The 288358-nt window shown below is 36.3% G+C and overlaps 1 protein-coding gene across 3 annotated transcripts; it reads right to left on the bottom strand.

The window, feature by feature from the left end:
- Positions 1-112932: 112932 nt before the first annotated feature.
- On the bottom strand, positions 112933-235196 carry EMCN (endomucin). 3 transcript variants are annotated; one of them, XM_033178361.1, is made up of 14 exons: positions 234956-235167; positions 204481-204648; positions 199151-199307; positions 197546-197668; positions 193055-193129; positions 183686-183802; positions 166777-166815; positions 141789-141881; positions 141493-141552; positions 139709-139804; positions 135522-135546; positions 134309-134370; positions 128658-128731; positions 112933-115946 (listed from the first exon to the last, which is right to left on the bottom strand). In XM_033178361.1, the coding sequence occupies exons 3-13, from the start codon at positions 199221-199223 to the stop codon at positions 128697-128699; spliced, it is 798 nt and encodes a 265-aa protein (XP_033034252.1). In that variant the 5' UTR covers positions 199224-199307; positions 204481-204648; positions 234956-235167; the 3' UTR covers positions 112933-115946; positions 128658-128696. The 3 variants fall into 3 exon arrangements, with proteins under 3 accessions (XP_033034252.1, XP_033034257.1, XP_033034267.1); XM_033178366.1 differs by lacking the exon at positions 204481-204648; XM_033178376.1 differs by lacking the exons at positions 199151-199307; positions 204481-204648 and having other exon boundaries at positions 234956-235196.
- Between the last annotated feature and the right edge of the window lie 53162 nt (positions 235197-288358).

Consider the following 288358-nt stretch of genomic DNA (forward strand, 5'->3'; position numbering starts at 1 on the left):
TGGTTTAATTATCTCATTAGAATGCAGTAAGCTATGTAGAGGCTGCCCTTTGGGGCTCATTAAAGCCAAACTTCCCCATCAGTGTTAGGAATGTTGCAAGTGAAGAAAATACATTTTAGAGCGGAGAGTGTGTTGTTGCTGAAAAGTCATTTAGTTACTACAATACTGCTTGCAAGGAGGGAGCGGGCCTTCGGGCCAGATGGCAGGCAGGTACCTGAGAGGATTACAGGGTGTGCAGCTCTGTGCTGCAGAGGAAGAGATCAGTTTACGGTGCTGGGACCAGACCCCTGTGGCAGCGGGTTTCAGAGTGTTGATGTACAGGGTCAACAAGCTTAGTCTTTTGAGCTGGCTCACCCGTTTTACTGAAGAAATAAGCTGAAACACAATGGTCTTTGAATTGAAATCTGAGTTCCAACAGAAAAATGCAAGCTCCTTACCATGGCTGCAGCAGCAACAGCATTTGGTGCTGGTGCTGGCAAGTGTTTTAGTCTCCAGGGCTTGGGATCTAAATCTTTCTGCCAGATTGAAAGTCTCATAGTTGTCTGTTTCTTGTTTGTTTGTTTTTGTTTTTTTTAAATAAAACATACAAAGCCACACGTCCTTCCCATTTAGTTATGTTGGACAATGAATCACATTAACTTGAAAAAAGACTGTATAACTTGTGTTTTATAAATGGAGACTTTTATTCTCTTTCTGTGTGTTTTAAACTTGTCATTACCATGCCACAAACTTCTTAACCTGAAAACAAAGGAAGTATTTTGCACCTGGATATAAAATGCCACATGTCTTGATAATCCCCCAGTGTGCCACTGTCTTACCAAAAGGCCAGTTCTACTCTGTTGAGTTAACATTTTCTAACTGCAAAACAAGTGGACTTGTCAACAGATACTGCTTCGAATGACTGGATTTAAAAAATCCTGAAGAGATTTGTCATTTTGATGTTCCTGACTGTATGATATGTAGCTATATGAAGGTTCTTTTTATCATTTGAAATGGCTTTGTTTAGTCAGGTTCTTGCTAAAATAAAGTGCATTTCCATGTGAATTTATGGGGGTTTGCAGCCCCAAACTGCGACTGCCTTGCTCGATATTGGATTTGCTATTGATTCCTTTTATTGGCTTTTGGCAAGTTGCTGATGGCATATGTTTTGCACTTTGCTGCCTGATTTGTAAGATTCTGCTGACATCCAGGAAAGTGCCACAAAAACCTGTTGCTCATAGCCAAGCTTATGTGTTTTACGGCAATCCACTGAGCTCAAGTTTCTTGACAACAAGTCTTATTTATGGAGTAACAAACGCAGGCAGTGTTTTGTGGAACCATACTGCTCTCTTTCTGGGAGTAACTTTTGGCATTTCTATGCAAAAGGACAAACGTTATTTTAAACAGCTCATATTTTATGTGTGGTGGAGAAAGTGCTCCTCTTGCTGCTGCTGATAGACGCCATTTATTGAGCACATGCCATATGCCGATTAATACACGTTGGCTTATCACCACAAAATTGCAAAGGAGATGCTATTGTCTCCATTACAAAGACAAAGAAACTTAGGCTTAGAGAAGATAAGCAAATTTCCCAGATTTTTAGAAGGAGAAGCTAGGATTTTAATTCGTCGTCTCTGAAGTTTATGTTTTTCTCAAAAGAGATTCAAGATACAAATATTGCCCTTAAGTTTTGAATAAAGAAAATTCTATTTTGTAATTTTCATTCTATTATATTACGATTATTAAGTTTATACCATTTCGAGTGTGGTTAGTGCCATGGAGACGCAGCAATGACTAAGGTATCATTTCTGTTCTTTAATGACTCATAGACCAGAGCAGTGGTTGTCAACTGGGGGTGATTCTGCCCCTCCAGGGAACAAACATTTCCCAAGGTCTGATGCCATTTTTGATTGCCAGTTTGGCTGAGTGAGTGTGTGTGGAGCCTACTGGCATTTATTGGGTAGAGGTTAGAGATATTGCTAGGCACCCTGCAATGCACAAACAGTACACACAACAAAGAATTATCTAGTCTAAAATGTCCATTATAGTAAGTTGGAGACACCTTGGTCTAGGAAAAGAGTCAAGACACCAAAAACATGGTGAGATTTATGGTGTACCTTTAATGATGGTGTGGTAGATTGTATTCTCTGTTCAAAATACTTGCTGATATGTTTTGGAGGTCCACGAATTAGACCTCCTACTCCATTAATGCCAGGCTTGGTCATTTGTTTTGCTTGGCCATTTGTTTTATTTACAACGAAATGTAAGTAGAAGTTCAAAGAGCCATTGTGTAGTTGTGCCATCAATTTTTTCTCTCTGTCACAGGACCATCAGATTCCAGGCAGGGGCTCCTTCCTCTGGGACCTGAAATGAAGACAACACGGAGTAGAGAACTGGTATCATAACTAAGAAACAAATATTTGCTGAAATCCACTGACATTTTGAAATGATTATTACTGCATAACTTAGTCCATGCTGACTAACTGGTGTGGTTGTTATTTCAACAGATGAGGATGAGGTAGAATTGTAGTAGGAGGAAAGATTGGAGCCAGTGTATACTAGGTTAGATTTTAATTTTATGTGTGGAAAGTTTTGCAGGAGTGAGAAAGGAAATTACTACTGAAAGCAGAGGGAAAGGGACAGATACAGAAGGCAAGGGAACAGGGAAACCAGTTAAACTATGATAATGGAGTCCCAGTGAGAGAAATGAGAACCTATATATGGGCAGGGCCCTTATAAGTGAAAACTTGGAGGCTTATGCAAGAGCTATTGGGAAAGAAAAAATTACTGGCCATGAAAATTTAGTTGATGTGGACAATGATAAATTGACTCAAGGATGACATTAAGATTTTGAAAGTGATTATCTTGGAAGATAATGTCACACAACAACATATTTTAGAATGCATGTGGTACATTCCTTCTAGAGCCACTGAGCTTGAGATACACATGGGCCATGTAGAGAGAGATATTCAAAGACAATTGGCTGTGAAGGCCTGGAAAATGGGAGTTTTGCTTGATTTACATATTTGGGCATCATCTACATATGAGTACAATTTGGACAGTATTATCTAGGGAGAGTGATAGGAAAGGAAAGAGAAGGACAAAGAAAAGGAAGTCAGAGTTTGGGCAAAGAATGAACCTGATAATAGGAATGTCAGGCATTTCCAGTGGAGAGGCCATGGCTGCCTGGTAAGAAGCAGAGGTAATCGTGAGTGTAAGGAGGCAAATTAATGCCTACTCCTTGGTTAACTGCAAATAGGTGCTTAAATCCCATTGATATTACTCTAAAGCAGTTAAACCTTGGTTAAGAAAAAAGTAGTGCACAATTATAGGGTCAGGAATTTATGAACACTCATTGTAAGAGTATAAGTTCAAAGTTTTCCTCAACACAAAATGAACACCAGAATAATAGTAGCAATTATTTGGAGGTAAAACAAACTTTAACTTATGCTTCAAAGTTTATAATTTTGAACTGTATTTTTATGTCTTTGCTGCACCTATTAGTTTGAAATGAGTTTACTACATTCTTTGCTTATTTATTAGTTATGCTTTTAAATAAAAATATGTTCTTGATTAGATAATGACCTATTAATCTTTCTTTCTCATTTCCATACTTCAGGGACATCTACCCAGATGATGCTTACAATCATAACTGAAGGGCTGAGCTTCCTGTCCATTTCCTCCCCTACTCTTCCAGCTTCACAGAAAACATGCCCATGACTTTTGAAGTTTTGTCAAGGGCTGTTCCATGGGTGAAAAAGATCGGTGAAATGCTGTATCCCCTAAGAATAAGTCAGAACACAACCCATTTTCCCTCCCCTGTCTTCACACTTTAGTATGTTAGGCTCCTGGGACATTTTGTTAGAGAAATTTTCACTTAGCAGATCACCATCAACTGGCTAGTGGCTGCAGGAATTACAGAGGCAATGCTTAAGAGAAGTCACAGGTATACATGAGATTACCCAGGAAGAGACAGCATTAAACATGCTAGTGTAAAATGTCACTCATCTGTGTGAATATAACTTGCCCCTCTTCTAAAAGCAGTACTAACGTGAATGATTTCATCTGGAATTTAATTTTCTTCCATTTCCCTGCCTAATCAATCTGTCAGTTTGCATTTACCTTAAGATCTTAAGGCTTTTCTCAAACTTAAGAGTTTAGGACATAGTCTTCTTCTAGGCATTTATCAAATGATTAAATAAGGCCAATTATTTGAATATCTAGCTGTTTACACCAGAGAAGGCTGATTCTCTAATCTTTTATTTCCTCTGTCTAAACTGCGTTATCATCATCAGTAAAGCATCTTCTGATCGCACAGTGAATTGGAATGTTGAAGTTTAATTGTGGAGAGTCATGTGTCCAGGTCCTAGATAACAACTCTCTACCTCACCTCCTTTGTTAGGAGCCCAGCATCCTCATGTGCCTCAGGCTCCTTCCCTATAGCGGCATTCCACATTTTGCTTCAGGTTCCTGACCTTTTGTTTCCATCTCTTTGAAAGTTTTGTATTCATTGTCACATAGTCACATGGCAATTCATTGACATTCGTGGCAGACTGTTAATTTGATGAGCTAATCGCTGGAATATATTACTGAGAGTGGCCATCTTAATGAGCTTCTTTTTTGGTTGTGCTTTTTCTGTTAATGGAGGTCATTTGGAGACATAAAAACTTAACCCAAATAACTGTCATTAACAGTGCCATGCTCAGGAAAGTGGAGGAGATATTTCTGAGATGCCTGTAGGCCTCCTTTTAATTACACCACATTAGTGATAAGCTCTTTTGCCACTCCATGATGTATGTGTGAACAATGAAAACTAAATTCCGTTTTGATGTGGGTTGAGCAGAGATAAGACCATGACCCATTATTAATATTGTGGCATTTTAATTAATAACTAGGGCTAATCAGATGATTTAGTTTTAGGCAGTTTTCTAGATTCAAACTCTTCTATCATAATTGATATTACAAAAACCTTCTGAAGAAACTGCATTATTCACAAGACTCAGTTAAGACAGCCAAGGAGCCCCCTCAGAGTAGATCCTATGAGGTGGGTGGAGTCTCTAATCTTGTTTTCTTACTAGCGATCATCATTGCTTCTCTACACTGGTGACATAGTCAAAATGATATGGCAAGTCATCCTATGAGTGGTGGTGGAGTGGTGGACCACTCTAATGCTTAGAATGAAACTAGAGAAAGAGAGGATAGGAAGATGAGGATAAGGAAAATGAAGGTGCTATGGGTTCTAACTTCACAGCTTTTTTTTTTTTTACATTCACTCTATTTGTTAAAACTACATAAATACTAATACTTCAAATACTAAAGTATTTCTAGTGGTATTCCTTATGTATCTTCCCTTTCCTAGGATGTACACACGTTATGGGTCACTCCTGTGGTGGCTGGTATAGACTAGACAAGGATTCTGTGCCAAAGGCTCTTCTGCATGGAGGTTTTAGGTCATCAGGCTAGCTGGATAAGGAAGCCATTTTCCTGTGATACTGACAGCATTACAATGGAGAGAATTAGTATCTCAGTTTAAGAATGAATCAGAGCCAAGTGCCACATCTAAGAAAAATCAAAGCAATCAGAAAAGATCTTTCTCAGACTCACCAACCCATCTAACCGAAGACAGCATCTCTAGTGTCATCGCTTGCCTTCCCACTTGTTTCCATGGATGAACTTCTGTGTCCTCACTGTGACCAATCTCTCTACTTTTTTACTAGATCACATCAACTCTTATCTACCAAAAAATCACTCCAGCAATTTTTTTTTGTCTTTCCTACATTATCAAGTTTTACTCTCTACTGATTCTTAGCTGCAATCATACATTCTATTATTGTTCCCATCTTAAAAAAAAAATCTTCCCTTGACCCCACTTCTACCAGTGATTGTGCATTGGTAGCAACATTTTTAAATTCCTTTTTTTCTATTCCTTTTTCAATCCCCTCTAATTTGACTCTGTCTCTGACCATTCCACTAGACTGCTCTCATCAAACACACTAACGACTTTCATAGTGCTAAAGCCAATGGTCAATTCTCTGTGGTCATCTGACCTGACCTAACAGCAGCAGTTGACACTGTTCATCACACCCTTCTCTATGAAATGCTTTCTTCACTTGGTCTCTATGGCACTACAGTATCTTAGTGTTTTTTTTCTTTATACATGTTAGACTCTCCTTTTCTGCTTTGTTGCATCTTTCTATTTTCCCTGACTTTCTATTGTCAGAGCCTCAGAGTTCAACCTTGATCTTCTTCACTTTCCTACCGACTACAGTTACTTTTTTGATGCTATAATTCAGTCTCATGGCTTAAAATGGCACCTACATTCAAAGACTTCCACATTTATATCTGTAGTCTAGATCTCATATAATAAACTCTCTCCTTGACATTTCCATGTGAAGGTCTAATAGACATCTCCAACTTTATATATCCCAAAGTGAACTTTTGATCTTATTCCCCAAAGGTGTTCTATTTGCACACTCACCTATTTCATTTGATGGCAGCTTCATCCTTCAAGCTGCTCAGGTTGAAAAACCTCGGTTAGTCTCACATCTAAATATTCAGGAAGTCTCGTTTGCTTTACCTTTCTACCTCCTACACTGCTACTATGCTGATGTGAGGGGCATTGCTGCTCACTTGGATCAATGCCATTGGCTTCTAACTGTTATCTTGGCTCCCATCTTGCTCTGCTAGAATCTGTCCTTCACAACGAAGCTAGATTGATTTTTTTTTAGAAATGTGAGTCAGATCACGTTGCTTCTCTAATGGATGAGAAGAGCAAAACCCACCAATGGATTCCCACCTTAATTGGAGTAAAAGCTGAAGTTCTTACCTGGCACCATTATCTCTCTGAGTTGATTTCCTGATAGCCTTTCTTCTTACTCAGTTTTAGTCACACAGTGCTTAGGACTTTTGCACTAAAATGCTTTGCTTCCATGTAGCTGTGCGAGTAACTCCTTCACCTCCTTCAAGACTTAATTCAAATGTCACCTTCTCAATGAGGCCTGCCCTGACAAAAGCACCTAAAATTGCAAATGCTTCCGCCTTATTCCTAGTGCCCTTGAACCCCTTTGCAGTATTCTATTCACTCCTTTCTTCTACAGCATTTATCAACCTTTAACATACCATGACATATATACATTAATAATGTCTGTTTATTGTCTGTCACTTTCTTCTAAAATGTGAGCCTCACGATACCAGAGATTTTTGTTTGTTCTGTTCACTGATTCTCAAATGCCTAGAAAATTTGTCTGGAATGCAGGTGATCCATAAGTATGTGTGAATTGAATCAGTGAGTAAATAATGTCCATTACCAGGGAGAAAAGTATCATAAGGTCAGAAGCTGGGAAGATCAGAAAGTGGAGAAGGGGAAAAGCAACAGATAATTCAAGATGGGGACCATTAACAAGCTTAAAATGTCAGAACTTTGTATTAAGTAGTGGTGCTGAGCGAATAGCTGCAATTTACCATATAGCATAGAAATTCTAGTTTCTTCGCTATTCTACATATGATGTGGCATCCTTCATCTCCACGACCTGATTTTCACCTTTGCTCAAAATTGAACATGATATGCCCGGTGCAGTCAAACCAGTGGCTCATTATTCTTCTTTTGTCCAAACCTACATGTCCAGGAATGTAGTGAAAGAGATTATTAACTTCCTAGGGTTAAATGACACATGACTTATATTGAGACTTCTGTCAGCCAAACTAAAAGTAACTTTTGTTTATTTTTTCACACAAACTATACTTAAACAAAATCTGCTCAATGCTACTATTTTAACCTGTGTATGACTTTTTCATTTTTTTCCTATTAAATTATAGCTTTTCAGTGAAGATCCATTCTTCCAACCTGTTAAGATCACAGTTCAGCATTTTAGTAAGACTTCACGACTTTTCATTGTCTGGAAATCTGAGAATTTAAAAAAAATATTTAAGATATTCACAAAATAATTTCCTGGACAGGGCCCAGGACAACACCTGTGCAAAACTACCACAAATTTTTCTTCCCACAATAACAGGATCTATTTAAATCAGCTATTTCTTAATCTTGCCCACAAAATTGTTACTGAATAATATTTCAAATGCTTTGCTGAAATCAAAGTATACTATGTCTATGGGATAAAGAGAAAATGAAGCCAGTCTGGCATGGTTCTATTAGACAGCCCATGGGCCCTTTGTATGAGCTCGGAAACCATCTTTTATTAATTCTGTGTTGAGATTGGGCTTATTATCTGCAATTTGAAGATCTGATCTTTTCTATCACAGTGACAACTTACCTCTGTTTATTTTGTGACTTATATTTGGAAGAAATCATTCATATACTCCCTCTGGATGGGTGGTCCTTGCCATTTAAAAATATGAAAAAAATTACATATTATTCTCCATAAATGCATATATAAAATCTTATTATGTAGTTTTTAGTGTCACCTTTCTTTTCCTATTTGGTTTGGCTGTTTTTCCTCTCCATCCCTCTTTCTCCATTCACATTGACCATCCACTCCTCCTCCAGGTATTCCACGTTAACACCTTGTATACGTATTTCCATGTACCACTCATATGTAATTGTAGGTGATCCTCTTTTTTTTTTTTTTTTTTTTTGAGTCAGTCTTGCTCTGTTGCCCACGCTGGAGTGCAGTGGCGCGATCTTGGCTCACTGCAACCTCCACCTCCTGGGTTCAAGCAATTCTTCTGTCTCAGGCTCCTGAGTAGCTGGGACTACAGGCACATGCCACCATGCCCGGCTAATTTTTGTATTTTTAGTAGAGATCGGGTTTCACCATGTTGGCCAGGATGGTCTCGATCTCTTGATCTCGTGATCCACCTGCCTCGGCTCCCAAAGTGTAGGGATTATAGGCATGAGCCAATGTGCCCGGCCTGTAGGTGATCCTCTTTAAGAATTCTCAGCTAGCTTATTTCAGAGAATCAGTTTATTCTTCCCTGAGGCATGGTATTACCCGTAAAACTGTCCTTATTTCAGAGAATCAGTTTATTCTTCCCTGAGACATGGTATTACCCATGAAACTGTCCTTGAAACAACCTTTATACTTTGAGGCTCCACCTAAAAGTTATCAAATAATTCATTTTTCTGTTTGTTCAATGAGATTTCTTGAACTCATCCAATGTAGTAGGCACTGTGCTGGGTTGTATAGTGATTCTAAGCCTTGACAAGGTTTTGAGTTTAATTCACCTCTCTACATTTGCTCTTGCCTCTAGAAAAAAAAATCTCTTTTACTTAGAAGGTTTCTATTATGAGCTTCATGTTTGTGTCCCCCCAAGTTAATAGGTTGAAGCCTTAACCCCCAGTGTGGCTGTGTTTGGAGAAGAAATCTCTGAGGAAGTAACTGAGTTGAGTGATGTCATAAGGGTAGGGTCTGGATCTGATAGGTTTAGTGTCCTTATAAGAAGAGACACCAGAGAGTTCTCTCTTTCTCTCTGGTGCTCACAGAGGAAAGGTCATGTGAGGACAGAAAGAGAATGTGTCATCTACAAACCAGGAAGAGAGCCCCACCAGAATTCGACTATGCTGGCACCTTGATCTTGGACTTTCAGCCTTCAGAACTATGGGAAAATACACGTCTGTTGTTTAGGCCACAAGTCTGTGGTATTTTGTTATGACAGCCCAAGCAGATGAATGCAGATCCCCTATGGGCTTAACCCCATGTTTCATTGTCTATGGCTGTGTGCCAAACTACTTCAAAACTTACTGGCTTAAAACAACAATGGTTTATTATTTCTCATAATTCTCTGTGTTGAGTGAGGATCAGCAAGGCAGTTCTCCTGTTGATCCTATCTAGGGTCTTCCTCAGCTGAGAAAAATGTCTAAGATGATCTCCTCCTTCAGTCCAAGAGGAGATCTCTTAAGAACAGTGCTAAGAAGTCTAGAATGTCACATCAGGCACAATCTACATGCCCAAGTAGGTCTCGAGGCCAGCCCACATTCAAGGGGAGGGGAATATGCCACAACTCTTGGGGTGAGTAGTAACATGCTGGTATCAGGAGAAGAGAGACTGTCTGGGGCCATTGAGATAGTTTGAATATATGTCCCCACCAAATCTCATGTTGAATTGTAATCCCCAATGTTGGAATGGGGCCTGGTGGGAGGTGTTTAGGTCATGGAGACAGACCCCTCATGGCTTGCTGCTGTCCTTGTGGAAGTAAGTTCTCCCTGGTCCTTTAAAACTGTGTGGCACCTCCCTCCTCCCTTGCTCTTGTTTTTGCCATGTAACATGCCTGCTTCTACTTTACCTTCCACCATGAGTAAAAGCTACTTGAGCAAACGCCAGTGTCATGTTTCCTGTACAGCCTGCAAAACAGTGAGCCAATCAAAATCTCTTTTCTTTATAAATTACTCAGTCTTAGGTATTTATTTATAGCAATGCAAGAATGACTGAACACAGCCATCTTTGAAGACTATGTGCCACACTTTTTGTCATCTCTTCCTTCTACAAAATTCTCTGTTCATTTTGTCATACAGGATGTCCTTTTTCTGGACTTTGCCACCCTAGCCCAATTTGTGTTTAACACCAGATGTCTGAAAGATTCTCTCAAATCAACTTCCTTTTCTTGTTTTCATTGCGGTCAAGAATTTGGCCTTATATCAATTCTTCTTGACTACTTCAATCACTTCTAATCCAGTATCCCTTTCTCCAGACTCCCTTTCCAACCCGTTACATATATTGCTGTTAGATTAATCTCTATAAAACAAAATGAAGACAGGCTGACACCTTTCCTAACAACCTCAATAGCTCCCCATTGTCTACTAAATTATCACTAACTGATATTCAAACCAAGTATCATATGGTTCGCATCTATATTTTCCTGATTGTACTACATACAATGTGTTTTTCCTGTCTCATGAAATGTTCCTTTTTTCTCTATTTCCCAACTTCTCTATCACAGTCATATACCTTTATGAAAACCCATCTTCTAGCTTTTCTGTGGAGCTTTTTCTGACAGCCCCAGCTGGAGATGATCTCTTCCTCTTATACATTCCAAGCAGTATTTGCTTCTTGTTTTTCACTGAAGTACTACTACACAAAGTATTTGTTTCTAACTCTTCCTACATTCATTCTGTTCTGCCTTACATTATAGTTGGCTATCTTTATTGGAATCATTCCCCTCTACAAGAAAAAGAGTTCTTTGAGGTCAAAGCCTCATTCAAATCAGGTTCCATGTCACCTTCAGTGCTTGACAGAGTGTCTGGTCCAAAATATTTGCTTAATGCATTCTTGATCTATTGAAATGGATGGAATGTATAAGAATTATAGCACCATCTATTTCTAGAAGTCAAACTTAGAAATCTCCACTTTTTGGGAGTGGAGACAATTAGGAAGAGACCTGTAGGGGAGAAAGAGGGACCACAGGGATTCCGAGTGCTCCCCACCCCCCTTTCACTGCACCCTTGCTACTTGTATTAGGCATTCCTTACTTCCAGTTCTTAGATCAAATGGAAACAGAGCCTGCTGGTTGACAGCCACAGAGCTTACCATACCATAGCGATTTTGGGGGGTGAGGGGCAGGTGGCAAGAGCATATTCTGCAATGTACAGGGAAGATATCTTTATTTAATAACATGATTATAAATTATGATTATTCATTATCTGAATATTGTTATCTATGTGACCTACTTTCTTTTAAGACCCCAAATATGTAGATTATGGCTATAATACTCAGCAGCATTAAATATTGCTGTAAGACACTGTTCTGGGCTGAGTTGTGCCACCTCCTAACATCCTCTTACCTCAGGATGTGACTGTATTTGGAGACAGTAATTTAAAATGATCTTAATCTAATATGGCTGTGTCCTTATAAGAAGAGGACATTTAGACTCACTTAGAGACACCAGGGATGTGTGCACACACAAGAATGACCACGGGAGAACAGAGTGAGAAGGTGGCCACCTGCAAACCAAGGAGAGAAGCCTCAGGAGAAATCAAACCAGCCAACATCTCGATCTGGGACTTTTAGCTCCATACTTGCAGGAAAGTAAATGTATGTTGTTTAAGTCAGCCTGTGGCATTTTGTTATAGCAGTCCTAGCAAACTTATACAGCAAAGAGATAAGCATTTTGTTGATGTGGTTTTTCTAACCCTCCCTTCTGTAATGTTCTGCAGGTACTGCAATGACCTTTTGGTCCCTTTGGTATTTAAAGAAGTTCCTCTGGTCTAATCTCAGGTATCCTGAGCACAGTATCATTTCTATGAATATTAAGTTTTGGCAAAATCACATGAAAAACACAATTCTCCTAAGCTAACTGAAAAGCTAGTCACAATGGGGCTACCATTGTAAAAAGCGTGTAGAGTGCAACATTTTGTCTATTTTAAAATTCAGTTATTTTCAAACCGTGCATAACCTTGCCTGGGACACACTCTGAAAGTACTTTCTATTTATGAAGTTCATTGTTCTATTTACTTGAATTTTTCTTCCAAGTTCTGCCTGTGACATTTTTATTTCATTTATAAGGACAAAATAATGGTATACCAGAAGGTTGGTAGGAACAGACCCTAGAATGATTTTCAACTCTTAACCATGCTCAGATTTCAAGGCCAAGTGACTCAATGTAGCATGCAGAAATATTGAGTTAGGGCCCAAGGATCAGGCCATACAGAATTTTAAAAAAAGAAAAAGAATAAAATAAGAAAAAAAGGACACAGAGAGATGGGAAATGGCTGGAGTGACTCAGAACTTATTCCCTATAACCCAGACCTCCCTGAGTTTCCTTAGCTGAATTCCCATAGTTAGGGGTGTGTGTGTGTGTGTGTGTGTGTGTGTGTGTGTGTGTTTAAGCCAGCTTCTAATCTGTTCCCTGCTTTACCATGGAAGCTTTTGTCCCACAGCTGGGGCTCATTTGGTTTGGATTTTCATCTATAAATTGCTGTCAGCAAGGATCTTTGGGAGCTAATTGGTGAAAGTGACCTAAAAAGGAACTCCAGAGGGAACCAGAAAGACTCTGGATTTTCATCCTTTTTCTCTTCCCCCAAGAATTTGTGTTACCTTTTGCCAAGGAACAACTAACTTTGAAGCTTGAGTAATCTTTTTTATTTAAAAGGTAAAAACCACCTTAGATGACATGCCATCAAACAAAACCATGTTTCTTAATCCTGTAGCAGAGAGCAAGGAGTGGCTAGTGTCTGGTATTCAAAGTCCCATTTGGACATACTTCAAAGAAAGACTCCAGGCAGAACTGCTAAAAAGCTTTGCCAACACCAGGATATATACAGATTTCCAGTTGCTGCGGCCTGAGCTCAGTTCCTGCATCTGAGGAGGATCATAATTGCTGTCCTTTTCATCTTTTTTTTGCAGCCTATTAAATGGAGGCCACTTCACAGCAGGACACATAGGTTCACAATAATAATAGCAAAATCTGTAATGATTTGATTTCCCTTTGGAAAGCATCTTTGCAGTAATCCTGGAACTTACCAGAAGTGAAGAAATTTAAGTTGAAATAAAGGAGTCTGGTAACAGCTCAGGTGATGGAAAAGCAAATCTGGCATCTAAGACCTGGTTGTGAAATAGGTGTAGTAGGTGTGAATTTCAGTTCACAAACTAAGGCATACAGACATATAACTTTTAATTTTTGTGTAACAACAATTTTTTATCTCTAAATCTCCATTTCATGAAAGAAGTGTTATTTCATCTCAGTCAATTCAGTGTCTTCAATGTCCTAATGATTCCTAAATAGCCTCTACCCAATTCTCTGAAATAGGAAGTTTCAAGGCCTCTATTATCCTGTTGGGACTTGGTCATTTGCCTCTATGGCTTGCTCTCCTGATGTGCCTTGTGCCTACGTCTAGCCCTGTTGGCTCTGGCTCTGTTGACTAATTGCATGTAGAGTCTGTGAGCACAAGAACTATCACATCATTTCACAGGGATGTGAGACTAACCATGTGTATCTCAACCAGCCATTCAGCCAGTACCTCCCCAATGGTTTTGCCAACTCCTTGAGGTTCTATAAGGAAGGAATGCTTCTTTATTTTTCGGAGATTTCGTACCTCTCTTGGACTTGGCCACATTTTAGGGGCATAATGAGTGCCCCCTCTAGACTCACTCTCCTTGTTTTGTCACCACCTCTCTTCTCTCTTTCCCTTCCTCCAGCCAGGGGGATATTTTGTACATCTGAGTTGAGACAAAGGCATTGTGGGGAACTCTACCTTCCTTAGTCTCCTTGATTTGGGAAACTCAACATTCCTTATATCCCTTGGTCTCAAACACTTGCTTATGTCAGGAGTGCTTTCTGCACCTAAAGACTTTGTCTTCGGAAATGTTATCTAGGAAAATTTTTTCTGTGCTTTGCTTTCTGCTCGGTTATAGTCTTCTCCTATGCCTGGGAGTATAGGCTTTCCAGGGATTGGGATGAAAGTGTGGGAGGTAAGAAGAAGAAGAGGGACAACTGAGGAGCTTTTAAGGAAAAAAATCTTATTTATTAACATTTCAGATACGACGGCACCTTAATAGCTGCTTGTTTTAGTCTTAGGACTCTGCTGGGACAATGCTCAGCAGCCATACCTCATCTTTCACTTGTAATTTAGAGACTTTCCTTATCTGTTCTCATGCCCATCCCAGTCGCTACCTCTGCCTTCCCCACAGCCCTTAAACTCTATTATCTTAAGCAGTTCTCTGGCTGGACAAACATTACCCAGGAAGCATCGTGTTCTACAATTTCTCCTTCCTTCATGTATGGATTCCTATTCCTGAAGTCCTTTCTAACCAACCAGGCAAAAGATTAGGGAAGGATCTCCCTGTTATTCACTCTTTTGGTGCTCTATTTTTCTTTCTTCACATGTCACAGCAGTGATTACTTAATTTTGCTACGATTTGCTAAATATTCATCTTTCCCATCATGAAAATAGGAGCTATTCTTTCTTGTTTACTACTGTACCCATAGCACTTGGCACATAGTAGGTATGTGATAAATAGGTATTAGGCAATGAATTAATAAATGATAAACTAGATATTCATGTTGCAGGGAGTTCCTGCAATGTGAACAGTAGGAACTTACCACATGAGCTCCTACTGCTTCATGCACTTTCACATAAACCTTATTCATATCCTTACCCCAGTTTTCTGAAAGAAAGCTTCATTATCCCCATTTTGGAGCAAATATTCTGAGGATCTAAGAGTTGGGGGAGATTGTGTCTAAGGTTAGTCAGCTAATAAAGGGCAAATGTTTCATTGATTCACTATTTAACATGTGTTTTCCTTAGCATCTGCTTGTCTTTAAACATAATTTCATACCTTCTATGAGTGACTGATACCTCACTAGGTGATATTTACTTTTTCAAAAAGAATGGTGATTAAACCAAATGAGTCTCCAGTCAGGTTAGTGCCCAGTGGAAAGAACTTTAGGCAGATTATGGTGCCAGAGTTGGTTGGAAATCTTTCCCTACATTACTTAAAGTACAATATAAAGATGTTCTTGTGTTCTGCTCCCTTTTTCCATTTGTCCTAAACACCAGACCTGTTCCATTTCAAATACTGTATTCATTTCCTTTTTTAGGGCCTTTGTTTCAGAGTATGAGTCTGCGATTGTGGCTCGAGTGTCTACTCTGTGAGAAACATTGAAAGCAAAGCAGAAAACTCCCCTCTCCCTCCAAAAAAGAACACATTCCTGTTTTTTCTATTACAGTGGTTTGTGTTATCAAATGTAAGAAACATATGACAAGATAAATAATTATGCAAGAAAAATATGATGGATTTTGTGACTTTAAAAGAATACATCGGCGCAGGGTATGGTTGGTTGGGGGAGATTAACACAGACAGAGGACTGGAAAGCAATTTGAAGGAGAGGAGGTTTACACTGGGCTTCAAAAAGTATAAAATTTCTTTATACTTTGAAGCAGGCAGGCAGATTAAGAGGTGATTGCAGCAGTAATGGGCATTCCAAGAAAACCTAGCGGTTTATCCTGGCTCTAGATCTTCAATTTAGAGAACTTCCGAGAAGCACAGGCGGCCCTAGGGTCAGCTTACAAGTTGGAAACTAGCACATTCGGTTTGAGTTTCATTGAGGTTTGAATGTCTCAGGGCCAGCTTAGGTGTACCTCAAACAGAGCCAAAACTCTGGATCGGTTTCAGAGCTCTCCTGCTCTCCTGGATGTGTTTCTGACCACAAGACCAGTCTCTGGGTCACAGATGCTGAGATCGGGAAGCACTTCCCAACAGACCCCCACCCACTGCAGATGGAGTTAGTAATGTTCTGGGTACCAGCAACCTCGGGAACTCTTGCTTCTCCCCTGGTTGCCATCATGGCAGTGTTCACTTGGATTACAGGGCTTCCTTCCCTCCATGCTCGGGACTTCTTGAGCTCAGGGATCTGTTTCATTCTAAGTGTTGCAAGCATCCACAGTCAGCATGTGATATTTTCCTAGCACGTAGCCTAAAAGGGACCCAAGTAATTGAATGGGAATAGAGAGACAACACTGCCAACCTCAACTTCCTGCTAGTCTTCATATAGGCAATGTATTTTTATGTAAGTTGTACACATCTTATCTAACTATCTGACTTAGATATTCTTATACAGCTATTTTTAATATACTGTAATTACAATACAGTATATATCATCTTACTATTTCATAGATGAAAGGGGACTGAGTGATTAAGTGACCACAGTTGCAGGCAAATACTATACTGTGTGATCTTCTTTATACAGTTAGGTTCAACCTTATGCTTAGAAAGAGGGGTAAGTCCTGGAGAAGAATTTGATGGGACCCACAAAACTCACCCACCATTTACCGTAAAATCAGATATGCCCTTTTTTCTTTTGTGGAATTTCTCTGTTTGTTAAAGTGTCACCTTCAGAGGGTCCTTTTTAAGTTTCATTTGTTTCTTGACAGTGATTACTTGATAATAAAGCTCACATGAGATGGCTCATTTATTTTTTCAATAACAATAATAAATATTTAATTAGTGCTCTTTTGAGTGCTTTACATATTTTATTTTATTTTCTGTATTTATTTATTTGAGACGGGATCTCCCTCTGTTGCCCAGGCTGGAGTGTGGTGGTACAATGATAGCTCACTGCAGCCTAAAATTCCTGGGCTCAAGGGATCCTCCCACCTCAACTTCCCAAGTGACTGGGACCATAGGCACTTGATACCATGCCCAGCTAATATTTTATATTTTTTTGTAGAGATGGGGTCTTGCTTTGTTTCTCAAGCTGGTCTTGAATTCCTGTCCTCAAATGTTTCTCCCACCTCAGCCTCCCAAAATATTGGGATTACGGGCATGAGCCGCTATGCCCAGCCAACATACATTATTTTAACCTTCACAGCAACCTAATGAGATAGATTCTGCTTTGTCCTAATTTTATAGATGAGAAAACTGAGGCAAATGGAAATTAAGTAGTGTTACAAAGGTAACCCAGTTAAGTAAGTGACACAGCCAGTATTCCAAACCAGGGATCATTCAATGCCATTAAATATTCATTGAGGCCCTGTTCTGTGCCTGGTATTGCCATGTGGTGGGAGATAAAGCAATGTGCAAAGCAGACGAGGTTCTGTCTTCATGGAGCTTGCATCCTAGAAGTGGATGCCAGGCTGTATACCAAAAAGTAAATATTATCAATCAGACAAAGTAAAGGCCCTAAAGGGAATAGCCAGGCTACCCTTCCCTTCAAGTCTGACTAGGTCAAGGGAGGAGGGTGGCTATGAATGGCAGGGAAGGAGGTGACGTTTGAACTGACACCCATGGAATGAGAAGGTGTCACCTGTCAAACGTGTTATAGCAAGGGAATGGAGAAGACCTTGTTGCTTGCCCTTGGAGCTTGGGAAAGAGGAAGGAGCAAGACTATGTATGTTTTTACAGGTAATGGTAAGAGTTAGAATTTATTCTAAGTGCAGTAGGAAGAGTTTTATTCAGACTAGTGAAGTGATCTGATTTATATTTTATAAATGTCACTCTGTTGATAAGAATGATCTGTAGCTGGTGCAGATATGGGAGTAGGAGAGTGGTCAGGAGGCCATAGCATACATAGCCCTAGTCAGACGTGATGGTGGCTGTGGATATGTGGAGGTGGGAGTAAGGGAGGAGTATTTTGGAGGTTAAGCTTACAACTTTTATTGGTGGATTAGAAGGGGAAAGTGAGAAACGAGAAAACTGGGATGTCTTGTACACTTTGACTTTAGTTACTGGCTGAATGTGCGATTTTGATGAGGTGGAAAAGGACTGGGAGGAACCAGTATTGAAAAATGAGATGGAATTTCCCCGGGCGCGGTGGCTCAAGCTTGTAATCCCAGCACTTTGGGAGGCCGAGACGGGTGGATCACGAGGTCAGGAGATCGATACCATCCTGGCTAACCCGGTGAAACCCCGTCTCTACTAAAAAAATACAAAAAAACTAGCTGGGCGAGGTGGCTGGCACCTGTAGTCCCAGCTACTCGGGAGGCTGAGGCAGGAGAATGGCGTGAACCCGGCAGGCGGAGCTTGCAGTGAGCTGAGATCCGGCCACTGCACTCCAGCCTGGGTGACAGAGCAAGACTCCGTCTGAAAAGAAAAAAAAAAAAAAAGAAAGAAAAAGAAAAATGAAATGGAATTCAAGCTTTTTTGTGTGGAATATTATTTTGAGTGGCTTTAAAACATCGAAGTGGCATATTATGGAAGCAACTGTATATGGTATCAGGAATTATCCGTGTTACACAGAAGCCTAATGAGATTTAATAACATCACAATAGAACTTTTATGGTTTCAACATTTCTGCTCCAGAGGAGAATTCATTTAAAAAATATGCCTTGACACTGAAAATTCCTACTCTTATGAAAACAAATGGACTATAATTTTCACCAGTATCTCAGTACAGCAGTAATGTTAATCGGGCAGCACACACAGGAAGCAAGCTAAGTGCAGTTGGGAGGTGGCAGATGGGTGTGAGCCACAAATGCACACCATTCCTGAAAGAAGTAGGGAACAACAAGGGCCGCATATTGGAGGTAAACACGGTCTCTTAACAATAATACTGCTTAAAATATTTCTATTAAAATCTGAACCTTGAGCAAATACAGAGACTATGTTTAGCAATAGGGATATAAGAATGTAACCCTTCCCAGGCAGTCTGGTGTAGGACAGGAGTAGATGATGTGTGGAAGATTAGCAGGATGTGATAATACAGAAGTCATTCTCTTGGTCACACCTGACAAAGGGTTTTCATTGACTCTTGCCGATGAGGAACTGGAAATATACATCACAACCCCCGTTGTGCATCCTTTATGATCTGCTGACTGCATTTTTGCCTAAGTCAGTTGTATAATAAAATAAATATGTATCTAATTCTAGTTTAGGTTCAATCCTTTAAGGCTCATCCATTTTTCCTTTTGTTACTCACTAAGTTCAAAATAAAGAGAACTTACAGATTTTATTAGAGCCCTCCTGGCAATTAGTGCAGTTAAGATTCTTGTTTTCAGGATGGTCAAAACTAGTTGGTAGAACCTCTCACATGATGCCAGGTTAATTCTTTCCTGGATAGGTTGCAAGTTTCACTAACACCATGAAACATGAACACAGATGTGCTGGTCACATTTCCTGTCTGAAAGCTAACAGAGAGCAGTCCTAAGCAGTGGGATGTAGCTCAGGTGGCCTTTGTGCTGGAAAAAGGGAGATGTGCAAAGATGTGGAGCAATGAGCACTTCTACAAATTAAATAAATAAAATAAAAGGCCTGGATGAGCAGTCTCGGCTGCTATGGGATCTGAGAGCTGGCCAAAGGCACAAGGCACTGGGTGCTGGCAAGCAGAGCTGTGGGGAGTTAGGGGTCATGTAGTGGGGGAAATTCCAAAATTCATCTTTAGATTTTCAATTTTGAATATGGCATACTCTTGCACAAAACAGATCTTTATCTCTCTTACTTGACTGGAACCAATCTATTCTCCTGAATTTGGGAACCCAACAATTCATGTCAGGCCTAAGGCTGGCCTTAGTGTTAACTCTTCCTTAGTCCTTGCCCAAGTCACTTGCTCAGGAAGTCAAGAAGAATCATTCATCCTTGTTAGTTACTGTTCACGTATCATTGTATGCTGGACATTTTACTGACTAGACAACTTGCTAAGAACTACATTCTCTGAGTCACTGAGGGATTAATGGAGCAAGACAGGAGATTTGGCAAATTTGGCATCCAGCAGCCTGGTTAATCTCCTGCATTTTTCAGGACACCAAGAACTTCTTGGACAATAACTAAGTCAAAAACAGAAAGTTTTACTTGGTTTCTATTATTTTATACCACAAATCATGCTCTGCATTTACAGAGTGTTCGTTTGCCTACCTGTATGTCCATTACAAATATGAGAAACCATATCCAATAGCCTGTTAGATGAAGAAACAAAACTGGATCCTGTGTTAGGCCTTATCAAATGCATTCACAAGAGCACATGAACATATATATGGTGCATATTTGGGTGTTCCTGAGAAATGCACCTTTAAGTTATATGAACAAAAGAAATAGCATGGATTTATAGCACGCAAAAGCTAAAGGAATCTTAGAGGTGATATAGTCAGGTGTTTCTTGAACGGTTTGTAAAGTTTAGAACATTTTCTTCAAGTGAAAGTTTTTGCAGAAGCCCAAATATACTGAGCGGGTGGAGGGAGGGCTGTGCTTTTTCTTACCTTCTCTGAGACAACTCCATAGAAACGCTGGGATTCAGCAGGCTCTTTCTGCAAATCCAGCTGACTGGTATTATTGCTAAGGAAACTGTTACCCAGGTTGACCCAAGGTTATGTTGTGAACAATTTAAGTTACCACAGCTAGACCTTGGTTCTACTGACTCTTGGTTCATTGCCTCACTTTCTAGGAATCAATTCCACTGCAAATGTGTGTGGAACCAGTGAAGGAAGGATTATATAGTTCTTGTTATTGTTATTGCTTTTGTTTAGCTATTTCTTACTTTCAGGAAAGAGTTAGATGATTAGAAGTAATCACATGCTTTTATGTTTCATTCTTTTCTATCTGGTATTTGGGAAAAACACAGCTTCATTAGATAAGGACATGAGTTTCTCCAGTCTATTCCTAGGTTATGTCTTTGACCCAACTGACAATGCCACAATCCATGCTCTAGCTTCTCAGAGTCCAGCTGACCACTTCCTTCTCCCTAGACTGCACATAGTTTGGCTGGCATCACTCATATGCTTCTCCTCTGTATGCCCTTTTCCCATATTTCTAGCCATGACATCCTGAATCTCATATCTCAACTGTCCCATAAGACTTTTCAGATGCCCTGTTTGGCTTTCACCCTTCTGCTGCTGTTTTTGTAGACTAGCACTTATCAGAGTGCACCTGTTTTCGGTGTTATTTGGTGTCTTTCTTCTTCCTTCTCAGTTGTGAACTCGTAAAAGAGAGCAGAAACATGTCAGATTCATAGCAGTAGATAAAATTCTCATACCAGAAGCCCCCAAACTGTTACCTGAATTGAACTGCACATAATAAATATAAATAGTCCTACAGCCAAGTTTTAATGACATGTGACAAAGAAGGTACAGATGGGTAGCAGAGATGGGTGGTGGATGCTTTAAAAAATAACTTTTACTTTTTAAATAAAAACCTGAGGTTTTGAGTATGTAGGACTTAATTAAGAGTTATTCAGCCCGATTTTGCAGTTTTCTGTGAAATTCCTCCCGTGCTTTGCTCTTTTTGGGGTATTTCATTACAATTGATATGTAATATCATGATTAAAAAATTTATTTTCTACTTTAAAGAATTAATTCCTCAAATATACTGTTTTCTGACTCAGTTTTCCTCAAAATTATGAAGGTACTTCCAGTTAACTTACTTTTCGTATATAAATGTATGCATTATATATGTACTCTATCTATCTATCATCTCTATCATATAAGATAATGAGAAGCAGGTTTTAAATTTTTTTATTTTGGTTCCTTCTTGATTATAGACTTCAGCCATCTGTGTTGTTATCCTCCTGGGATAATCTTTTAAAAGATTCTTATTTTTAACAAGACAACACATGACATTATAATTAAGAGCATGCCTGGGTTTGAATCACAGTTCCACTACCCATTTGTGTAAATTAGGGCAAGCTACTTTATCCCTCTGTTTCTGTTTCCTAACTGTAAAATTGGGATGATGATAATAATAGTACTTACCTCCTAGGGGTGCTGTAAATACTAAATGAAGTCATACTTAAAGTGCTTAGACCAGAACCTAGGATAAGAGAAATGCTGTATTAGTTTTAGGAGTTATTCTAGAACTCGTTTTTTTCATTTTCCCTCTCTTACTCCCTCCCACACACATGCTTTTTGGTACATTCTAGAGCATTAGTTATGTGGCTAAGATGAACATGAGTAAATATAAGCATGTACACCTCTGAGAAGTATTTCTGTAGGGTAGATGCTAATGTCAATGTAAGTGCTCTTGTAGCAAGGCTGCTATTAAAGAGTAAATGGTGCTGCTCATAACTGAGAGTAGAATATATGGAGGGATAATTACAAATATAGTCACTGCATTAAAAAAATTCAGATAATATAGCATGGACTTTTACCCTAGGCAACTTTGGTATATTATTAAAGTCTGAACAGAGCTGCATATTTTGAAAAGCCATTTTAGACTGAGAAGTTTGCTGATGTTAAAGAAGTGCAAATATATTCAACCAATCGGTGAACAGCAGGGAGAAGTGTCTGCTGACTCAGCCCAATGTTGAATTCCCTCAGATTATTATTATTTACAGGTCTTTGGGAAACAAGGCTTCCTGCATGCACTGAGTTGCTTTTAATGATCCCCTTGCTTGCCATCAGTCTGCATAATAAGACTAGCCTTTGTGGGCATTTTTCCTGAGTTTTGAAACTCTGCAGGTTTTTTCTTTACCCTCTTTATATTTCTAAAGCATATGTGTTTAGTAGAGAAAGACTCCAAATTGTGCTCACTGTGCTTGATTGGATACGTAGTTTTTCTGCTTTGGGTTTTAAATAGATTTGCAGATTTAGGAATCTGCAGAGGTAAAGCTGCCCAAGCCTTCCTGAATGGACTACCCACTCCTGTAGCCAGATAATTCAGCACCCACCAACACTTTCCAGTTATGTTTTCCATGCTTATTCAGATGCAAATTCCAAACCATATGTTTACCTTTATGTTTAACATCATTATTTACAGCAACAAAATTGTAAATCCTTCATTCATATGAACTCTAGTAGGCAAGAAAAGGGTAACAGGAAATGGGGTTTATATCTATCTATCTATCTATATATATATAATTATTTTTGACCCATAAAAGTTGTGGGATGGCTAAGGAGTTTGGCCAAGTAGTTGTATGGAAAAGTACAGGCTAATGCCAAATACCTAAATAAAAGCGAAAGAACTCATAAAAGTGTTCAGACAGTCTGTCTCCATAATATCAGACAGCCAGATATATGAAAATATCTGCATAATGAACTAAGTTTTTCTAGATTTTTTTTCTGATTGTGATGTCATTCAGAGGCCCACCTGACTCTAAATTATTAAGTTAGTTCTTGGCCTCTCTAGTGCTACCTTCTGTGTATGTGACCCAAGAAGGTATTAGACGGTTAGAGGCTGACCTAATACCGTTATTGCCCTAGGTGGTCTCTACTTAGCTAGGCATGATACCACCTTGAGGAAAGGATCCCTTAGTGATCTACTAAGTTAATTCATCTCTAAGGGAAACAATTGCCCCAAAGATTGGTTTAATAACAATGGCTCTGGGAATGTTGTAAAAACATCTAGGGGAATTTGGTTTTGTTTCTAGAAGAAATCAAGACAAATCTTATGTCATGCTATCTAGAGTTACTATTAAGCATGGCCATCTGTGTATTTCTGAATCTATCTAAACTTTAGTTCTTTCGTTATGAATGTGGGCGTGACAATATCATTTTGGCGTTGATATGAGGTTAATAACAAAAGCTGTGTTTAAATGTCTACTCCAGGACCTGACACATAGTAAGTATTCAATAGTTGTAGGGTAGTTGTAGGGTAGTACCAAATACTTATTGACAAAACGCTGAAGTTGTGTAGAGTAGCTGTACTCAATCATACAATAGCTGCAGCATAAGTGTTAGATGCTTTTCTCTCCCATTACTGAGTAAAATTTTATTTTTAATAGCTGAGACTTGAGGATGCTCCATTCTTCAGAGTCTTCAGCTGAGAATGCTTGTCTAAAGCACTCTCTCCTTAAGGGAGCTCAGGTTCACAGTTGATAGTCCTTCGATTTGTCTCTGTTGTCTAAAAACATTTCCTTCTCTGCTTTCTTTTTCTCCTCTAAAAGAGGTTAAGAGAAATGATGCAATAGAATGGGAAACAATCACTGACGATTATGCTTACTACTGCAAGATCTGATTTCAAAATTACTTAGGACTTTGAGGAGTTTAAAAAATTCTAAGTAGTTTTCATCTATTAATTTTTTTCTGTTTAAATTAATTACCAGGGGATTAAACACCACATAGAAGTAGATTACTTGCACCTGTATTGATTCAGTACCATGTACTACCATGTTCAGAACATTGGTGGATATACTGCTAGGAAACAGACACAACTGTGGGATGAAATGAGGTAGGAATGACTTAAATTATAGACTTTTGAGCACTGATCATGTGAACACTGATAAGAGGGTGAGAACTTGAGTCCTGAGTTCTCTTTTTTACTCCTTTACTACAAGGTACGGAAGAGTATCTTGACTAGGGTCCAGTCTTGAGATAGAAACCATACCTTTTTTCAATGTTATGAATTGTTAATTTTATATTAAAGAACTGAAAATGCCAAAAAGGTACATTGCCATATACTTTTTTGGAGGTCAGCAGGGCTGACCTCCAAATCTGAGTAAGCAGGGCTGGTTTCACGGATTTGCGGCCCCTGCATTTGCACAGTTTCCTTGTTAAGATGGGTCGTATGCTTGGTTTAATGCCGTGCTGCTGCCATCTTAAAATTCTTAATGATTTTTCAACAAGGAGCACACATTTTTATTTTTCAATGGGCTCTGCAAATGATGTGGCTGGTGACACCTGTAGGAGGCAGCTAGCACCTTAAAGATGGGAGAACAAAGGGAAATAATTGAGTTAATTAGACAAGGAGTCTTGGAGAAAGGGCCTCCCAAGTGTAGATGCAGCCTGGTGTTGGTGTCTCCAAGTTTAAAGGAGGGGGCCTTGTGCAGCTGGGGCACAGACATCTGAGAATGGGTACTGGTCGACTGGTGCTGGAGTCTTGGGAGAACATACTTGTTCTAGAATCTGTGAAGTGACACCATGAGCCTGGTTCTGTGAATGCTGGAACTTCAGACTTCTGCCGCTAGAGGAACTGTTATTGCTGGGCTGAAGAAGTATTGCTAGGTAAGCCAAAGGCAAAGAGGAACAGGAAACAAATGAAATTCAGGAAGCAGAGAAGTAGGAGCAGATGCTTTCTTCCCCCTCCAGCCTTCACCTTTCCCCTATTGCCTACTGGTAAAGTCTAATGGAACCAGCTGTCAAAGCAGAACTGTGGGCTGTAGAGCCCCAGTCTCAGAAACACAAGATACAGAAAGGTGTGTTGGAAGCAAGAGCTTAATAACCCGCAGTTAAGTAAGAGACTAAGATTTGTAAAATGCCTTGGGTCTCTGTCCTCCCAGTTGTATCTGTAGCAGCTCCACCACCACCTATCGAAGCAAATCCTCTGATTGTTAATACAGCACTCAGGAGGCAACTAACACATCTTTTCAAATAGACTTACAATCATTGTACCTCCAATTTGCTCTGATAACTTTATGATGATTTATGTAATAAATAATTCTGGTCCAGACTAGTAAAGTCTGAAAAGAGGAGGGAATATTTTATTATGCAGAATGTTTACTTTCCCTCTGAGTGCTTCCTGGCAGAAAAAAATTCAGACTTTTCCCATTATGTTCCCTGCAGATTTGGAATTGTGTTTATGCCAACATTTAGATAACATTAGTTGAACATCAAGTTTACATCTAGTATAGTCTTCTCACCTCCTTTTCCGCCCTTTTCCCCTTTCCTTTAGTTCTTTTCATTGTACTCAGCTAAAGTAAGATTTTATTTTAAATAAAAAAACTTTTGCATTGAAAGATTTAAAGTTCCTATAAAGAAGGCCATTCGCCAGATGAATGGATATGTAATTTTCATCTTGCCCCATTTCATTGGGCTGTTCCTTGGCTACCATTTTGTTCTGGTAGTCAAAGCTGTAGTAATGATGAGTTCAGCTATCAAGTTTGGTAGGTTAAAGAAAATAAGGTTCTTAGAGAGTGATTTATAAGAGTGGTATCTTCATCAACGTTCTTTCCCTTACAGTTGCTTTTATCTTTTTTAACTACTGTTTTTACGAAGATTATCACAATTTCCTAACACAAATATGTGCTAAGGGAAAAGGGTTTTATTAGAATGATGGTGTCAAACAAGGTAATAATATGAATTTAAAGTTAATATAACCTTCACATGGCTAATTTACTTACCTTTAGGGCTGCCTTTCTAATAATGCCTTTAAAAAATCAAATGCCTTTAAAAAAATCACAGTTGCTTGATTTGTAGCAGCTGTGGTTGCTAAAGGGCCAGAGGAATGAAAACTATATATGTGGAAGATAAAAAGCCTGAAACATATTTTTTTTTAGAGTTGTTTTCAGATGAAGAACAAGTATAGTAATAGTTCATATACTTGTCATCCATGGTCGATCCCAATTTTCCTCAAAGAGGAGTGGATGGCCCATTATACTAGAATGTCAAACTTCTACCTTGAGCAATTTAGCTAAGCCCTGCTGACACATTTAGTTCACAACAGATGTTGAGGGTACACGCAGGCAGGCTGACAGGTTAACCTGATACACTCAATTTCAACATCATGCTGGATCACTCAGGGTGCTGAATTCACTGAAGTTATTGCTTAAGAAATGCGAAAGGTGGGTTCTTTGCAAAAGTATCTAAGAGAAATCCATCTGTGAAATGTATTTACTTCATAAAGTGCACAATTTGCCACAAAGAACACAAGAATCAAGGACTCTTCCTGCTGCTTTGCTTGTCTCTCTTTTTCTTTAACAGCAAGAATTCCCAAATTATGTAAACATGGAGAGGCTTTGGCACACTTTTGGAGAAGGGGAAAAAGAGACCCAGCTGAATCAGCTTCCTAAACGACTGCATTATTTTACTCTGATGGTTTTAATTAGAGAAAAAAAAATAACTGCATTGAGACCATCTGCATATTCATAATGTAGAACATATGGCTGGTTTTCAGGATTTTGAAAAAGAAAACACATTAATAAGCGTGCTTCTTTCCATTCATTTCTCACATTCTAGGTTATTTCTTTGAGAAATAATATATTTGAAAAATCTGTTTACTCTTTACATAAGCCAAATGTTCTCATTCGTTTAGGGTTTGTGTGTGTGTGTATGTGTGTGTGTTGTGCGTGTTATTTACTATTTTACATTTTAGCAACAAATGTTGAAAAAGAATATGGTTGTTTATGATTGAGAATGCCTCATAAGTGAGTTCATAACACTTTGTAGATGCATATTTACATTAACACACTGTCTTTTGTTAGCATAACTTACTGGAGTTAGATTTATGGGAAAGTCTTATTTGAATTTCCCAAGAGCATGATAAGGACTTCAAACCAAGATAGGTGTGTAGTATGTGTGTTCACACACACGTGTGTGTATACCTGTGTGCACGAAGGTCTGTGTATCTCAGATAGGATATAATGTGCATCTCATTTGACCAATGCAAATAATCAGCTATTATAAAAACTAAAATGTAAAAGTATACTTAGGAATAATATGTAAGTATATTTGTAAGTTTATTTGTAATATATGTTTACATAAGTATATGAAAAGTATTTCAGACTTGAGATGATTTTTGAATTTTAAATTCTTGAAAGAAGAAAAACATCTCTAGTTATATTAGAAGAAAATAGAAAATCAATAGAACTTTTACTTTTTTTCTGGCTTTGCTGGTAGTTACTGGATCAATAAATCCAATTCCCAATGTGAAATAACAAACAAGAAACAACCAAAGAGCTAGAACTGGCATAGCTACCTTAATAACAATTCAGAAAAGGGTATGAACATTGGGAAAAAAGGATTAGAAAAGAAATGAAATGTTGTTCCTTTGAGACCAAGCTACCATGTTTGTTGAGCAAAGGTGAAAGGAAACAAGTGAAGCAGAATTTAGGTGGCAGAGATGTGTGTGCTGGGAAGAATTGGAGGAAATCACCCTGCTTTCTGGGAGGCTGCCTCTGAAACTCTTGTCTGGCGAGGCTTGATGCAGCTTAGTTGTTGCTAATGCTCCACCGTGCTGTAAGAGGTCCAAGGGCTCAGAGATAAAACTTCTTTCAGGATTTAGCAAAGGGTATTAGAGCCTTGAATGAAACAATCTACAACTTGTTGCCCAGTTCGGAGATTTAAAAAATTGAGCTATTTGAGCAGGTATTGTTTATTGAAAAGGAAAGACTTCAAGGCACTTATTGGCACTGAAATAAACAACTTGCTTATATTGAAATCATGCTTTTATGAAATAAGTCACTATTTTACAGAAGAAAACAATCTGACTTTTCCATTTATTCAGTAAGGGCATTGGAGATTTCCAGTATTTCACAAAATCTACTATGACAACTGTAAGATTGGGAATGAGTTTGCTTTTAGAGACATAGTTATTGAATAACCCCCTTTTCAAGGAATTGAGTTAATTTCAGCTAGTTTCCTCTGTCAATTTTTTTCTCTTCCAGCTAAGATATCACACCTTTAATTTCACCAGATCTTGTTTAGCTCCTGTTTTGAACTAGAGGATACTAACTCAGCTCCATTACCATAGTAATTTTTTTTTTTTTTTCGTGATGAAGTTTCACTCTTGTTGCCCACTGCCCATGCTGGAGTGCAATGGTGGAATCTCAACTCACTGCAACCTCTGCCTCCAGACTCAAGTGATTCTCCTGCCTCAGCCTCTCAAGCAGCTGGGATGACAGGCATGCGCAACCACACCCAGCTACTTTTGTATTTTTGGTAAAGATGGGGTTTTACCATATTGGTCATGTTGGTCTTGAACTCCTGACCTCAGGTGATCTACCCGCCTCGGCCTCCCAAAGTGCTGGGATTACAGGCATGAGCCACTGCACTTGGCCTGACTTAGATTTTGAATAGCAGACAGGATATATTGCATTGCTTCTTGGCCTTTTGGCTAAGATCAAATACAGGATATCTTCCATGTTTTATCTATTTTCTAATTTCTAGTGATGAAGTTACAAAGTTAATCATTTTCTAAGCATGATTTTGAAATTTACCTCATATTTACAATCCTTTTATATGCCTAAAATTCCCTTTGCTTTTTTCTTTACTGTTAATATCAAACTTTTTCTTTAGATTCATTATAGTTTTTATTATGTATGTATTTACCTTTGACATAAGCTGTGCGATACAAGTATTCTTTTTGCACTGAGCCCCACGTTGAATTATGTATCCTACTAATGACATTTTTTTTCTCTATGAGTTTATAGTATTTGGGACTCAGTTATAGCTGATGAAATTGTCTCCACTCCCCTCATGGGGACACAGTGTACTTAGATATAATGAAGCTACACTTTAGTAAAATGTGGACAATTTGGTCTTTTTAAAATTTGCTTATGGCTGTATGCCAATCCAGAATAAGATAAAAGATTTTCATTAATAATTGTTTTCTTCTTCTTACTGACGTGATAGAACTTGATGTAGATCATTAAGTACTGTGCATTTAACAAATCCATAAAAACCTGAATCAAATCAGTTATTTAATATGAAGTGGCCAAAATATCTGAAATAAAATTTTCTTTTAAAAATTTTTAGTAAAATATACTTCAAATAAAATTTCCATTCTCATCATTTTTAAGTGTATAGTTCATTGGCATTAAGTACATTTACCACTGTTCACATCTAGAACTTTTCATTATCCCAAATAATGAACTTTTCATTATCCCAAACTGAAACTCTGCAATCATTAAACAACAATCCCCCTACCCCATCTTCGGGTAACCACTATTCCACTTTCTGTCTCTAAATTTGGCTGCTTTGTGTGCCCCATGTAAGTGGAATTATACAATGTGTATTTGTTATTCTATATAAATTTCTCCTTTCTAAACAGATATTGCAGCATTAAGGAGATGATGTAGACCCCCAAACTGCTCTTCCACTTACCTTAAGTTTCTAACTCTGTTACCAGTCAAGGGAATACTGTGTGTGGAATCATGATGGCTTCTCTGTTAGTCTCAGTGAAAATATGCCTCAACTTCATCAAAGACAAATTCATTTTGCATCTTATCAGAGGCATAGAATAAATAACATAATATACATAACGTAATATAAGACTACTTTAAGTGACATGAGGTAGGCAAATCAACATATACTAAAATAATGAAGTAATTTAGATTCCCCTATCCCTGCTTCTTGTGTGTGTGTGTGTGTGTGTGTATGTGTGTCTGTGTGTACTGATAAATGACACAAATTTGCTTGATAACATTAATAGCTAATAATTATAATGTGTATTACATTATAATTTGCAAAGGACTTTTTCACAGACATTTCCCTATCAAATAACAGCCTTGAAAATGTTAATGTTTATTATTATATTTAGATGCTACAATTAAGGCTCAGTGAGATTAATTAATGCTCACCAGGCAGGTGACTAGTGTGCTAGAGTCTAGTGTTTTTGCACCTCACTCCTCTTGCTAATTACCCCCAGTGGTACAGGAAGCCGAGGTCCAACGTGCAGCTGTGTACAGAGTCCCAGTCTGATGCACTAATCAGCAGATACAGTACTCTTCTTTTAACTTTACCTTCCAAGAGATCTTTCCCTGTTCCCAACACTCTGTTACTCACTCTAAGGATCAGATACTTGACCTACCCATTATGAGGTTCCATAAGGGTCAGAAACTTTCCATGTCTGGCAAAGCACTTTCCCTAAGCTACAGCAATAAAGGATCATGAACTCTTTCCTTTCACCAAAACTGGATCACATTATAAATAGTTGGGAGAAATCACGTGGAACTATTTCATAGTGGCAGCTGACCAAGTTCTGTTGCTGGCAAAAAAAAAGAAAAAAGGAAACCATTTTATTTCAAAGTCCAATATGAAATTGCAAAGAATTAAAATAATATTATAAATGCTGCCAATGTGTATGAAAAAGAAACTCTTTCAAAATTTAAGGAATATAGCATAGAATTTGTCAATTTATTCTGTGATCCTTCTGCTGTAACTGTGTGTCCAGTCTGTGCAGCAAACACAGCAAAGGGAAAAAGGTAGGAAGTAGAAACCTCAGCTCCGTGCTTTCTTGACTCTTGGAACCTCACATCCCCAAGGGCATTGTCAGAGTGGTTTTTAATTTTTTTTTTAATGTAGGTTGGCAGGGCTGTAGAAGTGTTTCATTTTTGCAACCCTTGCTGGACATGTCCACTGACAGAACCATGTTATGCTGGTCCTGAAAAGCTGCCAACAGAGGAAATGAGTTATGCTGTATGGATTCATCTCAGCTCTTTCACATTCGCTCCTATTTTCCACGGCACTTTGATCCTTTCTTGTTTTCCATTCCAAATTGCTCCCTGTGTATCCTGTGCCAACTGGCACACTTCTGTTAAATAAGTATTTTGCTAATAATATCCTAGCTGTTTCTGAATTCTCCTCCACAGTCCCTTTTATTCTATCTGGGTATAAAGTTGATTGCTCTAAATCCCACTGCTGAATCTTGCTAATACAAGCATGATGGCTTAGCTTTAAATTCAGTTTGTTTATTGATAGATTCACCAAGCATCTTTATTCTAGAGTTCAAATTTTTTTCAAAAGAATTTTTTATTAGATAACATTTTATTTTAACAACTTGATGAAAGTATAATTATTATTTATAGTGGTTTATTAATTTGCTAACGTATCCTACTATGCTTAGGCTATGTGAAATACAGTTTTTATTAAATCGTTTGTAAAAGTAAATCTTATAAAGAGATACTACTCTACTGGAACAACTCAGAAGGCTCTCCTTCTAACCAGCTGTCCTGCACTGAGTGAGTGACTTAACCTTTCCAGGTTTTCAGTCTGCATAAAAAATAAGAGGTGAAAGCTTCCACTTGCCTCTGGGCATTAAAATGCAATGATTCTATGAATGTATTAAATAAAGAGCCAACTTGGCATGTTGCCTGATGACTCTTAGGAGTGATATTTTAGATGCTCTTGGCTGTATGTTTCTGGAAATCAGTTTCCTCATTAGACTTTTTTCAACTTATTTTGAATTCCTGCCTCTGGATTTTTACTGTCTCCTTCCCACTGCAGCCCAACAAAACTCATTTATTTTTAGAAACCAGCCGCTTCTATATGTGCTTTGAAACAGAGCAGTATCAACAATCAAAGCTACATGTGGAATCTTGGTAAAGGGATTTCATAGAAGAGTGACTTGAAGGCAGTGACCTTCTATCCTTTGTTTTCTTTTTTAGGACGTTGAACTTTGCCAGACATAAATATGATTTCTGTGCTTTGTATGAATTGTGAAACTTGGTTTACATGAATATTTTATCATTATACATCAACTTTATCTGGAACATGATTTTTAAAAGAGTTCTGTTTGAGTAAGAATGTTTTTATTATGCCCTGGGCCTAATCTTTCTATGGAAATGTACTTTGAATATTATAATAGAAGTCAGCTGAAAAACAGAATAAAAATAAAAGCATTTCATTAAAGAAAACTTTTCAATAATGTTATGTATAGAGCCTTGGTAAAGTTCTTACTAGTGTTTAGGCTTTTGATATTTAATAAGGTATTTTATAAGTTTAAGTGAATGATGCTTATTTCTTAGAGGTAGTATATTTTTATTTTTCATAATGAAAGATGTCTAAGCTTTCAGTTAGACAGCCTTGGGCTTAAATCTCATGCCCCACCCCACCTCAGCTCTATGACCTTAGACAAGTCATTTTACCACTTTGAAGCTCAGTTTTTCACCTGTAATGTGGGGGCATTCATTATCACTTCCCAAAATAAGAGTTGAATGCCATCTAGCCCATAGGAGGTACAAAGCAAATGATCTTGGGATGATTTTCTACGAACAGATGTGAGATGAGTACACACAGTCATAAAAACAAAACAAAACAAAACAAAAACAAGAGATGGGAGAGATTTCAGTTCTCCTCCCTCTGGAGTACCACATTTTTTTTCTTTTGGAGTTGAAATAAGAATTCACTGGGTACAATTGTGCAAGTTAACTATCATTTATTTTAATATGTTTGCTTTTAAAGTAGATCTACCAATTATTTCCTTCATATCTGAAACCACCTTTTATCACATACCTACCCTTCTTTAAGATTAAACTGTCAGCAGAGTAAGTCAGTGATGCACCAGATGCCTTTTTTTAGCTGAAAAATGTTTCTAGCACATAGTTTAAGTCTTCATTATATACTTCATTTTGGTTTCCTGACCTCAATCAAAAGCATTTCTTTCTCTCTTCTCTCTCCTGTGCCTTTCTTTCATCCTTTGATTCAACATGTATTTATTGAGTGTCAGTTACTGGCCAGACACCATTTTAGGCCCTGGGGATAGAGCAATAAATAAACTAGGAGATCTCCTTTAAGTTAGATGGTCAGAGAAGGCCTCTCTGAGCAGGTGACATTTAGGCTGAGCAATATTTATACTATGATATCTATTCTACTCTTCTACCTTTACCCAGAGGCTGCTGAAATACTTCTGGTTCTCCGGCCATATCTCACTCTCTGAGACTACATCTGCTAGACATGCAGGGCCACCGGGCTTTGTGTTATCCTTATCTTGAATTCCATCTGATTGCTTCTCAGAAATGCTTGGGAGGTCACATATGTCAAAAATCACTTTAGCCAATTTTTCCTTGAAACTCCCCCAGTTGAACTTTTCAATAAGAATGAGAAGCCATTGGTGGGTGGGTGTATAGATGTTGGGGACAAAGAAGCAATATTTACCAAGCACTATGTCACAGATGCTATGCTAAAACATTCCCACTGGATTTTCATGATCTGATAAAAATCCTGTGAGATTAATATTACCATTATTTCTAGATGTGGAAGCAATTTCAGAGATGTTAAGCCACTTGCTTAGGTCACCAGCTAATAAGAGACAAAGCTCAATTTCAATCCCACGGCCTTTCTACGGTTCCTTGCTACCATCTGTATCATGGTGCTTGTTTTGGTGAGTACACCTATTTGCCTTGAATCCTGTAACAATGGTGATTAACAAGGCTGCTTTTCTAGCTATTTGACATTGTACATTGTACACATTTAGCCAGAGCTACCCTTATATTAAGAATAAAATTGAATTAAATATCCATAAAAAGGAGCATGAACAAGTGTCAAACAGTATAATTTTATTAACATGAAGAAAAAAATAAAAGGAGACTCAAAGCCATGGCAATAGGCATCTATTATTTTTGGTTTGTCCAACATCCCTTTCTTTGGGAAACCACTCTCCTCCACATTTCCATGTGGTTGTGAACATATTTTCAATCAGAGTATTTGCCTATGATTGATAGCACCCCATCTTCTTTCCTGCTGTACTCGAGGAAATGTGACCCAGGTGTGAGCAATCCTGGTACCTTTCACCCTAGGCCAAAGTGATGCTTAATGGATGCTTGCAATGGATAGAGTCATGACTCAAGGTGGGCCAATAGCAATCCTTTGCCAGTATTGGCATATGGATGTTAGGGGAGGAAAATTCATTTTGGCCAAAAGTACAAAATTGGGAGGACATAAATTTCTCCAGAAAGTGGTCCTTTTTCCTGAAACATAGCAAAAATTTCTCTGGAATATTAAAAAATTAAATTTTTTCCTTCCTTCCCTTCCTTCCTTCCTTCCTTCCTTCCTTCCTTCCTTCCTTCCTTCCTTCCTTCCTTCCTTTCTCCTTCTTTCTTTCCCCTCTCCTTCCTCTCTCTCTCTCTCTCCCCCCCGCCCCACCTCTTCTTCCTTAAGAGGAAGGCACCATTCCCTGGGGTGAGCAGCCATCTACCAGGTGGCAGATTGATTACACTGGACTGCTTCCTTCATGGAAGGAACACTGTTTTGTTCTTAACAGAATAGACACTTACCTTGAATATAGATTTGCCATCCCTGCACATAGTGCTTCTGCAAAAACTACCATCTGTGGATTTATAGAATGCCTTACCCACTGTCATGGTACTCCACACAGCATTGCTTTTGATAAAGGAACTCACTTCACAGCAACAGAAGTGTGGAAATAGGCCTGTGCTTATGGGGTTTACAGATTTACTACATTCTCCATCATCTTGAAGCAGCTAGCTTGAAACAATGGTGGAACAGCCTTTTGAGGACTCAGGTACAATGCCAGTTATGTAGTGATACCTTGGAGACCTGGAGCAAGCATCTCAAGAAGGCTGTATATACTGTATGTGCTTTGAATCAGTGTCCAGTATATGGATCTATTTGTCCTATAGTCAGGATTCATGGAGTACAAGAATCAAGGAGTGGAAATGGAGTGGCACAACCACTACTATCCTTAGTGACTCACTAGCAATTTTTTTGCTTCCTATTTCTATGACCTTATGCTCTGCTGGCCTAGAGGTCTGAGTTCCAAAGGTAGGAATGTTGCCACCAGGAGGCACAACAATATCGAACTGGAAGGTTCCCCATGCCTCTGAATCAACAGGCAAAGAAAGAAGTTACTGTGTTGGCTGGGGTGATTGACCCTGACTACCAAAGGGAAATTTGACTACTATTCTACAATGAAGGTAAAGAAGAGTATGCTTGGAATACAGGAGATCCCTTTGGGCATTTCTTAGTATTATCATGCTTTGTGATTCAGGTCAATGGAAAACTACAACAATCTAATTCAGGCAGGACTGTTAATGGCCAAGATGCTTCAGGAATTAATGCTTGTGCCACCCCACCAGGTCAAGAACCATGACCAATTGATGGCCTTGGAGAAAGCAAAGGGAATATAGAATGGGTAGTGGAAAGTAGTTATAAATACCAGCTATGTCCATGTGACCAGTTGCAGAAATGAGGACTAAATTTTCATGAGTATTCTTTCTTATTTTGTTACAAATACCATACATATATTTAAAAATCTGTTTTTTATTTCCTTATCAGGAACCATAAGATCTGCATTAGTCTGTTTTCACACTTCTGTAAAGATACTATCTGAGACTGGGTAATTTATAAACAAAAGAGGTTTAATTGACTCAGAGTTCTGCATGGGTGGGGAGGCCTCAGGAAACTTACAATCATGGTGGAAGGTGAAGCAGAAGCAAGGCATATCTTACATGGCAGCAGGAGAGAGAGCAAGAAGGGGGAAGCACTGGACACTTATCAAACAGCCAGATCTTAGGAGAACTCACTATCATGAGAACAGCAAGGGGGAAATCCACCCCCATGATCCAATCACCTCCTATCAGGTTCTTCCTTCAACATGTGGGGATTACAATTCAAAATGAGATTTGGGTGGGGACACAGGGCCAAACCATATCAGATATATTGCCTTTATAATATTTAAATATTGTTAATTTTATATCATACTATTTGAATTACATGAGGTGAAGGAGAAGAGTAAACCTCACTCAATGATTTTACCTCTTCTTCTGGGGTGGGGATTAGTAAATTTTCAGTTGTATGCAGGATACTTGTATAAAGTTCAGTATAATTATGATTTTGTTATTGTCTTTATTTGAAGATGAAATATGGTTTCAGGAGATGCATGTGGTTGACAAGGAGTGGATTTGTGATGGCTAATTTTATGTGCCAATTTTACTGGGCTAGTCAGTGCTTAGCTATTAGGTTAAACATTATTCTGGGATTCTTGGTGTGTATGTGAGGGTACTTTTGGATGAAATTAGCATTTGAATCAGCAGACTGAGTAAAGAAGATTGAGCTGCCCAAAGAGAGTGAATCTCTTCCAATCTATTGAAGGCTTGAATAAAATAAAAAGGCAGAATCAGGGAGAATTTGCCCTCTGCTGGACAGTCTTTGAGCTGGAAAATTGGTTGTCTCCTCCCTTTGGACTCAGACTTGAACTGGAACATACTCCATTGGCTCTTTTGGTTCTTGGGCTTTTGGACCCAGACTATGAATATCATCACCATTCCTGGGTCTCCAGCTTGCAGCTCTTGAGACTTTTCGGCCTCCATAATTGGAGGCATTCTTGACTGACAAAACTTTTTTTGTTGTTGGACTTTAGCAGTCTAGAAAAATTTGTGTGATTGTTACGTTGTCTTCTTTTCTTTCCTTTTTTTTTTTTTTTTTTGTGTGACAGGATCTCCCTCTGTTGCCCAGGCTGGAGTGCAGTGGCAGTCTCAGCTCGCTTCCATCTCTGCCTCCCGGGCTCAAGCAAATCTTCCACCTCATTCTCTCAAGTAGTTGAGACTACAAGCACATATCACAACTTTCAGCTAATTTTAAAATTTTTTGTAGAGACAAGGTCTCACTATATTACCCAGGATTATCTTGAACTCCAGGACTCAAGCCATCTTCCCACCTTGGCTTCCCAAAGTGTTGGGATTACAAGCATGAACCACTGTGCCTGGCCCACAGCTGTTGTTTTCTATTGGTATCTAATTAGCAGTGGCAGTTCTGCATTCTTACCCTTCAAACAAGAATTTCTGAAACTTCCAGTCAGATGATCATACTGCTGTCCATAATGACTCTTAATTTGGGTCTAAATCAATCTTTTTCTCTTCTCATGACAGATGTCAGGCTGCTAAAAAGGAGCCTAAATTCTTAAAAATATGAACCTCACAGTTATGTAGCACATTTCTATTGAGGAATTAAGATACCTTGCATGTTTTAATTACCTTTAATTAAAAAATAACCCTGAGATTTAAGGTGGAGATGGTAGTTTTCTTGCCTACTAAATGGAGAAGGCATGAACATGGGGCACTTTCATGCTAACACTCTATTCTGGAAAAATGACACCTAAGCTGGATGCTTGCAAATCAAGGAGATGACAGTGGTAACATATAGCTTGTAAGGTAAATAAATTTTATAGTGAAAAATAGTGATAACATATATTACCCTTCAATTTATTATTTTTTTTACTAAAAATTCAGATTTTTATATGTTTAACCTAAGGAAATATGCCGTGCCTGGAACTACATTTCTTGTACTAGAATTGTCAGTAGAATCTTCAGTCCAGGGCTGTTTGTCCTGGTTTTGCTGAAAGATCAGTGACAAATGAACTTCCATTTAAAACATTTAAACTTCTAAGCCCCTCTAGGACTTTTTAGAATACGGACATCATTTATGCTTTTCAATCTTATTTTCTACTATATGAACTTTTTCTTTTGCCAATGAAGTAAATGTATTGTTAGTTTCTGCATGTCCCAGTTAAACCAATTGGCAGGAAGTACTGAATGCTATGGGCTCAGTACTACCCTTGCCCTGTACCAAGAAGCATGAAATTTGGCAGGTATATAAGGAACCTTGTTCTTCTGCGACAGAAATTACTTTGCTTCTCAGAGCCTGAGTCCCTGAACTAGACATCTGGGTACCAGCCCATTCACAAGTATTTGCCTCCTCGTGCCCTGTGGAAATCTGCCCCACAGTTTCCTACTGGATTCAAGTCAACCCAAACCCACTCTTCTCTAGCCAGTCTCTTCTCCCTGGTCTTTGGATCTTCTTCTTTCTTAATATAGCATGCAAAGCTGTCCATGACTTGCTCTGACAATCTTTATTGATTTCCTGCCTCAACATTCATCCTCTAGTAACACACATCTTTTTATCTACATATTTTTCTTGTCTCTAGAATTTTGTTAATATTGCACTTCTGTCTGGAATGTCTTAGCTGATAAAACTTTCACATCTTTGAAGACTCAAGTTAGATGTCAGCACCTCCAGGAACATTTCTCAGATCTTTCCCAGTCCACAGGCTAGGTGAATTTCCTTCCTTTATTCTTTCATAATAAATTGAATTGTAATTTCCTGTTTGTGTATATACTTCTAATAACTTCTCTGCTTAGTCCTATCCACTTAAATTTAATTTCAGGTTCTATCTCCTCTGTGAAGTTTCTCTGAACACCAAAATCCATATTCATCCCTTCTCTTTTGCATTCCTCTTAGTTTCTAGACCCCCACATTGGCCCTTATTTTTCTCCGTGTTGCCAATTTCTAGCCAACTAGACTATAAGAAAAATTATAGTCAATTGGACTATAAGCCTCTCAAGTACAGATGTTTTAACTTAGGGGAGATCTGAGTTCGAGCATGTGGGGACCTCAGTGACACAGACCCTTGGGGAAAGGGGTGGGAATGGCAGGATCAGGTCAGAAGTAGATGGGAAAAAGTTGATCCAGGCTGACCAGTGCTCTATATCCCAGAGACAGAGAGGTTAGAGGTAATTCATGCCAATGTTGGGATCAAGGGATCTGATCTGCTCTGGGGAGTGGGGCAATGTGGAGGGAACCACGGCAGCAGGGATGAGTATTGTGGTTCCAGTGAAAAAGTTCTTTCCTGATAGGAAGCCAGGCAGGCTGTGGAAGCAGGGAAGGTTCAGGCAAGATCTAGGTAGAATGGGAAGAAAGGCTCCTAGTTTAGTAGGAAGTTGGGTGTTGGTCTAGCAGGTTGAGGCAGAAGCCCAAATAACGTGATGGAGGTGAGGAAAAGATGGGAGGAAGAGGAGAAAGGGAGAGAAAAGGAGAAGAGGAGGCAGGAGAGGGAAATGAGAAGAAGGTAGAGAAAGGCTGTTAATGAAAGCCTCAAATAAGTTGAAGGGAAAGGAAGAGAAAGAGAAGAAGGGTAATGGAAGTGAAAGGGAAGAGAGAAGATAAAGCAGAAAAGTGATTAAAAGAAAGAAGAAACAAAGAGAAGAAAGGGAAATCAGAAGGCTCATTCCTGAACACCGTCTGCCTGAACAAATTCCCACTAAGTAGTCACGCCAAGGGGTTAGGAACAATCACATTATATCCCTTAAAATCACTATCAGCTTTTGCTTCCCAAACAGACACTTTGACATGAACAATTGTCATTTTTTCTCCCCTTCTAGAGTATGAACAAAAGCATTTTAAGAAAATTTGATTATATATAATTTTTACTCTCCATACACCATTATATATACATTTATGCACATTAAATATATTATGCATACATTATTCATTTGACACAAATGCAGTGTGATTGCTATAGAAACCCTGCCTTAAAACTAATTTCCTAACTAGCTCACAGAGCCACATTTTGCCTACCTTAATCACATTATGTTCTTAAGCTTAAATTCTGTGTGAAATTCTAGGACTTCCATAGTTCTAGTAGTAACTCACTTGTAGATTTGAGGCCACCAACTGTATTAGTCTGTTTTCATGCTGCTGTTAAAGACATACTCGAGACTAGGCAGTTTACAAAAGAAAGAGGTTTATTAGACTCACAGTTCCATGTGGCTGGGGAGGCTTCACAATCATGGTGAAGGCAAAAGATACTTCTTACACTGTGGGGGCAAGAGAGAAAGAGCTTACGCAGGGAAACTCCCGTTTTTAAAACCATCAGATCTCACGAGGCCCATTCACTATCACGAGAACAACACAGGAAAGACACTCTCCCATAATTCAGACATCTCCCACCAGGTCCCTCCCACAACACTTGGGAATTATGGGAGTTACAAGATGAGATTTGAGAGGGGACACAGAGCCATATCACTGACACACCTCCTAGTCTCCTTAAAATTGGCTCATCACTGGGCAGAGTAATGATGGAAGGTGGTTGAGAAGATGGTCATAATCAGTTTTAATACACATGTAAGAACAGCACAAAGAGTAATGCATTCTTAGCACTTAAATATATTAGGTATATGAAAATAAAACAATTCTTAGATGTGCTGCATGGCAGTTACAGCTTAGCACATGGTGCTGCTTAACATCTATTATTACTTTTTTTTAATTTACTATTGTTTAATGCTTATACTTTAACATGCAACATCTTATGTGATTTTGACAACCACTTATAAGGTAGTCAGAGCAGGTGTTACAGCCCAGCTTTACCAGTGAGAAAATAAAGTTTTGCCTCAGGTTGTGCACAGGCCCGTGGAGAGCAACACAACCCTGGAAGTTATTCAGTGGCTTAGTTCAGTATTATCTGTATGCCTGTGGGCTACAATCAACTAGGTCAGCAAAATAAAAATGGTTGTTTCTACATTATTTCTAAATGGCCACAGAATAATATATAGTATGTCCTGACAACCCTCTGGTAAAGGATTTCACAACTATATATTGCTTGATATACTTAATTTTTTTTTTCAGTTTCAGCCAGGATGTATTTCTGTCCTCTTTCTCCATTATCTTTCAACATTGGGAAAGTAATACTCAACATTTGAAGGCTAAAGGGCCACTGGGAACAAGTGTTCCAATTAAAACTGGCTTCAAAACTGTTCTGAATGTTATTAGTGTGTATAAAACTGACATGTGCTGGTGACTGTGCATGGCTTTAAAGCTCTCCTTTGCTAAAGTGAAAAGACAAGGCAGTAAATCCAGGAGTGAAACCAGGACAGCCAATTTCTGACTTGCTCTGTGACTCTTGACAAGTCATTTAATATCCATCCCTTGTTATCTTCCAAATGTAAACCGGGGCAACTATGAGATCAAAAATGACAGGGGGCATTGTGATTACCAACGATCAAAACTATATCAAAACAAGAGCAGTTTTTCAATATATGAATCAGAATATTGGATTGATTTAAAGTTTCACAGAGCAGATTTCCTAAGGGAGACACCATCAATGGCATTGCTATTAAGTATTAGACACAAATTCTTATTCGAAAGCAGCAAGACTGCTTTGGGGACTGATTTTACCAGGAGACACTGTTGCTGGTGTATTTGTCTTAATTCTATTCCCTATGGCCTCCAAAGGATTGCGAGGAAAATCTTGAGATATTACCTTGGATTAACTCAGACAAAAGGTTTTCCTCCAAAAAGCCTAAGTACTGGTTGTGCCTCATTCATCTTCTGGAAACCCTGATGAAGCATTTACTAAGAACTTTCTGGCATATTTTAAACGTGTGAAACCTGAGGGAATAAATAAATATGTCTAAAGAGATTGTATCTTCTCTCATATCCGCGTTCTTTTTCATTAACTCTAACATGATGTTTAGCAACCTTAAATAAGCATGTTATATAGTTCCACTGAGAAACAGAATAGTCTCCAGACCTTTCACAATTTTACAGATCCTCAGAATAAACATATTCGGATGAAATTTGCTCATAGGCTGATTCATATTTCAAATTTATGGTATTCTTTTCTATTGATACTCATTCCTTAGGTGATCTCATCTAGTATTGACTTTAAATATCATCGATGTGCTAACACTCCTATATTTATATCTCTGACCCAGACTTCTCCCCTGAACTCCGGACAATACACCCAGTTGCCTACTTCACAGCTCCATTTGGCTTCCTAAAAGCATTTCAAACCTAACTTGTGCCAAACCAAATTCCTGTTTGTCTCCACCAAACCTGTTCTTTTCATAATCTTCCCCAACTCCGTCAAAAGCAAATTTATTCTTAAGTTAGTCCAAAAGCTTTGGGTTACTTTTTATTTCTCCTTACCTCACAGCTCATATTAAACTCCTCAGCAATTCCTATCAGGATTACTTTTCAAAAATTATTCAAAATCTGACCAACATTTGCCACCCCCACCTCTACCATGATGGGCCAAGCCATCATTGCCTTTCACCTGAATTAATGCTAATTGGTTTCCATGTCTGTTGTTGCCAGTTTTCTGTGTGATTCTTTTAAAATATAAATCAGGCGTTGTTATTACTCTGCTCAAACCTTTTGGAATCTTGCCACCACATGGACAGTAAAAACAAAACAAAACAAAAACCCTAAAACTGATCTACAAATATTAAAATATCGACACCTTCCTTCACCTCCTTATTCTCTTTCCTAATAGCTTTTCTCTTATTCCCTCAGGTTTAGATACCAACCTACTTGTTCTTCCTTTAATATGCAAGGTACACTCTAGTCTCAGGACCTTTATAGGTTTTGTTCCCTTTTCCTGGAACACTCTTTCTCCAGATCCTGTCAAAGTGGCCATCTACACTTGTATCTCAATTTTCATATTCTGAAAATTGCTTCCTCCCTTCATTGCCACCTTTGGATTGTGGGTGGTAACAAGCAATCTGGAATAATACACTTTCACTTATGGTTTACTCAATTTCCCATTGTGGCAAATTGTCCTTTTGCAAATATGCCTTCTTTTAATTATCCTAAATTAAATATGCCACCTCTAACCTGTTCTGACCCTGAATAATACAATAATTAGTATTGGTACTGGACCAATACTAATTGGTACTGGATATCCTATGGATATCCAAATGGGATCCTGAAAATGAGTCTCTCTAAAATTTATGGAGTACTGGGATAATAATCTTGTCAGGGGAAGGTAAAAATGGGTAATTCATGGCATGGGAAAATATTACTATTATGCCGGTGATAATTGATGGGGGAACAGGATGATGTGCCGATTGAGGCATAGCATTGAAAGACCACTACTACGGCAAGAGTAGAGAGGATAAAAATTATGGAGTAAACTGGCTGCTTCTTTTCTTCAGGAGTGTACTTAGGGAAGAAAGAAATTAAGAGATAAAAATTTATATAATACTTCATGTAATATTTACTCTTAATAATATAATATTTTTTATTATATAAACATTTATAAAATACTTCTTGGAGAACAAGAAGACCTTGATAGCAACTTTGATGAAATTCTCTTATTGTTGCAGGACATAATTGGCTAAGGCTCAAGGTGTGGATTTGGTTATAAGAGATGTGGTATGGCAGCATCCATGAAATCTTCAAGTCTGCCAGATTTCTCATCTAAGAAAACTGGGGAGGAAGGAGTTGTACCCTAAGGCACGGGTTTAAGACTTTTGAGTAGACATTGGCAGAACTGAGACCCTTAAGCTTACAGATTTTTCTGGAAACTCTCTTGCTTGGTGAAGCAGTCTCTGCCCAATCCCCTCACCAAAAATAGTCCTCTTCTGCTTAACAGTTGTTCAGTGATTGAATATAAGGTAGTAGACTCAGCTTGGTGCTGATTTTCTTTCAGATCCAACCTCATGAACTCTCTTTCCTTTTATGCCTGTAATGAGAACTATTTTCCAATGACACAGCACAATTTGAGAGATTCAAACCTGCCTCTGTGAGGAAAACATATACAAAAGGAAAGAATAATTGACCAATCTGTACCACTTGTGTATTTCCAGTAGGTGCCGAAACAGTGTAGGAATAAATTCTAAAGGTTTTAGAGCATGGGCAAAAAATACAAGGGCTGGTCAAGCCAAAATCATCGACATGGTTACCCTTGCCTGGAAGGCTGAATTTAGTATGTCATCTCCAGGACATGAGAATGGCATTAATAGTGTGCTAGGTTTGTTAGTTGAATTCTGGACTCATCTGTGGAACTTGCGTGGCATATTGCAGAGGAAAAAGACTTAAGGTTTAGGAAGATGGGGATATTTGAATAAATATAAACAACACTATTTAGCAATTCTCCATTCATACCCTTTGAGAGGGCCCAAAGGACCCAACATTCACTAAAACATTAAGAAGTGTATTGGGATAGAGCCAGGGGATCCTCCCCGACCCAGGGAAGCGGTGAATGAATGAGTGACCCTGGCAAACCACGATTCTCCCCCAGATCTTTGCAACCCTTGGGTCGGGAGGTCTCCTTGTGAACCCACTCAACCAGGGTCTTTAGTCTTCAGTCTGGCAAACAGAGCTACGTGGAGTCATGGCAGAGCAGCCACTCAGGCACGAGTGCAAATACTGGAGCCTTAGACACTTGGGCTTTCTAGCAAAAGTATCTGTAGCTTCAGCAAAGTGGGAGGTTAGAATCCTGTACATATCCCTAGGAAAGAGGCTGAATCAAGGAAGCTGAGCAGCAACAGCCTGCAACCCCACTTCCATGGCACCTGGTAAGATAAGACCCACCAGCCTGGAATTCCAGCCAGCTACCAGGAGCAGCATTGCACCTACCTAAGAAGGAGCTCTGGTGGGAAAGCGCAGGCCACTATTTTTGCTGTTCAGGTGCTGTAATGTTCTGGCCTTCAAGCCTTGGAGAGTCTGAGACCACCCAGGGCAGAAGGGATCCCCCAGCACAGCACAGCTGCTCTACCAAAACGTGGCCAAACTGCAGCTTTAAGTGGGTGCCTGATTCCATTCCTCCTCACTGGGTGTGACCTCCCAACTGGGACTTCCAGACACCCCTGCCCGAGCTCTCCAGCCAACAGGGATCTGAATATCCCCCGGGACAGTGCTTCCAGAGGGAGGCAAGGGCCGCCATCTTTTCTCTTTTGGTGACTTATCCATTCCAGCCTTTGGGCTTTGGAGTATCTTGGGTGACTGGGGACTGAAGTGGACCCCAGCACAGCACAACTGCTCTACAAAAACATGCTGAGACTGCTTTTTAAAGCAGGTCCTGATCCCATTCCTCCTCACTGGGTAGGACCTCCCAACTGGAGTCTCCAGACACATCCTACAGGTGCCTTTGGGGCACCAACAGGTCCATATCTCCCTGTGACAAAGCTCCCAGAGGGAGGAACAGGCTGCCTTCTTTGCTGTTTTGCAGCTTTCACAGGTTCTGAAAAATCTGAAGTGACTAGGGACTGGATTGGCCCCCAAACACATTGCAGCAGCCCTATGGAAAAGGCCAGACTATTATGTGGGTGCCCATTCATATATCTCCTCACCAGACAGATCCTCTAGCCACCTCCTGCCAGAGCTATTGAGCAAGTATCAACTCAGCAACTCCCTAGACAGAGTCTTCAGGGGCAACCGAAAGCCTCACGGCCACTGCCTCTGCATGGAACTGCCCTTGCCACCCTCAGACTAATGAAGGAGCAAAGACTTTAAAAGATTTATCCAGACCTCCAATAAGCTAAAGTTAGCCCAAGGATAGGAAACCAATCTATCTCCCATGGGTCCCACTCCCTCCCCCCATGGCTTATCACCAGACAAGGAACCCCTTACTTGGGTCCACAGCATTAACCCTCCATCTTGGGCTGACTGCACTAAGCAATTGCTGACCTGTGTCTCTCTGTGGTGGAGCCCCCAGGAGTCAAGCAAATGACCCTTGGCCCAAACCACTACTAAGATGTATTCTTCTGCTCCCTGTAAGCTGGGGAAGGGACACAAACATTGAGATCACACCAGAGCTGCAGTGGGCAGTCCAGGAGTGCCAAGTCATGAACTAAAGCCAACACTTAAGGCAGAGAGGAACCCATACTTTCAGAGCACTGAGAGGGAACACAGCTGCAACTGTGAGGAAAAATAAGGAAGCCACACAACTAAGCAAGAGTCTACCAACTGACCAATACGCCTCTGTGTCACCTGCTGGATCACACCCCAAAGCTTTGATGCCAAAAATACCTCACTAGCATATCCCCCTCTGAAACCAGAAACAAGAAGTTAGTTTCAAATAAAGACTCTACATAAAGCCTTGGCCCAGTGAAAAGAAGAGACATCCAAAAAATAAGTCTATTGACTTTACTCAATCTGCACTTCAGTTAAAGGAACACCATCATGCAGAGATGAGAAAGAAACAACTCAAGAACTCTGGTAACTCAGATGGCCAAGATGACCAGCGTGTCACATGTCCTCCAAATGATCACACTCGTTCTCCAACAAGAGTTCTTAACTAGGCCAAACTGGCTGGAATGACAGAAATACAATTCAGAATATGGATAAGAACAAAGATCACTGAGATTCAGGAGGATGGCAAAACTCAATTCAAGGAAAATAAGAATTACAGTAAAGTGATATAGGAGCTGAAGGACAAAATAGTTGGTATATAAAGAAACCTAATGGCTCTGACAGAGCTGAGTAACACAATACAAGAATTTTGCAATGACATCACAAATATTAACAGCAGAATAAATCAAGTTGAGAAAAGAATCACAGAACTTGAAGACTGGTTCTCTGAAATAAGACAATCAGACAAAAATAAAGAAAAAAGAAAAAAAGGAATGAACAAAAACTCTGAGAAGTATGGGATTGTGTAAAGAGACCAAACCTACAAATCACTGGCATCTGTGAAAGGAGGGGAAAGAAAGCAAACAAATTGCAAAATATATTTCAGGATATCATCTATGAAAACTTCTCCAACTTGCTAGAGAGGCCAACAGTCAAGTTCAGGATATGAAGAGAACTCCTATAAGATTCTACAGAAGAAGATTATCCCCAAGACACATAACCATCAGATTTTCAAGGTCAAAATGAAAGAAAGAATGTTAAATGCAGCTAGAGAAAAAGGGCAGGTCACCTACAAAGGGATCCCTATCAGGCTAACAGTGGACCTTTCAGTTGAAACCCTACAAGCCAGAAGAGACTGGGGGCCTGTATTCTGTATTCATAAAGAAAAATCTTCAACCAAGAATTTCTTTTCTTTTTCTTTCTTTTTTTCTTTCTTCTTTTCTTTTCTTTTCTTTTTTTGTTTTTGAGATGGAGTCTTGCTCTGTCTTTCAGGCTGGAGTACAGTCACGTGATCTTGGCTCACTGCAACCTCTGCCTCCCAGGTTCAAACAATTCTTGTGCCTCAGCCTCCCAAGTAGCTGGGATTACAGGTGTGTACCACCATGCCTGGATAATTTTTTGCACTTTTTGTAGAGATGGAGTTTCATCATGTTGGCCAAGTTGGTCTGAAACTCCTGACCTCAAGTGATCCTTCTGCCTTAGCCTCCCAAAATGCTGGGATTACAGTCATGAGACACCATGCCTGACCAACCAAGAATTTCATATCCAGCCAAACTAAACTTCCTAAGTGAAGGAGAAATAAGATTCTTTTCAGATAAACAAATATTGCAGGACTTCATTATCACCAGAACTGCCTTACAAGAGATCTTGAAAGGAGCACTAAATATAGAAAGGAAAGACCACTACCAGCTAATGCAAAAACACACTTAAATACACAGAGCAGTATCACTGTAAAGCAACCACACAACCACACAAACAAGCCAACATAATAACCAGCTAACAGCACAATGACAGTAACAAATCCACACATATCAATACTAACCTTGAATGTAAATAGGCTAAATGTCCCACTTAAAAGACACAGCGTGGCAAGCTAGATAAAAAACTAAGACTCAATGGTATGCTGTCTTCAAGAGACCCATCTCACACGTAATGACACTTATAGGCTCAAAATAAGGGGATGGAGGAAAATCTACCAAGCAAATGTAAAACAGAAAAAAGCAAGGGCTACAATCCTGATCTTAGACAAAATAGATTTCAAACCAACAAAGACCAAAAAGATGAAGAAAGGCATTACATGATGGTAAAGGATTCAATTCAATTAGAAGACCTAACCATCCTAAATAAATATGCACCTAACAGGACACCCAGATACATAAAGCAAGTTCTTAGAGACCTGCAAAGAGACATACACTCCCACATAATAACAGTGGGAGATTTCAACACTCCACTGACAGTATTAGACAGATTACCAAGGCAGAAAATGAACAAAGGTATTTAGGACCTAAACTCAGCATTGGACCAAATGGATCTGATAGACTTTTACAGAAGTCTTCACCCCAAAACAACAGAATATACATTCTTCTTATTGCCATACTCATGACATGTACTCTAAAACTGACCACATAATTGGACATAAAACAATCCTCAACAAATGTAAAAGGTTTAAAATCATACCGAACACATTCTTGGGCCACAGTGCAATAAACATAGAATGCACCACAATAAAAATTGCTCAAAACTATACCATTGCCTGGAAATCAAACAACATTCTCCTGAATTACTTTTATGTAAATTATAAAATTAAGGCAGAAATCAAGAAGTTTTTTGAAAATAATGAGAACAAAGGTAATGCATACCAGAATCACTGGGACACAGCTAAGGCAGTGTTAATAGGGTGATTCATAGCACTAAAGGCTCACATAAAAGTTAGAAAGATCTCAAATTAACAACCTAACTTTACAGATGAAAGAATTACAGAAGCAAGAACAAATCAACTCCAAAGCTAGCAGAGATGAGAAATAACAAAAATCAGAGGTGAACTAAAGGAAATTGAGACACAAAAAAATCATTAAAAAGATAAACGAATTCAGGAATTGATGATTTGAAAAAAATAAAATTGATAGGTCACTGTTTAGACTAATTAAGAAGACAGAAGATCCAAATAAATACAATTAGAAACGGCAAAGGAAATGTTACTACTGATCCCACAGAAATAAAAACAACTGTCAGAAACAACTATGAACACCTCTATGCACACAAACTAGAAAATCTAGAAGAGATGGACAAATTCTTGGACACACATACCCTCCCGAGACTGAGCTAGGAAGATATTGATTACCTGAACAAACCAATAACACGCTCTGAAATGGAATCAGTAATAAGTAGCCTACCAACAAAAAAGAGCCCAGGACTGGATGGATTCTCAGCTGAATCCTATGAGATGTACAAAGAAGAACTGGTACCATTTGTAGAGAAACTATTACAAAAATTCTAGGAGGAGGGACTTTTCACCCAACTCATTCTATGAGGCCAGCATCATCTTGATACCAAAGTCTGGTAGAGACACAACAAAAAAAGAAAACTTCAGGCCAACATCCTTGATGAACATAAATGCAAAAATTCTCAACAAAGTACTTGCAAACCAAACTAGCAGCACATCTTAAAGCTAATCCACCATGATCAAGTAGGCTACATCCCTAGGATGCAAGGTTTGTTCAACATACAAAAATCAATAAATATGATTCATCACATAAACAGAACTAAAGACAAAAACCACACGATTGTCTCAACAGATGCAGAAAAGACTTTTGATGAAATTAAACAATGCTTCATGTTAAAAACTCTCAATAAACTATGTATTGAAGGAATATACCTCAAAATAATAAGACCCATGGATGACAAACCCATGGCCAATATCATACTGAATGGGCAAAAGCTGGAAACATTCCCCTTGAAAATTGGCAAAAGACACATATGTCCTTTTCACCACTTGTATTCAATATAGTATTGGAAGTCCTAGCCAGAGCAATCAGGCAAGAGAAAGAAATAAAGGGCACCCAAATAGGAAGAGGAGAAGTCAAACTATCTCTCTTTGTACAACATGATTCTATATCTAGAAAACACCATAGTGTCAGCCCCAAATCTCCTTCAACTGATAAACAACTTCAATAAGGTTGCAGGATACAAAATATACAAAAGTCACTAACATTCCTATACACCAACAACAACCAAACTGAGAACCAAATCAGAAAGGCAATCCCATTCACAATTGCCACAGTAAAATAAAACTCCTAGGAATACAACTAACCAGGGAGGTGAAAGATGTCTACATTGAGAATTAAAAAACACTGCTCAAATAAATCAGAGAAAATACAAACAAATGAAAAAACATCCCATGCTCATGGATAGGAAGAATCAATATCATTAAAATGGCTATACTGCCCAAGGCAATTTATAGATTCAATGCTATTACTATCAAACTACCAAAAAAGTTCTTCACAGAACTAGAAAATAAAATTTAAACTTTATATGAATCCAAAAAGGAGCCCAAATATCCCAGGCAATCCTAAGCAAAAGGAACAAAGCTGGAGAAATCATGTTACCTGACTTCAAACTATATTACAAGGCTACAGTGACCAAAACAGCATGGTATTGGTACAAAAACAGGGACATGGATCAATGGAACAGAATAGTGAGCCCAGAAAGAAGACCACACATCTACAATCATCTGATTTTTTTACAAAGCTGACAGAAACAGGCAATGGGGGAAGCACTCCCTATTCAAAAAGTGGTGCTGAGATAACTGGCTAGACATATGCAGAAGATTGAAGCTGGACAACTTCCTTATACCATATACAAAAATCAACTCAAGATGTATTCAGACTTAAATGTAAGACCCAAAACTATAAAAACTGAAAGACAACGTAGGCAATACCATCCTGGCCCTAGGAACAGGCAAAGATTCCATGACAAAGAAGCCAAAAGCAATCAAAACAAAAGTAAAATGACAAATGGGATCTAATTAAGCTAAAGAGCTTCTGCACAGCAAAATAAACTCTCAACAGAGTAAAAAGACGGCCTATAGAATGTAAGAAAATATTTGCAAACTATGCATCTGACAAAAGTCTAATATCCAGCATCTATAAGGAACTTAAACAACCCCATTAAAAAGTGGACTAAAGACATGAACAGAACATTGAAAAGTGGACAAAAGACAAAAGACATGAACAAAAGACACTTCTCAAAAGAAAACATATCTGTGGCTAACAAGCATTTGAAAAAAAGCTCAATATCACTGATCATTAGAGAAATGCAAATCAAAACCACAATGAGATAACATCTCACACCAGACAGAATGGCTACTATTAAAAAGTCAAAAAATAACAGATGCTGATGAGGTTGTGGAGAAAAGCAAACCCTTCTACACAGTTGGTGGGAGTGTAAATTAGTTCAACCATTGTGGAAAGCAGTTTGGTGATTCCTCAAAGAGCTAAATGCAGAACTATCATTTGACTCAGCAATCCCATTACTGGGCATATACCCAGAGGAATAGAAAGCATTCTACCATAAAGACAAATGTACATGAATGTTCACTGCAACATTATTCATAACAGCAAAGACATGAAATCAACCTAAATGTCCATCAATGACAGACTGGATAAAGAAAATGTAGTACAAATACACCATGGAATATTATGCAGACATAAAAACGAATCAGATCATGTCTTTTGGGGGAACATGGATGGAGCTGGAGGCCATCATCCTAGCAAACGAAATCAGGAACAGAAAACCAAATACCACATGTTCTCATTTATAAGTGGGAGCTAAATGATAAGAACTTACGGACACAAGTAGGGAAACAACAGACACTGGGGTCTACTTGAATGGGGAGGCTGGGAGGAGGGAGAGGAGCAGAGAAGATAACTATTGAGTGCTGAGCTTAACACCTGGGTGATGTAGTAATATGTACAACAAACCCCATGACATGTGTTTATCATATAACAAACCCTCACATGTACCCCCAAACCTATATAAAACAACAACAACAACAACAACAAAAATGAAACAAAACAAAAAGAAATGCATTGGTGTGAGGGATATCAGTATGCTTGAAAATCAGTAGTAGGATAGCTCCTTTTAGGTCAGAGAAGATGGAGGGGATAATGCAATGTAATTGGGTTCACTGATATTAATGTGAGTAGTGGGATTCTCAGACTTGTTGAACACTTTAGTAACAATTATTCTGCTAATACTATAATAAGTTGTAGGATTAGAATGGTAATCATAGAATTTTGATCTGCAGGGATCTTTAACAATGCTTACCTGATGATGGGGCCCCTCAAAATAAATAGATGGGCAGCTTGCTAAAGGGATATTTGACATACATAAGTGGAAACATTTTTGGTCCACAGTGAAGAAACCTAAGTTGAGTCCTTGAAATGGGCTTCATGCCTTCTATCCAGTTTCTAAATCTAAATTTTTTCAAACACCTAAAGTTTCTTAAATGAGGTGTTGTCCAGGCCCCTTTGAGGAAAGACATTGTAATATGGACTTATTAATCCTGTAAATCTTTTCTGAAGACATCCTCACGGTTGATCTGAAGACCTTTACTATGGTAACTGTTCACTGAGGGAAGGCAAATGCTCTGACTAGCGGTTCTTAGACATTTTTTATGAAAGGAAGCTGTTCCCTGGAGACTCCTATTGGCTCTGTGCCCTAATGAGCAGAAGTTTATAGAAGACAAGTAATGGATGGAATCTTGCTCAAATCTAATAGCAGCTCTAGGAGGACTGGGGATAAATATTACAATTATTTATTATCCAGAAACTTTAGGGAAATTGATGTATTTAATAAAAAGCAAATTCCCTTATTGGTGCCCTGGCTTATGAAGTAGAGGATGTTATGGTAGGAAAAGTCAAGGGAAAATTCTTAGAACTGCCTTCCAATCCTTCTCTCTTTCCCCAATAATATAATGAACCAAAAATAATGTCCCATTCCTGGGAATATTGCATAGATTAATGTCATTATCAAAAATTTGAGAAATGAGATGGTAGTTATACTTATCATATATTATTTAACATAACTGACTCTTGGAAAAGCAGAAGTGTCATGGGGAATAACAGTGGACTATAGCAAACTTAATCATTTGGTGATTATGTTTGCAGTTATGGTGTGATTCTATTTCAATCTGTAAGGAAAATTACAAGCAGTTTGCTGTTACATGGCAGGGACTACAGTATACCAACACTATTTTGCCCAAGGGCTATGCCAACTCTCCTACTGTGTAAGCAGGAAGTAACAAACACTCTTGATGTCTTCATAAGGTATATACATTCCAGAGAATAGAAAAAATAGCAAAGTTTTAGGGTCTGAAATATGGGTGGGTGAGTAGGCTTAATGTGATATCCTTTTTGAAGTCAGAGACAAATTCCTACATCTTACACAATACCCACCACTTAGAAAAAGGTATGCACCTAGGACCAGTTAGAATTTTGTAGGCAATGCATATATTTGGGTATAATCTTCTCACCCATTTATTGGTAATTCATAAGGTTACCTGTTTTGATTGGGACCTTTAGGAAGAATGGGCTCTGCCTCAGTCTACATTGGCAGTGCAGGCTGCTCATTTACTAAGAAAGGAAGTCTCCACGACAGATACAGATACTCTTCAAGCCTGTGGCAAACCCAGCAGGAAATTCAATAGCACAGATACCTAGGGTTCTGAAATAAGGCTACATCTTTTTAAACTGACAACTTAAACTCTAAACGGTAAAGCAGTTTTGGGCTTGCTATGATAAACACTAAACACTTGACCATGGAATATAAATGACCATGCAATTCAAACTTCATTTTATACATGAAGTATTATCTGATCTACAGAATTTAAAGCTGTATATCAACAACAGAATTATACTAAAAAATTGAAGCCACACACAAGTCCAGTCCTGAGCATATTCACTGACTACAGGAGCAAGTGTCTCAGACACATATTGTGGCTGCTTCTGCGGCTTTTCTATCTTTTTGTCATTCACAACAATGACTTCATGGGGAGTTCACAATTATTAGTTAATTGTAGAGAAAAAGCACAGGCTTGATTTATGGATAGATCACCATGCTTTGCTGACACCAGCTAAAGAAGTATAGGCAGTGCATACCAATCACACTCAGTGTTGACTTTGAAAGACGGGTGACAGTGTAGTGGAACTGACATCACTTAATGATTATATGAAAGCTGATGGGAATTTGTATCTCTCTTGAGAGAAGACCATGTATTTGGATGAAGGACAAGAGAGAGAGGGGCAAAGTACGTAGGCTCTGCTGTATATCTTTCACTGGAAACTGCAAATCAATTTCTACCCTCCAAACCTCATTCTCTGCTCTGGGAGGCAGATTTGTGTGGATGACATCATAGGCTTCTCTGACTTTCAGCTGAGTATGGTCAGTAGGAATACCAGGCAGGAGATTACAACCAGAGTGAGGTCGGTGTATTTACTCCTTGATTCTTTACCTGTGAGCTCACTTTAAGTTAGCTGTGTCCCTTGACTCAACATCTTTTTTGTTTGTTTTGAGGCAGCTTCTTCTACATTAGTCTTCTCTTTTGTGTTTCTGGTTACTGCTTTCTCTCCTTGTCCTTTTAGGCCTAAGAGTGATTACAACACAGCTTTAACCAACCCTGAGTTAATGCACAACCCTTGTGGTTCTGGTCCACCCTGCCTACACTTTTGTAAACAGAACCTAATTTTTAAAATTCTCTAAAATTACCCAATTTGAGAGCGCCATCTGTTTCCTATTGGGAAATATACCTCACACAGTCATCTTTCCTCTGAACCACACACTGTTTATTATTTAGAGCTCACACAATTGCAAGTGATAAAAATATTCCAACTACCCTTGCTTAAACTAAGGAAGCATAGAGATCTATTGGCTTGTATCAGCAGAAAGTCCAAAGGATGGTATTGTCTTCAGGCATGGTTGAATCCAAGAGCTCACATGATGTTGGCAGGGCTCTCTCCTCTTGGCTCTACTTTGTGTTGCCTTCCTTTTCAGGTGAGTCTTTTCCACAAAGTGACAAATATGGACACTGGCAGCTTCTGGCTTACAGTGGGTTTACAAATTGCAGTCCCAGAAAAAAAGAACATGAGAGATACTGCAAGTGTTCTAACACACATCATTATGTGATTCCAATGGAGAACTACTGAGTATAGTTGAGGTTGTTTCTCTGGCTATCATATTGACAGTCATGTAGAACAAGTTAAAAACTCTGCAGTTTGGCTGAGGAGTGGTTGTGAATAGAAAAGAACATTGCCTGGCTCAGAAGAGTATCATCTCCCAACCCTCAGTTGGAGTTCTTTCCCTTTGAAGTATAGGTTTGAAAATAAGGAAGAATACCAATAGTAGAGATAGTAGGACAAGCTAAAGGCCTACTTCTGTTTTAAATGGACCACTCCTCTTTCTAGATACAGTGTCACATGATCACCTGAGAATAAAAGCTAATTTTGCAAATTCATTTGGAATGGACTCTCAGCCTCAATCTTACTGCCAAATTCATTAATATGGTGAAGAGGGATCCCCTGGGATGAATAGTGAAACAGATCTGTTCAAAAGACTTCATAAAAGTCAAGAAAGCCCTTTGCCAACTTTGAATTTCTTTTTTGGCAAACCATTCTGCAAATATGACTTGGAGCAGTTTACATGAACCTTTGAGATGAAGAGGAATGTAAAAGAGCCAGCTTGTCTAGGATGGAGTGGGTAGTGGACTCTAAAACACATAATATATAAACCAGCTGGGTTATAGCAGTAGAGGGAGCAGTCAGGTAGGGTGGGGTGAGCTCCTGAAGGGAACTGCCCACATTTCTGTAATTAGTAGAGCCATGGGAAACCTTAGGGATTTCATATAAAAGTACAGCGTGAAAGTGGCAGGTACGGAAAATAGCTTTGGCCATGGTATTAGGAGACTGGCGGGAAGGTTATAGCTGTCTAGGAAAGGAGTTCCTGGGGTCTAGACAAGGGAATTAACAGTTTACTGGGGAAAAGTAAGACAAAGAGGGTAAAAGAATTATGTCAAAAATAGAATTTGTGTTAAGAAATAGTAGACAGAATTCATTTGCCACTTACATTCTTGTTTGCACACATCAGGCCAGGAACCAAACTACTATAGAAATGCACAGTGTCTCTTTCACAGAACATATAACATTTTGTGTTTGGAGATTTTGTCATGCTTTGCCCAGCAGACTTTTGTTACCTTCTTTATTTATTACTATGTATTAAATAACTCCTATGAAAAGTGTCATGAAATTTAAAACATGGGTTTTGGTGTCAGCAAGCCCAATTTTGAATATCTATTTTATCACTTACTAGCTTTTTGTTTTTGGCCAGATAATTGAATGTCATGTGTAACATGTAGAACATCATTCCTACCTCATGAGATTGCTTGTAGATATTAAATTAGATAATGTATGCAGAGTGGCTGGCAAAACATTCACTCAGCAAATGGCTGCTAGTCTTACCAATTCCTTAATTAGAAATTGACTTGTTAAACCCAGGATGACATCATACTTATGGTTACTTGGCGTGTATATTGATATTTATTCATCCATCTCCCCACCTCATTTTAAATTGTTTAAAAAAACTGAGCTTGTTAAGACTCACCATCATTTACTTCTTAGCCTATTTGGGAAAAGAGTTTGTGTGTGGCTTTTCTGTGGTCTGATGTTATTCTCCATGTTTGGGTCAAAAGATGGCATATACTTTGTCTGTCAGCCTGGCTCACAGATCGTACTAGAGGAGACAGAGGTCATCTTGGCTGAGATTTGGAAATCTAGCTGCAGTTTGAAATTTCCAGTCTTCACACGGGCTGGTCCCTATAAATTTCAATTTTCAAAATATTCAATTTTCATTTTTTTAACCTAACTAATTTTCCTACTTAGGTAAAAGATAAATCTTAAGGTGTGCATCAAAACATAAAAAGAAACATAACTGTGCAAAGGAGAAGTACCTCACTAAAGTTACATTTAAAAAAAAATAAGAATGGCTTTATAAAGCTCAAATCTTTTTGGTGTTAATTAGTAAGTGTATATCTATTTAAAATCTTTATGTTAGATATAGTCACGTTGTAAAGAACAGAGGCATGCTTAGAGTACAAAGGTCATTATATTTATTGGAAGAGTATATTGGAGAATGTGCAAAATTGATGGGCAGCCAAGTTTACCCAACCCTAGAGTACCATTAGGAAAAACAAAGTAGCCCTGACGACCTGGCTAGTGGTCAAACTTTCCAGAACTGGTGCCTATAAATGTTTCACCATTCTGGGGTCTTATATTCTTCATCTCTATTTCTATTGCCTCCACTTCTGCTGTTAGGGGTTGACTGGTTATGACTTAAAGCTTTTGGTTAACCTCCAGAGGGGGACAGCCCACAAAGACAGAGCTCACAGGACAGAAACTGGTTGAGGAAATTTGGGTAGATGCCCTTTGGCGGCATCCTTTTTTTGTTCTTCCATCAAAGCACCTGATTGTTGGTCTGTTGGTTCAGGTGCCATTCTTTTGTCCAAAGGGCAGGGTTACATGTATAAAGCATATTGCCACATGCCTCAGAAGCCATCTGGTACAAATTATGTGCATTTATGCCTATTACCTCTTTTCTTAACAGAGGACATGGTCGTGGCAAACATTCTAAGTAAGATAAACTCTATCGTTGATGTCATAACTCAGAATACAGAATCTAGAAACTTCTAAGAACTTAAAACACATATCCCACCTCATGGCCATTAAGAGGACTACTATCATAAAAGCAGTAAATAACAAGTTTTGACAAGGATGTGGAGAAATTAGAATTCTTGTGCTTTGTTGGTGGGAATGTAAAATGGTGTAGTTGCCATGGAAAACAGTATGGCAGTTCTCAAAAAATTAAAAATAGGATTCCTGTATGATCCAGCAATTCTACTTCTACTTGGTATATATCCAAAATAATTGAAGGCAAGGCATCAGAGAGATATTTGCACACTCATGTTCATAGCAGCATTATTCACAATAGTCAAAAGAAGGAATCAACTGAAGAGTCCATAGATGGATGATTGGATAAACAAAATGTGGCTTATGATACACAATGGAATGTTATTCAACCTTTAAAAAGAAGGAAACTGACCGAGTGTGGGGGCTCACGTCTGTAATCCCAGCACTTTGGGAGGCTGAGGCGGGTAGATCACAAGGTCTGGAGATCGAGACCATCCTGGCTAACACAGGGAAACCCCGCATCTACTAAAAATACAAAAAAAAAAAAAAAAAAAAAATTACCCGAATGTGGTGGCGGCGCCTGTAGTCCCAGCTACTCGGGAGGCTGAGGCAGGAGAATGGCATGAACCCGGGAGGCGGAACTTGCAGTGAGCCGAGATTGCACCACTGCACTCTGGCCTGGGAGACAGAGCGAGACTCGTCTCAAAAAAAAAAAAAAAAAAAAAAAGAAGGAAATTCTGTTATATGCTGCAATACAAATGGACTTTGAGGTTATAATGATAAATGAAATAAGCCAGTCACAAAAAGGCAAATACTGTCTGATTCCACTGATATGATGTATCTAAATTAGTCAAATTCATAAACAGTAAGACGGTGGAGAAAAGGGGTGGGAGAGGGAAGTTATTGTTTAATGAGTATACAGTTTCAGTTTTACAAGGTGAAAAGAGTCCTGGAGATGGATGGTGGTGATGGTTGTACAACAATGTGAATGTACTTAATGACATTGAGTTGTACATTTAAAAATGGTTAAGATGAGGATGAGGGTGGGGGCTCATGCCTGTAATTCAAGCACTTAGGGAGACTAAGGAGGATGGATATTTTCAGGCCAGGAGTTTGTGCCCAGCCTGGCCAACATGGTGGAACTCCATCTCTACTAAAAATACAAAAATTAGATGGGTGTGGTGGCATACCCCAGTAGTACCAGCTACTTGGGAGGCTGAGGTAGGAGAATCACTGGAACTTGGGAGTGAGATTGCAGTGAGCTAAGTTCATGCCACTGCACTCACTCCAGCTTGGGCAACAGAGCCAGATGCTGTCTCAAAAAAAAAAAAAAAGGTTAACATGATAAATGTTTGTAAAAGTTAGTTTAAAAATTGTAAAAAACCTCATATACCCAAACCCCCAAACACACCACATACACATAATGCACACACACTCAGACACCAATGCACAATATTAGTTCTGTAGTGGAGTTAGCACAGTATAGTGGTAAAGTCTGCAGTCTCTGTAACCAGGATGCCTAGGCTCAAATACTGTTTGTAGTATCTGACAGCTGTATGACCTTGGACAACTTAACTTCTCTGGGCTTTGGTTTCCTCTTTTGTAAATAAAAATGCTAATACTATTTACCTCATAGGTTGTTGTAAGGATTAAATGAGCTCATACAACACTTGCAACAATGCCTGCAAAATACTACCTGCCCAAGGAACGGTAGCTGTTCTCACTATTTGAGTATGCATAAAGTATAATATTTTATTCTTAATGAATTGAATAAATCAAAGATCAATAACTTTGACAGGTACATTTCCTTTTAGAATCTGAAAAACGGAACTTGTAATAGAGGGTCCTAATCTTCTAAATGTGACAAAACAGTTGCTTTGGGGACATAATGGGTTGTTTTATTCAGGTCAGAACCACTTACATGTAAACCCTTGTATTATCCATTCTGTTAAGTTAGCAGTATCTTTTCCTTGTTGTAATTATTTTCAATTTCATCATTCATTGAAACAAAATATATTTCCTCATTTGGATATTATGCCTCAGCCATTAGTTTTTCACTAACTTTCCTCTATTAGTTATTCTTGCCTTGTATTTGTTGTAGAATGATTTAGTGAGCTTCTAAAACATGGCTGTGGATATTAAGTTTTGCAAATAGGACTAGGCTAGACAAAGAAGGATCATATTTGCATAATGGCCTCAGTACAGCTAAACTTAAAGCATTTTCCTGTTCATAACAGTGATGTTCAAATTATTATGCAGCTCAGAATGCAGCAGTCATCTAATCCAGTCTGGTGTCCCAGTTTAATATAACATATTATAGTCTTTTTATCCCTGAACATACCTAATGATGTTCCTGCCTATCCAATTTTTTTATGTCACAATCCATATAGGGCATCTTGAATGATTGTGTGTGTGAACTTTTTTGTGTATTTGATATTCTTTTTTTGTTTGTTTTGTTTTGTTTTGAGACAGAGTCTCGCTCTGTCACCCAGGCTGGAGTGCAGTGGCGTAATCTTGGCTCACTGCAGGCTCTGCCTCCCAGGTTCACGCCATTCTCCTGCCTCAGCCTCCCGAGTAGCTGGGACTACAGGTACCTGCCACCATGCCCGGCTAATTTTTTTTTGTTTATTTTGTTTTGTATTTTTAGTAGAGATGGGTTTTCACTGTGTTAGCCAGGATGATTTTGATCTCCTGACCTCGTGATCCACCCGCCTTGGCCTTCCAAAGTGCTGGGATTACAGGCATGAGCCACTGCGCGCGGCTGTGTATGTTATATTCTTATTTACAACTAAAGAATATTTTCCTGATTTGTTTATACTCCTATTGCAATTATTTCCTCAATCTGTATTCTTATTAGTACAAGTTATTTTTAAAAGCATAGTAAATATGTATGCATTAATAGTAATCAACAACAATTTGTATACATGTATACTATGGTTCTAGAATACCTATCATGTGATTTCAACATTTTCTTTTTATTTAGACATATTGAGAATATAGGAGTTGTCATGACTCCCACCATGTCATGCTTTATGCTGGAGGAGAAAAAATCTAAAAGTGTAGGTTTTATTCATGTTCTCTTTTTCCTTGAGTAATATTGGAAGCATGAACATGAAATTTGGCATTATAGAGGCCCAGGTCCCTGGTTTGCCATTTACTAGTTGGGACTCTATTTAATCTCTCTAATCCTCAGTTTTCTTATTTATAAAGTAGGGTAATAGTGCTTACCACATAGAATGGTAAATGCAAAAATGTCTTCTCTAATTATGCATATATTTCCTATTCTAGTGCCTTAAATTTCTTTATGTCAATTTAATTTTCCACAAGGCATAATATTTCTTATGTCTGAAAAACTTTCACTTTGTGAGATCTTGTAGTGAGTTTCTTATGGAAAATAATTATCAGTTTTTGTTTGTCTGAAAAAGTGTGTATTTCACTTTCCTTTTTGAAATATATTTTTGCTGGGTATATGTAATGGTCTGGACATTAGGAACCCCCCTAAATTCATATGTTGGAACTTGATCCCCAATGTGACAATATTAAGAGGTGAGGCTTTAGGACTTGATTAGGTCGTACAGACAGAGTCCCCATGAATGAAATTAGTACCCATATAAAAGAAGCTTGAGAGGGCCTGCTTGCCCCTTCCATCATAAAGGACATACAAGAAGGTGCCATTTATGAGACATAAACTCTCACCAGACACCAAATTTCTGGTGGCTTGATCTTGTACTTCCCAGCTTCCAAAACTGTTAATAATATACTTCTGTTGTTTACATAAATTATTATTAGTAGTAGTAGTAGTATTTTCAGAGACAGAGTCACTCTGTCACCCTAACTGAAGTGCAGTGGCATGATCTCAGCTCACTGCAACCTCTGCCTCCCAGGTTCAAGTGATTCTGCTTCCTCAACCTCCCAAGTAGCTGGGATTACAGGCATGAGCCACCAGATCTGGCTAATGTTTGCATCTTGTTATATAAATTCTGTTATAGGAGGCTGAGCTAGTTTGACAGAATTTTTATTTTCAGTAGTTCATTTCATTGTCCTCTGATGTACTTCACTTTTGATGATTAATTTGCTGCCATTCTTATGCTTATTTCTGTGTATGTAATATGTCTTCTATTTCTCTCTGACTGCTTTTAATATTTAGTCTTTTTCACTATTTTTATTAATTGGGTTGGGATGTGCCTTGATCTGGTTTTCTTAATGTGCATTCTGTTTCGAGTTCATGTGACTTATTGGATCTGTAAGATTATATTTTGCATCAAATTTAGAAAAATTTTATCCACTGTTTAGTCAATATTTTTCTGACCTTCCTTTATTTTCTAATTTCCTGTGACTCAAATTTCATGTATATTTTACTTCTTGATGTTATTCTGCCACTAATGTACTAATCATTTTTGCTTCATTTGCTGTGTTTTCAATCCACTAATCTTTTCTTCTGAGGTATCTCATTTGCTGTTAGTTTTACCCAATGTATTTTTATTTAAGATACATACATAATCTCTAGAAATTTTATTCAGACTGTTGTAGCTATCTTCTATTTCTCAAATCATTGTGCTCATGTTTTTTTTCTACTTTCTTGAACAATTAAAATTAGGACAATTTTAATAGCTTCACTAACATTCTGGTCTGTTCTACCAACGTCATTTGTAGGTCTGTTTCTATGGACTACTCTTTTTCTTGATTACAGTTTATATTTTCCTGCTTCTTTGGTGCTCTGGTAATTTTTGATTAGGTGCTGAATCATGTAAATGTTGTGTTGTTGAGTACTGGATTTGTTATATTATCTTAAGAATTATGAGATTTTGTTTATCATGCAATTAATCATTGAAGGAGTGTTTTTTAAAGCTTGCTTTTTAAGCTCTATTAAAATGGTTCCACAATAGCCTTTTATCTAGAGCTTATTTAGCCCTTTTACCATTCTGATATCCTTTTAAATAATTTGCCCAATGTCCCCTATATTATTAGGCTCTCCAGTATTGCTGATGAGAATAAAAATTATTCCCAGCCAGGTCTGAATTTTGAGAATCGTTTGGCCTACTGATTTCTGGTGCTTCTTTTGCCAGCCTCAGGTGGTTGTCTCTTCCTCAGCATAAATCAGTAATCAACTAAAGACTTACAGATAGTCCTCTGCACATAAGTAGCAACCTCTTCTTTGGCATTTACCTTACAAAATTCTATCTTAGCTTACCTGATCTCCAATCTATGTCTTCTCAACCTGGCTAAGTTGCTGGACCACTTGGGTTCCTCCCACCTAGACTGTGGTCAGCAAAACGACTCCAGGCAGTAAATCAGAACAATCATAGGGCTTCTACCTTTTTAATTTCCCTTCTCCCAGGGACAAAAGTCCTGCATTGCCTATTGTCTAAAGTTGGAAATGAGTTATGTCATATATTTGTCTAGAGTTATAAGTTGTTAATGATAATAAAGAAATTCTTGTGCTAGTTAATAGTTTTTTAGAAGAAACATAATCTTTTATGCTTATTAGAGCTGGAGTATGGGTTGGTCCAACCACAAGAATTAAGAGTGAAAAAAATGAACATCGAAAGAAAATTAAGTTAATAATTTTCCTATGAGATACCAAAAATAGGGATGATAGGTCCTAGATAGACAAAAGAACAACACTATTTATGATAATGTTATTATAGCATTAGAGACTCTGCCAATCCGAAATTACTTATCATACCCAATTTATGATGTCTGAAAGGCTACAAAACTAAATTCATTCCTTTTGATTAGTGCTTTATTATTTTTATTTAAATCAGCAATTTCTCCTAGAATAGTTATAACTTTAAATCTCATAAATTACCTAGGGCAAGCAAAAATACAGTAGTACTCTCTTATCTGCTGTTTTGTTTTCCACGATCTCAGACACCCATGGACAACTCTGGTCTGAAAATATTAAATGGGACATCCCAGAGATAAACAATTCATAAGTTTTAAATTGCATGCCAGTCTGAGTAGCATGATGAAATTTCTTGCTATCTCACTCAGCCCCACCCAGGACATGAATCATCCCTTTCTCCAGCGTATTCATAATGTACCTGCTACCTGTCCATTAGTCATTTAGCAGTCCTCTCAATTATTAGATGGACTGTCTTGGTATGGTAGTGTTCGTGTTCAAGTAACCCTTATTTTACTTAATAATGGTCCCAAAGTATAAAAGTAGTGATGCTGGCAAACTGGATATATCAAAGTAAAGCCATAAAGTGCTGCTTTTAAGTGAAAAGGTAAGATTTCCCAACTAAATAAGAAAAGAAAAATATTAGATGCTGAGGTTGCTATGATTTAAGGCAAGAATTAACCTTCTATTCATGAAATTATGAAGGAAAAATAAATTTATGCTACTTTTGGTGTTACACATCAAACTGCAAAAGTTACAGTCACAGTGCTTAATAAATGTTTAGTTGTGATGGAAAAGGCATTAAATTTGTGTCTGGAAGATGTGAACAGAAACATGTTCTGATTGACAACAATTGCATTTGGTACTATCTGTGGTTTCAGGCATCTATTGAGGGTCCTGGAACATACCACCCAGTCCCCAGCAAAAGTAGTTTTTGATGTTGGAGAAAGAGACAGAAAGAGGAAGGATAGTAGCTATCAAAGTTACACTGAGGATTCCAAGAATGGAAGGAATGTAGAAAATGGAGCCTGTTTATGATATCACTATTTAGATATACTTTTCCATCTAAAAAGAAACTTCCACTGCAGTTTCAAATTTATAAATTAGACCTGTATTGATGTAAGACCAGACTAGTTTTATATAATTTACAACAGATATTATTACCTTTAAAAAACAGACCCCGACAAGGTGTGAATTCTTTAATTCTGGCATGGCCAGAGACCGCAGGGCAAGGTTTGCTAGGTCAAGAGTGACTTTTATTATCTAATACAATTATTGAGGTTTAATTAATATACAGTAAACCAAATATGTTTAAAGTATACAATTGGATACATTTTGACATATGAATATACTCATGGAATTATAACCACAATTAAGGAATATACCCATCATACCCAAATGTTTCTTCTGACCTACTCTCCCCATTCCAAGACAACCAGTGACCTGCATTCTGTCACTACAGATTAGCTTCAGTTTTCTAGAATGTTATATAAATACAATAATCTGGTAGATATTCTTTTTTGGTCTGGATTTGTTTTTTCACTCAGTATAATGCCTTTGAGATTAATCCAATTTTTTGGTATAGCAATTTCCCTCATCTCAGGGCTGGAACTCCTGCATTGTCTATTTATGCAGGACTCCAATTGTGGATGTACTTATTTTTCCTCAGAGATACATCAGCTTTTGCTTTATTTTTATTTAAATTATGTAGTCAGGTGCATACATATTTAAGGCTGCTGTGTTCTCTTTAGTAGTTGACTGGTTTACATTATGAAGTAATCCTCTGTCTCTGGTAATATTATTTGCTCTGAAATCTGTCAGCTTTCTTTAATTAGTGTTAACACAGTACATCTTATTACATCTATTTACTTTTAACTATTTGTAAATGGATTTATTGTAGGAAACATAGAGTTGGTTTTGTTTGCATATATTCTGACAATCTCTGCCTTTTAATTGGTATGTTTATGTTATTTATATTTATATTTAGCCCAGTTTCTCCTGTCTTTGTGCCAGTGTGTCACCTATCATATTTTGAAGGGAGTAACTATTAAAACTCCAAATTATACTTATTTCTCTTTAATCTTTTTTCCAGACTAAAGAAGTAAATTTATAGTTATAACTTGGCATCCAATATGTTTTTTTTTTCAGTGCCACAATGCGTTGGCAACTGATAAGAACCACTATAGTCTGCTTAAAAGCTATAATTCTCATTGTAAAACTATTCATTAATATTCCTTGTGTTGACCTAAAAGAAGAAACTGAGACAAAATTAATATAGTTTCTTTGGAATACACTTTCAAGTTTTCATGGGGAGTGCTCCCTTTAGCCTTTGTTACAAGCACATTTTTGAAGGCAAGAATGGGGAACAAGGACTGGGCTGATACAAAATTGTTCATCAGGAATTCTCATTGGTTTACAGAAATAACATTGATTTGTGATTAACTGTACATTGTTGAGCTATAGGATATGGTATCAGGATGAGACATTATTAGGTTAATTTATAGTTACTTGTGGCAACAGCAAGCAGTTTCAAGAGAATATTACATAACTCAAGGGGGGAGATAAAATGTGACTGCTATCTCATTTTAATGCCTCTCTGGGCCTGATAATTTAAAAAGTCTTGCATTCCTCAGATTAGATATATACATACACATACACACACATGTTTATACATATGTAAAACATATTTATATATTCATATTATATCTATATTTGTGTTAGATACTATACCATATATAATAATTTTATACTACATATAATGTATATTTCATATCCTAATATTATATTTATATATGTAGATATATCTCACTGGTTATGTAACTGTCTTTGTAACCAGGGCTAACCCCGAGAAACTAATCCTGCTGAATGTACCAATATGCTTCAGAGCTGAAGTTTGTGTCTTTCAACATGATTCTCTCATTGAAGTACTGTCACCCTTTGAAGCCTTGAATGGGTGCTCTACCTTCCCAAATAATTCTATTTTCTCCCTAACTACAGCAGAACCTGGTTTTAAATGACTATTTCTTAAAGGGTGTCTATGGGGCATTTAAACATTGGAATCATCTTGGACATGGCTTGTGAATATAGATTTCCGGGCCCAAATTTAGGCTAACTGAATTTATCTCAGGCATGAAGGCTCCATGAATCTGCATTTTTAGTAAGTTTCCCAGGTGATTTTCATGTACACTCAAGTTTGAAAACTGTCATTCTAAACTCTGATAATTAAATAGATGTTGTATGCATCCTCTGAATTTATACTAATATTTATAAAAATTTTACCTTGGTATTTTACTTTTTACTCCTGTATTACCATATTATAGAGATCATTGGCAAAAATAAATTTAAAAATTTTGAAATTTAAAATCAATAAAAATGGAAGTTATAATATTTCATGCCTACATTCAAATAGGTTGCATTTTTATCTCCCCATTTTGTAGACTTCTGTTCAAAACTTTGGGGAAATTGTAGTAGAATGATGTCTATTTTCAATAATTTCATAAGAAAGAACCAAAACAAGTCAGGAAAGGTGGCACATGCCTGTAATCCCAGCTACTTGGGACACTGAGACGAGAGGATTGGTTGAGACCAGAAGTTTGAAACCAGCCTGGATTTCTGAAGGAACTTAAAACAGAATTGCCACTCAACACAGTAATCCCACTCTTGGATATATACCCAAAGGAATACAAATCATTTTATCATAAAGACACGTATATGTGTATGTTCATTACAGAACTATTCACAGTAGTAAAGACATGAAATCAGCCTAGATGCCTATCAATGGTGGATTGGATAAAGAAAATGTGGTATTATATACACTATGGAATACTATGCAGCCATAAAAAGAATGAGATTATTTATTTTGTAGCAATGTGAATGAGGTGGTGGCTGTTATCCTAAGCGAACTAACACAGGAATAGAACCAAATACCACATGTTCTCACCTATAAGTGGGAGTTAAACATTGAGTACATATGGATGTAGAAAAGGAACCAATAGGCATTGGGGGCCTACTTGAGTGTGTAGGGTGAGAGAAGGTTGAATGTGAATGTATTAGTCCATTCTCATGCTGCTATAAAGAGCTTCCCGAGATGGGGTAATTTATAAAAGAAAGAGGTTTCATTGACTCACAGTTCTGCATGAGTGGGGAGGCCTCAGGAAACTTACAATCATGGCAGAAGGGGAAGCAAACACATACTTCTTCACATGACAGCAGAATGTAAAAGAATAAAGTCAAGCAAAGGGGGAAACCCCTTATAAAACCATCAGATCTCGTGAAAACTCACTCACTATCACAAGAACAGTATGCAGGAACCACCCCCATGATGCAATTATCTCCACCTGGTCCTGCCCTTGACATGTGGGGATTATTAGAATTCAATGTGAGATTTGGGTGGGGACACAGAGCCAAACCATATCAGTGAGGATTGAAAAACTACCTATTGAGCACTATACTTACTACCTGGGTGATAAAATAATTGGTACACTGAACCCTCATGACATGCAATTTACCTATACCACAAACCTCCATATGCATTCCTGAACCTAAAATAAAAGTATAAAGAAAAACAAGAGAAACCAGCCTGGCCAACATAGCCAGCCAACATTTTTGGATAGACCTCATCTCTATTAAAAAGAAGAAGAAGAAGAAGAAGAGAAGAAGAAGAAGAAGAAGAAGAAGAAGAAGAAGAAGAAGAAGGAGGAGGAGGAGGAGGAGGAGGAGGAGGAGGAGGAGGAGGAGGAGGAGGAGGAGGAGGAGGAGGAAGCAAGACAAATTTTGTTGGAGAATGGATTATCAACCATGATTATGTCTTGGCTACACTCCAGTTCAAAAAATATGAATATGGGATGGAACTCAGGCATCAGCATTTTAAAATGTGATCCTTGTGTGCAAAAATGGTTGAAAACCTCTTTATCAAACATGTGTGGAAAGCACTTGTAGAGCTTATTAGAACGCGGGTCCTTGGTTCTACTTGCAGTTAGGTCTAGGTGGGGCTGAATTTTTGTTTTTAAAACAATTTGTTTTTTGTATTTGTAACAAAATATTGCTGCACTCAGTAGCACACTGCTTCACAGTGATGGTATGGTCTCTCAAGACTTTTAGACAAGTCTTCATCACTAAAAATATCACATAACTTTTAGTAATTAAATCTTACATTCAGCCTATGCCTACATTAATAAGTTATTCCTTTGAGACAAAATTATCATTTAAAACAGTTTAATTATGGCTCTTTCTTGGGTATTTGAGAAAGTCCAATTATCACTTATGTGCACTAGGTGATGCTGACCATAAATCCTCTGATCTAAATTAACGTAACAGCCATGTGATCTGGACCACATGGCCAAGACCTGCTGAGATCACCACAACCTGCCAAACAAGTGTATTGACCTGCCCTTCCCTTTCGCTGTAATTTTTATTTAATAGATACATTCTTGGTATAAGATGGGGACTGATTCCTGTGATTGAAGTTTCTCTTTTTTTCCTAGATTTTCACCTTCTCAGACTTCCTTGGTACCAGTTCTCTAATTGTGTAGACACAGAAGAAGCGGCAGTGAGGAGAGTCAGGTTTAGCCTGACTTTGCCATTAGCTCTCTGTAGTTTAGGAAAGGCATGTTAAATTTCCTGGGCCTCATTTTCACTATCTATAAAATGATTTGGACAAAATGAATGTTCTTCAGTTCCTTTCCAGTTCTAAAATTGTCCTCTACATCGTTTCACAAAATACTATTCCCAGAGCAAACAAGTTGTTTATTATGTGAAAGAGTTTGTGATGGTTCAGTAATTCAGTACACGGAAAAAAAGAACCATTAGTGTTTCGGGTTTGGGGGCATAGTAAATACAATTAAAATCGGTATAGTTCCACTGTGGCTTTGCTGCATCTTGTTGTGGCCAGGAAACCTCTCCACAGAATATATTTGAAACAATTAAATTCATCGGTTTTAATCTTCCTTTGGGCTGTGTTCTGCTGGCAGAAATTATATTCTTCTGTATAAAAGTCCATGTGGCAAATAAAGAAACTTGAGAACCTTATTGTCAGATTCAAAAAGGAAAGATTAGTGGTTTTTAACAAGACCATGATTTGGAACTTTGAATCTGTTCCCGCCATACAGAGCTGCTAGGTAATAGCCAGTGACCTGTTGTAAAGAAGAATTTAAAAGACAGGATTCAGTTTATCATTCATTTTAGGGCTAAAAAACTAGAAACGTGTAGTGCTTAGAAAAAAATAAGAAATATTTTAGGTGTTTTACAGAAACAAAAGAGCACTTGTAAATGAGTGGAATTCCTGAATGGCTGAGAGTGAGTTTTATAATTAATATTTAGCAACAAACTTCAAATTGGAAGGAAGTTAGAGGGAAACTCCTAACAATTACTTCTTATTCCTAGTATAGCTCCTCACAGGCAAAGACTTTAATATCTTCTGTTTTCAGTTCTTATTATTACTTTCATGGCTTCAAATAATGTGCTTCTACTACTATTTCTTGATTTATGAGTGTTTTCTAATCTGACAAACTTGACAAGTTAGTGCATTTATATATGTACGATGGTTACTGGTGTATTTGAAGTTATTTCTACAACATTATGTTGTGTTTTCATTTTCTCCACTCCCTTCCCTTACCCTTTTCTACCTTCTTGGATTTATCAAGATTTTATAAATATTTTATCCCCATTTTCTATCACTTATTTGCTTTTACTAGTTTAGAAGTTGTAATTTATATGTCTTCTAGATATTTAACACACTTAAATCATTGATTTTCAAATGTTAGGCCAAAGTTATGATAGACATATAAATCCAACTTGATCATGATATAATATTATTTTCATATATTGCTGTTTCTAAGATGATAACATTTTGTTTGGAATTTTTTACACCTATGTTTGTGAATGAGATAGGCTTATAATTTTCTTTTCTTTTACTGCCATTGTTGGCATTTACTATCCAGGCAGTGTTAATTCTTAAAACCAGGTGAATTAGTTGAGAATTGAAATACTTGTTCAATTCTCTGGAAGAGTTTGTATGCAGTTAATATTATTTTTTCTTAAATGTCTGGCAGAACTCAGCAGTGAAGCAATCTAAACTTGGAGTTTTTTGGTAGAAAGTTTTACGTTACTGACTTGATTGATTTAATATTAAAACATATTCAGGTTTTAATTTTTTTGTTTGTTTTTCACTGTGTCTATTCTGATGAAATGTTTTCAGTATATATCTCTATAAATTTCAAAATTTTTGCTCTTGGATCTGTAATAATTTCTGTTGTTTCATAACTAAAACTGGATCTCTTTCTCCTGACTGCACTCTCAATTTTGTATTTATTTTCCATTTTGTTAACATATTTTCCTCAGCTTTTTTCTCCCAGGATTTTGGCACGTCTCTCGTGTGTATATGTTTCAACAACTATATTTTGTCATAGGTAGCAGTAGCTTGCTCATTTGCTTTTCAGTGTTTTCAGAAAATGACCTCAGCATAGCCAGTTCCGTTCTGAGAAAGTTCTGAATTAGGTGAAACAGAGGCAAGACCTTATGTCATTGCTTCAGAGAATTCCCATACAGGCCAAAACACACAAACACAATTTCTTTAGAACAAGGTTTTTGCTCCCTTTGATGCCAAAGACTCACATCAGAAACACCGTATGCTGTCTTCAAATTAGTCAGTGAGCTGGAATTGGGCAAGGGTAAGTTAAAATGCCACAAAATTCTTCTGCTGTGTGTAAGTACCCTTATATTTTGTAATTGCGCATTTCCTTGATTACTATAAATCTTTGATTAAAAGAACATCTTTCCAAAGTTCTGACAAATGTGATTCTGACAGCTTTTGCCCATTTGGGGGCCCATGATTCTTTGAAGTTATTTATCTTCTAACTACTTGTGATAGATTTTTTGATCACTTTTTAGGGGTATATATTTCCTCAGTATAATGTTTTAGTTGCATCCTATACATTTTGGTCTACAATATTTTCAGTTTATTAAAAAAGATGCATCCGAGTGGAGCCAAGGGAGGACTGTAGTGGATTTTATGATGTGCTTTCTAGATTTCCCTTCTAGAAAAAAGGACCTATCGCCTCAGCTGCTGAGAGTCCTCCTGGCAGAAGGCCTACAGCTCTAGGTTCCCTTCAGGTACTCCCTTGGATGATGACAGCCACCTCACTCAAGGTTACATTTCTTCCTTCAGCACTTTGTGTCCAGTACCTGATTGACATGAAATGTAAATTCCTGACCCTTTTCCCCCAGCTTGGGACAATGCTGAAGGGTCAGCTTCAAAACTCTTCATAGAATCATCTGAGATTTCTGTTTGAATTTCATCACAGCTGGACTTCTCCTGTTGCTCAATCTCATTTCTTCTTTTTCCATCTGTGGATATTGATCCTAAGAGTTATTTCTAAAAAATCCTCTGGCAGAGTGATCTTTGTGTCAGCCTTCTTTTCAAGGATTAAACCATGAAGAAAGTCTTTCTAGATAAATTGTTAGCCAACCTGGGAACTAGAGTAAATGAACACAAGAATACATACAGAACCAGCAGTTCATATTCTTGGAGCAAAGAAGGTCTGTGCATGTGTATGTGTTACAGTGGAGTCATTGTGAGAAAGTGTGGCAGTATGAGAGACAGACCTAGTAAAGCAAATTTTGGCTAGATCACAAAGGATCTGATAATCTATTTGAGAAGTTTGAGACCTTAGATCCAAGAATATGGAGGAATCAAGAATCCATTGAAATAGTAAACAAATTATCATTTCTTGAAATGTGATGGCACTGAGCCAACAACAAATGTTTGCAGATGAAATGATCACTAAGTGATTACAGAGTTTCTAACTACCCACTTCCTCATTAGAAGTTCATCCCACTGTTGACTTAGCCAGCAGGATTCTGGAAAATGTTTTTACTCTGTTGGGACCATGCAGCCTCCTGCTCATGGCTTGCAGGCTAATGGCACCCATAGGGAAAATTCTGCAGACTGTTAGTTTCAGATATGCAACCAGATCACTGCTGTGCCTTATTAAAGGCATAAATCTGAACTTGTGCTGAATATGTACAAAGGAGATTTGATTTATACATCTTTGTAACATAAAAAGAGTTACTCCAGTTTCCAGACGCAGCCTGTCTCTTACATGATCAACACCATGGTAATAGTTCTAGTGACAGCTAGAATGCAACAATTATACATTAAATACAAGATAATACCCACTTCTTCAATTGCCAATAATTTATCAGATATGGAAAAATGCTCATTTGATCATTATAAAAATTGCAGTTTAAAATTGAGCAATTTGGTTAGGAATCTCTGTAAGTATCAAGGGCATCAGAGTAAGTGTGGGTGGCAAAAGGAGAATGAGAGGAAGAGAGGAATGTGAAGGGATGTATCTAACTATGCTTGATTGAAGAGAAAAATGATGCTTTTCTAAAGATTTCAGCAAGCACTTCAAAGCTCTGCAACCAGCAGGAGAGTCAGCAGAGTCACTTTGATAATGCGTTCAGCCAAATGTTGCAAATCCTGTTGCATAATACAATACTTCAAAAGCAGTATCGCAACTCCTAAGTGACAAACTATCAATTTTACCACTTCATTGTATCCAGGAACAAAAAAAATGTGTGTGTATGGAGTTCCATGGGGGAAAAAACCACAACAACTGGTAGGCAGAGTGGTATTTTATGGTCTCTATTTGGCTCAGAGTAGCTGCTACAACAATGAAAAACAACACAGTTTAGTAGCTCAATGTGAGAAGTGATTTAATAATCTAATAAGGACTGGTTGTATGTGCCCACCTACCTGTTTCGGAGGGTGGATAATGTAATCTTTGTCTGTGGAGCCACTTCTTAAAGTCATCTCTGTATTCTGGCAATTTTGGAGGGCAGTTAACTTTCTCTTCCATGTGACCCATCACTCTCCTCAGAAAGTAGCAGTGAACCCCCTTGTGAGTTACTTTTCTGATAATTTCTTCATCAGTAAGACCACATTTGAACTGTATCAAATCTTCTGCATGTTGAAATAAAAATCATTGTATTCAGCTCAATTTGACACAAAAATATCATGAACGATCCTACATTGTTGAAGTATTGTGCTAGAGTCTGTGAATGATGACAGTAAGATATTGTTAAGGTCTGTAGGGAATTCACAAGGAATATATTCTAATGAAACCAAATTTCAACACAATAAGCTCTGATCTCTTTTAAGAATGCCAGAAGCTTACTCTTTCTATATTTTAAGATGCTGTAATTCCTTAGAGGATTAATTGTTACAAATTCAAATATAGTTGTATTGACATTTAAATTAAGTTTACATACGTCATGTGTCAAAAAATGAAACAAGCTTAATAAAACTTTAGTAAATCTCTGAAACGTAACCGTATAGAGAAACTGACTTTATATCAAAATTGTTTGATTTTCAAGGAAAGTCTTCCCCATTCTGTCTTTTGGAATAACAGCATCAAGCAGTCAGGCTAGCCAAATGTCATTTTTATTCCATAACATAACACACCCAGTCCGTCTTTTATTAACCTACTAATAATTGATACTTTGTTTTAATTAGTTCAAGAAGTTTTGCCCAGCACTTAGGAGTCTGACATGTCAAATAAGAACACAACTGCAGCCATTTAATAAACAGTTTATCCTGACGATGTCATTACTTCCTATGCTTTTTAGTGGCCTCCACAGCCCAGATGAACTGTTTCTCATTCCACTCTCACACTTTTTGATAAAGAATGAAATGCATTTAGGATCTTCATATGTAACTAGATATTGTAATACAAAGAAACTAAACCCAAATGGCCTAGGACTGCCGTTATATGACCTGAAATATGTATTCAACCAGTCAGTGTCTCAGTTACTTCACCTGTGAATTCAGTTTCAGATTAACAAAGTCTCAAGATCCTGTGTATTCTGTTTGCTGAGTCTACTATTCTAACACATTTTGGTAGAATGATGTCATCTATGCAGGGAATTCTAAAGTGAAAAAGGTCCAGTGGATATAGACTATTTGAACAATAGTCCTTGTGTTATTTAGATGTAAACTTATGTATATGGGGATAGTATATTGACTATTTGGAAATTAGATACCTTTGCTGTATCTTCTATTTATTCTTTAGTCTCTTTTGTGCTATGTCTTGCTTCTTATCCTCATAAATGCAAATTATCAACTCCCTGAAACTTATTCCATCAGCTACATGGTTAAAAATTTGCACAGTTCTTTATGTTTGGCAAAATTTTACTGAGGAAAATAATGTATTAAAAATAAATAGGCTTGGTTTGGGGAATGCTTCCAATTTTGAATCTTTGGCAGGATTGGGCTTCTACAGGAAAATAAAATTAGCCAAAGCTCTAGCTCAACATCTTTTGAAAGATAAAGCTATGGGGCTTACTCTAATGTATTCAAGGTGTCCATGTACTTTGAGAGCAGCTAATAATAAGCTCCCTGGAAAATATGATGAAAACGTTGGCAGATTATCAGAGTTCAACAAAATCAACTTCATGCACATCCAAGACTACCATTTCCAAAATAGATTCTAGTATTTCAGGTTTATCATTTCATTTAGAATGTTAACTTTGGGAGTGTGGGAAGCGTTTTTCATAATCACAGGGAAGGGGACAGTAAGCTTGCCTCCCACATTCAATGTGTATCCTCATACTGTTTTATTTTAGCATCTGAAATGCAAAGTAGCTTCCTCCAAAGCAAGAGCCCACCCAGGAGCTGAAATGCAAGGAGTATATGGAGAAATTTGTGGTGAAATTTTGCCACAGTCCTTGAAAGCTTCCTTTCTTGTATTTTTCTGAAATTGATATGTTCTGCTCACCAAATTCAACCTTTAGGAATTCTGGCGCAACACTGTATTTTTCTCAGAGTGACTGGACTTCAAGAGTGACTAAAGGTATTACTTTGCTGTTCCAAAATACGGAAAACCCAGTAAAAATATTTCAGATCATGAAAATCTTCCTAGTAATTCAGTGATACCTAAAGTTCATAGAAAACAGTTTAATTTTCTTAGCTGAATAAGTAAACTCTCTTTTTATTCAGGAATTATATAACTTCCAGCAGTCGTTTTCAAGTAAGGAGGTAAAACGAAGGTTATTTTAGAATCACTTGTGACACTTTGTCAAACCACACATTCTCTCCTCTCAACAGGCCCCACTCTCTCCCCAAGATTCTAGCACATTCCTACCCTGGGGGCAGCATGGATAGAATGTGCCACTGTGATCAGTAGCTACTTATAAGAGTGGGCTGTATTTCCTGAATATTGGGGTTGGAAAAAGGTTGAGAAACACAGCTCCTCTGTCTTCAAGCAATATTTCTCAACAGTGTCCCTAGATCTCAGAGGATTCATGAAGTTAGTAATGGAGACCTACAGGCAATGTTCATTATTTTTTAAAGCAACCTTATAGAACCTGTATATCTACTGACAATAAAGCTGCTCCAGCTGCAGGCTAAAACCTTGTCTCTTCTCTTCAAGCTAAAGTTATATAAACTCAAGGTGATATACTAACTATTGCAAGCCCTGTGGAAGTTCTGAGGAAGTTACATCTTCCCTAGTGAATAGAAGTAGAAAAATATATTTCTATTTAAGTCTGTTCATTTGATAGAACATTTCAAAAAATGAGACACATAGATAAAACATAATTAAAAGGTCACTTGGAAGCTAAGTTTTGGAAGCCATTGACCTAAAATAAGGTAGAACTGAGCATAGGGAAGATATCTGTCAATTTCTCTTTAATTAATAACTTACTTATTAATAGTAACACACACATATATAAGCACATATATATGTACATTGCTCTAAAATAGGACTGAAGAAAGAACAACAAATCTATGAAGAATAGAGTTCTGGCTGGGTGCGGTGGCTCACGCCTGTAATCCCAGCACTTTGGGAGGATGAGGTGGGCGGATGACAAGGTCAGGAGATCAAGACCATCCTGGCCAACATGGTGAAACCCCATCTCTACTAAAAATACAAAAATAGCCGGGTGAGGTGGCATGCGCCTGTAGTCCCAGCTACTCAGGAGTCTGAGTCACGAGAATTACTTAAACCCGGGAAGCAGAAGCTGCAGTGAGCACAGATTGTGCCACTGCACTCCAGCCTGGGCAACAGAGTATGCTACTGCACTCCAGCCTGGGCAACAGAGTAAGACTCCATCTCAAAAAAAAAAGAAAAAAAAATATATATATATATAGCTGTAGTAATCATTTATTAATTTTAATTGTGATCTTTTAAAATTATTCATGTTTATTTATTTCCAGTAAGTTTGAATTCCACATGCTTGCACTTCCTGGGATGGGCACTGTGGGTGGTGAGATTGTGGGAGGCTCAACTTCAGAATGTGTTTTTACCAAATTCATATCATCAGCAAGTTCTGGGTCTTACATAAGTTCTGGGTCTTACTTGTCCTTAAAAGTATATCTGCAAATACAATGCTATTAATACTACTTTTTTGGATAGTGAATTATAAATTAAAGTGTGGACATTGGGTCTCTCTCATTCTATTATAGAATTAGCAAAAATTTCCACCAGCCAAACCATTATTAGAAAGGATGCTGCTGAGGCGTAAAAATCATAGAACAGAAGTAAGAGGCCTTGGAGGCTACAGGTATTAACTTTTGAGAAACAGAATGTTATTTCTCCTTTTCTCTGTCTTCTTCCTAATTCCATTTAGAGTTGGAGGAAAAGACAAAAGATGACAGAACTTTCTTAAATGGCAGTGAGGGACACAGACATGAGAAGGTGACATAAATTTAAGCTGAACAAGGATCTGCATCCACTCTCTTGATCTCTAAGGGATCTAGTCAGAAAGCAATAAAAGCTGACTTGGTAATATTCCTGCAAGGAATAAAGGTGTCTTCTAATTCTAAAACTACAGTGTATTCTGGAAGAATTCTGCTTTTTAAAATGATCCTCAACAAATTCTTGAGATTCCAGTTCATCCAGTTAAGGGGCTTGAACAGAGAGCAAAAATACACTATCAACATCAACCTCAATTTATTCACTTATTTATTTAATAATACTTTGACATTCTTGGGGTGATAGCAAATTATATTGTATTCGCCATTCAGCTGGTGGCCATAGTGGCTCCTTAATCAAGTTTTGACAAAAGGAGTTTGGAATAGCGAAAGAGAGAAAAGAAGTGAAGAAAGCCAAGCATTTAGATTGTGAAATAACATTACATGTACTCATCTTTTTGAAATCCCTTCCTTATCTCTGCCTGTTTCCATTGTGAAGCAGGAATAATAATCGGAAACTCAAAAGCAATTTGACATGCACAAAGTATCTTTACTCTTGTCAATGCACATTTTATCTGGACAGCAGAGGAAAGAGGAAGACAAGGTAGAAGTGACTCAAAGACCAACATGATATAGATTCTTCATTCTGTGGTCTGTCGAGTCAGAGGGCACTTAAAGTCAGGAGGGAAGTTTTCCTGGCGTATGTGTGCTCTGAGTGTCTAACTCATAGCCAATGGCCTGAAAACACAGCTGCATGGGAAAAAAAGTCAGGTATCACTCTCCCTCTGTCAGCAAATCCAAAGTTATACTCACCCTGCTTTGAATTCAGTGACTTTTCTTTTTAATCTTTTCTATTCTTCCTTCTCATCACATTGCTTAAAACCTAGTGCTCTGTATACACAATGGCCACTCAATCATTGTGGGCAGATTGGAAACAGGATAAATCTGAAACAGTAGCATGGCCTGTAGCTTCCAAGGCTTCTTATCTCTGTTCTATGAGTTTTATGCCTTAGAAACAACCTTCCTAATACGAAATTATTTTTTAATAGTTCTGTAATGGAATGAGAGAGACTCAATGTCCAGACCTGAATTTATACTTCATTATACAGTATAGTAGCAGGCTGCTGTGTTCACACAGAGCCTTTCTTCTGGTGGTAAGACTGGCTTATTCCCGTGAGGGGCAGGACTCCTCACATGGGTGATGTTGGCTTGCAAACTCTAAGGCCTGACTGAAACGTCTCAGCGCTATGTTGCAGTGTGAGGCTTTTCTATCAACCAACTTTCCTTCCTTTTTCCTCCCCTTCCACAGTGGACTTTCCCTGCCTCCTCCAGCTTCCTCTGCTTTTCCCCACAGGAGGGTTGTCTCTGATAACTCTCTTGCAGGTCTACTACTTGGCATCTACTCCTCAGAGGACCTGAGCTAACACAAGAAGAAAGTAAGCTTTCTCCCATGGCTTAGAGCTCTAATTGTGAATGTAAATGTAAAACACACCAGGGAAAACCAAATATCCAAATGGCTTTTCAAACTGTGCTTGGCCATCCTCTCCCCTTCTCAAGTCCTCTCCCTCTATTCAGTTCTAGGCAGGGGTTGGCCAACTTTTTCTGTAAAGGGCAAGATAGCAAATGTTTTACACTGTGTGGACAACACGGTCTTGGTTGCAACCACTCAACTCTGCTATTGCAGTGCAAAAGCACTCATGGGCAATGCATAGATGAATGGACATGGCTGTGTTCTGATAAAACTGTGTGCTGTTAAAAACAAAAACAAAAACAAAAACAGGTGGCAGGGTATTTTTGGCCTGCAGAGCATAGTTTTACTGAGCCCTATTCTTTGAGGTTCATATTGGAGGTTGCTTTTGGCTGACTTAATCAGCCATTTATTTAGACCCCTGGATACTGAGCAGATCATTTAAGCTAAAAAGAAAGATTAGAGAAATCTGTGTTCTTCATTGGCATCTGCTGCTTTAGAATTACTTCACCCTGCAGTCAGCATTGGAAATTCCCTTCCCTGGGGATCCTGTGAGTGTTCCACGATGCCCAATCCCCAAATCTCTTTCATTTTGCTTACACATTGCTGAATACCCCACTTGCTATTCTAACAAATGATATTTCATTTCTCTTGTTGCTGGAAATTTTTAAAACTGAAATATAGCAACAGGATGGATGCATCTTACAAAAGCTTCTAGCAATTACTATAGGGGTCACCAAAGCAACTCATTTTTTTTTTTTTGGATTAAAGCATTTTAGGGGCCAGGAGTGGTGGCTCACTCCTATAATCTCAGCACTTTGGGAGACTGAGGCAGGTGGATCACATGAGGTCAGGATTTTGAGATCAGCCTGGACAACATGGTGAAACCCCATCTCTGCTAAAAGTAAAAAAATTAACCAGGCATGATGGCATGTGCCTGTAGTCTCAGCTACTTGGGAGGCCAAGGCAGGAGAATCACTTGAACCCAGGAGGCAGAGAATGCAGTGGCTGATATGGCACCACTGCACTCCAGCCTGGGCAACAGAGCAAGACTCAGTCTCAAAAAAAAGCATTTTGGAGTGGGAACTGATGAAGAAAAAAATTCTGTATGCAACCAACTGAAGTTTTGACTTTATCGAGAAAACTACTCTGAAGTTTTTCCAGAGGTACAGGGATTGAGAAAAAGGAATTGGAGCTGAAAAAGGTCCTGTGGCCCCAAGCAAAGCCAGGTATTGGAGGAGAGTCAACCAGATGACCAAGTACTCTGTGGCTGCAGGTGAAATGGGATGGTTTTACTTCCCTGATTATAATTTATTGGTGGTAAACATGGATATTTTGTAATCAATATTTTATATACTATACCTTTGATTCATTAATATCATTACTTGGATATTACACTTTGTACGATTCTCCAAGAGAAGATTGTAAAAAGGGCACTGGCTTTACTTGAATTGCCTTTGGCACTTGTTCTTCCAAATACGGCAAGCAAAAGAATGGCTTCAGTTCTTGGACAACATGGGATAGTGGCAACAGCAACCTTGGCCCACCTCTTGAAAGAGATTTGTGACTCAGAATGGATTTCCAAGGCTTGTTTTTGCCTCTCAGCACTTGACTCTTATCCCCTGTCCTTCCCTCCCTCTTTGTTCTTGTTGAGGATTGAGGCAGAGCTAAACCTGCAATATAAGTAAGAAATGGTAAAGCTTCACTTATGTAATGTAACAACGTGCAATACTTTCAATGAAGCATCGTTGTGAAGGCTAATCGTCAAATCAATGACAACATAGCATATAATTTACATAAATCATTAGTAGTTATGAAGTGGCAAATTAAGAATGATCACAACAATTACTAAAATATCATCTCATTTGATTTTCACAATGGTCTGTGTAGTTGCCATTAGATTAGCACATTTTGACTCACAGTTTAATTTTGATTGAATGATTCTATCAAGTTCATAAAGCTGATACTTTGTAAAGTTGAAATCACTGGCTAGTTTTCTGGCCTCTAAAAACTGGGACACAGGAGTTAGTTGTAAGGACTTGGGAACCAGGTGACCTGGGTTTGATTTCCACTTCTACCTCTTGTGTGGTCGGTGACTGAACCTCTTTGTGTCTGCCCCACAGAGTCATTAGGAGGATTAAATGAGAAGTGTTTCGATAATGTTTCCAACTATGCTTGGCGTAAGTACTACATCAGTGTTTTTAAAAGCAACAAATACACTATGTTGTGTCTAAGAAATTGAATACATTAGTTGATCCTAGGGAATTACCTGATCTCCCTAAGCTTCATTTTCTATTTATTTGCAAAAGGGAGATTATAATAGTACCTACTTTCTAAACAAGGCTCAATCAGAGTGAATGTAAAAACCTTTATATCATACATGGGATTTATTAAGAGCTCAGTTTGTGTTAGCTATTATAGTTTTGTTGTTGTTGTTTTTATCTTCTTATATGGAACAGAATATATGCAAATAGATTAGTCAGATCAACATTGAAATATAGGAATGTGAATGGCTAACATAGATAATAGAGATGATATTTTAAAGTTCTTAGGAGATCACACACGTTATTTAAATATTAGTCTGGCTGGCTGAAAAATATTTTCAAAAACATTTTAAGGACATTTCTTCTCATAGAGATACATCTGGTTCAGGCACAAGACAACTTAAGAATAGTATAAAGTTGACTGAAAAGATACTAGACTCAAAGGAGACCATTGTATAAAATATTAAGGCTTTCCTTAAGTGTCAAGAGTTTGGACACATCAATAGGACAGCAGGCTTTTAAAACTGCTAAATTAAGCCAGAGTTTCTGCAACACAGAGCACCTCTGATGGGAGGGGAATTTGTGAAATATCCTGAATGGCTTACTAAAAAAGACCCAGAGGAAATCCCTACAACCTACAAATAAAGCTTCCAGTGTTGACCACAACTGCCCTCAAGCTGCTACTATGAATATGTCAACCTACAACCATTGTAGGCTGGGAAGACTCGGGGCTCAGGCTGTGATCCAGCCCCTGCCTGCTTCTCCTCCCCTTTTCTCTCCTTCACTCAAGCTGCACTTTTCCTGGTTTTACCAGTTAGCTATGTTTGTCCTCACTTTCAGGTCTTTGCTCATGCTGTTCTTTTATGTGTGGAACTTTCTTTCCTCACCTCCTGGTTAAATCTTTCTCATCCTTCTCTCTTAACTTGGGCATCATTTCTTCAAGGAGGGTATTCGTGATTTCCCCGCTGAGATTAGTGCTCTAAATACACCATATATTTCCCTCTCTTATAGCACTCATCTTTCTTATAATTATTTTTCTTACTATATTTTTTAGTAACTATATGCACTAAGATCCTCTAAACTTCTGAAGGGCAGGCACTATGTTCACTCTGTATTCTCAGTGCTCAACAAAGTGCCTGAAACACAGTAGGGGCTTAATAATTATCATATGTAATTGAATATAAGATACATTGATTGGAAGATAACCCATTATTTCATGAACCCACTAGGAAAGAAAAGAAACCCTATGAATTAAACTATAGAACGATGCCTTTATCATCACTTAGAATTCTTATTCTATATTTATTAGAAGATCTCATTTAGTCTTATTTAGACATCGATTTTTATCATGTCACTGTCACATATATATGTGTGTATACATATATATAAATTGGTTACTGGATTCCTGAACTTCTTTTTTGGAGCCTCTTATGAATTATTTTTACACTTAATTTAGGTTATTCTTTTTTCTCCCCACAAAATATTATGCTCTGTGCCATCAAGAGCATGGGTGATGGCACATTTCTTGAAAAGATCATCCCCTATTGTTAAGGAGAATTTCTTGCAAATTTCATACCCATTCCTCAAATATTTATATGCATAGGCAATGACAACCTCATCATAACTGCTGCAGGGCCAGAATGGCTTTAAGATGCATCCTATTCCTGCCAATGTTCAAAGTAAAAAAAAAAAAAAAAAAAAAAAAGTGAAACAAATAGCATGGCAATTCCCAAATAAATACTGTAAACTATATAAATGCGTGTAAACAGTTCTATGCATGTATGTGTGTGGGTAGGTAAGTAGCCAGAATATTTTCAGAACACTTGTGTGTAATATGTCTGTGAAAAATGAGGAGTCCACATCAGATTGTTTATAGCAGGCCTCCTTGAGGATTTCAAGGTCAAGGGAAGCATGCTGCACTCTGTTTTCTTCTGCTTCTGCTTCCTGCTTCTGTAGGGCTGGAGTGAGAAGCGGGCTAGGGCTTTTGCTTACAAAAGCTTTGCTTATGAAAGAAGCTTGGCCGTCTGTTTTTGTGAGATTGGGCACTTTTTCTTCACCTTCTTGCCCTCTCACTATAACATCTAACTGGATCCTTATTCTGTTGACTTGAAGACACTATAATTGTTATCTAGTCAAATCCCTTTATTGTGTCGGAGATAAAATTGGATGCTCATGTTGGTAAGAAGAAACTCATTTGCAGTTACAGGTGGCCAATTACAAAGCAGAGTAAATTGAGTAGATGCTCCAGGGAAAGGTCTTAGGCTAAGCATTGGGAAGCATAAAGGCCTGGTGTGTACATGTATAATACTCATTGTTTGCAAGCATCTGTTACGGACTGTATTGTGTCCTCTCCAAATTCATTTGTTGAAGTCCTAACCCCCAGTACTTCAGAATGAAACTATTTGGAGATGGGGCCTTTACAAAGGTAATCAAGTTAAAATGATGCTGTAAGGTGGGCCCTCATCCAAACTGACTGGTGTCTTTATGAGAGATTAAGACACACAAAAGGAGACATCAGAAACGTTTGCCCATAGAGAAAAGACAGCATGAAGAGGTAGCAAGAAGGTGGCTATCTGCAAGCCAAGTAGAGGCCTTAGATCTTGGAATACCAACCTCCAGAACTGAGAGAAAACAAGTTTCTGTTCTTTAAGCCACACACTCTGTGGCACATTTTGTTACAGCAACCTAAGCAGACTAATACAATATGTTAATGAGGGGATTCAGAAAGGTAATTGCAAAGGAAGGAGAAGGTACATACTTGAATGTCATTAGTAACTTACAGCAAGATTGACTATTAGATAGTATTATTCAAGGAGTCCCAGAGGAACAAAATCCTTCAAACCATAGCTTTCTTCTACCCAAGGTGTTCAAGAAGAAATGAACCAAAGATAAGACTGCAAAACTTCATTGCTGGCAGAGCTTGGTGTGGAATTTCCTCAGAGAATCCTGGTTTGCCGAACTGAGAACACAGAGAGGGGCTCTTTCCTTGCCCTGAATTCGCATCTGTCTCAGCTCCCGTTTGGTTATAGAAAGGACAGTACACAAAAGAAGAGAAAATGTCATTCTGGGCACTTTCAGGTTATTTCTTTTACTTTTTTAAAAACTTTTTATTTTTAACTTTTTATTTTAAATTCATATACAGCTTTGTTAGGGGTACATATACAGCTTTGTTACATAGGTAAATGGTATGTCACAGGGGTTTGGTGTACAGATTATTTTGTCACCCATGTAATAACCATAGTATCCAATAGGTAGTGTTTTGATCCTCTCCTTCCTCTCACCCTCCAACCTCAAGTGGGCGCCAGTGTCTCTTGTTCTTTTCTTTGTGTTCATGTATATTCAATGTTTCGCTCTCACTTACAATATGTGGTGTTAGTGTTAGTTCACTTAGGATAATGGCCTCCAATTCCATCCATGTTGCTGCAAAGAACATGATCTCATTCCTTTTTATGGCTGTATAGTATTTCATGGTGTATATATACCACATTTACTTTATCCAGTTTACTGTTGATGGGCATTTAGGCTGATTCCATGTCTTTATTATTGTAAATAGTGCTTCATTGAACATATGCATGCATGTGTCTTTATGGTAGAACAATTAATATTCCTTTGGGTATTTACCCAATGATGGGATTGTTGGGTCAAATGGTAATTCTGTTTTAAGTTCTTTGAGAAATTGTCACACTGCTTTCCACAATGGCTGAACTAATTTACATTTCCACCAGCATTGTATAAGCATTCCTTTTCTCTGAAACCTTGTCAGCATCTTGTTATTTTTTTAACTGTTTAGTAATAGCCATTCTATTTCCTTATGAGCAAATCGAGACCATTTATGTTTCTCCAAATAAAATATATTTTATTCAAAATTTTACATTTATTAGTACAGAGTTATGCAGATTTTTCTTTTCCAATTCAGAAAAAAGCATACTTTATATATTTATTTTTGACCTTTACTCATTTCTTGTTTTGTTTGTGTTCTCCCTCTTTTTTCTTTCCTATTGTGTTGGTTCCCTTTGAAATCTTCAAAACACTCACTCTCACGTTGTAATTGCCTCTTAAACTGTGATTTTTGTTTGGGTACTCTGTATCATAGAGGTCACCTTCTTTTCTGGGCTGAGCCTCTGATTTTTCATGATAAATTAGTTTTCGACCTATGCCTTTTTTTGAGTCTTCATTATCTTGCTTTCAGTGTGTCCTACAGCTTCTCTTCATAGGCTCTCTTTAACTAGCTTGTTTACTCTTCGTTGAAAATAATAGATCTTCAGCTGGTGTTTGTAAACAAATAAAGTATATGGATTGCCTTTGATCTCACCACTCACTGGAGAGTTTGTTCTGTTTGTTCAATCTTCTGACAGGCACAGCAAGAGAGAAAATTATAACACACAGTTCCTATTTCAGCTTCTGGAGTTTGACAGGATTTTACCTAATACAGCCCTATTGAGGTTCAATCACATGGCACCTTCTGCTCAAGCTAGCCCATTTTAGCTTTCTTCTGTGACAACTTGAATCAGTGCAATAAATGAAAAAGAATAATGCTCAGAATATTCTAGTCCAAGGTCTCTTTTTATGCATGTACTTAAGAACTGTTTCTATTTTCTGGCCAGTTGTTTTCTGAGCATTGCAGTCTCTTTGTGGATATAGAAACTGGTATTATGTCCTGGGGGAAGGGGGAAGGAAATATCACACTGCTTGCCTCAAAAATCAGAATCTATTCAGCAATAGAATTCATGTGCAGTGTTATAGTTGGTTCATATCCTTTTTCTGAGTGGGACAGCAGGGAGAAAATAAAAAGATATTTTCTTTTCCATTATCTTGCTTTTGCAGAACAACAGATATGTTTCCTTTTTAGAAGCAAAGTATGTGTGGGACCATGATTGTGTTTCCTAGTCCTATTTTATCACTTTAATTCTAGTTTCAGGCAATTATATGAATTTTCACCTTTCTCTCTAACTTTCATGTGGGCAGTAACTATGCTTCTTCCCATTTTACTTCGGACATAATCTCAGTGTCAGGAATATTCTAGGTGCTCAATAAACAATTTATTTAATGAACACATAAATACCACAATTGTTACATTAGTGAGTCATTAGGAACAAACTGAATCAAGCATAATTTGCTAAAAAGTAATCTAAACAAGGCTTCCCCATTATGATTTCATTACATCTTAGTGCAAATTTTACTTCCTTACAACCTAGTAATATTTCTATAACTCTTAACAAGGGTTAATAACTTGATATGGAAACTTCGATGTGTGAGAAATTGTATGAAGATCAATCATTCATTCTACAAACATATATTGAGCACCTATTTATGGCTGGCACTATGCCATGGTAGAATTCTTTCCAGCCACACAGAGGGTAGAGGTTTGGGGTGGCTGTACACTAAAAAGTAATTACAAGATATTGTGAGATATCAGAGAGTTACATAAAATTTGCCATGAGATACATTTGAACTCTACTTTGAGTCTTCAGAGAAAATCATGAATACTAAGAGCTATAGGGGATGGAGATGTAAGGAGAGGAGTGTTTCTAGGAAAGGTAATAACACCCAGAGTCTGGAGTACTCAGGGGATTGCATGTAGTTAATTGTGACTGAAAACAGAGGGTGGAAGATAACCAGAAAGGCTTTAAATGCAATTTCCTATAGATCACTGAGGATAGTTTTCACCTAGAATATAAGGATAATGCCAGATTCAAGAGGGTGGCTGACCATAAGCCAGAGTGATAATGACTGGGGAAGATATGTGAGTATAGGGGTAGTGAGGAGAATATGTGGGTAAGAGTTGTATAATTGGATAAAGCTTCCATAAAGAAAATGAATTTAAAGCTGCACTGGATACATTAGAAGAGATAGTGCTGAGAGAATCATTATGTTCTTATAGGAAGAGGGGTGTGTGTGTGTGTGTGTGTGTGTGTGTGTGTGTCTGTGTGTGTGTTTGAGATCGTAGACACACCTGAGCTAGAGTTGGAGCTGTGTGGCTGCCTCAATCAGTCAATATTTGTTTGCCACCCTTTGAAGTCATGGCTTAACACACTGGCTCATATCCAAGAGAGAAAAAATGCAGATAAAATTAAAGTATAAGCTAAAGCTAAGAATGCTCAGAGAATGGAACAAAATGAACTACCAGTAAAGATGTTGGGAAAACATCATCATAGATTTTCAAGGACACTGATCTGATGTCAGGGGAGTGATGTGCTAAAGGAATGGACAGCCTTAAACAGTAATTATAAAGCTGGAAACCTATTATTAAGTAAAGGATTTAAGTGAGGCCTTAACTATAGAGTCTCTTGTATAATATCCCATCATGATTGTGCCAAACCTCTACCATTTTATTCAAAATCAAATTCCACTTCATCAACATTAGATTCATGTCTTTTAACATCTGCTGTGCCCTTTAGCACAATCTAGGTTTTCTAAATTTTTATTTCTTCATTTTCTCATATATTTTATGTACATACATACACACATTATATATATGTACATCCTCAGGTAATTTTAAAATAATTTTCACGTTATGTTGAGAAACTGTAATACATCCAAAAATATTCTTTAGATTGTATTGATATAGCTTAGGTGTCCTATACGTGAAGGTATACAAAATTTTGCTTTTACTATATCTTTCAGTTAGCCAAATTATTGTCTAGCCCAAAGTGAGTATTTATAGTGATGAAATGGCTCTTTCCATTCAAAGAGGCATCCATTGTGTTTCTTTATGTAAGAGATATCGGGTAACAGATCCTATGATGTGGTAAGAATAGATCACTATTCCAGCTAGAAGGTATCTGCCACTGGACATGGTGAAAAGGACCAACGGTATGATTAGGAGTGTGAGACTGTGATGATACTCAGATTTGTTTCCTTGATGTAATTTCATCTCTAGACTTCTTCCAGGAAAGAGGGGCACAGCATTATAACCACCACCAGGGGGCTGCTGTTGAAAGGTACCCTAGCCTTTTGCAGGGAGATTGAGCTGCTTTTTCCTAAGTGTTTAAGTTTGCTTTAAAAAGTAAACACAATTTTAAAAGAAATTAATAAAAATAGCAATGAGCTAGGTGCGGTGGCTCATGCCTATAATCCCAGCACCTTGAGAGACTGAGGCAGGTGGATTAACTGAGGTCAGGAGTTTGAGACCAGCCTGGCCAACATGGTGAAACCCCGTCTCTACTAAAAATACAAAAATTAGCCTGGTGTGATGGCGTGCACCTGTAATTCCAGTGACTCAGGAGGTTGAGGCAGGAGAATTGCTTGAGCCCAAGAGACGGAGGTTGCAGTAAGCCGAGATTGTGCCACTGTACTACAGTCTGCCTGAAGAGTGAGGCGCTATCTCAAAAAAAAAAAAGCAATGACACAAATGCCATATTGCTTTTAGTTTACAGGCATATTGATTTCATTAATTAATATAGTGGTTTAATTATGGGTGTTCTGATAAGTTGGGCAAAATGGAAGACATGATGACTTCATGCTGCCTACTAATAGAAATCATACAAGCTCATCTACAGCGACAAATTTCAGTGGCACGAATTCAAAGAGGCATCAATTGTGTGAGTCTTTAAGAGATATGGGGTAACAGATCCTGTGATGTTTTCAATTGGGATTTTGCACAGGGCACATCCATTTTGTTCAAAATGGAGTTTTATCTATCTGTGTTTATAAAAGCTGCAGAAGACAACTTTAAGGCATCACTCAGGGAAGATATTTCTTCAGGGAAATGAAATGGGTTCAGGAATATTATTCCCTAATGATCTTTCTTAATGCAGGGACTAAGTGTAGGGAATCCAGGAGAATGGCTAATTAAAATGCCCATTACATTATTTCTCTGATATATGATTTGCTTAAAACTACCCATTGGTAAGTACTCAGAGTTGACTTCCGGTAATTATCTGATGAGAATCTAGAACCAAAATACAAAGATGCCTTGAGTAGGTATTTTGTACAGAGTTAAAAAATTAGAGCATGTTCAGCTGTATTTTATTTCCATTACAAAAAAGTTAAACCTGAAATCCATGTCAATTTTCAGAGGTCCTCATTCACCTATGATCTCCACCCCTTAAGGTTTTGTTTTTTTCTTTTTTTGGGGGGGTGGGGGGGTTGTAATTAATTTCTTATAGAAACTAGCTTGCCTGCCAAGAGCAATCACAAACCTAAATGCCTTTATCTTTCTTGCTCAAATCTACAGGGCATCAAATATTGACCAAAATGTTTCTTCAAAAGAAAACATTAGCCTAGTAAATGCAGTTCATTTCTAACCATCCTTGAATGTTCAATGTTTTCCCAAAGTTGTTGACAGTGCATCTATATAACAACAATTTAATATTTAATATAGATCTTCTTTCTCCATGGAGCTTAAAGCACTGCATAAAGATTTTTATTTTAAATGAATTCAAGATACAAACTTGATAAAGCACAGGACAACTTCAAGTCTTATATATTTCAAATCCAATATACAACGAACTCACACCTGGATTATTAGAGCTATGCTAGAATAAATATGATTTATTGGTTGAAATGGAACTCACATTGTTTTCACTTTTTACATGTGTTTTATTTTTTGAACATGATTTTTTATTATAAAAGTAATATATGTTCATTGTGAACATTATGGAAATAAAAATAATAAAATAAAAATCATAGATAACTGTTTTAACCTCTATTAAACTTTTAGACTATGTCCTTACACACATTTCCTATGCACTAGTATGTATTAAAAATAATTAGGATATATGACATTACTCATCTGTGAGTGACACTTCATTTAAAATGTATCACATTTTCCCATGTCATTAAATACTAACTATAGTATTCCATAGCATGAATTGCACCTGTAACACTATATATTTAGTTATTTCTAACTTTTCTATGTTGTAAACAATGCTATGTGAACATTTCCATCAACAAATGTTTGCATATTTCTAGAGTTATTTTCTCTTGTTAAATCTGCAAAAGGAGAATTTCAGGGTCAAATTTTTTTTCACAAGTTTTCATACACAGGCTAAACTATCTTCCACAATGGAAGTGTATGAGAGTGTCTATCTTTATCTTTGCAACACTAAGTGTTATTATATCAAGTTTAAAATCATCTATAATTTGATATGTGAGAAAAGATTGTTCTTTTACCCTTTGTTACTTTGCTTACCTGAAAAATTTGAAATAATTCATATATTTATTTACTGTTTACATTATTGCTTTATGCCTTACTTATTCCTACACATCATTCATTTTTTTCTATTGGGGTGTATTAAATTTTGTATGAAGAGAATTCTTTATATAAAATTAGGATAACAATGTGTCATACATTTTACAAGTATCTTTCCACCTAATTTTATCATGTTTTGTTATTGAACTTTTCATTTTTTTTTTTTTTTTTTTTGAGACGGAGTCTCGCTCTGTCGCCCAGGCTGGAGTGCAGTGGCCGGATCTCAGCTCACTGCAAGCTCCGCCTCCCGGGTTTACGCCATTCTCTCGCCTCAGCCTCCCGAGTAGCTGGGACTACAGGCGCCCGCCATCTCGCCCGGCTAATTTTTTGTATATTTTAGTAGAGACGGGGTTTCACCGTGTTAGCCAGGATGGTCTCGATCTCCTGACCTCGTGATCCGCCCGTCTCGGCCTCCCAAAGTGCTGGGATTACAGGCTTGAGCCACCGCGCCCGGCCGAACTTTTCATTTTTAAATCATCAATTTCTCAAGTGTTTTCATTAAAGTTTCTACATTTGTTTGTACAATCAGAAAACCTTTCTCACAAAATGTTCAATATTCATTTTTATTTTACATATTTGATTATTTGCTTAGTTTGTTTTTCATTTCATGCATTTAATGCTTTAATAAATCTGTAACTAATTATGGTTTATCATGTGAGGAGAAGATTTTATCAGTTTTTTCTATTGTTTTACAATTGTTCCTGCATGTTTATTGAATAATACGCTTCTTCCTACTGATTTTAATATTTTTAAATTCAGTTGAAGCTTTTATGTTCTGTGGTTTTCTCCTGAGATTAATTTCTGCTCCACTGATTTCTCTATTCTTCCATGTTTATCACAATATTTTAATAATGCATTCTCGTATCTGGTATTGCAAGTCCTTCTTCAGTAGTTTTTCCCAGAATGTTGTCATTCTTGACTCTTTATTCTTACATATACTTCAGAATTATTTTATTAAGTTGAAAAAGATTCACTTAAGAAGATATGTTTCACTATGGAAAAATGCCCAGGATACATTAAGCAAGGAAAGCAAATTATGTAACAGTATGTATATTATCCCTCTTACAATGAAACAGAAATCAGAAAAAACACAGAAGTGTGTGTGTATGCTCATGTGTATATGAGAATGTTTCTTACAGATACATACAAAAGTTCTAGAAGAATGGCCAGAAAATTTATTAACAATGGTTACCTGTAGTAAGTGGGAATGGACATTGTGGGGAAGAGGACCTTTTGCTTTTTCACTAGAAAGAGTCTTTTCATGCAATTTGAATTTTCTACCATGAGCAAGCATTAATCTTAAAAATTTTAAAGATTTTAAAATGTCTTTGTAAAAATCATCCAAAAAATATTAAAAAGCTATTTACACACAAAAGGACAAAAACTGCACAATTTCACTCATATGAAGTACTTGGGTAGTCAGATTCATAGATACATAAAGTAGAATGGTGGTCGCCAGGATATGGGGGGAGAGGGGAAAGGGAGTTGCTGTTAAACATGTAGAGAGTTTCTATTTTGCAAGATAAAAAATACTTTAAAGATGGATGCTGTCTCAGTGATGGTTGTACGACAATATGAATGTATCTAATGCCACTGAACTGCCGCTGTACTTAAAATGGCTAAAACGATAAGTTTTATTTTATGCATATTTTACAATAGTTTTAAAAGCTATTTACAATGATTCACCTCTGGGGAGTTGCATTGAGGAGTCAGGATGTAGGCTGAGGACAATACTTTTCATTTAACACCTTCCGCATGGCCTGAATTTTTCATGCGAAGTTAGTGTTGTTTTCATAATGCAAAAAAATTTAGGAGTCTTTCTAAGCCTATTCTGATTTGAAGGGATGCCTGATTAAGAAAAATTTAATGTCATAGCTAATTTTAAAATGTATTGAATTCTAAGTGGAATTATATTACATTTATGAATGATGGGACATCTTTATTGTTATAAAAATATTTTGTCCTTTAGTCATATAGAAATACTTTTCAAAAAACATTTGAAACTTTTTTTATTTCAATAGCTTTAGGGGTATAAATGGGTTTTGGTTATACGGATGAACTGTACATTGGTAAAGTCTAGGATTTTAGTGAACTCATCACCCAAGTAGTGTACATTGTATCTAGTAGATAGATTTTCATCTGTTACCCTCCTCCCATCCTCCCGCTTCTGAGTCTCCAGCGTCCGTTATACCACTCTGTATGCCTTTGCATGCCCATAGCTTAGGTACCACTTATAACTGAGAACATGTGATGTTTGGTGTTTGATTCCTAAGGAACGCACATGTTTGACTATCAGAAATAGAATGTTCAATTGAGTGAACATTCATAGAATGAATGTTCATTAATTCTCTCTCTTGGTTCTTCTCTACCTCATTATCATTCAATTTTTAAATTTTCTTTCTGCCTATCCTTTCAGTGTTGGTGCTTTTCACTGTTTTATGTCGCTGTGTGAACTCTTCCTGCAATGGTGCACTCATTCTCTTCAATCACCATGTATAAGGGGTCTTCAAAAAGTTCACAAAAAATGCATATTATGAAAAAACTATGCGTGAATTTCAATTTTTCTTGCACCAAAAAAATTATACTAACTTGTTATAACATGTCTGAACAGGATTTAGTTTAAGGCATTAAGAGGGTTAAGACATCAGTTTGAAAAGGGCCCCTATCAGGGCAACATGAATTCTGCTAAGATTGAAGCATGAACAAACATCAAATGTAGGTGAAGCTTGAGTGAAAGAATGGTGAAAATCACTGATGCTTTATAAAAAGCTTTCGAGGGTAGTACCCCAAAGAAATCAGCAGTTTACAAATGGATAAGAGTGATGAGACAATATTGAAGATGAAACCAACAGCGACAGACCATCCACATCGATTCAGGAGGAAAAAAATTCATCTTGTTCATGCCCTAATTAAAGAGGACTGACGATTATCAGCAAAAAGAATAGACAACAGCCCAGCTTACACAATTCTGACTGAAAAATTAAAGTTGCACAAACTTCCACTTGACGGGCGCCAAAACCATTGGGCCCAGATCAGCTACAGACAAAAGCAGAGCTTTCAATGGAAATTTTAAACGAGTGGGATCAAGATCCTGAAGCACTTCTTTGAAGCATTATAACAGGAGATGAAACATGGCTCACCAGTACAATCCCAAAGACAAATCACAATCCAAACAATAGTTTCCAAGAGGTAGAAATGGTTCAGCCAAGGCGAAAGCGAACTGGTCAATAGCAAAATCATGGCAACAGTTTTTTTTAGGATGCTAAAGGCATTTCACTTGTTGAGTTTCTGGAGAGCCAAAGAACAATAATATTTGCTTATTATGAGAGTGTTTTGAGAAAGTTAGCCAAGTTTTTGCAGAAAAACATGTAGAGAAGCTTCACCAGAGAGTCTTTATCCACCACAACAATGCTCCTGCTCCTTCAAAAAGGGCAATTCCACAAGTTTCAATGGAAATTCATTAGACATCCACCTTACAGTCCTGATTTGCCTCATTCTGACTTCTTTTTGTTTCCTAATCTTAAAAAAAAATTTAAATGTCACCCAGTTTTCTTCAGTTATTAATGTATAAAAGACTGCTTTGACGTGGGTAAATTTCCTGGACCCTCAGTTCTTTAGGGATGGACTAAATGGCAGTATCCTCACTTATAGAAGTGTCTTGAATTTGATGGAGCTTATGTCGAGAAATAAAGTTTATATCTTTCTTTTTATTTTTTAGTTCAATTTTTCCACAAAATTTTTAACATTTTCTCATATACGCTGATGACTTATGAGTCTATATTTCCAGTTGGGATATTTCTCCTGAGATCCAGGCATCTAACTCTCCCCACATGTCCACTTAACCCAAAATATGTATATAATAAATATATATTGCAAACTCTATTTCTTCAAAATCAAATTCACTCTCAATTCTCTTATATTTTTAAAATTGATTCTGTTATGCCCAGACCGTTTGTTCCCCGAAGAAGACCACCAGAGTCCAGAGTCAAAGCCAAGCGGCAAGGATCTTTAACGCAAGTTCGAACTTGGTCCCTCCGTAACACAGCATTCAAGAGGGCCCCAAACAATGCGTCCGCTTGCTTTTTATAGCTCGAGGTAAACAGGACTTGTCAGGTTACAGAGGAACAAGGCATTTCTCTAGGCTACAGCATTACAATTGGTTTACATGTTAATGTGAAGTTATGCTTTTAGCAGCCTTCTTATTGGTTCCTGCGCTTTTACAAACGGTTGTAACCTTATTGGAGCTTCTCCAGGTGTTGTTTTTCTTAATGTGTTTGTGTCGGGCAGGCATATGGGGGGATGTGATGTGCTCAAGGCTGTGATGTGTTTGTGTTGGGCCCAGGAAGTGGAGGCATATGGGGGGATGTGATGTGCTCAAGGCTGTGATATATGGAGGAATGTGTTCTTTCAATTCAACCAGTCATTTAAGTGGGTGATCTGGGAAGCATCTAAGGGATATGTCCTTTGCTCATCTTTTATATCTTAAACACCATAGAATTCTGTCAATGTTTTCATTATTCTTCCCTTATGGTAACTGTCTTAGTCCAGGTACTAATACAATTTAAATGGAACTATTTTAATAACACCACACACACACACATACACACACACACACTCACAGAGAGAACACTAAACCAGCACCTCTTAATAGCATCAATTTTTGCCTAATTTTTGCTTTTATGGAATTTATTTCTAGGTGCTAAATATTTATTGAATAGATATTTAATGGGACTAAAATGTTATTGAATTATGAATGTCCTTATTTTTTAAAACAGGATAGAGGCTTTGGCATTTAGTTTCTCTTTTCCTTTTCCTTTTCTTTTTCCTTTTCCTTTCCCGTCTTGTACCTTCTTTGGAGGTTTCTTGCAGGTTCTTTGGGATTTTGTAACAAAGAACTAGAATAAGAAGAAAAAAATAGAGACATGGCATAGGGATCATCGTGGCGGATGGGAGGCAGAACTAGATTGCAACTCTGACTCAGACAGACAGAGCATGGATGGAGGGCTGGCATTGTAAATTTTAGCTTCAGATTGACTGCAAGAACAAACCAGCAATCCTGAGAGGACCCACAGACCTTATGAAGCGAACTGCTCCTACAGGACCCGGGAGACACCACAAATACTGTGAGTGCCTCCACTGAGGTAGAGGAAAAGGGAGAGCCTCCTCTCCTGAACTCACACTCTCACTGCAGAAACTGAAAATCTGTTTGCGTGGAGGAGCTTCCAACCTTACCTGAAACTGAATCAATTTAGAGAGCCGAGTGAAATACAGGGATAGAGAAAGCAGCAGAATGTCTCTGGGAGCTCACTAGGTCCCCAAGCAGGCCATTCCTGCCTAGCACCACAGGGATCCATCAGGAGGGGAGCCAGAGGAGCGAAGGGTAAAACTGCCTAGGGAGAAGGAAATCTCCAGTTGATCTTTGTAACAATTTGAATGGGGCGAGAAGACTTCCTGGCCAGAACTCTGGGGAGGGCATGAATCCTACAAATCCTAGAATCCTATGTGTAGTCTCCACAGGTAGAGAAAGAATCAAGCCCTTTTCTTTTGCAGCTGGGAGGCAAGTAGCCTGGGGCAAGTTTTCAAGTCCAGCTCACCCACCACCTAGAAACAGACTCAGGCTTATTGGGGTAGAGGAATGGTGGGAGTGAGACCAGCCCTTCATTTGCATGGAAGCTGGGTGAGGCCTGTGACTGCTGGCTTTCCCCCACTTTCCTGACAACCTGCATGACTCAGCAAAGGCAATATCCCTCCCAGGTACATAACTCCATAGACTGGGGTATCTCACTCCCATCCCCCATAGCAGCCACAGCAAGACCTGCCCAAGAAGAGTCTGAGCTCAGACACGCCTAGCCCTGCCCCCACCTGATAGTCCTTCCCTACTCACCCTGGTGGTGAAAGACAAAGGGCACATAATCTTAGGAGTTCTAGGGACCTCCCCACCACTAGTTCCTCTCCCTACTACCACTGCTGATGCTCTCTGGAAAGCGTCACCTCCCAGGAGGAGGCCAACAAGCACAAAAATAGAGCATTAAACCACCAAAGCGAATGACTCTCACGGAGTCCATTGCAACCTTCAACCACCTCCACCTGAACAGATGCTAGTATCCATGGCTGAGAGACCCATAGATGTTTGGACGAACGGAGGCAAGATGGCGCACTTCCGGGTTCTTCATCCCCCCAACTTTTCCCGCGCGCGCGAAAATGCAGCCGATGCCCGGGAAGGTGCAGACCAGCTGGGCATGCGCCAGGTGACGTCAATCTGAAGAGACCAAGATTTACCTGGTCGCACCTGCGGAACGCCCCCGGACACGCCCGTGCCCCGCCTATCGCCCTCCCACTCCCAGAAAAGCCGCTCCGGACGAGTGCCACGCGCGGACTTCCCAGCTTCCCCACTGCGGTCGGGACTGTCGGAACTCCGTCCGAGGGCAACATGGAGAACTCTGTGGGCCTCATTTGCCGGAGGCCAACAGACCTCTCCTTACCCACCTTCTTCCCCTGAAGCTAGGTGACCAAAATAAACTTGCAGTTTTGCTCCTACCCTTGCCTAGTCGCTGGTTCCTTTGCGCCCGCTCTGGTGGTCTTAGAAAAACAAAACAATAGATAGTTCACATCACAGGACTCAATGCAGACAACCCCCAGTACCAGTCAAGAGTCAGGTAGATTTGCTGGGTGACTAGACCCAGTAAAGAGACAACAATCACTGCACTTCAGCTCACAGGAAGCCACATCCATAGGAAAAGGGGGAGAGTACTATATCAAGGGCACACCCTGTGGGACAAAAGAATCTGAACAACAGCCTTCAGCCCAAGACCTTCTGTCTGACAGAGCCTGCCCAAATGAGAAGGAACCAGAAAACCAACTCTAGTAATACAAAAAAAACAGGCCTCTTTAACACCCCTGAAAAATCCCACTAGTTCGCCAGCAATGAATCCAAACCAAGAAGAAATCCCTGATTTACCTGAAAAGAATTCGGGAGGTTAGTCATTAAGCTAATCAGGGAGGCACCAGAGAAAGGTGAAGCCCAATGCAAGGAAATCCAAAAAACAATACAAGAAGTGAAGGGAGAAATATTCAGGAAATAGATAGCTTAAAGGAAAAATAATCTAAAATTCAGAAAACATTGGACAAACTTTTAAAAATACAAAATGCTCTGGAAAGTCTCAGCAATAGAATTGAACAAGTAGAAGAAAGAAATTCAGAACTCAAAGACAACATCTTCAGGTTAACCCAATCCAACAAAGACAAAGAAAAAAGAATTTTTAAAAATTGTTCTGAACAAAGCCTCCAAGAAGTCTGGTATTATGTTAAATGAACAAACCTAAGAATAATTGCTGTTCCTGAAGAAGAAGAGAATTCTAAAAGCTTGGAAAACATATTTTGGGGAATAATCAAAGAAATTATCAAGGAAAACTTTCAAGGAAAGATCTCAGCCTTGCTAGAGACCTAGACATCCAAATTGAAGAAGCACAAAGAACACCTGAAAAATTCATCACAAAAAGATCATCGCCTAGGCACATTGTCATCAGGTTATCCAAAGTTAAGACAAAGAAAAAAAATCTTAAGAGCTGTGAGACAGAAGCACCAGGTAACCTATAGAGAAAAACCTATCAGATTAACAGGAGATTTCCCAGCAGAAACCCTGTAAGCTAGAAGGGATTAAATCTCCTCAGACAAAACAATTCAACCTCTTCAGACAAAACCGCCTTTCCTATATTCAACCTCCTCAGACAAAACAATTATCAGCCAAGAATTCTGTATCCAGAAAAACAATTATCAGCCAAGAATTTTGCATCCAGAAAAACTAAGCATCATACATGAAGAAAAGATACAGTCGTTTTCAGAAAAACAAATGCTGAATTTGCCACTACCAAACTACCACTACAAGAACTGCTAAAAGGAGCTCTAAGTCTTGAAACAAATCCTAGAAACATATCAAAACAGCACCTCTTTAAAGCATAACTCACATAGGATGTATAAAACAAAAATACAAGTTAAAAAACAAAAACCAGAAAAAAAAAACAACAACAAAGTAAACAGGCAACAAAGAGCATAATGAATGTAATGGTACCTCACATTTCAATACTAACATTGAATGTAAATGGCCTAAATCCTTCACTTGAAAAATACAGAAGGAATGAACAAGAACTCACCAACCATCTGCTGCCTTCAGGAGATTCACCTAACACAGAAAGACTCACATAAACTTAAAGTAAAGGGGTCAAAAAAGGCATTACATGCAAATGGATCACCGAAAGCAAGCAGGGGTAGCTATTCTTATATCAAACAAAACAAACCTTAAAACAACAGCAATTAAAAGAGACAAAGAGGGAGAGTATATAATGGTAAAAGGTCTTGGGCAACAGGGAAATATCACAATCCTAAACATATATGCACCTAACACTGGAACTCTAAAATTTATAAAACAATCACTAATAGACCTAAGAAATGAGATAGAAAGAAACACAATAATAGTGGGGGCCTTCAATACTCCACTGACAGCACTAGACAGGTCCTCAAGACAGAAAGCCAACAAAGAAACAATGGGTTTCAACTATACCTTGGAACAAATTGGCTTAATAGATATATACAGAACATTTCATCCAACTACTGCAGAATACACATTCTATTCAACAGCATATGGAACTTTCTCCAAGACAGACCATATGGTAGGCCATAAAATGAACCTCAATAAATTTAAGAAAATCAAAATTATATCAAGCACTCTCTCAGACCACAGTGGAATAAAACTGGAAATCAACTCCAAAAGGAAGCTTTAAAACCATGCAAATACATGGAAATTAAATAACCTGTTCCTGAATGAGCATTGGGTCAAAATGAAATCAAGATGGATATTAAAATTTTCTTCAAACTGAATGACAATAATGACAACCTATTAAAACCTCTGGGGTACAACAGAGGCAGCGCTAAGAGGAAAGTTCATAGCCCTAAATACCTACATCAAAAAGACTAAAAGAGCACAAACTGACATTCTAATGTCACACCTCAAGGAACTAGAGAAAAAAGAGCAAACCAAACTCAAACTCAGTAGATGAAATGAAATAACCAAGATCAGAGGAGAACTAAATGAAATTGAAATAAAAAAATACAAAAGATAAATGAAACAAAAAGCTGGTTCTTTGAAAAGAAAAATAAAATTGATAGACCATTAGCAAGACTAACCAAGAAAAGAAGAGAGAAAATCCAAATAATCTCACCAAGAAATGGAACAGGAGATATCACAACTGACATTACTGAAATACAAAAGATCATCCAAGGTTACTATGAACACCTTTACACACATAAACTAGAAAACTTAGAAGAGATGGATAAATTCCTAGAAAAATACAACCCTCCTAGCTTAAATCAAGAATTAGATACCCTGAACAGACCAATAACAAGCAGTGAGATTGAACTGGTAATTTAGAAATTATCAACAACAAAAAAGTCTAGGTCCAGATGGATTCATAGCAGAATTCTACCAGACATTCAAAGAAGAATTGGTACCAATTCTTCTGACACTATTCCACAAGACAGAGAAAGAAGGAACCCTTCCTAATTCATTTTATGAAACCAGCACCACCCTGATGCCAAAACCAGAAAAGGACATAACCAAAAAAGAAAGTTACAGACCGATATCCTTGATGAACATAGATGCTAAAATCCTTAACAAAATTTTAGCTAACCAAATCCAACAACGTATTAAAAATATAATCCACCATGATCAAGTGGGTTTCATATCAAGGATGCAGGCATGGTTTAACATATGCAAGTCAATAAATGTGATACACCACATAAGCAGAATTTAAAATAAAAATCACATGATCATCTCAATAAATGCAGAAAAAGCATTTGACAAAATCCAGCATTGCTTTATGATTAAAATTCAGCAAAATCGACATGCAAGGAATATACATCAATGTAATAAAAGTCATCTATGACAAACCCACAGCTAACATAATACTGAATCGGGAAAAGTTGAAAGCATTCCCTCTGAGAACTAGAACAAGACAAGGATGCCCACTCTCACCATTCCTCTTCAACATAGTACTGGAAATCCTAGCCAGATCAATCAGACAGGAGAAAGTAATAAAGGACATCCAAATCGGTATAGAGGAAGTCAAATTATCACCGTTTGTTGACAATATGATTGTTTACCTTGAAAACCCTAAGGACTTCTCCAGAAAGCACCTAGAACTAATAAAATAATTCAGCAAAATTTCCAGATACATGATTAATGTGCATAAATCAGTAGCTTTTTATATACCAACAGCGACCAAGCAGAGAATCAAATCAAGAACTCAACCTCTTTTCCAATAGCTGCAAAACACACACACACACACACACACACACACACACACACACAGCGCACTTAGGAATATATCTAACAAAGGAGTCAAAAGTCTTCTACAAGGAAAACTACAAAACACTGCTGAAGGAAATCATAGATGACACAAACAAATGGAAACACAACTCATGCTCATGGATGGGTAGAATCCACGTTATGAAAATGGCCATACTGCCAAAAGCAATCTATAAATTCAATGCAATCCCCATCAAGATACCACCATCATTCTTCACAGAATTAGAGCAAACAATTCTAAAATTCATATGGACCCTAAAAAGAGCCCACATAACCAAAACAAGGCTAAGGAAAAAGAACAAATCTGAAGGTATCGCATGACCTGATTTCAAACTATACTATAAAGCCACAGTCAGCAAAACAGCATGGTACTGGTATAAAAATAGGCACATAGACCAATGGAACAGAATAGAGAACTCCAAAATAAGCCCAGATACTTACAGCTGACTGATCTTCAACAAAGCAAACAAAAACATAAAGTGGGGAAAAGACACCCTTTTCAACAAATGGTGCTGGGATAATTGACTAGTCACATGTAGGAGAATGAAACTGGATCCTCATCTCTCACTTTATACAAAAATCAACTCAAGATGGATTAAGGATTTAAACCTAAGACCTGAAACTATAAAAATTTTAGAAGACATTAGAAAAACCCTCCTAAACATTGGCTTAGGCAAGGATTTCATGAACAAAAACTCAAAAGCAATTGCAATAAAAACAAAGATAAATAGCTCAGACATAATTAAACTAAAGAGCTTTTGCATGGTAAAGGAAACAGTCAGTAGAGTAAACAGATATCCCACAGAGCAGGAGAAATCTTCACTTCTATATACCTGACAAAGGACTAATATCCAGAATCTATGACAAACTCAAACAAATCAACACAAAAACCAAACAATCCCATCAAAAAGTGGGTTAAAGACTTGAATAGACAGCTCTCAAAAAATCATAATAAAAAAACAGTAGATGTTGACATGGATGCAGTAATCAGGGAACACTTCTACACTGCTGGTGGGAATGTAAACTAGAACAGCCACTATGGAAAACAGTGTGGAGATTCCTTAAAGAACTAAAAGTAGAACTACCCTTTTAACCAGCAACCCCTACTGGATATCTAAACAGAGGAAAAGAAGTCATTATATGAAAAAGAAACTGCACATGCATGTTTATAGCAGCACAATTCAGAACTGCAACATCATGGAACCAATTCAAATAGCCATCAGTCAATTAGTGGATAAAGAAACTGTTTTTACAATTGTGAAATCATGGAGCCAACCCAAATGCCCATCAGTTAACTAGTGGATAAAGAAACTGTTATACAAACACACACACACATATATATATATATGATGGAATACCACTCAGCCATTAAAAGCAATGAATTAACAGCATTTGCAGCAATCTGGATGAGATTGGAGACTATTATTCTAAGTGAAGTAACTCAGGAATGGAAAACCAAGCATTGTATGTTCTCACTAATATGTGGGGACTAAGGTATGAGGACACAAAGGCATAAGAATGATACAATGGACTTTGGGGACTTGGGAGGAAGAGTGGGAGTGGGAGAGGGATAAAAGACTAAAAATACGGTGCAATGTATACTGCATGGGTGATGGGTGCACCAAAATCACCACTAAAGAATTTACCCATGTAACCTAATACCACCTGTACCCCAATAACTCATGGAAAAATTTAAAAAATCATAAAATAAAAAGAAAAAATAGTCAAACATATCTCTTTTTACTATTAATTTGCTTTAAAAAAAACAGAAAAGAGAGAGACGTAAAGCCTTGAGATAGGTCCCGACAAGGAATTTCTCAGAGAATATTTGGAGGAGATTTGAGAAAGGTAGGTGTGATACATGAATAAAATGAATGAGACAGGAAGGGGAGATTTCAGAACATGTTGCTGTGGTCTGAAAACTCCTCTTATATGTTAAGAAATTCATTTAAAAGAAGAGAAATTGCAAGATATAATTTGAAATGACTTTTTGGTTGCCTAACTGTGCACCCAAATTGGGCAACTGTCACAAATTTACTTCTGTTAATTAAAATGTGGACCCTGACAAGAGTCACAGATTTAATGCAAATACAGATTATTGAATACAGAATACATAAATGAAATGGGGCACACATGATTGAGTACAGAATATGTAATTGAGTGAACAAATAAGTAAATGAATAAGAGCCTGACTAACATCATTATACAGATGAAAGGTATTTTATATCTTGATAGAGTTTAGTGCAGGTTGTCCATGGACCTAAGGGAGTATAATCAAAGATTTCTTTAGCATTTGATTTGGGAGAGGCGATTTTGATTAAAAATAATATAAGATCAGGTGATATTTATTTAAAAATAGTAAAGGTATGTGAATAGAACTATATCCTGATGAACCTACTGGAGTGAATTTATGTAATTGCTTGTCAAAGCACTAAAAAAAGTTTGATGAGATTACTTAATGTTTTCCAATTAAATTGTGTTTCCAAATATAGTGACTTCCACTTTAATGTAGTTGGTATGGAGTTTTGTGAGTGTGTGCTTCTTTTATCATGGATAATGTTCAGCTCCTTTTTATTTGCCTCCTGGTTATAATAGTAAAGCCCTTGTTAACTTAGTGAAGAATGATTGTTTTTTCATTTGCTCTAGCAGATTTATCCAGTCACCAAGTAACTATTTAAATATATACTGCAAGATTGAAGATTTCAAGACATGGTCTTGATTTTCACATCATTATCAATAGATTTGTCACTGTCACAAATTTATTTCTGTTCACTATGATGTGAGCAATTTTATCAGGAAAGAGCCTCAAGGAAGCATTAATAGTGTAAGAGCAAGAGAATCATAATGCCATTTGGCTCACAGGCAGTTCCTCTTCATGAATTTTCAACATGATGAACAATTGCTATAAATTGAAAATAACCTTACTTTATCTTTAACTATATTCTTGATAATTATTCAATAGTTTGATCACTATTGATAACAAGCAGAAATACCTGCTAGGTCTATATGCAACATATTAGATTTATTTATTTATTTCAACTATTATTTTATATTCAGGGAATACATGTATAGGTTCGTTACCTAATATATTATGTGATGCTGGAGTTTTGAGGTATGAATGATTTAAAAACCTACTCTTTTTTTTTTTTTTTTTGAGAAGAAAGCTAGAGAGTGAGAATATCTAGTAGGGCAACTGATTTATCATTTAAGGTCATTTTTCTGTATAACGATGACGTAGGCAACAGTTTTTTAAAGGAATCAATTGGATAGTTTGTCAAATATTTGAGTCTGTCACTAAGGACTGGTTCTGAACTACATGATATTTTAAAGTATTGCTCCATTCCCCTCCCCGAGTCCTTATCCTTTTGGGGTACTGGAGTTGCTAAATCCCAGGATTGGAGTCCCTACAGTACCTAGACTTGTGCTGTTCAATGTGGTAGCCATTAAATATGGTGGTTATAAAATATTTGAAATGTGGCTGGTCTGAATTGATTGCAAGTGTAAAATGCATGCCTGATTTCAAAAACAGTTTGACCAAACAAAAAAAACTTTTTCATCGTCTTAAAAATATTTGTATATTTATATACAACTTGAAATGATAGCATCTTGATATATTTGGTTAAAACAAACTTCATATTCATAGTTTTTGATGTATCTACTAGTGAATTTTAAATTATACATGTGGCTCACATTTATTTCTATTGAATAACATTGCTTTAGACTATAAAGAAGTTATCGTAGAATTGTGGAGTCTAGTGATACAATTTGTCTAGATGTCAGTGGACACTTGAGACTTAACAACTTTATAGCCCAGAACAATCTGATAACAAATGTCTCCGTATAGGTGCCTATTAAATTCCCTTTATTCTCCTCTCAAGAAGCTAAGTTGATAACAGATGATAAGCTAAGAGCTATAGGTTGATAAGCTATGCTGATAAGAGAATTTGCTTTTAAGTCTTTGGTGACTGAATGATTTTTGGTTGACATGATGAGGAGTTTTGGGAATCCATCAATCAAGATTACATTCCAGGTGAGGATAGAAGGCTATCTGACCATTAAAGTTTAAAGAAAGCCAAAATTTCAGCCTCTCTTATGGAAATGGCTTTGAATCAGAAGTCAGAGACCTGGGTGAGAGCACTTGCTTGGCTACTTACAAACTGTGTGCATGTTTTCCACTGAAAAATTATGTTTCCAGGAGCTAACAATGTGTTATCATAACTGTAAAAAGGGGGAAATTAATAATTGCAAGCCAACCTATGCACAGGGTTACTGTGACAAATGGAATCATAATTCTATGATTGTAACTCATTAATTACTCATAATTGTCAGAGTATTCAATAAATTATTTTGTAAAGCCTTGTGTATGTAGGTACTGTGATTTTATAACCTTTCAATCAATATACAGACAGTAAAATAGAATGCATATCGGTTTTATTTTTTTAAAGAGGAAATATATATGCAGTATTTTTTATAATAGAGTATATAATGCCACTTACCAAGCCTAAACTAAACTGAGATTTACTTTTACCCTCTGTTCCTGAATGCTAGCCAGAGATAAAAACCTTTAACCATTTCTGTTTTCAGTTCTTCCAGGATTCATCACTACAATTTTAAATAATAAGCATGTACTTTTTCCTACAACAGCTTTACACAGTGGCTAATAACCCCCTGCTGTGAGCGAAAAAGAATTTAACTCACTAACATTACTTCACATTTTCCCTCCTCTTGCCTCCCAAGTTATAGAACTTATATTAGTATTTAATGCCTGTATTTCTTATCTTTTAAATTTTAAATAATATAATTAAATCTTTGTCTCTTTCATTAACTCAGTATGCTATGGTTGCTCTTTCTGTAAAATAAAGACATTAATGTCTCTACGGTGTCTTGCAACTCTCTTTGTCTCCATCTCATAACTCCCTTGGACCATACCATTATTTTATATCCTCAGTGTTTATAGTATTTCAGGTTCAACTTTAAATTCTGTCTACAGGATTATTCAAAATTTGAGAATCTATACATCTTCCATTATTATGATTAGATTTTAAAGTATTCATTGAAGAACCTTGTAGTAAGATTCACTTTCTCATAGTCTTTGGACAAGTCTGTTGAGGCTTTCTTCTTGTGGACTTGACAAGCCATGCCTAGGTATGGTACAGCAAGTCTCGTGTTATTCTATACCAACACATAATCTGTGATTAAGATGATAACAATAGTACAAGATGGACTTTTGTTATCATAACTTGCACTTTCATGATCCTTTTTGCCTACATGTAACTTGGTAATGTCTTTAGTAAACAGTGGAAATTTGCCTCCCAATGCCCACAATAGAAAAGTACAGATTGTAATTGGTTTTTGTTGCTGTCAGTCATATTGGATTAATATAAGTAGGCAGGTCACCATGATGGTTAGATGTCGTGACTGATCTTGTATGAATTTATTTTTAAATACATCCATCTTAAAAAAGGGGCAGAGTGGTTGAGTTGGAAAATAACTCAGACCTTTAATATAAAGGAGAGAGACTAAGTTGACTGAAGTTTGAGAATTCTGTGTAGAAAATAGTAGATTATTAAATAATATTAAGTTCAGTAGCAAATAAAGGGATTTTTCTAGAAATCCTTAGAATAATGTTTGTATCTTAAGGTGTAGACCTTTTACTGACTTAGCAAAACACAAAAATTTTGATTAATAGGGCTCAGCTAGAAGAAGAGAGTCTTCCTTGGTTTTTGGTAAAGAGTATCTCCTAAAATAGACCTAGAGAAGGAAATATGATCCTCTGTCATTAAATTGTCCACTTAAGGATGCTATTTTAAGTGTCAATATTGCATTCACTCTTCGTGAAATATTGACTGTATTTTTTCTCCCTTCATTCATTAAAAGAATGAAGTAAAAAAGATCTGTTGCATCTTTCTTCTGTTTCTTGTTTTCATAAGATACTACCAAGCTGAAATAAATTGATAGTTTCTTCAACGCTTATAGGAAAATAGCACAAACTTTTCCAGGATGTGATTTCTTTTTATGCTTCAACCTTATGTACCTAATATCTATGTTAGCTCTCTGCCACATTTAATTTCTTTTGTTTTGACATTATTATTTTGTGTGTTTGTTGTTTGTTTGGCTTATATGGTATAAATTGTGTTAAATGATTTGCATGCATTATTTTACTCAAGCTTCTCAAAACTTTAGTAGTGACATTTTAAAATTAAGATAATAACTGATGGAAACTAGACAGGAGCTCATGTGTAATGACTGAGCTCATCATTTATTCCACTATTATGTAGTGTACTGTATGTAGCTTGGAGTATGAACAATGCCATATAACTTTAAGTTTTCCATTTAATCACATAATTTCACCTGCTCATATTAGTAGTAAGTCAAAAAACACTCTCCTCCCTAGGTTATATTACTTATCTTCGATACTGCAGAACAAGCTTTTGGAAGTAGTTATCATTTAGGATGTCTTTTTGTAACTTGTATGCATAAAGTAATACCTTGAACTGGTAGGAGGTAATAAAACTTTATTGATTATGATGATGATGTGATGATGAAGATAACAGCATTTGGTATTAATAGTTGATTTCAATTTCCATTTCCTTCCCACACGCATTTCTTAAAACTTTAACCTTTCAAAGCTTCCCACACTTCTCTATCCAGATAGTTTGACTTCAGTTCCGTATTTCAAACTCTGAACCTCCACAGAGTGGGAAGCTTAGCTATCAGAACTTTAGAGTTACTGTTCTTTTTTTGAAATATAGATTTATGTCAGTCCTAAGGAGTGTGTCATATCACAATAACAGGATGGAGCTAAGACTTAGCACATATTTCTAAGACAGCAAATTGAAGTTCAATACATTTCTGAACCACAATTCTTAGATAATACAGGTATTAATTAAAACCTGCCTCTTGTAGCATGAATGTCACAAACAGTGGCACTGAACTCAGCAGGTAAGTGGGTTTTACTGCAAAGCCAGAGAAAACCTCAATAGTGCCTCCTCCTAACCTGTCAGATCATCTAAGTTGTTTGACACAATTAAATGACACTGCAGTGGGAACACCAATACAGTGGCTAACAGTTTGTTTTAAATGCTTTCATTTGCTTTAGTTTTAGTTTCAAGCAAAATGCTGTAAATTTTGCATGGTGCTTACATTAATAATTTAAATGCACAGAGCATCGGCAGCAGAAGTTGTTTGCTAATATATTGCCAGCACACCAAAGAAGCTCTGTCTTTTATCATAACAGGCACACACACACACACACACACACACACACACACACGGATTTGGTGTATATTTCTGAACAAGGGGATGTGCAGATATCTACAAACATCTGCTATTGGAAAAGACCAATCAAGACCTGACACTAAATTTGAATGCATAAGTAAGGTTTTGTGCTTAAAAACATTGCAAAAATTGTATTAAGTGTAAAACATTACAAAAAATTGTATTAAGTGTGCTTGAGTTGAGATGCTTCAGGTTGACATTTGGATAACAAAATGAACATATTCTAGAAATCAAATCTACAGTTAAAAAATTGTTTTCTTGAATTACTCATCCTTATTGACTTCCTCTTCATTATCAAAATGTATCTCTAAACACTAGTGATATTCAAAATACCTAATCATAGGTGTGACATGGATGATTGACTTATCAGAACATATGCTTTCACTGTTGTCAGGCGTGAACCCTTTAGGTGCTGGATTCTGGAGAAATCTGAGGGTCTCAGGGTGGGGATGAGGAGGGCATCTGGGGAAGGAGTGGGCCCAGGATAGCAGTTATTTATGAATAATGCTTATACATTTCTGTAGCATTTTGCACTAAAGCATTTCTATATTTTAAGTCTCAGACAAATGTCAACCTTGCTAAAAGCTCATTTATATTAATAGGTGGTGCTAGAATCATGGTGCTTAGAAATTTAGATGGCTCTAATCTAATGATAGAATAGAAAGGTTTAGAAATTTTCCCAGCTGTTGGAAAGAAGTCTCAGGCTTGACAATTAATCTGGAATGTAAGCACGAATATTTCTAGCCCTTCTGGTCACTGGAATAAATGATAGAAAATGTTAATATTTTTATGTACGCAGTACTTCATAATCTCATTTAATTGTCTCAATAACCCTGTAGGAAAGTTTAATCTTTTGTAGGGTGCAGCCATTAACAAAGTATCACAGACTGGGTGGCTTAAGCAATAGACAGTTAGGCCAGGTGCTGTGACTCATGCCTGTAATCCCAGCGCTTTGGGAGGCTGAGGTGGGCGGATCATCTGAGGTCAGGAGTTCCAGACTAGCCTGGTGGAACCCCGTCTCTACTAAAAATGCAAAAAATAACTGGACGTAGTTGTGCACACCTGTAATTCCAGCTACAAGGGAGGCTGAGGCAAGAGAATTTCTTGAACCCAGGAGGTGAAGGTTGCAGTGAGGCAAGATTGCACCACTGCACTCCAGCCTGGGTGACAGAGCAAGGCTCCATCTCAGAAAAAAAAAAAACAAAAAAAAAACAATAGACATTTATTTCCTCAAAATCCAAAATCAAGACATCAGCAGGGTTGGTTTCATTCTGTGGTCTTTTTCCTTGGCTTGTAGGTGGCCACTGTGGATGTCTTCACGTGGCCTTCTCTGTATGTGTTTGTGTGTGTGAGTGTGCATGTGTGTCTGTGTTCGAATCTCCTCGTCTTATAGACAGCCATGTTGGATTAGGACTCACCGTAATGACCTCATTTAGCCTTGGTTATCTCTTTAAAGATCTTATCTCTGCAGTCACATTCTGAGGTAATGGGAGGACATAATTTGGCCCATAACAGAAAGTTAATAATATCCTTCCCCCCTTGTGAGTTTCTAAAAATATTTTTAACGTCAGTTCTATTAAAGTATATCTTACATACAAAAACATACCTAGTTTATGTGTATAGCCTGAGTTTTGGCAAATATATACACCCATGTAACCGATACCTTAATCAAACTACGGAACATTTTATCATACCAAATCGTTTCCTTGTGCTTCTTTCCTGGCAATTCTCCATCCCTGGGCTCTGGGAGGCCAGTGGTCTCATTTCTTTTCTAGCATTTCATATCATGAAGCCATGAAGTGTGTGCTCCACTGTGTCTAGCTACTTTTGTGCAGCACAATGCATAATGTTTTTGAGTTGTAGCCATTTAACTGGGTATATCAGTAGTTTCATTTTATTGCTGAGTGGTATTCAATTGTATGGCTATACCACAATTTGTTTATTGTTTACAGCTTCAGGCTGGTATGAATAGAGCTAGTATGAACATTTGATTATAGGTCTTTGTATAGACAGAACAAATGTGTTTATTTTTCTTGGATAAATATGGATAAAAGCGGCAACGCTGTATCACATGAGACCTATATGTTTAACTTCTAAAGAAACTGCCAAATTGTTTTCCACATGGTTGTGCAAGTTTACATTCCCACTAGCAACACAAGAGAGTTCTAGTTTCTCTATATTCCCACCAACACTTGGCATCAGTGGCCTTTATAATTTTAGTCATGCCTGTGGATATGTCGTGGTAGCTCACTGTGGTTTTACATTTGCACTTTCCTGATGACTAAGTGACATTGAATGTATTTTCATATGTATGTTGGCAAGTCATACATCTTCTTTTGTGAATTATCTGTTCAAATATTTCCCCCATTTTTTAGTGAATTGTCTTCTTATTTTTAAATTTTTGCACTCCTTACATATTCCAGATACAAGCCATTTGTAATGTATGTATATGTGTGTGTATATATATATCTATAATGTAAATCATCTATTCTTTGACTTGTGTTTTTCAGTTTATTAATTCCCATTTAAAAAGCAGGAATTTTTAGTTCTGATAAAATTCAATTTATCATTTTGTTTTTACTTTTAATTTTTTTGTATCTTATCTAGGAAATCTTTACTGATTCTAAGAAAGGCAAATGTCACAGATTTGAATTAATATTTAAGTTTATGACACATTTTGAGTTATATTTGTGTGTGGTGTGAGCTAAGTGTTGAACTTTTTTTGTTTTTGCTTTTTGTACTTGGGTATCCTATTGTACTGAGCCATTTATTAAAAAGACTTCATTTCCCTCATTGAATTACTATGGCACACTTGTAAAAAAAATCAATTGACCGTAAATGTGTGTGTATATGGGAGAAAAACACTTATTTCTGGAATCTCCATTTTGTTCCATCAATTAAATTATATTTCTAAGTCAGCAGCACGTTGTCTTGATTACAGTAGCTTTATATTAAGTCTCTAAATCTAGTAGCATGTCCTCCAACTTTTTGCTTTAAAAAAACATTTTAGCTATTCTAATTACTTTGCATTTCCATATAAACTTTAGAACCATCTTATCAATTTTTATAAAAATGATAGCTGAATTTGGATTGGAATTGTAATGGATCTATGTATCAATTTAAATGCGAGTGACATCGTAATAATATTGAGTCTTTTAGTCCATGAGCCAGTGTTCTTTAATTTCTCTCAGAAGTTAGACAGTTTTAAGGGTATAAGAAGTGCATACATTTTGAAAAATTTATCCCTAAGAATTTTACATTTGTCGACAGTATTCTAAGTAGTACTTTTTAAAATTTTCAATTTTCATTTATTGTTACTAGCAAAAGATATCGGTTGATTTTGTGTATCGATCTTGTATCCTGCAACTCTAACACATTCAGTTATTAATTCTAGTAGCTTTTTTTGTAAACATCAGGATTTACGTATGATCTTATCATCTTCCTTTCCAATCTACATGTTTTTTTCTTGCATTATTGCATCTGCTATAACTACCCTGCCCCCATGCCAGAACAATGTTGAATATAATAGGTAAAAGTGAATATGCTTATTTTGTTTCTAATTTTAGAATTTAGCATTTAGATTTAGATTTTAGCATTTAGATTTTTACCATTTATGTCAAATTTAGCTGTGTGTTTCTCATAAATGTCCTTTATCAGGTTGAGGAAGTTTTCTTTTAATCTTAGTATAATGAGAGGCTTTATCATAAATAAATATTAATTTTGTCAAATGCTTTCTCTACATCTATTGAGATAAGCATATAATTTTTCTCCTTTATTCTATTCATATGTTGAATCACAATCCCAATAATAGATTGTCAAATATTAGACAACTTGGATTCCTGGAATAAATCTCACTTATTACTTTTTAATTTTATATATTTGATTTGCTAATATTTAGCAAATAGTTTTGATGTTTTTGTGCATGAGGGCTATTCGTCTGTAGGTTTTCTTTTGTATTATCTTTGACTGGTTTTATTATCAAGTAATAGCAACATCATGGAATTTGTTGTAAAGTACTCATACATTTTATCAATCTGACTTACTCTATTGTCATTAATACATTTTTCTCAGAGTTTATGGTTCACAATTTAATTCTCTGGGGCATGTATATAATTTTGGATTGAATGGTGGATATTTAGACCTTTATGTTGTTGAGTTATTGTTATACTCCATTTTGTTGTCTTTATAAAAGATTCTCAGTCTTTGTTCTGGAAGTCTGTTAAATATTTTGTGGATTAACTTGATTCTTGCAAGGCTACTTTTAAGCTGTGTTAGGGCTTACCTACAGTTGTGTATACTCTAGGGGTATTTTAGAACAACTGCTAAGATACAACCATTCCCAGGATATTAAGAAAGGTGACCAGTGAGGATTTTTGAATATGCTTGACCAGACCTTGAATGTTTCTCTGCTCCATATAAGACCTAGAAATTTTTCAGCATACAACTACTTAGTTGCTCTTTCCTGGTTGTTCTTTTCCTGGTCTCATGGAGTTTTACCCTAAGTGTGTTCATACCTTCCTATCCCATTATGATCAGATACAAGGTCACCTTTGTAGTTTTTTTTTTTTTTTTTTTTTTTTTTAAGTCTTTCTCTGTATAGCTCCCTCCTCCCTGGTTCCATTCTCAAAAAATTACAGCTGCTTTTGTCTCCTGGTTCCAATCGCTGTCATCTCAGGTTCTAATTAGGGATCTTCTGCTATACAGCTGATCAGGAGTGTGTCAATCAGGGCATTCATAAGGCTCATTTGTTTTGTTTCTCTTTGCTCATGAATTCCAGTTCAGCTCTTCTTCTTGTCTACTGTGTGAAATAGCTGTTCATTTTTCAAACTGTTTACAGTGAGATAGGCCTGGTCTCTGTTTTTAATTATGACCTGGAGCATAATGCTTTCATCCTTTTTAATAGAAACGTAAACTGAGACTTAGAGAGACTAAGTAGTGTAGAGATGGAGAACAGGGATTTGGGCATAAGTTGGAATTCAAATTTTTCCTATTTACTAGTTGTACAACCTTGGGCAAGTTATTTAACTACCTGCCTTGATTTTCATATCTTTATAAGGGAGATGTTTCTGCTGCTGCTAATCATATATAAGGAATAGTTTCTTACTATTATTGTGATGGTTAACTGAGATGGTGACTGTGAAGTTTTCTACACAGTTCCTGGCACATCGTGAATGTTGGATGGGATATTAACTAGCTAATTATATTGCCCACGATCACTCTGCTAGAATTTCTCTTTTTTTAAAGGAAAATATGAGTTTAAATAGTCATATCTTCCTACTTATTTTTAAATGTCAGAATTCTTGGTCAGACTTGAAAACACTTTTAAACAGTTCTTGGAAGCTTTAAAATTATTCTTGGTGATCTTGATTTTGGTAGAAACTCTGACTTCAAATTCAGGAATGTAATATGGATGGCAAAATGAATATTTTCCCTTATTTATCAAATTTTTTTTTCTTTAAAAAGTATTTAGAACAGAAAGCAAGTATATTCAAGCCCAAAAGACAAATTATCTAGAAGTAGGGGCAGAGTATACTCATTTAGTGGAACATGAGAAGTCCTGTGTGTGTAGAGAAATATTAAAGAAAAGATCAGGGGATAATCCATCACAAATTCTCCATTAAAATATTCATTATAGGTTTAATTAATCACAATGATGGATATCTTTAACATTAGGCAACAATTGGCAGTTTCATAGTGGCGAGACTATAGTCTCTCAAAATACAACTTTTAAAGGTCATATTCACTTTTCTTTTCAACCTCATAAAATCTTGAATGACCACAAGTAGAGCTCAACAGAGAATAATAAGGCAAAAAATCAGGAATGTTCATCATCGAAGGTTTGACTATGTCCTCGGTTGATATCCACAAATTTAAATATGGTAGGTAGAAAAAAAATAGCACACAGATTTGTCAACCATATGCAATAGAATAGTTCAGTTCAGCAAGGGGAATTCAGAATTCTTTCTCTGCTGGCTGAGCCTGTGTGTCAGCCAACAACATCCGCTTAGTCTCAGGTGACAACAGTGCCAGTTAATTAGCTTTTGTTTATGTTTTGACTATTGATACACTTAAATTATATTCCTATTATCATGCAAAACAAACACATAGAAAGTCCTACCTTTGATCTAAATACAGGCACTTCTTTGTTGCAATGATATTTGAACTATATATCAGAATAAAAAACTTATAGTAAGCCAGGCATAATTAAAACATATTTGATTAATGATAATTTTGGCTTGAAAACAAAATATCCTATTTCAACAGAAGTTTAAGTTGGTTTACAAAAATGCAGACCTTACCTTTGAGATTGATATAAAATGCCATGGACATCTCTGTAAACTTCTCAATCCTCCTTTGACCTTTTTGAAAGATTTAATCTTGTAGTTGTTAGCTTAATGCATATTCTTTGTGTGCACTTCTTGAACTAGAATAAATGTTATTTTTTTCTGACCATTAACATTTTTCCCTCTTCCTGATTCTTGTAAACTCTTTTCTAACAATGCTCATGAAATGTAGAGAAAATGGTTTCTCTAGGATCCAAAATGACGTATTACTTATAATTTAAATTACAGAAGAGTTCATTTCCTTGCAATATGCTGTATGTAACATGGCTTTTGCTGAATAGCTCAGTAAATCATCTAGGGGTGCTGGGACTTTTCTTTCTTTTCTTTTCTTTTTTTTGTTTTTGTTTTTTGTTTGTTTGTTTTGAGACAGTCATGCTGTGTCACCCAGGCTGGAGTGTAAAGGTGCCATCTCAGCTCACTGCAACCTCTGTCTTCTGGGTTCAAGCGATTCACATGCCTCAGGCTCCCGAATAGCTGGGACTACAGGCATGCACCACCACACCAGGGTAATTTTTGTATTTTTAGTAGATATGGAATTTCAACATCTTGGCCAGGCTGGTCTCAAACTCAGATTTTTTTTTATTTTCTGAAGACAAATGCTCTCTGATTGGTATGCTCCAGTCACCGTCTCACCATTTAAAGACTTCTAGATTAGAATTAAGCATGGGCACAACAGCTCTAAAGTGAAAATATACATAGTGGAGATCTCTGCCTTCTCTCCTCTCTTCCTTTCCTTTCTTTCTTTCTTTTTTTTTTCTACTTCCCATCCTTCTCAAAGAGACACCAGTCAGAAATATAGATATGCTTATGCTTGCTTGGTGTCCTTGATTATAAATAGTCCAAACGTCACGAAGCTAAAATCAAGGTGATTATGTAACTCCTAAAGATGGAAGTTGTCAAAATACATCACAACAAAACAAATTTTAAAAGGCTATTTTAAATACAAGATTCCATCTTCACTAAACTGCCCCTTAGATCACTAAGATAATTTAGCATGAAAAATCAACTTAGATAATCATACGTTAAAAAGCTGCCACCGGCAGCTTATTAGTTCCAAAGCGTTCCAAAAAACCTCAACCAACTTGACACTTTGATCTCACATGTCAAAAAAGTGGTCAAGGTTGATCAGTTAGCTTTTATCAGAAGAATTTGCTCCTGATGGAGTGGCAGTTATAATCATATGGTATTTTTAGAACAGTGATACAATGAAAAATAATATCATAATTATGTATTTATAAAGTGTTGATTTTCTACAAACTAGAGGTTTAGCAATGGTTGCTGGAACAAATAATTACATTTCTAAAAGATATAAAAAATGCATGGAGATAATATCAATCAAATGAGCTAATGAAAAATCATGACCCTATTATCTTAATGAATGCAGTATAGTGTTATAAATGCCCTTACACTTACATCTTCATCATGTAGTATGAATGACAAACAGAAAGACCAAAGAACTGATAAATTACTGTCTCCCTAACAGAGTGTAATATGTGAATCCCATGTCCCTTTCTCACTTATTACAGATGCTTTTCATTAGTGAGTTCATATATTCTAATAATCATCCAAAAATATTCATAATTATGGGAAGACAATAACATTGCCATTTTCACAGTCATGTTATAGTATTTTTAGTGTACTGAGTACAGTAACTATTTATTAAAAGTAACACGAAAACAGGAATAAAATACTTATATGTACAAAGTAGCATGGTATGATTTCTACCTAATATTTAATAATACACATGCAAATTTTCCCTGCATTAACATAGTGGTAAACAATAAATACTAACAGTAGGTAATATAAGAACACCGAGAAAAGTAGGAAAGTCTTCATGGATAAAAATTCTTGGCCCAGAAAACTTTAAACGTTAAGGAAAGGTATGCCTGTCAGCGAGTCCACCTCCTGGGCTGTCAGATTCACTGCTCACAAATTTCCCTCCTAAAATTCCTTTTCCTAGGAACGCTCCTATAAATGGAGTAATGTAATTTTTAAACGTCAGAGGACAGGAGAACGCCGGGGTTCTTTTTGATTCCGTCAAATTATTGCATGTCAGCTGGACATCACTTTATTGGGAACGACGACTGGTGTACAGGCCAGCAGCAGGTATGGAAGTCGGGATTGATTCTGCAGGACTTTCTCCTTTTCCCCCCTTGGAGCATGGAAGCTGAAGATTAAGCCTGTGAGCAACAACAACAACAAAGTTCAGATTCCAAGAAAGCAAAGAAGAAATAGAGATGCTGGGGGAGTCCATCTCTTAGTAAGAAATGGTTGTCACTAGCTACATTTTTTTCACCTAGTAGAATCACTTGACTGTCTCTCAAGCACTTCAAACTTGACATATCTGAAAAGAAAAGCACTATTTTCTTTCCCAAACCTCACTCCACAATCTCAATCTTCAGTATTTCCTCCATGATGCATTCAGACACCCAGGATGGGAGTGTGGATATTGTCTATAGTCCTATTCTTCCTCATTCCCCACTGGCCACATCCAATCAATCACCACATCATGAAATTTTTAACCTCCAGACATTTTTCTCTATTCTATTCCGCCTCTTCATCTTCCTCCATACTGCGGTTCCCTAGCTTAAGCCTTTGTCTTTTTCCAGCGGAATATTGCAATAGCCTCTGACTTCTCTGTTTCTGGTCTTGCTCTTCTTGAATGAGTCTTCCACATTAAACATACACTGGTGTATATCAAGCATAAATCTCATATTCCTCTTCTGATTGAAGTCCTTAACTGTACCCTGTCACTAATGCAGTACAGTTCAAGATCTGTTGCTTGGGGTGACAATGTGAGTAATTAAGAAATTTGGCCGGGCGCGGTGGCTCAAGCCTGTAATCCCAGCACTTTGGGAGGCCGAGACGGGCGGATCACGAGGTCAGGAGATCGAGACCATCCTGGCTAACACGGTGAAACCCCGTCTCTACTAAAAAAAAAAAATACAAAAACTAGCCGGGCGAGATGGCGGGCGCCTGTAGTCCCAGCTACTCGGGAGGCTGAGGCAGGAGAATGGCGTAAACCCGGGAGGCGGAGCTTGCAGTGAGCTGAGATCCGGCCACTGCACTCCAGTCCGGGCAACAGAGCGAGACTCCGCCTCAAAAAAAAAAAAAAAAAAAAAAAAAAAAAAAAAAAAAAGAAATTTATGGGCAACTTTAAAGCTTTGCTGCTGTCTACTCATCAGGGAGAAGAATGAATAGGCATCAGAAGAAAGAATGAAGGAATACCATTTGCCACTTCTTCATAGGAAAGATAGCCAAGCCTTTGGTTTAGTATTTTGCATTTTTCTCTGCAGTGTAGGAATAACTTTCAGTATTGGTATATAAAAGAGCAAGAGATGGAGACTTCTGTGTCCCAAGTAGGAAACGGGCAGTGGCCCAACCTGGTAGGGATTAGATGGTGTTGTGTTGCTGATGGCAGTGCTGGTGGTTTGCTAGGGTCTGGGGAGAGCATGATATGGTGTGTGTGGTGGGGTGTGGGGAGTGGTACTAGTGGCGGAGACCTGTAACCAACTTTTTCCTGGTTTGGTTGGTGAAGGCAAGTCCTTTGATAGGGATGGCTGAACTGTTGCTTTACATGGGGGAACGTTGGACATTGGCTGCCATGGCCTGCAGGTAGCAGCTACAGGTAACCATGTCAATTCTTAGGATAAGGAAATGATTATAGAACAGGATATCTGTGACTTCCTCCCAGAGCATTTGTGGCTGATAGGTGGTTGAGCACATGCCAGAGCATGGTGTAGCTTAAGCACCATGATTTGAAGAATGATTGCAGACAAGGCTTCTCTTTAATTATTAAACTAGTTTTTTAGGCATATTTTGTATTCAAGGTCAAGTGAGGGGTTCCTCAAAATGATAAATGACTTCTTTTTCTATTTTTATCTTCTTTTCTTTAAACTTTTATTTTAGGTTCATGGGTATATGTACAGGTTTGTGATATAAGTAAACTGCATGTCGTGGGGTTTTTTGTGCAGATTACTTTACCCATGTAATAAGCACAGTCTTTTTTTGATCCTCACCCTCCTCCCACCCTCTACCCTCAAGAAGGCCCTGGAGTCTGTTGTTCCCTTCTTTGTGGATAAAGGACTTTTGATGTCATTAGTGAATGAAGAAAGTTAGTACTTCATTCTAGCCTCATGCAGTCCTTCATGATTTACCTTGGGAAACAAGGCTTCCTGTGATCTAGTACCCTCTACTACTTGAGCCTTATTTCCCAGTCAGAGGTCAACGCTTCTCAAGCTGTTTACAGTGAAGAACAATGTTGGTTTCTAACAACATCTATTCAGCTACAGACAGACATTTAAAAAAGTACAATAACATGAATGTTGCAGCAGTATCAGATTGCTATAACAATTTTTAAAGTTTTATAATTTCTTTCATATACCATTCAGTTTCACAATTCTTTTCCTGTTTGTACATGCTATTCCCTGTGCCTGGAAAATCTTTCCTCTCTTTACCTAGGTAGGCCACTGTCGTGTTTTTTTTTTCTTCTCATTCTGTAAGTTTTAGCTCAAATACCATCTCTAAGAAATTTGCTGTCAAACTTCACGGTATCATGTCTGTCTTTACATAACACTGTGCTATCATTTACCATATTATACTACAATTATTTTTCTTATCTGTGTTTCTTTCCACTTCTGTAAGCTTCTTGAGAACTGCAACCATGACAAGCCCTCTTTATTTATTTATTTATTTTTTTTTGAGACGGAGTCTCGCTCTGTCGCCCAGGCTAGAGTGCAGTGGCCAGATCTCAGCTCACTGCAAGCTCCACCTCCCGGGTTTACGCCATTCTCCTGCCTCAGCCTCCCGAGTAGCTGGGACTACAGGCGCCCACCACCTCACCCGGCTAGTTTTTTGTATTTTTTAGTAGAGACGGGGTTTCACTGTGTTAGCCAGGATGGTCTCGATCTCCTGACCTTGTGATCCGCCCGTCTCGGCCTCCCAAAGTGCTGGGATTACAGGCTTGAGCCACCGCGCCCGGCCTGACAAGCCCTCTTTATATCTGGGCTAGTACTTGACAAGGAGTAAGGTCTCAGTCACTTTTTGTTCAACTAAGTCATACTCCTCTATAGATGAATTTTCAAGTGAAGTCAAGAGTTTGTAGCATAGTTCAACTGGTAAACATCTGCATTTGTGCTAATAGGATAATGCTCATGATTGATACTGTTTCAATTATTTTCTCAAAGATCAGCAACCTAAATAAGAACAAACTCTAGTTGCATCACCATGCATTTCACATCGACAATCTCTCTCAAAAAAATAAATCTTGCTTCATTAATGGTTCTTTACGTCTGTACCAATATCAGTCTTTGCTTTTAATGGCTATTTTATAATAGATTTCATAACAGGTTTCTTTAACACTACTGACAACAATTTATAAACAATCAGAATGGCCATAGGAGAAAAGACCATGGTTTTATAGATGTGGAACACAGTGTAGGGCACTATTAAGAAATTCATTCAGGGTTATAGAATATGATCATAATATACAGTTGGCCTTCCATATCTGTGGGTTCTATGTCCACAGATTCAACCAACTTGAATTAAAAACATTCAAAAACAGTAAAAATTATTAATATATTAATAAAAATAATACAAATAAAATATAGTATAACAACTATTTATATAGCATTTACATTGTATTAGGTATTACAAGTAATCTAGAGATAGTTTAAAGTACTACATGAGAGAATTTATATAGGTTATATGCAAACACTATGCAGTTTTATTTACATCAGGAACTTGAGCAACCACAGATTTTGGTATCTCCAGGCCTTTTGAAATCAATATTCCACCTCCGTGAATACACAGCAGCAATTGTAAATCTCCTTTATTTATGATGTTTTCCTTTTAGCTTGTGTTATTTCATTTTAAAATGAAAGAAAAATAAATGAAAAACACGTTAAGCTCATCTGGAAGTTCACAAAGATACTCTTAGATTATCAGGGCACCATTTAGAAAATTACAGAAGTACCAGGGAATTGTATCTTGGAGAAAAATGGAAATAGCTAACAATCCACATTGCTGAGGGTTTGTGGGAACGGACTTTCATCCAAGCTACTAGACTTCCTAACACCGCAGTTCTTCACTGGTCTGCAACCCCCTTCACTCTTCAGCCTTCCAAAGTGTCTTGGAACAGAAGGAAGATGAGACCTATTGGTGAGGGAGCAACCAGGTAGCAGCAGATTCCTCCTTGACAACAGCGCAGAGTTGGTCATAGAACAGTTAAATGGCTATCTGTTCAATTCTAAAATTGTTATTTTTCCCTTTTAATTTTTTATCTTAGGCATGCTTTCATGTTATTAGAAATTATTATTATTATTATTATTTTTTTTGAGGCAGAGTCTCGCTCTGTCGCCCGGACTGGAGTGTAGTGGCCAGATCTCAGCTCACTGCAAGCTCCGCCTCCCGGGTTTACGCCATTCTCCTGCCTCAGCCTCCCGAGTAGCTGGGACTACAGGCGCCCGCCACCTCGCCCAGCTAGTTTTTGTATTTTTAGTAGAGACGGGGTTTCACCGTGTTAGCCAGGATGGTCTCGATCTCCTGACCTCGTGATCCGCCCGTCTCGGACTCCCAAAGTGCTGGGATTACAGGTTTGAGCCACCGCGCCCGGCCTACAAATTATTTTGAGAATTATTTTTACTCATTATATAATGTCACTATGCAAAGTATAATTTATTTTATAAATTCCATAGCATTAAACATTTAAGCTGCTTCTACACGTTTGCTGCCACCCTCTTGTATATGATTTCATGCTCCCACAAGGTAAAGCTTTGCAGAAGGCAAGGTTTATAGCTCATAAATGTTTCAAAATTCCTGTCTGCCCTGCCAAATCACATTAAACGTAATACTGTGAACAAAATGGATTATCAATATATGAAGCAACAAGCATTAAATATATCTAGAATATTGTTTTGGGATGGAAATTTTTAACATAGGTGATTATTTCTGTAATACTGTTTGCTGTTACATGAGAGTTCAAGACTTTTTAACTTCTTTCTCGAAATCTTCTAGGTTTGATGAATTCATTTCTATATATTCTGAATCTCCAAGTTGATATCTAATTTCAAGTTGACAACCTAGACAGCAGTTACTCTTTGGTTATTAAATTCAAAGTACAGTGATAGAAATATCTTAAAGAAAAAAGTGAGACAGACAATAGAATTGACAGATGTCAAACTTGTTTCTTCCCATTACTTTCCGATCTTTACTCTTCAGAACATCATTATATAATTCCAAAATTACAAAGAGGAGTAACAAAAGTTATTTAGCTTTTCAAATCAAAAGCCTTGGAATCTGAGGCTCAGCATATTTTTTTAAAGTACAAAAATGGAAAGGAATGGGAGTTGAACAAAAATTACTTTTATTAAGCTGGGTCGAAAGTCAACACTGTTTCTTGCCTTCTATATACCTTTTCTTTCTTTCTTTCCCCCACCCCCCCAACTGCAGAAGACTTGCTTTCTCCGAGTTGATCAATTAGTTACTAATATTTGAACATTTTGGTAATTTAGAAAACAGCCCTTTACTAGCCACTGGGTTGCAAAGCAACCATAGCAAGTATGGAAGGAAGCTTTCCATATATCAGCTAGGGCTGAACAACGTATTTCATCCCCAGCTTCTCAAACTTTGCACCTGGAAGTGTCCATTGCATAGGATGGACAAACTTCCAGATTCCTTTTTTTTTCCTTTAAAACTTTTATTTTAGTTTCAAGGGGCACATCTGGAGGTTGGTTACATGGGTAATTGCATGCCATAGGGATTTGGCGTTCAGAAAATTTTGTCACCCAGGTAATTAGCATAATAGCAAATAGGTAGTTTCAAAGTACTCACTCTCATTCCACCCTCCCCCTTTAAGTAGGTGCTGGTGTCCATTGTTCCCTGCTTTGTGCCTGTGTGCATTCAGTGCTTGGCACCTACTTAGAAATGAGAAGATACAGTATTTGGTTTTCTGTCTTCGGTAACTTTAGTTAGAATAACGGACTCCAGGTTCATCCATGTTGTTGCAAAGGCAACAATCCGGTTCTCTTATATGGCTGCATAGTATTCAATAGTGTATGCGTACCACATTTTCTTTAACTAGTCCACCATTGATGGGCCTCTAGGTTGATGGGCATCTAGGTTGATTCCATGTCTTTCTTATTGTAGATAGTTCTGTGATGAACATATATATGCAAGTGATTTGACAGTAAAGCAATTTGTATTTCTTTGGTCTATATCTAGTAATGGGACTGCTGGGTTGAAAGGTAGTTCTGTTTTAAGTTCTTTGAGAAATCTCCAGGCTGTTTCCACAGTGATTGAACTAATTTACATTCTCACCAGCAGGGTATAAGCATTCCCTTTTCTCTACCACTTGGCCAGCATCTGTGACTTCTTGACTTTTTATGGTCGCCATTCTGACTGATATGAGATGGCATCTCATTATGGTTTTGATTTGCATTTCCCAAATGATTAGCGATATTAGGCACTTTTGCATATGCTTGTTGGCCCTGTGTACGTCTTCTTTTGAGAAGTGTGCGTTCATGTCCTTTGCCCATTTTTTAATGGGGTTGTTTTTTACTCTTTCATTTGTTTAAATTCCTTATAGATTCTGGATATTATACCTTTATCGGATGCATAGTTCATGAATATTTTCCCCCATTTTCTAAGTCATCTGTGTACTCTGTTGATAGTTTCTTAGGCTGTGCAGAAGCTCTTTAGTTTAGCTAGGTCTGGTTAGTTTTTGTTTTTGTTTCTATTGCTTTTGGAGTCTTCGTCATGAAGACTGATGTCCAGAATGGTATTTCCTAGGTATTCTTCTAGGGATTTTATAGTTTTTGTTTTACATTAAACTCTTTAATCCATCTTAGTTGATTTTTGTATATGATAAAAGGTAAGGATCCAGTTTTAATCTTCTGCATATGGCTAGCCAGATTTCCCAGCACTATTCATTGACTAGAAAGTCCTTTCCCCATTGCTTGTTATTGTCAGCATTGTTGAAAATGAGATAGTTGTGTGTGGCATTATTTCAAAGTTCTCTGACTTGTTTCATTGATCTATGTGCCTGTTTTTGTACCAGTATCATACTATACTAGTTACTGTAGCCTTGTAGTATCATTTGTCGTACTGTACTAGTTACTGTCACCTTGTAGTGCCATTTGAAGTTGTATGTGTGTGGCATTATTTCAGGGTTTTCGAACTCGTTTCATTGAGCTACCTGTTTGTTTTAGTACCAGTATCATACTGTATTAGTTACTGTAGCCTTGTAGTGTCATTTGAAGTTGGGTAGTGTAATGCCTCCAGCTTTGTTCTTTTTGCCTAGGATTGCTTTAGCTATTTGGGCTCTCTTTTGGATCCAAATGAATTTCAGAATAGTTTTTTTTTTCTAATTCTGTGAAAATTGTCATTGGTAGTTCGATAGAGAATAACATTGATTCTGCAGATTGCTTTGAAGAGTATGGCCTTTTAAAACAATATTGATTCTTCCAATCCATGAGCATGGAATATGTTTCCACTGGTTCATGTTATTTCTGATTTTTTTTGACGTGTTTTGTACTTCTCATTATAGAGATCTTTTGCCTTCCTGGTTAACTGTGTTCCTAGGTATTTTATTATTTTTGTGGCTCCTGTGAATCGGATTGCATTCTTGATTTGTCTCTCAACTTAGATATTGTTGGTGTATAGAAATGCCACTGAATTTTGTACATTGATTTTGTATCCCAAAACTTTGCTGAAGTTGTTTATCAGAGCTAGGAGCCCTTGGGAAAAGACTATGGGGTTTTCTAGGTATAGAATCATATAATCTATGAAGACAGATAGTTTGACTTCTTCTCTTCCTATTTGAATGCCTTTTATTTCTTCTCTTGCCTGACTGCTCTGGCTATGACTCCCAGTGCCATATGAATATGAGTGGTGAAGTGGGCATCCATGTCTTGTTACAGTTTTCCTGGGAATGCTTCCAGATGCTTCTTCCCATTCAGTCTGATGCTGGCTGTAGGTCTGTCATAGATGGATCTTATCATTTTGAGGTATGTTTCTTCAATGCCTAGATTGTTGAGGGTTTTCAACATGAAAAGATGTTAAATTTTATCACAAGCCTTTTCTGTCTGCATTTATTAAGATGATCATGGAATTTGTGTTTTGAGTTCTGTTTACATAATGAATTGCACGTATTGATTTGTGTATGTTGAATCAACCTTGCATCTCAGGGATGAAGCTTTCTTGATCATGGTGGATTAGCTTTATGACATGCTTCTGGTGTTCAGTTTACTAGTATTTTGTTGAGAACTTTTATCTATGTTCATCAGAGATATTGGCCTGAAGTTTGCTTTATTCATTGTGTTTCTGCAGGTTTCATGGTATTGGTGTGACGTTAGATACATAGAAAGAGTTAGAGAGGAGTTTATTCTCAATTTTTCGGAATTGTTTCAGTAGGATTGGTACCAGCTCTTCCTTATACACCTGGTGGAATTCAGCTGTAAATCTGTCTTGTCCAGGGCTTTTTCTGGTTGGTAGGTTTTTTTATTACTGAGTCCATTTTGGAATGCGTTATTGGTCTGTTCAGGTTTTCAATTTATTACTGGTTCAATCTTGGGAGGTTGTGTTTTTCCGGGAACTTACCTATTTCTTTTATGTTTTCTGGTTTGGGTACATAGAAATGTTTGTAATAGTCTCTGGATTTTTTGTTTGTCTGTTTGCTTTTTGTATTTCTATGGGGTCAGTGGTAATATCCACTATCATTTCTGATAGTGTTTATTTGGATCTTCTCTCTTTTTTAGTCTAGCTAGCAGTCTATCAGTCTTAATTATTCTTCCAAAAGGCAAATTTTTGGTTTTGTTGATCTTTTGCATAGTTTTTATCATCTCCATTTCACTCAATTCATCTCTGATTTTGGTAATTTTTCTTTTGCTAGCTGTGGGATTAGTTTGTTATTTGTTTAGTTCCTCTACGTGTGATGTTAGATTGTCAATTTGAGATCTTTCTAATTGTTTGATGTAGGCACTTAGTGCTATTAACTTTCGTCTTAACACTGTTGTAGCTGTATCTCAGAGATTCTGGTATGTTGTATCTTTGTTTTCACTAGTTTTAAATAATTTCATGGTTTCTACTTTAATTTCATTGTTTATGCAAAAGTCATTCAGGAGCAGATTGTTTAATTTCCATTGAATTGCAGGGTTTTTAAAAATCGTCTTGGTATTGATTTCTGTTCTTACTGTGCTGTGGTCTAAGAATGTGGTTGATATGATTTTGGCTTTTTTGAAATTATTGAGAATTAGTTTCTGACTGAGCATGTAGTCAATTTTAGAATATGTGTCATGCATGGATGAAAAGGATTTATATTCTGCTTTTGTTGAGTGGACTTTTCTGCAGATGCATGTTAGTTCTATTTTGTCAATTGTCAAATGTAGGTCCCAAACATCTTTGTTAGTCATCTGTCTTGATGATCTCTCCAATATCATCAGTGGAGTGTTGAAATCTACTATTATTGTGTGGTTACCTAAGTGTCTTTGTAAGACTAAAAGACTTTGTTTTGTAAATCTAGGTGCTCTAGTGTTGGGTGCATATATTTAAGATAGTTAAGTCTTTTTGTTGAGTTGAACCCTTTATAACTGCCTTTCTTTGTCCTTTTTGATCATTTTTGGTTTAAAATCTGTTTTGTCTGAAATAAGAATAGCAACCCCTACTCTTGTTTGTTTGTTTTCTATTTGCTTGATAAATCTTTCTCCAACACTTTACTCTGAGACTATAGGTGTCCTTGAATGTGAGATGGGTCTCTGAAAGACAGCATACACTTGGGTCTTACTTCTTTATCCAATTTGCAACTTTATGCCTTTTAAATGGAGTGTTTAGCCCACTAACATTCAAGGTTAATATTAATATGTGTGGATTTTAACCTGTCATTCTGTTGTTACCTGGTTTTATGTAGACATGATTGTGTTTTTGCTTTATAACGTCAATGGTGTATGTACTTTAGTGTGTTTTTGTAGTAGCCAGTAAAGGTCCTTCATTTCCATATTCAGCACTCCCTATGAACCTCTTGAAAAGTAGGTCTGGTGGTAATGAATTCCCTTAGTATTTGCTTGTCTGAAAAAGATTTTATTTCTGCTTTGCTTATGTGGTCTAGTTTGGCTGAATATGAAATTCTTTGTTGGAATTTCTTCTCTTTAAAGATGCTGAATATAGGCCCCCAGTCTCTTCTAGCGTATAGAGTTTTGTCTGAAAGGTCCAGGGTTAGCCATTGATGGGGTTCCCTCTGCAGGTGACCTGCCCATTTTCCCTAGCTACCTTTAATATTTTTCTTTTCACATTGACCTTGGAAGATCTGATGACTATGTGTCTTGGGGATGGTTGTCTTATATAGTATCTTGCAGGGGTTCTCTGAATTTCCTGAATTTGAATATCAACCTCTCTAGCTAAGTTGGGGACATTTTCATGGACAATATCCTCAAATATGTTTTCTAAACTGCTTGCTTTCTCTCCCTGTCTTTCAGGGATGCCAATGAGTCATAAGTTTTTCCTCTTTACATAATCTCATGTTTCTTGGAGATTTGTTCATTTTTGAAAATTCTGTTTTCTTTATTTTTATCTGACTATGTTAATATGAAGAACTAGTTTTTGAGTTCTGAGATTCTTTCCTTGACTTGGTCTATTCTGCTGTTAATACTTCTGATGTGTTAAGAAATTCTTGTGGTGAGTTTTTCAGCTCTATCAGATTAATTTTTTTCTTTCTTAAAATGGCTATTTCATCTTTCATCCCTTGTATGGTTTTATTGAATTCCTTAGATTTCTTGGAATGGGTTTCGGTCTTCTGATTCTCAATGATCTTCATTGCCATGCAGATTCTGAATTCTATTTCTGTAATTTCATCCATCTTTTTTCTAGTTAAGAATCATTGCAGAGCAACCAGTTCAGTCATTTGGAGGTAAGGAGGCAATCTGGCTTTTAGAGTTTCAGGAGTTATTGAGCTGGTTCTTTCTCACCTCTGTGGGGTGATGTTTCTTTAATTGTAGCATAATTTGAGTATAGTCTGTTTCATTCCTATATGTTTTCAGAGGGCTGAGGCTTTGTGCAGGGTCTTTATTTGCAGTTGATTTCTTGTCCTTGGTTTTTATAGAGGACTATATTACCGAAGTATTTTTGGTGTTGAAGTTTGGTTTGCAATTCAATAGATAGTGCTTAAACATAATGGCTGGTAGATAGATTCTTACCCAGCCATGCAGCCCCTCTGTGTTTCCTCACATTTGTAGCCATGCTCCCCCTCAGTGCTCTGAGAGTGTGTGATCCTCTCCCACTCAAGTGCTGGTCATAGATCTCAGATTAGCACTCCCAGACTGTGCACTGCAGGCCTGAGACAAGCTTAGGATTTTTTCTCTCCCCTCAGCTTGGTGGCAGCAGGGGTAGAGACCTTGGCATGCCACTCAGAGCCACTGCCTATTAGACTAATCAGCTGGGAAAAGGTGATTGTATTGCAGGCCTAAGCTGGGGGCTCATGACTGGTGAAGAGCAGGAGGGCAGGGAGAGGCAGTCTTGCCTCTTTTCCATAGGGCACTGCAGCATGCTGAGAGTGCACAAATTCCAAGATTCCTAATCCATCCCTAATTACTGGCTAGAGGGGAATAAAATCCTGATACTGATACATGTGTTTGGATGGCACTCCTCTGTCTCTGTCTTCTGCTACTGGCCAGACAAGCACAGCAGGTACCATTTATTTCTACAAGAAATTTCTGAGTGTCTGTAACAGCACAGGGTTAGTAGTTAGGCAGTAGACGTAGGCAATGAATACAATGTTTCTCATCATGGACACTTTACCTAGAGCGACTACCATTGTGATCAGGCCAATTCTGGAGATGCATTTATTTTATTTTATTTTATTTTATATTTTATTGTTAGTTGCCAAAGGGTCAATTCTTCTGCAAGTTTTATAAAACCTCAAAAACTAAGTGACAACACTTAATTGATACTTCTTGTAACAATTAAGTTAAAGTCAGAAGAGCATTTCCTTACTCGGTTCCGGGAAAGTAAAAGGCAATCCCATACCAACTGGGAGAGTTAATTCCAAGGCAGGTTTAACATTGACCTGGGCTCTTTACTAATATAAGAAATGTACCTGCCTTGAGCTTACTCCTGGTCATGACATGGAATATACTTTTGAGAAATTTCCATTTTTTATTGATTCACAATTATTATAGTAAGATTGATAATTTGTATCCGATTTTGTCAAGCAATCTGGAGGGCTCTGTTGCTTGGCTGGTTACACAGCAAGACTGTCTACATGACCAGCTGAGTTAAAGGAAACCTGGCTGAAACTGAATTTTAGATCATCTTTTTGGAGGTGTTTTTTCCACACATCCATGGTTTCTAGACCCAGAGATAAAATGTATTCTGGTATGGTCCTTATAGAGAGAGGGCAATTGGACCCTTCACCTAGCCTCTCTGAACCCATTTCCCTGAACCAGACTGTGGCTGTGATACACACCTTTACTGTAATACAGTTTCTATGCTTTATCATTTTCTTGCAATAAACTGCAAATTTGCAAGCACTGTCATTTGGATCCTGCCAGTGTTTGTTAGCAACAGAAGCCTGTCTAAGTGCCACAGTTAGTGTGTGCTTACTGACCTAGGTAGGCAGACTGAATTTACAAGGAAACATTAAAAACAGGCAGAAAGAACAAATTGTATCATTCCTTAGATAGGCAAGAGAATTGGACAAATCGTCTACAACCACCAGGTCATGCAATTTTTGGCAATTTTTGTTAGAGTTTGTTTTTAGACAAATAAACAATGAATGATCATTGCATTGACACAAACCATTAACTTTTTCAGCTTTTGAAATTCTTTAAAAACAATCTAAGCTGCACCAGGCTAACAAAACAGATATTAATGATTGTCTCCGTGAATGAAATAGGGAAACTTACATAATTATTGCTTAGGTGTAGGGAGAATTCCTCAAGCTGTCAGTTCTTGGTTTTTCCTTGTGCAGAGTGCTCACCTGAGAACAGAAGATATGTTTTGATCTATAGGCTCAGAGACTGAGTAAGGATGAAAACAGTTTCCTAGCTTTTTTCTGTTTTTCAAGGAAAGTTCAATTTTCCTGCAAGAATGTCATTAGAGCCACCGTTTGCCTCTTGGTATTGTCTAGAAATTAGTCACCAAAATATATGAGCTTTTCCCAACCGTCATCTGTTTTCACTCCAAAGTAGCAATATGAAGTCCTGGGTGGGATAGGTCAGGGGGCAGTGGGTGTGGGAGATGTGAGTTGGGAGATGATAACATCAGAGAAACCCTGGGGAATGAGTATTGATGTTTCCTTGTTACATGAGCTTGCTCTGCCTAAGCAAGCCCATATCATGTATTGAAAGTGCCATTTTATCAGGAAGACATTCTAGGGTCCTTCTGTTTAAATAATTCAGTGAGGGTTTTGTGAAAATGAATTTATAGTCCAAATGAACACTTAGGTGATATACAGAGCAGCGCAGGTGCCATTACTCAAAATCCCAGTGCTATTCCACCACCCGATATACACAGAAATATTAACCTAGGATGATGGCAAGTTGAGAGGCTCCAAGTATTTTTTACATGACAATGGATTCATTACCAACATATTTCGCATTACTTCTGTCCTTTAGGTAGAACCAAGTTTTTATGTCATTCACCCAATACAAAAGCAATATAGGTCAAAACCTCCAGCTTTTAGAATAAATTTCATCATTTTGCTCCAGCTTTTATCTGCCAGTTGTTAGGAAATCTGTCTTCTGGGGACTCTGAGGATGTCACCTGTTACTTGTACCAACATGGCAATAACAAATAGTGCCAGAGACCTCTGAGGAGAACAAACTCAAGACTCCTCTTCAAGAGCTCCTTTGGTTCTATGCCCTGAGAAATGTTGCGTATAGTGCTGCAGCATTCCCAGACCCTGCTCCAAGGCAATCTTTTGCTAACTATTGTTCATTTTGCAAAAGATGCAGCACCTGCTTAGAACCCATGGCTATGAAGTACCAGAATGAGAAGTAAACAAAATAAATATTGATTCATCCCCTAGCATCTGCCAGAAGTCAAGCAAAGCAAGTCACTGAAAATCTTTACAATTCTTAATATTCTTCCTCAAGGTCTGTCTAATTGACAGACTAGACATTTTGAGGAAAATTTAATAACAATATCATATCAGTAATAAGAATAATGATATTTATAGTAAAATCAAACAACCCACATACATATCTAGTGGAAAAAAAACATCCAGAGGGAAATATATCAAATGCCAATAGTGGTTGTATGAAGACTGTTTCATGGGTAGTTTAAAATTCTCTTTAATTCTCTATTTTGTCTATTTTTCATTATTCATTATCTGGTCAAATATTAAAATGGTAGTTTCAGCCATGAAAAAATATTATAATGCAGTAAAGTATGTTAATTTGCCAAATTAGCAACATGTTAAGATGAGGGAAAGACCATTTGCAGTTGAAACAGTCAAGGAAAATTTGGCGTAAATGCAGAGAATGAGACAAATATTGAAGGGCTGAGGACAGAAGAGGATTCTACATACGGCTTTATAAATCTGTGAATGTTTTGTTCATTTTTACTCTGTGGTTCATTTTTTTGTTTTTAATGAGCTTTTATTTGTAAAAATAAGCAAAAAATGATGACTATGCACTTAATGAGTAATTGCCATAGCATACTAATTAGTTATTTTGCTAATGACATATTAATCATATGTAATTACCATTAGAGGGGGAAGTGCACATGACAAAGAAGAGCAAGAGACTCCTCCTTCAAGAAAGCGAGGTTCAGAAAGACAGAGACAGTCAGGGGACAGGGAAGGGAATAAATGAAGTCTGAGAAATATGCGTTATTATTGCATATCAAGTGTTTTCAAAACTGAGCTAGAGAAGGCAGGCACATCATGGAAGGTGTTGCAGACATGTTAAGGTGTTTGAACTTAATCTTAGGTTATTACTTATCAGAGTCTTCTAAGCAGAGGAGTATTCTAATAAATTCAGATCTGATTTTTCTTACTCTAAATGGTTCAAAGTCAACTGATGCTTTGAAGCTAAGTTTAGTGATACAATGTTTTTCTTCTTCCATAGAGTCGTATATTTCTAATTCCAAATTTTTTCTTTGTAATTTGTACAACCTGACATATTAAAAGTGAGATAATGTGTATTAGCTTTCTGAGATGACATAAGAATCACATTTAAAACACATGTCACATACATTTTTTAGTCAATCATGGTGACCTTTAACCTGACAAGATCCCTTACTAAAGCTGAGGAGTAGCTCATATGTTCTTATAAAGGACTCCTTGATCTGCAACATTTGATGCTCATTTTTTTCCTGAAAGCATCTTCTTGTTAGACCCTAGCAAACTTTCTCTTTTACTTAAGAGCAAACTCTTAAGCAAACTCTCTTTTATTTAAGAGAGTTCCAAATTTAAACATGTATGAGTTACAACTTCAGCAGAAGACCTTATTCAACAAAGAATATATTTAAAGGAAGCAGGGAGTATGGATGGATGAACATCAACCACATTACTTACTCCATGACCTAATTGAAAAAGAGGGATTTGGAGTGAAAGAACTCTCTTCCCAGGAGAAAATGACCAGAACTTTAACTGTGGCTCATTCAGGCTTCTAGAAAACCAGAAGATTTGACATCCACTGGCATTTTTCCTAAAGGTGGGTTGCTGCAGAGGGCTGTTTCCTTGGAAACATTGTTTATTGGTCTGTACCATAGTAAAAAGTCCAGGGTTTCTACACTGAAGTAATGACAGATTCAGACAATTTTTATGAGCCCCCGAAGCTCAGATTTCATTGTGTTACCCATCTATGCTCATTAATTAACATTGTATTTCTTAGGTCTTGAAACAAAGAAAGTAAATTGCAACAGTCATCAATTCTGAGTAGTTGGTGGTCAGATATTTGTTCTATCAATTTTTTTCTGTATTTTAAAAATTTCTAAACATTTTTATCTAGGCAGCAGTAGAAAAATTGAGCTAAGCTTGTGAACTTACATCAAACTTAGTCATTTAAGTTTTTTTTTTTTTCTACTTATTTTTTAGGAAAGACATCAGTATTAGGTAAGAGAAGTTACTTAAGTAAAAATAATTTTAGTAATGTAACTTCTCTTGAGTGTAGTGAGCATAGTATTATAAAGAAAGCATATTTGAATAAATTTTGAAATGCAGTGGGAAGAAATTTGTTTGCTAGTGTTTGGGGAGACACCAAGTTCTGTTAATGATAGACTTTAATAAAAAACTGTGGTAGTACAAGGAGCATTTGGATAGAATTGTATTTTAGATAATAAATTCTGGACTACTGAAGTCTACTCTGAATCACCAATTTCAGTGTTGCCCTATCACCAAATATTTTCCATGGTAGTCATCTGGGTTGCCCTTTGAGAGGTTATTTTGCTAAAAGCAATATAATTTCTAAATTGAAGTTGGCAGAAATAAAAGTATTCAAGAATATATGTTACTATTTCCATGATAAAACTTTCCCTTTTAGACCTGTGACCTGACTTTGAAGAAAAGGAAATTAGGTGGGCTAAGGGTCGATTTAACTAGTCCACCACCATCTATTTCACTTACTGCTATAGTCACCACGAGAGTGGGAGAAAGCCTACATAGAATTTTCCCCAGGCATTAAAGAAGAGTGTGCTGTTACATTTGCAACCAAGAAACACAAGGTTCTCTGAGGTTTTCCCCCTGCTAGAAGTCATGATTCTAGTATCAGTTGTTCCATTTCTTTGGTGGAAATGGGTGGTAGAAAACTGCAGGTAGTCCCGAGCCCAGTGCCCTCCTCAAAAGGAGAGCCAGGAGCTTCTACACAGAGCACTTCCAGGTATGTTTAGCATCCTAACTCACCGCTTGGAGAGCCAACATGACTGCAGAGTGTTTGGAATATGTGTGATGCCTGCTTGCAAGCCACAGGCAGATTCTGAGGACTTTTCTTGATAAATCGTGTAGCCACGCTTACGGTCTCTGATGTGCTTACTCAGGACTGGTTCACATTTAGCCTGCTTGACCACTTTTTTTTTTTTTTGCCCTTTTCCCTGACCTGGTAGAATAGGCCTGGCTACTGAGTAAAGGCTGGTGAATAGCCAGGAGGAAACTGTGAGTGGCTTCTAACCACTTTATGGGTAAATTCTGCTCCTTTGCACCCTTCAGATGGTTCCTCCTGAGACAAAGGATAGTATGGGAATAAAGGAAATGTGTGTATTAAAGAGTGGAAGAGATGCAAGGAAAAAGGAGATCTCTCCTAAAGGAAGATGGCTCATGTGAGGGGTTTCAGCATTCCTGCACAGGCTTCAGCTGTCCTTGCTCTTCAATTCTTCTGTTTGCCTCTTGCCATTTGTTCTAGATTGAATTTATACATGAAATTGAGACCACTTTCAGCCTTTAATATCTTGCTCTTGATTTGGGACAATATTTATAGCTTCTGTTTTACAAAATTATTTTGAGCCACCAGAAATATTTATAATATAGCTTATCCCCAATATTCAATTGGGGAATTGGATATTGTAAATGTATTAATGTAACATGATATTTAAATTAGACCCACTTTTTAAAAATTTTTTATTTATTTATTTATTTTTATGAAGTCTCACTCCTCTGTCACCCAGGCTGGAGTGTGTGGCAGGATCTTGGCTCACTGTAGCTTCCGCCTCCTGGGTTCCAGCATTTCTCCTGCCTCAGCCCCCCAGGTAGCTGGGATTACAGGCATGCACCACCATACCCAGATACATTTTGTATTTTTTAGTAGTGACAGAGTTTCACCACGTTGGCCAGGCTAGTCTCGAACTCCTGACCTCAGGTGATCTGCCCGCCTCAGCCTCCCAAAGTGCTGGCATTACAGGCATGAGCCACAGCTCCTGCCAGATTATTTTATAAAACTAATAATTGCTTTTAATTGATCTGTTTTGTGATATCAATGGTTTAAATGTCTGATCTACTCAAAACAAAGAAAAATCCATGATTTTAATTTTGAAGAGCTATCCAGCATCACATTTTTTCATTGTTCTTGACACACATCATACCTATATTTTGAAAGACTTTTACAATTCCAATCAAATGAATATACCTAAGAAACTGGAAACATTTGCATTACATCAATAGAATATTATATTTTACCTTTATGGAGAGGCACAATTAAATTTACGTAAATGATATAAAACATGATTTACATTTTAACTGATGACAAGTTTTTTGCCCTCTTGACCATATGTGACTACATAACCAGTACCAAAATGAAACAAAACAACAGCCATAATTTAAAAACTGCTTAACACAATTTGTGATCTTTCTGCCATTCCTGCAGAATAGGAAATGCCTCCAGCCATCTACACATCCACACATATATAGAAAGCAACCTCTAAAGGCCACATAGTCCAATAATCTTATCAAAATGGTCAGATTTTTCTTTCCTTCATGGGAGAACTTTACATTTATTGACAGTAATTGGCTATTTCTAAAGAAGTTAGGCTTTTTGTTTATGTTTCACATGAACAAAATCCAAGGTTACAGTTAGATTCTAAAATAACTAATTTTTATCTAATCAACTGTCTGGAAACTTACCAGACTCGTGAGAAATTGTCTTAACAGTAAGAAGCTTCACACTCTCTTTATCAGACTGAGGTCTATTTGAAACAGAAAACATTAAATTAGCACCACAGTAATCAGCATTGTATGTTTGTGAAAGGACTGTGACACAAACAGAATAATGAAGATGCATATGCATATGTAATTTTCACATGTAAATGGTAGGATCTAAACAAAAAATGATATACACACACATATATCTTTCCATGGCAAGAACTTTGTCTTTTCATGTACAAATATACATACACTTTTTAGCAATTTTTACTTTTTCTGTAGTCAAGCCAGTAAATCCCTGCCACTCTCTTATAGTGGCGATTGTCAGATAAATTAAAAATTAGTATGAGTTGTGTGAAGCACTTGGCACAAGGTCCATATTACACATGTCTCCAATTCTGAATTATGGAGAGGATGACATATAAATGTTTACAAACCTTTTGGGCTTATGCTGAATTCTGGAGATATTCCTTTTCATGAAGTCCTGAGATACTGTAGTACGGTATCTGAACTGTCTATTTTAATCAAGAGTTCTCACCTATCCGAAAGAGTTTCAAACTCTAATTATTTCCTTTGGACATCTCGGGAGTCTCTAAGTCATATGAATAGTAATGTAGCATTATTTCTAAAGTTTACAACCTTATGAAATATAAAAACACGTGTATAAAGGTAGACCACAAACTCACGTCAACAAGGAAAACAAGGTTTGTTTTGACATGAAAAACAATTCATCATGTCTCTTTGCAGCACCTTGGTTGTTACGGTTGCTTGGATTGGTAAAATCTGCTTTATTTTAATCAAGTCAAAGTCGAATAGCCATCTACCTTAAAGGCACTGAGAACTGGCTCAAGGTAGAAGCACAATTTTCCCTGTGATAAACATTAAAAATTGTCACTGGGAAAACTATCTAAAAACTCTAGGGATTTTTCCTATGATATTTTGCCTCATAATTATATTCCTTCTTCTACTTTTTCCATTTCATCTTTTTATTTCCCATTTTACCATTCTAAGATTAAACATGATCTTATATTTGGAATTTCTCTGTTAAATGGAGAGAGTTCTGACAAATAGTCAAAGCCAATATGTAGTGCTTCTACACTTTAGAAAATAATCCACAAAAGTGTAAGTAGAGTTAACAATAATTTTCACATGTAAATGGTAGGATCTAAACAGAAGATGATATGGGCTTACTTACTGATCATTTCCATTTTCTGGTGTGCCTAGAAGAAGAGGGAGTTGTTATTAGAGTTGCAAAGAAGTTGGCTGCCAAAAATCTGACCCCCTGTAACCCGCTTACCTGCCGCCCACTCTTTTCTATACAGAGATGCTTCTAAGCCATTTTAAAATATTTTAATTTTCCCCTTGCCAAGCCATTTCCTCAGGTATGGTTAATATTTATCCTGGCATTCATGGGATAGTCCTAATTAGGTCAACTCCACTACATTTAGTTCTGGACTAATCTTGATCTTGTAGTTTCATATCACTATGTGAAATTACTGTTCATTATTGCATATCCCATGGACAACAGAAAATGTCTGTTTATTACAGTATCTCTGAAAAAATTCTATTAAAAGCATTGAAGATTTTATGCCAGAGAATTGAAGTTTTGACTTTCCTTTATATATTGTTCTTTTCTGGGACACAAATCACTGTTTGTGGTGAGCTACAATGTAGATACTATATCTAATTGTATCTTAAACCCACTGATTCAGCCTCTCAAAAGAGCCCTGCAAAATGTCACAGAGGCTACTAGCTGCAACTAATCTTTTGTACTCTTTGCCAGGCTGCTTCACAACTGTCTGGTAGAAAACACCTGGGGTTTAGAGTGGGAACTCAGAATGATTCATTCTGCACAAGGACATGGCCTCTCTGGAGTGAATGTTGGTGATCAAATCTTGCATTAATCTATGGCCAATCAGGCCAACTGTTTAATGTGATTGCATAAGGTTTCCCTTGTTGTGCTCCTTTGCTCTGATTTTATTCCATTGCTACTCAGCTTCTGTTTCTTAGATTTCCTTTCATATTTAATCTAAATGTTGTCATTGAATATGCCCTTTGAATGTAATTCTCCTGGCCTTGACTATCCTTGTTTTAAAAAGACCTTAACTTCCACTTATATTTTGGCTGCTTCTATTTCTGTCATCTTGGTTAAGATATCCAATCATAACTCTTAATCCCTAGGATTTAACCCATGGCACCATACGTTGCTGACCAATTAGACTTAACCTCATCTTTGCTCCATCACTAAGGATTTAACAGCATTTTTTTGATTCCTATGTGTCAAATACAATATCAACTGTGATGCTAATAGCCCTGTTTTAAAGTGAGTTGATTTTTTTAATTTATAATTTTTGTGGGTACATAGTAGGTGCAGATATTCATGGGGTATAAGAGAGATTTTGATATAGGCGTGCAATGCATAAGAATCACATCATGGCAGTGGTGCATTCATCCCCTCAAGTATCCTTTGCGTTACAAACAGTCCAATTATATTCATTGAGTTATTTCAAAGTATACCATTAAGTTTATTATTGACTATAGTTGCCCTGTTGTGCTGTCAAATACTACGTTTTATCCATACTTCATATATTTTTGTACCCATTAACCATCTCCACTTCCCCTGCACTACCCTTCCCAGCTTCTGGTAGCCATTCTTCTACTCTCTCACTCCATGAGTTCAATTGTTTTGATTTTTTAGCTTCCAGAAATAAAAACTTGGGAAGTTTGTTCTTCTGTGCCTGACTTATTTCACTTAACATAATTACTTCCAGTTCCATCCATGCTGTTGCAAATGACAGAATCTCATTCTTTTTCATGACTGAATGGACATTCCTGTGTATAAACACCACATTTTCATTATCCTTTCATCTGTTGATGGACACTTAGGTTGCTTCCAAATCTTGGCTATTGTGAACAGTGTTGCAACAAATGTGGGAATGCAGGTATTTCTTTGATCTACTGATTTCCTGTGTTAGTCATCTATACGAGGCAGTGGGATTGCCGGATCATATAGTAGCTATATTTTTAGTTTTTTTTTTGAGGCACCTCCAAGCTGTTCTCCATGGTGGTTGTACTAATTTACATTTCCACCCACAGTGTACGAGGTTTCCCTTTTCTCCGCATTCTCTCCAGCAAAATGTATTGACATTTTTATATGCCTGTTTTAATAATTTTTCCCTAGGAAACTATAGCAATATTCTCATTAGCAGATAGATGCAAGCCAACAGACTATTTTCTGCATTTATACCATTCTAGTTTGGTTAAAGCTCAGTCCACTGTCAACCTTGTCCAGGTAAGCTTAACTTTGTATTGAAATCTCTGATTCATGTTGTCTTCCACAGAGCAGAATGGGTTTACTAATTTCTCGAACTAGATAAAGTCTCTCCCACATATTTGAAGAGTGATTAACTGCAGGTATTTAATGGTGCTAATTTAATGATAACAGTGCTGTAAATTCTGTCTCAGAAACAAAGTTAACAATAACCAAAAAGATTTGGCTACTTGTACAATTGCCAAACTTGACTTTAAAATACTTATGTCTTCAGAATAGCTATCCATAGTGGTTGGAATTTTACACATCCACAGAAGCCTCTTTAATAGAAAATGTCAGTTTTTCAAATACTGTATTCTTAAATCTTCCTATGTAAACTAATTTTTAGTATAGCATTTTCTTTTTACAAATAAATATAGCACATTAATTTTTACCTATCCTATATACTCAACACTCACAGGCTTCAATTTGGATAGCCAATAGGATAATAGATAGGATTGGTAGGTAGTTTAGAAACTTAGGGAAATTAAACTGACTTATTAAAATGCTGTTTCCCTTCTGAAAACTGAGCAAGGAGACATGTTTCAGACTTTATTCACTGATTCCCAAAGGAAAAGGCATTGATTTGTTTTTACTTTTCACCAAGAACTAAAATGAACTCTGCTGTTTTGGTCTCCTAGTTTCTCCTGGTACTGTCACAATCATACTACAACTGTCCATGCAATTCACGGGCAGTAGGTGGCCTTAGGGATAACATTCATTAGTGTCCTGGGGGGCACATTGTCCATGACATAAACGAAGAATAATGCAGCTTATATTCCTTTTAAAAATAATTGCTTTTTACCTTTTAACAGTTTATGAGACTTAGGTAGAGTTTTTTAGTGACATATTTAGAATTAAAGTGGGGAAGGAGAATTCTATTTACTGTATATTTAAAAATGTAACTCAATAAGCATATAGGAAGTGCCTGCTATATATTAGGTACCACGCAATGTGAACAATATGTGATTTGTGACTTGGAGGGGTTGCCTGATTTTCAAGAGAGGTAGGCACATGGAGAAATAAGTAACTATTCTATGGTATGATAAGTGATATAATCCAAATATGTAGTATTACAATTAAAGGTAGAATTCATTCTGCTTGAATAAGTGGTATGTTATGAAAAAATACAGTAAATCTGTGTTTGAGTTGAGTCCTAATGGGTAAGTTGAAGATTCGATGCGTTATGAAAGGTAAGAGGTGGGCTGGATATTGCAGAAGGAATAGTATGGGTGAGGGCATGGTTATGTGATACTACATTATATGACCGGGGCTGGGCTGTGAAATGGAAAGATAGTTTGGAATTAACGTAACATGACAGCTGAGCCATGGGAGTTGAAGGGGTATTTAGATGAAGGTTGAGTAAAGAAGAGCCAAAGTTTCTGGAACAGAAAAAAAGACTGAGTAAAGACTAGAATAAATCAGAATTTAGTTAACAATAATTTATCAGTATTAGTTCACTAATTGTGACCAACATACCATCAGATCTTAATAAGCGAATAGGGGAAACTAGGTGTGGTGACTCCCTGTACTATCTTTGTAACTTTCCTGTAACTCTAAGTCTATTCTAAAACAGAAAGTTTATTTTTAAAAAGGATAAAAAATATAACATGGTCATGGAAGATACTTTCGTTGGGTGTGTCTCCAAGGAGAGCAATTAGTCACTGAACATTTTTTTGAGATTATGGGCCCCTGAGCTAAATTCTTAGCAATCCCTGTCTTTATTTTCTGTTACATAGAAATGGAGTTAATCTTTACCATAGACAAGGTGTCATTTTTATGCCCTCTTTACTACCATATTCCCCTGACCACCCACAAAATTTGGGCTATTTCATTAAAAAGAATTTCCCCACATTTGATAATATCTACTAATAGTATTTAATTCCCACCCTGCAATTCACTAGCATTCAGTGGGTGTCTGTGCCCTTCATCCTTTGTTTCTATGATCAGGAAATACGACATTTCATTTCTTTCTATAACTCTTCTCTCCCTTTAAGAATTTAAAATCAAGTTTAAACTGAGCATATATTCATTCTTCTTTCAGGAAAATAAGAACAAACACAGTTACCTACCCGGGTCTGCCTTCCAGCACATTCGGTACAAACCCACCAGAACAAATACTGAAAGTGTTATTACAATCAAAGCAATGACCACCGGCAAAATAACACCTAAAAAGAATTGGAGACGTTGTCAATTAGAGTGGCTACTGAATTTCACAGCGATAGTTTAGTAACTGAGCAAAAGCATGAGTATTTCCTTTCTTCTTTAAACATCATTCTATTAAAAACATTATATTTTAGGCAAAGATTTCTCAGATTCATGGAGTTTGCTCTAGTTGTCATTTTTGACATAACCACTTGATGTCAGTCTTGTAACCTTTCTGAAACAAAATTCCAACCTTAAGAGAGAGTGCCCCATCTTCCTGGAGACTGAAGAAGTGGGGAGATGGAAGACTGGAGAAGCAGAAGTTGTACGCTAGATTATAATTAAATCCACATTCAGTCATTACATTTTTTAGTACTTTATAATGAAGTTACTGGGAAAATATATATAACCCAATTGGGATTGCTCTAGTCCTAATGCTGGCTTTCTAAAACACTCACAAATTTCTTTCTATAATAATATCTAAAAACTAGAAAAGGCATAAAATATTGTAAGTAGATATCACAGTGAAGATGATTCTTAAAAATGAGCATGATTCAAGAAAGATATGTGTATGTGTGTCTGTTTGGGGGAGTGATGTTGCTGCAGTAACTTAGGGTGAGGTTTTCATATTTGTATTGCCTGCCTTCCTTCCTTGCTTCCTTCCTTCCTTCCTTCTTTCCTGATGGTTATTTCTAAGGTTAAAAGTACAGTGATAAAAGCAAGAGAGCTGTCATAGACACACAACTAAAGGAAATTAAGATGACTATTAGTTTAGCATATTTGCTTGCATACATACTCCTTATATATTTATCAGGGGTGAGAATTGTTCTCCAATTCATCTGTAGGATGGTTTACACTTCCATTGTCAGAGTTAAATATTTGTTTTAAGTAAGTTCTGCTGATTTCATAGTAGACCTTAGGTGAAATCATTATTGCCTCCCAAAGTGAAGATGTCGTGAATCAGCAGGTCAGTAATTTCTATGATGACTTATTTAATGGAATGGGTTTACCTAAACTTAATAGAGCCTTTTATAGTAACAGTTTTGAATATAGTCATTTAATTCTTAATTACTAAGGAAATTATTTAATATTCTGTGTTCGGTCTTAGCACACACATAAATGTTATATGACATATATAGGTTTTAGTTAAAATGGAACGTTTCTTAAAGGCTGTTTTTAATATTCTATGAAGGCAAACAATTTGTTTTTTGATAGAATTTATTTATTGTTTTAATTATTTACTTGACAAAAATGAAATATATTCAGGGTATACAACCTGATAATTTGGAAATAATTCACTTTTACAGGGACATCTACCTGTGCATTTTGTCTTATCTGAAACTAGTGCCATCGAGTCATCCTTGGCCCTTGATTGTAATTGCTAAACACTAAGCTAAGAAAAAAAAATTGCCAAAGTGTGCTTTTTTCCTTTTCTTTCTTTCTTTCTTTCTTTCTTTCTTTCTTTCTTTCTTTCTCTCTCTTTCTTTCCTTTCTTCCTTCCTTCTTTTTTTTTTTTTTTTTTTGTCATTAAGACCCGACTCACCTGTGGGAAATTTTCAGAGCAGGCAGCAGTTAGATAGTATTGTGATGGGATTGCAGGCTCAGTAAAGTTGACAAAAGGCTGCCTATAATCTGATTCCTCCCCTTTACTGGTCATATGCAAACATTCTGTATATCTACTGCCATTAATGAAGATATTGCTATTACTCACTGGAATAAGACCGGCTGGTTGCTGAAGTGCTTGCATTTTTTCCACCCTCAGTGCCTATTACTTTAAGAAAGAAAGAAAAAAAGTCACTTTTGGTTAATGTCTGCCAATCCTTGCAGTCCTCCCTCCACCCTCATTTAAAGAAGCAGCCATGATTTGTAGGTATGATGCTGCAAGTGCAAAAGATTCAGTCTCATTCTGAAGGAGCTCTGTTTTGTGAGTCAAGATTGGTAGTGTTTCCTTGGTGAAAAAGAAGGTCAGGTAGAGCAGATTTCCACTCAGACACACAGATATCATACCTTGAGACTGTGAGGTGTTTTCTGGAATTGTAACTGGTATTGAGGATACTGTACCAGTTTTAGAAGGTGATGAATCTGGTTGTAAAGTGCTACCTGTATGAAAATTACAAATGCAGAATCAGACTATGGTATTAAGTCTTCATACGGGATTTATTTGCAGATTCAAACGGTTTGCCTCTCTGAAGATCTGTGAAAACTATTTATTGTCGAATAGTAAGATAAATGCAATCATAACACTAAATCGTAAGTTCATCCATTCCTCCTGGAAAGATAATTAAATTTAGAATCAAAAAGCCTGAGTATCAGTTTTACATCTTCAAGAACTCGCCAAGAAAACTTCAGTAAGTTTTTTAGCGTAAGTTACAGCCTGTATAACCTACTGCATAAAATTCCTGTGGGACGTAAATCTATGCAAAAGCATTTTTCAAATTTCAGATATTATAACTTTGGGTGAGGGTGCTTTTTTTTTTCTATCGCACATAGTTAAAATGATCATAACTGTACAGGACTTCAGATTTTATAATATTTATCAGTGACTGAAGGGAAAAAATTGCAGTTGAGGCTTTGGTTAGAAGAATTGAGGAAAAATCAAAGAAGACTCCTTCATTTTCATCCCTGAAGTTCAGCAGCTGGTTTTATTATGTGCCTTTTCTAGAGTAACTGCTGCTTGGCTGTTTTTTTTCACTAATGTCCATGCTCTTTTTTTTTTTTCCAAGGGAAATATAAATAAAAAATGTATTGTTGTTACTTGTTTGTTTAGTTAACATTTGCCATCTTCAATCAGAAGGACTGAAGCAAAATTTATAAGTAAAAATCTACTATTCAAAATCCATAGCTGTCAATAAGTTTAAAGGACATATAAATAATTAAGTATTGTATAAGTTGAAAACATGTGTTCTTGTGAATTTGGAATACAGTACAATTTGTACTTAGAAAATTTTTTGAAAATTTTTTCTCTTTCTCTTGCAGTATGAAGTGCTTTATTTAAATCATGTCTGTTTGCCTTGTCTCTTCTCTGAATTGCAAGTTCCTAGAGTGTGAGGGCCATACTTGTCAACACACCCAACATGGAGCTCTGGCCACAGGGGGTGTGCAGTAAAATGTAGCTGACACTAAGAGGCACTTCTTATGATTATGGTTCCTTGGGCGTATTGAGGCCATGTATAATTGCACCAAAGAAATTGATATTTCTATGACTGCCTTGGCTCATTCCTTCTTCACCACCCACATTCCAGCACGCACTGCATGCTCATGCATTTTTGACATCTGTGGGTGAAGAATAATGTTCAGAGTCTGTACCGTTCTTGCCATGCAAGAGATCTGTGGGTGGAAGCTAGATATATGCCCAAAAGAACAAAGAAAAATGTCAGGCTAGTGCACTAAGCAGGCAGAAAAAGGAATATTAAATAAAAGAGTGGGAACTAGCTGAAACCTTGGTACTTTCAGCTGCCTTTTCCAGTGTCAAGTAGTTTAGTGAGGATGAATGCTCTTTCAGTTGTCTTGGTGGAGAAGAAGGTGACTGATTAAATAACCGATGATGTTAATCCTCTTGCGATTTCCCAAGGGTTAATTGTCCTACCTTATTACCAAATTCTTGTAGACAGGCTAAATGGCAGCCTCAGGACTAAGTGTAATCTGTGTGGGTCAGAACAAACTCCCAGCTTCCCTGCTTAAAACATGTTGATGGCCCAGTGCCAATGGTTATTGCTAATGACCCATGGATAGGCCAAAATGTGAACACTTCATAGTGGAAAGATTTGGTGGCTGCTTGAACAAAGACTTTAAATTTGTTTTGTTTTTCTTTAAACTGCAACCTTCAGTTAATAAATTATTTCTGAATCCAGCACACACACACAAACGCACACACAGACACACACACAGATACACACACACAACATTACTGGTCATGATCCAATAATGGGAATTAACCTACAGTTTGAGAAGCTCTGTTTTTTAGCATGATCATATTGCTAATTATGAAATTATGGTACTTGGTTGAATCCATAAAATGTGAGCCTAATGTTATTCTTTCTGTGACTCAGATGTGGAATCCATGACATGCTCAGAGCTGAGAATCGACACAGTTTTTGTTGAGACTGTATTATCCTATATTACTAACAAAATAGCACTGCCAGAGGACATACAGCAGAGCTATAGCAGAGTGGCTAAGAACATGATTCTGAAGACAGGATACCTAGGTACAAATCTGACTCTAGCACTTACCCCTGTGGAATCTTGGGCAAGTTGCTTAACTTCTATGTGCCTGAGTTTCCACATGTATACATGGAGATTATAATAGTTCTACATCATAGTATTGTGAAAATTATATGAGTAAAAATAAATTTAAACTGCTTAGAAGGGAATGTGATATTAATATGTATATATTATATATAATAATAATTTTCTATTATTATATTATGATTATTCCCCTAGAGAGTTGACCCTCCCAACCAAGGTCAGTTTGTCTAATTTTCTCAAAAATTCTAAGAGTGAAATATATGAACTTCAGCCACTTCTGTGTTTTCAGATGCTTCTTTGCTCTAGTCAAGACATAAAGGAACTGGAGAAACTGGAGTAGATTATGGTACTCTTAGATGACATAGGTTTGTTCTTGGACCCTGACATTTGGTGATTTTTACGATTATTGAATTTGTGGCTATGATATTTCAGGATTTAAGTCCAGCTTGGAAACTTCAGGTCAGAACTTGGAGCAAACTGATGAGACAGAGACCCTCAGAGTCAAGTCTGTTGTAATAATGTATATCCAAATTTACCCCATCAGCATCTGACAGTGGTACATATTTGGACCTCACTGTAGACCAATTACTTGATAAATCATTGAGAGTTTTAAAGACAGAAGAACTATCAATGTCCCAAGGCACCTCTGATTGCCATAATAATGGCACAGAATGGAGTCACAGAACTCCAACTATAGAAAGTGTAAGTGACCAAAATTACCCACGTGTCCTCTGAAACCCATCTCTCTGTTTGTGCTGGTGCCGTGTCTCTCTAAGGCTGCTCCCAGCCAATGAGTGGACCTGCCAGGAATATTAGGCTGGCTTGTCCTGGGATGAATGTGGACTGGAGGATTCCCTGATGGTCTCCCTGAACCTCCCCTAGAATGCATGGGAGCCTAGATGCTTCTGCTCAGCATCTGTGTTCTCTCTCCCTATCACCAGGTCAGATGTGCATTTCAGTCTGGTAGCTCTTCCAGACTTTCCTTGTCCCCTCCCAGGCATTTTTTTTCTCTCTTAGGTATTTTCCCCTAATAAAATCCTTGTACTTTTAACTGAATCTTGAACTCTGCTTCTCTGAACATTCAGATTAAAGCAGTCTCCCTGGCAAGTATTTAAAAGGCCACTTCCTATTGGGAGCAGAAATGAAGCCTCCGGGAATTTTAAACTGGACTTGGAAGACTTGGGCACTGGTTCATAAGGGAAATATCTGTTTGTCTAAACGTTTTTTTTTTTTGAGACAGAGTCTCACTCTGTTGCCTGGGCTGGAGTGCAGTGGCAAGATCTCGGCTCACTGCAAGCTCCGCCTTCCGAGTTCACGCCATTCTCCTGCCTCAGCCTCCCGAGTAGCTGGCACTACAGGCACCCGATACCACTCCTGGCTAATTTTTTGTATTTTTAGTAGAGACGGAGTTTCACCATATTAGGCAGGATAGTCTCAATCTCCTGACCTCGTGATCCACCCACCTCAGCTTCCCAAAGTGCTTGGATTACAGGCGTGAGTCACCGCGCCCGGCCCTGTCTAAACCTTTTATTTTCCCTTTTTATTTAGGGGAAGCCTAACTCTTCCTATGGAGAATCACCCCTTCCCCACTTCATGTGGTAATATGAGATGCCCCTTTTTAATCCAACCTCAGAGTCACTATATGACTAAAGTTCTCTCCTAAGAATTTGCCTATGTAGTGATTTTGAGTTATTCTCAGAGTGAAGCTCTAACGGGACTATCTATGGGTGTACAAAATCCCTGAAATTACTACGATGCCATCCTTCTTTTTTCTGTGAGTTTCCCTCTCAAATTTTTTTGGTTAAAAGAAATCTTGGGCAGGGCATGGTGGCTCACGCCTGTAATTCCAGCACTTTGGAAATGGTCTCTAATTGTAATTTGATAGACTATTCATGTCCCATTTTAAAAATAACTTTTCAGCCTTTGACACAAATCTTTCTCTTCTGCTTATCACATGTTCTTTATGTGGCTACCAACAGAATAGAGCAGACTCTATTGATTTTTTTTCTTTCTGGTCTCCTTGGTTGGTTCCTCCTTCTCTTTCTTTTTTTAAAATCTTTTAAATTTTTCTTCTTATATTGAGACAGGATCTTGGTCTGTCTTCCAGACTGAATTGCAGTGCTTCCCTGCAGCCTTCATTTACTGGGCTCAAGTAATCCTCCTGCTTCAGCCTCCTGAGTAGATAGGGCCACAGGTATGCACCGCCACACCCAGCTAATTTTCTTTTTTCTTTTTTCTTTTTTTTTTATTGTAGAGATGAACCTTGCTGTGTTTCTCAGGCTGGTCTCGAACTCCTGGCCTCAAGTGATCTTCCCACCTCAGCCTCTCAAAGAGCTGAGATTATAGGCATGAACCACCACATCTGTCCCCTCTTTTTCTTTCTAAATTATAATCTTGGAGTGCCCCCTAGAGTTTAGTCCTTGGTCCTCATCTCTAATGACTCTCATTTATTTGAAGATTTCATTCAATTTCCAGGTTTAAATGCATCAATGTCACTGATTCCCCAACTTATACTTCCATCCCAGACCTTTTCCTAAGCTCCGGATTTGTAAATTCAGATACTTAACTTAGCAAGTAATACACATTTTAAACTCAACATGTTCACACTTTAACTTCCACTCTATCTGAAGCCTTCCCCTCCTAGTTTGGAGCAGACATTCCTTCCAATTGCTCAGGCCAGCGACCTATTTTTGGCTCATCTCTTTCTATTCTATTCCACACGCAATCATCAGGAATATTTATTGGCTTCACCTCCGAAATAAACCCAGATTTTGAGATTTTTTGCCATCTACTCTGTGATCACGCTGGTCAAAGCCACCATCTTCTCTCTCCTGTATCCTTTCTTCAGCTGACAGTGTCTCTTCAGCTCTCTGAGTTATAAAACATGAGTCTGCTAATGTAACACTGCTGCTCAAAGCCCTCAGCGGTTCACCATTCCACTTAGAGAAAAAGCCAAAGTCCGCGCAATAGCCCAGAAAACCCTAGGTAATCTGCCTGGCAAATCCCCTGCCTCAACTCTGCCCACTTGCTTAATGCTGTCCCTTAAACATGCCAGGCCTCTCCTCACGTTCTAGCTCTGCCTGGATGTTCTTCCTCCACATATTGGGTGACTCACTTCCTTCTTGTGTTTACTCAACTCTTTTCAGGAAGACTTACCTTGGCCACTTTTTTCAATCTTGCAAACCCTTCCCTACCTCTCCAGTGCTTGTGATCCCTTCCTCCTCTATTGCTGCACATTTTCTCTTTCTCAGATCACTTATATCTTTTAACTTACTATGTAATTTAGTTAATTATTATTTTATTGGGTATAGTTTACTTTCCCTGCGAGAATATAAGAACCTCTAGGGCAAGGATCTTTATTTTGCTCACTGATATTTCCCAAGTGTTATAACAGTGTCTGGAGGTAGGGTCCATCACTATTCACTGAATGGATAAACAAACTTCTTGGCAGCAGAATTGACTACTATGAAAGATGAAGTGAATTTATGATATTACCTTTTAATCTTAATATTGGGATTGGCACATATTTAAAATCAAGATATTATTATTGTTCTCATTCATTATACAACAAGAACAAAAATAGAGACCTACTTTAGGACCACCACTAAATGTTGAAGAAAATACAACAGAGTATGAGAGGTAGCTGTTGCATTTAAGGAGCTCACATTTTAGTAGGGGAGGTGAGAAGCATATCCCAAAATTGACAGATGTTAAACATGCAATAAAGAACAAGTAAAACATCATGGCAAAGACCAAGGATCGAAATAGGAGAGACTATGTTATTGTTTATTAAATTTTACTTATAACTCTTTAAAAAAGGACTTGAGGAGCTTAAGCAATTTTACAGACCATAAGATGAATGAAATTGAAATAAGAAATTAGAACAAATGCAAATGAAAGAAGTAAACAGGCCCTTTCTAAGAGTTAATACCGGGTATTGACATAATTGTTGCTGTTGGCCACAAGAATGGACTCTGAGCACCCTGACACTCAGGGAAATGAGAACATGTGGTCTACTCTGGGCTTTTATTATTGGAGAGGAAAATAATCTGTTATATAAGTGATACCTGAGTGGTATAGACAATAAGTGCTATGACTATTGTTGGTGCAATTCTGTGTTTTGGAAAGGGAGCTCGTTGATGTAATCCTGGAGTCTCCTCTAACTAGGATTTTAGATTCTTTTCAATCCATGGCTAGTATATATTTTCACACACAATGGCACCCCCATCCACTTAATAGGTAAAATATCACAGGAGGAATTTTCTGCCTTCAAATGATGAAAATTAATTTCCGCTCTCATCTGACCTTACCTTTCTGACCTGGTTATACTCTTATAGCAATGCAAAAAAAAGTTTTACCTTAAATTTCCTTTGCTTTGCTTTGGGCCGTCAATGTTAGTAACCTGAGGTAATAACATCTTCTAACCCGGAAATAATGGAATAACTGAATGGAGATTGATTTACTTTAGGTAATTCTGTAGAAATATTTGTTGTAGCCGGGCGCGGTGGCTCAAGCCTGTAATCCCAGCACTTTGGGAGGCCGAGACGGGCGGATCACGAGGTCAGGAGATCGAGACCATCCTGGGTAACACGGTGAAACCCCGTCTCTACTAAAAAAATACAAAAACTAGCCGGGCGAGGTGGCGGGCGCCTGTAGTCCCAGCTACTCGGGAGGCTGAGGCAGGGGAATGGCGTAAACCCGGGAGGCGGAGCTTGCAGTGAGCTGAGATCCGGCCACTGCACTCCAGTCTGGGCGACAGAGCGAGACTCCGCCTCAAAAAAAAAAAAAAAAAAAAAAAAAGAAATATTTGTTGTAGAAAAAGGATATATTTTTCTTTTTGATTTAAATAGTAGTTTTTACAAAATTATATATGATGAGAGTGACTGAGGCACTGTGCTAATTACTTCCATATGTGCTAATTTATTTTATTCTTAAGTAAACATTCTTAATCCTGTGTTTTAAAGATGAGAGATACTGTGGCTCAGAGAGATAAGGTAATATATTCAACAGTAAGTGCAAAGCTAAGCCATAAGCCAAATATGACTCAAAACCCTTTCTGTTTTCTTTCTAATATGCCATGTAATCCATTTAAAAATGTTTTTCTTAGTTACTTATGGCATCATTATCAATGGAATCAATAAATTCTGTTCTTAACATTCTGAAAGTTTTGAGATATTCTTATCCCCTCCTGCATCATGAATATAGACATGAAAATATTAAGAAGGATTTTATTTTCAAACCCTTAAAAGAGACTAAGTGTCTTGCAAATATTAGCACACTTAATTATTGTATTATTAATATTTGCATTTTACAAAGTAGAAACTGATGCCTAGAGAGATTCATTTGCCCAGAGCCACACAGCAAGTAGGTGGCAGAGGCAGGATTTGAATGCAAGCTCTAGAGTCTGTGATATCAACCCCAAAATCATGCTGCCTAAGCTGCTGCATTTCAGTAGGGATGAGTTATAAAGATAAGACTCTTATTTTTGCTACATAAAATATAATCTATTTTCAGTTGAGGCCTCAATCACAAAGGCATTTTTCTTATCAAAACAAGCTAAACACTTTCCTTCAGTAGGTCAAACCAGACCATGCAGATAGACAGAAGGGGACAGGGAGAATTATTCCTAATATAGTAAATAAAGCATGTCATAGACTTTATTAGAGAACCATACCCTTTTAGCAACAGCAGGAAATGTATTGGTTCCTAAAGTGATTGCTGGGTAGCTCACCAGTGAAGACTGTGAGTTTTTATGACTTTTCAGTGCAGACTAGGGTGATGCAAGAATAGTGCAGAGCACTACTTTGAGATTCAGCAGATCTCTGAACTAGATAAGAAACCACTTTGCCATACCTGGAATCTATACAATTTCCTAAGGGGAAGTTTGTACCAGACACTACCACATACACATTGATATATTTCTCATTCGATAATTGAATCGTTTTATTCTCAATTAATTTTCTAAACACCTTAAAATCCTAAGTTAAAAAAAAAACTCTAGATATTACTCTGCTAGAGTTATATTTCTAGCTTGACTGGATCCTAACTAAACGACAATAGCAGGATTCTGTCATTCAAAGTTAGAAAACTCAGATAAACTACCCCTGCATAGAATGATTCAAGTTTCACTTTATGTAAGTTCCTAGAGGTCCGCAGCCAATGCCCAAAACTAAGAGTGTCAACCACAGTGAATATACTCAGACAGGATGGGGCATCCTCTTTTCCAAAGGCCCGTGGTCAGGTTTGGTGGCACTTCTCATACCTGTTCTGACTTTGTTTTTCTATCAACTGTAATGACCACAATGCAACTGAGACTCTGAAACACAGTTAAGGAAAGTAAAACAGATATGTATGATGAGATCTTAAGTTATGCTAGTTGCTGTGGGAATATTGTGATGATTAATTTTGTGTGTCATACTGAATGGGCCACAGGGTGCCCAGATGTTTGGTCAAGTATTGTCCTGAGTATGTCTGTTAGGGTGCTTTTGGATAAGGCTAACATTTGAATCAGTAGACTGAGCAAAGCAGATAGCCCTCCCTGACTGGTTGCCTCTCGTCCAACCAGTTGAAACCCTGGGTAGAACAAAGAGGGAACCTTTTCTGCCTAACTCTCTTGAACTGGGACATTGGTCTTTCCCTGACTTAGGACACAAACTGAAACATTGGTTCTTCTTGGAGCTTGAGGCTGCCAACTTTTAGACTGGAACTTATGCCATCAGCTACCCTGGTTCTCAGGCCTTTGGACTCAGGCTGGAATTACTCCATCAGCTGGCCTGAGTCTTTAGACCTCTCAGCCTCTATTATTACATGAGTCAATTCTTACAATACATCTTTCTCTCTCTCTCATTCTCATTTGCTCTCTCTCTCTCCCCACATCCCTCTGTCTATTTCCCTGTCTCTCTCTGTCTCTCGCTCTCACTGTCTGTGCACAACCTTTTGGTTCTGTTTATCTGGAGGATCCTAATACAGTTGTTTTCCCCAAAAAATTAAGGGTTAATGGCTTATTCCTTTCTCAATTCGGTAAGGCACAATGGTCCATTTTGCTCAGGGCTGAGGTCTCTTATCAATGAAATCAAATGGTTCATTTTCAAGGACAAGTTATTAGCTCTGCCTATCTGTGTGAAAATGATAAGGCTAAAGAAAAGTGAATTCCATCATTGCTTAAAATTGTTGTAATGGCTATGCAATGTTTGCATTTATCTTTAGGGAATAAACAGCCCTTCATCACTTTTCAGTGGGTCTTTTAATCTCCTCATTAGGTCTGAACTTGGAGCAAGAAAAATGAGTAGGTAGAATAACCTGGCTGCCAACAGGTCAATACTTTCATGAACCCTTTCTCATCATTTAAAACTGGCTTTTTTTTCCCCACCCAATGGTTACCTCAACCACAGCCAAAGGAGAAAACCAAAAAACAAAAAACAAAAATTACTCTATCCTCTGATCTTATGTAAGATTATCTGAAATTCACCCATAACATATTACTTTATGCCTGCATGACTGCTAGAATTATTATAGTTATGTATAATATTGACTTATGTCCTTAGTAACTGCCAATGGCAGGCTCCATGTATCATTCCTTTTTTAGCTAGTGTACACATGATAGGAACAGGATGGATATTTATTAAGTGCCTTGGTTAATGGTAGTTGATTAAATATATCATTCTGTATAGTTAGCACAGGTTCATACCAAATTTGGGGCCTTACCGGTTATGTTACACTGGGCAGTTGCAGTTTGATTTTCCCCAATACTTTGAATATTGAGCATAATATTCTCATGTTAAGCATCATTAAACACAGCTTTCTATCACATACTACTGTTGTGCTATTGAATGAAATGAGTGGAGATATCTTTAGACCTTGATTGATCAATTGATCATTTCCACATAACTATAATTATCTTTCTTTGATCTCTCATTTTAAAAATTAAATACATTTTTTAAAATAAATTTTATTGTATATATTTAAGGTATACAACATGATATTATGAGATACATTTAGATAGTAAAAGTTACTAGAGTGAGGTAAATGAACACATCAATCATCTTACATAATTATACATTTTAGTTGTTTTTGTGGCAAGAGCATTGAAATCCACTCATTTAGCATGAATTTCAAATACAGCACAATTGTGTTAACAATGTTCTTATGTTGTACAATAGACTCCTAGACTTTATCCCACATAACTGCTACTTTGTATCCTCTAATCTACATCTCCCCATTTCCTCTCTGTCCCTGGTAACTACTGCTTTGTTCTCTATCTCTGTATATTTGAATTTTTTCTTTTAGATTTCACATGTAAGTGAGATCATGCAATATTATTTCTGTGTCTAGCTTATCTAGCATAATGTCCTCCATGTTCATCCATGTTCTGACAAAAGGCAAGTCTCATTATTTTTTTAGGACTAAATAATATTTCACTGAATATGGAATATTATTCTTTATCTATTCACCCATTAGCAGACACTTAGATTGTTTCTACATCTTGGCTGTCATGAAAATGGGAGTTCACATAATCTTATATGGTAGTAATTTCATATCCTCTGGGTATATGCCAGGAAAAGGGATTGATGGATCACTTGGGTAGTTCTATTTTTAATTTCTTTAAAAATCTCCATACCATTTTCTTTTTTTTTTCCCTTTTTTTTTTTTTTTTGACAGAGTCTCACTCTGTCATCCAGGCTGGAGTGCAGTGGTGTCATCTCGGCCCACTGCAACCCCTACCTTCCAGGTTCAAGTGATTCTCCTGCCTCAACCTCCTGAGTAGCTGGGATTATAGTTATATGCCACCACACCTAGCTAATTTTTGTATTTTTAGTAGAGATGGAGTTTCACCATGTTGGCCAGGCTGGTCTCAAACTCCTGACCTCAGGTGATCCTTGTGCCCCAGCCTCCAAAGTGCTGGGATTACAGGCATGAGCCACGGCACCCAGACAAAATCTCCATACTATTTTCTTTAATGGCTGCACCAGTATGCGTTTCCATCAACAGTATACACAAGTTCCCCTGGCTGATAAAAGGTGGAAAGATCTTGAATCAACAACCTAAATCATAACTAAAAGAACTAGAGAACCAAAAGGAAACAAACCCCAAAGCTGTCAGAAGACAAGAAATAACCAAGGTCAGAGTGGAGCTGAAGGAGATAGAGACACGAAAAAATCTTCAATAAATCAATGAATCCAGGAGCTGGCTTTTTGAAAAAATTAATAAAATAGATGGACTACTATCTAGACTAATGAAGAAGAAAGGAAAGAAGAATCAAATAGACAAAATCAGAAATGATAAGGGGGATATCACCACTCACCCCACAGAAATACCAACAACCATCAGAGAATACTATAAACACCTCTGTGCACATAAGGTAGAAGAAATGGGTAAATTCCTGAACACATACACCCTCCAAAGACTGAACCAGGGAAAAACTGAATCCCTGAATAGACCAAAAATGAGTTTGGAAATTGAGATAGTAATAAATAGCCTACCAAACAACAAAAAACAAACAAACAAACAAAAAAACCCTGGTACCAGATGGATTTACAGTTGAATTCTACCAGAGGTACAAAGAAGAGCTGGCACCATTTCTACCGAAACTATTTTAAATAATTGAAAAGGAGGAACTCCTCTGTAACTCATTTTATGAGGCCAGCATCATCCTGATACCAAAACCTGGCAAAGACACAACAAAAAAGTAAAACCTCAGGTCGATATATCTGATATACATCAATGCAAAAATCCTCAGTAAAATACTGGCAAACTGAATCCAGCAGCACATCAAAAAACTTATCCACCATGATCAAGTTGGCTTCATCACCAGGATGCAAAGTTGGTTCAACATAAGCAAATCAATAAATGTAATTCATCATGTAAACAGAACTAAAGCCAAAAGTCACATGATTTTCTCAATAGATGCAGAAGAGGCCTTCAATAAAATTCAAAATCGCTTTATGTTAAAAGCTCTAAATAAACTGGGTGTTGAAGGAACATACCTCTAAATAATAAGAGTCATATATGACAAACCACAGGCAATATCATATTGAATGGGCAAAACCTGGAAGCATTCTTGAAAACCAGCACAAGACAAGAATCCCCTCTTTTACTACTCCTATTCAACATAGTATTGGAAGTTCTGGTTAGGGCAATTAGGCAAGAGAAAGAAATAAAGGATATTCAAATAGAAAGAGAGGAAGTCATATTATCTTTGTTTGCAGATGACATGATCCTGTACCTAGAAAACTCAATTGTCTCAGCCCAAAAGCTTCTTAAGCGGATAAGCAACTTCAGCAAAGTCTTGGGATACAAAATCAATGTGCAAAAATCGCTAGCATTCCTATACACCAACAGCAGGCAAGCAGAGAGTCAAATCATGAATAAACTCACTTTCACAACTGCTACAAAGAGAATAAAATACCCAGGAATACAACTAACAAGGGAAGCAAAGAACCTCTTTGAGGAGAACCACAAACCACTGCTCAAGGAAATCAGAGAAGACACAAAGAAAGGGAAAAACATTCCATGCTCATGGATAGGAAGAATCAATATTGTGAAAATGGCCATACTGCCCCAAATAACTTACAGATTCAGTGCTATTCCCATTAAGCTGCTATTGACATTCTTCATAGAATTAGGAAAAAAATTGTTTTAAAATCCATATGGAACCACAAAGAACCCAAATATGCAAGGCAATCCTCAGCAAAAAGAACAAAGCTGGAGGCATCACCTTACCTGACTTCAAACTGTATTACAAGGCTACAGTAACCAAAACAGTATGGTGCTAGTACAAAAACAGGCACATAGACCAATGGAACAGAATAGAGAACTCAGAAATAAGACCACACACCTAAAACCATCTGATCTTCAATAATCCTGACAAAAACATGCAATGGGGAAAGGATTTTCTATTTAATAAATGATGTTGGGAGAGCTGACTAGCCATATGCAGATAATTGAAACTGGACCCCTTCCTTACACCTTATACAAAAATTAACCCAAGATGGATTAAAGACATAAATGTAAAACTGAAAACTGTAAAAACCCTAGAAGAAAATCTAGGCAATAGCATTCAGGACATAGGCACAAGCAAAGATTTCATGATGAAAATGTCAAAAGCAATTGGGACAAAAGCAAAAATTGATGAGTGGGGTCTAATTAAACTAAAGACCTGCTGCACAGCAAAAGGAACTATCATCAGAGTGAACAGACAACGTACAGAATAGGAAAAAAAATTTGCCATCTATCCATATGACAAAGGTATAATATCTAGACCCTTCAAGGAACTTAAACAAATAAACAAGAAAAAAAAAAACCCATTAAGAAGTAGGAAAATGACATGAACAAATGCTTCTCAAAAGAAGACATTCATGCAGCCAACAAACATATGAAAAAAAGCTCATCATTGATAACTGGAGAAATGCAAATCAAAACCACAATGAGGTACCATCTCATGCCAGTCAGAATTGCGATTGTTAAAAAGTTAAGAAACAACAAATGCTGGTGAGATTGCAGAAAAAAAGGAATGCTTTTGCACTCTTGGTAGGTGTGTAAATTAGTTCAACCATTGTGGAAGACAGTGTAGCAATTCCTCAAAGACCTAGAAGCAGAAATACCATTTGGCCCAGCAATCCAATTACCGGACATAAACTCAAAGGAATATAAATCATTCTATCATAAAGTTACATGCATGCATATGTTCATTGCAGCACTGTTCACAATAGCAAAGATATGGAATCAACCCAAATGTCCACCAATGATAGACTGGATAAAGAAAATCTGGTATATATACACCATGGAATACTGGGTATCCATAAAAAGTAATGAGATCATGTCCTTTGCAGGGATATGGATGGAGCTGGAAGCCATTATCCTCAGCAAATGCATACAGAAACAGAAAACCAAACACTGTATGTTCTCACTTATAAGTAGGAGCTGAGCCATAAGAACACATGGACACATAGGGCAGGGGACAACACACACTGGGGCCTATCAGTGGTGGGAGAAGTGTGCAGGGGAAGAGAGAGCATTAGGAGTAGTGAATGGATGCTGGGCTTAATACCTAGGTGATGGGATGATCTATGCAGCAAACCACCACGGCACATGTTTATCTATGTAACAAACCTGAACATCTGCACATCCTGCACATATACTCTGGAACTTAAAATGAAAGTTGGGGGAAAAAATGAATTCCCTTGTCTTCACACCCTTGCCAACATTTGTTGTCTTTTGACTTTTTGATAATATCTATCCTAATGGGTGTGAGGTAGTATCACATAGTGGTTTTGATTTATATTTCCGTGATGATTAATGATGTGGAGCATCATGTGCCAACATAATCATGTGCCAACATGCACATGTTGGTAGTTTTCATGTCTTCTTTCACCAAATGTCTATTCAGGGTCTTTTGTCCATTTTTTAATCTTGCTATTTTTCTTTCTACATTTGCATCTTAACCCCTTATCAGGTATATGGTTTACAATTTTTTTTTCACAATTCGTACTGTGCTGTTCTATTTTGCTGATTACTTCCTTTGCTGTGCAGAAGCTTTTTAGTTTGATGTAGTCCCATTTATTTATTTATTTTTGATTTTGTGGCCTGAAATTTTGGTCTGATTTAAAAAAAAAAAAAACCTTGCTGAGGCCAATGCCCAGCAGATTTTCCCCTATGTTGTCTTCTAGGAGTTTTATAGTTTCTGCTTTTACCTTTCAGTTGATTTTTGTGCATAGTTTAAGATAGAGTCCAACTTCATTCTTTTGCATGCAGAAATCCAGTTTTTGCAGCACCATTTAGTGAAAAGACTATTATATCCCCATTGTGTGCAGTTGGTGTCTTTGTAAAGAATTTGTGGACAATAAACTTTTGGATTTATTTCCAGGATCTTTATTCTGTTTCACTGGTCTATGTGTCTGTTTTTATGCCAGCACCATATTGTTTTGTTTATTATAGATTTATAATATAATTTTAACTCAGGAAGTGTGACGCCTCCAACTTTGTTTTTTTCTTTTCAGAATTGTTTTGGTTATTTGGAGTCATTCATGTTTTCATACGTATTTTTGGAATTTTTTTTCATTTCTGTGAAGAATGACCTTGAGATTTTAACAAGGATTGTGTTGAATCTATGTATTGCTCTTTGACATTTTAACAATATCAATTCTTCTGATTCATAACTACAGGGTATCTTTCCATTTATTTCTGTCTCCTTCAATTTCTTTTATCAATGTTTTCTCTTTTTCAGTATACAGATGTTTCACTTGCTTGGTTAAATTTATTCCTGAGGACAGACGGTCCTCAACTTACAAGTTTTAACTTTACCATGGGGTTTAAGACATAACCCTATTGTAAGCTGAGGAGCATCTAGACTTGTGATGGTTTGACTCAACAATTTTTCAACTTTAATATGAGTTTATCAGGGTATCGAGTGAATTTTTTACATACAACATTTTCAACGTATGATGGCTTTATCAGAATGTAACCCCATGGTAAGTCAGAAAGCATCAGTAATTTTTTATGGTACCATAAATGAAATTTTTTTTCAGTTAGATTGTTATTTGTATATGAAATGCTACTGACTTGTGTATGTTAATTTTGCATTTTGCAACTTTATTGAATTCATTTATTAGTTCTAACAGTTTTTTTTCTGTGGAATCATTACATATAAGATTGTTTCATCTGCAAATGGAGTTCTTTTTTCTTTTTGATTTCAATGCCTTTTATTTCTTTTTCTTGTATGATTGCTCTTGCTAGTACTTCTGGTACTCTGTTGAACAGAAGTGACAAGAGTAGGCATCCTTATCTAGTACTGTGTCTGAGTGGAAAAGCTTTTAACTTTTCCCCATTGATTATAATTGTAGCTGTGGGTTTTTCATAAATGATTTTATTATATTGAGAAACATTCCTTTTATGCCTAAACTATTGAGAGTTTTTGTTTTTTTAAATCAAGAATTGGTGTTGGACTTTGTCAAATGCTGTTTCTTTGTCAAGATCATTGTGTGGTTTTTATCTTTCATTCTGTTAATGTGATATATTACAATGATTGATTTGTGTATGTGAAACTAGCCTTGCATGTCAGAAATAAACCCCACTTGGTCACAATATATAATTCTTTTGGTATGCTGTTGGGTTTAGTTTGTTATGTTGTTGGATTTAATTTAATCCTCAATATTTTACTAAGGATTTTTGCATCTGCATTCGTCAGAGAGATTGGTCTGCATTTTTCTTTTCTTGTAATATCTTTGTCTGACTTAGGTATCAAGGTGATGTGTTCCTTATAAAATGTGTTTGGAACAATTCATTCTATTTCTATTTTTTAAAAAGTGTTTAAGAAGTATCGTTATTCATTCTCTGAAGGTTTGCTAGAGTTCAGTTTTTATAAACCTATCTGTTTCTGGACTTTTCTTTGTTGGAAGGTATTTTTATTGCTTCTTTGATCTCTTTAGTTGTTATTGGTCTGTTATTCAGGCTTTCTATTTCTTCTTGAATTGATCCTGGTAGGTTTTTGGGATATTTTTTGTTTTGTTTTATTGTGTTTTTTAAGCAATTTACCTGTTTACTCTAGATTATCCAGTCATTGACATATATTTTTTCATAGTACTCTCTTATGATCCTTTTAATTTCTGAGGTGTTTCATTTTTTCACTTTAATTTTTGATTTTATTTATTAGTTTTCCCTATTTTTTCATTTAGACCAGCTAAAGGTTTATTCTTTTTTTATTTTTTCAAAGCACCAACTCAATTTTATTGATTCTTCCTATGATTTTTCTGTTCTCTATTTGATTTATTTCTGTTTTTATTTTTATTATTTTCTTCCTTCCGTTAATTTTGGGTTTAATTCATTCTTCTTTTGTTAATTCCTTGAAGCGTAATGTTAGATTACTTATTTGAGATTCTTTTTGTTTTTAATGTAGGCACGTATTGCTATAAACTTTTCTCTGAACTGCTTTTGCTACATTTCATAGGTTTTGGTATGTTGTGCTTTGATTGTTGTTTGTTTCAAGATGTTTTTAAATTTCTCTTTTTATTTCTTCTTTGACTCATTGGTTGTTCATGAGCATGTTACTTAGTTATCATATAATTGTGGATTTTCCAAGATTCTTTTTATCATTGATTTCTAGTTTCATAGCATTATGGTATGAAATGATACTAGATATTATTTCAATTTTAAATTTATTAAGTCTTGTTGTGTGACTTACCATATGGCCTATCCTAGGGAATGTTCCATTTGAACTAAAGAAAAATGTGGTATATTATGCTGCTGTTAAAGTAAAGTCTGTATATGTCTGTTAGGTCTAATGGGTGAAAAGTGCAATTCAAGTCAAGTATTTCTTTATTAATTTTCTGTCTGGTTGATCTATCTACTGTTTTTAAATTATTTTTTATTAATTTTGTGTTCCTTTTTATTTTAATAACTTTTGGGGTACAAGTGGTTTTTTTTTTCTGTTACATGGATGAATTATATAGTGGTGAATTCTGAGGTTTTAGTGCATCTGTCACCAGAGTAGTGTATATCATACCTAATGTGTAGTTTTGCATTCCTGGCTCCACTCTCACCTTCCCCCTTCTGAATCTCTAAAGTTTATTATATCACTCTGTATGCCTTTGCATACTCATAGCTTAGCTCCCACTTGTAAGTGAGAATATACAATGTTTGGTTTTCTATTCCTGAGTTACTTCACTTAAAATAATGGCCCCCAGCTACATCCAAATATCTGCAAAAGACATTATTTCACTCCTTTTAATGGCTGAGAAGTATTCCACGGTGTGTGTGTGTGTGCGTGTGTGTATGTATATATACATATGTGTATGTACACACCCACACATATATATATATACACACACACACATATATATATCTATCACATCTTATTTATACATTCATTAATCAATGGGTACTTAGGTTGGTTCCATTTTTTTGCAGTTGTAAATCATATTGCTGTAAATATACATGTGCAAGTGTATTTTTAATATGATGACTTCTTTTCCTTTGGGTAGACACCTAGTAGTGGGATTGCTGGATTATTTATCCATTGTTAAAAGTGTGATAATCCCAGCACTTTGGGAGGCCAAGATGGGCAGATCATGAGATCAGGAGATCGAGACCATCCTGGCTAACACGGTGAAACCCCATCTGTACTAAAATTACAAAAAAAAGTAGCCAAGTGTGGTAGCAGGCACCTGTAGTCCCAGCTACTCGGGAAGCTGAGGCAGGAGAATGGTGTGAACCCAGGAGGCAGAGCTTGCAATGAGCCAAGATTGTGCCGCTGCACTCCAGCCTGGGTGACAGAGTGAGACTCTGTCTCAAAAAAACAAAAAGTGGGGTATTAAAGTCCCTTGTTATTATAATATTGCTCTTTATTTCTCCCTTCATGTCCATTAATATTTGTTTTATGTATGTAGGTGCTCCAATGTTGGTTGCATATATATTTACAATTGTAATATCCTGTTGCTGCATTGACCCCTTTATCATTAAATAATGACATTCTTTGTCTCTTGTGACAGTTTTTGACTTGAAGTATAGTTCATCAGGTGTAAGTATAGCTACTCCTGTTCTCGTTATTATTTGCATCAAATATCTTCTTCCATTTCTTTACTTTCAGCCTATGTGTCCTTAAAGCTAAACTGAGTGTCCTGTAGACAGCATATAGTTGGATCTTGCTTTTTACTCATTTAACAATTCTATGTCTTTTAACTTGTATCCAAGGTCATTATTGATAAGAAAGGACTCATTGCTGTCATTTTGTTATTTGTTTTCTGATTATTGGTAGCTTCGTTTCTTTCTCTCTCATTATCTATCTTTGTAATTTGGTAGTTTTCTGTAGTGTTAATCTTTGATTATTTTCTCTTTATCATTTGTATACCTGTTGTAGTTTCTTATATTGTGGTTACCATGAATCTTCCATAAAACATCTTATAATCAACTATTTTAAGCAGATAATAACTCAAATTCTGTTGAATACAAAAACTCTATACATTTACCTTTCCCCTCACATTTTGTTTTTGATGTCACAATTTTCATCTTTTAATATTGTGTATATATTAACAACTTGTTATAGTTTTAGTTATTTTTGACTATTTTGACATTTAACCCTCATACTAGAGTTACACATGATTTATACACCACTATTACAGTATTAGAGTGTTCCTGATTTTACTATGTGTTTACCTCTATCAGTGAGTTTGTACTTTATAAATATGTCGTCTGTATTTATAATAGTAATTGTCATTTTTTAAAAATTCTCACTTGAAGAACTCCTTTAAGCATTTCTTGTAAGGCAGGTCTAGTGGTGATGAATTCCTTCAGCTTTTCTTGTCTGGGAACAATTTTATTTCTCCTTCATTTTGAAGGATAGTTCTGTTGAACATAGTATACTTGGCTAGCAGTGCTTTTGTTATTTCAGCACTTTAAATATATTATTCAATCTCTCTTGACCTGCAAGGTTACTATTGAGAAATCCACTAATAACCTAATGGCAATTCCTTTACATGTGATTTGATGCTTTTCTCTTGTTGCTTTTAAATTTCTCTTTGTCTTTGACTTTTAACAGTCTGGTTATAATGTGCCTTAGAGAGGATCTCTTTGGGTTGCACATTTTGGAGGGCCTTTGAGCTTTATGAATCTAAATGTCTCTATCTCTTTTAAGACTTGGAAAATTTTCAGCAATTATCTTATTAAATAAGCTTTCTGTCTCATTCTTTGTTTCTTTTTCTTTTGTAGTATTTGCTTGCTTAATGGTGTTCCATAAGTCTTACAGGCTGTCTTCAGTATTTTTTTATTCTTTTTGTCTGATGGAATAATTTCAGAAGACCTATCTTTAACTTCACAGATTTTATCTTCTAATTGATCTGGTCTGCTCTTGAAGTTCTGTAATATATTTTTTATTTCATTGATTGAATTCTTCAGCTTCAAGATTTCTGTTTGGATCTTTTTATATCTATCTTTTCATTGAATTTCCTAATTATATAATGAATTGTTTTCCTGATTTCATTAAGTTGTCTATTTGTATTCTCTTGAAGTTCCAAGTTTCTTTCAGTTCATTATTTTATTTTATTTTATTTTTATTTTTTTTTTGATACAAAGTCTCACTCTGTCATGCAGGGTAGAGTGCAATGGTGTGATCTTGGTTCACTGAAATCTCCACCTTCGAGATTCAAGATATTCTCCTGCCTCAGGCTCCCAAGTAGCTGGGATTAGAGTTGTGCACCATGACACATGGCTAATTTTTGTATTTTTAGTAGAGACAAGGTTTTGCCATGTTGGACAGGCTGGTTTTGAACTCCTGACTTCAAGTCATCTACCCGTCTTAGCCTCCCAAAGTGTTGGGATCACAGGCATGAGCCACCACACCCAGCCCAGCTCATTACTTTAAATCGCTTTTCAGACAGTTTGTAATTTCTGCTTCTTTGAGACCAGTTATTGGAGAACTATGGTTGCCTTGTGGTACCATGCTTCCTTGCTCTTTCATGTTTCTTGTGTCCCTGCATTGATGTCTGCATATTTAGTGATGTAGTTTCCTTTTTCAAACTCTAGTAGGGGAAGACTTTCAGCTGCATATGGGTCTGAGGCTGCCAGGTGGGCAGGGTGGCTCTGGTTACATGTAGGCACAGTGGGGTAATCAATGTGCAGCTTCTTTAGTTGTGATCAATGTCAGCAATGAATGTAGGTGCCTCAGTGGCCTAGTTTGTAGGAGTTGGTGGAAGTGATAGTGGCTGCATAGGTTGCTAAGGCAAAGTCTTAACAATTCTCCGGTTCTTGTCTTTTCCACAGTGGGGAGTCTTAGCTGAAGATAACCATTTTTGTGTTTGGTCTGATATGGGCCACAGGCAACCATAGCAGCACTGGGAGCCAGGGCATAGGTGATCAGAGTAGCTGTGGATATAGGTCATGAGCTCAAGGTCTTGTGAGACTACTGTAGCACCTTGGACTTGAGGCACAGTTTCAGTTTCCAAGATACAAATGAATGCAGTTTTCCCAGTAAGGCGGGGTCTGTTCCTCTGAGGCACACCTCAGCAGCTTAGGCCCAGAGTGCTGAAATATAGCTGAGGTTGTGACCCTGGTGGACATGGCACACCACTGGTACAGCTTGGTAGAAAAAGGAGTTTTTAGGAGATTGGGTCCAGAGAGCAAAGAATAGCTGTAATTTGGGACCAGGAGTCAACAGAAGTCAGCAAAAATGTAGACACTTGGTGATGAGGTACTAGGTAGTGGTGACACTGGACCCTGGAATGGTGGGACATATCACTACCCCAGGCTCTATGAGGCCAGGTACAGCAGGAGCAATGATGCAGAAATGGCAAGACACTGCTGTATCTTGGACCTTAGTGGGAGGGGTGCAGCACAGCTCCAGTTCCCCAAGAGGCAGCATGTCTCAGCAGTTCAGACTGCAGGGGTGTAGTGCAGTTTTGGGTGGGCAGGGCATGTGGCTGTTCAGCCTGGAGGGCAGGGTGCCACAGCTCAAGCCAGGCACTAATTCTTTGGGATGTGTTGTGCCACATCTGTTTGGCCCCAGAAATCATGGTCATACATGTCAGTGGAGCCTCTGGATCCCTGTAGGCTGGGGTACTGCATCAGCTATGACACTGGGGTGTGCAATTGTTCTTGTGTGCCAGAGGCTCTGAGCCCCTGTGGGTAGTATGTTGTCTTATCTGTGGAGCCAGGGCTGAGAGTTGACTGCTCTAGTGTGCCAGAAGTCTGTGATCCCAGATGGTGGTGGTGGGGTATGCTGCCTCATCTATGGCATTGAGGGGCATGACTGCTCTGGTGTGCAGAAGACCTGAGGTCCCTGAGGGTTGGAGTGCCATTTCAGTTCAGCCCTGAGAGGAGGGTGCACAGTAATTGGAATGTGGGGAGTGGAGTAGCTCCATGGAACATGGCCCTGGGGGTAGGACATAGTAGCAGGTTGGCTGGCAGATGATATGCTATTATGTGGGCTTGTTGCAGTAGTAACAAAACATCAGGGATGGAGGGATGCAATGCGTACTCACGCTTGGAGCAGGATGCACTTTTCCCCAAGATTGTACAGGGCCGTAGCAGCATGAGCCATGAGGCAAGAGGTAGGGGCTGAGAAGAGGAGGGAGGGGCACAGCATCAGCTGCTTCTCTAAGGATAGCTCAGTATGTAGACTCTGGGGCGCTCCTTCAGCAGGCTTCAAACCCTATAAGGACTGCAGAAGTCTCTAGTGCAAAGACTGCATGTATCTATGGCGATGATGGTGGTTGTTGGGGTCCTCTTGCTTACGTTTTTCCTGCAGCAAGGGGTCTCTTCTGGTTTTGAGTTGATCCCAACTAGGGAAATGGGATGGCAGAGGCAAAGTGTTTCCTCCTCTTTCCTATGTGGCCATCCTGTGTTTCAGTGGTCCACAGGATTTCTGCTGCTGTTCTCCAGAGCTTTCCTTTAGTTATTTTGATCAAAATGTAGTTGCTTGTTCATTATTTTTAGTTTTTTTGTGGGAAGTGGGAAGAGCACTAGAAGCTTTTAGCTGGCCATCTTGCTGATGTCACCAACATGGATCTATTTTTGTTTTATAATGTTAAAATATTATATCTATGTATAATTGGTCATAATTAACATTTTATATAGAATCCTTACTTATTTTTATCCCCCAAAAGGGTTCTACATAAAAATCATCATCAATTTCTAGACTCTTAATAATAGTTTTTGAAGTTGTTGTAAAAATGTAACTTTTCAAGGAAATTAAAACTAGCTGCATAATGTTAAAGAAAATATCAAATGTGAGAACTGTATGTGATACATTCAAAGACTGAATACATATTTGCTTATATTTATAGAAAGGAAACAGGACTAGTAATTCTATGGGCTATAATTTTATGTCAACTTCTACCTAAAACAGAAATATGAATTATTTTTAATAATATGCCTGTCCTTAATCCTATGGATGAATATTTCACAAATTTGGTATTTTAACATCTTTGATGCCAAATACATAAAACTAAAGAAGTCTTTAATCTGAAAAAAAAAAAACACAGAAGTATAAAGAATGTCCTGTTAATAAATGTGTTAATTCATCTTTTGGGGGATGGTGTTTCTGATTTAGTCTTTAGCTGCAATATATATTTGAAGTTTGAAGGAAAAAAATGAGACTCAATTTTCAAGTGGCTTATAGAACCAGTCTCATTTCTTTCTAATCCACTATTCAAATAAATTGTTTGTCTATTATTTGGCTTAGGAAAATCAGTTTACATAACTCAAAAAATAAAAATAGCCTAAATGAGCTTTTTATTCCACTAAAATCAATTAAACTTACAGCTGGCACTTGGTAAATAAAATTTCTTTAAACAAAATGAAGGATCCTTCAGTCTCTCCTTAAAGATAACTGACAATTTGGCTGCTTCCCAATTCTTCATCTCTGACTTCTCCTTGATAATCAATCTATGAAGCAGAGGGAAAAAAAAATCTCTTCCCAGAACTGCATCAGTCTTCTCTCATTAGAAGCATTGTTTTTGTTTTGTTTTGCTTTTTTTCCTCTAGTGCCTGCCAATTTTTAGCCTATGAAGATGGAAGTAATAAAAATTATGGTGATTAGTGAATAAAAAATATGGTGCTTAGTGGAGTAAAGGGAATTAATAATATAAAAATAACTTCTTTAATAATGAGATATATGATATAGAAGAAGATAATTACTAAAAGTTAAAAGCATAATAATTTGATTCAAATTCCTCGAACACGAGGTAGAAGTTAGACTAAAGTGATTACTTAGAATATTTGCTGTGAAAATGGAGCACTCATAATTTTTAGTGTCACTCATAATTCTTTTTATTTTTGTAATTTTTAAAAAGTTATATGAACCTATAGGTTTATTTCACATTTTTAGTTTATTTTCATTTTTAAACTTTAATTTCATTCTCAGAGATACATGTGCAGGTTTGCTATATAGGTAAACTCATGTCATGGGGGGTGGTTGTACCAATTATTTTATCATCCAGCTATTAAACCTAGTACACAATAGTTATTCTTAATGCTCCTCTCCCTCTTCCTACCCTTCACCCTCAGGTAGATACCAGTTTCTCTTGTTTCCTTCCTTGTGCTCATGAATTCTCATCATTTAGCTCCCACTTACAAGTGAGAACATGCGGAATTTGGTTTTCTGTTCCTGTGTTAGTTTTCATTTAGTTTCCATATACTAAAGATAATCAGCATTGAAAGCTTATGAGATTTGTCATTTGTATGAGTACCAGGTAGGATGTAGAAAGATAAAAATCCCTCAGATAACTATGATTTCAAAACAGGAAGACTCAACATTGCCATCTTCCCCTGCCCAACAATTTTCAATTCCTGTTGCTCCATTATCAAAAACACATTCAGTCTAAAACTAAGGGTGGCAAATACGAGCACTGTGATAATATTTTAGATTGTTAGCTGTAGTTTCTAGCATCATCTTTTTCAATACTACAACCAGATTTTATTAGAAAGTAAGAGAAGACATTTTGTACTTCTGGGAGAGGGCACACTGACAACAGAAACAGATCACGAACAGTGGGTTCGGGGGCAGAGGACAGAGGGCAATTTCACAGGCTTTATGCATTTGCTAGAGCTGACTCCACTCACCTTAGTCACAGAACACTCAGAAGTGTCTTTATAAGTTCTCCTGGTCTGCATTTTTTTAAACTCAAGTTTTTCTAAACATTTTATTTGTGATATAATGTTTTCCCTTGTGCTATTTCTCCCTGCCCCCAAACTGATTGGTGTAACTTGTTTTATTCTTGAGATTTTACCCATGAAAATACTAACAGAGAGAGAAAAGAGAACTTACCTGGTATTTTTGTTGTTTTAATTGAACTCTGAGTCTCAGCTTTAGAGGGAAAAAAAGAAAAAAAATCAATATAATTAAATGTTGTATATCAGATCTATTCTCACAATTGTTTCAGGTGGTAAATGAGTATGAATTTTGGCTCATTTCTGATTCACTGTTTTCAAATCATAAAATCATGCTTCTTCATGATTACAGGAAACTTCTGAGAAGGTTGTTAAGAAAAAGTGGTTCAACCAACTTTTTCTTTAAGGGCCAAACATTTTAGGTGTTGCGGGCCATAAATATCTGTCGTAACTATTCAACTCTGCCTTTTGATGTGAAAGCAGCCATACACAATATTTAAAGAATGGGAATAACTGTGTGCCAATAAAACTTTATTTTGAAAAAGTCAGGGTATTCAACTTTGCCTGTGGGCCATAGTTTGCTGAGTCTTGCTTTATAGGATCTGGTATAACCTCACACCTTGAATATCCTGAGATAACATAGAAAACAAAAATCCTTCAGTAAGTGCTTAATGAATGGGGTTGCCACGTGCTGTAATCCTACTAAGTCATGGTGCATTTCATGACCTGGGGAATATGCAGCGAAGTTCAGACAGACACTTTTAAAATGTAAGGAATTATTTTATGATATAGTCCAGGAAAGGTTTCTGCAAGGGAAGTCATTCAAAAGAATTATAATCAAAGATTACTTCAACACCTTTGAGTCCATGGAGCATTTTCAAGATTTGGCACATGAAAAATACAGAAAATAATTTTGGAACAAATAGAAGCCCAATAATGACATTTTTAAAAGTCCACTTGCTTCCTTTGTATAGTCACTTGACTCTCTATATCAGTATCTTAAATTTAACATACCCAAAACAGAACTCTTGACTGTTATCTTGAAATCTGTCTCTTCCCTTGCTTTCTTGGATCAATACATGGTGCTATTTGTTTTCCAGTTGCACAAAACAAAACGTTAGGAACCTTTCTTGAGTCGCCTATGTTTCTCACCCTTATCAGCTCTAGTTTCAAAATGTATTCCAAATTCAAACAAGTCTCACCACCTTTTCCGCTACTGTCCACCCAGCACCTATATCTCTCCCCTGAGTACCTGCAATAGCTGCTTAGGAAAATCTTTTTAAATTTAAACTTCACTGCTCCAGTGGCTCCTATTACTCCTCACCTCATCTCCAACCATTCAGGCCCTGTTTCACTGTACTCCAATTCGTGGCTTTGTTGTGGCAGATTGAAGGCACAAGGCCCTTTCTGCTTTGTGGTTTTCTTTCTTTTCTTGCTCTCTTTCTTTCTCTCTTTCTTCCTTCCTTCCTTCCTTCCTTCCTTCCTTCCTTCCTTCCTCCTTCCTTCCTTCCTTCTTTCCTCGCTTGCTTTCTGACTCTGCTCAGAAGTCGCTGTTCAGAGAAGTCTCCCCAACCACCTTCACTAAATTGTTTCCCCAGACCTTTTCACATCATTCCATCTCATTGCTGCATTCCTTCAACAGTACTTTTATTACTACCACATTTTACTTTTGTCTTTAAAAAATTATTACTTTCTGTCAGGAAGTAACTCCATGGGGGCAGACTTCTTATCTTGTTCAGAGAAGTGATTCCAGTGCTTACCAGTAGAAACATATGGATATAATGAATGACAGTAGAAAATAATAATATAAAAAAATTCTACCTACCTGATTTCAATTTTTAAAGAAAAATGAATACTTTATTTAAAATTTCCTAGTTGGATAATTCTAGTTACTATTTGCAAGTGACTTTTATGATCAGATTCATATATTATTAGTTGATACCTCTAAAGGAAATAATATATTTCCATTTTGCAAATCTGTAAACGTTAGCTGAGGGTAGTAAAATTACTTTCTTAAGGAAAGAACCAGGTATATAGGCCAGGTCTGTTAACTCTAGTTTTCATCTTCTTTCAGTAAAACGGACAGCTTTTCCTTCCACTAAACTGTTCCAAATGGAAGCTTGATAGACCTCATTGAGAAGACAAAACCTTCTGATTATCCTTTCTTTGAATATTTTTAGCCTTCAAAAATGTGTAATAATTCTAGAGGGACATAATAAAAGAAATATAACTATACATTAAGATGTAGCTGAATCTTAATAAAACATATCAATTCAAAACCCTTCAATTGAGCAGTGTAAGAGGTTTGGACATTTATATATCTTAATGAATACATTGATATTTTGAGGACAAAATTCTGTAAGTCACAAATATTTAATCAAGTATAGAATATTCCTTTTTTTCCCTGAAATCAACAAGATATTTTAAAAATGATAAAGTATTTTCATATAAATACAACTTTCTAATTTGGTCTCAGTTCTGTGGATACAAAAGCTTGGTAAAGATGTGTGCTATGGAATATGGTTAAAGTTGTGGGAATTAATGAGTGAAGACATTTTCAATTATTCCTGTTTATTATTTATAACTTTCATAAAACATGTGTTTTGAGAAAAGGCCAAGCTTTGATCTATAAAGAATCTCAGGAAAGTCAAATAGCAAATTAGCAGTGTGCTTAGTTAACCATTCTCAAACTGAGATGTTTAATAAGGACCCAAAGTTTAATCAAGGTGGTTGGCAACTTACAATCTGTTTGTTGAGTTTGATTTTTGAATATGAAATTGAAGTCTTATGAAATGCAAATGAATTTTGAAATGCTAATCACATTAATCCAAAGTTAAACTTTGCTCAAGCATTTAGTTTTTAAATCAGAAATCTTGAACAGCAATACAACAAATAACTTTGTTAAATATTCTTGTCTCACAAAGGATATTACAGGATATTTCTAACTAACAAACTTACACATAGAACATGATAAGATCATTAACAGGTGCAAGAGAAAGAATATACACATCTCTTCTGATATATAATTCTCTACTGATTTGCTGTTGAATAATTTATTATAACCAATTCAAATTCTCTTCATCCTTTCCCCATATGGCATTGACTGAGTCATTAGACACGAGATTACTTCTCATCTGGCTAAACCATGACTTGTGACTAAGACTTTATCAGGAGTCCTCTTGTATCTGCCTACTTGAAATGACATAAACTAATTCAATTGTATATGAGAAATATTATAATTAAGTCCCAAGATAAGTTTCATAGACAAAATGTGCAATTCACAAAATAAATATTGAAGCTGGGTGGGTAATTAGATAAACTAATGTTTTCTAGATTGTTGTGTGAGAGATTCTATAAGGTAGTACTGGAAAGCAGCATTAAATAAGATTGAAACATTTAATGAGAAAGTTGTTTCCTTTTCAGCTTTCTTGCAGTTTGCTTGGTTATTTGAATGAGAAAATTCTAAAATTTTAATTGGGTGCACATATGTTGTTAATATCTAACATTTGCTTATAATAGTTTAGTTTTTTAAAGAGCAAGCATGTCTCAAGCTCAGAGCCTCAAGCAAAGAACAAACTCTAGCTAGAATTTTACTTTTTTATTTACATAGTAGTGATTTTTATAGCTATTGTTTATTTATGCCAATTAAAACTGGTTTTTTGTTTATGGTAGTTTATTTTTCAAAAAAATTTAAGAATAAGAAGTGCATCAATTTAAAGAAAAACATTAAAATATAATAATACAGACGATATACATCTCTAGCAACACTCATGAAGTAGTGGGAAACATCAAGGTAAAGTCTAGTAGAGGTTCTTGATGAATATGAATGTGTAGAATTTGAATCAGAATTAGAGGAAGGAGGAGGAAAATAGGAATAAAAAATATACAAATGAGGGGGCAAATGAAAAATATACACATTCAAGAATAAATCAGGCATAGTGGGCAAGAGGACAACCTTGATTAGAATTGCAGGTTTATATTTATTCATTCAGTCAGTATCTTGTCTTATATTTATTGAACACCTACTTGTCAAGTGCATGATGCACCTAATTAGAAGCCAGTTGTTTTCTTAATCCTTAGATTTAGATACTTTATGTACAATAGTTGTCATGAGAACAAGTGTGGCATAGTGAAAGGTGTATAAACAGGGTTTTAATCTTTTAAATTTAATCTTGGCCAAGTCATTTAGTGTTTCTGAACTTGTTTCCTTATTTGTGAAATTGGTATCATATATACTTACTTTGCCTGGCTTTTAGGAGAATTACTATGGCTAAACAATGAACTAAAATGTATTGTGTTTGTTTGTGTGTATTTCTTTTTTTTTTTTTTTTTTTTGAGATGGAGTCTCGCTCTGTCGCCCGGCTGGAGTGCAGTGGCCGGATCTCAGCTCACTGCAAGCTCCGCCTCCCGGGTTCCCGCCATTCTCCTGCCTCAGCCTCCCGAGTAGCTGGGACTACAGGCGCCCGCCACCTCGCCCGGCTAGTTTTTTGTATTTTTTTAGTAGAGACGGGGTTTCACCGTGTTAGCCAGGATGCTCTCGATCTCCTGACCTCGTGATCCGCCCGTCTCGGCCTATTTCTTTACATGATTTATCTCCCTTAATCTTCACAAAGATCCTGTGGAAGTATAATCTTATTTTAATTACTTTACAGATGAAGAAACTGAAGCACCGAGAAGGTAAGTAGTGGATTAAAGACCACAGCACAAATAAATAGTTGTGCTGCTTTTTGAACGTAAGCAATCTGACATCATAATCACTATCCATAACCAATAAACTAACTTATTATTGGCATGATTGAGGTGCCAAATTTTTATTTTATGAAGGGTGTGATGCCTTGAAGAACAAAGACCTGGTGTTGGCCACTCTCATGTTCAGCTAGTAGCTTATCTAAAATGCCTACTTGGTTTTTATAAAATTATCTTTGCTTTTTGTATAAAAATAAACTCCATATTAAAGTAAGATAAATTATGCAAAAGGAAATATATTTGATAACCTATCTATTGTATATAAATGATATCAATTCCTACTTAATAGCATACTGGTTGATTATAAATGTTATTAAGAGAAGCCAGATTATCTTTTCAGTTTTCAAATCTCTAATATTGTATACACTGTGGTAGAAGAAACTCTAGCTTGGCAAAGCCATTAAAGGTGTTTCTATCAAAGTATTTGCTTTAGTAGAGTTCCATATTGGAGTTCTGCACATCCCAACGTATCATCTATCTATAATCTTATTCTGCATTCTTGCCTCAGCCAAGTTACAATTCAGTAAAGGGAAAAAGAGCAATAGCCTCTCCTTCCCTGCCAATCCCTTACAATGTGCAAGATACCTCCTTTAAAATCTGGTTGTAGATACCAGAATGACTAAGTTACCAGCAAGAAATACATATATATTGTTTTCTTCCCTCCGTCTTTTCTTCTTTCCTTTCTCTTCTATCCTCAGAAACCAAGAGGATGTGCATGGGAATTTTTTTTGTTTTAAAAAAGAGTTAATGAGAATATCATGTTTTCAAGCCATTAGCAAAAAATAAAAAATAAAAATAAAATTAAAAAAAATAGAGAGTTCAGGAAGGGAAAAAGATTTGCAGTTTTACGAGGAAGTTTCACACTCAATCCCTCCACAGTTTACCTACTGAAGAGTGTGGACCTTTGTTATTGACAATTGACACTTCTTTTGAATCACCCCTCAGTGCCTACCAACATAGTTCTGCATATAGTCAATGATAAATGCATGGATTATGAAACCTAAGTGTAGTGAGGGCTAAAGCAAGGACCTGGTCTGTGGTGAGTTAAATGGTGACTCCCTGACTACCCCACTACCAAAAGATAGGTGGCCCTGGAACCTGTGATCTTATTTTCTTAGCAAGAATATAAAACTAATATAGATCATCAAGATACTGTGAGATTTCTGCTCTAAGTAATTCAAACACAGAAGTCACTATCCTCTTTTGCTAAGCATACAATTTCTTTTTCTGCAGAATGTGTTTCGGGTGAGAATATCGGATAACTGTCACCAACGATGTCAAAGTATAGATCTTTCTATAAATACTAATTAAACATTTGGTGTCTTGTACTTTCTTTAAGAAAGTCAAGGTTCAAATAACCCTCTTTATCCCTGATAAAGCTCCTTCCTATGAAACCTTCTTTGTCTGATATTATTGTAGTCCCTTCAACTTTCTTTTAATTAGTTTTACCAGAGTATACCTTTTCGTCTTTTGTTTTTAATCAATTTATATTTAAAGTGGGTTTTCTGAGTACTGCACATATTTGGGAAGTGGTTATGATTTTTATCCAGTTTAACAATCTTATTTTTATAAATAAAATGTTTAAGCCATTTTATTTTATGTGATAAATTATAATTGATTTTAAGTATACATTGTAAACATTTTCCATCTGTTCTCCATTTCTTTTTTCTTGTTTATTGCCTTCTTTTGGATTGAGTCTTTTTTAAAGATTTTATTTATCTCCATTATTGATTTTACAACAGTATATTTATAACCTTTCTCTCATTTTGGCATTTGTGCTATTGTTACACAGTTTGTTTCTATATATGTCTTAAACCTTCCATACATTTTTGTTATCTTATCTTTAAACAATAAATTGTCTTTTGAAGAGACTAAAAATGAGATAAAAGTCTTTTATAGTTGGTCACATATTTACCATTTCAAATGCTCTCCATGCCTTTATTTAGATTGAAATTTCCATCTGGTACCATATTTTTCTGTTCCTGAATGTCTTTACTGACATGAATTTCGCAGCTTTTGTATGTCTGAAAAATATTTACAGAATTCTTGGGTGAAAAGTTTTTTTTTTTGCTTCCAATACTAAAAATGTTGTTTCACTGTTTTCTGGCATGCATCGTTCCCGATAAGACTCTGCTGTAATTTTTATCATTGTTCTTTTCTATTTAATGTGTCATTTTTTCAATAGCTTCGTTCAAGATTTTCTCTTTATCTCTGATTTTCCTTGATTTGATTATGATGTGTTTTGGTGTAGTTTTCTTCCTGTTTCTTCAATTTGGGGCTCATTAAGTTACCTGAATCTATGGGTTTATAATTTTATACACTTAGATTATCTTCCCTTTTGTTCTTTTCTTTTTTTTTTTCTGGAGACAGGGTTTTACTCTGCCACCCAGGCTGGAGTGCGGTTGCATGATCATGGCTTACTGAATTCTCGATCTCCCTGGCTCAATTAATCCTCCTGCGTCAGCCTCCCAAGTAGCTGGGAATACAGATGTCTGCCATTATGCCTGTCTAATTTTTGTATTTTTTGTAAAGATAGGGTTTCACCATGTTGCCCAGGCTGGTCTCAAACTCCTGGGCTCAAGTGATTTGCCCACCTTGGACTCTCAAGTGTTAGAACTACTTTGGGGTGGGTGAGCCACCACACCTGGCCCTTCTTCAAACATCTTTTCTGCCCATCATTCTCACATCTTCTTCTGGAATTATATGTATCTTAGGCCCCTGGGTTGTCCCACACCTCACTGATGTTTTATTCTTATTTTTCTGGTCTTTCTTCTCTCCAATTTATCTAGTTTCTATTGCTATGCATTCTTCTTGAAAAACTCAAAATATTAGTTTTTGTTGATCCTCTTTATAGTACATTTGCTTTCCAATTCATTAATTCCCACTCATATTTTATTATTTTCTTCCTTCAATTTTGGGGGGGGGTTATTATTTCTTTTCTCTGCCTTATTGAGATGGTTGTTCCAGTAATTAAGTTTGAACCATTCTTTTTCCTGCCTAATATATGCGTTTTAGAGCTATAAATTTTACTGTAAGATTGGCTTTAATTATATTGCACAAGTTTTGGTACTCCATATTTTTATTATCATTCAGTTCATAATATTTGCTGATTGCCATTATGATTACTTCTTTGACACATAAGTTACTATAGTTTAAAATTTATGAGCATATAGTTATCTTTTGGTTTTTGATGTTTAGATTAATTCCTCTTTGATCAAGAGACACACTCTATATCATTTAAATCATTTAAAACCTGTTGAGACTTGCTTTATGACACAGGCTATGATCTATGATAGTAATCAATTCTTATCTACTTGAAAATAGTTCACTTTCTTTAGTTGAGGTGCAGTGTTCCACATATTTCCATTAAATTAAGTTTGTTAATTATATTGATTTATGCTACATCAATACCTATATTTTGTCAACTAATGAGAAAGGTACATTAAAATTTTCACTAGAATTGTGGATTTGTCTTTTCCACTAAATTTTTGCTTTATACATTTTCATGCTATATGATAATAACTAAAAGTTTTAATTTGTTTTATTTTCCTGGAAAATTAAGTATTTTAGTATTATGAAATGTTCTTATTTATTTCGATTTAATTTTATTGCCTTAAATTCTACTTTTTCTGATATAGATGTATTTTTTTCAGGGTATATCCCTTTTCACTTTTTTAAATTTAACTGTTGTATGTCTTTTTTAAGCAACATTTAGTTTGGTTTTGTGTGTGTGTGTGTGTGTGTGTGTGTGTGATCATTAGGGTTTTCTATTAAAAAGATCATGTTATCTGAGAACAGAGATCATTTTACTGCTTCCTTCCCTATATGGCTGCTTTTAATTTCTTTTTCTTTCCTGATTTCTCTGAATAGAACTTTCAGTACTGTATTCAATAGAAGTGATGAGAGTGGACATCATTGCTTTGTTCCTGATCTTAGAGGAAAAGCTTTCAACTTTGTACTGTTGACTATAAAGTCACTTGTGGGCTTTTCATATATGAACTTTATTCTTCAGGGCAATTTTTAAAAATTTATAGTTTATTGAGCATTTTTATCCTGAAAGGGTGTTGAATTTTGTCAAACACTTTTCTGCACCAATTGAGATAATCATGTGGCTATTGACCTTCATTTTGTTAATGTGGTATATTGCATTGATCTATTTTCCTATGTTGAACCATCCTGCATTCCACAAATAAATGTCACTTGAAACACGATCTCTAATCCTTTTCATGTGTTATTGAATTTGGCTTGCTAATATTTTGTTGAGGGTATTGGCATCAATATTCGTTAATAATATTGGTCTGCAGTGTTCTTTTCTTGTAGTTTTTGTGTATGATTTTGGTATCTGCCTAATTTTAGTCTCATAGAATGCATTTGAAAAGGTTCCTGGCCGGGCGTGGTGGCTCACACCTGTAATCCCAGCACTTTGGGAGGCCAAGGTGGGTGGATCATGAGATCAGGAGTGCAAGACAAGTCTGGCCAAGATGGTGAAACCCTGTCACTACTAAAAACACAAAAATTCTCCGGGCATGGTAGTGGGTGCCTGTAATCCCAGCTACTCAGGAGGCTGAGGCAGAGAATTGCTTGGACCTGGGAGGTGGAGTTTGCGGCGAGCCGAGACTGTGCCAGTGCATTCCAGCCTGGGCAACAAGGCAAGACCCTATCTAAAAATTAAAAACAAAACAAAAAGTGTTTCCTTCTCTCTCTTTTTTTTTTTATAAGAGTTTGAAGAGGATTGGTGTTAATTCTTCTTTAATTTTTGGTGGAATGTTTTAGTGAGGCCATCTGAACCGAGTTTTTCTTTGTTGGGAGGTTTATTTTATAAGATTATTTTATTTTATTTTTAGGGCTGTTTTATCTGCTAGGCTCTTTGATAACAGTATCTGGGGCCTAAAATATTTCCAAGGGCCTAGTGAAATCTTTGAGATCTCAAACACAAAATTATTGCCTCCATTATACAAAAAAATCAGCAAAATCTAAATTAATAAATGATTCCTTAATGTGTCTACAAAATGCATACAACCTTAAAATCCATTAAGGTCTGAAACAGTTCTGATGCCAAGCACTTTGAATAAGGAATTTTCAACTTGTATCACTTTTGTAACTTTTGATAAATTTTATAAGTTTTTATAACTTTTATAATTTTATAACTTATAATCTATAAATTTAATTAACATAAGATGTGAGGTCAATTCATTGTTTGAAAAGGGGGACCTAAAGTCAGAAGGCATACAGCTAACCAAGACCTTAAAACAGCCTGCACTCCAACAACAAACATACTCTATCTTCTTTTCAATTGACCTTCACTCACGGTTTTCCTTTTCCCAAAACGACTCCTCCCTCCTTTGCAGCTGGTGCTTACTCCTCAAAACTTATTCAATACTAGACAAGAAACTCTGTCTCCTCAGAAGGCTCCACTTTTTGTGGTTTGAAACTCCTTTATCATGTTCTGTCTTGATGGTAAAACCTCATAAATATTTAGCCTTCCTCTAGGTGCTAGCGGCTCTGTTCAGCATGGAAAGAGGTTCTTTGTCCTGAAAGATTTCACTGTTGAGCTAGAGAAGCAGGCAAATCCACATTAAAAAAAAAAAAAAAAAAAAAAGTATTAAACTGACTTTCCAGTGGATGGCAAGTCTTCTCTGGCTTTCTCTGTCTTGAGAATTACATGAATTTGTAGGACTTCTTTTAGTTAGTTTATTAAGTTGGACAACTCCTCCGAGCTGGACCCATTACCCTCAGATGCTCTCTCTCTCTCTGTCTCTAGACATTTTCAGTATATGAAGACATTTTCAGTATAGACATCTCTAGGCATTTTCAGTATATGTCTCTAATATTTTCAGTATATGAAAATATTTTGTGTGTGTGTACACCATATATATACATATGGTGAACAATGTGATGTTTTGATATATATATATATATATATATATATGTATTGTGGAATGATTAAATCAAGCTGATCAACATATCATCTCACATACTTGTTAGTTTTTTTGTGGTCAGAACATTTAAAGTCTACTCTCTGAGTAATTTTAAAGTAGAAAATACATTATTATTAATTATAGACACTAGGTGGTAAAATGGTCTCCAGAAAGTATTCCTCCTGTCTAACTGAAACTTTGTATCATTTGACCAATATCTTCTCATTCCCACCCTACCCAACCCCCTACTCTCCAGCCTCTAATAACTACCATTCTACTCTCTATTTCTATGAATTCAACATGTTTAGATTCCATATGTAAAGGAAACTATGCAATATTTGTCTTCCTGTGCCAGACTTATTTCAGTTAGTATAATAACCTCTAAGTTTATCCATGCTGTCACAAATGACAGGTTTTCCTTTTTTTCCAGGCAAAATAGTATCCCATTGTGTATATATACCACATTTTCTTTACCTCTTCATCTGTTAATGGACACCTAGATTGAATCCATATCTTGTCTATTGTGAATATTGCTGTGTTGAACATGAGAATTAAATATCCCTTTGATATACTGATGTAATTTCCTTGGATATGTACTCAGAAATGGGATTGCTGGATCATATGATAGCTATATTTTTAATTTTGGGGGGATCTCCTTTCAGTTTTCCACGATGGCTACACTATTTCATATTTCCATCAACAGTATACAAGATTTCCCTTTTCTCTACATCTTTGCCAGAACTTTTTATCTCTTGTCTTTTTGATAACAGCCATTCTAACGGGTATGAGGTGATACCTCATTGTGTTTTTAATTTGCATTTCCTTGATGATTAGTAATGTTGAGAATCTTTTAATATGTCTGTTGGCCATTTGTATGTCCTTTTGTTTGGGAAATATCCATTCAGATCCTTGGCCCATTTTAAAATTGGGTTATTTGTTTTTCTTGCTATTAAATTGTTTGAGTTCCTTATGTATTTTGTATGTTAACCTCTTAACATTTGTATCATTTGCAAATATTTTCTTCCATTTTATAAGTGTATTAGTCTGTTCTCACACTGGTAATAAAGACATACCTGAGACTGGGTAATTTATAAAAGAAAGAGGTTTAATTGAATCACAGTTCCACATGGCTGGGGAGGCCTCACAACTATGACTGAAGGCTCATGAGGAGCAAAGTCACGTCTTACATGACCGCAGGCAAGAGAGCTTGTGCAAGGGAACTGCCTTTTATAAAATCATCAGGTCTCATGAAACTTACTCACTGTCACAAGAACAGTATGGGAAAGACTTGCCCTCATGATTCAGTTACCTGCCACCAGGTCCCTCCCATGACACGTGGAAATTATGGCAGCTACAGTTCAACTGAGATTTGAGTGGGGACACAGCCAAACCATTATCGGTAGGTTATAGCTTCACCCTGTTGATTGTTTCCTTTTCTGCACTGAAGCCTTTTCATTTGATACAATCTCAATTGTCTAATTATGCTTTTGTTGCCTTTGCTTTTGATGTTGTAGCTGAAAAATCTTTCCACAGACTAATGTCAAGAAGCATTTCTCCTAGGTTTTCTTCTAGTCATTTTACAATTTAGGTCTTTTGAAAATGTAAATAATATCATATCATTGCCCTGCTCTCAACTCTCCATCACATTGTGTGTCCAATTAGAATAAAATTCACTGTCCTTACCATGGCCTGCGTGGTCCTGTCTGGACTGACCCCTGATTCCTGCTCTAATGGCATCTGCTACCTTTTCTTCCCTTCATTCCTTCCACTCAACCACAGATGACTTCTCTTTATTCAAACAACTTAAATCCACCCACATATCAGCACCTGTGCACTTTGTATTTCCTCTTTGAATTCTCTTCCCCAAATATCCATATGTTAACTTCTTGACTTTATTTAGTTCTGTTTCCAAATGGCACTTGTTCAGAGAGGGATTCTTTGAACACCTTATGAAAATTGGCACTACCATCATCACTTGCTTTTTTTTTTTTTTACTGTTTTATTATTATTTAGAGTATCACTGATATTGAATTATTAATATTTAACTTATTTATCTTTTTCATCCACTAGAAGGTAAATTTCATGATAGCATGATCTGTCTAATATACAACGACTTATCACAATCCAGGATAATGCCAGGTACATAGATAATCCTCTGAAGGATTTTTAGTAAATAAGATAATATTTAATTCAAAAATCCCACATTTTAAAAATAATAAAGTCAGAGCACTAGACTAATGAGAAGTCCTATCTTAAAAATTCTAGGATTCTAGAAATTTGTTTCCTTTTAAATAGGAAAAATACACACCACTCTAAGAGAATGGGAAAAGATTAGAGAGAAATGTTTTGAGTATGATCTTCTTTTTGGATCTGAATTCCAACTTTCTAGGGAATAAAGCAACAAATCTCACTAGCTCTTCTACTCTAAATTAAACCTGTACTTGTTTTCATCTTGAGATGAAATACCCACAATGTATTTGTCTGATATTTCTTATCCAAGGAACCATTGCCCAGATGTTTAAGAGGGAGCTGAATCTTCAGCTGTTCAACGTTTAACCAACAGTAGATTGTTTTGTTTTCTGTCTATCTCTCTGTCCAGTATCCATTAATCCTAAATGTGTTTATGTGTGATGGGTGGAAAGGGAGTCATGCTCTCCTAACCAGGAATCTGGGAGAGGTACTGGTTTCATCACTTGGCAAATGGAAATGTGTACAATCTCATTATATCAAGTAGTGTCTATGTTGGGCAGTAAGCACCTTAAGAAAAGAGAGGAATCTAGGGAATAATGGCTGACCCAGAAATAAATGTAATAATAAATTATTTAAAAATTTGTATAAAACTTGTTTATCAAATAACAAAAGCAATGGCCAACAGTAAAAACACTTATTTCATTATCCTGCTTTCCAGAGTGTTTCATTTCTTAAGAAAATGACTTTGATGTGTTTTTTTTAACTACTTGGAAGAAAGCCATTTTAAACTGAGTTTACAAGCTAAATCAATACAACAGTTCCCAGAACTGAGATGCAGAGAGCATTCTACTTCATGAATTGAAGTGGAATTAAAAGTCTTAATTGACTCATGGGCTGACCACATACTTCTGACATGTACTAGGTTTAATAAATCACAGACCCTGAATGACATTTTCTTACTCATAAGTCACTGAATGGGTGAGTATTTAGTGCAGGATACAAATTATTTGAGTTTGATTTTCCAGAAGCTGCTATATACTCTGCAGATGTATATATAGTAGTTTTATTTTTATTTTATAGGAGCCATCATATTCTAGGTAGATGAATTTTGGTTTCCTAAAGGTGTCTTTTAGATATATATGACTTACAAAATAGGTTCTACTTATCAGAAACCAAACCACTACGACATGAAAATGTTATTCATATGAAGAAGAGATGATTCTGCTCTTCAAATTCCTCTAAGGGGTGACTGTCTCATTACAAAGAAGTATTAGTTTACCATTATGGTGTGAAATTAGACTCCTTCTGGGCAAACTTCTGTATGTTGTGCTTGAGATGATTATAATACAAAAGAGAAAAATTATGTTTCTGAAGTTTCTAGACAAGAGTAGGTCTTGGACAGTCACAATTTCTACTTGCCATCTCTTTCTACCTTAGAGATTTCCCAAGAAAAGACTTAGACACTATGATTCATCTGTAGCTATTTCTTATTAAGGACTATGGATACACCAAAAATGCATCCATTACCTATATTCCTAACTCTTCCAGTCAAATGTGTTTACTATACATACAAATTACTTGTATCATGGAGGCGAGAATGTGAGAAGTATCTGTTGTGAGGAAACTGGAACTGGAAAGCTATCAGAAATCATGGGAGTTCTGGCTTCTATTTCTCTCTCTGCTTCACACAAACAATTTAATTTTGCTCACATGGTATTCCCATCTCCCAACATACTCTCCATTCTTTTCTGTCAATCCTGTTTACTCATAATAACTGCTTCTGGATGCCACAGGTATGCACATGATTTGCCATGACTACCGCAGACTCCCACTACTAAACTTTGCAGCTTCAATTCCTGTAGCTAACTCCTGCTGTTTGTTTATTGGGTTTTCTAGTTTAGACTATTCAGAAAGAAAATTTGATTGGCTAGGCTCATCGTTTTCTTTCCTTTTGCTTTTCAACAAAGTTTTATAAAAAATATGATTTACACACCATTAAATGCACGCATTTTAAGTATACAAGTAATAATTTTTAGTAAATCTGTAGGATTGTACAACCATCAACATAATCCAGTTTTAGAACAGCTCCATCAACATGAAAAACTCCTGTGAGCTTATTTAGAATCAATTCCCACTCCCATCTCCAGCTACAGGCAACCACTTATCTGCTTTCTGTCCCTATAAAATGTCTTTTCTGCATATTTACTGTAAGTGGAATATACCACATGTCATATTTTGTGTATGGCTTCTTTCACTGAGTATAATGTTTCTGAGGTCCATTGATTGCAATAGCTTTAGAATAAGTTTTGAAATTGGGTTGTGTCCTCCAACTTTGTTCTTTTTCAAAAATGTTTTGACTATTCCAGGTCCTTTTTATTTCTGTACAAATCTAGGGTCATCTTACCAATTTATTTTAAAAAACTGGGGGCCGGGCGCGGTGGCTCAAGCCTGTAATCCCAGCACTTTGGGAGGCCGAGACGGGCGGATCACGAGGTCAGGAGATCGAGACCATCCTGGCTAACACAGTGAAACCCCGTCTCTACTAAAAATACAAAAACTAGCTGGGCGAGGTGGCGGGCGCCTGTAGTCCCAGCTACTTGGGAGGCTGAGGCAGGAGAATGGCGTAAACCCGGGAGGCGGAGCTTGCAGTGAGCTGAGATCCGGCCACTGCACTCCAGTCCGGGCGACAGAGCGAGACTCCGCTTCAAAAACAAAAAACAAAAAAAAAAAAACTGGGATTCTGGTAGGGATTGCATTAAATATATTAATCAATTATTGATCAACTTGGAGAGAATTATCATATAAATGTTGAGGTTTCTAATCTATAAAGATGTAATATCTCTTTAGATATTTAATTTCTCTCCAAAATAGTTTGTAGTTAAGTGTACAAATCTTTCACTTCTATTGTTGAATTTGTTTCTATGTATTTTATACTTTTTGATGCTATTGAAAATGGAATTATTTTCTTAATTTTATTTTGGATTGCCACTATTAACATACAAAAATATAATTTACTTTTATATATTTTATATCCTGTGCTACAAACCACTCTTTAGTGGTTTTAGTAGTTTTATAGTGAATTCTTTGAATTTTCTACATAGATAATTATGAGTCTGCTAATAAAAAATGCTTTATTTCTTCCTTTTCAATCTAAATGTATCTATGTATTATGCATTGTTGAACTGTACTGTCTAAAACCTCTGGTTGTAATGTTGAATAAAACTGATAAGAACAGACATCTTTGGTAGTTCCAGATCTTAAGGGGAAAATATTAAGTCTTTCTTTATTAGGTATGATGTTAGCTGTAGGCTTTTTGTATATGCCCTTTATCAAGTTGAGGAAATTTCATTATATTTCTAGTTTATTGAGAGTTTTTAATATGAATGAATGTTAGATTTTGTTGAATGCACTTTCTACATGTACTGATTTTACTAATATGTTGTATTACTTTCTTTGGTTTTCATATGTTAAACCAATCTTGCATTTCTGAGATAAATCTGACTTGTTCATATTTTATATTCTTTTTTACTTGCTACTCATTTTTTGCAATATTTTATTGAGGATATTTGCATCTATGTCTAAGAGCCATATTGGTCTGTAGTTTTCTTTACTTGCTTTTTCTTTTCATTCTTTTCTCGCTTTGGTATCAGGGTAACATTAGCCTCAGATAATTATCTGTGCAGTGTTTTCCCCTCCTTTACGTTCTAAAAGATTTTGGGAAGAGTTGGTATAATTTATTTCTGAAATACTTTATAGAATCGACAATTGAAGCCATCTTGGCTTGGGGTTTTCTTTATAGGAATATTTTTAGTTCCTATTTCAATTTCTTTAATCATTATAGGTTTTTTTTTTTTTTCAGATTTCCATATCTTCTTGAGTCAGTTTTAGCAATTTATTTATTTCTAACAATTTTCTCATTTCATCTAGGTTGTCTAATTTGTTGGCTGAGCTGTCCTTTTAGTGCCAGGTAATATCATAGATTACTGCCCAGTCTTGCATTAATCTTTGTTGTGACCCATTCATTTGTGGCTGCAGTGTGCTAGGATATCTCTGTGAAAGATGAGGCTGCCAAATGATTATTCTATTGGGTAGAGACTAAGAGACAATTTAAACAGGATATAATTCCTTGGCAGTTGTATGCTGGAAAACATTCTGAAACTAGTTTTATCCAACACACTAGTTTAACACTTCAGCACAAATCCTCATACTTACTCTTGGGTTTGGAACTTTGCAATGTTGAAACAGCATTTGGAGGTGTAACACTTGTTACTGTTATGTTTGAAATGATGGACTTATTCTCCCTGACATCAGGGGTTGTGACTCTTAATCCTGTAAAAAGAATGAACAGTCATCAGGAGTATAACAAATCACCAGATCATCTTATTAATATTCATATTAATATCCAACTAAAACTTGAAGATTAATTTCTAGAAGTCTTCTGACCAAGCCTTAGAAATCCAGAATTTTAACATTCACCTTTTGGTGATATAATTAATTACTTTAAAGAGTGTGGAGGGACATTAACTTTCTTGTGCAGGTTATCTCACTTGATTATCATTGTAATCTTATGAATTAAGTAATCATGATGATAATTATTTTATATATAAGACTCAGAGAAATTAAATAATTTCCCCACAATCACATAACTTGTAATAGGAGAGAACCATGACCTGAATTCAAGGCTTTCTGATGGAAAAGTTAATCACTCAGCTACCCTGGGAAAAGAAAAGTAAGGATGTGGTAGTAATTAAGTATGGCACTATTGTTTTCATGCCACTTGGGAAAATATTTTCAAGCAGGTGGAATAGTCAGGGGATAAGGGATAATAGGACATAAATGGAATACATTTTTAATTATACTTAGTTCATTTTCTTTGAAAAAAAGAAAAATTTACAACAAAAATATAAGCTGAGCTTTTCAAAGACAACATTTGAATAAGATGACTTGAAACAACTTATATTTGCCTATATATTCTGAAAAAAAATCAATGCCCTTCAGCTTTTTCAGTCTAGTATGGAAACATTGGGCTAGTGAAGAAATGCAGACATGCCATTTACTGCATGCTTGGTGTTAGCTAGATGTGATGCTACCTGGAGATGAGGGGAAAGCAGTTTAGTAGATCTCTAACACGGAGTAGAATGGAGCAAGAACTACTGGTGCTTTCTAGAAGTGCAGTCAACTTCCACTCTATGTCAACAAGTATCTACTGTGTAATACAAATTCTTAGTGCAGTTGAGGAAGTCATGCTGAAGAAAGGGATTGTTTGCAAGAAGACTTCATAGACACTAGATAAATATATTTTCCTTCAGGTAAAAAGCCTTTGGAAATTAGTGTGCAAACAAAATGAAATAAATTCAAATATAGTCTACAGTGTTAATCCTGCATATGAGAGAGAATGAGTGGGAATGGCCATACATTTCAGAGGTTAAATAGGGAGGAAAATATGTGAAGTAGAGATATGCCTTATTATAGCAAGAAAGCAGAAATTGGTATTCTTGTTAGCATGGAAGTGGGACAGGTCATCCAAGGTGCAGAAACTCAACATTTGAGGATGGAGGAACTCCTGGGGGGTAAAGATTTTGCTTCCCACTGGAATTTCAACATATGTTTGGGAAAGATCAGAACAGGAGTTTCTCTTCAGAAATCTTTGGAGAAGAATTCTTCAGCTGAGCTAAAATTGGAAAGCATGAAAAAGCTATCCTGAAAGCCTAAAGAGTTCCCTAGTATCAAGCAGACTCAATGGTCTTGGTGGAGGGAAAGAGAATATATAGCTAAGAAAGATGTGGAGGGCTGCCAGATTGGAAATATACAAAGAAAGGAGAAAAATAATGGAATAGCTGGGAATGTAACGCTAAAGATTTTGCTTAGAGAATTGCCTATTATAAATGTGAAATATATTTCACAAGTGAGAATTAGAGCCTACACTCAGTGTAGGACAGGTTGTCAATTATACCGCATGAAGTAGGCCATGGAGTAAATCTTGAATATTTAAGGTAAATCAAAATATTTTAAAATATTCATGGTAAACCTAAACTGAATAGAATAAAAGATGCTGCCACAGCCATAAATTTTTAAACTTTACTAATACACAGAAATGCTTCAAATCCTAGTCTCAGGAGAGAAGAATCTACACATGGTTGACTAACATTTATTAAGATATGAGAATCATAGTCATATTAACATCTTTTTGAGAAAACTTCCAGTTGTGTTTATGGTTAACACATAGTTTATTCCAAGCTACTGCCAATGAGTAATTCACACCTTCAGATAAAAGGTAAATCAATCTTGAAGCTAGTCTTTAAATCTAAATACTTTCTACTTTCCCTTACATAACAATATGTACCTGCTTTCATCTACAGTTATGAATTGCACTATAATCCTAGACAATAGGACATGCATTAAGTTTCACAAACATAATTTTTCTGGAGAAATATTAATTTATCAGAGAATTACATGAAGCTACATTGGCTTTACATTTATGACTTGTGTTTTTGAGATTCATGTATGTTTAAATCTTAGCTTTTGGTATAGGTGGGACGCATTAAAGACAAAACATAAGGAATTTATCCATATTTGAGTTGGAAAAAATGAGAACTTAACACAAGAGATGCTTGAGGGAGTCATATCAGTACCAGATTGTAAATCGATAAAAGAAATCTTGATTCCATGCATGTCCTTAGGTGAAAACCACTGCATCGGGCTGAGAGGATTGTGAGGGAGAGGGTCTGTTTTACAATTATCTTGGAATTATTAACATTAAATTTATTTTGTATGTTTTGAGAAATTAAGTTTATTGAGGAAAACAGTAAATCAGGATATTAACTACATTAGGAATCTAATGTGTAGTTACCAATTAACTTGAAGGGAGGGCTTGTGATCATGGATTTTAATTTTACAGGGAGGGAGACTGGCAGCTTTATTCCTTTGGAATTACATAATGTGAATTACAGCATTGTTTTATCTGATGCCCACAGGAAAAATGTCTGACCACTTTGTCTTAAGCAATAGAATAAAAGGTAAGAGACTGTTGACAAAATTAGCATTTACTAAAATACATGCTGTAGACTATTAGCACTGTGGTATATTTGGCTTAACATGAATCAAAGATGCTTTTAAAATATTTAGGAATAAATTTAATCAAGGAAATGAAAGAACTGCACACTGAAAACTATAAAACATTAATAAAAAACTAAATAATTCACAAATAAATGAAAAGATACCCTATGTTCATGAATTAAAATAATTAATATTAAAATGTCTATACTACCTAAATTGATATACAGATTTTTAAAAATCCCTATCAAAATTCACAAGTCATTGTTTACACAAATAGAAAACAATTAATTTGTGTTGAACCACAAAGGATCCTGAATAGCAAAACAGTTTTGAGAAAGAAAAATAAAAGTAGAGACATCACACCTCCTAATTATTTAAAATTATATCACAAAACTACAGTAATGCAGACAATGTAATACTGGCATGAAAACAGACACATAGACCAGTGGAATAAAATAGAGAGTCCAGATATAAATCTAAACATATATGGTCAATTAATTTTCAACAAGGGCGCCAAGAGGTTACTATAAGGAAAGGATAGTCTCTGCAATAAATTGCACTGGGGAATCTGTATAACCACGTGCAAAAGAATGAGATTGTACCCTTATTTGACACAACACACAAAAATCAACTCTAAATGGATAAAATACCTAAATGTAATACCTGAAATCATAAACCTCCAGAAGAGAAGATAGGGACAAATCTCCTTCACATTGGGCTCAGCAATTATTTTTGGATATTACATCAAAAGCTCAGGCTACAAAAGCAAAAATAAATAAATGGGACTACATTAAACTAAAAACCTAGTGCACAGCAAAGGAAACAATTAGCAAAATGTAAAAGCAGCTTACAAATTGAGAAAAATAATTTGTAAATTATATATCTGATAAGGAGTTAAGTGTCAAAGTTTATAAAATAAGTATTTAATTTAAGTCTTTAATCTATCTTGAGTTAATTTTTGTATATGTTGTACGGAAGGGGTCCAGTTTTATTCTTCTGCATATGACTAGCCTATTATTCCAGCTTCATTTATTGAACAGGGAGTACTTTCCCCATTGCTTGTTTTTGGCAGCTTTGTTGAAGATTAAATAGTGTAGGTATGTGGTCTTATTTCTGGGTTCTCTATTCTGTTCCATTGGTCTATGGTAACTGTAGCCCAGTAATATAGTTTGAAGTCAGGTAACATAATACTTCTAGCTTTATTCTTATTGCTTAGGATTTCCTTGGCTATTTGGGCTTTTTTTTGGTTCCATATGAATTTTTAAATAGTTTTTTTTCCAGTTCTGTGAACATTTTCAATATTAGTTTAATAGACAATACCATTCAGGACATAAGCATGGGCAAAGATTTCATGATGAAAACACCAAAAATAATTGCAACAAAAGCAAAAGTTGACAAATGGGATTTAATTAAACTAAAAAGCTTCTGCAAAGCAAAATAACCTAACAAAAGAATAAGCAGATAACCTACAGAATAGGGGAAATTTTTGCAAACTCTGCATCCAACAAAGGTCTAATATTCAGCATCTCTAAGAAATTTAAATTTACAAGAAAAAACAACTCCATAAAAACATGAGCAAAGGACATGAACAGATGCTTTTACAAAGAAGACATACATGTAGCCAACAATCATATAAAAAAAGTTCAACATCGTTGATTATTAGAGAAATGCAAATCAAAACCACAATGAGATACTCTTTCACACCAGTTAGAATGGCTATTACTAAAATGTTAAAAAGTAACAGGTGCTGGTGAGGTTGTGGGGAAAAAGGAAGGCTTATACACTGTTGGTGGGAGTGTAAATTAGTTCAAACATTGTGGAAAACAGTATGGCAATTTCTTTAAGACCTAAAAATAGAAATACCCCTCAGCCTAACAATCCCTTTACTTGATATATAAACATATGAATGGAAACCATTCTATTATGAAGCACACATATGTTCATTGCAGCACTATTCAGAATAGTAGAGGCATGCAATCAACCTAAATGTCCCATCAATGACAAATTGGATAAACAAAATATGGTACATATACACCATGAAATACCATGCAGCTATAAAAAGAATGAGATCATGTCCTCTGCAGGAATGTGGATGAAGCTGAAGAACATTATCCTTAACAAACTAATACAGGAAAAGAAAAGAAAATATTGCATGTTCTGACTTATAAGTGGGAGCTAAATGATGAGAACACATGAACACATAGGGGGTCAAGGAATAAATCATAAAAAATATTAGAAAATACTTTGCAGTAAATGAATATGAAAACATAATATACCAAAATTTATGGAATGCAGAGAGAGCAAAAGAAACAAGGAAATTTGTAGGTGTTAATACATATTAAAAAGAAGAATAATCTCAAATCAAAATCCTCACTGGTCAATTTGAGAAACTAGAAAAAGAAGAGCAAACTAAACCCATATGAAACAGTGGAAAGAAACACTAAGGATTAGAGAAGAATGAAATAAAATAGGGAATAGAAACACAACACAGAAAAAAAAAAACCAAAAGTTTGTTCTTTGAAAAGATCTATAAAATTGAGACACTTTTAGCTATACTGATAAAGAAATAAGAGAGAGGAGTCAAGTTATCAAAATTATGAATGAAAGATGATTCATTACTACCAACCTTACAGAAATTAGAAGGATTATAAGGCAATGCTGTGAACAACTATATGCAAACAAATTAGATAATCCAGATTAAATGGGCAAATTCCTAGGAAATCACTAAATACAAAAACTGAGTCAAGAAGAAATAGAAAATCTAACAGACTTATAGTAAGTAAATATATTAAGTTAGTATTTTAAAAAAATTCATAAAGGAAGCTCAGCACCAGGGTCTTCCCTGGAAAATTCTACCAAACATTTAAAGAGCAATTACCATCAATCCTGAAAAACTCTTTCAAAAATCAGTAGAGAAGGGAACACTTCCCAACTTATTGTATGAGGCTAGTATTATTTTGATTTCAAAATTAGACAAATACGTGACAAGAAAACTGCAAACATATATTTCATGAATATGGACACAAAAATTCTTAACAAAATAATATAAATAAAGTTTAACACCATGTGAAAATAATTATACTCCATGACCAAGTTGCATTTAGCCTAGGAATTCAAGGTTGACTGAATATACAGAAATCAATATCATATGCCACATTAACAAAGTAAGGAATTTTTTAAAAACACGATAATTTCAATATAATAAGACAAGGCATTTTAAAAGATCCAATACTCTTGCATAATAAACACACTCAACAAACTAGTAATAAAAGGGAACTGCCTCATTCTGATAAAGGTCATCTATTAAAAACTCATAATTAACATCATACTTACTGGTGAAAAACTGACAGCTTTCCCTGAAAGTTAGAAACAAGACAAGGATATCTCCTCCCACCACTTCTACTTCAACTTTTTATTGAAGGTGCTAGCCAGGGTAGTTAGGCAATAAAATAAATAAAATAAAATTATAAATAAAAGAAAGTCATCCACGTTGGAAAGAAAAAAGTAAAACTATATTTGCAGATGACATAATCTTGTCCATAGAAAATTCTAAGGAATACACATACATATATACACACATACAAATTAGAGCTAATAAATTAGCTCAATAGAGTGGGAGGATATAATATTGACATACAAAAGTAAATTATATTTACATATAGTAGCGATGAATAATCCAAACTTGAAATAAAACAATGATTTCATTACAAAATAATTGTATTTAAAATGAATAAAATATTAGGAATAAATTTAACAAAAATAAGTTTAAGCTTAAGCTTTCCACACTTGAAAACTACAAACATCATCAAAATAAATTGAAGAAGACATAGATAAATGGAAAGACATCCTGTGTTCATAAATTGAAAGCCCTGATTGTTAAGATGGCGATACTCTTCAAATTGATCTACAGATTCAGTGCAATCCCTATCACAATCCTAGCTGACTTTGCAGAAATCAACAAGTTGATCTTAAAATTCACATTAAAATTAGCATAATAAAATTGGCATGATAAAGTTGAATAGCCAAAACAATCTTGGATAAAAAAGAAAAAGTTGGAGGACTCACATTTCCTTTTTTCAAAACTTAATAGAAAGTGATAGTAATCAAGAGTATATGATTCTGATATAATAATAGGCATATAGGTATAAGTGGAGTAGATTCAGAAGTCCAGAAAAAACTCGTATTAGGTGGATGCAAGTGTAATTGCAGCTTTTACATTGTCGGGATGTGCCATTTGATATTGGCATACATTCTTAAATAAATGTGATTATGGTTTTTATATATATATATATCCCTATCATAAAATGAACTTCTAGATATATGTATCTAGAATATATAGATATATATTCTAGAAGTGTGTGTGTGTGTGTGTGTGTGTATATATATATATATATATATATTTTTTTTTTTTTTTTTTGAGATGGAGTCTCATTCTGTCACCCAGGCTGGAGTGCAGTGGCCCAATCTCGGCTCACTGCAACCTCCGCCTCCCAGGTTCAAGCAATTCTCCTGCCTCAGCCTTCCGAGTAGCTGGGATTACAGATGCGTGCCACAGTGCCCGGTTAATTTTTGTATTTTTAGTAGAGACATAAACATACACAGCGTTTCACCATGTTGGCCAGGCTGGTCTTGAACTCCTGTCCTCGAGTGATCCACACTTCTCGGCCTCCCGAAGAGTTGGGATTACAGGCATGAGCCACTGCACCCGTCCATATTATATACAATTTTGATGGGCATTTCCGGTTTCTTTTTTTTTTGCTAATGACATCACTTGCTGTTTATTTTGTGTTTATTTTAGACTATGGAAATGATGTTAGACAAAAAGCGAATCCAAGCGATTTTCTTATTTGAGTTCAAAATGAGTCGTAAAAGAAGCGCAGACAACTCACTATATCAACAAAGCAGTTGTCTTAGGAATTGCTAATGAACATACAGTGCAGTGGTGGTTCAAGAAGTTTTGCATAGGAAACGAGAGCCTTGAAGATGAGGAGCTTAGTGGCCAGACATTGGAAGGCCACGATGACCAGTTGAGATCAATCACTGAAGCTTGTTTCTCTAACAACTACATGAGAAGTTGCCAAAGAACTCAAACCTCAATGATTCTACAGCCGTTTAGGGGATAAGTGGGTGCCTCATGAGCTGAGTGAAAAAAAAAAAAAAATCGTGGTTTTGAAGCGTCATCTTCTCTTATTCTTACGCAACAAACCATTTCTTGACCTGATTGTGATGTGTGACAAAAAGTGGATTTTGTATGACAACTGGCAACAATTAGCTCAGTGGTTGGACTGAGGAGAAGCTCCAAAGCACTTCCCAAAGCCAAACTTGCACCAAATAAAGGTCATGGTCACTGTTTGGTGGTCTTCTGCCTGTCAGATCCACTGCAGCTTTCTGCATCTGGCGAAACCATTACATCTGAGAAGTATGCTCAGCAAATCAATGCGATGCTCTGAAAACTGCAACATCTACAGCCAGCATTGGTCAACAGGACTCAACTCTTCTCCATGAAATTCTACCCCATGAAAATCAGAGATTTTCAGGCTTTGAAAGATACTATCAACAAAATTAAAAGATAACCTATAGAATGGGAAAAACATTTGCAAATTATCTATCTTATAAAGGTCTAGTCTTGAATGTAGAGAGAACTCTTACAACTTAACAATAAGAGGACAAATAGCCAAATTTTTTAAAAAACGTACAAATAATTTGAGCTAACATTTTCCAAGGAAGATATACAAATGGCTACCAAACACATGAAATATGTTCAACATCATTAATCATTAGAGAAATATAAGTCAGAATTACAAAGAGATACCAGTTCACACCCACTGAGACAAATATAATTAAGACAGACAAGTGTTAGCTAGAATATGGAGATATTGGAACTCTTGTATGTTGCTGGTGGAAAAGTAATATAGTACAGCTGCTTTGGAAACCAGTTCCTTAAAATGTTAAACATAGAGTTACCCTGTGACTTAGCAATTCAACCTCAAGACATATACTTAAGAGAAATGAAAAACATGGGCAGACAAAAACTTGCACATAAATGTTCATAGCAGCATTATTTATAATCATTAGTAAGTAGAAACAATGCAGATGTTCATCAATTAATAAATGGATAAACAAAATGTGATATGTCCATAAAATGCAATATTATTTAGTAACAATAAAGAATGAACTACACATACATATTACAACATGGATGAACTTGAAAACATCATACTAACTGTCCAGACACAAAAGGTCATATATTGTATGATTCCATTTATATGAAATGTCCAGAATAGGCAAATCTATAAAAGAGGTCAATAGTTACCACAGGCTGGGAGGGGGATATGGGAAGTGATTGGTAATTGATACAGAGATTCCTCTTGGGGAGATTAAAATGTGCTGAAATTAATAGTGGTGGTGGCTGTACAATCTTGTTAATATACTGAAAACTTCTGAATTGTACACTTTAAAAGGATGACTATTACGTTATGTGAATTATGTATTTTTAAAATGGTAGAAAAATGAATCATTACTCACCTTCATCTTTACTTGTTATTAATAAGGTAACTGTTGTCATCAGAGATGTTTTAAGTAATTCGCTGGTGATTGTTCCTAGTTTGATAAAATAGATTACATTATTAATCATAATCTCATGTTACCTGTCAATAAATAAATAAATAAAAGTAAGTTAAATCTATAGGTGGACTGGCATCTCTCCTTTGTCTATCTTTAATTTTTCCCATTTTCCAGTTCGTTTTGTCTAAAGAATATATATATTAAATGCTTGGGTGGCCTATACACACACACACACACACATTTTTGCACAGTAAGTCCCCAAAACAAGTTTCCACTGAAGATTGTTACTTAGGTATCCGGAAACATGCAAAAATTATTGCAAAATACAAAATTCTAATGTTTAAAATCATTTTATTTTTCCCTGTGAGAAAAGTGACATAGTCAATAGGACCTAGGAATATCATGCCTTTTTTTTTCTCTAGAATTACATTTCATTTTATTGATTTAGTTATGGCAGTGAAATTTCTAAATGAACATAAGTTATGAAGGAACCTGAAAATTTCTGTATTAATTTGTTTATTTATGAAATGTTCTTTGAGTTCCCAATCTATGCCAGGTGCCCTTCTTTGCTCTTGAGGACAGTATCCAATTCTAGCCACATTTTTAATGTTAGTATCAAGAATTATTCCTGGCATACACTAGGCATTTTGTCAATGTTGTTTCAAATAAGGAAGCACTCATATAACACATGAAAAATCAACCAAGGGGCAAATCTGCCCTAAGTAGTCAACGTGACTCATCAGTTTGATACTTACTCTCCAACTCTCTGTAATAGTCTTTTTTCCTTCCTTCCTTCCTTCCTTCCTTCCTTCCTTCCTTCCTTCCTTCCTTCCTTCCTTCCTTCCTTCCTTCCTTCCTCTTTCTCTTCTCTCCTTGCTTGATAAGGTCTTGCTCTGGCACCCAGGTTGGAGTGGAGTGGTATGAGCATATCTCACTGCAGAATCAGACTTCTGGCTTCAAGGGATCCCCCAATTTCAACCACCCAAAGCTCTGAGATTACAGGTGCAAGCCACAGCACCTGGCCCCTCTTCTTTGTTCATTCCTTTTTTAGCAATTTTATTTTAGACTCAGGGGGTACATGTACAGGTTTGCTCCATGGGTATATTGTGTGATTAGGGCAAAAAGCTATTTACTTTTAAAGATATTATATCATTTTGAGTAAACAAATGTTTATAATAGATTAAATCATTAGAATATCATAATTTTACTCTCTGCAAAATTGTTTCTTAAACTAGCATTCATTCATACCATTTTCCAAAACAACCTTTGAGAACCATGTTGAATTCTATTTAGGCTACAAATGTTTCAAAGAAATGTCTAATTTGTAAACATCTCGTATTTTGTGATGATAAACTAAAAGCAAAACGTCAACTTTGCCACTTTAAAATTCTATGAAAAGGAGAAACCAAAAAATCATATACAAAGATATCCCAGGCACTTCATTTTCTATTCAAATATAACCAGGAACAGAAAGACAATAAATAAAAGGGAAAGACTATAGAGAAAATTGGAGTACTCAAACTCATATTTTTTTTTGACTAATCATATAAGAAATTTCCAAGAATGTGTTTAAAATGTTGTTCTTTGTAGTTGTATCTAGTTAGTTTCTACATAGAAGATATACAACTGAAACATCACCATATTTAGCACCCTGTGTGAGATAGGTGGCCAAAAGCATTGGCCTCCTTTACTGACCTCAGGTACTAAAATATTTAATACCAGAAATTGTCAGTATCACTGTTGAGAAATATTTATTCCTGCACTATAATTCAACTCATTGAAAAATACTAGACTATTCAATGTTTTTTAAATGAAGCTGAATAATCATCAACTTTTTAATGTAAAAAAATTAAATTTCAAGTTTCTTTTTTATCCTAGAAGTTTATTTTATGACAGGGATATTCAACGTCTGTCAAATGTTGATTTCTAACTCTAGCCATTTGGCCTTTGCACAAAATGTGCAGTGCACTTGATGCACATCTAGGAAGAGGTCAAGTCCCATTTCTCTAATTGGGTAAATCTCTGAAAGCAAGTCCTGCTCCAGGCAAAGCTCTATCAATCACATCTGCCACTTCAGTGATTATATTGCTGCAAGAAGAATTCTCATCTCAGTTGCACATTTTCCACTTTTCTGATGATAGAATTTCTGCCATTGGCAAGAAAAATACATTTTATGTGATTTAGAAAGACATAAGCACTACTAGACCAACGATCTTTTGACCTTTAAACAAAGAAATTCTGATTAGGAAGCCTTAAAATGAAAAATAAAGAGGCTTCTCCATGTTGTGTTTTTTCAGTACATACTTTCATTGTGGCTAAGAGGACCATATTGGCCATGAGAAAGAGGGGAATAATGGACTTGTTCACTACAGATACCTTTTTCTTGTATTATTTAGTAATTTAAAAAATTATTATTTTGGAGAATGGGACAATAAAACTCCTCCAAATGTAAGCCCCTCACAGGCCTGAAATTAGTAAGTCAAACATACTGATACACAATGCCTAGAACTTGATAATTCAAGATAAATTCTCCATCTTCTTTATTACTGTGTACTAACTGTGTTGCCCTTAGGAGGATGAGCATATTAAGTGTACTTAGTCTGACTCATCTAACCCTTAATACACGGTACTGATCAAATAAACCAGACAAAAAGAAGTTATTTTCTTTGTCTTCTTTGTCCAGTGTTGCCCTCATTCTCCTATAAGCATCACAGACCCCAATTTGCCTAACGACTTTCTCAGCCCTACCACCATGCCAGACTTTCTGTTTCCCACTCTGGATCAAAGCAGTTGGGGACGTGAGAGCCTGCCTTTCCTGCTTTATATCTCTTTTCCACCTCGCTCTCTCAGCAGCCCTCATTAGAGATCCCCGACTAACTTCCTTCCTTTAATTTCCCTCCCACTGCTAGATTTACATTTTGAGATTTTAACCCTTAAAATTCTCAAAATAAATATCAGATGATACTAAAGTATTATTATTGATTTGGAGGATTTGATGATGGCCTTGTATATTTGCGATTAATTGTGTCTTTTTTGAGATGCATATTTAATGTATAGAAGTAAACTGGCATGAAGTCTGGGTTCCCTTCAAAGTACCTTGATAACCAAATTAAGAGAGAGTAAAACAGAGAGAAGGTAGGAAGGGGAAATAAAAAGAAAAATGAAGCAAATGTGATAAATCTAGATAAAGAGTGATTTGGGGAGATAGACATATGGAGATAAATTACAGTATTCTCTACTTTTGGATATAGCTGTCTATTTTTATAGTAAAAATTGATAAAAAGTAAAACTTCTCTGACCCATTACAATTTTTTATAATTGTATATGAATAATTTAACACTCAAGTGGATAACTACTGAAGGACACAGACAACAGTGTAGTAAAGGAGTGTGTGTGTGTGTGTGTGTGTATGTATGTTACCTCAAGTATTCTATGCACTTGCTTCAAAGAAGGGTGCTTCAGTGTTCTGCTATGGGGGACCCCAAGAAGTAAAGTTGCCAGAAATTTTCTGGTTTCATCTTATAATCAAACAATGCAGAAATAATGGACTATAATCATAGTACTCTTTGTCTCTGACAATCACCACCCTATTCAAGGCCAGCAAACTAGCTTTCATTGGTCTTCTGCATACGTTTGATCCTGGTCTTAGATTGAAAATTAAGGGGGGGATAGAGAGAGGTAAAAAAGACAGCATAGGAATTTCAGTTATCCATTCATCAAGATACATGATTTTCTGGTCTTTCCATGACCTTAGTATTCTAACCAGAGTTTTTGCCCATAGACAATCCACAAATCTGTTTTTCTTTTCCATTGATTACAGGACCTGTGTGATATGCCTTATTTCATGTGTGTTACAAGATGGGCAGATGCAGTATGCATTGCATTGATAACCTCTTGTGTTTTTAATGGAAGTATTCTAATGGCTTTTAACATTTTTGTGGATGGTAAAGTAATCTCCTTAAATACCTAGCTAGAAAACATAATACAGTTGTCACTCAGTCCAATAACAATAATGATTACATTGCTACTGAAACCTACAAATTAAATCTATTATCAACACAATACAACCAACAAAACCAGTCTGTTATTAATACAGTTTCAACATGTTGGCTGTGCTGCTTAGGTGGAGAACTGGAATATTTAGAAAGATATTTTATGACTTAGGACATGGCAATTTCTTTCTTCTCTAAAAATAAACTTTGTGTATGTAACATTCACAATAAAATCATTCTCAAACAGGAAGTGATCCCAAAGAATATCAACAAAGAAGCTCACTGAGATTTCAGGGTTTTGTATGGATCCCCAAGTAACACATAATTTCAAAATCATGAAATAGCACTGGCCTTTATAACAATCAGATATAAGATCCCAAATTATTTTCTCATACTGATGTATATACACTACTAATTTTATTTGTTAAAGTTAAACTAATTTACTAACAGTTAATCCTACCTTTAGGAGTTGTTTCAATCGTTGTGATAACATCTTTCTGTGATGATCCTGTGTTTGGTGTTGTTACAGATGTTTTTGTTGTAGTAACGACAACTGATGAAGGAGTAGTTGCATTTATAACACCTGAAAAAAGTAAATTACATTAAAGTAGTTGCATTAACACTTACATATAGTTTTCCAATTAATAGACTAGTATATTTAAACAAGTATACTGTATATGTGCTACTGCTAAACTGATCAGAATGTGAATTTGCAGCCAATTTTCTAGTTGTAATCAATTTATCCTTAGCTGAGCATTTATTCACTAACTGCATCTACTTCTCACCAATGGCATGAATTTTCAAGATGACTGGTTAGGAGTAGTTTGTGGTTTCAGAGCAATATAATTTCTGAGAAAACTAATGTGGAATAAATGTATAAATTTGAAATTTAATAATATTTTGAATCCAACTCAATGAACCTTGCAAGATGAAATGCTTACATGGGTACTCTCTGGGCAGTAGATGTTTCACTAAATATTTTTACATCACATTAAAGTTATTAAGTAGTAAAATGTCAATATTAGTATATGTCTTCTTCATATAAAGCACTCTATATAAATATGTACTACATAAAGTATAAAATATAAAACATAATAAAGACAAGAGTATACATATATACATATATATACACATATATACATAGATACATAATTGCAACATACTTAAAAGTAATAGAGCCACCATAAATCCACATTTTTAATAGTTTATTTCTCTAAATTTTAACATAATTTGGGCAAAGGCACAGAAATGAAGGCAATACATTTTTAATGCATATTATATATTTATTTTAAATAAGAATTCTTAGAACTTCTGTTGAAACAAATGAGGAAATCAGTCTTCTGTAACAACCAGAGTTGGCAAAATCATCACTTCATTATTATTTTTCAAAGTGAAGTATGTAGGATTTAACTCAGTGTTCTATAAAAAGATTTACTTCACATAAAATTATTGTAATTTATTAGCATTTATAAAATATTTTTAGTCCTGTATTTTGTTGTTTTCATCTCTGGAAATACAGTTTTATGTTAAAAATCAACAAACAGCAAGCAAGTGTATAAAAATTTGGAAAAAAACAATTCATATCTATGGTAGGGCGTTGTTTTTTGTTGTTACTTGGTCTGGATAGAGTATATATACCATGTTAGTTAAGAGGATGGACTTTGAATAATGAAGGCATATTCAAATCCCAGTCAAACTGGGTATGTTATTACAGTAAATATATGTCAATAGTATGACTTCTTAAATTTAAATTACATTTGAAATGTTCCTTTTTGAATCTGAGAAAAAACAATAATCTAGCATGTCAATGAAACCAACATCTCAGACGTCATGACATAGAGTATACGTGCCATATAATTTTATAGTCTTGAGATGCTCGAAAGTGTTAGTTCTTAGCACTGACTGTTTATAGATAGCACATAGAAATTGCTTGAGGTATTCAACACATGGAGAAATGTGTTCAGCACATACAGAAATGATAGAATTGCATTTTCACAGGCTTTATGGAAATCAAGTCAAAAGCTTTTTTCACCTCTGGAGGTGCACTTCACACCCTTGGTCTTACCTCCGTACCCCACAATATTCAGCAGGAAGCAGGAATACAGCCTGTTGAAGCTTATCTTTTCACCATTAGTCATTTTGTTCTGGCTATTTTTGTTTTAGTCTTAACTTCCATAGATGTAACACTCATTTTAAATTTTATATTGAGGTTGAAGAAATCACTAAAAAAAAAAATAGCACTTAGACAGGAAAATTCACCTACAAATAGCCTGAATGATCCTCATCTGTGGACTTCCTAAATAGTAACATTGTTAATTTCTGAGCATAATCAACATCTTTAGAGATGTTTTCCTTCCTTCCTTCCTTCCTTCCTTCCTTCCTTCCTTCCTTCCTCACTTCCTTCCTCACTTCCTTCCTTCCTTCTTTCCTCCCTCTTTCCTTCCTTCTCTTCCTTCCTCCTTCCTTCTTTCCCTTCATTTCCTTCTTTCCTCTTCTCCCTCAATATTTATTGAGCAACTACTTATGTAAAAATCATGATTAGATACAATAAAAGACTCTATGATTTATCACATGGTATCAAACATTACTTTTAGTCTGGTAGGAAACATAATGCCTATGCACAGTAAATAATAAGGTATATTATGTATAGGTTGTGCAAACCAGTGTTTTTCAAACTGCAGGTTGTGATACAATTAAAGAATAATTAAATCTCTGTAGTAGATTGCAGTCAGAGCTTTTTCCAAATTGGAAAAGAAAAGAAACAATGTGAGAGTGTGGTATTGCAAATAATAGGTAAGTATTGTTTCATGAAACTTTGGTATAGGGGTGTGTGTGTGTGTGTGTGTGTGTGTGTGTGTGAAGTCTGCACGAAATGTGTGCCAATGCAAAACACATTTCTTACTGTGATTCCAGTCAAAAATTTGAAAGCTGCTGGACAAACAATAAATTGGACAAGACTTTATAAGATAAAATAAGATTACCCTGCTGGTATGAACAAGGAATACTTCATGCTAGGAACTAGGGCTTGAAGAGTAATAATATATCCATACAGGGAGAGCAAAGGGCATGAGATGAGCTCTGGAGTGGAGAAGTGAAAGGTATTTTGGAGTACTGCAAACAGTTCTGTCTAGCTGGATTGCAGTGTGCTATGAAAGAACATAGTGTGCATGATCTGGGAAAATATTGGAGGCCAACTGTAGAAGGCCATGAACACCCAGACCAAGATTTAAGATTTTATCAAGTCACTGGAGAGCCATGGAAAGTGACCAAACAGAAATTCCACCCTAGGAAAGACAATGGGGAAATGAGTAGGGCAGAGAATGAGAAGACCCCAGTTGGATCAAGCTGCAAGCCCTCATTTTTATATTTATTAATGTCCTCTGCCCTTTTGGAGTTATCATGTGACATCAATGAATTCACATCCGAAATATGACTTTATGAAAACTACAATTAAGGGAATTTCTAACCACTGGTGCAGTAAGATCGAGGTGTACTATAAGGCTTTTCCTCCTCAACATCCTTAAACATATTTGGCCCCTGATTTCTCCTGAATCAAACTTTAATTCATTCATACTCTTTAACATCTCTATTATTAGTTCTATGGGTTGTTTAACAAACAGCATGCCCTCTTTTGGCAACTCCTAAAAGTACTGAGTGTGCCATGTTCTAGGCTCAATGTAAAGACTTTCTGTGGGTTATCTAATTTAAAGACACAAAGAGGCTCATATTCTTACGATCACCATTTTATGGATAAGGACACTGAGGCTCAAAAAAGGTAAACAGTTTGCCAACAACATGCACTGGTAAGTGATATAGTTGGAATTTAAATTCAGGCAGCCTTGACTTCAGATAGTATTTTCTTAACCATCACACATCTGGCCATAAGAAGGTAGTGCTATGTAAAGCTACATACCTCAGCTCCACCTGCTCTCTGCTTTTAACAGGGGGTGATAGTGACTAGACACACACATGTTTTTCTCTTATGTAACTACAATGATGAAATAGACAAAATAGTTCACTATTTTTTTCTTAAAGAAACAAACATTTCAAGTGCCACATATATACATATATATATGTATACATACACACACAGAAAATGTTTCCATATCAGACTTCAAGCTTTAAAGAAAATTTCCCATTGGATAACACTATTTAGATCTGAAAAATGCAAAAAAAGTTTTTTCATTTAGAAAAGTTTTGCAACTGGAAACTTTGTCTTACCACATGGTGGAAAAGAATTATTTCCTCTAACTACCATGGTTGAAGATTTTATAGACCATAATGCATGTAGCACCAGATATGGTTTACTGTATTATCTGTAAATTCCTTCTAGGTCTTATTTGATTTTGTAATAAACCATTGGGAGGAATAGCTTATTCTAAAGTATCTTCTTTTCACAGGACATGGTGAGATACTATTTTTTTCGTCTGTATGTCAAAATGATTAAAGATAAATTTAACAAGGCAAATTGAGCCTCATGACTTTACTTGTGCCAAAGCAGATAGTACTGCTCTTGGGATGTTGTAAGAGAAACAGATGGTATTTTGCCCTGATTCCACCCTGTCCCCATATATCCAGACTTGGAGAACTCAAGGGATACTGTGATACCTGTTTCCTGTACTACAAAGGATGAAGCATTATCTGAATATTAAGAAAATAACTATTCTAATTATTAAAATTCTATGATAGGTTTTTGCTAAGGTCTTTCCATAGATTCTGAAATAGTTCTGTATTCTGTGAGGTTCAATATAGGAAATTCCCAGCTGTGCACATATAGGAACTTTCATGTGAACTTTCTTTCTTTTTTTTTTTTATCTTTGAGAATTCAGCTTATAGCTGAAAACTAAATATATTTTATTCTGTTTTCAAATGATAAAGTCATCTACTCTTTGTAATTACAAAGCACGTCTAATCTTTGTAATTATATTTTTAGGTAATTGTCAAATAGTCACTAAAAGTTAGGTTTTTGTTTAAAGGGACAGAGTCTTGCTCTTTTTCTCAGACTGGCCTTGAACTCCTGCGCTCAAGGTATCATCCCACCTATGCCTCCTGAGTAGCTAGGATTACAGGTGTGCTCCATGACTGGCTAAAGTCAGAATTTGTATCCATCCTTATAATGAGTAGTGCTCTCTCCAGCTATCTTTCCTCTTTGGGACAGCGGATCGCCTCTCCTTTACTAAGTCTGCACCTAAAGTCCAGTAGAAATCCACTACTAAAGAAAGTAGATCTGGCTTTTTCTAGATAACACAAACATTGAAGACAGTAACTTAAAATTCTAGGATGATTTGAGATCGGGGAATAAATTTTTTGGTATCCGAATGAAATATAATCTTTGCATTTTCTAGCTTAGAAAAGTTATGAGTTTAGGATAGTTTCAGAAGATCACAGCACCAATTAGTAAAAAAGTCTCCTTGATTTATATTTCAGTACTCTTCAGTACATGATATACAAAAATCTGTTTTTGTTTCTAATTATACTACTTGGGTGTATGGAATGAACTTGCCTTCTGAATTATCTCTGAGAAAATATTTGCTTGCCAGTTTGCTCCATAAACAACATTTTGGAAGGAAGGTTTAAACTCTTTAAGAAAATGAAAACATGATTTCTTCAAAAATATATAATTATAGTACATACAAAATGCTAATTACCAGGTGGTCTTATAAATGTCGAATGTCCTTTTCCTATTATTAGGTAACAATGTTATAACCTAGACCAACTAATTTATGGAATTGATGTTAAAACAATTTTATTTCTCAATAGCTTACAATGTATTATTTCTACAAATTTATATGGTCTTCATGCATCTCTACCTTGTATTTACTCCCAGCAACTCAGTCGTTTACAATTTTTAAAAAATTTTATCTTAAAATAAAATAATTGCCAATTTTTCAGTTATGATTTTGTAGATTTTTATTCTCTTGTGTATCACAGTATATAATGAACAAAGACGTACTTCTTAAGTTTGCATGTAATGGCAATGCATAAATTGGGACTTATAAATGGTAGGAGGATCCCTTTTCATAGTGATTTGTCAGTAATTACTAACATTATAATTCTTATTGTATACTTTCTATGGCAGTGAATGACCATTAATGAAGTGTAAGTTGAAAATTTCCATCTTTCTCACATATTAAAGAGATACATAAAAACATATGTAAACATAATAAAATATACAAAAATAGATACAAATAAAATAAAGTACTGTTGCCATATTTGCATCGAATAGTCTTCATAAAAAACCTGGCACCAATTTCTTTTTGATTATTAATTTCATATTAACACAGTTGTACACTAATGGTGATCCTTCTCTTTTGATGTGGGAGAGGTCACTTGGACTGCCAACCAAATTAAATACAGCAATTTTTTTCAATTAAAAGAAAAAAAGTTATTATGTGATGATGCAGCCCAGATAATTTCTTCTGTTTGCCTTCCTTCAAAAATTGTATGATATCATATAAAAATGTATAAGTAACTCATTAGCCAAGAGTTATTTGCCTCAATAAATATTTATTCAACATAAATTTCAACAGACGTTCAGCACAATTTTAAAATGTGTGTTTTTCCTAGAGGAACTTAGAAGTTTTTTTCTGATACTTAAGCTATAAATATATGTGAAACATCTAGAAGATTATGCTTGTAGTTATGCCATATAAAAATGGCATTAAATAATTAGTACTATACATAGCTGGTTCCATACAATATTAAGTGAAATCAAAGCGAGGTCATGTCTCTCTGTGTCTGGCATAATCAGAAATTATTTTCTTGGAGGAAGATTTTTCAAGAGAAGCCAGATAACTCTTTTCTCAGGAAAGAAAAAAGTTGATATTTGAATAGAAGAGAAAAACCAATGGTGCCAATAATATGAGATACAAAAAGGGACATTGATGATGTTACACATTAATAAGCATGATATTTTCGAAGGGGAAATCAGAGAAATCCCATTTGCAATGAAAACATCAGAGCAACTCTTGTAAAAGAGGATTTTAATTTTAAAATACATTTTCAATTAAAGCGAAAAAATATTGTAGCAGGCACAACAGTTCTGAGAATGTTTAAATTTCCTGTATGAAAGGACTTTGAAAGATAAGTAAGAAAATCTCATCTCTCACAGAGAGAAAAATATTCAGATAAGTGGGAGAAAGCTGCACCCAAAAGAGGAATCTCCTCAGGTTGCCAGCCATCTGCGAGGTGGGGAGGGAGTGCCAAGCCTGGCAGACTCTGAGGATGGACAGGTGTCTCAGCCACCTGGCTGCTCTGGGGAGAACAGGAAGGCAGCATTCCAGTGGTGAGTTTGTTAAACAGAAAACAACAATATCTGCAAAATGGACCCAAGAAGCTGAGATGTCCTGGCTGACAAATGGATAGAGGTGTACAAGGTAAATTGCCTACACTCACCCAGGTGTCTTGTTCAAAATTACGGGGCCATGCAGTTATTTTTCCTTCACAAATGGATAATTCTTCAAAGATCATGTTCCATAGTAATGAGATATTTTTAGATTGTGGACTTTAGTATAAGGATACTTCTTATATATTATAGTCAGTTTGGTTGAGGAATTTCAAATCCTGAGGTAAAAAAGGCAAAGGTTACATTTAATATTTATAAAGGTAGGAGTGGGAGGAAAAAAGAATATCTTGGTGATGCTCCTTGGCCCTCAGACACTTGTCCTGAGATCTCTTTCTTCCTCCATACAGTTCTCTGACTCCAGAAAGGAACTATGGTTCTGCAGTTCAAAAGCTACCTTCCAACGAAGTAAGATGCTGGAGCTTAGCACATCCTTGTAGGGAGCAATAAAAGCAAGCAAGTCTCTTGGATCCATCTCATGACTTCAGACGAGGGATCACTTTGGGTGCCCTCTCAGTCCTGAGGGGAGCAGCACTGCTTTGTCCCTTCTCTGGGCTCCACATAGAGGAGGGGAAAGTAGGAGAGGGTGCAGTTCCTTTTATCTCTTGAATTAAATCTTCAGCTTTTGATACAGTTAGGAGTTGTGCCCCCACCCAAATCTCATCTTGAATTGTAATCTCCATAATCCCCATGTGTCAAGGGACAGACCAGATGGAGATAATTGAATCATGGGGACAGTTTTCCCCATGCTATTCTAGTGACAGTTAGTGAGTCTCGTGAAATCCGATTGTTTTATAAAGGGCATTTCCTGTGCACTTGCACACATGCTCTCCCGCCTGCCACCATGTAAGACGTGCGTTTGCTTCTCCTTCACCTTCCACTGTGATTGTAAGTTTCCTGAGGCATTTCCAGCAGTGCAGAGCTGTGAGTCCATTAAACTTCTTTTCTTTATAAATTACCAAATCTCGGGTACTTCTTCATAGCAGTATGAGAATGGACTAATACAGCTTTCCTCTGAACTTCAAATGTAGCCACTGAAAATCTTAGTTTTTAAACTACTGGCTCTCCTGAGCATTTCCTTGGAGACAAGGAGCGTCTCACTGGACACTTTTTACTAGCAGATCACATTAGTTTAGTACACTGACTTACACACATGAAATGGCATGATGGAAGAAAATTACAGACCTGGCAACTCTGACATTAGCTAACTGTGTAACTATGTGAGCCACTTTACCTTTCTGGGCCTCCATTTTTTAATCTGTAAAAAGTGACTGTTGAACAATGTCTCTTCAACTATGAAACTGTATTACAGCTAAGGTTCGGTTACATTGTAAATATCCATTATGGCAAATAATAAAGAATAATTTGCATTTATACATATCAAGGGAAAGCTTGTATTTCAGGAATGCTACATAATCGCTCTATGGAGTTATTAACTTCTTACCTGGGAGAAATCTGTGCCCAAACAGGAATTGTATTTTAGGGGACAAAGATAACTACACTCATTTACAATTTGATGTTGTTGCCTGGATTAAATGTATTTCCCTTTAGTGTGTTGGTCTGCCCAGAACTAGAGAAAATGTTAAAGGCAAAATTTGAAACAGACATTTGGAATATTTTGCTTTGGAATTTTCTTTTCACCATGGAAGAGCAAGTATAATAAGATGAAATCTTTTTTATAGATAAATTAATTCCTACCTGAACAAACAGAGCCCATATTCAATATGTTAGCCAATTCCCTTTTAAAGTGTAGTATGTGTATGTTATGTCTATAATTAGTGAAAAATTTAGTTTCTAAAAATAGTCTACAGCATTGCACTTGAAGCTAGAACATGATATTTGGCTGAGTCTGAGATGTCTTGCTTTTCATATTATCTACTCTTATTTTTCTTTTCTCTAAATGTAAATAAAAACTATCTAGTTGATTTAAAATACTCTTTAGTTTGTATCAACTGAAAGACTAGTTATAAAGGTGTAAAATTTTAAAAGTTATTTCTGTCTTCTAAAAAATCAGAGAGAAATTTTTTGTCCTGAAAAGCTGTTTTAAGGTACAGAAAATGTAAGTTAAATGACTGGCATTCCAAGAAAACAAGCACATATAATAATAATTAATTTGATTTACATTATTTGATTTTAATGACAATTTTGTGAAACAGTTGAACAGGCACTACTTGTATCTCCATTTTATAGATGGATAAATTGAGGCCCTGGTAACCAATTTTGACTTTTGATGATGCAGAGTCAGAAAGTGTTAGACCCTTGTTCAAATTCAGGTGATCTGGTCTCAGCTTCTGTGTTCTCTTTCTCTGCATTGTTTAGAGGTTTAGAACTATAATATGAAATTATGCTGCTTGTGGTTGCAGTATTCCCATGCTACTACTTTAGTATTCTGATGACATTAAAGAGTTCATTTTTCCCTTATGCTATTCCTAATCATTATGAAAATAAATGCAACAAATTAGGGTATATGATCATATGGTAATTCTATTTTTTAATTTTTTGAGGAACCTCCATATAGTTTTCCACAGTGATGGTACTAATTTACATTCACAGCAACAGTGTAGAGTCATGTGACACGTAACACCATTTCAGTCAGTGACCACATATGCAAGAGTAAGATGATAAAGGAGCTGAAAAATTCCTGTTGTCTAATGACAGCATAGCTGTTATAACATTGCAGTACAATGCATCACAATGTTTGTGATGATGCTAGTATAAACAAACCTGTGCTTCCAGTCATATTCAAGTGTAGCATATATAATTATGTACAGTATATAACATTTGATAATGATAATAAATGACTATGTTACTGGCTTATGTATATACCATACAGTCAATCCTCCATATCTGCACCTACAAATTCAACCAAATGCAGTATTTCTGGGATACAAAACCTGTGGATACGGAAGACCAGCTTTTCATATGAAAAGTCCCACAAGGCCGACTGTGGGACTTGAGCATGCCTGGATTTCAGTACCTGCAGGTGTCCTAGAACCAACCCCGTCAGATACTGAAACACAACTGCTTTACTTTATTATTATTATTATTTTAGAGTGTACACCTATTTGTTTAAAAAAAGAAAGTTAACTACAAAGCAGCCTCTGGCAGTTCCTTCATTAGGTGTTTCAGAAGAAGGTATTGTTATTATAGGAGATGAGAGCTCCATGAATGTTATTGCCCTTGAAGGCCTTCCAGTGGGACAAGATGTGGAGATGAAAGACAGTGATACTGATGATCATAGCCCCGTGTAGAGCTAGGCTAATATGTGTGTTTGTGTCTTAATTTTTATAAGTTGAAAAGCAAAAAAAAAAAAAAAAAAAGAAAACAGAAAAAAAGCTTATAGATTAAGAATAGAAAGAAAGAAACTATTTTTGTATGGCTGTGCGATGTGTTTGTATTTTAAGCTAAGTGTTATTTCAAAAGACTCAAAAAGTTAAAAAAAAAAGTAAAAATGTCATAAGGTAAAAATATTACCATAAGCTAAGCTTAATTTATTAGTGAAGAAAGAAAAATATTTTTTTATAAACTTGGTATAGCCCAAGTATACAGTGTTTATACAGTCTATAGTATTGTACCGTAAATTCCTAGAACTTCACATTCACTCGACACTCACTCACTGACTCACCCAGGGCAACTTCCAGTCCTGTAAGCCCTATTCATGATAAGTGCCCTATACGGGTGTACTGTGTTTACTGTGCCTTTTCTATGTTTAGATGCATGTATATTTACCATTGTGTTTAAATTGCCTACTGCATTCCACACAATAACGTGCTATATAGGTTTGTAGCTTAAGAGCAAGAGGTTATACCATAAGGCTTAGATATGTAGTAGGTTGCGTAAGTGCACTTTATGATGTTCGCACAATGACCTAAAAAGACATTTCTTAGAATGTATCCCCATCATTACATCCATCATTAAGCACTGCATGACTGTACTAGGGTTCCATTTTCTCTACATCCTATCTAATATGTATCTTCTTTTATATTTCTTATAGTAGCCATTCTAACAGGTATGAGATGGTATCTCATTGTGATTTTAATTTGCATTTTCCCTAATGATTAGTGACATTGAGCATTCTTTCATATATCTGTTGGCCATTTATATGTTTTTACTGAGAAATGTCTCTTCAGTTCTCTTACCCATTTCCAATTGGGAATTATTTATTTTCTTTCTATAGAGTTGTTTGAGTTTCTTATATATTCTGGATACTCTTTTATGATAGCTATGGCTTGAAAATATTTTCTCCCTATCTATAGGTTGACTCTTCATTCTGTTGTTTCCTTTGATGTACAGGGCTTTTTATTTTTATATAATCCCATTTGTGTGTTTTAGCTTTTGTTGCCTGCATGTGGGGGATCAAATATAAAACAATCTTTGTCTAGACTAATGTCTCTATTCTGTTCCATAGGTTGATGAATCTATTCTTATGCTATCACTATACTATTTTAATTACTATTGGTTCGCTAAGGAACTAGCTGCACCACACTTGGGAGTTTAACAGTTCTCTGCATGACCTCAAATTCCTTCCCTAGTTCTCGCCAAGGGAGGAAGATAACCATCACAGCAAATTTTAGCAAGAATCAGAGGCAAAATCTGCCATACTTATGAATTTAAACAGTGTTCAGCCAAACCTTAAAGCCCCTCTGCCCCAAGGCCCCCCATAGGCAGGCAGGCAAACTTCAACCACGCAATTCTACAGAGCAAAACAGCTGGTCCCATCCATCCTGATCAGCAACTCCACCTAACCTTAGGGCCCCTTCTGCAACCTGTCCAACACTTAAAATAGTGGTACCACTTGACCAAGGAACAGACCCTGCAACCTGGCCCAATATGAGGGGGTTGTAGTGCCTATCTAGCAGCTTAGCCTGATTATAGAGCTCAGTCAGTGGTCTTGCCACATAGCAGAGCCCGGCCAGCTGCCTCACCCAAATTCATAGCAAAGGCAGCAGGCCAGCTATCTAGAGAACTCAAAAGCAAGCTCTCGCTGACCAGGGTTGTTACCAACTGGTTCATCTAGAATCACAGGCTAGACTAAATAGTGAAAGTTTATCCCTTCCAAAGAACACCTGTGAAATTTAGAAAAAGTAGCTGTCTCCCCAAATGTACAGACACCGATGCAAGGATACAATGATTACAAAGACTTAGGAAATGATGACACCTCCGAAAGAAACTATTAAAGCCCCAACAGTAACCCTAACAGAAGATCTAAGAAATGACAGGAAAATAATCAGAATAATTCTCTTGAAGAAGTTCAATGAACTATAACAAAATAGAAATAAACCATTAAATGAAATTTACACACAAACATTAAATGAAACAATACACAAACAAAATGAGAAGTATGACAAAGAAATAGAAACAGCTTAGAAAACCAAATAGAAATCCTTGAGATAAAGAATACAATGACTAAACTGAAAAATGCAATAGAAAATTCCAGCAGCAGACTCAAAGAATCAGTGAGCTTAAAGATAGAATATTTGAAATTATCCAGTCAGAGGAACAAAAAGAAAAAAGAATGAAAAAAGCCTGTAGCAATTGTGGGACACCATCAAGAGACCAAACGTACACATAATGGGAATTTAAGAGAGAAGCAAAAGAGGAAAAGAAAGAGAAAAGAGACAGAAAACATATTTAAAGAAGTATGGCTGAAAACTTCCCTAATCTGGGGGAAAATTTTAACATTCAGATACAGGACGTGCAGATGTCTTCAATCAAATTCAATCCAAATATGAGTTCACCAAGACACATCACAATCAAACTACCAAAACATTAAAGACGAATAAAAAATTCTGAGAGCAATACATAAGAAATACGTCACATATAAAGGGATTCCAATACAACTATCAACGTATTTCCCAGAATATTATTATTTAATATATATATCCAATGTCCTTTGCGAATGGAAGAGAAGACACTAAATAAATCAAAATAATTTATTACCAAGAGAAAGCAAGGGGTGGTGTAGTGTAGGGAGTAGATAACCAGGTCTGGGGACCATGTTGCCCAATTTGAGTCCAGGCCCCATCACTTACCAGCTATGTGACCATATGCAAATAGCTTAACCTTTTTAGCCTCAGTTTATAATCTACCTTATAGACTTCTGGTGCATATCTAGAGATTAAAACATATAAAAATTTAAGAAGTACAGCTAACATCTGGGTTACACTTGAATTTATCATGTTTATAACTCAATGATATAAAGTACATTTTAGAGTTCTACCACTAGGTTATGTTCGTTGCTAATACTGTCCCTATATATTCAGTTAACTAGTTAATGGGGCCATCTCCAACCCATTTAGTAAGTTCAGGACACTAAAATCTTTTGAATCAAAACTTAAGCTCCTCCCTAACTCATAATTTTATTCTCTGAATTTTATAACTATATTTATTTTTCTTTTTCTAATATCCTTTCACCATTCTTTCTAAGAAACTGTGATTATAGTTGTAAAACAAAAAGGTTGCTGAATAGAAAAATGAAAACTTGCAAATTGGGCTCATGTGGTAGAAGAAAGAGATTTTACATGCTGTGGTTGTGGTTCTGTGGGCTCCATATTAAGTGCTCTCATGCCATAGACCTTGGGCTACTGGGATCTGCAGAGTTCACACCAGGGATCTTTGAATCCATATTCGCACTAAATATTGTCTATATATGGATAAAATGATTTACCCATATATGTTACTAATTTAAAATCAATAGCTTCTATTCTGATTAAAAGTATATATAATTTTAGAAATTGCAAAATATTTAGTAGCATTTTATTTCTGTTTCCTCTATTGATGAGTGTAATTATTATATTATTATTATTTTACACGGGGGTTGTTTCACAACTATTTTCCATATAAATGAGTTATTTATATTTTAAGAGTTGGGGGACTACTCCTCTGTGGATCTTCAATTAGTATAGCAGTAGTAGTAGAGTTTATTTAAATTCACTCAAGTCTTCATATAGCATCACAGGACAAATCCATAATTTGATAACTTTTCTTATCAATTCCCTGCAATAGTCAGAGACTTTCTTCAAACACTGATGACTCATACTTTTTAATTAAAAACAAATAAGAAAATACCTATAGAGTAGAGGATTTATAGCTTTTTGGTTCCAGGATATACCAGTTCTAAGTGCTAGGACATAAACATATCTTTTCCTTTTCCGAATCTCTTCCCCAAGTTTCTCCACATTGGATGTGGAAAAACTGCTCTAAACCACATGCTCAGCAAAAGCCCATCATGTATTCATCCAAGAACAAAGAAGAATTCATGATTGTCTGCTTTTTGATTTTTTATACTAGTTTTTATATAATATGGTTTCCAAATTAAAAATATTTTGAGCTATGTCATTAAGATGCCATCAAAAGAGTTACTTGTGGTGACTTAATTAAAGCGAACACATTTAGAAATAACGCTGCATGTTGTGGGACAGATGTAGCCTTTGGAGAAAGAATGAGCCTACACTGAACATTACAACATATTTTTGTATTTAGTAATAGGCAACAGACACAGTTCCAGAATATGCTCAAAGTCTGGTTGGGAAGTATCTACTCTGCTGACAGTGGAAGAAGTCAGGAAATTCATATTTAAAAAGAAGGAGAGCAAGAAGTAAACAGTGTATCTTTGCTTCTCAGTCAACTCAAACTTGCCTCATTATTTAAAAGTAGTACCCTGTTGTATAATATTGGCCAACTTTAATCCACACTAGAAAAAACAAACCACTCTAGAATCCCTTCGCAAATTCCAAGACAAAGATGAGGACAGAAATGATAATTATCTAAGAACACATGGTCAGGTGTACCCTTGCAAGAGGTAATTTTGGAAATTTAAAAGAATGTCTAGAACTAAGAGTAAAAGAACTGAAGATAAATGAATTTTTTCTGCTGCAGAAAACAAAACAAAACTTGTTACATCTTTTTTTTCCCCCGAAAGTGTGGGTAAGAGAAGAGAAAAAATGTCAAGAAAAAATGAAGCATCCAAAGGACTTCCAAGAACAGAAATATTTAAAACTCACCCTTTGCATTACTGTGATATAAACCTCCCATCTCCTACCAAGATTTTAATTAACTGGATTTTTTTGTCATCCATGAAGGAATGGGAACTACATTTTGGTTGTTGCTAACATGAATTTAAACAAAAAAGTCATAAGAATTCAAATAAACATGAGATTTGACAGATGCAGGGAGCTGGGAAGAAAGGTGAGAGTGAGAACTTAGTCCTCCCTCTACCACATGGGATTTGCAGATATTGGTGGCATTGGATTTTTGAGCATAGAATAAGTCTTCAATCTGAACATATTTATATTAAAGGGTGGCAATACCTAGATGATATTTGAGTTACCTAAGATTTTTTTATGCCATTAAACATTTTTTACAAGGCTCAAATCAAATTTGCTGAGTCACAATAATGAGTTTGACAAGCAGAGGATAATCATAAATTTGTTCTATAACAAATTATTCCAAACAGTTTGGCTACAAATGTTCGCTTTGCAAATATGACAGGATAATCAGAACAAATAAAATCTGAAGCTATGGAATAAGTACTTCAATGCAGCCTCAATATACTTAAATCTGAGATATCACCTATATTAAGTAATAAAGCGTTTCCTAAACGTGAAGACCACTATTAGAACAGAGCTAACATTTGGAAACTGATTTTTCTGGTTTTGAAGACAAATTCATGCCAGAACAATTAAATTTACTTTCCTGATGGAGTAACAAGAATATAAATAGGAGAAAATCAATAGACGTAATTTCATATTATGATCAATACATAATTTCTGTTATCGAGACCTAAGAGATATGGTGCTTTGTATAATTAAAATTTTGTTAGTTTAGAGTCATTATAGAAAACATATAAGAATAATCGGTCTTCAAATAACTTTAATATATAGCATTAACATTTATCTGTGTATCTTTAGCTACTAATGCAGTATTTGATTTTAGGCCCTCAATAAATGTTTATTAAATGCTTAATGTAAGTAAACTTTTTCCTGAATAGCCAGTATCATCAAAATATTAGGATTATTCTATCATTTTAAATAGAATTACCATCTGCTTAAAGTAGAAGAGTATAAAAATTGTGTTGAATTTATATTGATTACATGATTTACTGTTGAAACTTAATATTGAAATAAAATTTCTTGGCTTAAATTTGTTTGCAAATTTTTTTGCATATAATTATTATTTCTAAACACATCTTTGCTCTTTTGTGACCTCAGTAGTGTTCAATGCTGAATAAATATGGATTTATGATTTTTGTTTTTCAGATAGAGGGTCATTTTAAAATCTAGGAATAATCATAGAACATTGCCCATGTTCTTGGCATTTTTCTTATCTCTAGTGAGACTCTGTAACATTTGAAAATACTACTCTTCATATCCTCCTGGGTGACAAAGGTTGAAGTAAAATGTATTTCATAAGTTCAGAAGAGTCACTTACCAACTATAAAAATGTCCTAAAACCTCTTGTTGATTTTAGCACCCTTCTAGGGAGAAAAAAAGAGCTGGCGAAAGGAAATGCCAAATTTGGCTGTAGCAGTGCCTGTGGTTTAATCTCCAGAAATGTGTGTCCAAAACTTCATTCACTTTCTTGGCATCTTTACGAGTTTTTTCATATTCTTTACTATTTTCTTACTCTTTTTCTTAAAATTACCTCCCTTTAAATAATTCAGTTCAACGTTGAAAAAGAAATGTTATAATATTACCACAAAAATGGTAATAGAAATAATTATGAAAATAAATACTGTGAAAAAAGTAATTCAACTCTAGACAGGTATCATTAACTATGATGGTTTCATGCTTGAACCTTGCTCTCTTGCTGTTAGAGTGAATTAGTGAGTTTTAGGGCATGGTAAAAACAGGAAATCACCAAACATCTATGTTCTAACTTAAAAACCAGAAGCAGATTAGAGATTTGAGTCAATGTTATTTAATTCCATGGGCATTTATGGCTAAAATTATCTTAAGTACCAGAAGTTGTACCCTATTACACAAACTGGAAATAATGCTCTAGATAAAGCTTTTTAAGGTCTCCAAATCAGTCATGAAGGATTTTGTAATGCACCAAATTATAGCTTCACCATATGACAGAAAGTGAGTCCCATTCCATTTTCTCTCTTTCCTTTTTTTTTTTTTCTCGTATTAGCAAACCTTAAGAACTGTATTAGCATGCTTTAAGAAATAAAGTCAGAGAAGCCCAAAGGTCAGTATTGTTTTAGGGACTGATAATATAGGTAGAAACTAAGGGCCATGTAGTTGATTAAAAACCACTTAATGTCTAAAGTCCCTATGAAAAGAAAAAATTATATATAAAATAGGTAGTATAAGACTATATATAATCTAGCTAGACTTGAGTAAGGCTTTTGATTTTTGTCTCATGTTACTACAAAAACAAGACAAAACAAGACAAAACAACAAAAAAACAACAACAACAAAAAACTAGACTAACCTATAAGCCAGTAAGTAGCAAAGTCAATCTAAAGAAGATTTAGCACAGCACGGCAAAGGAATATAAACTTTACAGTTTAAAAAGTAATTCAAATCAAGTTTTGTTTGTTTGTTTGTTTTGTTTTTGAGACAGTCTTGCTCTGTCGCCCAGGCTGGAGTGCAGTGGCAGGATCTCCGCTCACTGCAAGCTCCGCCTCCTGGGTTCACGCCATTCTCTTGCCTCAGCCTCCCGAGTAGCTGGGACTACAGACGCTCACCACCACGCCCAGATATTTTTTTTCTATTTTTAGTAGAGACAGGGTTTCATCGTGTTAGCCAGGATGGTCTCGCTCTCCTGACCTCGTGATCCGCCTGCCTCTGCCTCCCAACATTCTGGGATTACAGACATGAGCCACCGTGCCGGGCCCAAATCAAGTTTTTAAAGAACAGCAAGTTGAACTTCATTTTTAAGGTCTTGGATAATACTAAGGAAAATGACAACATAAAAATAAGTCGAGAAATTATTGCTCACTCATAGATAAAGTTCAGAAGAAAAAATATAAAGTAAAAAACAAAAGTGGAAAAAAGATACATAAAAATTTAGCAAAATAGTATAGGAGTAAATGCATCAGGGAAGGATGTGAAACCAAAGGAACCCTAAGTAGGGAATGAGTCATTAATACGATATTTTATTTTAAAATCTTATTTTCAAATGGTACTAGAGTGAAGAGATTATGATATGTAAGTATTAAGAGATAACTATTGCTGTTTTTTTTAAATAGTGGTTGGATTCTTATTACAGGATGAATCCAGTTTTTATTTGTGAATTTTGAACAACAGCAAAGTTGTCAAAGAAGAGAAACTAACGTGAGTAAAGAAGTAAATTGGATTCCAGGAAGAGAAGGAAAGGAGTTGGAATTATTTACTGTTTAATCTGAAGAAACAATGTCTGAAAAGAAATTTAATTCCAACCAAATTTACATATCTATATCATTTGTCTCTCTATCTTAATTTTCTGATCTGTAAATGAAAGTAAAAAGAATTTCAGCCTAAAATTTGTTTCACTTGATGAAAAAAAGTATTTATTTTCCTAATATTAAGACAAAATAAATAGGCAAATCTAGTTTATGAACAATGTAACTCTCATGGAGACATATCAAATAATGTAAATTATAATTATAAACTAAATCAATTAGTAAAATATCTGTCATGAAAATAACATGATATTTTCCATAATTACAGTGTATCACTTTTTTTTCTTTTTTTTCTTTTTTTAAGACAGGGTCTTGCTCTGTCACCCAGGAGTGCAGTGGCGCAATCTCAGCTCACTGCAACCTCCACCTCCCAGGTTCAAGTGATTCTCCTGCCTCAGCCACCTGAGTAGCTGGGATTACAGGGATCCACCACCATGCCCAGCTGGCCGGGCTGGTTTTGAACTCCTGACTTTAGGTGATCCACCAACCTTGGCCTCCCAAAGCACTGGGATTACAGGCATGAGCCACTGTGCCGGGCCTATGCGTAACAATTCTTAAACTCTACATTTAAACATTTAATGAATCTTTTTCATTCATTTAACACAGATAATTACAGAATGCCTATGTGTACTAGGGCTGTGCTAGGTGATGATATAAACATTAATTATTTATTTTCCTTATCAATTCAAATAATTTACTTATATATCTTATATTCATTATACTACTATTTAGTATGTTTTGCAGGTATGTTCTTAGAGATATTGAACACATTATTTTAAAAATATCCTCAAGTGTACATTTTGTTTGCAGAAAAGATTTTTTTCAGTTGTTAATTAGACTTTGGAAGTTAATGTTCCATTTTATTTTAAGTTACAGAATAAAAAAATCTATTTATCTTGTAAGATTTTAAGTTTAATTTACAAATGTGGTTATTCAATTTACTAATGTAGTGAATGCAATCATCACCCTAGAGACCCTTTAGCTTTAATCCCATTTATATGTTTTGTTTAATAAACTCCCTTAAGTATTCAAAACTCTATTATTAATTGAAAATAGTTAACATATACCACTTTGACTGCTTTTAAGGGTTTTGTAGAACTGACATATGTAAAAGTATTTTGTAAACTCTCAAATACACTAATATGGCATTATTATTATTAAATTATAATGTCAGATGTGTTGCCATATTGAAATGATCAATCAAAGAACAAACTGCATGGCTTTGCTCATAAGTTCTTTAATAATTGTTTGATTAGTTTTTAAGATGTTTACATTTTTTTAAAGTACCTTTTCTGCCCTGAATTAGATGGGATTTGAGGAAAATCAAATTTAGGTGAATTAAAGTCCTCAGAAGAATTTAAACATTTCTCCAACTAATGATAGTCTGCCTTAAGCACCAAGAAACATTGTAAGCAAGCTTCATTTGGGCTTCAGAAGACAGCCTCATGACAAACCTTTTATCCTAGCCTTGCGACAAGGACCCCATGCAGAACAAGGATTTTGAAGTGTGCAGTTGGCCACAAATCCTTGGGGTTAGTTTTCAATCTAGTAGGACGACAGATAAATCAATTAGTGTATAACAAACTAAAGATGGTGAATGCCTTTAACTGCTAACATAATTTGAGGCAGTCACATCTTACAGAAAGCTATCTCCCTACAAAATGACAAGCCTAAGCAAGGCTTACATGTGAGTCTTTTAACCCTAAATAGGCAAGGTTTAATGAGAAACTAAAATTCAGAATAGCAGAGTATCATTGAGAGTAAATTGATAATAGCTAAATTAAAGCTTAAAAGTATACAGTATATCTTCTTTGTCCATAGGGGATTTGTTCTAGAGATGTGGGGAAATGGAAAATCCTCAAATAGTGTACAAAGAATAATGATAATAGAAATTTTTTTGTAAAAAAGAGTTTGTTATTGTCACAAAACACATCAGAGGCCGCTGACATTTCTGTCCAAAGTTTTCCTGATATTTCTTAAAATTTTTGAATTAAATATCTTCAGTCTCAGTTAAGTACTAATCATTCTTAAGACCCTGAAGGATCTTATCATCTCTCCCCAATAAGACTTTTAATAGATTCCCTGCTTCAATTTAAAGTTCTTAAACTCAAAATCTGAGTTTTATTTATTTCTGCCTAACATTTGTGACAACTGTAAAAGCTAACAGACCAAAACATGACAAAATATAAATGTAAACATAATGAATAAATGTTAGGCAAAACCTGGTGTAATCGTTACCCAAATTAAAAAATAGAATATTACCAGTAGTGTAAAATCTCCTTGGGAATGTAAATGTATCAATTATATCCCTCTTTCACTACTCTAGAGGTAACTGCTAATCTGATTTACGGTAATCATTCTTAGCCTTTCTTTATAGAACTACTCTCTATGTGTACATTGGAATATAATATAGTTTAGATTTCAGTGTTTTAACTTTATGTAAATGGCAACATATTGAGGCATTGTGTTTTGCTCAGTATATTTTATTTTTTTCATTTTATTGATTATAGCTGTAGTCATTGTCATTGCTATATACAATTCACTGAACAAATAAAGCATAATTTACATATTTATTTTGTAATTGATAGACATTTGAGCTGTCACTAATTTGAGGCTATTCTAAAAAATTCTGCTATAAACATATTTCTATTTCTATTTTTGCATTAAAGGAAAGTACTTAAGTCTGCCAAATTTTTTGATTGGGTTATGTTTATTTTTCTTACTGATTTGTAGTTTTTTTTTCTATATTAAGATGAGTCTTTTTCTGGGCGGTTATATATATATGACAAATATTTTCTCCCATTTTGTGACTGTATTTTCAATTTTGCCACTGCGTCTTCTGATAAATAGAATACTTAATTCCAATGCAATGAAATGTGTGTCTTTTCTTTTACGGTTAGTTCCTTTTTGTGTATTTTCCTGAAATAAGGTTATAAGGCTATTCTCCTATATTTTCTTAAAGTTCTAAAGATTTCCATTCTATATTTAAATCAATGGTTCATCTGGAATTAGCTTTCATATGTAGTGCTATGTAGGAGTCTGATTTATTTTTTTTCCACTGGCTACCCAATGGTACCAGCAGAATTTATTGAAAAGATCAATCCTTACTCACTGCTCTGTTGTACCATCTTTGTTTTATATCAGAGATCTATATATCTGTAAGTCAGTTTCAGAGCTCTCTGTTCTTTTCTATTCATCTATGTGGCATCAGTGTGATTACCACTTGATTTGTCTACCTTGCACCAATTTGACTGTTTTAATTACTATATCTTTGTTATGGGACTTTATAAATGGTAGAGTATGTTATCCTTTCCTGTTTTTCTTCATTAAAAATTACTGAGGTTTTCTTGGTTTTGTGCATTTTTATACAAAATTATAAAAAGTTTCTTATATTCCACATATTGGATCCCCCAATTAACATGGTATATTTTTCCATATTTCAAATTTTCTTTAACTTTTCAATAAAGTTTTATAATTATTCTCACACAAATAATGCACATCTTTTATTATAGTTATTTAAAGGTGCTTTTTTATGTTTCTGTAAATGGCATATTGCTACATTTTCTTTTTTAATTATTTGTTGCATCCATAGGAATACAACTGATTTCATAAACTTTATATCCAGAGAGCTTGATAAACTCTTTAATTCTGGCGTGTGTGTGTGTGTGTGTGTGTGTGTGTGTTGGTAAATTCTCATAAATACAGTACTTTAACAATCATGTTGACGTGCTGTCATTTATTTGGGGAAATACCCGAGGTTCACTGTTTAGTGCTAAGGAAATTGAAGATGAAGACACGCAAGGAGTGGGGTTAAAAGTAGAAAATTTAATAGGCGAAAGAAAGAAGAGAAAAGCTCCCCCATGTAGAGGAAGGGCAGGATGCAGTTGGCTTTATAGAGGGGCTTGAGGAAGTGGTGTCTGATTTACATAGAACATAGTGGATTGGTTGGACCAGATGTAACGTTTACATAGCTCACAAAGTGGCTGGCTGTCCCACCCTAATTTCTTATTATGCAAATGGGATCTTTACCTGGCTGGCCTCATGTTACCTGCACATGTGGCAACAAAGAAAAGGGAAGAGAAAACCTCCATGTTGAATATACTTGGCTTCCAGGTATCCCTTTTCTATCGGTACAGTTGCAGGCATTTACCTATGGAAGCTTGCGTATCTATGCTTGCAGCTTGATTTTTCAGGCTGCCCTAGAGAAAAAATGATTTTGGGGCTGCTTTTTATTAAAAAGAAATTCCACCAAGAAATCTTTTATGCTTACTAACTGCCTAAATGATTTCTTTTTAACTCCTATGTCAAGGTCATATATCATCTACAAATAATATCAATTTTGATTTTTTTCTTTCCAATTCTTAATATAGTTATTTTTCATGTTTTACATCATTAGCTAGGATACTTTGTACAAAGTTTTATAAAAGTAGGATTGTTGGGCAAGATTGTCTTATGTTTAGTCTCAAAAAATGCTAATATTTTAGTATTATTCATGATGATTGCTATAGTTTTTGAAGCTGCTCTGTGAGATTAGGAAAATCCTCTTAGTGTTTTAGTTTTCTAAGCATTTTTATCAGCAATAAATATTGAATGTGCAGAAGTGGTTTTTCTGCCTCAATGAGATTATCATATATTTTCTCTTTATTTTTCTATGTAATGAATTATGTCAATTGATTTTCTAGTGTAAAACCAACTTCACATTGATAATATAATCCCAATTTGGTACAATAAAGTATCATTTAAAGGTTTTTCTGGCTTTTAAAAAATCATTTTTCATAATGAGATTGGTCTATAGCATTTCTCTCTTATAATATTCTTGCCAGGTTTTGGTTTCAACAATAAGCTAACTTTATGACATAAGTTGGAAAATAAAACCTCTATTTTTATTCTCTAGAAGAGCTTATGTAAAAGTGAATTTATTTATTATTTGAATGTTTTGTATAACTTTCTTGTGACACCAACTGGGCTGAAAATTTTTTGTGTGAGAAGATTTTTAATTGCTGATTAAATCAATTAATCAAAGATTTAATTGCTGATTCAATTTCTTTAACAATTTAAGGCCTACTAAAGTTTTGTATTCTGCTTGAGTCAGTTTTGATAGTCTGCAGTTTTTAGAAATTTATTTACTTTACATAAATTTTCAAAATTATTGGCATAAGCCTTTTCATAATATCTATTTATTATACTTATATTTTGGCAGAATTTGCAGTAGTATATCCTTTTTCAATCTATTCACTTGTTTCTGCTCTCTTGATTAGTATCAGCAGAGGCTTACCAACCGTATCATTACACTTGGGTATTCTTTGCACTATGTATTTCTTTTCCATTTCATTAGTTTTGGCTTTTATTTTTATTATTTTTATTATTTGGCTTTTATTTTTATTTTTTATTTTTAAGACAAGGTTTTTCTCTGTCACCCAGGCTGGAGTGCAGTAGTGTGATCATGGCTCATTGCAGCCTTGACCTCCTGGACTCAATTAATCTTCCCACCTCAGCCTCCCGAGTAGCTGGCACCACAGGTGTGCACTACCATACCTGGCTTACTTTTGTATTCTTTTGTAGAGATAGGATTTTGTCATATTGTTCAGGCTGGGAAAGATACAGATATTTTATTTTTTTAATGATGATATTGACTTATCACCTAATTATATTAAACTCAGAGAAAATACACTTCAAATCTTTAGTTATTTTCAAAGGAAATGTTAGTGCAAGATATCAAGCACAATATGTGAATACTAACGTTTTTAACCAGGTATCTAGATATGTGAAATTACAAAAAGATGGGAAAAATAACCATATGCAGATTTTCAAGTAAAATATCTATAACTTGTTTGATAAACCCTGGAAACCCTTTACCTACTCCATGACATAAAATATATCAAAGTATGTGTGCGGAGAGAGAAAGAGAGAGAGAATTATCTGAGAAGAGGTTGTCTTTGTAGAATATTATCTTTGAATCCCATTCCCACCTCCTCCATCCCCAAGGAGAAGGGCTTGTCTGCTCCCTCAATCCAAACCTACTTTAATTTGTAATCCATACAGTCAGAACGCATAACAGCCTAGGATCTGACTCAGGCCTGGGAAATTCAGAGAATTAAAGATAGCTGATAGCTGCCTAACTGCCTTGGTGTAGGACCGGGAGAGTTGTTAACCATGTTGAGAATAAGCCTGCACTGCCGGATGTTGCCAGGGAAAGAGGTACTGGACTGTTTCCTGTGGGCCAAATAAAAGGGAGAGAGAATGAGAGTGTGGGCTTAGGATTATCCTGAATTCCATTCCTTAGCTCTACCTGGAGAACTGGGAACATGAAGAAGCTCCCGGTGAACAAGGACAACCAGTGCTTTGGAAAGGGTAACCAGTGAACTCCCAGAATAGGTATCCATCCACATGAGCCAAGGAACCACAAAGGAGAGAGGCTGAAAAGTGCACTTTTGAGGAACCCTTGAAAGTATACCATTCAGCAGTTGGGTTTTAACTATCTCCCAGAATGTGAGCACAGCTTATGGCGCCACATCAAGTAACATCTTTCATTCATGCTCTCACTCTTTCCTTACTCTGCTCCCAGTACAGTTGATCAGAAAGGAGCTTGAGAGGGAACAGGAAAGCAGAAAAATAGAGAACCTCTAAAAAAGCCACTTTGTAGAATTCTACTCCACACTGGCATGACCTACAAGAGAGAAATTTTAATTATAATTTTGGATCATATATTCTAATTTCTAATTGATACACTCGGAAACTTTAGTTGTCCACAGAACTGTCCATTTTTTAAGGGTTAGTAAAAAAGCCATAGGTTTCCAATAGTTTCATCAAAGATGAAACATTTATATTCACCAAATCAATATTAAAGAGATAGTGGGAAACAAAAATAAAATAGAATTTTAATTACATTTTATGATTTGTGGTTTCTATGTTTTTAAATCATTTTCTAAGTTTCTTGCTTTCCTAAGACTAAGAGTGATAATCACTACTAAGTTAATTATTTATAGTAACATTTTAAAAAAAGCAATCATCTTTATGAAAAATGGAAAGATTTGGCACCTAGAATATGTCTTTAAAATTCCGAGATTGAGCTGGCAAGCCTAGTTAATTGTAGAAAAAGGCCACCAGAACCCTATCTTTTCGATATCCATTGAGTCACCACAAACATGGTGACAGCTTTGCAGATTGTATGCCTAAAACTTAGACAAAACCCTACAGCTACTATGAAATAGGTGATTGATTTGTTTTTCTAAGACCACCAGAGCGGGCACAAAAGAACCAGCGAGTAGGCAAGTGTAGGAGCAAAACTGCAAGTTTATTTTGGTCACCTAAGGTGTGGGGAAGAGGTCTGTCGGTCTCCGGCAAAGAAGGCGACAGAGTCCCCCGGTGGGGCTCTCCGACGGAGTTCCTGCAGTTCTGACATCCCGACAGGAGTGGAGGACTGAGGAAGGCCGTGCGTGGCGTCCGTCTGGAGCGGCTTTTCTAGGAGTGGGAGGGCAATAGGCGGGGCACGGGCGTGTGTGTGGGGGGGGGGGCGTTCCGCAGGTGCGACCAGGTAAATCTTGGTCTCTTCGGATTGACATCACCTGGCGCATGCCTAGTTGGTCTGCACCTTCCCTGGGCGCTGGCTGCATTTTCGCGCGCGCGGGAAAAGTTGGGGGGGGTGGGGGATGAAGAACCCGGAAGTGCACCATCTTGCCTCCCTTCGTCCAAACACTGATGAGATTAACCCAAATGCCTGTGGGTCATGCAGAGAGGTGAAAGAGGATAAGGTAGGGTTTAAATACATATATGTTTGTAGAAATAAGGGGCATTTCTCAATTTAAAGGACTGCTTATTACTCAGATCTAACTGAATATCGTGAGGGGATATGAAGTCCGATTTGTCAAAAAAAAAAAAACCCTGAACATACAACTTTATTTCTTTTATTGTTATTATTGTTGTTTTGCAAAATTTCCTTATTTTAAAATATTTATAAATATTTATACAGTCATAAAACACACCTGGTATGTTATATGCTTAGTGTGGTCAAACAATATACACATTTAAGTTAGAGGTCAAGGGTTGCTAGCTTGTAAATTCTGGAAGATAGACTGCTAAATTCTTCTTGTAAGTTATCCTAATTCATTAAGTAATGGCAAACTGATGAACCAGTTGACAAATTTCAGTCTGTTGTTTTTTGATACTAGAAGTTTGACTACCCTTCTAGCCTAGATTCATAATATAGCTTCTGCATTTTTTTCATGCTCACAAATGCTAGTAATTTAATCCTCTATATATTATTAACTCTTCTTACAGTTAACAGTTCTCTGGGAACCAGAAATATTTGTGTTTGGATTATCTAATGCATCTTGATCCCACTTGAAACTTTGAAGGGAATACCATAATTGTTTCTCTAATAAAACTATTATTAAAGGTGGCTAGATTTCTTGAGTACCCTATAGGATAGAAGCCAGGATCATTCAATGTTAATGAAAACATGAGGGAGTTTTCATAGTAGAAGTGAAAGCAATGGATATGATTTTATAATGATTAGGGAATGAAGGGCGCCTCTTTTCGAGGAGATTGTCAAACAAAGCTGGAATTTAAGCCTGTATGCCTAGTGAGATTTCAGCACTTCAACTGATATTTGTCTTAACCAAATCTGTCCTTGGCCAAATTTGTACTAAACTAGTACAAGCAAAAAATAATAATAATAATTTAGATTAAATTTATACCAACATTTTCCCTGAAAGCCCTAGACTCTAACATTTTCCTTGAAAGGTAAACATCTCTGCTTACCTTGTTGATAGGGAAAGTAAAAAGAGCACACTTCACATCGAGTGGATGGAGGGAAGAAGGATTGGCAAGAGCTTTAATGGCAAGAAGGAAGAACTCCACTGGGTACTGGCCTTGTAAAAGTGGCTAGAGGGCCTGTGCGGAATACTCTTCTCAAATCCTTAGAGCAATTAGTGAGTTTCCCCATCTCTTCTTCCCAGCTTCCCAGCTCTCTTAGACAGTTTCTCTCTTTCTCCCTGCCTCTGTCATTTCCTCAATCTCTTTAAACCTCATTTTTATTCTCAATCTTTTTTTCTGGATGTTGGTTTCTCTCCCCACCCTCTCTCCAAGTATTTTTTTCTAGCCCCACTCCTAACAGATATCTCCCATTTACTTAAAAATGAGACCACATGGGAAAATGAAAAACATGTTTTTTGTTGATGTGTACTATGAGAAATGTCTCTCATGACACAGAATTGGCCTTTTACATGCAAAGCAGATGCTTTCTAACATCCCTAACTGAAAAATCTCTAAAGGAAATAAACATTAGGGAATAGAATAAAACATTTTGCTCCAGAATGAGCATATCTAGTGGTAACAGGATGAAAATGAAGCAAGATAACTTCAGGCAAAATGTATAAGAATTGTTTGTTAACACAAAGATTATAGAACTGTAGATCTGGAAGAAACCTTTCATATCACATAAATGAGTGTGGTAACACTCATTTTATAACATGAAAATTAAAGCCTTGAGAGGTTAAAAATTTTGCCTGCCTCAGTCACACAGCAAGCATGTGGCCCCTGGTAACTAACCCAAGGGCTCTTGGCTCAAAGGTTCAGTGTACTCTTCACCACTACAGTATGCTGGCTTGTCACACCAGTCAGGGCTCAATGGAAAAAAATATAAGAAAGCTGGTATATTGCCAAATATATTCTTTTTTGAGTGAAAGTATCCTTTCTTTTATGTAATATTCTAATGAATAGCATATGTATTATGGGGAAAGGAGTCTGTATTTAACAAAGAACAAGGTGGTTTATCTCATATCAATTGCACAAAGGGCGTTTGGCTTATTTACTGATCTAGGAACAACTGAATTATCTGGTGCTTTTGCTTCTGCACAAGATTAGGATAAAGTTAATTACTCAACATACTGAATTAATACTTCAAAGTTGGAAAGGCAAACTACGTAATCAAAGTGCCTTTACAATTGAATTTTCATAATTTTACAGTCTGTCCTAGTGGAGGTGGGGACTAATCTGATCTGAATGGTTCAGAATTACCTGATGAACTACAGACCACTAATTTTTGTGTATGTGAGCAAGAAACAGGAACGACTTGGCACTTGTATTCAGATATTCACGACACTCTGGTATGATTTGAACAGTCACTAGAATTCAAAGTTAAGTATTTTCTGCTATTTATACAACAGTAAGATGGTACATCAACTTCATAAAGCAAATCAAATAAGTTTAGCCAACCAAAAGAGTATTCCAAAATCCACTTACTGCGTCCCCTCTACAGAGGCCAGGGATAAAAATAAATATTGCCCTCAAGTAACTGAAAATAAATCTAGGAATGCCTTGGGTATTTTCAACTCTGCTGACTTTTGAAGAAATAGAATTCTCCAAATTAAAGGAAGGGCTAGCTACTAAATATCACCTATGTGCCCCAAAATAGGTCTTGGGAAATACACACAAAAATAATCACTTAGAAATTGTCCTTGCTTCCTATATACAGTCAAGTTGTAACAAAACCTAATAATAGATGTTTAAATGATTTTTTCTTCTCCTTTGTAAACCTTTAGAATTTTAAACTTTAATTGATAAAAAACCTGTACCCAACAAATGAGGCTGTCAAAAAATGAAAAGGAAAGAAAAAAAATAAAAAGTTCATTGATCACATAATTTAATTATTCTAATCCCAATAATGCAATTACTTAATGAATCTTTAAGTTAGTTCACTCCGTGCATTTAAAAAAATGGTGAGTCCCACTTCTAAAAATTGGGTTTGCAGAGAGAGATAATTGGGGAAGTCTCATGGTTGTTTAGAGTTGTCACAATGGCTTTGAGCTGATTAATGTAGGAGTGGCCTTTGTATACCGGGGAGAGTGCCCAAGAACTCAAAGTTTATGTTCTCACACTTGCTGAACACTCTAGGAGGGCGATTTCGCAGTTCATACCACAAAAAAGTATTTCTTTTCCCACTTCAGTTAAAAATAAATTCAATGTGTGACACAAATGGTTTTCCATGTTTTGTGTGTGTGATTTTTATAACTGAAGCATTATTTCAACACATGGCCATTTGGATGTGAACAGCCATAAAAATTATGTAAAGATATTATGGCTAAAATAGAAATGATACAATTGTAGTTAAAGGCCCAACTAGTAAGGGAAAGTTCTGAAATTTATGGAATAGTTTCCTATTTCTCTCTTGATTCTGTGAGTTAATGTTAACTTACACAATAATAGCTAATGTTTTAGTAATTTATGACATGTACAGTATCTAAAATGGGTATTGCCATTGTCACGTAACACCAATACCATGTCAACATGTATCTTTCTTCCCATTTTTTACATGCAGAAACTGAGATTAAGAAAGATTTAATGTCTGGGTCAATTTGAGCATACTTAGAAGCTAGACTCAAACTGAAGTTTTCAGATTAAGACCGTGTTTCCTTCCACTAACTTATTTAAGCTCTCAGATTAATCTACATTCAATACTTTATGAGAGTAGTAACAATATTTGAGGATGTTGACTATTTTCAGACTAAAACGTTAGAATTTTCATTAAATACAAACACAATTTTGCTTACTAATTTGAGTGATTAGTTTACAGATGAAGTTAAATAACATAAATCTGAAAGGTATTTGAGAAAATACACCTGTTTGCATATAATGTATAAAATTGTGCCTGCATATATTGTGATTAAAACATTACTTGGCAGTCATCTTACTAGTATCTTACATCAGTTCTATTGTGAAAAATTTTCAGATGCTCATTTTTCACTTTGTGAGAATTAACATTATAATTGTTTAAATATTTTCTGCTTCTGAATTGGAATCAACTTAGAAATAAAATATTTTATCTACAGTGCAGGATATGAGTTTCAAAACTCAACAAAACTTTATATAACATTTGTCTCATATCAGATACTATTTTGGGTGCTTTCTGCATATTACCTTGTGTGATTCTTCCAATATCCCTATGAGGTAATTCCTTGTAGAGATATTGCAAGAACCACATAAGGCAATCATCTCCATTTTACAGCTGAGGAAGCCAAAAGTTGAGTAACTTGTCCAAGTTTATACAGTTAGTAAGTGGCAGAGCTGGAACTTGAACTCAGACAATCTGTCTCCAGAAGAATTATAAATGTGACACCAAGTGATTAATTCACTGATAGCTATTTCCTCTTTATTTCTTTCCTTCTTCTTCAAGTCCTGTATTTGCTTCACTGACATTTATAGCCAAGTACGTGTTTTTTTCAACCAGCATAACAATGACTGGTAGGCAAATGCCTACGATTCCTTCCAACCCATTGCCTAAGAATTAATTTAATCCAGGATATTAAGAAAACATTATTGCTAAGTAAAAATTCATTTATGGCATTATAGTCTTAGTTGTCAGTTTAGAAGTCCGAAGTTGCTGTGAGGCACAATAGTGACTTCTAAATTACTCGAGTGGCAAGTCTTTATCCTTATTCGTTTTCAGAAAACTCAACTTACTGAAGTGTCACTACATCAGAAGGTAGCTGAAGAGCAACAGTTCTTGCTTTGATTTTAAGCCACACCACCCTTGTGTAACTTTATACTATTTCCGAGCATCTGTTTCTTAATCAGTAAGATGGGATAAAACTGGCCTTGAAATTTGTGATGAAAGTAATGTGTGTAAAGTGCCTGGCACAATAAATGATGGATGCTAGTAGATGTTGTGACAATACTTCTTTGGGTTAACTTGGACCATTCCCAACTGTGATCTCCATTCTCTGGTCTTTGACACAACTAATACGAGTCTCAGCTAGAGTATGACTGATTCAACGGATTTAAGAAAACAGTTCACATTTCAGATGAAAAGCACAGAAAGAATAAAATCAATGACATCAACATTTTTTACTACTAACCTCACAGTATAATTCATTACTGCAAACAGGCAAATAATTGCCTTAGAACGGAATCTGTTTAGAATATTGTTAAGCTTATTTAACAAAAGATTGATCAAAGATATTTCATTTTTTTGAAATGAAAAGGAAGAAGGGTAGTACATATTAATTAGACTGTCAGAGAAACTGAAACCAATCTTTAGTTAGATATACACTACCATCTAAACTAAAATGTTCTCATCAAGAAATATAATAAATCCTGGATTTTCCTAAATAGCAGAGCTGAAACAAGGGCTTCTGTTCAGACAGTTTATAAAACAAAAATTTATCTCAGGAAGAGGAATAAAGGACTAAAACAATGAAACTGAAGCAGGAATATAAGAGAAAAGCATTTATGTATTCAGTGGCTCCATTCCCTCTTTTGTCAGGAGCTGTCTCAAAGAATGCTAATGCTCCTGCACTTCTAGTTGAGGCATCTGATAATGCCAGATTCTGAAACACACCTTTATATCAGAATAGCACCAGAAAGAAAGCAGGATACATACATTAAAGTAAGGCAAGCAGCTGTCAGGTTACCCCTGTGCGTAGCTGGTTGCCATAGCAATGGCTGGAGTAAACATGGCCGGAGAAGATGTAGGGAAAGACACAACAGGAATCTAATGCTCATAGGGTGACTTCTTCTACTTTGGGACTAAGTATAATTATCTCCATAAATATCATCATACAGGATATGAAACCTCTATTCAAGTTTTAAAAATCTATTTTTCTTATGGTTGCCCCAAATGTGGGAACCATATACTGCCCTTTCTAGATGTAATTGACACCACTGTTTCCCATTGTGTACAACAGTACATAAAGGATCTTGTTTGCTAACTGAGAGAGCTTCTTCAATCTGCCGAAAGGTACTATTAGCCTAACCTAACAGACCTATAATGGATAGGAATTCAGTAGCTGGAAAGGATTCAGTACACAGGAATTGAAAGTTACTTAAATTCCTACTCTGAACTGGGCATGATGGCTCATGCCCCTGTAATCCCAGCACTTTGGGAGACCAACGTTGGGTCAGGAGTTCACAACCAGCCTGGCCAGCATGGTGAAACCCTGTCTCTACTAAAAATAAAAAAATTTAGCTGAGCATAGTGATGGGTGCCTGTAATCCCCTTGGGAGACTGAGGCAGGAAAATCTCTTGAACCCAGGAGGCAGAAGTTGCAGTGAGCCAATATCACACCGTTGCACTCCAGCATGGGCAACAAGAGCAAAACTCCATCTCAAAAAAAAAAAAAAATTCCAACTCTGACATTCAGTGTTTAGAAACGTGCATCTCATATTGTTCTTAAAGACAGAGGAAGTTGGAAGGTGATTACTAAGAAAAAAAGAATGTGACTAACTTGAATTAGATAATTATTCACAAGTTAAAATATTTAACTACAGCTTGGAATGTAACTTCACCAATGAAAAGGAAAGGATGGGCAGTTGTCTAGTAAATTCAAAGCTTTGTGAAACCCTTAAATATTCATTTTTTCTTAGTTTTCTGGGTAACTACAATCTTCAAGATAAAATTGTCAGAGAATTTGTTTCTAACAACTGTTACACATCTTTTGAAAGTAGGAGTTCTAGAATGATCACTTCTACTTTTAGGTGGGGATTATTAAAAATCAGCAGTGAAGAAAGAATGTAAAGAAATGATTTGCAGACTAAATACTTTTCCATTTGGATTTGTTTTATATTGGTACAGTCTTCCTACAATAGACTACCCATTTCAGGTAAGAGATACTGGTGTGGATTAAGCTCAATGGAAGTATTTAGCAAAATTATCTACTCTGAAGCAACTCACCTCACCTATAATGACAAATAAAGATGTATTTTTTTTTTTAACTTTCTTCCAACTTCTGTTTTTGTAAACTTCGCTTCTAAAAAAGCCATTTTGTATTTTTGAGAAGTTGATTGAGAATAAGGTATCTCCTTGAATACTTTTAACTATAGGAATGTATTACATTGAGTATTTGATACCCAAAAAGAAGTAGAGCTGGTTCTGTTTAGATTCCTTCCCACAGTGGTTATAGTTTGAGGGCTGGCTAAGCTTTGATAAGAATCCTTTTCCCTTATATTTGGTGCTCACTTTCATAACTGAAATCAAAATAATTGACTTTTTTTCTATATTATGTTCTCTGATTTATACTCATCCATAACTTTTTCATAAGGACAAGGTAGTAAACTGTTAGGTGGTTATCATAGGAAGAAATTAAAATATGAAAATAATAAAAAGGCAACTATTTCATTCAATTATCCATTCATTCAGATAACTGTGTCCTTATTATGTGTTCAGAACTGTTGCTGAGCAATCTGTAACAAATATAGCTCTTACTTTCAAGGTGGTTTTAGTCTAGTAGATAAATAAGACATTCGTACAAATAACTATGACAGAATTGGAAATAAGTGCCTTAGGAGAGTTAGATATATGGGTATCCGAAGAAAGACATATTGCTTCTTTCTGTTATTAATGTTACAATGGGCAAGATTAAGAAATATTTGTATTCAGGACTAAAGAACATTCACCTCTCAACATCACGTCTGGCTCCAGGGGCGTTCCAACTATGCATCAGACACTTATAATTTACCGTTGAACATCTCTACATAAATATCAGGATTTCAAAATCACCATGTCCAAAACCAAACATCATTTTTCTCACTAAACTGTATCCTCATAGCTTTCCTAATCTCTGCTCCCAAGCCATTTTCCTATTTCTGGTATTTAAAAAACTCTGTCTCTGCATTTCAGTCACATTATCCTTCATTGCCAGTCAATGATATGTCAAATCACACACTTTCTACTTCCTTAAAGCTCTTCCTACACCCTTCTTTTTATTTTATTGACACACTTTCAGACTGGCAATGACATTTGAACTAGTTTCCCTATCTTTTATTTCTCTTGACTCCAGTAGTCTAATCTGTATTCTGCTGACAGATTAATCTTCCCATTTTATAGCCACGATCATATAATTCCCATACTCAAACACATTTACAGACTCAAACTAATTAACTATATGAGTCAATATTTCTCATCCTGGTATTGAATATCTCCTGAGGCTATATTTCCAACCTTATTTCTCAGTACTTAGCTATTCCCAAATTGTGACCTCTTTACATTTCTAGACTAGAATATACCAATGTTTCAATGTATCTACTCAATAAATTCCGTTCCTCTAGAATCTCTTGATTTTCAAGCTTCAAAGCTTATAAGAATTTCCACTTTTATATGTGGTCTTTTTGGATGTCCTTATATCCAAAACCAGGCTAGTTGTAAATTTTCTGTCATTCTTTATTTACCTCTTAAAGCCTACAATATAATCAAACTTATAATAACTTCCCTCATCTTCCTCTCTTCCCTACTTCTACGGTGAGGGCTAAGTTTTATTAAGTTCTATAAACCTACAATATTTAGCATGGAGTCTGCCGACAGTGTGTTTAATCTTTCTTTTTCATGAAATTGAATGTTCAATCACTAACAAATGAATTTTTCCAAGCAATTAAAACCTTCTTCATATACCAATAAAGAAAATGGTGTTTGTCCCTGTCTGAGAATGCCTGCAACATTTTAATATTTCCCAAGTTAAGGTAAATTTCAAAAAGCAAGTGGCACTTGATGAGTAAACACATATTGTTTTCTTCTTCTTGGAGGAATCTCTCTTCATTAACTTCTCTCAGTCCTGACAGTCAAAAGCTCATCCATACATCTAGATTTAAAAGCCACTGTAGGGGTCTGTTCAGTTTTAAATACAATTTAGAAAACCTTAAGAAAAAATGGCAGTTCCCTTTCAGAAATCTCCCACACATATTTCAATAGAACAGCTTTCCAAATTGGAGACTGAAAAATATTATACCACCAACCAAGTAATAAAAAGTCACTCACTGACTGTGATGTAGAAAGATTCCCTTCATTTTCACAAACAGCACAAAAAAACTATATTGTATTTAGTTAAATCTGACAAAAACATCAGAAGAAAAGAAAAGTAGTCAATTTATCTAAAAGATCGTTATGTAGGAATAAATTACTATGCAAAAAAGCATGGATCTGCTTGACAGCTTGTGAATTTAAAGCAGATGAAATGCCTCCCTCCTCGCCCCCAAGAATCGACTTTGCTGATGAAATATGTTAATCATTCCTAAGTTTGAGGAACATATAAAACTCTGAAATCAATGTGTATCTGGAACTGGGAGTTAAGGAAAAAAAAATGTACTCAATCAGCTTAGGAAATCCTTTATTTCCTGTACCCAATCTGCAAAAAAACAAAACAAAACAAAACAAAACACAGAACCAGGTATAAGAAAATCATACATGTAGATGGGAAATTATCTTCCAGTCCTTTCATGCTCCACTCAGATGGCCAATTTATTCTCTTGAGCTATAGCCTCCTCTTCTAAGACAAATGGAGTAGGTTTGGTTTGGTTTGTTTGTTTGTTTGTTTACAAATACTAGCCTTCAGTTAACAAGTAGACTTGTTAGCTGACTTGAAGGAGATAGTTATTATGTAACTATTGTCTCTGCTCAAATGGAAATTATCCTAAAGTGGTTAACAGTTCATTAGAAAGAAGACAATTAACAGGTTAGGCTCATTACCAGTGAGCAATAGGAGGTTCGTATTTTCCGGAAATGACCATAACGGAAAAATCTGCCAGGACATCTCTGGGTTGTCCTTCACCTTCATGTCTTTCTCAAGGTCAGGTATTGCAGGCTACTTCTATTGATGCTATTCCACTATACTTTCGGAAGGATGAATGATCTATTCAGAGTTTAACAATGCCGGCAAAGTACTGTACTCGTCGATGCTTGCAGACCTGGAGCAGCGAGCAGCCTAAGCCAGACTTTCAGACTTTATACCAGTCTGACACATCTAATTGTGAGCAATAATTTCCATGGCATTGAGATTCCTATCAATCTTCCCCAAGCAGACTGAAGTTACTTATAAGCTAGTGCAATGATTTCTGTGGCACCACATAAATATTCTTTATTTTAAAAAATCCAATTCTAGTAACTCTTCTAAGTTAAATTTTCTGGCCTTAATACCTGCTGCAACTTAACCCCAGAAACTCCAACATGCATGGTGAGCAAATGCATATGAATTTGAAGTGTTTTTGAATTTGTACTAAATTTACATAGATATTTACATAGAAATGACTGATAAAATCAAAATTGTTCAGGGAGGGATGTACTTATTTTCTTCCGACATTATCACTGTAAATTAGAATTTTGTAGCCAGTATTCTTTTAAATTGAGAATGAGCAAAATAAAATTAGAAATGAATGTTTTTGCTTTTTTTCCCCCCAAGATCCCTCAGAGTCTGAATCAGTCTTTCCCAATTGTGTTTTTTTACGGTAGTTTGTACTTTGATTTTCATATTTATTAAATCTATTTTGTATTAAAATCACATGCTTATTTCTCCCGATAGTACATTTACCACTGTGGGCAAGGACATCTTACTTGTTTTTATATTCCTTCCAGTACAGGGTAGGGACCTAATAAATATTAATTAAATTTAACTTTATTTTCAATCACTCAGGAAGGGTTAAAAGTCAAATGTAAATCATTCTCGATATTGTCCATTAATATACTCAAGGCTTATGAAGATGCATACCTATTTTTTATCTGAGTTTCTTAACCAGACGTCAATAGGTAGGATTTTTATGTTTATAAATTCCTGAAATGTTATGCAAAATGTATGTATATGTTTAGATATGTGCATATTTCTTCAGCAAAAGTCTATAGACTGTAATCAAATGAATCTCTCTCTCTTCACCCTACCCCAAAATATTAAGATTCACTTCCCTAGGCAGCTTTATTCAACTTTTCAATCTATCAGAGCTGAAAAAATAGTTGGGAAAAATACAGGCTAACATCTGCAATACAGTATCTCCGATTACAGCCTTTCACCCACACATGCCAATCTTATTATTTCTGAGCTATGTCTGAAAAGAATACATTTTTGAGAGAGAGTACATTTTTAACCAGCATTCTATTCCTAGATTTTTATACTCTGAAGAGGCCATTGTGTATTTCCAGTACCTTGTGATTTCATCAAACATGCTTTCAGGCTGCTGTACCCGCAAATATTTCCCTTCAGTAGAAAAAAATACCGTCTCTCTCAAGCCTTCTCCATGCACTCCAAGTTGACATCCAAACACTCAACTCATCAAAGGAATTGCTGCATCTAAGTGTCAGGGGAAGATCCCTGAAAGTAAACTGAGGCTGAGTCACCTACTAAGTGATTTCCAATCCGTACCACCAGAGGAATAAGAGACAAAAATACCTGTTCTGTTTTCACTGCTGCAAATACTGGGCAGAAGAAAAAGAATGGTCACTTGAAGCAGTTCCATGGTGCCCGTAGATGGTGTCAATGGCTTCTCTCTCCAGAGGCAGGCAGGGACAATTCCCTCCCAGCCTGGCAGGGCCTTATTAGCAAATGGAAAAGGTGTACTGAATGTGAATAGCCACTGCCCATTCCTACTTATTTTGGGGGCTCTGATAAAGAACTGGAGGAAATACACACACTCCCTTTGGGAGTTCAGCAGAGAGGAGATTTATTGTTTCAGTCCCTTACAGGAACTCTTTTTTTTTCCTCTCTCTCTTCCTTTGGCAGCCACTTGTGTTTTTGTTACTACGTTATTTTGTTCTTCTTCAACAGAAAGGTCGGGACTGATTTTGAACAGAAACAGATCCTTCTTGAGAATGGATCATAGTGCCTTCTAACTTTTGTTTTGAAAGTGCATTCTGAAGTGGTTATAAAGGGGTCTCATTTAGCAGCTACTCAAGTTGGGATAAAGAGGCTTTCACTGCCCGAGGGTTAAATTTTAGAGCAAAATCCATCAGGAATCAACTTAACTTTTCTCTTTCCAACTTGAAAGCCAGATTAGTGAAGGCCACCTTTTGGATATAAGTGAAAAATGGTATTAAATAGATTATGCTCTGCTCTTGAGTAAGCAAGAAGACTTTTAAAGAGTGTACAGAGAAGTTTTTCAGGATTTTTAAATAGAATTAAGCAAAGACATGTGAATGTTTATTGATCACTCCTGGTTTTTACTAAAGGACTTTGATGATAAATAAGGAACGATTACTTATAACACCTCATGAATGCTCTTCTTTAGGGGACAGCGTTGGAATGGCAGTGGGTGAAATGTCATCACACATCAGTAAAGCTGGGAGAGGTTGACTCTTTAAGACTGGAATGCCAACCAGGCTGGATAATCTATATAGTAAGGATCACGTTGATGTCAGTTGTGACTGATTAAAACGTAGTGATAACACTGCCACAGTCCTGGGTACAACCCCTGTGTGTGTCAATGACTTAATATTTTTCTTCAGTCACAGGCTTCATGTCTCATTTTAGCTAATCATCCTTTTATGTACCTTTACTCATTAGGCCTTACTGAACAATAGTGTCAATGAATCAGTGTAGATTCATTTGCACCCCATCCCCCGCAAAAAAAAAAAAAAATGTTCAAAAATTATACCTTTGCCTGTTTGCAAGGAGGGCACACATTTCACTGCTGCACCATGCTGGAAAATACTTCATACAAAAAGAGTTAGACTGAGTCAACTGCTCAAAACATTTAAAAAACATTAACTTGTTTTATCCAATGTTATACCAGGGATCAGAAGAACTAAGTTTCTGTTTTGTGCGCAGGTAAGATTGTATTTTACCCTCTTCTGATTGATTTTCTAAAACAGACTGCCTTGGGGTTGTTACTTTATTTGGCATATCCTGGAGAATATAAAGATAGGAACATATGTGAATAGATGTCACATGCACATTCCAGAAATAAATTGGGGTGTGGCCATGTGAAATCACAGTCAAACACTCACATTGCCTCACTTCCTGCTCCTTCTGTACTCTTAACACTGGAGTTGTCAGTACTCAGAGTCACCCCTGATGCTGGTCACAATAATTTCTTCAGGGATTCGATGACATGTGGACTTCTCAGCACTGACTGCTATGCATTTCCATTTAGTACACTAGATACCTATTCTAAGAAAGTTTGACAATAGAATATTAAGGTTACTTAAAAGACAAAGGGCCTGTTGATGAAAACCAAAAACTAAGAATATACATCTTAAAATAGCTAGCCAAAACAATTTTAGAATATAAGAACAGAAAAGAAAAAAAAAAAGGCATAATAATGGGCGGAGGGGTCAGCTTTGCCTTACTAAATCAGAAGGTATTTTTAAGGTAAAATATTTAATTAAAACAGTAATGACTGCCAAGGGAGACAAACAGATCAGTGGCATAGAATAGACAGTACAGACACAGAAATATTTATATTTGTTGCTATCTACATAACTATACACACGTATATATTTACAGATATGTATTTGCATATGCATGCTTGTGTGTATATGCATATATATATATAGAGAGAGAGAGAGAGAGAAGATATAGATGAGTTTAACATGTAGTAACTGTGATGAATAGGGTATATATTTATTGTGGGGTTTTTTGACATTGCATTAACCATCTAAGAAAATGTTAAAGTTAAGTGTCTGTTTTACTTAAAATACCACATTTTACATGTTAATCTTATATGTTAAAAGTTTAAGTTTAAAAATCAAATCACAAAGTTCCCGGAGAGAATATGGGCTACTACATATAATTGGGGTAAAGAGGACATTTTATGCATGACACTAAAGGCAAAGCACATAAAAGAAAGACTTCATACATATGCTTACACAAAAATTAAAATATTTTTGGCACAACACACCATGAGTTTAACAGGCAAATAAAAAATTTTGTAACAGCACATGATAATTTGTCTTAAAAAATAACTTCTGATCTAAAAATCAATGACTCTACTATGAAAAAAGGCAAATAAAGTCACACAAGAAATGGAGGGCCAGTAAAATGCAAAACTATATTCATCACACCAGAGATCAAAGAAACGAATATCCCAACATCGAAACAACGTATTTTGCCTTTTATATATAATTACATATAGTTTATGACAATACGCATTTTTGATAAATATTCAAATATAGTAACTAACTTATTACTGGGGTATGACCTTTCTGAGATGTGACTTAGCAATGTACATCAAAACAGTTAAAGAATCACACTCTGAGCTTGCAATTATATGTTTAGGAACTTATTCTGAAAATGAAGATGTTCATTGAAGTCCATGTAATTACAAAAATTTGTCAAAACATGAATTATTAAGGAATAATATTATTCTGTCACAAAATACTAATTAGATAACTTCATAGATGTGGAAATATATTCATGACACTTTGTTGCATGTATATATGCATATACATACATATGCATATCATGTATATATGTGAATGTACATGTATATGTGTATATACGCATATACATGTATATGCGTGTATACACATATACATGCATATGTGTGTATATGTAAACACACATATACATACGTACACATACAGAGCAAGAGAGAGTAAGATACAAAATGTTAACATTGCTTATCTTCTGAAATGAATTATGGGTAGTTTCTATCACATTTTAAAATTTTCCATAAAAAGATCTTCCAGATTAAATACATATTGTTTTTGCACTCTTTAAAAGTCTTCTTGCTTACTCAAGAGCAGAGCATAATCTATTTAATACCATTTTTCACTTATATCCAAAAGGTGGCCTTCACTAATCTGGCTTTCAAGTTGGAAAGAGAAAAGTTAAGTTGATTCCTGATGGATTTTGCTCTAAAATTTAACCTTCAGATAGTGAAAGCCTCTTTATCTCAACTTGAGGAGCTCCTAACATTTCTCTTGACCTGATACATTTTGTTTAATTTAATATTTTGAATTTATATTTATACATATATTTATTAAACATTTTGTATTCTAACCTGCTGGAATGTTTTCATTATTAGGAAGTGTATAATTTAAAAGCACTTTAATAAAAGAAAATATGTGAAGAGAACTGAACCACTCTAACCTGAGAGATGAAAAAATGTCTTTGCTCTTGTTTTTTGTTTGTTTGTTTCACAATTATTTTTCTGAATTAATCTTTTTCACAATTAATCTTCTGAATGCTTGTCGAAAGAAAAGGTAGCTGCTAGGAGGTCATGCAAGAGCAATCTTAGAATTCTTTCCAAATGCATATCAAGGCCTGTCACTGACATCTTTAACACTGAAGAAATTGTATGATGAAGACTCCAACACTCATAATTTATGTTAGCTTATGTGGCACAGAAAAGATTTATTCAGATAGCACCATTACTAAGGCCCCAAATTAAACTCTCTTTCCATACTTGCCTTATTCCTCTTAGCCAGCTCATTTCCCTGAATAAAATTATCTAAAATGAGAGGAAAGCCAAGAAGTAATTTAACGAACTGGCAAAGAGCGTGATCTCGAGTTCAAATCCTGTCTCTGCCTTAGTTTTATGTGACTTACTGACCTATTTGGCCCCTCTATGCTGAGCTATTTGGCCTCCATGCTTAGCTTCCCCACAGATAAATAGGATAAACATCATGCCAACTTTCTAATGTGGTTTAGAGGATTAAGTGAGATTCCAGAACGTCTTCTAAAAGTATATATTAAAACAAACAAACAGAAAAAAACCTACTAACCTTAAACTTATAGAATCTTGCGATTGTTATGATTTTATATAAACCGTCTTTTTCTAGAGTTTTTAAGAATTTTCCTAAGAAATATTCAGATGATGAGAGTCACAAAATATTGGTTTGAACTGATTGTACAGAATCCCAACTCTTATTATCAGGAATTTGTTCTATGCTCCACTTTAAGTTACTTGAAATATCAAGTGCTTTCTTCAGTGGAGATGGACTCAAACAGCTTATTTTTGTTACTTGCCTATTTGAAATGGGAATTGGGTGATCTCCTGAAGATTAGTGGGAACAGAGCTGAAACCAAAGAGATATTTAGAGTCAATGATTGTTGAGATATTAAGTCTCCCTTCCTCAGAGCCAAAATGGATAATGAACACCAACAGTGGGACGGCCCAGCCATTTGGCCAAACTTATGCCAGTAAAATCACTATCTTTCTCACCTACCACATTCCTATTAATTAACTCCCAGTGACCCAAGGCCAATGGTATTTTGTTATTGTTCATGTGAAAAGAAAGCATCACAGCAAATTGATTGTTGAAATTTCTCAAGAGCTTATCTCTCACATTCTCCAACTGTCCATCCCAATTTTAATCCTCAACATGTAAAGCTGGTTCTCATACCTCGCATCAACTCCCTAACCTTGAATAAATCTCTTGATATATAAGGACATGAATACAAGGAAATTATAAAACCACAGTGGCTCAGAGATGAGACATACAAAAATTTAATTTAGTACAAATTTGTCCTAACACAGAAACATCCCTGCAAATGCTGAGCGAGCCTCCATGCTAACAGATGAAATGATTGAGGCTCATTACTCTGTCAGGCAGTCCATTCTCCTACTGGACAAATCTCCTTTTTAAAAAGTCCAAGTACCATTGTTTCGTCCTCATCTGCCTTGAGAAGCTCTGGAAATCAGTGTCATAAATGGATTCTTTCTAGACAAACTCAGTTGCAGGGGATAATTTTCATAAATTATGTAAATCAAAATAGGAAAAATCAGATTTTTCCAAGAAGTTTATAATTCCTAGTATATATTAATACATCAATAATCAATCTTAATTGTATCTAATGAAGCATTGAGATGATTATTTCTTTGGAATTCTGGAATATGTAAATAAATTCTGAATAACAAGGCAACTGTAAAGTTCTTCAACAGTTTGTTCAACTTTCCATATAGCTTAGCTATTGCCAGCCATGAACTTCATGTCCAAGATTTCTACTCGATGTCTCATTTTTGATGTTCCAGGAATAGCATCTTACAGAAATATTCTTCTCTTATATGGCACCTATTAAAAAATTATTGGGTGTCTGGCATATGCCAGGAATTTTTACAGGCATGTTCATACAAAAATGTGACATTTAAGTGTATGACACCTAAATGCAATTCACATTTTACCATATATATCCTCCATCTAGCTTGATTAATTTATCTATGATTATATTTTAAATAATCCTTTTGTCCACCCACTTAGTTCTTGTTTTCAGTCTGCCAAGTCCCCTTTTGCATTGTCTGGCTCTGTGTAATAATCAAAGGAAACTTTCACAGGACCAGATCTGAATCAACATAAAAGTATGATGTATTTCTTTCACACTTCCTAACTTCCAGAGCAATGAAAGTTGAAGCTAATTCTTTAAAAAAATGTAAACTTTTTTTCTTTTTTCCAAATGAAAAGAGTATTCTGGTATTTTCGAGTGTCCTGGTATTCACAGACACATGTAAATTTTAAGTTATAATAGAAATGGAGTGTCTGCACTGGTTTATTCCTCCTAACAAACCCTTCCTACACATAACTCAGTGAAGGATTACCTTACTAATGGCTCCTGGGCTAATCCTCAGGGATTCAAGAAACTGCTTGTTACTCTTTGCCTATACTTCATTCCCAATCTTCTTTAGTTATTCTCTTCCAGTCTTCTGTGGAGACATTTTGCAAATGATAATGTTCTACACCTTTTCCCCAGTACTCTTGTCAAAACTGGCATAGATCTGTGGCTAAGATTTCTACTGCTTACTGAATGGCTAATTATCTGTATTAAGTGGGCCCATGTGACTAGTTCTGGCAGGGGTTTGAAGCAAAAATGACATATGTCACTTACAGGACAATGCATAGAAGAGCAGATATGTGTACTCTATGTTTTCTATTTCTTGTTCATGTGACCTTGATATCCTGTATTTCTGATGGTGCAGTCTGAGTCCCTGAGTGACTGTACAGCAGAGCTCTCCAACCCTAACCACAAATCTACGATAAATTTTGATGAGCAACACATAAACATTTATTGTATTAGGCCACTGAGATTTTTTTTTCATTTAATTTAATTTAAGCTCCAGGATACATGTCCAGGATGTGCAGGTTTGTTACATAGGTAAACATGTGCCATGGTGATTTGTTGCACCTATTAACTTATCACCTAGGTATTAAGCCCCTCATACATTAGCTGTTTATTCCGATAAGCTGCAGGCATCAAACTACCTGACTTTAAACTATACCACAAGGCTACCGTAAACTAAACAGCATGGTACTGGTATAAAAACAGATACATTGACCAATGGAAAAGAATAGAGATCTCAGAAATAAGACTGCACATCTATAACCATCTGATCTTTGACAAACCTTACAAAAACAAGCATGGGGGAAAGGATTCCCTATTTAAAAAATGATGATGGGAAAACTGGCTAGCCATAGGCAGAAAACTGAAACTGGACCCCTTCCTTATATTTTATACAAAATTATCTCAAGGTGGATTAAAGACTTAAATGTAAAACCAAAAAATATAAAAACCCTAGAGATTTCAAGTTTATTTTGTTACTGAAGCATAGCATAGCCTATCCTGACCAGTAAAAGTTCTTATTACCGTCTCTTGAAAATGTTTTTGAGATGGAGTTTCTCTCTTGTTGCCCAAGCTGGAGTACAATGGCATGATCTCAGCTCACTGCAACCTCTGCCTCCTGGGTTCAAGCGGTTCTTCTGCCTCAGCCTCCTGAGTACCTGAGATTACAGGCATGTATCACCACGCCCAGCTAATTTTTTGTACTTTTAGTAGAAACAGGGTTTCACCATGTTAGCCAAGCTGGTCTCAAACTCTTCACTTCAGGTGATCCTCCCACCTTCTGCCTGCCAAAGTGCTAAGATTACAGGCGTGACAACTGCATCCGGCCAAAAATCTTACTGGATGAAATTAAAATTGAATTGGTCACACTTTTCAGACATCATCGGCCTCCCACACTAGAAAGTAAATTTTTCAAGGACAGAAGTTTTGTCTCAGTCATTTATCCCCTTAGTTTAGTCTGACACCAAATAATTAACTTTTTAAATAAAATAGATTGACTTCTCAGCTCTGACCTCAACCTTTTGGGAAGATCTTATATTGGGTTTTGTTTTCTACCAACTTTCCCCCAATCACCTGCTCCATTTAGCAATAAAATGTAATTGCAGCCTCACTGACCCAGTTGAAAGCTCATGGATCACTTTTTGGCCCTTGGCTTGTGTTTCACATCCTGACTTTTGTTTTCAGCGCCCCCTCAGGTTCAGATTGTGCCATCACTATCTTGATTCTTGGGCTGACCTGAAATCTCAGGAACTTAGAAACAGGGTGTTAATAATTATAAACATGGCCATTATCAAATTCCCTGCCTTGCTAGAATGCAAACAATTTTAGTAAAATGCAAATTGATTTCCCATCTAACTTCTGAAAATAAATTATTTTCATTTAATCATCAAATAAAGTTATTTACAAATGTTTTCAACTTTATTAAACTAGCACTGGCTTAGTAATTTCCTACCCCGTATATATAACTAAACACAAAAACATCTTGGATGAACAACAAAGCTGGGACCCAACCCAACCCATTCTTTCAAATCCAGCCTTTGGTCAGAGGAAATGACATAGTAATGGCTTTCACAAGCAGATGAGTGCTGCATCTGAGCACATTTCCAATCATAGAATCCAAATTTCCTGTCCCATTAGGTTTTGAATTCTGATATCCTGTCCTAACACTACAATACCAGCAGTTTTGCCCGTGTTTAACCTCAAATCTTAACATCAGAATTGCCCCATGGAGCTTTGCAAAAACATGTATGTTTAAGCCTCACCCATGAAATTTCTGTTTAGAAAGTACAGGGTAGAAGCCAGGCATGTATATGAGAAAAAAAAATCCACCAGTGATTCTGATAGTCAACCTCAGTTAATAATTACTGACTTAGATCATTATAAAATGTGTATGTGTGTATATATACACACACACACACAAATACATATTATGTATATATATTTTTATACATAAGAAATATATATATGTATATATATGTATTTTTAAGTGTGCTTCCAACTATTTAAAAGGTAGCAGCAGCATTTCTTGGTTTTCACTGCTGACATCCATGCAGAAGGCATTCACTTTAGGATTCTTTAAGTGTTCGTAATTGACTCGAATCAAGCCTTCTTAACCTCAGTACATTCAGATTTTGAAAAGCAGTGACAATATTTCAGAAATTCACTTTTATGGAATTTTTACCATTTATATTAAACTATAAATTTTATTCATATGGCCAACTCATAGCTAATTAAACCTGGCTTGATCTTTTCAAATGGAAATGAGTCCAGGCTATGGGAGAGAAAATTATTTCTTGTGATTTGAGCCCTTAAATTCCAAATATTCCAAATTGCCTGTAATTATCATTCATAAATTTCCCTTTGAATCTTATTATATTTGCATCCTGATTTATAGAACAAGAAAAAAATACCTTTAGCTCTTGAAGGAAAATGGTTATATTCTCAGTATTTTTCTAAAAACTTTTAGAAAAAGCTTTTTCTTTCTATTTAACTGAGATGTTTTTGTGAATGTTCAAGTTTGAGATAGAGTGATCAAGGTGTGATTCCATTATAAAGGCATTCTGTCCAATACGTTTAATTATAATAACGTGTTATTTCATGCTGTCCAAAAAAATTCCTAATTATAAGTTTGCTACCCAAGTAGAATTCTCCTCTTGAAAAAATAGCCTGCTGACCCATCACCTTAGCAGTAATTATGCTCTGTTTAAATTAATAAGTTAAAATTTGTGTTTCTATACAACCAGTCTCTTCTGAATATAACTAGTTTTGTTTAATACTCCATAGCTGATAAATCTGAGTTTCTGATCTTATTAAACTGAAAGCTAGATTGATCCATTGTGACCCAACCGAGTCATCTCTTTATGAAATCCCTCTTTATATGTCACTGGATAGCATCTCTATTTTTATTTTTGTTGCTGTTTTTCTTGTTGCTTCTGTCACAAAAAGAAATTTCTAAATTTCATTATCTACTGTATTGTATGGAACATATTGCTTTCTTTTCTTCATTTTTTCCCAAAATAAGTATTTTTTATATATTTTTTATTATTATACTTTAAGTTCTAGGGTACATGTGCACAACGTGCAGGTTTGCTACATAGGTATACATTTGCCATGTTGGTTTGCTGCATCCATTAACTCGTCATTTACATTAGGTATTTATCCTAATGCTATCCCTCTACCCTCCCCCAACCCCACGACAGAACTCGGGGTGTGATGTTCCCTGCCCTGTGTCCGAGTGTTCTCATTGTTCTGTTCCCACCTATGAGTGAGAACATATGGTGTTTGGTTTTCTGTCCTTGTGATAGTTTGCTCAGAATGATGGTTTCCAGCTGCATCCATGTCCCTACAAAGGACATGAACTCATCCTTTTTTATGGCTGCATAGTATTCCGTGGTGTACATGTGCCGTATTTTCTTAATCCAGTCTATCATTGATGGACATTTGGGTTGGTTCCAAGTTTTTGCTATTGTGAATAGTGCTGCAATAAACATACGTGTGCATGTCTCTTTATTGTAGCATGACTTACAATCTTTTGGGTATATACCCAGGAATGGGATCACTGGTTCAAACGGTATTTCTAGTTCTAGATGCTGGAGGAATCGCCACACTGTCTTCCACAATGGTTGAACTAGTTTACACTCCCACCAACAGTGTAAAAGCATTCCTATTTATCCACATCCTCTCCTGCATCCATTGTTTTCTGACTTTTTAATGATCGCCATTCTAACTGGTGTGAGATGGTATCTCATTGTGGTTTTGATTTGCATTTCTCTGATGACCAGTGATGATGAGCATTTTTTCATGTGTGTGTTGGCTGCATAAATGTCTTCTCTTGAGAACTGTCTGTTCATTTCCTTTGCCCACATTTTGATGGGGTTGTTTGTTTTTTTCTTGTGAATTTTTTTAGGTTCTTTGTAGATTCTGCCTATTAGCCCTTTGTCAGATGGGTAGATTGCAAATATTTTCCCCCATTCTGTAGGTTGCCTGTTCACTCTGATGGTAGTTTATTTTGCTGTGCAGCAGCTCTAATTAGTTTAATTAGATCACATTTGTCTATTTTGGCTTTTGTTGCCATTGCTTTTGGTGTTTTAATCATGAAGTCCTTGCCCATGCCTGTGTCCTGAATGGTATTGCCTAGGTTTTCTTCTAGGGTTTTTATGGTTTTAGGTCTAACATTTAAGTCTTTAATCCATCTTGAATTAATTTTTGTATTAGGCATAAGGAAGGGATCCAGTTTCAGCTTTCTAAATATGGCTAGCCGTTTTTCCAACACCATTTATTAAGTGGGGAATCCTTTCCCCATTTCTTATTTTTGTCAGGTTTGTCAAAGATCAGATGGTTGTAGATGTGTGGTGTTATTTCTGAGGCCTCTGTTCTGTTCCATTGGTCTATATATCTGTTTTGGTACCAGTACCATGCTGTTTTGGTTACTGTGGCCTTGTAATATAGTTTGAAGTCAGGTGGCATGATACCTCCAGCTTCGTTCTTTTGGCTTAGGATTGTCTTGGCATTGAGGGGTCTTTTTGGGTTCCATATGAACTCTAAAATAGTTTTTGTCCAATTCTGTGAAGAAAGTCATTGGTAGCTTGATGGGGATAGCACTGAATCTATAAATTACCTTGCACAGTATGGCAATTTTCTTTTTTTTTTTTTTTTTTTTTTGAGGCGGAGTCTCGCTCTGTCGCCCAGACTGGAGTGCAGTGGCGCAATCTCGGCTCACTGCAAGCTCCGCCTCCCGGGTTCACACCATTCTCCTGCCTCAGCCTCCCGAGTAGCTGGGACTACAGGCGCCCGCCACCTCGCCCGGCTAGTTTTTTGTGTTTTTTAGTAGAGACGGGGTTTCACCATGCTAGCCAGGATGGTCTTGATCTCCTGACCTCGTGATCCGCCCGTCTCGGCCTCCCAAAGTGCTGGGATTACAGGCTTGAGCCACCGCGCCCGGCCGGCAATTTTCACAATATTGTTCCTGCCTATCCATGAGCATGGAATGTTCTTCCATTTGTTTGTTTTCTCTTTTATTTCATTGAGTAGTTGTTTGTAGTTATCCTTAAAGAGGTACTTCACATCCCTTGTAAGTTGCATTCCTAGATATTTTATTCTCTTTGAAGCAATTGTGAATAGCAGTTCACTCATGATTTGGCTCTCTGTTTGTCTATTATTGGTGTATAGGAATACTTGTGATTTTTGCACATTGGTTTTGTACCTTGAGACTTTGCTGAAGTTGCTTTCAGCTTTTGGAGATTTTGGGCTGAGATGATGGGGTTTTCTAAATACACAATCATGGCATTTGCAAACAGGGACAATTTGACTTGCTCTTTTCCTAATTGAATACTCTTTATTTCTTTCTCCCGCCTGATTGTCCTGGCCAGAACTTCCAACACTATGTTGAATAGGAGTGGTGAGAGAGGGCATCCCTGTCTTGTACCAGTTTTCAGAGGGAATGCTTCCAGTTTTTGCCCATTCATTATGATATTGGCTGTGGGTTTGTCATAAATAGCTCTTATTATTTTGAGATACATTCCATCAATACCTAGTTTATTGAGAGTTTTTAGCATGAAGGGCTGTTGAAGTTTGTCAAAGGCCTTTTCTGCATCTATGGAGATAATCATGTGGTTTTTGTCATTGGTTCTGTTTATCTGATTGATTATGTTTATTGATTTGTGTATGTTGAACCAGCCTTGCATCCCAGGGATGAAGCCCACTTAATCGTGGTGGATAAGCTTTTTGATGTGCTGCTGGATTCAGTTTGCCAGTATTTTACTGAAGATTTTCTCATCGATGTTCATCAGGTCTAAAATTCTCTTTGTTTGTTGTGTCTCTGCCAGGCTTTGGTACCAGGATGATGCTGGTCTCACAAAATGAGTTAGGGAGGATTTCCTCTTTTTCTATTGATTGGAATAGTTTCAGAAGGAATGGTACGAGCTCTTCTTTGTACCTCTGGTAGAATTAGGCTGTGAATCCGTCTGGTACTGGACTTTTTTTGGTTGGTAGGCTATTAATTATTGCCTCAATTTCAGAGCTTATTATTGGTCTATTCAGAGATTCAATTTCTTCCTGGATTAGTCTTGGGAGGGTGTATGTGCCCAGGAATTTATCCATTTCTTCTAGATTTTCTAGTTTATTTGCATAGAAGTGTTTATAGCATTGTTTTATGATACTTTGTATTTCTGTGGGATCGGTGGTGATATCCCCTTTATCATCTTTTATTGTGTCTATTTGATTCTTCTCTGTTTTCTTTTTTATTAGTCTTGCTAGTGGTCTATCAATTTTGTTGATCATTTCAAAAATCAGCTCCTGGATCATTGATTTTTTGAAGAGATTTTTGTGTCTCTATCTCCTTCAGTTCTGCTCTGTTCTTAGTTATTTCTTGCCTTCTGCTAGCTTTTGAATTTGTTTGCTCTTGCTTCTCTATTTCTTTTAATTGTGATGTTATGACGTTGATTTTAGATCTTTCCTGCTTTCTCTTGTTGGCATTTAGTGCTATAAATTTCCCTTTACACACTGTTCTAAATGTGTCCCAGAGATTCTGGTACGTTGTGTCTTTGTGCTCACTGGGTTCAAAGAACCCATTTATTTCTGCCTTCATTTCGTTATGTACCCAGTAGTCATTCAGGAGCAGGTTGTTCAGTTTCCATGTAGTTGTGCGGTTTTGAGTGAGTTTATTAATCCTGAGTTCTAAATTGATTGCACTGTGGTCTGAGAGACAGTTTGTTGTGATTTCTGTTCTTTAACATTTACTGAGGAGTGCTGTACTTCCGACTATGTGCTCAATTTTGGAATAAGTGTGATATGGTGTTGAGAAGAATGTATATTCTGTTAATTTGGAGTGGAGAGTTCTGTAGATGTCTATTAAGTCTGCTTGGTGCAAAGCTGAGTTCAATTCCTGGATATCCTTGTTAACATTATGTCTCGTTGATCTGTCTAATATAGACAGTAGGGTGCCAAAGTCTCCCATTATTATTGTGTGTGAGTCTAAGTCTCTTTGTAGATCTCTAAGGACTTGCTTTATGAATCTGGGTGCTCCTGTATTGGGTGCATATATATTTAGGATAGGTAACTCTTCTTGGTGAATTGATCCGTTTACCATTATGTAGTGGCCTTCTTTGTCTCTTTTGATCTTTATCAGTTTAAAGTCAGTTTTATGAGAGACTAGGATTGCAACCCTTGGCTTCTTTTTTTTTTTTTTGGCTTTCCATTTGCTTGGCAGATCTTCCTCCATCCTTTTATTTTGAGCCTGTGTGTGTCTCTGCACATGAGATGAGTCTCCAGAATACAGCACACTGATGAGTCTTGACTCTTTATCCTATTTGCCAGTCTGTGCCTTTTAATTGGGGAATTTAGCCCATTTACATTTAATTTTAATATTGTTATATGTGTATTTGATCCTGTCATTATGATGTTAGCTGGTAATTTTTCCCATTATTTGATGCAGTTTTTTCCTAGCATTGGTAGTCTTTACAATTTGGCATGATTTTGCAGTGGCTGGTACCAGTTGTTCCTTTCCATGTTTAGTGCTTCCTTCAGGAGCTCTTGTAAGGCAGGCGTGGTGGTGACAAATCTCTCAGCATTTGCTTGTCTGTAAAGGAATTTATTTCTCCTTCACTTATGAAGCTTAGTTTGGCTGGATATAAAATTCTGGGTTGGAAATTCTTTTCTTTAAGAATGTTGAATATTGGCACCCACTCTCTTCTCTTCTGGCTTGTAGAGTTTCTACTAAGAGATCTGCTGTTAGTCTGATGGGCTTCCCTTTGTGGGCAACCTGACCTTTCTCTCTGGCTGCCCTTAACATTTTTTCCTTCATTTCAACCTTGGTGAATCTGACAATTATTTGTCTTGGGGTTGCTCTTCTCAAGGAGTGTCTTTGTGGTGCTCTCTGTATTTCCTGAATTTGATGTTGGCCTGCCTTGCTAGGTTGGGGAAGTTCTCCTGGATAATAACCTGAAGAATGTTTTCCAACTTGGTTCCATCCTCCCCATCACTTTCAGGTACACCAATCAGATGTAGATCTGGTCTTTTCACATTGTTCCATCTTTCTTGGGGTCTTTGCTCATTTCTTTTTACTCTTTTTTCTCTAAAGTTCTCTTCCCACTTTATTTCATTAATTTGATCTTCAATCACTGATACCCTTTCTTCCACTTGATCAAATCGGCTATTGAAGCTTGTGCATGCATCACAGAGTTCTCGTGCCATGGTTTTCAGCTCCATCAGGTCATTTAAGGTCTTCTCTACACTGTTTATTCTAGTTGGCCATTCGTCTAATCTTTTTTCAAGTTTTTTAACTTCCTTGCAATGGGTTCCAACATCCTCCTTTAGCTCAGAGAAGTTTGTTATTACTAACCTTCTGAAGCCTACTTCTGTCAGCTTGTCAAAGTCATTCTCCATCCAGCTTTGTTCTGCTGCTGGCAAGGAGCTGCGATCCTTTAGAGGATAAGAGGCGCTCTGGATTTTAGAATTTTCAGCTTTTCGCTCTGGTTTCTCCCCATCTTTGTGGTTTTATCTACCTTTGATCTTTGATGCTGGTGACCTACGGATGGGGTTTTGGTGTGATTGTCCTTTTACTTGATGTTGATGCTTTTACTTTCTGTTTGTTAGTTTTCCTTCTAACAGTCAGGGCCCTCAGCTGCAGGTCTATTGGAGTTTGCTGGAGGTCCACTCCAGACCCTATTTGCCTGGGTAACACCAGAGGAGGCTCAGTTGAAAATGCAGAAATCACCCATCTTCTGCGTCGATCGCACTGGGAGCTGCAGACCAGAGCTGTTCCTATTCACCATCTTGGAATGGAATTGCAAAATAAGTTTTATAAAGGTCAAGGATGGCTCGCTAAGCCCCAATTTCTGAAATTTAATGAACAAGTTTATATTTTTCCTTAGTATTTTTTTGTTTTTATAAACATTGATAGTCTCCCAGTGATTAATGTTTATTTTGTTTCTTTAAATATCATTCCATTAAAATTCTGACTTGTTAAATCCTTTATTTCTAAAGAATGATGGGTTTTATTTTATACTCTTGTTAACACTTGCAGATATATTTAGTGGGAGCTTGTTTCACGTTGTAAGGAAGTACAAATAACAGTTACAACATTCTTACAATAACCATGGCTCTATGCAATGAGTACACTACTCTTACAACACAATCAGGTACTTTGTCCAAAAATTTCTCTTTGTAGACTTCTCTTTCTGCACTTCCAAGGTTAGATCCTAGAAAGTCTGTAAGTGATATTGATATTGAACTACATAGCTGTGAATTTCTAAGAACTGATTTAATCGTGTTTTAATTTGTACCAAATTTCCATAATTGACTGAACACAATTGATCTTAGTGGCTATTTTGTTCCATTGGATTGCTTGCTTGCTCTTGAGTGTGATTTTTGGAGGACAATTTATAGTATATTGAGGAGAAGTCAAGAAAAGAGAAAAATTATAGCTGTGTGATTTAGAAGGATGTCCAACAGTCATTTAAAACAGCAAGACAATTTCTTATCCTAATACTCAATGTTAGCATCTGAAAAAAAATCTTACTTCTGTATTTTTAAAAATTTAAATGGATTACAACACTAGAAATAAAACAAACAAACAAAAAAAACCCCAAATAAAACTAGAAAGAACTTTTAGATATGGAAAGCAAGAAGGAAAACACACTTAATGGCTATATGTTAGGAATGGCTAATGTATTGGTCTCTAAGCTGATGTGGTACTGAGTGAGTAATAGCCATCAAAAGAGTCCTGGTTTGTAAATATAATCTTGAAAATACTGCAGCAGAGTGATTTTCTAAGTGTGGTGGTGAATCACAAGCATAAAAATCACCATGAATGCTTGTTAAAGAATAAACATAGGTTTTAAGTATGGACTAGACAGTCAAAATCTAAAAAAATTCGTCCAAAAATTTATATTATTGAGAAGCTCACTCAGACAATTCTTATGCAGGCTAAGGTCGTGGAAGCACAGCTATAGAGTGTGTGTGTGTCTACGTGTGTATTTCATTTGTTTTGTTTGTTTTCCCTACAGTTTACTGAGTGAGAATTCTATGTAGAACCTGAGACTTGTCAATCAACAGCTAAGGGAATGAAACACTTTGCACTTGATGAGAATCAACATGATTTTCCTGAAGATATTTCAACCCATGTTGGACATTTGAGATCTGAACCAACATAAGGAAGTTCATCCCCCTTGGACTTCAGCCTTGCCCTGCATACATCTTTTCTAGCTCATTGGTAAGTGTAAAAATGTCAATGAAGATAAAAGAAAAGGGAATATTTCTGTTTGCTTATATGCTGGCTTAGTGATTTTATTTGATAGAGAACACAAAGCCTCACCAACTACAAACGGCTATTTTGCTAAGCCCAGAGTTGATGCAGTAAAATATGTGCTTTGGGGAAAATACATGCTTTGGGAAACTTGTTCATAGCTAGCCTTGAGGCTGACATTAGTAGTTGTGTTACAGAACGAAGTTATTTACTGATGATTACAACAATCTGAGATGTCTGGAGGACAAGGGTTACCTAGAGAACAGAAACACAAACATTAGGGAGACATTATCATTGAGGATATGAAAAGGACTCATAGCTTACTGAAATACATTCTTTTGCATTTTTTCAGACATGTTCTTATGCTAGCTATCATTTTGTGCACAGAAAATAACCTAAACTCCCAAAAAGGAATATCAGAGTCCATCCCCTTCAGTGAATTTTTTTCATGATGAACATAATGAAAAATAAAAGCACCTGCTATAACCAAGTATAAATTCACTCTCCCCTTGACCTTCCAAGAGACGAAAGATCTAGGAGACAAAATACGAGACTCAGACTAATGGCTTTTTAAGAGGTTCACTCTGATGGAAGCCAGACTCCCTCTCCACCCCAGTGGCCTCTCCCAGTGTTCATTCTGCAAGAAAAAAACATACATCAATGGATGAGACTTCACTAGAGGCAGATCTGGGGGCGAAGACAGAATTACCGCAAAGCTCATGAAATTTAGGCTTGAGTCTTTCACTTGCATTTGCTCATTCTGAGGTCATCTGGTGGGACCTAGCAATGTATTCATGGAGTCATATATTGTTTTTATTTTTTTCTGTAAAATTTGCAAAACGAAGATGCCTTAACTGAAATTAGTTAAGATTACTTTCTCTTTCTCCACTGTCTCCCTTCTTCTGCTGGGTAGCATAAGAAGTGGATATTATGGGGATATGGCTAAAGGGAAATTGAGTTGGGAAATTTAGTTAGGATTTGGTGGTATATAATTGTGTGGTATATAGTCTCTATGTCTGTTAAGTTATGGTTAGCTGTTACAGTGTACTACTAGCATTTTCAGGGACGTGTCTACTTCTTACTGCGCTAGTAGCTCTTGCTTTGTGTGTAAATGGGCAAGCCCAGTTTTCTGATTGTAATGTAAGTGTGTTTTATGGTTGTTGGTACTGGGATTCTATGGGCTGTGGAAGCCAAAAACGTTTGAAATGTATAGAGTCATATGTTAGTTTGTGGATAATTCTTCTAATCACAGGTTTCATCAGCTTATACCAGAGCATGTGGTTTCTTTTTTTCTCTTTTGTCAGGAAAACACTTAAAAATGTCATATTCAAGTATATAATGCAATGTAATTTTTTCATTTTTGATAAAACTCATGAGAAACAGAATTTATCATGTTGCCTCTATTCCTTGTTAGTAGTACAAAAAGCAAGCATACATGTGTATGAAGTCATGTTTCAACATTCCAACTATATGTAATGTAACTCAAATTTTGTTTATTCCATCTTGAGAAAGACTTTCTCTTTTCCATGTAGAAATTGGTTTTATGAAAGTGGTAGAAAGTGGTTTTACAAAATCTTTGTCATGTGAAGCAATGATCAAGTATTACAAAGTCAAAACATGTAAAAAATAAATTAGAGAAGGATGTTTGTATGACCTTTGTGGGCATTTAATATATGCAATTTGCTGTGCTACTTTCTCTTGTTCTGAATGATTACTTTTATACCCAATGTCTTTTCCGTGAAAAATGATCATCACGTTTTATAAGCTTCAGGCCTCATAAATTCTTGTTTTTGTCCTTCCTAGGAAGGCTAAGTAGAGTATTTCAAAATGTCTAAAATATTCGAATGAAATTTAATGTGGCTCTGAACAAAAGTCAACAAAACTGTAAAGAGTAGTATTAAACCATATCAAGTCTCTGCCTCTCAGTCTTTCATTCTCTCTTACACACACAGGCACACACAAATACAGAACCTGTCTAGTCTTTTCATACTTTAGAGAACAGAACAGATATTCTCAACGTACAACATTATAATTTATATTGGAGATCAATCACCCTCACAAAGAAAATTCTGAAGTGGGTTTTATTTTCTTGTTTCTTCAAAAAGGCAAATACTTCTATTTTATTGACTTCAAATCAACTGGGAAAGTACACACTTCTCAAGCCTCTATGTCTCTAAATAATGTTTATCTGCTTTGTGTGTCTGAGAACAATCTTTAAGCTCCTCTTATATTCCTAAGAAGTTGTCTCTGATTCTTTATGCTGCAGATACTAACTAGGAAAACAACTCAAAGCCATGCAGGAAAAAGATATTCAGTTCTCTCTGGGAAAACCATAAAAAAGAAACCTCTTGATCAGATGAATAGATCGTATAAGCAAATCTACAAAACTAATGATGATTTTATTTTTTTGTACACTATAAAACAAAGAGAAGTCATTCAGCTTCTCTAAAGGAAACTTGAAAAGTTCTCATTCAGTTCAATATTCACACTGAAGTCTTGGAAGCTAAGCAGGTCAGTGTCAGGCTCTGAACCAGCCTCTTTGCCCTTTGTCCACTCCTATGCCCTCTCCAGCACTCTAACAATAGACAGCAGGACTATAATAGCAATGGATTCAAGTTCAGTATCCCAAATTAAACTTAAGACTTAAGAAATAGATGGAGAGGTGGAGTAAGATGACAGAATAGAAGGCTCCACCAACCATCCCCTCCCTACCCCCTCTCGTCCCCTGCCACAAAGCCACCAATTTAACAACTATCAACACAGAAAAAAAAAAAAAAAACCTTTATAAGAACCAAAAATCAGATGAGCCCTCATAGTACCTAGTTTTATAACTTCATATTGCTGAAAGATGGACTGAAGAAATACAAAAACACTCCTGAATTGCAAATGCCACTCCTTCCCCAGCCAAGGCAACAGCAGTGGCATGGTGCAGAGAGCTTCTCTGGGCACTAGGAGGGGAGGGGATAACATGGCAATTGTGAGGCATTGAATTCAGTGCCATTCTGTTGGAGCAAAAAGGAAAACCACACTAAACTTGGCTGATGCCCGCCCACAGGGGAAGCATTTAAACCAGCTCTAGCTAGAGGAGAACCACGAATCTCAGCAGTTAGAACTTGAGTACCTACAAACCTTGCCACAGAGGGCTACAGCACTCTCTGTCTTCAAGTAAACTTGAAAGGCAGTCTAGGCCATAAGGACTGCAACTCTTAGTTGAGTCCTAGTGCTGAATGAGGCCCGAAGACAGGAGACTGGCGGGGCATGTGACATATGAGACAACAGCTGGGGCAGCTAAGGGAGTGCTGGCATCACTCCTCGCCTAACTCCAGGCTGCACAGCTCATGGCTTCAAAAGACACCCCTTCCTTCTGCTTGAAGAGGGAAAGGGAAAGAATGGGGAGTACTTTGTCTTGCATCTTGGATACCAGCTCAGCCACAGCAAGACAAGAGACTGATAAAAGTCATGAAGCCTCTGTTCCAGGCCTTCTAGCTCTCAGAAGACATTTCTAGACACACCTTGGGCCAGAAAGGAGCCTACAGCCTTGAAGGAAAGGATACAGTGCCTGCAGCATTCCTTAACTGCTAATTGAAGAGTTCTTGAGCCTTGAATAACTATCAGGGATACCCAGGTAGTATATCAAGGGCCTTGGATGAGCCTCTGAGACTTGCTGGCTTCAGTGAGACTCAGCACATTACCAGTTGGGTTGGCTGCAGGGCAAAACTCATTCTACTTGAGAAAAGCAGAGGGAAAAGTAAAGGAAATTTTGTCTAGCACCTTCGGTACCAGCATGGCCACAGAGGGGTAGGGCACCAAGGGGGCTCAAATATAATCTTATATTTGAAAAAACCTAAAGTATCTGCAAGAAAACTATTAAAACTGATAACAAATTTAGTAAAGTTGCAGGATGCAAAATCAACACACAAAAATCAGTAGCATTTTAAAATGCCAACAGTGTCAAATATGAAAATGAAATAACAAAGTAATCCCATTTACAATAGCCACATATAAAATTAAATACTTAGGAATTAACCAAGGAGTGAAAGATAACTATAATGCAAACTGTGAAACACCGACAAAAGAAATTGAAGAGGACACCAAAAAATGGAAAAGTATTCCATGTTCATGGATCAGAAAAATCAATATTGTTAAAGTATCTATACTACTCAAAGCAATCTACAAATTCAGTGCAATCCCTGTAAAAAATACCAATGACATTCTTCACAGAAATAGAAAAAAAAATCCTAAAATTTATATGAAACCACAAAAGACCCAGAATAGCCAAAGCTATCCTAAGCAAAAAGAACTAAACTGGAGGAATCATACTACCTGACTTCAAATTATACTGCAGAGCTATAGTAACCAAAACAGCATGGTACTGGCATAAAAACAGACATGTAGACTGAAGGAACAGAATAGAGAACCCATAAAAAAATCCACACACCTAATATGAGCTCATTTTTGATGAAGGCGCCAAGAACATACACTGGGGAAAATACTGTCTCCTCAATAAATGATACTGGGAAAACTGGATATCCATATCAAAGAATGAAACTCGACCTTTTTCTATCACCATTTACAAAATCAAATAAAAATGGACTAAAGACTTAAATCTAAGATCTCAAACTATGAAACTACTACAAGAAAACATTGGGGAAAATCTCCAGGTCATGGTCTGGACAAAAAACTTCTTAAGCAGCACCCCACAAGCACAGCCAACCAAGGCAAAAATGAGCAAATGGGATCATATCAAGTTGAAAAACTTCTGCACAGCAATGTAAACAATCAATAAAGTGAATAAATAAGCCACAAAATGGGAGAAAATATTTGCAAACTACCCATCTGAGAAAGGATTAATAACCAGAATATATAAGGTACTCAAACAACTCTGTAGGAAAAACAATCTAGTAATCTGATTTTTTAAAAATGGGCAAAACATTTGAAGAGCCATTTCTCAAGAAAGGGCATACAAATGGAAAACAGACATATGAAAAGCTGATCATCAGAGAAATGCAAATAAAAACTACAGTGATGTGAATGTAAATTAGTACAACTACCATGGAGAACAGTTTGGAGGTTCCTCAGAAAACTAAAAATTGAGGTATGATATTATCCAGCAATCCCACTATTGATATATGCCCAAAAGAAAGGAAATAAGTATATCAAAGAGATACCTGCACTGCTAAGTTTGTTGTAGCACTGTTGACAATAGCTAAGATTTGGAAGCAACCTTAGTGTCCATCAACAAATGACAAGATAAAGAAAATGTGGCACATATATACAATGTAGTATTATTCAGTCATAAGAAAGAATGACATCCAGTCATTGCAACAACATGGATGGAATTGGAGATTATTAAGTGAAATAAGCCAGACACAGAAAGACAAACCTTGCATGTTCTCACTTATTTGTGGGGTCTAAAAATCAAAATAATTGAACTGATGAACATAGAGAGTAGAAGGATTATTCCTAGAAGCTGGGAAATATAGTGGTGGGATTGCGGGGAGGTGGAGATGAATAATACATACAAAACGACAGTTGGAAAGAATGAATAAGACCTATTATTTGATAGCACAACAGAGTGACTATAGTCAATAATAACTTAATTGTACATTTTAAAATAACTTAAGGCATGCAATTATATTATTTGTAACTCAAAGGACAAATGCTTGAGGGAACGGATACCCCATTCTCCATGACATGTTCATTTCATATTGTATGTCTGTACCAAAATATCTAATGTACCCCACAAATACATATACCTAGTCTGTCCCACAAAAATTAAAAATAAAAATAAATTTAAAAAATAAATAGATTTCAGACTTTTGAATAATTTGGGAAAGCTACGAAAAACTAAAGTCAAAAAATGCAATAGTATGTAAAGATTAAATCATCATTCATTCAGCAAATATCTGTTGAATACCCATTATGACCTCATCAACTGGTCTTTAAGTACGAATCAATGAACAGGGAAGACATATACCTTTCTTATTTAAATAACAATATGCAATTATCTATTTAATTAAAATATAGAAATATAATTATAAACACTTAATTATTAAAATTCTTTAATTACAGTTGTGATGAGTTATTAGAGAAATGTATATTATGCAATGAAACTATACAACAAGACAACTCAATTCTAGTAATTGAGACTTCTCTGAGGAATAGATATTAAATCCAGACCGAGAGGATGATTGAGTCTTAAATAGGCAAAGGGAGAGAGTTGGGAAATTGTGAAGGACTTGAAACAGCAAAATCTCATTGCACTCAAGGCAGAGAAAAATAGGCCATGTGGCTACAGAAAAATGAGCAGGAGGGTGGTAGCACAATATGAGATCAGAAAAACTAGCAGGAGCCAGGTCATGTAAAAGGCTGCCTTGAACTTTGTATTAAGGGCCAAGAGATTTCAGAAAAGTCTTCTAGGCAGGGGAGTGAGTCGCTGATGTTGTGAGAAGGGAAATGCTGTTCTTTACTATAATCCTTAGTAAAAAGAGGTAAACAGATGAAACTAACAAGGCTGTTCCTTATGGGAGAAGTTGCTGAAGGAAAACTAGACTGTAAATCACAAACATCTGTTCATAGGGGAGTCCGGGGAAAGCAATTAAGTATAGACTGGTGGTTTAAAGAAGAAGAAGAAGTGCTGCGAAGGCCAAAGAGAGGGTAGGCTACGTTGGACTCTAGGCAACTCTCTGTGAAAACACACATCTTCGGTAAAACTACAAAAACGAGAATAAGTTTAATGGCCCTAGATTTCTTGTGAAAGGTGCAAGAGATGTATTTCCCACCAAGTTGACTGAGTAGATGGAATACAAATGGCTCACAAAGATCCATAAGTAGAAAAGGAAGGAAACATGAGGAAATCAGGTCAGTAATTACAACAGCTACCATTTAATTAGCAGTTTCTCTGTGACAGGCTGTGCTAAGCTACTTACTTGCATGTCTTCATCTTATCCTCACAGAAACTGTGGGTCATAGTATAGTTATCTTCATTTATCAGAAACGGAAGCTTAGAAAGGTTAAGTAATTTGCAAAGGTCACACATATATTAGGTGGCAAAGCCAGTTTGAATACAGGCAACCTACCTTTGGAGCTCAGCTTTTAACCAGTAAAGTAAATTCACCGGGATTATGTAGAGGGCATTCGAGTCACCCATATTTTGAAGTTTTCAGTGATGCATAAATCTTCAAAAAGAGAGAGACCCCTAAGGAATATTCCATATACTTTCATTCATTTGTTTATCCAGCATATATTAACTATCTATTATATGCTCAATAGTGTCCTAAGCACTAGGGACAAAATGGTGAGCACCAGCAAAGGTCTTCTCATGAGGCTGGCAATATTCATGAGAAGATTGGTTGGACTAGGGCTGGAAAAAGATATTAATCAAGTATGCACAGCAATTGTCCATTTTAAACATCTATTTGATATAACATGCTATGATAAAATATTATTTGAAAATTTGATTTAGTAGAATGTGTATAACTAACTTTATCCAGTTAGGAAAATATGTCAGGGCTTTCCTGGAAAAGCGACAATTACATTTCAATTTGAAGGATACTTAAGAGTTAACAAGTCAAAGGAACCGGGGCTGAAAGGAAACAGGGATGATCACTCCAGACAGGAAGAAAACCTACAAAGGTCTTGTGGCAAGAGGTAACACAGAAGACACAAGGGACAGAAGGGAGGCCAGTGTGTCTGGAAAGTGAGTGCAATGACAGACACACAGGGTGAGATAAGGCTGCAAAGGAAGTTGAGGAGGATGAGGTAAGGGTTTGTGAGCTATGTTAAGAATATAAGCCTCTATGATAAGAGCGTAGGAACAGATTTGCGTTTTGACAAGATCACTCAGTCTGCTGTATTGAGAATGGATTTGACCGAGGTAAGAGCAAACGTGGGAGTCTAGTAAAAAAGTTACTGAAAAATTCCAGGCACAAAATGATAGAAAACTTGAACTAGAGTGAAGGTAGTAGATATGAAGAGATGAATAAATTAGGGGGAAACTTGGAAGATAATATTGAGAGCACTTGGTGAAGGATTCAATTAAGGATTGAGGAAGAGTGAAATGTTGCTAAGTTTGTGACTTACAAAATTCCGAGAATAGCAGTGTCATTTACAGTGATAAAGAACAAAAATACTGACAAGGTTTCAGGAGGGGGCTCATAAGTTTGGTTTTGCAAATGTTGAGGTTCAGGCTCTCTCTTGAGCTATTCAAGAAGAGCTGCAAATAGACACCTGCATTCTATCTGAAAGTAAGTGGAAAAGTATGTGCTGGAGATGCGAGTTTAGTATACTTTGTGTATACATTTTCATTTAAAGTAACAGGATGGATAAAATTGCCCAGGGAGAAAGGGCGTAAAAGACAGTCATTCTTTGGTATTCACAGAAAATTGATCCCAAGTCCCATTCCATGGATACCAAAATCCACAGATGCTCGAGTCTCTGATATAAAAAGGCAAATATTTGTGTATAACTCATGTACATCCTCCTGTGTACTTTGATTCTATATTGCTTATAATACCTAATACAGTGCAAATGTTAGGTAAATAATTGTTACAGTGTATTGTTATTTATTTGTATTATTTTTAATTATTGTATTGTTACTTTATATTGGTTTTGCATGTGTGGACTATTTTTACTCCATGTTTGGTTGGTTGAATCCACAGAAGTGGAATCTGCAGATATGGCGGGCTGAGAGTGATCCCAACATTTAATTGCTGGGTAAAGAATGAGGAATCTACTACATAGACCAAAGGAAAATCCAAAAAGATGAGGTTAAAATCTCTTGACAGAGAAAAGGAAAGAAAATGTCTCAAGAAGAGTGGAGAGACCCATACTATCGAATGCCATTAGAAGGCTAAGTAAGATAGACTTTAAGTTTCTGTTTGGATTTAGCCACGTGGAGGTTGTAGTGTGATGGCGGGTTGTTCCCACCAGGTGACGTGAGTGAAAGTCATACGGGATGGGTTGATGCATGATTAGAAGATTGGGGACTAATCTGAGGAAATGTAATTTCAAGAAAAAGAGAACATTTTTGAGAAGTTTATCTGGAAAGTATAGGAAAAGATGAAGAAAGGATTTCTGGGACATGGAAACTCTTTTGGAGTGGATCAGTCATGATTAGGAGTTGGGAAATTGAGACAGGGATTGGAGTCAAAGATAATTCTCAAATGTCTTGTGTGAGTGATCAAATGATTTACAGGGTTGTCTATGAAAAAAACTACAGAAGTTGCTGCTTTGTGGGGTAGAAATATGGATTAAAGTTAGAGCATGTTGAGTTTGGGATGTCTATAAAAACACCAAATAAAAATAGTCTGTCAAGGCCAAGCATGGTAGCGTACATCTGTAATCCCAACATTTTGGAAGGCTGAAGCAGTAGGATCACTTGAGCCCAGGAGTTCTAGACCAGCCTGGGCAACATTGGCTGCAAAACCCTGTGTTTACGAGACCTTGCAAAACCTTGTATTTATTTAAAAAATTATTTAAAAATTACTTAGGTGTGAGGTGTGCACCTGTGGTGCCAGCATCTCAGGAGGCTGGGATGGGAGGGTCACATGAACCCAGGAGGTCAAGGCTGTGGTGAGCTATGATCACATTGCCATTGGACTCCAGCCTAGGAGACAGAGTGAGAACCTGTCTCAAAAAAAAAAAAAAAAAAAAAAAAGTCTATCAACAGATGGAATGGGGCTCAGAAGAGAAGATGAGGTCAAAGATTTTAGGGGGGGCAGCTCTGGATTATACATGGTAGTTAAAGCCATGAAATAGATGAGATATCAAAGAAGAGCATGTACAGAGAGGAGTAAAGAGAGACTAAATCCAACCTGGAGGATCCCTATCACTTAAAAAAATCACAGTATGGGAGAATACATGAAAACAGTAACCAGAAAGATAGGAGGAAAACCAGAAGTTTCTGTCTCGAAAGACAAAGACAGAGATTGCCTAGAGAAGAAAATTGTCAATTTACATCAAATGATTCTGAAATAAGATGAAATGATTCTGGTCAAATAAGATGAGGATTCAAAAATGTTATTGGATGTAGGGCCATGAAGATCATTGATCACCGTACTGGAAGCTATGGAATAAAGGGTTAGAGTTAGTGTGGGAACCAAATTTTAGAGTTAATAGGATATATAGATGAAGAAACAGTGTGTAGACAATCCTTTCAAGAAGCTGGAAAAGAGTAGAAGAGGTAGTAGTAAAACTGAGAAGGCTGTAAGGCTGTATCAGCTGTAGGTACTATCAGTTGTAAATACTATGTAGCTCTTCATATTCCTGTGGCACCACCTGCCTCCCAGACCATTGGCCCAGTGAAGGACAACCAATTGTGTTTGACCAACACAGGTTCACGTCTGGGTTCAACTTGCCCTGGGAACACCAAGCCTTCCCTCTTGGCTACTTTTTATGCAGCCGAGTTGACCAGCTGCACCCCTGAATTTTTTGGCTTCTCTTGCCATTTCTGAGTTTGGAGGAATCATAACCACACTGACAGAATCCAGTGTGGAATCTGACATCCAAAAGTACCAGACCACAAAATTTAAAACAGTGGAGAAGTGAACTCCTTGAGGGCTACACACTGCGCCATACAAAACAAGAGCTAGGAGGGAGTTAGGCAAATCAATTTCCTCACCTTTCTTTCTTCCCAGGACTACTAGGGTCACATTTTCTTCTTGCAGCCTGCCTGGAAAAAATTGCAAATGTCAAGAAGTTACATCTGTTGAACAACAATGTACACTTTAGAGTTTTCATGAGAAGGGGTAGCTATTTGGTAACACCTCATTTAGTATTGCTTTACATTCTTCCTTTTCTCATTTTTTTTCTCTCTTAAATAAGACATCAACACTTTCATCTTGGTATGAGGCTCTCTAATTTATAGTAAACCTGAGGTAAAACAAGGGTGGATTCAGGAAGCTTTTTTTTTTTTTTAAGGAGGAGAAGAGCTGAGCGTGTCCAATTACTAATGATAAGAATCTAGTCAGGAGGAAATGTTGAAGATGCAGGAGAAGGGGAGAATTATCACTGGGGTAAGGTTTTCAAGTAAGGAGGAGGGACAGGCTCCCTAGCATGTGTGGAGAGTAAAACAAAGTTTTTCTGAGCTTTAATTATGTTCCAGGATCTCTTCACAATGATGGAATTTTTTTTTTTTTTTCATTTTGGTCCTTACACCATCTTTTGAAGTAATTCTTACCATTGTCTTCATGTTGCAAGTGAAGAAACTGAGACACAGAACTTCTAAGGAATTTTCCCAAGTCACACAATTCAGGTGGAAGAGAAATTATTATACATCTATTTTATATCTAGAGCCTTCTATTTCTAGAGCCAATATTCTCACTCAGTTTATTTTACTGCCTATCTTTCATTAAAGAGGATAATTTCTTCTATCGTGATAAGAGGAAAGGAAAAGAGGTTGAATGCAGTTGCAGATTTGAAGATGTTCACAGTTTGTGGTGGACTCCATCAGCAGTGAAGAGTGACTGGAAGAAGGGCATTTTGGGAATTTGGCAACAGTATGAAAAATTGGAAATCATTTCGTGGATAGCCTAAGTTTTTGTAATATCCTGCCACACATTCATATTGCTTCTGCCTTTGTCTTTCTCCAATCTACTGTCAACACAGCAATAGACTGATTCCATTAAATAAGTCAGATCATATCACTGTGCTCAGACACACCAATGACTTTCCATCTTGCTTAATAAGAACCAAACAATTCTTGTTAAAACCTGCACGACACTGCATTATTCAATCCTGTCCCCATCTGTCTCCTTGTTGAGCTCATCTACTTCTCTTCCCCTTGTTCACTCAGCTCCAAACTTCCATGAAAACACTGGTCATGATCTCAGTGCTGTTGCACCTACTACTTCCTCTGCCTGGGATAGAGGACTCTTTCTCAAGATGCCAAGGAGGCTGGTTTCTACAGCTTTTTCAGGTTTGCTCAAAAGTTGCCTCTTAGAGAAGCCTTTCCTGTCCACACTCAACTGCCCTACCAATATTTTCTACCTCCTTCCCTTCTATACTATTTTCTTCTTAGCACTTATAATTACGTATCATAAATACTTTCATTTTTTGTCTTATTGTCTGTCTTTCCCACTAGAATTTAAAGTTCCTCAAGGAAAGAGTTTCTAATCTTTTTTTTTTTTTCCAGTGCGATATCCTTAGCAGCTAGCATAATGCCTGGCTTATACTATCTTAGTAAATACTTGTTGAATGAGTGCATAATTGTGGAGAGTGGGAGAGCCAGGTTCCTGGTAATATGTGCTAAGATATCTAGGCAATACAAGACACTAGGTTGAAGGTAGTGACCAGGAGTACGTAGTTTTCTGCTTTTATATTTCTCATTTGCTAGAGTACAGATATGAGGTGGGGTGTTTTTTATACCAGAATTTTTTCCAGACATGTCTTTTCTGCCTTGTATTCTATCTTAGACAAAAGCTTGGACTTCTTTTTATGTCTTATGAATCTTTAGACAAACAAAAACTAATGATAAGCCACTTTTAGGGGATTTTAAAAATTCAGATGGGCAATATTAATTGTTATATATATGAGATATATTTTGAATAAAGGAAATTGTTTTTGTATCAACAACATGAACATAAATTCAGACCTTAACTTACGTATCTGTTTTTTTTTTTTTTTTAACTTTGGAAAAACTTGTTATTTGTTGAGAAACATGTGAATTTGCAGCTTTAGATGTTCTATTTAGGCAGCGTTTAAGTTTGGAGGGTCAACAGACCAGATTTGGAGTCCTGATATGTAAGTCAGTACATTTCCATCTAATTTTCCACTCCCAAGAAATGGAAAAGTTTGAGTCATTAAGTGATAAGAAGCTTCCTAATTGAGACAAACAAGTTTTCTAGTGCAGCATAGAAAGTTAGACCTAGCTATAATTGAAAAGATAAAGGAGAAATTCTTATGAGAACTTAAGGAAAGTCGTATGATCTTCAACAGGTTAACGGCATTCACACAGGAACAGTGTTTTGCTTTTTTGTTTTTTTTTTTTTCAAATTTTCTGACCACAGGAACTCCTGAAGTGTTTGCTAAATGCAGAATCCCCCAGGTTTAATGTATGAGCATCTGTAAAGCTAAGGCCCTAGAATTTTACATTTTAATAAGCACCGCAGCTGATTCCATTGTAAGCCATTAATAAACCAAACATGGACAAATATTATTGTATAACATATCCTGTAATAAAAAAAAAGAAACATAGGCCACTAAGTTAACCAAATTAATGAAAGTTAGACACTAAAGCTCCTATATATTCCTAAAGCAGGAAACTCTATGGACTCTTTCAGTCTTTTCACTTTTGTTCTAAACAAATGTATGAACCATTGCTTGGTTATTCATTTTAAATTTGTTTAATTGAATTGAAATGGCAATTAGAAGAGCGAATGACGCCTGGTAAAGCCGGGCAGGCTGAGGTCTAGTAAGAACTAACAGCTGAGAGTCTGTTGGGGAATAAAGAAAACAACAATTTCCAAAAGCACACAAAAGCGCAGAAAGCACTACAGTCTAGGATCTGTTTAGGCAGGGAGAAACAGATCTCAATCACTCCAGAGGGCATTCCTGCTTTACAGCCTAATAATGTCCCTGAGTTAACAACATAGGATTCCATCATTCTTAGTACTCTCTGTTTAAGATTTCAGGGAGGCACAGTGAGTCTTCCAAAGACTTAGATGCAGAAAAATAATATTAAATATATATTAGAGTAAATTTCAGTTATTTGGAAAATTAACGGAAGTAGAAAAGTTTATTCCACAGAGAAAAGAAATACATACTTTCCGTGTGGACAGTGGTTAAATAACCCTCTTCTGTTGGACTTGTGGTCTCGTGGGTGGTAACATACTTTTTGCTTTAGGTGCCAGAAATTGGGTAAGATTACTGCCTGAGATAGCACAGGACAGCAACAGTGAGAGACGAAAGCCCCATCAGTGTGTGTCAGAGCTTTGCAACTCCAAACACAGTCCATCATGAACCAACAACTGCAGCATCACCTGGCAGCTGTTAGAAGTACAGACTCTCAGATCCCACCCCAGATTCCTGAGTCATAATCCATAATTTGATAAGATTCTCAGGTACATTAAAGTCTGAAAAGTGGCATGTTAGTGAACTGCGATTTTTGTGTCAAGGGATGTACTTGGTGTTGAAAAACTGGGTTCAGAGTTCAGAGAGTAGGTGTTCAAAAGCAGCTTCAAGTCATACAAAAGAGCCAAGAATAACCCAAGAGCTTCCACCTATCTCTGTAAACAGGGTTAGAGGTTGTCAAGGTCACAGGCAGTACAGATACCACGGAACATTTTTTTTTCTTAAGAAATCTCAATTTTCAATCTCACATTTTCTTTAAAGTGTTTTTTACTATAACACAAATATTGAAACACACAAATGTGTGTATAAATTAATGCATTTAATACTGTTTTAATGAGGTAAAATTTATATGTAATAAAATGCATAACTTTTGAAGAATGTGTCCATCAGATAATTGGTACTCTGATGAAAATATAAAACATGCTCATCACTCCAGAAATCTCTCTTATCCTGTCAAATTAATTTTTAGTTCCTATGCAACTGCTGTTTTAATTTCTATCACTATAGATAGTTTTACTTGTTCCTGAACTTAATACAAATAGAACCAAGCATTATAAACTTCTTTGTGTCTAGATCCTTTTCCTTGACATACTGCTTTTGAGATTAACCTTATATTATTGTACATATCAATAATTTGCTACTTACTAGTGACTAGTGTGGTATGAATATACCACAATTTGTTTATTCTCCTGTTGACGGACGTTTGGGTTGTTCCCAGCTTTTTGGTATTATGAATAAAGCAGCTTTAAAAAGAATATTCTTATACAAGCCTTCTGTGGGCAGTGCTTCCTTTCTCTTAGGTAAATATCTAGGTGTAGAAATTGCTGTAAACTTTCTGAGAAATTACTAGTTTTCCTAAGCAGTTGTACCATGTTATGCTCTCACCAGCTCCACATGCTTGCTAGAATTTCAATTGCTCCACATCCTTGCTAGCATTTAGTGTGGTGCTATCAGTCTCTTTAATTTTAACTATGTGAAATGGCTATGAAATGGTAAGTTTGTGAAATGGTGCATTTCACTGCTTATGAATAATGCCAAACACCTGTGTGTGTGTGTGTGTGCTTTTTCCTTATCTGTATATCTTCTTTAGTGAAGAATCTGTTCAAGTTTGTGGCAGACATATTTGCCAAAATAATAATGAAAATAGGTACAATGATATCTCCCAATCTCCCATAACACATACTTGTATTCTTTTTTTTCGGGGGGGGAGGTGGGGATGGAGTCTAGCTTTGTCGCCCGGGCTGGAGTGCAGTGGTGCAATCTCGACTCGCTGCCACCTGCGCCTCCCGGGTTCAAGCAATTCTCCTGCCTCAGCCTCCCCAGTAGCTGGGATTACAGGTGCCCACCACTACGCCCAGCTAATTTTTCTTTCTTTTGTATTTTTAGTAGAGATGGGGTTTCACTGTGTTGGCCAGGCTGGTCTCGAGCTCCTGACCTCGTGCCCCACCCACCTCGGCCACCCAAAGTGCTGGGATTACAAGCATGAGCCACTGTGCCCAATCTGTAATGCATTCTCGACATTCCTACCATTAGGTGGTTGGGAATGTGTCACTTTATCTGAAAAAAAGGAGGGAAATCTTGCTACTGCCTTGGATGATAGCTTATGGTGAAAGTTTTACTATATGACTTCAGAGGCTAGATTGTAAAAGGTGATGTGCTTCACCTAGTTCTGTGGGAATGTCTCTCTTGAGAGCCAGCTATTATGCAGTTTGAAAACCTGTGTCACTTTGTGCAGGGGTCCAGCTGGATAGGAACCTACAGCCAACACCAACTTGCAAGATGTGAGTGTACTATCCTAGAAGTGGATCCTTTAGCCCCATCTGAACTGCCTTAGCTGATACCAAGTGAAGCGGAGACAAGTTTTCCCCACTGAGCTTTATCCAGATTGTAGATTCATGAGCAAAATAAATGATTGTTGTTGTATTGAGTCACTTATTTATGGAGTGATTTTTTATACAGCATCAGTAACCAGAACAGATTTTGGTTGTTTCATAACAAAAACTGGCTTTGTGACTAAATGATGAGAAAAAAAACAATGTTAGTGAAATTCGAAGGCCTTCAAGCAGCAGCCTAAGAAAACTTGGAAGGCTGCCAACGGAGCCTCTAATGTAATGAAATTGGAACCTGCAGCAAAGGGGACTTTTGTAATAGAGAGATGTGCGACCACACTGGCATCTGAGGTAATGAGAAAAATAGGAAATTTGTCAAATTTATCAAAGTACTAAATGAACTCCATATCAGTTCATCAAGAGTCAGCAGCAAGCGTTTTCTTAAAGGGCTGGATAGTACATATTTCAAGCTTGGAGACCATAGGGCTTCTGTTACAGCTTCTGAACTATGCCACTGTAGCGTGAAAAAGATACAGAACATACATAAATAAATGGGCAGGAATATATTATAATAAAACTTTATTTACAAGAATGGATGCAAACTGTGGTTTAGACATGATTTGTTTGTCCCTGGAAAAACCCATGTTGAAATTTGATGCCCAGTGTGGCAGTCTTGGGAGGTGGAACCTAGTGAGGGGCGTTTGTGTTATGGGGGCAGATGCCTTATGAATAGCTGGGTGCTGTTCTCTTGGTAGCGAGTAAGATCTTGCTGTTGGGAATGGATTATCTCCGGAAAGAATGGGTTGTTGTAAAGCCAGGATACCACTCACGTTGTCTCCTTTTTGCATGATTCCACTTTCCCTTTGATCTTATCCACCCTGTTGTGACAAAGCGCAAAAGTCCTTGCCAGAAGCCAAAGCCATGCCATGAACGTCTCAGCCTGCAGAACTATGAAATAAATAAACCTCTTTTCTTTATAAATTACCGAGTCTTAGGTATTCTTTTATAGCAACACAAAACAAACTATGACAGACACTGTCCCACAGAGCATGGTCTGCTGATTCAGGCAGAATATTGAAAGGACCACCTGATATATTCTTGTTGTTTATGATAAAACGCAAAAAGAGAGAGAGGAATCAAAGATGAAATGTATAGGAACCAAGACTTGCTAGATTTGGAAAGAAAACTGTTTCTTATTCCCTGATTCTCCAGATGGCAGAAGTAACAAAATTTTTAGGGAAAAGATCAAATCCAGTGCAGTAACTTAAGAGCCATTTTGTTACTTCTGCAGTAACTTAAGATATCAGGAAGATGATAGTTTATAGAACCTTTCTCTTTGTTTGTTTGTTTGTTTGTTTGATAGGTCTCTCTCTGTCACCCAGGCTGGAGTGCAGTGGCACAAATATGACTCACTGCGATTTCCTGAGATCAAGTGATCTTGCCACTTCAGTTTGTTGAGTGTCTGGGACTACGGGTGCACACCACCATGCCTGGTTAATATTTTATTTTTCTTTTTACTTTGTGGAGATGGGATCTCACTATGTTGTCCAGACTGGTCTTGAACTCCTGGGCTCAAACAATCCTCCCACCTCAACCTCTCAAAGTTCTGGGATTACAAGCATGAGCCACCACAACTGGCCCATAGAATCTTTCAAAAAAAAAAAAAAAGGTATGAATTCATGAGCTACAGAGTATTATTTTAAGGAGGCAGTACTTGATCCTGATCAAGAAAGTGGCAACTTGTACCGTGATGGTTTTCAGAATTGATATCAACCACTGACTGATGTCTGTGACCTATTCGCTGCTTCCCTCCTTTTGAATCTGTCTAAAGCAGTTAATTATGCCTTTTTCACTAATACTTGCTGGATATGGGAGGGGGGGCATATACCTTGTTTCTTTAGTTCATACAGCTTATGAACTAAAGAATGTTAAGAATATAAAACAATCCGTCTTGTCTGCACTGGTATCTGGTTTAGATGACAAGATCCTGGACTTCCAAATTCAGCCTGATGATGTAATGGATGAGATAGTTGAAGGTTTTAGAAGGAGGTGAGTGTATTTCAGATGGGAAAAGAATATAAGTAATATGTGGCCAGAAGGTGAACTGTGGCACTTTTAAAACATAGCCCCCAAATTATTTTACACTTGTTCCATGAAGATACAGTTTCTACAGCCTGTTCCATTGAATTTAAGCTTCGTAATTGGTTCACTAATCCATTACAGCAGAAGAAATATTGAGCCAGTTTCTGAGCCTAGACTTAATAGCCTGCAGCTTCTTCCACTTCTATCTTCTCTTTGAATGCTCACCCTTAGAACCCAACTACTCTGCTGCAAGGAACCAAGCACCCCTGCGGACAGGCCATGTGTGATGTGTTATGGACAATAGCTTCTGATGAGGTTCCTGTCTCTTTCCAGAAACAATTTCTGGACATGTAAACAGGCAATACCCCCAGGCACTGAGTTATTGTCTATTAATGCTTTCATGTTATCGGAGCCATTGCTGCATTAAGTAGATACATGCTGCCCCCTTGGAGCCTTGCCCAAATTGCAAATTTGTGAACAAAATAAATGATTGTTTTTGTTTTCAGTCATTAAGTTTGAGACGGTTCATTACATAGGGATAGACAACTGGAACAAAGTTTTTTGCTCATTTTTAAATTTTTTAAACATAGTTTGTAGGAGTCTTCTCTATATTCAAGATACAAGACTTTGTCTGATATAGGCACTGAAAATATGTCTTACCAGTCTATGACTTGCTTTTTCCTGTACTTAATGATTAGTTTTGTCTAGCAGGAGTTTTAGTTTTGATGTAATACAACTTACTTTTTTTCTCTTATGGTTAGTGCTTTCCGTTCCATTTTTGAATGAAACTGCACCTACTCTAAGTTGATGAAGCATTTTTATGTTTTTTTCAAAAGGCGTAACAGTTTTTGCTTTTAAATTTAGGTCTACAATCAATCTGAATTTATTTTTTCAGTATGGTGTACAGTAAGTGTTGAAATCTGTATTTTTCTATATGTTAGCTAGACATTCCAGCACGCTTTGTTGAAAACATGATTTTTCCCCAATTGATTTGTTTTGCTACCTTTGCTAAAAAATTTTGGCCGGGAGCAGTGGCTCACGCCTGTAATCCCAGCACTTTGGGAGGCCGAGGCGGGCAGATCACCTAAGGTTGGGAGTTCGCAAGCAGCCTGACCAATATGGAGAAACCCCGTCTTTACTAAAAAATACAAAATTAGTGAGGTGTGGTGGTGCATGCCTGTAATCCCAGTTACTTGGGAAGCTGAGGTAGGAGAATCACTTGAACCTGGGAGGGGGAGGTTGCTGTGAGCAGAGATTGGGCCATTACACTTCAGCCTGGGCAACAAGAGTGAAACTCTGTTTCAAAAAAAAAAAAAGATAAATAAATAAATAAATCTTATAACTCTCCTTTCTGTTCCAGTAATCACTTTGTTTTTCATGCTAGCATGATTAATACGGACTTACAGGAAGTATTGAAATCAGGTAGTGAAGTTTTTCCAATTTTGTCCTTATTTTTAAAAATTGTTTTGGTTATTTAAGATCCTTTGCTTTTCCGTATTAACTTAAAATCAATTGTTAAATTTTTACAAAAGAGCCTATTAGAATACTGGTTGGTATTAAGTTGAATCTATAGATCAAGCATGGAACTCTTATCTTAATAATAGTTTTCCAGTCTACAACCATAGTTCCTCTCTCCATTTTTTTTCCAGCTTAAAATAAACATTTTTCTCCTATTCTCAATCTTAGGGGAAACACATACATTAGTTTACTATTAAGTATAATTTCCCATAGGTATTTTTTTTGTAAATGTTTTCTGTCAGGTTGAGGAAATGTATTTTGGTTTCAGTTTGATTTATGTGTTTTACTGCATTTATTGAGTTATGTTTTCCTTTATTCTCTTAACATGGTAAATTACACTGGTGATTTATGCCTATTAAACCAACCTTGCATGCTGGGATAAAACCTACTTGCTCATAATAAATCTATATATTTTATGATATTATATATTATATTATCTATAGTATATATTATATTATATAGTATATATTATAGTATATAATATTATGGTAGTATATAATATAAAATATATAGTATATATTATAGTATATAATTATACTATTATAAAATGAAATTTATAATAAATCTATAAATCCCATCTATATATTGCTGAATTATATTTACTACTATTAAGAATTTTTGTCACTATGTGTATGAGGGGTAATGGACTCTATTTTTTTAATACCTCTAGCATCTTTGTCAAGTTTTGGTAACAGGGCTAAGTAGGTCTCATAAAACAGTTTTGGATATGTTTCCTCTTCCTATGTTTTCCAAAAGAGTTTGTATACATTTGTTATTATTTCTTTCTTAAATGTTTGGTAGAAAATACCAGTGAACCCTTCTGAGTCTAGATTTTATTTAGGGGAATATTATTTTTTATAATATATAAAATTGATCTCTTTAATAGGTACATAAAACTCTTTATATTTTCTATTTCTTATCAGTCTTGAAAGGTGTTTTTGGATGAATTTGTTCATTTCATCTCTATGTTGTCGAATTCCTTGACCGAAGATCTTCTTAACTTTTTTTATTATCTACTTAGTATCTATAGGATCTGTAGGGATAAGCTGTCTTTCATTCCTACTACTGGTAATTTGTTTGTGTGCACATTTCCCCTCTTGATTCATCCCACTAGTGTGTTTTCAATTTTATTTATCATTTCAAATAACTAATTTTAAACTTTGTTAACTTTCTTTATTTTTTCTTATTCATATTTCATTAATTTACTCTCTTTATTACTTTTTTCTCTTTCTTTTTGGTTTTATCCACTCTTTCTTTTCCCACTTCTTAAGATGAATACTCATTACACTGATTTTAAATCTTCCTTATTTTCTAAAACCACACACTACATATTTTGATATATTGTATTTTATTATTATCTAATTCACAATATTGTCACATCTTTTGTGATTTCTTCTTTCACTTGTTGGTCATTTAGAAGTGTGTTACTTAATTTTGAAATAATCATGAGTGGTATTAGATATATTACTGAATTTTAATAATTTTATGACAATTTTATTTTAATTTTTCCAAGAACATATTCTGAATGATTTTATTCTTTTTAAGTTATTGATACTTTATGGCCAAACATATGATTTAATTTGGTGATCAATTTATGTGTATTTAAACATAATGTGTGTTCTGTCGTTTTGGGGCAAGGTATTGTTCTCTAAATGTCAAATAATTCAAGGTAATTGATAATGTGGTCATGTTTTCTGTATCCTTCCTGATATGTCAATATTTTCTTGTTCTAGTAATTGATGAGAATTGAGTATTAAAATCTTCATCTATGATTGTGGATTTATCTAAATTTCTCTTTAAGTTTTTGTGTGTATATAGGATTGTAATGTCTTCATGAATAATTGATCATTTTATTATTATGCAGCATCCTTATTCATTTACGGTAAACTGTTTCTCTTTAATTTATTTTGGCTAATATTTACATAGCCTCTCCAGCTTTTGCATGCTTATGGTTTGTATACATTTTTCATCTTTTTATTTTTAGTATATTTGTATTTTAAATTTACAATGTTTCTCTTTCATACATTTTTTTAAATTTAAACATTCTTGAAAATTTTAGTAAGTCAGTAAAACAAATATTGTTATAAATACTTCTATAAAGTGGGGAATTGATATAAAGAAAATTTTAAAATCTGGCCTACTCCTCAAAATGTGGTCTTCTAGCTTACAACATTGTATTAGCTGAACAAGATAACATAAACCATTTGATTTATCAAAACTGAATTTGACCCAAAGCAATAAATAGAGCATAAGTTAGTTAAACATATGTTGTGATCTATTTGCCTGATATCTTCAGCTTCAGCTGCAAATCTTACTATAATTATAGCAAGATATAACAATTATATCTAACCTCAACCTATCTTCTGAGCTCCATTTTATATTTACAATACCTTTTTAGAAACTTTTGTTTAGATTAACTGTAGGCATTGCAAATAAATAATTCTATGTTTTCATCTCACTTTGTCCATAAGATCTGTCTTTATTTATTTAGCATTTTGGTTAATTAAACCAGCACTATTTCACTGATCAAGTCATCTTTTACTTTTTGTTTCTTATTTATTACTCCTATTAAGTCAACCAGTTTTTTTTTCCTCTTTCCTTCTATTTAAGATAGTTCTTTAACATATCCCTGCTTCTCCAGTTAGACTTCATCCTCTCAGTTGTGAAGTACTGCAATTGTGTCTTAATTGGTCTCCTACATCCAGTCATTTTCTCCACCAAAATCACAGTGACAACCAGAATCATTCAACAATATTCAACCAAATCTGTAAATCTTTTTCTAGTTATGCCAAAAAAAAAAGAGAAAAAAGTTCACGATCTCTACTCGTTATGGTTTGTGTGATAAAGCATTTCTATGTAACACATTTTCTGTATCCAGTCATCTGTTGATAGACACTTAGGTTGATTCCAAATCTTGGCTGTTGTAAACAATGCTGCAACAAACATGAGAGTGCAGGCGTCTCTTCAATATACTGCTGATTTTCTTTCTTTTGGGGATATAACCAATAGTGGGGTTGCTGGATCATATGGTAGCTCTATTTTTTACTTTTTGGGGAACCTCCAAACTGTCCTCCATAGTGGTTGTACTAATTTTATAGAAGAACAGGGTCACCATAGCCAATAACAACTTAATTGTACATTTAAAAATAACCAAAAGATTGTAAATAGTTGTTTGTAACACAAAAGATAAATGCTTGAAGGAATGAATGCCTCATTCTCCATGACATGTTTATTTTACATTGCATGCCTCTAACAAAACATCTCATGTACCCAATATATATTGTATATCTACTTTATACCCACAAAAATAAAAAATAAAAAGTAAAGATCTCTAAATTTGGCAGATATCAATTCTCTTTGCAATGGTATTTATTACACAGTCATGCGTTTACTCTTTCTACTAACTGAGGTATTTTCTCTCTACTCTCTGCTTGGCCATGATCTTCTATCTATCTGTCTGTCTTCCTGTTTGTCTATCTATCTATCTGTCTGTCTATCTATCTATCTATCTATCTATTCTTTGAGTCTCAATATAAATGTGACTTTCTGGTCAAAGCTTCCTTAACTCCTCAGCCTAAGGCAGTTAGGTGCTCCCTCCTCACTATGATTGTTCTCTATACTTACGTGATAGATTCTTAAAATTTTTTTCATCATTATTTTGTTCTATTTTAACATTGCAAACTGTGGTTTATGATATTGAATGCGAGATACATTAATAACTATCACCATAATAGTATAAAACAAATTTTGCTTTTTATATAGGTATTTATGTGATCTGCTGTATATTTACTGGTAGAAGGGTCAGGTGGGCCACACCATGCACTTGACTAATTTTATGGTTTCCACTGAATAAATAAATCTAGATTAATTTTTGGAGTGAATATATGTCTATACTATCTGAAACAAATAATGTGCTAAAAAGTAGCAGTGTACAAGTTACATCATAGCAATTTGTTTGTCTCACCTATATATTGTAACATTTTTGATGTCTTCAACTATACTATGAATTATGTGAGAGAAGAAATCATCATTTTTTTATTCACCTCTGTATTTTTCTTATCATCTGGTGCAGTTACTATCCCATAGTAGGCTCTCAGAAATGGTCTTATAATAGAGATTTTCAAAATCCCATAACTATGGAAGCCCAGACTAAAAGAGCTGCATGCTATAAAACTATAAAAGGATAATGTGTTTCATTTAATAGTTTATTTTAGAGATGGGCCACTGAGTTCAATAGACATGGTGGCATGAAGGGATTTGGGAAATAAGAGAGTTCAATGCAAAGAACCTCATTAAATATTTAATCAAAATTTCATGATCTGCATAGGGAATAGAGAAAGTGCCCTGAGAAGTCATAAAAATTAATTTGGAGGGGAATTAAAAACTAGAGACTCATAGTGCTGTGTAAGTGGTTTTGTGTCCTATAAAGCTCTCTAAATGTGTTTGTGAGCTGAGCATCCTGTCCTGAGCTCATGAAATAGGAAACAAAACATCAGTCTTGGCATCTCCTGGTATTTGAGATGCTTGGAATTATTATCTCATACTCTTGGCTGTCTGAAAGGAAACAAAACAGAAATGTATGTTTGGGTCAGGCTTTAATTTTCCAGACTGAAAAATTAAATCACTATCTACCCAGACGCAAATCTTGTCCTGTTTTTCTCTGATCAGAAGTTTGTTCTTCTGGGACTAGATGAAAGTAATGGGCAGTATGGGAAGGTGCTATCCCAAGAGTATCTGAGCACTTGCTCCACATTTATTCTCTCCTTCTCTCTATCAGCTTCAATTCATGGTGGAGATGATTGTTTAAATTTCTCTAGCTTGGTTTCCTTATGTATTAGTAGTGAGTAAAAAATAATGATATGTTAAATAAGATATATAAATATAATGTCTGTGACTGCAAGTGTAAATTACAAAGTATACTATGAAAAATCATACTAAACACAGAGGACTTACTCCAAAAAACTGGATACATGAATGTGAATGTAAGATAAATAGTAATATAATGTTAAAGCTTTAGTGTTTAAATGTTAAAAAGCTAAGTCATGTTTAAAATAAGTATTTACATAACTGAAATGACTTATTGTACACATTTTTGATAATATTATCGTTTTCAAAATTTGACATATAAATGCTAAAGAACTACTAGCAATAGACAAGTCTTTTAAAAATGGTTTAAAATTTGTTCTGTGATGACCAAAAGATTTTCCACCTTTTCAACTACAAAAAATGTAGAGGAAGACAAAATATATTTTAATAGATTAATTAGAGTTATGTTCAATGTAGTGCACATTATAAATCTGAGTTTATATCTAATGTACACTTCTCAAAGAAATAGATATTTCTACATATCAGTCATTATATTCTATAGCTTTCATAGTAGCAAAAAAAGGAGATGATTATTTTTTCATGATTACCAAAGGACACTGGACACTGGGTAATGGGGATTTAAATCAAGGTAATTGATAATAATTGAGAGTAGCTGGAATTACACATAAGAAAAAATCACTTATAAGCAATGTCCTTAGAACCTACTATCCAGAAATAAAACAATTAGCTGTGTTAATATATGAGAGAAATGCAAAAGGCTGCAGGAAACTGGAGACCAACGGTAAGTGAGAATCTTCTGACTTCTTCAGCAGTATCCAGGAAATGTGTTCTAGAAAATGTCCTCAGATTAAAGACCACTAATGTAAATATCAACCTATAGAAGGAGAAGGTGAGATATTCTGATCCTAACTTTTCAATGCACAGGCTGGAGTAAATAATAAAGGAGAAAAACTCAGAGGACTGAGAAAGTAGTCAAAATTGGAATTAAGAAGTTGTTCAGAAGAAGGCAGTCCAAAAGAGAAATTGAATATATACCATTCCTTGTAAGGATATCAGGTTGTTATACACACATTTTCAAATCCTTCTAAACCAACCCAGAAAATCTGGTCAATTTTCTCCATTTTACTGATGATGATATTGAGATTCAGAGAGTTTTAGTAACTGCGCCAATGCTAGGTGACTAGTGAGTGGCAGAGTTAGAATTCAAGTCTAGATTTGTCTGGTTCTAAAGCACATTGCAGGTGTAAAGTGATTATTTGTACAGTAAAAAATCTTGGTTCTTGTGAAAGAACCAATATTTCATAATCTATGTAATAATCAGAAAAAAGTATGCTTTTATCCTGATATTAAAAGATTTGCAGTGGTGACTGGTGATTCCTGTCCTAAAACATTCAGAGGGAACCACCTAATATGGACTTTTACAATGTAGTTAACTTTATTAAAGAGATAATGGAAAGAAAAACTACACAATTCTAACTCCTTGATCACTCCTTGCTTTCTCTGATACACAAAGCTTCATATAAATGAGAGTGCTTACAAAATCAGCAACATATTTAATGACTTCAAAATTAGGGTCAGATAATAAAATATTTCTAGGATCATGGCAGCCGAAGGCAGGACTAAATTGCAACTCTGGACAGAGCAGCATGCAGAGGATTGAAATGTGAATTTTAGCTCCAGCAATCCCAGGAGCACCCACAGACCCTCTGAAGGAAGAAGACTGCTCCTGCAGGACCTGGGAGACTCCCCAAATACTGTGAGTGCCCCGACTGTGGAAGTGGGAAAGGGAGACCCTCCTCTTCTGAGCACACACCCCCACTGGAGAAGCTGAAGGTCTGTTTGCAGAAGTTTCTGACTTCACCTGGAGCTTAGTCAAATTAGAGAGCTCAGCAAAATACAGGGGTAGAGAAAGCAGCAGCAGGGCCCTGGGAGCTCACAGGGTCTCCAAACACCCATTCCTCCCTGGCACCACAGGGATCCATTGGGAGGGCTTTCAGGGGAACCTACTCCCAATATTTCAATGTAGGTTCTTTCTGTTTTCCCTAAGTGTCAGCCAGTTTGAGAAATAAAGAGATAGAGTACAGAGAGAGGAATTTTACAGCTGGGCCTCTGGGGTTGACATCACATATTGGTAGGACGGTGATGTCCACCTGAGCTGCAAAACCAGCAGGTTTTTAATAAGGACTTTAAAAGGGGAGGGGGTGTATGAACAGAAAGTAGTTCACAAAGATCACATGCTTCAAGGGGCAAAAAGGAGAATAAAGATCACATGCTTCTGAGGAAACAGGACCATGGCAAAAACAGAAACTCCTGATAAGGGTCTATGTTCAGTGGTACAAGTATTGTCTTGATAAACATCTTAAACAACAGAAAACAGGGTTCCAGAGCAGAGAACTGGTCTGACCTCAAATTTACCAGGGTAGGGTTTTTTCCCCACCCTAATAAGCCTGAGGGTACTGCAGGAGACTAGGGCATATTTCAGTCCTTATCTCAACCGCATAAGACAGACGCTCCTAGAGCGGCCATTTATAGACCTCCCCCCAGGAAGGCATTCCTTCCCCAGAATATTAATTATTAATATTCCTTGCTGCGAAAAGAATTCAGTGATATCTTCCCTTCTTGCATGTCCATTTATAGGCTGTCTGCAAGAAAAAATTATGACTCTATTCTTCCTGACCCCGCAGGCAGTCAGACCTAATGGTTGTCTTCCCTTGTTCCCTGAAAATTGCTGTTGTTCTGTTCTTTTTCAAGATGCACTGATTTTATATTGTTCAAACACACATGTTTTACAATCAATTTGTACACTTAGGTACAATTATCACAGTGGTCCTGAGGTAACATACATTCTTAGCTTATGAAGATAACAGGATTACAAGATTAAAGTAAATACAGGCATAAGAAATTATAAAACTATTAATTTGGGGAACTGATATATGTCCATATTAAGAAGAAATCTTCACAATTTATGTTCAGAGATTGCAGTAAAGACAGGCATAAGAAATTATTTGAGAAATGATATTTGTCCATATTAAAATGAAATCTTCACAATTTATGTTCCTCTGCCATGGCTCCAGCTGGTCCCTCCATTCAGGGTCCCTGACTTCCCACAACAGAGGGCAGACAGAGGAGCAGGGGGTAAAACTCCACAGGAAGAAGGAATTCTGCAGCTGAATTTTGTAACAATTTGAACGAGGCAAGAAGCCTCCTAGCCAGAACTCAAGGGAGGGCATTAATTGGGTGTGCAGACTTCACAGGCAGGGAGGAATTAAAGCTCTTTTTTGTTGCAACTGAGAGGCAGATAGCTTCAGGAAAATTTTCAAGCCCATTTCACTCTCCACCTGGAAACAGGCTCAGGGCTGTTGGTGGGGGGCATGGTGGGATTGAGACCAGCCTTTCAGTTTGCATGGGAACTGGGTGAGGCCTGTGATGGCTGTCTTTCCTCCACTTCCCTGAAAATCTGCATGATTCAGCAAAGGCAGCCATAATTCTCCTAGGTACATAACTCCAATGACCTGGGAATCTCACCCCCATCACCCACAGTAGCCGCAGCAAGACCGGCCCAAGGAGTGTCTGAGCTCAGACACACCTAGTCACACCCTCAACTTATGGTCCTTCCCTATCCACCCTGGTAGAGGAAGACAAAGGACATGTAATCTTGGGACTTCTAGGGCTCCGACCACTGCCAGTCCCTCTCCACACTACTGCTACAGCTGATGCCTTGTGGAAAGTGCCACCTCCTGCAGGAGGCCAACCAGCACAAAAATAGAGCATTAAACCACCAAAGCTAAGGACCCTTACAGAGTCCATTACACCCTCTGCCACCTCCACTGGAACAGGCATTGGTATCCACGGCTGAGAGACTCATAGACAGTTCACATCACAAGACTCTGTGCAGACAACCCCCAGTACCAGCCCAGTGCTGGGTCGACTCGCTGGGTGGCTAGACCCAGAAGAGAGACAACAATCACTGCAGCTTGACTCACAGGAAGCCACATCCATACGAAAAGGGGGAGAGTATTATATCAAGGGAATACCCCATGAGACAAAAGAATTGGAACAACAGCCTTCACTCCTAGACCTTCCCTCTGACAGAGCCTACCCAAATGAGAAGGAACCAGAAAACCGACACTGATAATATGGCAAAACAAGGCTCTTCAACACCCCCAAAATTCACACTCGTTCACCAGCAATGGATCCAAATCAAGAAGAAACCTCTAATTTATCTGAAAGAGAATTCAGGAGGTTAGTTATTAAGTTAATCAGGGAGGGAATAGAGAAAGGCAAAGCTGAATGGAAGGAAATCCAAAAGGTAATACAAGAAGAGAAAATAAGAAATATTAATGGAAGTAGATAGCTTAAAAAAAAAACCATAAAAAATCTCAGGAAACTTTGAACACACTTTTAGAAATGCAAAATGCTCTGGAAAGTCAGCAATAGTATTGAACAAGTAGAAAAAATAAATTCAGAGCTTAAAAAAATGAGGTTTTTGAATTAACCCAATCCAACAAAGACAAAAGAATAAGAAAATATGAACAAAGCCTCCAAGAAGTGTGGGATTATGTTAAATGAGCAAGTCTAAGAATAATCAGTGTACCTGAGGCGGAGGAGAATTCTAAAAGCCTGGAAGACATATTTGGGGGAATAATCGAGGAAATCTTCCTGAGCCTTGCAAGAGACCTAGACAGCCAAATATGAGAAGCACAAAGAACACTTGGGAAATTCACCACAAAAGGGTCTTCACCTAGGGACACTGTCATCAGGTTATCCTAAGTTAAGATGAAGGAAAGAATCTTAGGATCTGTGAGACAGAAGCACCAGGTAACCTATAAAGGAAAACCTATCAGATTAACAGCAGATTTCTCAACAGAAACCCTACAAGCTAGAAGGGATTGGGGACCTATCTTCAGCCTCCGCAAACAAAACAATTATCAGCCAAGAATATTGTCTCCAGCAAAACTAAACATCATATAGGAAGGAAAGATACAGTTGTTTTCAGACAAACAAATGCTGAGAGAATTCGCCATTACCAAGCCACCACTACAGGAACTGCTAAAAGAAGTTCTAAATCTTGAAACAAATCCTGGTAACACATCAAAACAGAACCTCTTTAAAGCATAAATCACACAGAACATATAAAAAACAAAAGTTAAAAAGCAAAACAAAAAACAAAATCAAACTAAATAGGCAACAAAGAGCATGATGAATGCAACAGTATCTCACATTTCAATACTAACATTGAATGTAAATGGCCAAATACTCCACTTAAAAAATATAGAACTGCAGAATGGATAAAAACTCAACAACTGACTATCTGCTGCCTTCAGGAGACTCACCTAACACACAAGGACGCACATGAAATTAAATTAAAGAAGTGGAAAAAGGCATTTCATGCAAATGGACATCAAAAACAGCAGGGATAGCTATTCTTATATCAGACAAAAGAAACTTTAAAACAACAGTGGTTAAAAGGGACAAAGAGGGACAGTATATAATGGTAAAGGGCCTTGTCCAACAAGAAAATATCACAATCCTAAACATATATGCACCTAACACTGGAGTTCTTAAATTTATTAAACATATTTGCTAATAGGCCTAAGAAATGAGATAGGCAGCAACACAGTAATAGTGGGGGACTTCAATACTCCACTGACAGCACTAGACAGGTCATCAACATAGACAGTCAAACAGTCAACCAAGAAACAAAGGATTTAAACTACACCTTGGAACAAATGGACTTAACAGATATATGCAGAACATTACATTCAACAACCACAGAATACACATTCTATTCAACAGTGCATAGAACTTTCTCCAAGATAGACCATATGTAGACCATAAAATAAGCCTCAATAAATTTAAGAAAATTGAAATTATTTCAAGGCACTATCTCAGACCACAGTGGAATAAAACTGGAAATCAACTCCAAAAAGAACCTTCAAAACCATGCAAATACATGGAAATTAAATAAACTGCTCTTGAGTGAGCATTGGGTCAATAACAAAATCAAGGTTGAAATTAAAAAATTATTTGAACTGAATGACAATGATGACATAACCTATCAAAACCTCTGGAATACAGCAAAGGCTGCGCTAAGAGGAAAGCTCATAGCCTTAAATGACTACATCAAAAAGTTCGAAAGAGCACAAACAGACAATCTAAGGTCACACCTCATGGAACTAGAGATAAAAGAACAAACTAAACCCAAACCCAGCAGAAGAAAGGAAATAACCAAGATCAGAGCAGAACCAAATGAAATTAAAACAAACAACAACAAAAAAATACAAAAGATAAATGAAACAAAAAGCTGGTTCTTTGAAATGATAAATAAAATTGATAGACCATTAGCAAGACTAACCAAGAAAAGAAGAGAGAAAATCCAAATAATCTCACCAAGAAATGGAACAGGAGATATCACAACGGACAACACTGAAATACAAAAGATCACTCAAGGCTAATATGAACACCTTTATCACATAAACTGGAAAACGTAGAAGAGATAGATAAGTTCCTGGAAAAATGCAACCCTCCTAGCTTAAATCAGGAAGAATTAGATACCCTGAACAGACCAATAACAAGCAGCAAGATTGAAAATGGTAAATAAATATTATCAACAAAAAATTCCAGTACCAGGCAGAATAACAGCAGAATTCTACTGGACATTCAAAGAAGAATTGGTACCAATCCTTTGACACTATTCGACAAGATAGAGAAAGAAGAAACCCTTCCTAATTTATTTTATGAAGGTTGCATCATTCTAATACAAAAACCAGGAAAAAACATAACCAGAAAAGAAAACCACAGACTGATATCCTTGATGTTAAAATCCTTAACAAAATACTAGCTCACCAAATCCAACAACATATCAAAAAGATAATCCACCATGATCATTTCATACCAAGGATGCAGAGATAGTTTAACATATGCAAGTTAATAAATGTGATACACCACATAAACAGAATTAGAAACAAAATCACATGGTCATCTCAATGGATGCAGAAAAAGCATTTGACGAAATCCACCATCACTTTATGATTAACACTCTCAGCAAAAATCAGCATACAAGGGACATACCTTAATGTAACAAAAGCCATCTATGACAAACCCACAGCCAACATAATACTGAATAGGGAAAAGTTGAAAGCATTCCCTCTGAGAACTGTAACAAGACAAGGATGCCCACTCTCGCCACTCCTCTTCAATATAGTACTGGAAGTCCTAGCCAGAGCAATCAGAAAAGAGAAATAAATAAAAGGCATCTAAATTGGTAAAGAGGAAGTCAAACTATCACTCTTTGCTAACAATATGATTGTTTACCTTGAAAACCCTAAGGACTCCTCCAGAAAGCGCCTAGAACTGATAAAAGAATTCAGCAAAGTTTCCAGATACAAGATTAATGTACACAAATCAATAGCTCTTCTCTACACCAACAGCAACTAAGCAAAGAATCAAATCAAGAACTCAACTCCTTTTACAATAGCTGCAAATAATAATAATAAAAATACTTAGGAATATACCTAACAAAGGAGTTGAAAGACCTCTACAAGGAAGAGTACAAAACACTGGTGAAAGACATCATAGACAACACAAATAAATGGAAACACATCCCATGCTCATGGATGGGTAGACTCAATATTGTAAAAAGCAATCTACAAATTCAACACAATCACAATCAGAATACCACCATCACTCTTCGTGGAATTAGAAAAAACAATTCTAAAATTCATATGAAACCAAAAAAGAGCCCGCATAGCCAAAACAAGACTAAGCAAAAAGAACAAATCTGGAGGCATCACATGACCTAATTTCAAACTATATTATAAGGCCATAGTCACCGAAACAGCATGCTACTGGTATAAAGGTAGGCATGTAGACCAATGGAACAAAATAGAGAACCCAGAAATAAACCCACATACTTATAGAAAACGGATCTTCGACAAAGCAAACAAAAACATAAAATGGGGAAAGGACCCCTTTCCAACAAATGGTGCTGTAATAATTGGTCAGCCACATGTAGGAGAATGAAACTGGATCCCCATCTCTCACCTTACACAAAAATAAACTCAAGATGGATTAAGGACTTAAACCTAAGGCCTGAAACTATAAAAATTCTAGAAGAGAACATTGGAAAAACCCTTCTAGACATTGGCTTACGCAAGGATTTCATGACAAAGAACCCAAAACCAAATGCAATTTAAAAAAAGATAAATAGCTGGGACATAATTAAACTAAAGAACTTTTGCATGGCAAAAGGAACAGTCAGCAGAGTAAACACACGACCCACAGAGTGGGAGAAAATCTTCACAATCTATACATCTGACAAAGGACTAATATCCAGAATCTCTACAATGAACTCAAACAAATCAGTAAAAAAAAAAAAAAAAGAAACAATCCCATAAAAAAGTGGGCTAAGGACATGAATAGACAATTTTTAAAAGAAGATATACAAGTGGCCAACAAACATATGAAAAAATGCTCAATATCATTAATGATCAGGGAAATGCAAATCAAAACAACAATGTGATACCGCCTTACTCTTGCAAGAATGGCCATAATCAAAAAATCCAAAAACAATACATGTTGGCTTGGACATGGCAATCAGGGAACACTTCTACACTGCTGGTGGGAATGTGATCTAGTACAGCCACTATGGAAAACAGTGTGGAGATTCCTTAAAGAACTAAAAGTAGAACTACCATTTGATCTAGCAATCCCACTACTGGATATCTACTGAGAGGAAAATAAGTCATTATTCAAAAAAATTACTTGCACATGCATGTATATAGCAGCACGATTTACAATGGCAAAATCGTGGAACCAACACAAATGCCCATCAATCAATGAGTAGATAAAGAAACTCTGATTAGATAGATAGATAGATAATAGATAGATATATACACACACATATATATGTGTGTGTATATATGTGTGGTGGTATATATACATATGTGTGTGTGTGTATATATATACAACATAGCCATAAAAAGGAATGAATTAACAGCATTTGCAGTGACCTGGATGAGATTGGAGACTATTATTCCAAGTGAAATAACTCAGGAATGAAAAACCAAACATCATATGTTCTCAATGATATGTGGGAACTGAGCTATGAGGATGCAAAGGTGTAAGAATGATACAATGGACTTTGGGGACTCGGGGGAAAGAGTGGGAGGGGGGCAAGGGATAAAAGACTACAAATATGGTGCACTGCAGTGTATACATGGGTGACGGGTGCACCAAAATCCCACAATCAGCACTAAGTAACTTACTCATGTAAGCAAATACCACTTGTACCCCAATAACTTATGGAAAAATAAATAAAAGATTTCTGAGCTAAGATTTTTTAAAAAGCCTTCTATTTGAAAGGGAAAAGAAGCAGAAATGATAGATATGATGGATTATGTGGATGGTAGCAAAAAATACAGAAAGTGAGAGACTACTTGGCTCACAAAATAGTTGTTTATGGTAGTAGAAATATGGGATTCTGCTGTAGCAGAGACTGCCCAATATTTTTATTAATATCCAGGTTTTATTTGTCTCGGCATACTGCTAAATGACAACAGAACCCCTTTCATTTGGGACCTTTTGTTGCATTCTCGCCAATGAAATATGAGAATTAATATGTGTCTTGGCTGATATGATTAAAAGCAGAGGTTTGAAAGCTCTTTCTTTTCACTTGTCTATTGACCCAGCATGGATGATCTGGTTGAGGACTCCAAGGCCCTTAAGAATGGTGAGTCTTCTTGATCCAAGTAGCCTGGATCCCTGAATGATTGCAGGAAATAGAGATCTTTGTCTGCTGACTTTGTGTTATGAAAGGAAAAGAAACTTTTATCATATTTAGCCACTGATATTGTTACTACAGTCTGTCTACTCTGACATGTCTTCCAATAGATGGTGTATGCTTTATTCTTACAACAGCAACAACAAAAACACCTAAGCTAATCACTGTTTTAAGTTGAATTTTTAATTCCAGAAAGATAATGCACTGAAAAAAAAACTGGATCCAGTGGATTATAAGAAGTATGGCAGAACAGTGTTAAAAATAATCCCCACTAATTTCAGGATAAAATAACAGTAAGAAATATCATGAGTAACATTTGTTTTATGAGACGTTTGTTCATCAAGGTATGGGTGTCCAACATGATAAACTTGACATTATAGTAGAAGGAGGTGTACAATGTCTCATGTATTACTGAGACTTGGTAGATAGAGCTCTTGGCTACACTATGACAATGTAATAGAAATCTTTATTTAAATAACTGAGCTGATTAGAAAGGGTGACAAAATTGCATGTGCAAGACAGTACTCTCTTTCATGCTTTTACCATTCTTGCTCATCAATAGTTGTCCATATTCTAGACTTGAAGGGTCACTTCTGTCCATCTGACTTCAAATATCATCCTACAGTCTGAGCTAATGCTTCTGTATTTTCCGCACCAGACTGGACTCAAGCTTAGTTTTGATATAAGGAAAATTATATAATGGACTCTGGTCATCTCATCTCTACTCCAGGGCCAGCTGTAAAATGTGGGTAGATCACCCTAGGGCATTGTCACTTCAGTCTGACCCAGCCTGATCTTCTTCTGACTACTTTGAATAAGAATTCTACATAGCTGACCACCAGATCTTATCTAAGTTATTAAAGCACTCATTGGTAGAATTCATGAGACTACTGTGATAGTATGCATTTGGAAGGTATCTGAGTGAGAATAAAGAGGGTAAAATAAGAGAGAAGCAATAGGAATTGCTGTTATAGGAGTTAGCATATTAGACCAGTTGGCACATTTGGATACTGCAATCAACATACAGGGATACAGGGTTGTAACTAACGTATAAAATTCACAAAAATGTATTGAAGCCCTCATATATAATGATGTCTCCTGGAAGTCTCATTCCTCTTAAAGTAGAACATCTGATACCTGATTGAATTTTTTCACTAATAAGTTCATTTTTTGGAAGCTACTATGGGGATTGCTACTTTGAACATCATTGAAAAAAAAAGAAGGGCTGATTTTTGGTATAAACATTGACATAAAATCAAAGGGAGGATACACACAGGGTGTAGTCTGATATGTGCATTGGAAAACAGCTTCAAAATATTCACAAAAAGCACGACTCCATGTTCATGAACTTAAAAGAAGAGGGTTATTTAAAAAGGAAAACAATCTCAAAAGAAAAAAAAAAGGTTAGGAATCTGCAAGAAAATAAATTCTGACAATTCAATTATAAATAATCCCATAAAAGAAGAAAAGAGAGGTGACAAAGAAATCACTCCGGTAGCTATACGAGGAGTTATCTGAGAATGCACAAATGATGGAAGAGGCATATTTCAAAGAAAGAAAATAAAGAAGTATTCTAACCAGAAAATTAATTAGAAAAATATTAAAACCCAGGACAAGTTAGGATTTTGAAATACACTAATGAAAATAAAAATGTCTTTGTTATTGTATTGTGTATGGGAAAAGACCATAAAGAAAGATTAGTTTTGGCCCAGATGCTGTGATGTTAAAAGGGAGAAAGGAGAAGTGAATATTTATTTTACTTCCACTTGCCATGTGAAAGATAACAATTCTCAAAGCGTACAAGGTGATATTTTGCCAAGAAGAAATTGGGCTTAAGGTAGGCAAGGAAGGAAAAATTAAACCAACATTTATTGATATCTACTATACGCCATGTATTTATTCAACAATTACTTTTTGGAAATTTTCTGTCTATGTACTTTTATAGTCTCCAGATACATAACAATGAATAAGTTAAATGAGTCCCCCGCAGTCAAAAAGCTTTCATTTATTTCCAGTGAAATTGTAAAATACATCTCATGCATTACTAGGAATTTAAAAGATATTCATTACTTTTACAGAAATAGAAATCAAAGCTAAGAGAGGGTCATTAATTGCCCAAAGACATAAAGCATATTTAGGATAGACACTGGAATGGTAACCTAATGCTGATTAACTCTCAAAACTGTATATTTTCTATTTTCTAGTATGTAGCTTTCTCCAAAGTAGAAAATAGAAGTGTACATGAATTGCATCCTAGAGCATGTGGTAATTGCCAGTGTAATTGTAAATAACTGTGGCATTTTACAAAATTAGAAATATGAAAAACTCTACTACAAAAATATAAACATTTCACTATTCAAAGAGGGAAAATATATATGTATTTCAGAAATTACAAAAGGCAAATCTAGTGTGTATTTAAAAACAGATTTTCACCAGTAACATATTAATAC

Source organism: Trachypithecus francoisi, unplaced genomic scaffold (assembly GCF_009764315.1).
Source record: "Trachypithecus francoisi isolate TF-2019V2 unplaced genomic scaffold, Tfra_2.0 Contig01566, whole genome shotgun sequence".
In the NCBI taxonomy this organism is placed as follows: Eukaryota; Metazoa; Chordata; class Mammalia; order Primates; family Cercopithecidae; genus Trachypithecus; species Trachypithecus francoisi.

Bases quoted from the DNA above. Each gene is read 5' to 3' on its own strand.
- EMCN (XM_033178366.1), bottom strand. From the start codon at position 199,223: ATGACTAATGGTGAAAAGATAAGCTTCAACAGGCTGTATTCCTGCTTC. The intron at 183,803-193,054 runs GTGAGTAATGAT...TTCTTTTTACAG, and splicing joins AATAACAAGTAAAGATGAAG to GATTAAGAGTCACAACCCCT. The intron at 128,732-134,308 runs GTAAGTTTCCAG...TTCTGTTCTCAG, and splicing joins GACAATTTCTCACGAGTCTG to GTGAGCACTCTGCACAAGGA.